Source organism: Sylvia atricapilla, chromosome 11 (genome assembly GCF_009819655.1).
Source record: "Sylvia atricapilla isolate bSylAtr1 chromosome 11, bSylAtr1.pri, whole genome shotgun sequence".
In the NCBI taxonomy this organism is placed as follows: Eukaryota; Metazoa; Chordata; class Aves; order Passeriformes; family Sylviidae; genus Sylvia; species Sylvia atricapilla.
The window spans coordinates 3,452,239-3,693,359 of NC_089150.1; the positions used below are offsets into that span (position 1 = coordinate 3,452,239).

Sequence of the window (241,121 nt, forward strand, 5' to 3'; positions counted from 1 at the left end):
CTTCACATTCAATTTAAAGCAGAGGTCAGAGTTCAAAAGTGTAGTTTGCCCTTGTCATGTTCCATTTGGAATCCAAATAGTCAGAAAAACAAAAGGCAAAATGACACGTTGCCATCACTGGGATGGACATTTCCAATGGTATTTATTGGGATATTAAATATAAATAATTTTAAATTACTTATATTTATTTTAAATATAAATATTATGTTTATAATATTGATTTTAGTAGTAATTTTAAAATTTTTAAATACCAAAAAAATCAGACCAGAAAAGTAGGTTTACACTGACTATGACTTCAAAACTACTTGCACTGGGGATAAACTTAAGTTTATTCCTATTCCTCCATAAACAACCTTAATAGAAACAAATAACTCCAAATCAGAATTTAGGGAAGACAGATTACTTTAGATGCCCTTACACTGACTGCTGCTGTATATGAAATTTTCTTTCCATTGCCATTTTATCTGATTATTCTGTGGGAGGAAATAATAACAACTTTCCTGATTTTTGACATTTTCCTGAAATAAAGCAATGAAAATGGGAAAAGAGCACGGTGTACACATTACCAAAATGTGAAATATTTTAGGATTTTTTCCAAATATTCGATTGTACAATTTTTGCTCAAAATGATTGCACTCTTGAGAAGAACTCCAGAAACATTTTCCTCCTCATGATGCTCCAGTTGTCTCTAAACACAGTCAGAAAAGAAGACAAGCCCCAGAATGCATTAGCAGCAGTTCCTGAAGCCAAAAAAGCAGCTGAGATAATAAAAAATAGACAAACCTCACCCCTTTCCAAGCACTCTTACCACGTGGAAGCCTCTATTTACACAAGTGCACAACTCCTTCAACCATAAATACTTTTCTATCAAAATATAAGGACTACACAGAACCTGCAGGACTCATCGTTGGCTCATTTATTGTTCTTCACACAGTCCTGTACCTTCAGATCTATTTCTGATTACACTCTCACCCTGAGCTCCTGGAGGTCAACATTTATTTTTTTTCTTTCTCCAACCATTCCAGCTTCTGCCAAGCATCCTCCTGAACCCCACAGTGCTGGCCACAGAAGCTCCTCGTGATCTCTCCTGCTGCACAGTTTGAGGCGTAAACTCTGCCCCAGGTTGTGTTTGTCCATCCCCACGTCTGCCTGGGTGTGCAGATCCCAAATTATTGTTCATTGATGGCTGATCCAGTTGGTTTGGGTGATACTGAACACTCCTCACTGAGCTGGAATGTTTGGTACCAAACAAGGAGACAAGGCCAGCTTACCTCTCTGTGTTAGTTTGAGCCTGGAAAGGAGCTTGAATACCTGGACCCAGCCTAATTAATCCCACTCAATCAGCAATCTCAAACGGCAAACACAGCCAACTCCTGAGGCCAGGATTTATTTTTCTAGGGCCACTAGTCCCTAAGCAGAATTTTTGCTTGGGCAGCACTCTTTGAACAGGAAAAAATGCTTTTCACTGCAGATTTCTGCACGACACGTGGGCCATGGATGGCCATTCACCAAGTACCCCACAGTGCAAATGGAACCAGAAAAATTGCTTCTTTTTTGTTGTTGTTTTCTTTTTTCTGGGTTTTGTTGTTGTTGGTTTGGTTTGGTTTGGTTTTGCTTTTGTTTTTCATCTATCTTCATTAGATGCTTTATTATAACTGTTCTCTGGGGGAATCTCAGTTTGCTTCCACCATGGGACAGCTCCAGCCCAGCTGAAGGTGTGAGGACAGGCTCAGAGAGCTGAGCCCCATCCAAGGCCACTCAAGAATTCCTATTTCATGGCCCAGCTCTGCCTCAGCACCAACGTGGATTCAGCTGCACTTGCCTCAGCACGTGTGCACTGGAATTTTCTCCATCCTGCCTTGGACACTGCTGCCACCATCAGAAATGACATCGATTTTTACCTATGGAATCCTATAAAGTAGCTTAAAGACAGACCCTGAGGTGTGGATTACACAGAAGACATGCTGGAAATCCTGCCAGATTATTGCACATATTCCTTCACACTTAAGAATTCCTCTCTCTTTCCTAGGTTCATTTAAAACGATTCTAAAATGCAAATATTATTCTCAATAACAGCCTCTCTATTATTTCCAGGGCTTCTTGGTGTTTTTTGAGAAAATGACAAAATGTAAAAGCTTTTGGCTCTGCGAAACTAATGGTGATGTCTGCCTGAAGACATATTCTAGTTCTTAAATTTAAATTCAAATATTCATATGCCTTGTCATCTTCACTGCCCAGTGCTGCATTACTGAGCATCTCCTCAAAAAAAAAAAAAAAAAAAAAAAAAAAAAAAAAAAAAAAAAAAAAACCTGTATTTTTTACAGTATGAACCTCCACTGACTGAAGCTGAAAAAGCTCCACTGACAAAAACCCAGCCTCTCTCTAGTCCAGTCTGTGAGACAACTAATGATTTATTGGCCAAACAGGAGATTTTTAACAAAAAGAAGGCTGAGGAGAGTTTGCTGCCTGGCTGCTGTAATCAGATTCCAGGCAGGGATCCTGCCCAGAGCCGTGTTGTACCCTCAGTGTCAGGAAGACGGATGAAAACCTGAAGTTCATCACAACACTCAGACAGAACCGGGGCGAAATGTCACTTCCCCGACATCAAAGAATCCATATCAGCACTTACATTTTCAGTTCAGAGCGATCAAAGCAGGCAGGCAGCATTTTTAATGTTTGTTTCCATTTTTAGAGCACATTTCTAATGCTGAGTCGTTGGGTTGGTGGGTTTGTTTTTTTGGTTTTTTTTTTTGTTGGTTTGTTTTTGGGTTTTTTTACCAGACAAAGTAAGTTGGAGGTATTTTCTCACAGCACAAGTTAATGTTCTCAATCTGTTTTTCCTTTCTGGGGTCTGTGTAGACAAATTCCACAGCAACAACTGATGATAGGATCAGACAGTAGTAGCAAAGACATTTTTAAATCATATTTACAATATGTCCCCTCTGGGCCCACCAAAGACCAGTTTTTCTCAGAACAATATATATTGGCAATTTTTTTTTGCTCCATTTAGAGATAATTTTAGCTCTTCAGTGTCATGCAAATACGCAGGGCTTTACTCAGATAAAACTGCTATCAAAGCATTGGGAGCTCTGCCAGGAAAAGAGCAAACAAGGCTCCTAAGAAGAATTCAGCTGGAGAAAAGCTTCAGGATTTGCTCTATTGGGCACAAACTGGTGCATTTTTAAATGCATATTTAAAAGATAGTGAATAGATAAAAGAAAGAAAAAAAAAAAAAAGCACCAAAATAATTCATTTCCGAAGTCTAAATTTTCTTTAGGCCCACCAAAATTTACATACATTTACATGTAAAATGAGGCTTTATTCAGCTCCTCTCCCTGGCAGCCCAGCAGGGAGTGGGGACCCTCAGCTGCTCCCTCCCCACATTCCAGGGACCTTCCCCCTCTTCATTCCCAGCCACGGGCTGCTCCACTTGGGATCATCATTTCTCCTGGGTGGTTGGTGGGGGAACTGCCCAAATCTCTGCCCTCTTCTCCTTAAAAAGTGTTTGTTTTATAAGAGAAGGAACCTGCCTGTGCTTGGCCAAGGCAGTGAGGTGCTGCTGGACACCAAACACCTGATAAATACAAGATGCAGCAGAATGGGAGAGATAAACGTGATTCCAAATCCACAGCTGGGTGTGGATGTGGGCAGGGAGAGCATCTGCTGCTGCCTGGACAGGTTTGAGGCACTCATGCCAGAAATGCTCCTGCCTTCTGCTGGGTCCTGCAGGACCAAAATGAGGGAGGAGTTCATGTCTGCAAGTACAGGATCTGATTGTCACCTGGTGCATTCCTGTTCCTGGAAAAAACGTAACACTCTGAGCTGCCAGAGGGAGGATATGGGACAAAATAAAGCCAAGAAGGAAATTGGTGCAGAGAAGAGTTCTCAAGGAAAGAGGGGGAAACTTTTTCTAGGGAAGGAAGGAGAAGGATTTGTAACCTGGGCTCAAAACAGTTCATCCTGAAAATGCAGCAAACTGGAGAAGGATCTTCACTGTGGTCCTTTAAGCTCCCCTAAACATCCCTCTGAGATGGGACAAGAGCCCAGCCCTGCCCAGGACCCACCAGACACCAAACACCCACCACAAATCCCTAAACACGCCACAGCTTGTGGGGATCTTCTGGATGAAAGCGATGTAAATATGAGATTACATTATCTGCCATTGTTATTGTAATTTTATGGCCCTGTCTCTATACAGTGACTTAAAACTTTGTAAGCTCTTTTGTTGTTTGGCTTTCGCTGCCTTTGAGCGTCTTAGTAAATTTATAATCCCTTTTCTTTAGCTTCTTTTTCTATCTCTTCGCTTGACGACCTGGCATGCAATGAATCAAAAAAGGGATATTTATACCCACACTGTGAGAATGTTTACAACGTTCAGAAAATTCTGTCTGTGGTTTGGGCTTTGTGTACTTTCCGAATAAATGACACTTTTCCAAACGTACTCTATTACTGTTGAATCCACAGAGTCTGTATTTATGCAACTGAAATGCTTTTATTTAGACCTTTGCAACATGCCAAAATCAAAACTATTTTAATGAATGAATCAAAGTAGTGCAGCAGAGAAATCTGTAATGGATTACTGTTTCAAAACACAGATTTCTGTGAAAAGCCTCTCAGATACAAAGAATATGTTTGTTTTATGAAAAGCAATTTTGTTATTTTCATGCCCATTGTTTTAATAACAGAACTTTGATCTTGAAAATATCTTTGCATGAAACATGAATATGGTAATAGCCAAAGTTTCCATTTAGCTGCTGCTTCATGTTCCAAGAATATTGGGTTCCATTACATGTAGTATTTAATAATTTACATGCGGGCTCCAGGCAAACTTCTTGATGTAGACAATCCAAGTTTTGAGTTAAGTTAAACTTAATTAATTTAATTAATTTAAACTTAATTTAAGCTTATCAAATTTTTTATTCAGGTATGTAGATTTTCAAATTCAGGAATATCAGTGGTATCACTAAGGGCCTGAGTTAGTTCTCCCCCTGCCATCACCTGAAGAACTTCAAGGCTACAGGAGAATATTCCAATCAGTCATGGAGATAGGAAACACCCCATGAGCTCCCCACATTTTATTTGCAGAGCTCCTTAACAGAGGAACTCAATATCTTGTATTAATTTCAGCCCCTTACGAAGTTCTGGAAACAAGCAAGCAGCTACTAATATTCCATTTCCTTAACTCCCCTCAAAGGAATTTCCAGAACTTACAGCTAAAATCTGTGTTATTTTCATGCATTCTCCTCCTTGGGCTTACTCACAAGTGTAGGATGATATGAATGAATGAGGGAAATCCATCCTTCCCACCCACAAACGTTGCTGAGGTAAAAAAAAGGAGGATTTTATAGGTTTGTCTGGCACTCCCAGATGTTGAGCAGCCCTGCCTGGACCACATGTGGATCAGCTCTGCCATGCACCTGCAGGGAGAGCAGTGCCCCTGGGGCTGCCAGCCCGTGATGGATGTGTGGGTAAACGGATCCTGATGGATTTATGGAGCACGTGGAACTGATCCCCGCAGCACTCCGTATATCACAGCTCCAACATCCACAGGAGCAGCACATCTGCTCCCTGCTCACTCCTGAAACGAACCCGAGAAGTTCCTGGGATGCTGCATCTGCCCCCAGGGTGGGAATCAGTCAGGTCAGGGAGGTGGTGGAGCAAGTTTTGAGGTGAGATCCATCAAGGAGGAGTTCAAGGTGTGCAGCACTGGGGGTATTCTGAGCCTCCTGGGAGCTGCCAAACTTGCTTTAAAAGTTGTATAAACGCAGCCACACCAGAGCCAGAGAGCACCTGCCTTAGAGGGAGACTGATGTGGGGCAGAATGGCGCTCTGGGCTGATATTTATTCCTCATTAAGGAACAATTCTGATAAGATGAAGCCTCCCCCCATCCCATATCTAGTCATGTGTGTGTTCCTCGAGCTTGCACACCTTTCCAGCATCCTTGGGGTGAATAAATAAATCTTACAAATGGTTACGTGCCTCTAATGACACCTCTTGAAAGGAAGCTGAGCATAATAAATTCTTGTTCATCTTGATGGATGGGGGGCAGGAAGGCAGGCAAGAGATAACCAGGAAAAGCAGGAGCATTAGACACTTCCATTAACATTAAACATGCCAGCCTGCCCTTGAAAGCTGATTAACAGCAACTCCTCAGAAAAAACAACAGAGAATCTCCAGCATGAGACGTGACCTTGCAGCACTGTGGCAACTGCAGAAGGCAGAGAGTCCTCTAAGAGTGTTCCTTAATGTCCAGTTACAACACGGGCACTATTAGCATTTTAGAAGGCTCCAAAATTAGGAAGTTTCTTCTCTCCCGTTCCCTGTCAGTGGGGAGGACCCACACTTGGATTTCTGTCTGAAAACAATGACATATTTATTTCCCACAGAGATCCCTGCCCACACCCTGCCCCTCATCCTTCCATGGTTCTCACAAGGACATTTGGCACTCGGGGTGAGGCTGGCTCAGGTGGCCCAAAGCCAACGAGGTGGTTATCATCCTGGAGAAGCCTGAATCATCCCCTTTGGGCTGTTAATTCCACATAAGCTTCATCAGACTGGCAAACCTGGAAAATTTATGTTGCCTCTGAATAGGAGCAGTCTTCTGCAGAACACAGGGCATTTTCATTCCAGTAAATGTCTGGAATATTTCAGCACAGCTCCTTTTACATTTAAACTACCCCAGTCTGGGGCACACAGTGCAGCGTGCTGTCCCTGCCACATTCCTCCTCTTCCTCCCTGTCCAGAGACTGGGGCACCTCTGCTTCTCCTGCTGCTGCCAAAACCCTCATGGGCTCCCCAAAACCCGGAGCCAGCTGGGAGCAGGGATTTGGGGCAATGCCTGGGGGCTCCCCAAAGCCAGGTGTCATCCCCAGGGATTTGGGACAAACTTTGGGACAAACCCTCCCAACAGCCTGGAGCCATCCCCAGGGATTTGGGGCTCCCCAAAGCCAGGAGCCATCCCCAGGGATTTAGGACAAACTCTGGGGGCTCCCCACAGCCAGGAGCCAGCCAGGAGCAGGGATTTGGGGCAAACTCTGGGGGCTCCCCACAGCCAGGAGCCAGCCAGGAGCAGGGATTTGGGGCAAACCCTCCCAGCACAGGTAGAGGCAGCCCTGGGAGCCGTGTCCTGGCTGTGCTGAGCTCCCTGTTCCAGGAGGAAAACCATCTGGATCACACAGTTCACAACTGGGGCAGGCATTCCAGGGCAGCCAGGCTCCCTCTGACTTTCACTTTGTTTTCTTTCAAGCAGGCCCAGTTGCTGTCAGCTTCCCTACGACTTTCTCCCGCTTTAATTTACGTCCCATGCAAACTCCACAAACATTTTCCACTGGAAGGAGCCAAGCACTGACTTTTTCCCCCGCAGCATTTGGGGAGAATTGATTCTGAAAACAGTTCTGCAAAGAGGTTTGGATGATTTCTAGGCTGGTCATTTTTATTTTGTGATTTAAAATAAAAACCACACTTCTTTTGGTTTTCAAGGTTTATTTGGGCTGAAACTATTGCTACCAAGCAACAAAGAAAGGGAAAATGGGAAGGTTTTGGAAATTGCTTTTACTTTTTTCAGATCTCAGTTAAGCTTCTGGTATTAGACATAGCTTAAGAGGAAATCAGCAGAACACATATAATGTAATACAGTTAATATATATAACCATATTTAATGTACTGATGAGGATAAAAACCATCCTGACTAAAGAGTTGAGCACACATCTGTGTCCACACACATTCAATTTTCTGCTGTGAGAAAAGTTCACTCAGTAAGTTACTTCTGCACATCAATTCTATTCAGCATCTTTTTTAAAATATATTTTTTAAAATAATGTTCTTCAATATCCCTGCAATTCCAGATTTCTCTAACATTATTGGCTTGGGAAATGCTGGCAGCTTTCTGTGACTGGGGTGATCACAGCAGTGATTTGTCTCAGATTAAAAAAGAAAAGAAAAGCCACGAGAACCTTTTCTTTGAGGTCCACATCAGGGTTTAACCATTAGAATGAACCTGTGTTATCCCAGACACCTTCAGAGTAACCATGAGTCCAAAAAACCTTCAAATTTCTGAAAAATGCTTTTTAGAAGGATTAAAAAAAAAAAAATTAAGCATCAGACAGGGAATTTAAAAAATGACTGGGAAAAAAAATTGATGTTTTATTCTACCTCTTCCATCACTAAACACCAGCTCTGGAGCTTGTCACCAGACTCAGCTGAGAGGCACCACATTTAAAGATAAATGTCCAACCACAATTTTGTCTTTCTTTTAAGGAGATTAAGTAACTCATATGATATTTTTAAGATGAATTCCTGGGTCTTCCCTCCACCCAACTGAAAACTATTCTGATTAGGCTTTGCAGAATGTTACAACAAATCAGGTTTAAGTGTTATGAAAACGTGGCAAGTAGGACTCCAGGGGTTCCTTTAAAACTCCTCGATGAATAAGACACGTAATGTGAGGTTTTGCAATTCCCAAGTGAAGGTTTATGAGTTCAAATTGCAATTCTTCCAAGAGGAGAAGGGAGGCAAGGCCTGCAAGATGTAATAATGTTTAGTAGATTGAATGATACAGTGAAAAAAAAAACCCTCAGATTTGGAACAGATAATTCATTCTTCACGTCACTGAAGAGCCCTAAAGAATCCCACAAGATCCTTTAAAAAATGGCCAGAGTGCCAGAAAATGTCACGTCCTTTTTAATGAAATCAATTGATCTAATAATAGATGGAAAACTGCTCTGCCTTAAAAGATTTTCCACTCCAAACAAATGGTTTATTTGGCCAATGATACGACGTTCAACCCAATTACAAGTAACTCCCTCAGTGCAAAGAGCTCTGAAGGAGTCTGTGTGTATTTACACAAGTTCTACACAACTGCTGATAACCAGGTACAGCCACAGATAACCACAATCCACCGGGTTTCTGCCCCTTCCTTCCCAACCCACCTAAAATACCCCAGCTGAGGGCAGCCCCCATCCAACTGCTGCTATTGTGCCCTGGCAACGGCACAATTAAAAAGATTTTTTTAATGTCATAGGGTTGTTTTTTTGAGGTTTTTTTTCCCTTAAGGCAAGTCTAGCCAGTTAATTATTAAGTAACTAAATTGCTTAACTAGTTAGGGGAAGGCTGAGGCATCCCCAGGCATCCTTTGGTTTAATTTCCTGAGGAGCAGTGAGGACACACAGCCCCAGCTCCTTCCCGAAGGGATGGCACAGGAGGGAATGCCAAGCTCTGGAGGATCTGAGATGGAATTCCAGGTGGGATCCTGCCTGGGAGCACCCCTGGAGCACCTCTGGAGGTGTCCTGGCAGGGAAACCTTCCAGGTGTGCTGGTGCAGGCAAGGCAGGCAGGGCTGAAGGTGCTGCAGCCGAGGGCTCTGAGCCCTGTGGGTGTGTTGGGATGCTGAGATTGGGACAGGAGCCTGTTCTGGGCAAGGAAGAGCTCGCTGTTTACACAGAGATGCCAAACAGCTGCCTGAGGAAGGGCCTAAATGTAAACTCCCCTCTGTGAAATGTGAAAACCAACTGTGAACTCACACAGTTCCATCTCCCTGCGGCAGCTCGGAACACTTTGTCTTCTTATTTAGGCATCCCAATGTCATCTGCAGCCCGGATCTCTCTCAGCTCTCTGTTTGCAAGGGCTAAATTAAAAGTCAAACGTGCAAACATCCAACTAAACCAGACTGAATCAGCCCTGGAGCAGAAATTCACAGAGACTGCTGCAGAGGGAATCCTCCTTCCCAAAGCCCAGAGCCACTCAAACGCTGTCAGCAGCACAGAAGGTGCTCCTTGGGCTCAGCAGGACACAGAGGAGCTTGGATGGGTCCCTTCAGCTCGTCACAGAGCAAAGACACAGAGCAAGGACACAAAGGTTCCCCTGTTCATGAAACAACTCCTGAGCCCGGAGAGGACACAGCTCCACCAGCTCTGAACCCCAACTCTGGTTTATACAAGCCCTGATGGTTCTCAGGCTGGTTTATTCTTGCTAGGATTAAGGAGATAGCAAAAATAACGAGCTCCACTGTGTGCTGCCAGTCAATTCAAGTGGATCGTGGCCTGATGCATAATGGAGATTCTACAGAATATTACTCTGATTCCCAGACAATAAATCTTAGGAGTGATGTCTGGGATATTGTTCCAGTCCAACAGCATCTCTCAAACATTTCTACAGTGGTGTGTTTATACAGCCAGCTTTATTTTGGAGCAGTGGCCTCTCTAGATTGATTCAAGGAGCTCAGAAAACCTTGGAGCATGTCTTGGTTTGCTTCCTCTCTAATTAATCAGTATTGAGAACAAATAAACGAATCACCAGGAAAAAGAAATTGCTAACAGCCATTTCTAAAGTCAACAGAAATTCTCCTTCATACGGATTTTGTATGAGTGTGCAAACAGCACTTAGAGCCAGGGATTGCACCCCAGCTCACACTCGGTGTAAGTGCTGTATCACACCTACAACACTGGGTAATTCCCCCGTCCCTAAAAATCAGCTGTTCTCCTTTCTCCCACTGCTCTGCTTTACAAGAACAGACTTTCTATGGTACATCATTTTCTTCTAACATCTATGCACACAGTGTTACTAACACAGAAACTCTTCCAGGTGTTACTGTCACCCACAAAGACCACCCAGGTCCTGTTCCAGAGGTACAGGGTGCACGAGAGGTCTCAGAGAGGGACCCAACCTCTGTGTTCACTCATGTTGAAAACATTAATGACAGATTTTAGTGCTACTTCTTGCAACTGGGTGTTTCTGGGGCTTTGCTGCAGAAGATACCCAGGAAAGTGCTGCCTACACTACAATTTCTGCCTTTAACACATTCTGGGTCAATATTTTCTCAGTGAAATTAGGGATAAATTGATAAATGGCTGAAGTAAAAAATCAGACAAGCAATCTGGGGCTTCACCAATCTATTCTACTAAACAGAGAATTTGTTGCATTAAGACCATATTGAGACCTACCTGGACCATTTTCAAGACATCCATTAGCACTATAAAAACGGAACAGGTTGATTTATGCCAATTATAACCATAGAGAAATGGATTTTAATAATTTACAACAATGTATAAAAATGTTTTTTTCCTCAAAAGACAACGAGTTTTGCAAACTTTGCTTTCACCTGTCCTGATGAATTACTGACATTTTATCAATCTAATTAGAGGCTTGATCTTTTTTAATGATTATTGTGCTTCCCAAAGCCACATGTTTTACATGAACAGGTTCAGAGTTTCACAACTGCAGTGCTACAGTTCAGGATGTGACCTGTCATGAACCAATTACCACTGAGCAAACAGCACAAAATTTGTGCCTGTTTGGTTTTGTCAGCCCTTCTTTGGGTCTCGTTGTTTAGACACAATTTGTAGGGAAGAAAAGAGAAAAGAGCTGTTGATATAATGAATGCAAAGTGTTCCATGAGGTGAATAGGACTTGTGTGGCTTCTATTTACATCCATAAAACCCAAATTCCTCCTGCTGCAGACAGCCACCTCCTCTTTAAGAATATTGAAAAACACCTCGGGTAATCTGCTGAAATATTATGGAGATTATTAAGAGCCTGATCCAATGCCAATAGAAAACCAAAGTGTCACATGCTATGTATTTGGAGCAGTCTGAATTGTAACACTCAAAGTACCTTATTTCCTCTGGAGAAGCCACAGAAAACCCCAAAAGAGCAGAAGAACCTAAACTCTCAAGCAGTAACATGGAGCAGCAAATTTCGGTGAGGAAGAGCACCGAACATTTATTTTCATCTGAAAAATCAGATCAGTCACTTTTTTTTATTCACACGTGGCAACTCAACCACCCCCACCATGTTTAATGTCACAAAAATGCTGACTGCTCACGGGGGAAATGTTAGATCAGTGCTCAAAACCAGCTGGGAAGGACCAGGGGAAACATTGCACAAGCTCTGCAAGCACTTTGTGGAATATTTAGCTGGCACTTTTCTGGAGCATTTGTGAGCATTTTCTGATATTTATGAAGTCCTGCTGGGAAAATGCTATGGGAAAAGAGCAGTCAAGTAGGAGAGCCATATGAAAAAAATCAGCAACAAATAATAATGAAAGAAGCTGATTTATCCCTCAGATGAATCAATGCTAGGGGAGAAATACTGTGTGCAGCACAGGGGAACACCAGGCTAAGTTGGGTTGTTTCTATATTCAGTTCTCTTCATTGCTACTCTCACCGAGAGGAGAGACACACCAATGTCTCCCCACACATTTCAAGAAATCTGACAGTCTCACACCTTCCTCCTTCTTGGCTTATCATTAATTTTATCCAGCTTTTGTGACTTTTCAAGAAGGCAGGCACTATCTTAACACAAACAGCGTGCTCTGGGTTGTGCACAGCTCAGGGCCACTTCAGAAATTTATATTTACTTGAGCTGTAGTTCCCTCCTTAAATAGATTTCTTCTCCACCATTATTTTAAGGATTATACCCCTCTCTGTGTGGAACACTTTCCAACCAAAGAGAAGCAGTTTTCCCACCTCAACCCCTGCTTCCAGCTCTCTCTGCTGCTCCATTTCAAAACTCCCTGTGTAGTTTCATGACTTTGAGAGGTGTGTACCCCACACCTCGCAGCAGTAACTCCACTCTATTTTTTTTTTTTTTAAATTTTTTTTCCAGGTCACTTTGCTGGTGCCCTGCTGTGCAGGGTTTGGGAGCAGACAGAGTTCCTGCCCTTGGGACAGACACCTCCCAAGAGCCAGAACAACTGCAAAATGCCACCAGCAGCGTGCAGACACAGACTGAGCACTAACAGCCACCAGCCAAGGCCCCAGAAGGGTGGATATTCCAGGGAGGAGCCAAGCCCTTGAGCAATAGAAGAGGCCTGCCAAGGACAGCCAAGTAAAACCAGATGCGGTGGCTTGGAAAGGCACAGGGTGGGAATTGCACTGGTTGGCAGCGTGGGATGAGCAAAAAGGGAGGAGACAGGGGAATGAGAGGAGAAATGGAAGAAGAAACAAAAGAAGAGCAACTGGGAGAGCTGACACGGGCAGGGTGTTTGGCGAAGCATGGAGTTATGAGTCATAGTATTTTACTGTGTATAAAAATCCACCTATGACCTTACCATTCCTATTTGTAGTTTTACCATTCCTGTTTACAGTTTTTTCATCACTATTTGCAGTTTTACCATCATTATTTACAGTTTTACCATTATTATTTGCACTTTTACCATCACCATTTGCAGTTTTACCATCACCATTTGCAGTTTTACCATTACCATTTGCAGTTTTACCATTCTATTTGCAGTTTTACCATTCTATTTGCAATTTTACCATCACTATTTGCAGTTTACCATCATTATTTCCAGTTTTACCATTCTATTTGCAGTTTTACCATCACTATTTGCAGTTTTACCATTCTATTTGCATTTTTGCCATCACCATTTGCAGTTTTACCATCACTATTTCCAGTTTTGCCCTTACTTTTGCCATTGCCCTCCTTTCCCAATTTATTTGTGTTCAATGAACCCCTGGTACTTGCACATGTGCAAACTTCACACAGCAGAGGTCAAGGCGGTGCTTTTATAAAATAACTGAGGCCAATGCTAAAGGGAATGGCAAATGTACAACGAAAACAAATCTCAGCAACTTGAAAGAGCTTTGCATGCCTCCTGCCATAATTCCCAACAGCAGCTCAGTACACTAACCTTTGCCTTTAGAATGGCTGTAGTCAGATAAATCATTGAACTCCACCATCAAGGCTGTTACCTTTGGCTTTTTCCATTACTTTCTATCTTGTTATTCAATGACTTAAATCACTCATTGGAGCCGACCCCATCAAGCTTCAATAATCTATAAAATAACTATTTTTACCGTGGGTTTATTCTTTTTTTTTTTGGATGACTTTTTCACCAGTCAGCCCAGTTTTCTTTATAAACTTTATCGAATTTCTCTTTACATTAAGGAGAGAAAAAATTCCACCATGGATTAAAAAAAAAAAAAAAAAAAAAACCAAAACACCAAGAACCCAACAAAAAGCTCAAAAAACCTAAAAAGAACCCAAACAAACAAACAAACAAACAAATGAAAAGAGCCGACCAAAATATCAACTAAAAAAAGCCACCAAAACAAACAAAAAAAGTTGGAAGGCATGAAATTATTGCAATATATATATCTTTAGGTAATACCTGCCTTCGGAACCAAATAATTTAGTCTTCAAAAGCTGGGTTTAAGGGACAGGCTTTGGAGTTGGAGCTCCTGGGGGCTGTATATCCCCACTCTCCTGCACACACCCGAGGCACAGGCAGCAGGGATTTATATAAACTCGTCTGGAGGAGACACAAGCAGCCTTCCCTCCCCTCCTGCCTCTCAGCCACAGCCCCAGTGCATCACTTGGGTGTGGAGCAGGCACAGAGTGGGGTTTACAACACTTCACAGCCCAGTGGAGAACATGAAGTGAATGAAAGAGGAGGCAGTGGAGTCATGGGACAGGATTTATTTCTTCTACACAGCTGAGTCAAGGTTTAAGACCAGAAAATACAAATAGGCTTAGGAGTACTAGCTAAATACTCAGGGAAAAAGAAAAAAAAAGAAAAACTCAAGCTGAGACTTTTCCAGTTCCTGAGACTTTTCCAGTGGGCAAGAAATGCTCCTCCCACCCCCCAAATGCAGCTGTTTCAATAGCAAATGTCAGCTATTCAATGTCAGCGAGGTCCCTGCAGCAGCTCTCTGTGTGTGTGTGTGCAGGGTGCTGGCACAGCTGGCACAGCTGGCACAGCTGGAGCAGGGGTTGTGGTGGCCTCCAGTGCCAGCAGCGAGCTGTCCCTGCCTCCACGGCACAAATTCCTTTTACAAAGAGCATTTCTTTGAACTGGAGCATGGGAAAAAAAAAAAAAAAAAAGCAACAAAACCTCCCCTTAGCATTTCCAAACGCTGGCCAATGGAAAAACCAACGAGGAGCAGGTATTTTTGTTTGTGTATTGCTCCTCATTGTGCTGGAGCAAGACACAAACACTCAGGCCAAATCATTCTCCAGAAAACAATCCCCAAACAGCCTGAAGCAGCAGCAGCAGCTGGGCAAGGGCTCAGCTCCCAGACATGAACACCCCGGACTGGTTACTGCTCCGATCTTCTCCTGATGCTCACAGCATTGGGGAAGGGCAGCCTCCATCCTGATTTAATGGTGAAATTTTCCTCCCCTTGTGCAAAAAAAAAAAAATAAAAGCAGTGAAAGAGAAATAATAGCCATGGAGTTGCTGTTCAGGTCATTTTTCAAGGTTTTATTCCCATTGCAATGGGAATTTTCAAATATGAAATTGTATTTTAATGTAATATTAATATAAAATTAGATTTTATGTCATTTTATAATGCTGGAGTAGTTCTGATTCAGTTTAGACCCAGCCGTATCAACACGATTTTTAGGAAAAAAAAAATATATTCCTGTCCCTCTGCCAACCCTTTTCCACTTAAAATATAATAATACAGTTAAATGTAATAATAGAGTTAATCATAATCATAATATATAGTTTTATTATATGTATAGTATATAATATATAATCGTAATATATAGTTAATATAATGATACAGTTAAAATATTAACTGTATTATGATCATTATTTTGCTGATTTTTCAGGTGGTATTTTCCTCACATTTTTATGTGAAATCTTGGCTAATAAATTAATTTCTTCTTCAAAAGTGCTTATTTCATTTAAAAAAAAAAAAAAAAGGTCAAATCTATTTGAATAAAACTTTAAGGAAAAAAATGTACAGAAAATTTCCATTTTTCACTTAGAAATTCTAAAAACAAACCCATGGAGAATATTTCCTCACAATGATCTGTTTCTAATTTGTTACATTGACAACAAACTTGACATTTCAGGGAGTTCTCAGAAAATGCAGCTTTAGTTTTTTTCAGCCAGATCTAGTATTTATGTTGAAAACTGTTTTGCCAAGAGGCTCGCATTCTGTCACTGACAAACGGAGCAGAGCCTGCCAAAATAGAAAGACACAACTTTTCTCCCTTTTGGAACTTTTGTCAAAGCGCAGAAGAGATTTTAGAAAGATCTCCTTTAAAATCAATGTCTAAAATGTTAATGACCTTTCAGGGCATACTTAACATTGCAAAACCACAAAGGGGGGAAAAACAAGAAAGACAAAAAGAAGAAGAAAGGAGCTGGAAGCTGCCTAGATCAAGACATTTGAAATATTAAAAAAAAAAAATAATAAAATTACGAGAGCTACACAAAATGTGTTTCCTTAGAGGGATTTGGCTCTGGAGGTGAATATTTGGGGATGTCTATGGGTCAGTGTGGAGCAGTGTCCTGTGCAGCTCTGCCCTCAGTTCTGTGCTGTTCACAGCACAAACAAGGATTTAAAAGCTCCTGAGCCTCCCCATCATCACACAAATAGGAAGTTACAGGAACCAGAACTCGAGGGAAGCATTTGGGGGTCTCTGAACCCACCCAGCCATGACTTGAAAGAAATTCAGAGTTTCCTCAGGACTCTGCTCACGCAAAGAGAAAGAGCTCTTGTACGTTCAGGTGTGGTTGAGTTTTGTTTTAAAGAGAAAAAAACCACAGAACTTCCTCATGTTTAAAAAAAAAAGCACCTTTGTCTCTGAACAGCAAAGCTGAAGATGTTTAATAGGTGGGATGTACCTTTTTTTTCTGCTCTAAACTGAGTGTCTGGGGTTCCAAAAACACACAACTCCTCCCGTGTTGGATTCGGGGTAAATATTGGTGCATATTAATGAGGAAAACAATGGCCTGACCTGGTGTAACCTCACAACTCACAAAGCCCTGTCCCATCTCTCAGTCCACAGCTTCATTTATCCCAACCCCCTTAACTACAAGAAATAAAGAAAAAAAATTATTTGAAACCAGCTCTTTGAAATCAGCACTCACCAAGCACTGGAACTTCCCTTTTAAAGACTTCACGTTTAAAGCTCCATAAACTCTAGTGAAGATCCAAGAAGTAAAAGGCTGCTTGAAGCCATCACCATTTTCCAAAACAACTCAACTATCAGAAAAAAAAAAAAATGGAGCCAAAAGCTCCATTAGGATCCAATTAGAGGTGCTTGAGCCCAGAATCCTGTCTAAGAGCAGTCAGCTGAGGATCCTCATCTCGCACAGACAATGGCAGGGGCTGTTTGCAGGGATTCTCTCCCAGCTCATGGCAAAGCAGTGGTTTAGAAACTTCTGGAGACAGAGGTCAGTACCAAGAGCTGGATTTATTGCCCCAAGATGCTCCTGTCCCCACCTGAACCCACCGGGCTCCACATCATCCTGCTCTAACACTCATCAGGAAAAAACCAGCCCCCACCAATCTTTTATTCTTTTCTATCTTTGGGCTCACCTGACCCAAAAATTCAGAATTTGTACTAAACAGCCTGAGCTTTCCATAAGGCTTCCCGTTTTGAACCGACTTGTTTTAAAAAGGGATTTTTTTTTCCTTAGTTTATAGAAGCTGTAAATACATAAGCAGGGCGACTGCTTACCTAAGGAATGGTGGATGATCCCAAAAGCCTGATTGTCAAATACACCTCGTGCAAGTATGAGGAGCTGTTTATTTTGGAAAGGGAACAAAAGCATCCTGAGATAAAGCAGCGTCGCTGATGTGGAAAAACCAGAACATTCCACATCATTCACAATCATCCTGCCAGTATGAAAAGTGAAGCAGTTTCCATTCCTGTTCTTGAAAACAGGATTTATTTTTTTTTTTCTTTTTCATGTTTCAACAGAGGAAGGTGGGACTTAAAAGGACTTGAGGAAATGCCTATGTGTGAGCAGACAGGGATAAACAGAGCTTCACCTCTTTTTCATGGGGCCAGACTGTCAATTAAGGGCAATCAGATTTGCCAGCTCAATAGGATCCCAAACACACCTACACTGCCTGTGCAAGCGCCACTGACAGCTCTGGCAAACCGGGAAATGGGAGAGGATGCTCAGCACTTTGTGTTCACTCAGCACTCCCCACTCCCTGAGACGTGGGCTGGGTCCCCACCACGGCTGAACTCACCCTCCAAACCCCACAGAATGTGCCTCTAAATTATGGCTTGTGCTTCGTCTCCCACCCATCAGCAGCGAGTTAATTGCAGCCTGGGTTTAAACATTATCATTTACTCCCAACGTGCACGATGTGTTAAAGGGGAGGAGGCGTGTGTGATGGCAGTCCTCTTGCTCAAAATTGTTTAAATAAGGGAGGAAAAGACGAGAAATTACATAGTGCAAAATGTGGTGTCTGCATCAGAATCCGATACCTACACATGGGTTTGTGGTGCTGGGGAAAGTCAAAGATGCAGAATTTGTGGCCCTATAAACTGGGTACTAAAAATTTTCTGGGATGAAACCTCCACTGAAATTTGGAATTTAGGGAGATTTGGAATCTCTTAGTGTAGTTTCCAGCAGTGGTCAGGGCTGGGCCTCAGTCTTGTTCTCAAATCCCAGATTTGCTCAGAATAAGCAGCAGCTCACCAAAACTGGCTCAAATATCCAGAGAAGGAAAAGCAGAATTCAATTTCCAGCACTTCAGATAAAGATTTGCTGAATTACAACAAGCACTTCTATCACATTAAGCCCAGTCTTCAAACATGGCTAACTCTCCCATATCACAAAGCGGATTGTTGACAATAAAATGTACAATAAATGACTTTTAAGGCTCAGATATTGTAGTGGTCAGTAATATAACTATTCAAAGAACAGCAAAAATCAACATGGCTGGCCGATCAGATTTCCTAAAATGCCCCAGGAAGAAGAGCATTATTTTATATTTTATCCATATTAATACAGGAATGCGTACTTTGAGCCAAAATTCTTGTGGCTCTTTCCTCTCCGCTATTCCTAAATAAAACATAAACTCCTCTATTTCATCAGCAGAGAAGAGGAGAAGGAAGTTATGAAACAGGCTCGGATGTTGCCAGTCCTTCAAGTTTCTCTGCAGACAGGAACATTTCTGAGGCTCTGGAGTGGCTCTTAAGCAACTCCACCAAAATACATATGGAATGTCAGGAAAGGATGCTCAAGTGCTGTCTTTACTTCTTGCTTAGATGTTTCTTCCGAGACAGAGGGGTTTGGTGTGGCATTTTCACACAGCTTGGTCTGTTAAGGTACCATTAACCTCCAAGAACCCATTTTTATTCCATATCCACCTTCTCCTTGCACATGTAAAAAAAACTGAGGAGAAAATGTTTCTGAGGCATTGGAGTGGCTCTTGAGCAACTCCACCAAAATGGAATGTGAGGAAAGGATGCTCAAGTGCTGTCTTTCACTTCTTTCTTAGATGGTTCTTTTGAAACAGAGGGGTTTGGTGTGGATTTTCCACGCAGCTCTGTCTGTTAAGGTACCATTTATCTCTAAGAACCCGATTTTATTTCATATCCGCCTTCTGCTTGCACATGTAAAACCCTGAAATGTCGCTCAGCTGCCAAGTCAGAGCCTGACCTTTCACAAAATACTGCCTATAAATGTCATATAAACCATTATCATCATGAACCATCTCGACTGGGCTGGATGGCTCTACCATCACACGATGACATTTTATCTGGCCCATGTTCCCCAGCTCTTGGGTGCACCTTCTATTAATGCAAACTTATATTTCTGCCAGCAGTAAAAATAAAGGATCGAGGCAATTCCACTTGAAATTTAATGATAGGAGCTACAGAGATAAAGAAACCCACATAAGATAAACATAGTACGAAAAAAAGGTCATAAAATGTCAAAGAAGACTGAATCTTTCAACTTTATAACTCTCTACAGTGCTTGGCAATGGAGAGAATGTTCAGAAGATCTTAACATTTTAGGTACATTTTAAGATACTGCACTTATTCTAGATACATTAAATAAATTTGAAATAAGCCCAGGACCACAGGGAGTGGTCCAAGTCATTAATTAAGTTACAGGAGTTACAGGAGTTACGTTGGACATGTGCCATTAACCACAGGGGATTTGTCAGAATGACCCAGATGATTGACACAGAGAGGGACTCGACTCTGTCTCTGCATTACCTCATCATTTCCCTTTTCTAAAGGCAAACTGATGCAAAAATAAAAAAATAAAAAAATAAAAAAAAAAAAAATAAAAAAAAAAAAAAAAAAAAAAAAAAAAAACAAAAAACACCAGGTTTCTTACAAAGACTTCATAATTCAGGGTAAAACGATGCCAACCTTTATGGACAAAAGGCAGGTGAAGATGAATAGCATTTGATTTTCTGTGGGACTGGAAACTTCACAGCAGCAGGAAAAAAATCCACGATCCGAGTGAAACCTGCAGCAAAAGCTCTCCTTTTTGCAGCCCTTTGAGAGCTGGCATTTTTGCCTGTGCTGCATCCCAAACCGACAAGCCCTCACCCTTCCTTTGACAGGGGGGCAAAGCTAAATGAGAGCTCCCACCACAGCACTACCTCTAAGGATGAGAGAACTTACTAAATAAAAACGACCTTCCTCAGCTGAGGCAGTGTAATTTCAGCCCTGGAACCCAAACCTCTCCTCAGTCACAAACCTCAGGCTTTGAAAAGAACATTAAAGGCTCATGTGGAGAGGCTGCATTTTATTTTTATTTTTTTTTTCCAAGGGGGAATAGAAATGTGTCTCCAGTAGGGAAAGCTCCATTTGTGCCTTCTCCCATGGATAGAGGCAGCAGGGAGAAGGGAACTTCAATTCCTTGTCAGCACTCCAAGCTGTAGTCTCAGTGCAAGGCTGCAGTGGCCTTCAAAAGCTTTAATTTATAAATAAAGTATCTATTCCTACATAAATGTCACATTAAAGTGTATCACAGAATTCAGCACAGCATCTGCCCAGCCACGGCTCCGAGTGAAAATGTTATTCCAGTTCTTGCCTGTATTTTCCATCCAAATATTTGTGTAGTTTCAAGTAGCCCAAGGAACCTGGTCCTGACGTCACCCTGGTGGAAATCAATAAAAGCCCTGCCTCTGCCTTCAGGCAGTGGCCTCGAGCATCCTGGAGCGACAACTTTGAAATCCTAAACCCAAACCTCCACAGCAATCGTCGAAGGAATTAATTTCTTTCTATTTACAACCATCCCGAGCACATGGGGCAGTTTATAAACCCTGGCAAAGGAGGTTGTGAGGTGATTTGTGGTGGCTGATTTGGAGCAGCTACTTCAATCCAGCCTGTTCAGAACCAGGTGCACTGATGGATTTCTCCATCAGAGGATGCAGCAGCTACACCAATGAACACTCAACCCCCTTAGCTGGACTGTGTGTATCCCCTGACCAGGCAGCTCCATGTTTTATTTCATATAAAACGCCCTTGGAAAAACCAGATCCTGTTGTTAACAACAGCAATCCCAAGTTTTGGGGCAAACTGCAAGACGAGAGAGTCCAGCCAGGGAAGTGTGGAGTGACACTCGAGCTGAAGGTGGGGACTCAGCAGCACAGGGCTGCTGGCCCCAGGGGATGGATGGAGAGAGGAGAGGGGGAATTGCAGGCAGGGGAATGGCAGGAGGGACACGTGAGCAGAGATACCCTGAGGAGAAACAGATGGCAAAGAGAAGCAGGATGCAAAAGGCAGTGAAGTACAAGAAGTATGAGAATCACTACTACAGTTTCAATGGAATAATCCCAAAGTCAGCAATATACATGTATTGACTAAACTTTATCACCCTGCACTGCACACAACCTTCAGATGGAGTTAACAGAAACCTACATGCACAGTTCTCTATTACATCATCTGCTTTTTTTTTTTTTTTTTTTTTAATTTTTTTTAAAGGAACAAATCTGTTAAAAATTCCTTAGTTAGGTATATCACCCTAAATACTGAGGCATGCTCCCTTCAGCAGGGCAATGCATGCAGCCAAAAGCAACCTCAAGCTTTATGGAACATTAATAATTAGAATGAGCACTACAGATGGAATTCAGATTTGAAAAGGGAAAAAAGCCTTAGCACTATAAAATACTTGCCTGAGACTGAAATGGGAACACAGTTGTGTAACCATGAGTCTTGTTACCTTCTAGAGGTCACCAACACACAAAAAAAATCATCCCAGGCATTCAGAAAGTCATTTTACAGGGACATTACAGACTAAAGGTCACTTAAAGCTGAAGTTTCTCGCTGGCTTCTGCTTTGCCATAAAGCAAAACACATTAAAAGAACAATTGAGCTGCTCTGGGGCTCTGGTGCACATGAGAATTCTGCATCACTATCCACAATGAACTAAGCTGGTCTCTTTTATTGCTTTTTTTTCAGTACTTGAATATCTGCCTTGTAGGAGAAATTGCTTTTGCCTAATGCTGTGTCTGGTGCTTCAGGTGTGGTCTGGCTGGCTTTTTACAGCATATTCAGGAGTGCTTTTAAATCATCCCTGGGCACAAAGGGGTATCAAAAGTGATGACTTTTAATGAGCTACATCGCCTACATCCAAGTGGCAGCAAAGGGGCATTAGCAGCCTGTGCAAACACAGGAAAAGCTTATCCCTTTTCCACGAGGATATGGACTGTGCTCTGCTCTTGGTGGCTGAGCTTTTTGTTCACAGATCCCTTGGGGGGATTAGAGCGAAATGACACTGAATGAAGCATTTTTATTCATGTAAAATGTATGGCAAGTTTATTTTGGAACAATGTGGTTGTGATGGAAAGGAGGTACACACAGCTGTTCTGGGGTTTATCTATTGTAATAGAGCAACATGAAAGTATAAAGAGATCACTTAAGAAAATAAATAGGAAGGAAGGGAGGAAGGGAGGAAGGATGGAAGGAAGGAAGGAAGGAAGGAAGGAAGGAAGGAAGGAAGGAAGGAAGGAAGGAAGGAAGGAAGGAAGGAAGGAAGGATAAGAGTAGACAGTGGAAAGATATCACCACCTGTGGATCCAGAAACAAGACTTGACTGCTGCAGTTTTGATGGCCTTTTGTCAAAGTGATGGTCTCAGTCTTCATCCATCAGGGGTGGAGGAAATCCATGGAACATAAAGTTCGGTGGGACAGCACACTTTCAGATTCAGGTGCTACTGCCCAGGGACTTCCCCTGGAGAGGGAGTTTTCTCTGTTACAACACTGTGGATCATGGGCTGCACTGTGGATCCTGACTCCGGGGGCACTTTGGGAATCTTTGATGGTTTGTGGCCCCTTCTCACTGCATAGCTGAGCCAGTTGTGCGTTCTCTGAAGGGATGAAAGCGCTCAGGTCTGTGTGTGAATGTTCCCATACCTCCCCCGGGAGGGAGTTTACACCTGAGCCAGGTGTGGAAGGGGGGACATGGGCATTACCTCCACAGGGTCTGTTTCTTACCAAAGGTTGATTTGACGGTGGTGGGTGTCCATCCCCCCTTTATCTGGGCTGTTCTTAGGCAGATCAGAGGTTTTCCCCCCCACACCCCAAAGCTCTCCTCTATCCCTTCGGCTGCGGGGTGCAAACCTGGACTCAGCAAAGCACCCTGCTGCTTCTGCAAATCATTAACCCTTAACGCCTCAGCCCCTCACACGCTGGCAGATTGTTCTGTTTGCACTTTTTTTTCCGTCGGCAATGTAAGATTTCTCACCTGAGGACTGAGAAGTCAGTCCAATTTCTAAGCAGCTCGCCCAGGACCTGACCCCAGGGGCAACTCCATGAGCGCCCTTTCCAAAAGCCATCACAGAGCCGTTGGATGGTTTGGGTTGGACGGAACCTTAAAGACCACCTTGGTCCCAAACTTTTTGCCACAGGCAGGGACACCTTCCGCTACACCCCATAGCTCCAGGCTGGCCTGTCCGTCCCTGTCCTGTCCCTGCGATGTGTCCGAGCAATCATCCCGTCTGCCGGCAGTCGAGGCTGTTCCTTCCCTTCACCTTGCCCGGTGTCACCTTGTCACATCCTCCCAGCGCTCTCCCTCCCCTCCATCCTCCCTCTCTCCGGCTCCCCCACGCGCGGCCCCTTCCCCTCCCTCCGCTCCGTGCCCGTGCTCCCGGCGCTGCTCCCGCTCCGCCACCGCGGCTCCCGGTACCACACAGCGCGGAGCACAGTCCCGTCCGCTCCGCACACAGAGCCGCCTTGTCCCGCGGGACCCCCGGGGCTCCCGGTGGCCGGTGTCGGCCCGGGGCGGTGCCGGGGCGGTGCCGGGGCGGTGCCGGGGCGGTGCCGGGCTGGTTCGGGGCGGTGCCGGGGCGGTGCCGGGCTGGTTCGGGGCGGTGCCGGGCTGGTTCGGGGCGGTGCCGGGGCGGTGCCGGGCCGGTTCGGGGCGGTGCCGGGCTGGTTCGGGGCGGTGCCGGGCTGGTTCGGGGCGGGCGCTGTTCGCGGGCGGCGGCGCGGCCGCGGCTCGTTCCCGGGCGCTCCGGGAGCGGCGGGTTCGGGGCACGGCCGCGGGCCGGGCCGGGGGTTCAGCTGCCTCTCGGGCGGCTCGTACTCATTGATCTCCGTTCTCCGCCTTTCCCCCGGCCCGTCTCCGCGCTCCGGGTTACTTTTTCTGGGCTTTTTTTTTTTCCCCCTTTTTTTCGGTTGTTGGCGGCGGAGCGGAAGGAGGATGGGGTTCGAGCTGGATCGCTTCAGCGGGGAGGTGGACCCCGACTTCAAGTGCAACCTGTGCAACAAAGTGCTGGAGGACCCGCTGACCACGCCGTGCGGACACGTCTTCTGCGCGGGCTGCGTGCTGCCCTGGGTGGTGCAGCAGGGCAGCTGCCCCGTCAACTGCCAGCGCATCTCCACCAAGGAGCTCAACCACGTCCTGCCCCTCAAGAGCCTCATCCTCAAGCTGGACATCAAGTGCGACAACCACGCGCGGGGCTGCGAGGCCGTGGTGCCGCTGCAGCAGCTGGGCGAACACGCCGAGACCTGCGACTTCTCTCCGGCCAAGTGCCGCAACCGCGGCTGCCGCCAGGTGCTCAACCTGCGCGACGTGGAAGCGCACATGCGGGAGCGCTGCGAGGCGCGGCCGGCGGGGCTCTGCGAGCAGGGCTGCGGGCTGCTGCTCACCCACGGCGAGCGCCGGGCCGGCGCCCACGGCTGTCTGCGGGCTCTGCGGGCGCACGGCGCCGCGCTGCAGGCACGGGCGGCCGCGCTGGAGAAGGCGCTGAAGAAGGAGGCGCTGCGAGCCGGCAAGAGGGAGCAGTCGCTGCTGTCGCGGCTGGCGGCGGCGCAGCTGGAGCTGCAGGTGACGGCGCTGCGCTACCAGAAGCGCTTCACGCAGTACAGCGCCCGCCTGGACGCGCTGGCCCGCGCCCGAGCAGCATCCCCCGGCAAGGTAAGGACGGGCTCCCTGGGGATGCGCCTCCGCCCGGCCGTGTGCGGGGCTTCTCCCGGAGAGCCCCATCCGGCCGCAAATCCTTTGGGTTTAATTTAATGTGCCGCTTTCTATAGGTACTTTTTTTTTTTTTTTTTTTTTTTTAAAGTGTGACCGTCACTGTTTGCTGGACCCCGAAAGGTAACTCGCGCTGAAAAGTAGCAAGGTCGCGGTGTTGCTTGTTTTTTTGTTTGTTTTTTTTTTTTATGGTTCTCTTCCCCCAAGAAAACTCTAAAAGTGAAATTTCCAGGGCTGGAAATGGTATTAAGCCAGCAGAAATTGACTCCCAGGACTCACACAAAGTGGAGTGAGTTGGAAGAAGCGGCTGTGACCCGATGCTTTCCAGAGCCTGAGCTCACCTAGCGTCCCACAGTAGGGCTTCCTACAAAACGCAGGCTTTGGGATTAACTGTGACCCAGCTCGGACACCCCGCCAGATATTTCAGGATCTGCAGCCATGGTCTTTGTAACATCCACATCCAAATATTAGACATCTGCTGTGTGCTTGTGATTTCTTTCCCAGAGTCACGCAGGGTTCTTTAATTAGGAAGGGAGAAATTAACTTGATTTCAGCTTCTCAAAATTAGACCGTTTATAAATGACCAGAATCAAAAGCCAGAGCTACATCCATCCCCAAGTTTTAATTGGAATGAGGCTCCCCAGCAAGGGAAGCCCTGGAAGCCAATTATCTTTTAAATGAAGACATTCGAGTCCTCCCAGTGACCTGGAATGTGCAACCACAGACACAGCAGAATTAAACTGTTCAAAACTGTCAAACATCTGTATTCACACCTTTGGTAATGTCGAGGCTCTAAAAGCTGTGTAAAGGAAATAAAACTTCACGTTGGAGGATCTTTCTTTTTAAAAAAACCTTCTTAGCAACCCAGGACAGAATCCACCCTGTTTTCCTAACTCAAACCAGAAAATATTTCAATACTGAATGAACTGGTCTAAACTTCAAGCAGTGCTGGTTGCCTGCTGGTTGAAACCTTAGTGATCCCATTAAAATAAATTGGGGGTTCACAGTCCTACCAGGATTCAGGACAGTTCTGTCTCCCCCTTTTCCTGCAGCCCTTTGCCATGGCATTCTGGAGGCTTTGTGCTCCCAGAGCCTGGCACACAGCTCCAGCTCCATGGCTGATGACAGCAGAGCCCTGCACACAGCCCTGCTGTCAGAAACCATCTCACCCAATCCCTCCTCCTCAGCTTTGATCTCCTTTATTCTCACACCTCCCCTTCTTCGTGCCTAAGTGCTGATAACGCTGGGTTTGCATCCTTTAGCTCTGTACAGAGCAGGGAGCTGCTGTAATCCTGAGAGCTGCTCCTTCTTAGCTGCAAATGTTCCTGACACGTATTTTCAGCTGTACTCTCTATCAGATTTATGGGTACAGCTGGCCCAGACCCCCGTGCTGGGTCCAGCCCCGTTACAAAGGGCTGTTATGCAGTTCTCTGGAGCAGCCACCAGTCTGAGGAAAGCTGGGAGGTGTCAAGTCACCGCAGCCTGGGCCAGCGGTCAGTCAATTCCTTGTCTCTCACAGCCTTTTGGGCAGCTGGCCAACACCAACAGCTCTCCACTGCCCGGCTCCCAGGCGAGCACAGACAGCAAACTTGCATCTTTGTGACCCAGGGAGTTTAGTGAAAGACCCGTGGTAATCACCTGGTGCAGGGGATGCTGTCCCCCTTTGGGGCTGTGGCAGCCTTCCAAGTTTGGGGTTATTTTCTCAGAGATAGTAGCACAGACTGTGCAGGAACACTCGGCAGGATGTATAAATTTGCCTAAGGATTATGTCCCTGAACACGGGGATTAGAGGTATGGCAGTGTGAAATACCCAATTTGCTATCATTATTTAAATTACGACCGTTATTCTTATTTCATACATTCTCAGATGTAGTAGTTTGATCTGTGCTAAACACAAGTAGGCTGAGCACCAACAATCTGGGTTCATAGCTTACAAGCAGCGATTGCAGAACTTACTGTGGGATGTTCTGGCTCCTCAGGAGATGGAGAAAAAAAGGGTTGTCTGACTTTCCTGCCTGATGGCTGCTTGTTGCTGCAGCTGTAGAACCAATCCAGAATAAATCAGATGACATATCCTGTAGTCAAAACAAAAGAAAAGCCCACGTACATTTATGTTTAAATGCTTAGTCAAAGGGGAAATAAATATTGAGTGACATTAGGCCATTCTTTAAAAGCCCAAATTCGTGGTCTTTTGGCAGCTTTGGAGACCCAGGTGAGGATTCACCTTAGCAGACTTTCTTTGTGATGCTGGATGAATCACAGCTTTGCTGTGCTTTCCTCTACCTTTTCTGAAGTGAGTCCTATAACACCACCATAACCATCCTGAGAGAAGACATAAATAAATATATATTTCATACACACACTCATCTGTAAGCATCTCACAATTTTATGAGCCCTTTAAGCAGGTAGATGTGCCTTAAGTGACCCCAGTTGTGTTATCCGTGTGTATTATCACCGAGGGAACACTTTAATTTTACTGTGTACAGTTCAAAGGTTTATTCAGAGAATGACTCTTTATTCCTTGGTGGAAAGAGGAGAGGCTTATTGAGGATGAGCTTGAGGAGGGAGTGGGACTCGAAATTAGTATTTCCTTCGATCAGACATGTCAATCCTGAAATATCAAAGTCTAAACAATCAAGAAAAAAAAAAAAAAAAAAGCTTGTACAATTCAAACAAAGCTTAATCCTTGGCGAAACACAGCACTGTGCACACCTCTTGATAAGCTGATCTGGCCAATCCCTTATTTACACAGGCAGCAAATCCTCTGGGAAGGAGCAAGGGGAGAGGGAGTCGGAAGCAGTTGACAGTGCTGGCTGCAGCCCAGGGTGGAAACCCTTCTGCTCTCCTGGCAACCAGAGACAGGGGCTGACTTCAACTGGATCAGCCAGGCAAGAACCAGACATTCAGACTGTGACATTCAGAATCAGACAGCAGGAATCTGACATTCAGGACCTCTGTGATGGTGGTGACACAGATTTGAATTCCCTAAGAGCCGGATGAAGTCCTTTAGAAGAAGGTGATGTGTTTTTCTCAGCCTGTCCCCAAGCAGGATGGGCCAGGCTGGTGCTGGCAGCCCTTCCACCAGTGACCAAGGAGCTGAGGTGCCTCCTCTGGTGAACACAGACCTTTTTTAGCCACAGCACTACCCAATAAATTAGTCTTCGCTATCTAAAGGGAAAGGCAGTCTATTAGCTGCACATTACTCAGCTGGGAAGTAGAGTAATTTCAAGAATTATATTGAAGAGTTCTGTTCAGCTGTGGGAATACAGCATGCCAGCAACCATCAGGTCTGCTGCCGGAGCAGCTGCCGGGGCAGGGCTGGCCCCTGGCCACCACATTTCCAGAGTTACCTCACTGTTTAATGACTGCTCCTCTGGAGCAAGAGATCTTGGAGAGAAAGGCAGGGCCCTGGAAAAATCATTTGCCTCGTGGCTTCATCCTGAAGAGAAGGAGAAGGTTGTTGGAGGGGTGCTTAGGAGCTGAGATGTGAACGTGCAGAAGTGGCCGAGTGTCAGAGCGAGGTGCTGCTGCCTCCCCAGGCCTGTTCTGCACAGCTCTGGAACCTGACAGCTGCCATGGAGGAAAAAAAGCCACCAGAAAAACCTGGAAATGTCTTTAAAAACCCCTGTAGACAGAAGCAGTTTTTCAGAGGTACCTACAGAAAGCTGCATTATTTGTTTCTCTTCCCTCACAATCCAGCAGATTCAATCCCACCTGCTTTAACGTTTGTTCAGCCAGGTATAAAAGTGTCAAATCAAAGCCACATAAGGAGTCTTTAATGAAAACAGGCAAGTCTAATTACTGAAAGTGTCTTGAGAGCAATGTTGTAATTGTTTTTTGATTGTTCTAATTGATTTGCCTTCTTAAATAGGGATAATAGAAGGAAACAGTCATGCCAGCATGTGCTTGTCTTTCAAATCCAGAATCATCAGTTCTTGAAAGTGGTCTCACAGGACTGGAAATTTGTTCCTTGAAATCCTGTCTGAGGTCTGGGTCTGTAGACTTGCAGGGAAATAGATTTTACTTCATTTTTCAGTCCTCTTCTGGGCACCTGGTCCTCACTGCTGCCAAGTGCAGGCAGACTCTAATGAAATCAGGCAGAGTTTGTTCCTGTTGCTCTGTGTCAGGTCCAAGTCTATTTATTACTGGATCATTAGGGAAGATAATGATCAGAAAGTGACGTAGAAGTTGTAAAGCACATTTTCAGGTGGAGCTGCTGGTGCAGTTCCCCCGTGGAGGAGCTGGGAGTGTGCGGTCAGTGGAGCTCTGCCAGTTCAAGCTGGCAGGGAATTGGGCTTCCTTATCATCCCCCAATCTCTGGGAGTAATTCAGTAATCCAGGATTACTTTGACATTTTTTATGACTTTAATAGACATTAATATTTGATTGACAACTTCAAATTGACATGTTAGAAGAAAAATGCACAAACTAAAACCATCTGCGTCGAATTACAAATGTAACTGTTGCGATTTCTGTCATTAATTGGGTATGAAAACCAGACTTGTAAGATAACTTCCTCAAACTTTTTTTGTGTTCATAACTTTTTCACCCTTTGGATAAAACAAAGAAAATGGTTTTGGAGGTAGAAAAGTTCATCTCCATCTCTGGATGCACATACTGATCCTGTGCTGATCTCTAAATGTTGTTATTCAGAGGGATTTTTGTAGTGCTCTGCTGTTTTTGTAGTGCTCTGCTGTTGTTTCTTGTGCTGTAAATAACAACAGGAGATTGAGACTGAAGGGAGAATACTGTGAACATTTAGTTGTCTTTAACAGCTCACACACTTAGTTTTCTCTTTATAGTGGGCCTAAATAGCATCCCTGTGTCAATAAAGGCTATTTGTAGGAGTTTGTAGTTAGGAACAAGCTGGGATGAGAGACCAGGATAACAGAGCCTGTTCACACAGCCCCCCAAATCTTCCATGTCCTTCCAGTATATCTTCGTTGTATGCTGTTTATGCAGAAAACTATTCACTGCAGTATTTCATATTTTAGGGGATTTACATAATGTTTTTCAATGATGGCAGATTTCTGTTTTGCTAGTTTTAAAATGCCAGAGAAAATAAAATCATGCACAGCAGGTGCTTTGAATAGCAATTGCCATTCTGGGCCTGTGGCAAAATTTGTAGCAGTTTTGTTTAATGCTGTTTTCTAGAACTCTTCGGAGAATTTTGTGTTTGATACTGTTGAAAACAATGTCACTGAAAACAATGTCAGGTAGTCAGGAAGAGAAAGAGGCAATGCAAGGACCCAGTCCTAAGATTCAGTCACCCCCCAAGCACTGGAAAAGTCAAAGAGTTTGACTACTGGAAACGTGGAGTATTTTACATAACACATCACATATGACTGGGTCAAGTAGTTGCAGGAACCAGCGTTGCATATAAACCCCTTCTGTTGCTGTTAAGTGTCTCACTGTAGATCTCAATAAAAAAAACACATAAATCTTAGGGGAGGTTCTGCTGCTGGAGCTCGGTGGGGTGGCTGGAGCAGCCACTGGGAGCTGCTGACACTGCTCCTGCAAAGTTACTCCAAACGTTTGTCTCTAAACTACAAGGGGATTTAAAAAAAAAAAATAAAAAAGAGAAAAACCAACCCAACAAAAAAACCTGGGTAGAAGTATAACCTGTCCTGTTTTACCCCTCTCCACACACACACACAATGTTTTGAATGTGTTTATCTGTTCTTTGTAGGGTGAAGAAACTAAAGCACTGACTCTGGTCCTTCATCGGGACTCTGGATCTCTTGGATTTAATATTATTGGTGGCCGGCCGTGCGTGGTATGTTAATTGTTAAAATATGTCTGCCCTTTCCAGTTGGGAGAAGCATGTAGGTCAACACTTGGAGGAAAAATGTTGCTGACAAGCTTTTGGGCCTCTTGGGATTCTTTCAGAGCAGTTCTTCCATTGAGATTGTATGGATGTCTATTAACCACGCTGCCTTTTGTCTCGCTGCCTGTTTATTCTTGCACATCATCACAGCCAGCACCACTAATCCTGGTGCAGTGCCACTCCCCAAATGATCAAACCCACGGTGTCGCTTTCTCAGACCCTTCCATTAAAAAAAAAAAAAAAAATTATTTACTCTCCTTCCCACCAGAGATCAGGCAGCCCTCTGTGCTGGTGAAGGGATGGAACTTTAACAGCCTGGGTTTGAATTCTGTGATTTCAGCAGATGTTTCCTGCACCACACACTCACTAATGTATTTTTTCGGGATGCTTGTTGGCTGGAGCTGCTGCATATGACTTTAATTACATCAAGGAGTGGATTATACCTTGTCCTAGTAATCTAGAAAGCATTCAGAACTACTTCTTGGCTGCTCAGAAATCTGACATTAATCATGATTTATTCCTAGTGAATTCACTTGAAAGTTATTCTTTAGAGTTTTTCAACTTTCTGAGGCATTGTTCTGCACTGGTAGAAGCACAATACACAGGAATATGAAAATACCTTGTTAGGTGTAAGGTGTTTTTGTGGGGTTTTTTTTTTCAAGTCTCCAGAGGAAAAGCTGCAGACCTGAAAATGAAAATTGCACCGTTGTCTTATGTTTGATGTGCAAGTAGGCTGCGTCTCACTGGATTTTGCTGTGAGAATAATTGCAATGACAGTTACTCCTGAGCTGGCCCAAGTCAGAGGAAAATGATTATCAAGCAACTAATTTAAGTCCTAATGGACTTAAATCCTTCCCACTAATGGAAGTCTGTCCCTGGTTGATTAATCTTTCAAAACTGGAATATCAGGTGTTCTCATTCGCACAAAGTAACTCCATATTAAGACATCGGGAAGAATGTTTCTCTCAAATTACGTGCAGTGTTGTGGCATGGACAAGCCTCAGCTGAGGGCAGAGCAGAGGGACAATAATGTGTTTTCCTTTTCATCCTTCAAGGACAATCAGGATGGGTCGTCGAGCGAAGGGATTTTTGTCTCGAAAATAGTTGACACTGGGCCTGCTGCTAAGGAAGGAGGGCTGCAAATCCACGACAGGATTATTGAGGTATGAGAACACCCTGCCTTTTAACAGTGCAAGCTCCAGCTCAGGTCTTCACGTGGCACCTTTGCTCTGGTGGGTTTGGGAGAAGTGGACTGTGGCAAACGCTGTCTAGAAGATGTGTCTGTGAAAATATGCTGGGCTTGATTCAGTGCTGACCTCCAGGGCTTTAGGTATTGTCCTTCCCTAAATATAGAAACCAGATTATGGATGGTATGTGCATGTCCTGACTTTCTGAGGAGCTCGCATCTCTCTGGTATGCCACAGATAGTTCTTTTTTAAGCTGTTGGAAACTTGGAAGTTATTTAGTTAAAACCATATGTGAAGTATCTGTGGCGTAAAGCGCAGCATTATTTTTTTTTTTCCTTGGTATTTAAGTTTTGAACTTAGGGAAAATGGTTTGAACTGAAGTTTTGAGCTGAAGTTTTGAACTCATGGAAAATTCTGCTCTGTGATTTCTCTCTATGGTTTATCATAAACCAAAGTAACTCCTTTAATGTTGTTTGTGAGTTCTTACATTACTTAGATTGCAGTCTGAATTTCTTCTCATTTTGCCAAAGTCTTGACCTCAATAAAAAGCTCTTCCTGTGAAGGAGATGGTTGCATGAAACTTTTCCCTAAGTTTGAGGCGAGCCAATTTCTTTTTTGGGGAGAGAGAAGGAGCAAGTAAAAGGTTCATTTTCATGAAACAAAATGCAGCTGACGGTGAGTCAGTTCCCATTGTTTGGCATTTTGCAGCTAAGAAAAAGTCTTCCTCACTGTCTTATTTTTGTAGGCTGGAGAAACTTTGAGAGTCTATTGTTCAAAAAGATAAGTCTGGTGTTTGTTGCCAAGGATATCATGGAGCAGCCAGTTTCTCTAAGTAATGGAATTCCATTGCTCTTATGTTTTGCAAATGAGCAATAAACAGCTGTTAAGGATTTTGTGTTGGCAGGGGACAAAGTGTATTTGCCTTTTTCTGTACTCTTATGGCAAATCACATTCACAATTTAGTCAGGGTATAAAATATTAATTAAGTTTCTTCATATGGGAAAGAATGGAGCCACAGTAGCAGAACTATAAAAAGATAAGCAGCTGAGCTGTGAAATGATCCAGAGTTGCTCAAACTCTGTGTGTGTGAGGTAACATCATTGCGAAAAGGTCTGGACAGTTTTGTGAGAACTCTGCGATTTGGTTTGAACTGAAAGGTTTCCCATAAGCCTGAATTTCCCCACAGCCTCCTTGGAAAGCTGACATCCGTTTCTGAAGTAGTGCACAGTCACATAAACCAAACAACCCTAAGAAAACCAAAACTCTGGGAGATCAAGTACCCCAGGGTTAGGAAATGTCCTGGTCTCTGGGTCAGGCTCCGTGAGCACAAGCCCTGTCACAGTTGTGGGGGGACCCTGGCTCAGTGCAGGGGACAAGGACAGCCACAAGCACTGCATGGGCTCTGCACCATCTGCTCTCTTGCAAGGGACCTCCTTCCTTCTGATCTTGTTTTTGTTCCTTCCTGACTGCTCCCCAAGCTTAGTGTTGGTCCAGGCTGAGGAGCGAGTCCTGCTGTGTGTGTCCAGAGGAGCTGAGAGGGACACCAGGGGACAGGCTCATGTCCCCTCCCTGGGCAGGGCCATGCCTGTGCCAGCAGTGTTGGTGCAGAGCCCTTTGCACAGCTCAAGCTGCATTTTCAGAGCAAAGCCCAGCACAAAGACATTAGAGAGATCTGCTGGATTAATAACACGCCAAGGGTAGCAGGAACCCATGTGTTGACATGGGGCTGACGTGTGCTGACAGCTCTCGTTGTGCTGCCCACAAACTCATTGTCATAAGCACTCTTCTCACCTCTAAATATACACAAAATGCTGATGGAAATGGAGCACACTGTTTCCCAAGGGTTGGCCTTGGGTGCCTGCAGCATCTCCCTCTGGATCAGGAGTGTCCTGTGGAAGCAATCCTTGGGTGGTGCCCAGCTAATGTGGCTTGATTCCTGTTGTGGAGCAGTCTCCAGGAGTGCTAGTTGAATTCTTTTTTAGATAAATTCATTCATTTCATGCAGCCCAGCCACTACAGGCATCAAGTTCACAGCACTAGACTGGAGTGCTCTAAAGAGGGCCCTCAAAATCCAGATACTGTGGACACCAGCTCCTGAAGCAGCTGTTCCATCCTGTGTTCTCTGCAGTTTATATTTAGCACATTTTATCTAACCTAACTCTGGGTAAGGAAAAAGGGGATAACTCCTGCATCAAGGCATCTCAGTGAGCTTTATCATCCCAATGTCTGTTTATCTTAGATAATTGAAATACCTGTAAACTGCCTGCATGAGAACAAGTAATGGCCAGGGGTGGTGTCCTTCTAGACGCAAGTTTTTTTAGTAACCTTCACACTGTCAAAGTTTTGATTTGGGAGTTTGACTCAAAAATGATTTACAGATGGAGTTGTAACTAGCAAACCACAGCTGGAGGACTTGGCACAGAGCAGAGCATCCTAGCAGGTGACATTTGCTTTCAAAGGCATAAAAAAAATGGTGAGGAAAGATGGCAACTTACTTCTCTAGAACTGGATTTCGTTGTCTAGAACTTCTTTAACTTGTTCATTCGATATTAAGGTTTTATGTATCATCAACATGATTCTAAATAGATTCTTCCACCGAGAATTCAGTGTAAGATGCTAAGCATAACATCTCCCTAATTAATTCCAGCATCCATCACAGAGAATTTACAATGAAGCAAAACATGAATCATTTGATTTCCTTTTGGAAAAAGTTTCTTTGCTGCAGATCTTCTGATGGATGTGTTTTGGAGCACAGATTAAATAAGAGCGTCACTTCTCGTTTTCAGAGCCGCCACAACATCTCTAATTACTGAGCAGGGATTAGGCAGAGTGAAATACAGACACATCAGGATACTGTTCAGGGCTGATAGCAGAAGCCTTGCTTTATTGCTGTTTGCTTGCAAATTCTATCCCCTGACAATTTGATCCAGAGATAACCTTGGAATTATGTCAGAGATCGTTTTCGAACATATTTTCCTTATGTAATTCGGATTTCCTGTTCTACATTTTTCAGAAGGTTAAATGCAGAGTTAATCAGGTTTAAGAGTTGACTTGAATTTTCTTTAAAAACAATTTTTTGGCCCTTTTTATATAATTGGAGTGAGTAATGGCACTGTGAGGTCTATGTTGCTACTGCTAAATGACAGAAATCAAGATGAATGTTGCATGGTCTGTAGCACTCAGTCATCAGAGCAGCATGTGAAAAATACAGAGAAATAGCCTTTTTCTTGTATTTTGTTTTACAGAATCTGTTGAATAATGATATTTAGTGCTTACACAGGACTCTGAAGATCGTGTTGTGGCTATTGGCTGCTTAATAGTTTCCCCTCACTGTTTAATAATGGCCTTACTCTGTAAATGGGTAATCTGAGGCACAGAGGGAGAGCAGCTCTAAGAGTTCTTGGCCAGATGAGGGTTAAAGATTTGGATTTGGGTGTTTTTTGTAACTTCTCTACATAAACCAAAGCTTCTTACCTGTGTCTGCTCTCAGATCTCTCTCAATGACTTCAGGAGTGAGGAAGTCACGATTCTGGGAGATTTCCTCTGCTTTGACTACACATTTCTCCTGCAGTTCTGTACTTGTACATTCAAAGCCAGCTGCTGATTTCAGCTGGTGATTTACTGAGGTATTGTTAAGATGTTCCATAGTAAATTGCCACGTTAAAAACATGCTGAAACTATTGATTTTTTATTTTTTTTTCTGCAAAGGCATTACTGTTCTCATAGATTTCATTTTTGTCAGGGTAACAAAATGGTCCTAATTTCCTCCCTCAACAGAAGTTGGTTCAGGTCCCAGCCCTGAATGCCTCTACGCAGCTGCTTGGCATTCCTTAAGACAAAAATCAGATTTTCGGAGCTTTTACTTTTAAGCACATCAGCCCTGAAAGATTATGAATTAAATCTGGCATTCTCTTCTCACTGCCTGGTAAACTTGTTTGTTTAGCTCTGGGTCTGCTTGGGAAGAAGGAGGCTTTTGAGAAGGCTGACTGCTCGCCACCTTAAAAAAGTTTGCAGCACAATTAGGGTACTGTTGAGGCAGTATAAACTGTCACAGCTTTGCTGAAACCTGGAGGATTTATGCCATCTGGGACTCTCCTGGTGTTTCATGCTGCTCACAGGAAGGATCATTAGTTTAGGAGTTGAGAACACGTCTTAGTTCATTTGATTGATTTTCCCCAAAGCACACTCATGTGCTACAAATTACAGGCTGCTTTTCCAGGACGTGCATTTCTTCACAGATTACACACGAGAACAATGGAACTTTTTAGCGAATGTCGTGGATGTACAAACAAAAATGTGCCCCTTTGCTGCGTTCACCCTGTAGGGAAGTGTGGTGTTTTGGCAGAGCCACTTTCTGCTCACAGGAGGAGGGTAGGTGGGTTTCGGGGAGATTAATTTGGTAGCTGTGTTCTCACAGCGCAGCCTCTGAAAAGTCACAGCAGCACAGAGAAATCGCTCAGCCCCAGGGGAATGGCAGGAAAGGACACTCTGACAGGAGCATGGTGAACCTTTCCCTGCCAGGGACACCGAGTGAGGCCAGGATGGCTTTAAAACTGAGTGAATGAATAAAAGAAGAAACATTCCTTGTGGTCTGGCGGTGCGTGATGGGTCTCGTTTTTCCAGCAGACTGAGCCTTGGCTGAAAGGACTCAGTGTCCTGCCTGTCTGGCTGCACTGTCCGTGCTGCCCTGGGTGCCCTGCTCACCTCTCACCCCTCACAGGCAGCTTGACACACAAAAGGTCCATAAAATTACCCTCTGAACACCAATTTCTGATTTGCTGCTGAGCACTGTTGAAAACACTGCCAGCTCTAGCGGGATAATCCTAAACCTGCAGCTCCTTGCAGGACCCTCGGTGCCAGCTGAGCCGTGACAAGGATAGAAATTAAACAGAATTGTCACGAAGGGAAAATTCAGCTCTGCGAGCAAGATTTACTGGGCAGCTCTGGAGGCTCAGGAATTAATTTTCTAGAAGAAAACATTTTCAGACAGTGACTTAAAATTGGCTGTTGCAGTTCCTGCCAGGACACGCAAGAGCATTTCTGTGGAGCGAGCGCAGCTACAGCACAGTCAGCTCTTTTTGGAGTTTGTGCTCCCAGAAAAACTTTCCAAGGCCTTTGTCCATCTCTCTTAATGGTGTCTCAGGGAGCAGCATCGTGCCTGTGCTAGAACAGAGATCCCACAGCTCGGTGGAAAGGGAGGAATAATAACAACCCCAAAGAGGAAAATGTAAATGAAAACAGGCGGCCTTGGTTATCGCTGCGTTTTTTTCCTCTCATAAATTTATTTCCCTGGTTTCGTAGCAGCACTGCAGGCTGAGCTGTGGCAGGGAGGTGGGGGATGAGCCACAGAAGGAACCAAAGAGGTGCAGCGGGATTTCTGCACTAAATGCTGCGGTATTGTTCTTCCCACAAACAAAACCAGAACAAATAAATTGGATGGGATGAAAATATAAGTGTTGCAGATTAAAAAAAGAAAGCAGTGTTGTTTCAAATATTATGGACTAACACTCTCTGACCTGCAGGCTGCAGAGCTCAGCTTATAAGCACATTTCATGCTGCCACTTTTGGAAAGGTCCTGTGTGGGTTCCCCTCAAATTTCCACACCATCTTATTATTTCTTCTTTTTAATTGAAGTCCACATCGTGCTGACCCTAAGCGTAATGTGGGCATTTTGGATCTGTGGAAGCTTAGAATATTGTTCTCAAGGGTGTGTTGAATGAATAAGAGGTGATTAAATTATCAAAAAAATAGCTCTCTTAAACTCAGGAATAGATCCCTTATGTGTAACACATCTTAAATTAATGGGATTATGGTGTGGAGTCCTCCCTCCCCTGAACTTCCCTCCCCTCTTGCTTTCCTTGCTCACACAGTCTGCTTGAAAACAACCCTTTCAGTCTTTAGCCAGCATGAAATCTCTCTCATAAAACCCTCAGTGCTCTCGAGATGGGGACCATGACAACTCTGCAGAGATCAGGGAAAGAATTGCCACTGCTGGAACTGGGAGGAATGCCTTTCCTGGGATGGAGCATCCACACTCCTTGCAGAGGAGTTAAATAACGTTGCTCATGTTTGTGTTGGAATTGCAGTTAAACAGGAAATTGCTCTTGAGAAAAAGGGGAATAAATTATGAGGAACTTGCTTTCCAGGTTGGATCCTCTTGCCTCAAACTTTTCATTACGGTAAGGCTGGAAAAATTGGGAGGAAAGTCCTGCTGATACAATGCTTTAAAACGCAGTGAAAGTCAGAGATTATTTAGCAAATGCTGTTTCCCTTTGGTGTGGGGAACTCCTTTGGGACCACAAGGAGCGAGATTGGAGAGGAAATGCAAACTGCTTTGATGATTTCCAATCAAGCCTCACATGAAGTCAGGGGCTCACTCCACTCCGCTGACTCCTGTCTTGCTGATCCCAGAGCTCATGAATTCCCTCATCCATCCTCCCTCAGCTGTGTTTACCACTTTCTGCTAAACCAATCCTTGCTAATTGCCCGGATAATCCAGCTCTTGGTGGGTGCCTGCCTTGTGTGAGGAGTCCTTCCCTTCTCTCAGCACTGGTGGGGAGGTTGTCCCAAGCCTGCTGTGGCACCTGGTGGCTGCAGACCCAGTCCTGGAGCTGCAGCTCAGCCCTTGATTGGGACCTGGGGCAGTTTGTGATGAATTCAAACCACAAGCCACCTGGTAAAGCTAGAATTTGGGGTGAAGAATTATTACTCTCTGAAAGAAGTGAAAAATAGCTGGTTCGTCCTCTGTAGCTCATCAGAGAGAAACGTGGCAGACTCCAACAAATTTTAAATAACAATGGGACAATTTAATCTTTTCATTTGTGCTACAATTCCTTGCATTTTAAATCATCTCGTCAGTTTTCCACATTTCAAGCCAAACCATTATGATTAACAGCTAGGTTTTATTTTTAGATTTTTTTTGAATGCACGGAGCCTTTTCAGAGAAAACACGCAGAACGTCCTATCAACTATTTTCACACATTTGGTATCATAATTGGGCAATCAGGCACAATCATCCTTAATTTAGTACATATGTGGCACATCACCACGCCAATTGGGTTAAAGAGATGCATGAAGTAAGTGCAAATTAACTGAGAAAAGGAGCAAGCTCAGACCAGCGCTATCAAAAGGCACTTGAGTCACATTTGCATTAACTCTTCGTTTGGAATTAAAAATGGGATTTGTTCAGCAAACGTGAAAAATGCCGAGTGTGGGAGGATGACCAAAATCTGGGTCAAAATCTTCCTGGGGATGCCAAATCCTGATCCTGTAGCTCGACCTTGGATGATTTTGGTGGAGGGAGTTTCCTTCAGAACAAGAGCGTGGTGCTGTTCCAGTGAGAAGTGCAAAACCAAGTCTCTCCTGCCTAGTGGTCTTTATAGTTTTAATGACAAATAAAGTGTTTAATAGCAAACAAAATCTATTCCAGTACTGGGGTTTTTTGTTCATTTGCCAAATGTGAGGCCAAGTTGGACAAGAAACGCTCGAGACAAGGAAAACTGGAAAAGGAGAGTTGTCAACAGAAGTTTATCAAATGTACTCTGGCAAATTGTATGGCAATTATGGCTTTAGATTCATATTCTCCTTGATACATGAAGCTCGTTCCTTTGCTTAATTAATTAATTCTTTACAGTATGAAAAAATATCCACCATTAACAGCAGTTCTGGGCTTTAAACGCTGAGAAGTGACAACATTGGGAATTGAGTTCCAACATTGTTGACTGCTGCTTTGCTTTCTGCATGTTTTGATAAAATTCAAAACAATTTAACCTGACTGCTTTGTGTTCTGCTACAAAGTGCAACTACAGGACTTGGAAAGTTTTTAGGCTCTCATAAATACAAATGGGACAGGGCTGACAAATAATAGCAGTTGCAAATTTTGCTTCACCACTGAGGCTTTTAAATGAAAAGAGTATTTTCCTTTTAAGGCTTTTATTAGGCATTTTTAGTATGCAAAATAAATTTCTGTTATGTTAGCTTTCATATAAAGGTGTGCCATCTTCAAAGAAGCTTCTGTCTGTAAGGTCTTACAGCTCTAAAGAGAATTTACCTCTGAGAGGTTTGGGGTTTTTCTGAGAATTTGGGTTTTTTAAAGGCTGTTTGAGGGAATGTTACATCCAGAGAGGAAAGGTGAGCCTTTGGGGTGAAGGAGGAGTGGGACAGAAGGGCTGTGTGGGCTGAGCACATCCCATCCCTGTGTTCATGACAAGGGACATCCCTTTTGTGAGGACCAGGGCATTCCTACTCCCAAAGCGTGTGGATGGTGCAAGTGTCTCACCTCCAGCTTAAATTATGTATTAAATATGCTTCAGTTGCGTGGAGCAGGTGGACAAAGAGGCAGAGTATGGAAAACAGTGTCATTTGTTAGAGCAAGCTCCTTTTCCATAGTCTAATTGAGCCTGGTGTTAAAAATACTCTTTAAAAAAACCCCAATAACTTCATAATTTCTAGATCTGTCATTGTAGGACTGGAGCTGTGGATCTCAGGACCAGCCTTTCCTCTCTACCCTTTCCTGCTGGCACAGTTATCAGCCACAGCCCCAGAGGAGTAGCCACAGCTTCATTATATGCTCCATTTAACAGCAATGCAAAATTAATCCTGTTTGGACAGAGATTAGATGACATATGAAGAGCTGGGTCTGGTCTCTTCGGTGTGGTGAATTTTATCTTGTAGTGTTTGCATTTAATCCTCATTATTTTTTTGCCATCTTCCACATGACTTTGAAGGGCACAAAAGTGTGCAAAGGTTTGGGGCTGGAGCCTGGCTCAGGATCCATTAATTCCTAAACTCAGGATCCAGTTTAATTCCTGCACAGATTTTCAAAGGCAGGAGCCACAGGTGCTCAGTCCTGGGAGACACCACAAGACTGTTTGGTTTGCTGGGATCCCATCTCCAATTTTACCAGAGTTAAAACCACTGGATGTTCCCAAGGATCATGGCTGAGGTTGGAGAGGACCTTTGGAGAGCAGCAGATGCAGCCCCTTGGTCCCAGCAGGGTCAGCCAGAGCCTGGACCAGGGCCACGTGTCCGCCTTGGGTGAATAAAGGCTCACACACATTCTGCACGTGAACAGTCCTTTGGGCTGAGCAGGAGCCTGAGCTGGGAACTGGTAAATATTCTGCATCTGTTTGATTGATGGGATGAATATGAGAAAGAAACCAGCGACAGGAAGGGAGAGTGAAAATGTTTCCTGAGTCATTTGAAGGTGGGAGGAGGGGAAAAAGAAAAAAAAAAAAGAACTTTTTAGTGCTATTTTTTTTCTTCTCTCAGTTCTGCTGGCCTCCCAGCTCAGGAAGATTTAGTTTACTTCTTAAAAGGTCTTGCTTATAAAGCAGACCTTTTTCTGGCTCTGGCCAGCTCTAATAAAAATTAGCAGTAACTTTAGCAGCTGCCATACCACATGACTGCTTGGAATTGCATAACTTCTTTTTCCTCCTAAAGAAACACACAAAGATCATCTGATCTCCACCCTTGCTGCTTTTCTCCAAAGTGTTTTTCTCTGACATGATTTCTTAACAGAAATCTTTTGCTCCTTTCTTTTAATCGAGCCTCTTTTCTCAAGCCCAAAATCTGACAGCAAATGGTGGGAGGATCTGGGCAGAGTTTCATCAATTAAGTGACGAAGGTGGTTATTTGTATTTTTGCTACTTCAAGCTCTATTACTGCTTGTAAATAAAAAGCCATGTCATGGACAAAATGAAAATATTTTGTGGCTGAAATGGTGGGGATTTTAGGGCCTGTGTTTCTGGGAGCATGGTTTTGGATGGGGAAACATTGTGGTTTGCCAAGGACAAGGTGACTGTGGGAAGGACAAGGGCTTCTGTGGCCACTCCAGCTGTAAACTGGACACTTGGCTCAGACCAGGTCCTGTTTGGAAATCCCCAAGTACCCAACCTGATCTGCAGACAGAGGGGATGGAAATTGGAAATTGAAATTATCAGCCTCTTCTAGATGTGTGACATGTGGAGATGAACCATTGCTTTCTGCCTAATTGTGTTTCCCTTTAGCAAAAAGAATAAAAACCAAACCCAAAACAACCAAACCCAAGTGTATCATCTTCATCAAAACCTAGGAACAAATAATCCCCTTTCTTTCTGTGCAGCACTTTTTTTTTTCCCAAGCAAATTTCTTGCAAAGAAAGAAAATATTTGTTTTGTCAGGATACTCCACTGACTGCATATTTATTTATCTCTCCCTTGTAGTTCATTCACAATTCATTCCTATTTTCGAAGTCTGGAAGGAATCTCTTGTCTATAGTTAAAAAGAATTCTTAAATGATAGAATGAAAAAAACAACCAACCCATGAACGTCAAACTCTTTAAAACTTGGTTCATCCTAAAGCCAAACAAACAAAGCCAGGTGGTGATAATATCATGGAATATGAAATGCTGCTGAAAAACCAGATCAGTTGGCAGCCAGGGAAGCTCTGGGAGCTGCACCTCTCGGAGCCACTGTCACTGCCTTGCACCCAGTTATTGTCCCATACTTGGGCTGAGCCAGTTCTCTTAACCACAATAAAATTGGATTAAGATGTGAATTTATGTCATTCTCACTTTTGCGTTTTTTCTGCTGGTGGTATTTCCCTTCTACTGCCGGCTTGTGAGGAATCCTAACTCTCATTTTGGGCTGAAAGTCTGGCCCCTTGGGTGCTGGGGATGAAGAGATGCTGTCTTCAGCTGCACTCACAGCTCAGGAGTGTCCTGCTAGCAGCTCTTGTTTTAATTTCAGTGTTCACACAGCCAGCCCTGTGATTCCTTCCCGTGTTTGAAGGAGCCTGTACATACAGAGCCACTTCTTTTTAATACAACCTTTCATTGTTTTCCTTCACTTTGGCCTCCTTCTTTCCCCTTGAAACCTTTGTAGGCAAAGTTTCCTCTGCAGCAGGGGAATTGTTCAGTTGTTTCTATTACAAACCTTTCTCTAGCAATGATATCTTCTCCTTCAGTTTTATGTCCTGCTGCTAATTAAAATGCCCTCTGTCTTTCTCTGCCTCTAAGTTGACCCAAAAGCAAGTTTTTTGCCCCTTTTTGGCTGCCTCACTGAAGGAGGCATTTGCAGACTGGCTGAGGAGCTGATTTTAAAGTGAGTTACAAACCCAGGATGAGCTTTCAGCCTCCAGCACATCTCCAGGCTTCACAGCCCACTGAAGGGCTGTAAATCCACTTTCCCTGCTCCAGCACTGCAGTTCCTTCTTGCCTTCCCCAGATCCTGCTGTGGTTCTTTGTCAGACACCCAGACTCATTGGATTAATGAGAAACACTTCAGTGAGGTGTCTCAGGCTGAAATAGGAGTTGGGAGGTTGAGAAGATTTCATCTTTTGGGATAAAATGAATTTTATGCATTATCGAAGAGAAGAGCCCTCCAGACTCTGTTGAGACTTTTGGTTTGAATGCTGTGTCACAAGCTGAATAGATTTACAGAACAAAGGAACCAGAAGCCCACGGTCAGAACTAAGATGATACACTTGTCACTGACTCTGCCCCTTTTGTCCCAAATAACTAAAAATAACTTGCGTTCTGTTTGTTATCCCCTTGCCTGAGGTGCTCTTCAGTAGGAACAAGGTGCAGAGACTGATGCTTAGCTCTGCTTTCTGCCTGATTTCAAGGACTAAATTCCCCTCCTTTAGAAAACCTTTGGAGAACAAAAAAGCCCAAAAGCTTTTAACTGCTTAGGAAGTGTTTTCCTGCTGTTTCAGGAAAAAAAAAAAAATGCAATTATCATGGCTGCTTCAAGGGAGTTGTCAGTGAAGCGATAAACCATGGTAGAATTTACTTTTCCTTGTAGGAAAATGCAAATTAAAGGCTCTGAGTGGAGGTCTTGGGAAAGGTCCTGACCACTTTTTGCCACCAGCCTCATAATCACCCGCAGTCATTCATATTCCGAGGCAATCAAGTGATGAGCATCATCTTCTGCAGGGGGAGAAAGGACTGGGAAATGAAGTGTGTAAGTGAAACACGCGGAAAGAATAAATGCCTTTGTTTGTATCTCTCCTTCATGTGTTAATCACTAGTTAACTGCAAACCACAACATTTGAAGCCCTGCGAGGCCTTTCTCCAAGGAAATTGAACTGGGTGGCCGAGGAGACGAGGACAGCATCTTAAAAGGTGCTAAAAATTGAAAGACAAATGCTGAAGTAACGAGCACGAGGTTTGATTAATTCGATATCTGTGAAGTCAGCAGTGAAGAATTCCCTAAGGGAGTTTATTGGAAGTGATGGCCACATTCATGAAGTCTGTTCTAACCTGGGGATAAAAAGTTAATTTATAGCTGTTTATTGGAGCTATTACTGGAGGTTTTGTGCAGGTCTGTAGGATCTGTAGGTGAGCAGAAGCTGCCCCATAAGTTGTCTGTCACAGTGGAGAAAAACTTAAGTATGTTCTGTATGTTCTGGCTGAGTGGGGGATTGGTTTTACTGCAGCCAAAGTTGCTACTTATTTGCCTTAAATTAAAGGAAATGCATTGGATAAACAGCAGCTGGGGTCTTGGGCACTGCTCAGTGTCAGAGTCCATAAACATGGGAAAATCATCTACAAATGACAATTCCATGATCTATGAGGCACAAATGTATTTTCCATCTCCTTTGAATACTTTAAACATTAACTCATCGTTGGAGAATCCAGATTGTGGTGTTTGACGCTAGAGAAGAATTTTATGGAAAACAATTTTTAGTTCGATCTCCCACTTCTTGACAACACAGTTGTTGTATAAACAGCTCAATTTCTGCTGCCTTCAGTTCTTAATATCCACATTTGCAACTGCTTTTATTCTCCCAATAAACCAGATTTTTGACAGGAGAAAGTGAACCGCAGTGTATTACATTGCTAAATATTACATATTTCCTTTCAAAGCAAATGAAATGTAACATTACATTTGAAAATGAAAAACATCAGGGTTTTGTTCTTTTTTTTTTTTTTTTCTCCTTTTCAGAATATTCCTGTTATTTTGTTACAGTCCTGATTTTAAATTTCAGTTTCTGTCATTGACTGCAGAGTAGGATTGGAACCTGGGCTAATGACTTTGCAACTGAAACACTCTGGCTTCTACCACTCTTTGTGATTTAGAGAGACATCAGACTTGTGTTATTGTCAGACATCCAAGTTATTTAAAATTACTTCTCTCTGAATGTAAATTTTGATGCGTGTCATGATCTAACTAGATTTATTCTATTCAAGTTTATAGTTCAGCGCCACAGTTAAAAGTTTTCTTTTACTTGGATTCAACAAATTCTAGATCAAGGTCAGATCTAAAGCTCCAGTTTATTGTTGTTGTTCTCTCCCAACCATTACTTTGTCCATCATTTAAATTGCCTTTGGATTAAAGTCTTTTGTTCTATGGAAACACAGGGCATTTTAGGCATTAAGACCACTGAGCATATCTCTGAATCACAAATGGGCCTGATTTTTGTTTTTTTCTTTATCCCGTGCTGTGTCAGACAGAGGATTTCCTACTGTTGTTTGGGGAAAGAAAGCTGGAGCTGGAAAGGAAAGCATAAAACTGATTGCCTGATGGTTTAGGGTTACAGACCACCTACCCTGAGAGGGGAGTAATTGAAATTCTAAAGAAGAGAAAAGCCATAGCCCAGCAACAAACAAATTAGGGAAAGCTTAGTGGGAAATTAGTGGAACAATAAAATATGATTCCATTTTGGTTACACTTTGGTCCTTGGAATAGCTTTACATGGGGGAAAATAAAAAGCAAAAGGAGCCACTTAAGGGAAAGGCCTTAAACAGACATTTAGAGACTTTCTAGACAGACCTAATGGAATTTTATACACTTAACTTGTTGTAAAATGTCTGTATATTCAGATGTTGTCTTACATAATTCCTTGACTTTACAGATAAAAGAAGGGAAAATAAATAACTAGATAAGAAAAGGGAAAGAAAATAAAGTCTGCATCTCTCCAGAAGAGCTTTTTTGGGGGGAAGAAAGCACAGGGCAAGATGTTTTAAATTCTTTTGGGACCTCAACAAGCAATTTATCTAGAAACTATCTAGAAACTATTTTTATAAAGTCTCAGTTAGTGACAAATAGATTTATCTGAACTTAAAATTCACTTCTGGATGAAATATTTACCTAACTTTATTCACATTCACCCCTAAATTATCTGGTTTGCTTTGGGGCACTGTGTACAGTACATTCTGCACACATCTGATTAAGGGGCAGCTCTGTCCCTGGGGATTCCTGCTCACCTACAACTCCCAGATTTTCCCAAAAGAGAAGAATCTGACTGCAAAACCACAGATTTTTGTGGACCACTGAACCCAAGGCAGAGCATTACCACAATCAGTTTAGGGCATTGAATCGAGCGTGTGAAAAACTCCAAATAACAAAGAAATAAAAAAGCTGTCGAGTGAAGTTTGATGTTCACTGAGAATATTTTCCAGAGACAATAGCTACACCTCAGTGCTGTTTGTCTGCCTGCTCAGCTTCCATGAGAACATTGTGGAGGAATTTAGAGAGGGCTGAAACCTTTTATTCCCAAACACATTTCTCTCCACGTCAGCCCCTCGGGAGCCCAAGAGCGCAAGTGCAGAGGCCAAGTGGACACATCCTGGCTGGTGGAACAGGCAGCTCCCCTCTGCTGCAAGCCAGCAAAAAGTGAGAGTGTTCTTGCCTTGGGTTAACCCTGAGGGGATGGAATTTGGGTTGTGATCTCTTCTTTTGGGGTGAGCCTGAATCCATCTGTTGTTTCATGGGAGGACAGCTGCAGGGGACACCAGGGGAGTTTGCAGGGGGGAGGAAAAGCTGATTTTTCTTCAAGATGGAACTGAAGGTTTTCTGGTTCAACAGATGTTCCTGCAGTGGCTGCTCTGTGCTGATAGAATCAGTTTTCAGCCTGCAAAAGCCAATAGGTTCAATGAAGCAAAGTGATGCCCGATCCATTTTAAGAGGCACCAGGGCAAATTTCTCACTTCACACACTGAAACCAAGGAAGGATTTCAGTTATAAATCAAAATGGCCATTTCTCCCCTGTCAGTAGAGGAAGAATTCCACAGGAGCAGCTGCCAGGCTGCTGTGAAAGGCTCACACTCACTTTCCTTTCCAGGTGGGGTTGTTTCAAACACCCCATTTAGGAGACCCCTTTCACTGAGCCCTGGGATGTGGAAAGACACTGGAAAATATCTTGAATCCTTGCAACAGGTGGTTAAAGTCAAACTGCAGTACAGAAGAGTTGTAGTCTTTCCAAGGTTTTCATTTTAGCCACATGAATTATTTCTGCTTTAGTGAGACAGGAGTTCCAGCAAGTTGTGCACATAATTTCTATTTGCTTTTTCTAATAAGCAGTCAGGGCAAGGGTGATTTCTGTTCTTTCTGCCTCAAACTGTGCGTGAGCAAACAAACATCTCATCTCATATGAAACAGCAGCACAATGACCAGATGTCTTGTTTATGCTTTAAAATATTTTTGTTCCAGTCCATAGATGAAATTCTTTCCACTTTAAAAATGTTCAGCTTGAACTTGGGCAGTTAAAGGATTCCTGATGCCAGAGCTGGGTGAGCCAGCAAGATACTCATTCTTCTCAAGGTCTCTCTTGCACAAACTTTCATATCAATTCCTTTCATGGCCTGAGGTGGGGCTTTAAATTTTTCTAAGGTTTGCTCTGTTGTTTTTATTTTTCCTCTGGATGGGACCAGATTTGGCCCCAAGACCCAGCAAGAGCAGAACTGCTGCCTAAAAACTGAACTTAGGCTGCCCTCAGCCCTGCAGGGTCAGAAGGGTTTGAAAAATCTCCATTCCAATTCCTTACAGGAATACAAGAATAAACTTTAACAAAATACACAGCAGAAATTGTCACATGTGAAGGTTTCGTGGTTCTGTCTTGCAGTGCCCACTGTCAGTCCCACACAGTCCAAGTCTGAAATCTTTATCAAAAAAAGAGTTGTGCTTATTTCTATCACAGTTCACACAGCAGTGCCCTCATGGATTGCCTTCAGCTCTTACACACCTTCCCTGTGCAGTCAGCACAGTCACACTGACTCTGTGTTTTCCAGGGGAGGAGGTAGGAAAGGAAAATCATCAAATACTGGTAACAAGAGCCTGCTTTAATTAATTGTGTTACTGCTGCCAGTGCTAAGCGGAGAAATGAAGTGAGTGGGGTGGATGGAGCAGAACAGACTTGAGCAACAGAAGGTAAATAACAGTATTTTCCATAAGCATCAAATATTTGACAGTTTTACAACCGGCTTGTTATTCCTGACAACTGTTGCTTTGGGATAAAGAGCGTTTGCTCTTTCCATTTCTGGCTTTCCCACATCCCCAGAGCAGCTCTTGCCTGGAGAAGGTGCTGAGAAGCATCTCTGTGTCAGTGCCACGGGGCACTGAGGGGACATTGGCTCACTCAGCTCTCCCAGCACAACCCTGAGGTTTGCTGCAGCAGCTCCCCAAATCCAAAACGGGGCTGCCCATCGAGGTGTTGGCTTCAGTGGGGTCATTTCACTCATCAGGCACAGAGAGGGTGGGCTCCTGCTCAGCCTCAAACCCACTCTACATTCACACAAATCCAGAGCTGTGGCTCATCATCTGTATTTGTTACTGTTCACAGAGACCAAATCCCCGTTGGCACCAGTTTACCTCAAGTAAAGTCATAGAAATATTCAAAAACGCACAGCAGGGCAAAGCCAAGAGGGGTTCTGTCACAATTGTTGTCAGAACTGACTCCCAGAAGCTCAGTTTACCCACTCCCATGGCTCAGGCAGGGCTGGGACCCCAAGATTTGAGTCCAGGGAGTGACTTTACCACAAAGGCAGCAGCTTCCCTTGGAGGGGGAAATAAATCCACGATTGTAATCCTCTCCAGGTCGTTTCAGTGCTACTCCTGGGTACAGATGGAAGCTTGTGGTGGTTTCACAGTGCCTTTGTCTAGACTAAGGTTTAGATAGATAATTCTAAAAATTCAATACATGACACATGTAACATGAATTCCTGTATGCTGAGCTAGTCAGGGGAAGGATTAGGGAGGCATCACTTTCAGTGTGACTATCTGAGCTTATATTAAAGTGTAAATCACACCTACACTGTTTTGGGGTGGGTTTTTTTTCGGTTGTGCTAGACCAGATTAGCTAACCAGCTCTAACAGAATTGGCATTTCTAACAGAAAAACAGTTCTAACAGAAGTGGAAGTAGGGCACAGCATGAAGTGACAGAAAAACGAACAGAGAAAATTAGGGAAAATATCCCCTCATTAATAACAGAATGCTTTTTAGAATTTTACTCATCCTTAAAATATAAATCAGTTACCTTGAGACTAAGAGAACAGTAAGAAGTCTGAGACAAAATAGGAATCTTTTCAGAAAAGTCTTGAAAACAAATACTTAGATTGTTAAAATACTTCTTGAGCCATAGCTAGAGCAGTTCTATACCCTGTAAACAAGCTATACCTGCATTGCCATGGGAAGCTTCCATGATATGGATAACAGCTGCTTAAAATTCCAATTGTATTAAAGTTTGGTTCATCCATGAATTATGTATTCAACTATAGCTTGCTATAGTTGATTACAGTTGATTATTTCTAACAACAATTAATACTACTCCTTTAAATAAAAATCACCATGTGCATGTGTTACAGATGGAGAAAGCATTTATTCTGTGTATACCTCCGAGTCCCAGAGGGAGCTTTGGGTGTCCAAGGAATGCAGGGTGGGGTGGGCTGTGGCTTCCCTTCAGCCCTGGCTCTCAGATCAGCCCCAAATTGCTGTTTCTGCTGCCATTTTTAGTGATTTGGTATCAGCAGCTCCAGCCCCCGGGGAGATAAGAGGGGGCACACGAGCTCTGCAGGGCTGTGGGGCAGGACTATATCAGTCTGGCAGCTGTTCTGTGATGGGGAAGGTATGTGACAGCTCAGGGCAGGCTCCAACAAATGGCACCCACCCCCAAAAAACGGGCTCCAAAGTGACCTGCTCCCCCCCCAAAGGCTGCCTCAAGGGTTCAGTGTCATGCCTGACATCTGTGCTGAAAGCTGAGGTTTTATAGTGGGGAATGCCAGAACGTGGAGGTGTTTTTAGGGAATTTGGGGGTCTGCTGAGCACTGACCCATTACCCAGCAAGGAGCTGCTGATGTGCATAAGCTCTGTACACGTCACTGCTGCTTTCACCAAAGATAGTTCAGCCTGTCCCAGAGCTGCTGGTATTTATAGTGGGGAAGATGGCTGGCAGAGGAGTGATGGAATGCTGCCTAAAATGCACAGAGGCTGAGACCTGCAGCTCACAGCTACTCCCCACATGCTGGGACACTAATTATGGCGAGTAGAAAAATTAGGATCCAGACCAGACACTCCTCACAAATCCAGGAGTCACTGAATCGAAGTAGGAACTCTCAGACAATCTCAAGGGGATTGTCACATTCAGAAGAAACCTTTATTTCAGATAAATTTTCTCTATTTTCAGGTAAATTTTCTCTATTTCAGGTCAAATTTCCCATGGGCCATATTCTCCATTGTCTTGTCCCTCGGGTGGTTGTTTCATTTAATGTGAAAAGTCATAAACCACCATTATTCTCAGTGATGGTGTTTCACACTCACTGTAATTTTAAAGTAGAAAGGAAGGAGAGCCAGTGCAGGTAAAATTTTGTGCAGAAGAAGCTGCTCATTGATTTTCTGCTTCCTGTCCCTGGATGCTCTACTCACTCCATGTTCTTGCCTCCCCCCAAACCCCCAGGATCCTCATCCATGATGTTTTGAGGCTGAGGAAGAGTTGATAAATAGTTTTGACTTGTGCCACTAGCTAGAAAAGGATGCACCTTTCCAATACATTTCACCCAGAACTATTAAGTAGTCATTAAATAGGCAGCTGAGGTACCAAATTCAGATTAAATCTTTGTTTCTGCTTCCCCAGAGTGCTGAAACACATGAACTTTCAGGATGATTTTGGCTCAATATATTGGAATAACACATTTCAATTTAGGAACATGATTTATGCCAAATGTACCTTTGTAGATTAGGAGATATTATTCATAATTCATGGAAAAGATTTTATATTCCATATTCATAATATGGACAAGAAAAGTTTGTGGTTTATGTTACAAAGTGTCGATTTGTTAGACACAATTGCAGATTTACTGTAAAGCTGATGTGGCTGAGACAACCTGTCAGTAATTAGGATTTTGAGTAGGGTAGGTATTGAACAACACAAACCCAGGACTTCATTATAAGCAGAAAATTCCCAGAGCATAAACAGGTCCTTAAATCCAGTGATCCCCCCTGGAATCCACAGAGCCTGCAGAGAGCCCCTGCAGGTCCTGTCACTGTAAGGGACACACACAGACTCTCCTGGTTGTTCCTCATGGGTCATTCCCTCCCCAAAAACACTGAATATTCACAGGAATACAAGTGACACTTCCAGAGGAAGAGGAGGAAGGAGCAGTTCTGCTGCCTGACCATGAGAGGAGAAAGTTTTCCCTCCTGTTTCCATTCCCCAGTTCCCTGAGCTGAGCAATGTCAGGCAAATCCCATTTTACCTGAGATACTTCCATGTCTTTGGGGATTAGTTATGTACATCCCCATTTGCAGCTTTTACCCACATTTACCATCATGTTGGGACATTAAGCTCAGATGTTTTAATAAATATAGTAATTTTTTTTTCATTAAGCTGTTCTGGAGCCATCACTGCTTTGCTGCTGAGTGTCAGTATGAAGTGCTAAACATAAAATATTATCCACAGCTACAGAACATTCTCATGAAACTATCATTTCCAGAGATACAGGGGATAAAAAAAAAAAAGCTATATTGTTGATTTTTCAACAAAAACACAATCAGCTTTCAGTGCCAACATTCAAAGATGTAATGAAAAGCTGCTGTAATAACAATTCTCCCTGCGTAGCTGCTGTTGGGGGTTTGAATGTGCCATTTGTAAGGTTTAAATTGCTTTTGCAGTCAAGTGTTGTAATCCATTAGTGATAAGAAAAGGTATTTGTCTATCAGTTGGAGTTAACTGCATTCCTTGTATTAGAAACAGTTTAGTCTCTTACATGAGCCCGGCGCAGGAAATTGTTATGAGAGTCTGGCTGCAGAGCTGGAAAAGGAGCAGTTGGTGCTCCCTTCCCCCAGCAGAAATGTGATGGATAACTGAGCTCTGACAGCCAGCAACTTAACCTTTAGCAGTGCTGCACAGAGCAGCACCACAGACTTTGACTCAAAGCGTTTCAGCTCATTCTCAGCAAAGCTGTGTGTGGAAAAAAAAAATAAAATTCCAACTCTTCCTGGGATTTTTCTCTTAGTTAGAACATGGACGTTCCTTCCTTTGGCTGTTCAAGCATGTTATTTCATTACTTTTTTAGATTATGTCATCATTCTTCCAAAAAATAAACTCTAAATCTGTGGGTGAATGGATGAAGACTAAGATTTGGGTTTTGTGGATGGAAATTGCAGTTTCTCTGGAAGAGCAGGTTCTCAGATCAGATTTGCTACCAGCTCCATTGGGATTTGGAGCAGCGTTTGCTAAATGTTACCAGTTTTGCATGTTTGGTTAAACATCAGTAGGAGATGCAGGGAGTGCACCAGGACATTTCCTTGGGTTTCTTTTTGCTCTGTAAAGAAGCTGACAAATGTTGCACCAGATCTCTAAGATGTGATCTAACCCAGCAAAGCATGATGATGATATTACATATCACAGACTCATGGAAATCAGATAGGAAACGTATCAGATGTGACCTCAACTCCCCCAGACTGGCACTGGACTGGCACACTGATCATCTTGGTCACTGCCTAAATGCAGGATTATAAATTATTTTAGGATCTGTATAAACTGCACATGCAGTATTCAGATCCTAAATATATATTATAGCAATATATTTCTAAGTAATTCAAGCACTGCACTCTTTATGATTGCAATGCAGTCATCTCCTTATGTGGTTTTATTACAAAAAGCTTAATTTTGTGAGGGGCTGATCTCACAGGGTCAGCAGCCTGTTAGAGGCTGGTCTCACCCTATCCTGAAGCCCAAAGCAGTTCCTGTGGGATTTAAGAGCTGCAGCTGTTGCTGTGAATTCAAGATGTGTCTTACAAAGCCTTGCACCCAAGGAAAAGCTGCAGCCACCTGACGTTATACAGAGGGTCTCTCTATTCTGCTGCTTAAAATATTCCATGCTGAGGGGGGTTTTGTGGGTTTCCAGGGGCTCAATCCCTGCAGGACCTGGTCCTATAAAACAGAGGAACTGGCAGAGGCACTGGAATAGGGATATTGCAGAAGAATCAGCTTTCCCACCCCATGTATATTGGCAGGAGGAGCTCTGACCTGCAGGGAAGGCAAACTGAACCCCTGGAGGAGGAGGAATAACAACCCTGGGAAAATAAGCAGTGGAAAAGGAGACAAACTGCCTTACATCAGGGTCACTTGTTTATCAGAGGAGCTGCACAACCTCAGCTCCTGATTTCTGAGGAGGAGAACAGAGGCTGTGCCAGGACTGTGTCTCCTTTACAGAGGCAGGGCGCGAGGCCACGCAGTGACAGCCTGTTCTTCACAGCAAATAATCCCAGCAGTACCAGCTCCTTCCTGTGCAGAGTGTTTGGAGATGGTACATCACGCTGAACAGGAACATTTCCTGCTCTCCTGCTGCCAGGGTGCTCCCAGCAAAGCCTGGGAGAGGGAAAGGCACTGGGTGCTGGTGCTCTCAGCTGGGTGGGAGGGCAGCAGTGCCACAGCACCCCAGTGGGGCACATCTCTGCTCTGGCTTTAATCTGGGTTCAGCTGACAGTGATTCCCACTTGTTTTCGTTGAGCAGAACCACATGTTTGGTTTTCAGCAGCACATGAAAAAGTCAGGGCACTGTTCACGAGCTGAAATGCCTCCACAGAGAGGGATGGGGCTGCTTCCACCACTCATTATTTCTCTTCAAAGCCGGGGTTGGATTTACTGCAGCTGTCAATCAGCTCCAAGCACTTACTCCATTTTTTCCTCCTCTTTGTAAATCACATCCATCAAATCTGCTGTCAAGTTGATAAGGTACCTCCCCCCTAATGGGCCTCTCCAGCTGAAAGCAAAACAAGCACCTGATAATCCACAGGAAACGCTGTGGGATATAAATATATACCTGCAGTGTATCAGGGCACAATAACCAAAGGCTGAACGCCAGGGTGCCCAGTCCAACCAAGTCCAGTTCACAGGAGCACCTCTCTTGTTTTGCCTCAAATGGGAACGGTTTGCCCAGACTCCTAAAACCTAATTCCACAAATTCCACACAACTCCCCCTTTGCCATTTCTTTGGCCTCCTTGCTCCAGGTGATGCAGTAAAATACTGACCCAGCACCTGCTCTGTGTGCAGCTGAGATTTCTCTCTGGTTTTGAGCAGTCTCTGCCTCCACAGCCATAAAACAAGGCAACACTGAGATAAACTCAGTTTTGTCCTAAACTCTGAGGGACAATCCTCGCTGGATGCTGAGCCTCCTGCAAGTTCACAGACAATTTACACTCTGCTTTGGATTACATTTTCTCTCACATCCTATTTCCCACAGAAAGGGGGACTGGAGTTGGACACTTGGTGCTCACCTGACAGATAAATATCCTTCCTGTAAACAGGAAGCCTGTTCAGTTCTTTGCCATAAACAAAGTTGTATCCAGCAGTAACTATAGGAGGGCAGACTTCAGGCTCCGTGTTGTAAACACTGTCAGATGCAAAAAATAGTTTCTGGATTTTATACAAGGTATTAGACTAGCAAGATGTGATTACAAGGCATACGTTTTTCTGGGAGCCTATTTATGTTGCAGCTGAACACAGCTTTTGATTCATGAAGCTCCTTTTTTTTATATATATAAAATGCAGTTTGGCAAGTTTTAGCACTTAGTTAACTAATTCCCACCAGAAATACTGAAAGCATGGTTTCCATTTATAGCAAAGGGGATTAGGCTGATTTAGAAATACAGTATGTTGACAGTACTATTTAAAAGCATATGGACAATTTGCTCCTTTCTTCTCCATGACAAAAATGAGTGGTAACCATCAAATTCTTTACATCAGAGCACTGGCCTCTCTGTTTTGTCAAGATCAGTGTAATCTTTTCCAGTTGTAAAATCAAATCCAAAGTAACCTGATTTATTGTTCTTTGCTCTCCTCAAAAGGCACTGAGGCATCTCCACAGCCCTTTCCAGGCAAACTTAGTGTAAATCACTGCAGGAAGGCTTCCAGAACACCACTTGCATTGGTGCAATAGTTCCCAACACTAGATACTACTTAATTGCAAGTATTTGGTGATGATTTTCTATTAATTGCAAAAGTTTATGCTAGTACACTTCAGGAAATCTCTGGCAGTGTAATGCAAGAGAAGAATTATATTTTGTTATTCACATATGTCTTGTTGGAGCCTCTATAATTATTCTGCTTGGGCTTTATGCAAAGAAATGTCTCAGAGAGTCCTGCAGTAGAACAGAAACAACCCCAGCATGTCCAATACTTAAATCACAAAAAAAAAAAAAACAAAAAAAAAAAAAACAAACAAACAAACGAACAAAAAAAAAAAAAAAAAAAAAAAAAAAACACAAAAAAACACCACCACAGGGCAGGATGGAAGGGACCTGCTCCAGCAGGGAAATGTGTACAAACACAGTGTGCCCTTACAGAATGAAATAAAAGTATTCATAATACAGAAAATGGATTCAGTGATGCAGCCAGTGATCATTTGTTCAGGTTCCTAGGCAAAAGCCTGGCTTTTGAAAATTCCTGATTGCCCAGCAAGTCAGTAAAGGTACAGTAAAGGTACAGTAAAGGATACACAGGAATATATCAAACAGTGATGTAGGAGCTTCACAGGAAAAGCTGCCACTGTCACAGGGGACAGCAGGCTGCCACACTCATCCTTTGGCTGCCAGCCACCAAGGGATGCAGGCTGCAAGAAAGCTCAGGATTTTCCTACAGGCACCAAAAATAAGGGATCAGAGCCAGAACTGACGCTGTGAATTTTTGCCTTGAGACTTTTAGGTCTGACTCGAATATCTGCACGATTTCATATTCACAGAGCTCAAGGAAAGTACACACACAAGAGAGGCAAAGGAAGAAGTGGGAGGATCCATGAGCAAATCCATGGAGGAAGTGCTGCCCTCAAGTATAGGGAGTTCTTTTTGAGTCCTGTGTGAACGGTAATATTTCTTACTTACAGAAGATGCACTGAAAGGGAAAATGCAGACTTCCACAAACAGACTGAAATGATTCTCAGCTGAAGTCAGCGAGACTTTGTGTGCCAGCCCAGTCTGATATTCACAGTGATCTGCAGTCGCTCTCTTCATCCATTTGCTGACTGCAGTGCACTGTAGTGAATGAATAACACCATATTTTCTTGAGGATATCTTAGAACTAATGCCATGAATACTTTTGTTAATGATCCAGAACATTCGCAGCCTGTTTTAATTATTTCATCTCTCTTGTACATCTCAATTATTAAAATAAGCAGAAGTTACCAGAAAGTGTCAGGAACAAAGTTTAAGCATGAAAACAGCTCTGTGCTCTCAGCAGCACGATCCAGAAAACATTTGGTTGCCAACAGTTCAGTGATTCATGAAAATCACACTTGCATGTGAAATCTGGGTTTGGCTGAGGCCCCAGGCAGGTGGCACCAACCTGTCAGGCTGAACACACAGAAGGATTTCAGAGCAGTTCAGGACAGTGCTGTTTAAAATGAATTTTTGTTGTTGTTGTTGATCCTCAGGTACAGAGGATTTTAGAACTGTACTGACCAAAGAATCCATACTTTTCTATTCCTGCACCTCTCATAGGGAGGCCTAACAAGTTCTTTGGGGCAGGAGGAATTTAACACAACAAAACCTTAATATTTTGGAGTATCAAAACCTTAAAATACTCAATGACTAAGACAATATAGTAACCACGTCAGGAAACAAATTTAATCCAGACAAGTGTATGGCAAAATGACTCAAACCTTTGCTGACAAATGCAAAATGAAGATAATTTACAATAATTTACATTCTTTTTAAGTAGAGCTATTCAGTGTTTCACTCTTTAGAAGCAGCCAGTTGGAGAAATATCCCCAAGAGAAAAAAATATTGTGCATCCAGAATGCTCCATGGAAGTGTGACCTGCACAGCAACAGACTTTCAAATGTCCACACCCCTGTCTCTCATGGAAACAACATAAGGCAAGTTTAGGTCTGAATTATCAAATATCAGTCAGGTTACATCAAATTCCAGAGTCCCTCAAAATACCTGAGCAATTGTCCCCAGATAAAGCAGCTCTTGGCTACCAGATGTGGTGGTTTTTAGATGCAATGTTTAACATTAACTGTTAAATAACACACACAAAAAGATACACGTGTACACGCATCTTGAACACAACTTTCGGGGCAATGTTTTTATGATTTAGTGCTTTCCCAAAATAGATGCATTACATCTGCAGACTTGAAACATCTCACCCTTAGGAGCTTTTAAAAATACATATAATCATGCCACATTTTTGAGAAAAACTCCTTCCTATTGTGGGATCTTATTGCACTCAGCTCTGTTATGGATACATGAGTGTCTCCAGGGCTAAGCACACAGAAATAATTGTAATCCAATTGTGCTGAAATATTTAAGGGCATTTGTTGCTGTAAGAACATTCCATTTGACTCAATCAAGACCCACAGCCAGAATGCTTTCAGAAATAAAAGTTATGGCTTTTGTCCAGCTCCTGTGGAAGTAAATGGCCAGGCTGTCATCTGTTTAGCTGGGCTTGGGCTGGGCTCTGCGTGGTGCTGCCTGGGTCATGGAACAATTGCTGGTGGTGTTAAACAAAAGGAGTTACCAGCTGGAAGAGCAATTTTCACCAAGTGTACAGCTAAATTTCCCAGGAAGCTGCTTTATTCTGCCAGGAGGTATCCCAGAACAGCAAGAAATGACATTTCAGCCTTGCCTGTCATTAACTGCCCAAGGTACTGTGCTTTCATCCTGGCTCTTAGCACCCCTTCCACCCTCCTGGTGGCTAAACAAACTCCCCTACAACTGTTATTATTGCTGATTTGGAGGCATGTAAACACAATTTGCATCAGCAAAACCTTCAGCTGTCATAAACCATATTTTGGCAATTTAGCGTTGATGGTGACTGAAACGTGTTTGTCATTGCATAAAACACAGAGCCAGATTTGGGTTTTCTGGTGCCTCTTGTCTGTGTTTGTACAAAAGCTCCCCTCAGTCCCTGGGCCAGGAGAGCAGACCACACTCATATTGATACGAGCAATGATAGGCAAATGTGTCTTTGCACTTTTTAACTGTTGATTTCCTGATTTTTGGTTGTTTCACTTTATGAAGGGTGTTTATGTTGCCTTTGTTTTGGTGTTGACTTAATGGCAATTAGGACTTGATTCAGTATTTCATAATAGGAATAAAGAGAGGAAGGGCGCCTCATTAGCAGAAATCAATAAAGTTAAAAAGGTAAAAACCCCGAAAAATCACAGCAAAATCACAAGTGAATAAATAAAGCTAATCCTTTCATCCTGTAACAATTAGGATGATTTGAACACTTGTACCATAGTTAGTATTTGAGAACTGCACCCTGAAACTTTCCTGAAGCCCTGCTCTCAGTATTCACCTGTGCTGGTGGAAATCAAGGATAAACTGTGACCACACGGTCCATCCTGCTCCTGCAGCCAGGGTGAGGAAACACGCTGATGGAAATCACCTCAGAAAGGGCCAGTGACATATTTCTAACCCAAGGCCGATGGTCCAGTTCCAAGTGAAGATAATGCAAATTTTATAAACACAAACCAGCTGCTTTCCTTAAACCAGCAGAATGTTTTCTTTCAGAAACGGGCCAAAAAGCTGAAGGATGAGTTTGTGTCGTTAGTTTTGAATAACCATCACTTATCTGTAGGGAACTCGTTATTTAGAAATCACTGCAGCTTAAGGCTTGAATAAAAATTGAAATTCTGACACTTCAGAAGTCACTTCAGTGTACTGAGTGGCACTGTGCTGTCCTCAGTGGTGAACGTGTGGCTGTGTGTGTTTGACAAACCCAGCTCACACTTCCTTGCCACGTCGAGTTATTTTTCCTTGCACTATGTAATCCACAGAAGGCTGGCCTGTTAGAAAATGTAATTTTGTTTATTAAGCTGAATGTGCTTTGTCAACTTCCTGTCCTCATTTCTGGTACTCCTCAGGGTTGTTCAAAACTAGAGGTTTAAGATCTGGAGAAATTGTTTTCATCATTGGATGGATGATTGAAATGCAGCTCCTTTTCCACACCAGTGGAAAGAGCTTAACCCACCCTGTCTTTCCACCTTTTCAAGAAAATAGTTGAAAATTTGATAGATTTTTATAGCAAGAATAAAATGAAAAATGAGTAATGCTTAAATCCTTTATTACTGCCTTTCTCCTTACCTCTAGGAGCTGATGTAATGAGTTATTTATAAGATGTTATTTTATGTTTCCTGACCTGAATGGCCGCATAACCTTAGTGTTACTACACTGTAATTTGGTCACAAACTATAATTTTGTGGTATGTGAAGTGCCATCTGAATGTAGTAAAGCGCAGCTGGCACTGGCTGCATGTAAGGAATTAAAGTAGAAACAGCACTGATATTATTTTTTTAAAAAGAAATTAATTTTCAGGCACTTCATATGTGTCTCAAGTCTTCTTATGCAAACATCTATCAGTGCTTAATATTTCTTGGTTCAGTAATTAGGATTCTGAGAATACAGGTCATGTTTCCAATTGCATATTATTCCAATTACCTTATTGAGCCATATTTAAGCTGAAAGCTACCCAATGGTTCTGTGACAAACCCAGTGTAATGCAAAGTTTTACCTTGGAAAACAATCAAGACCTTGAATGTTGGCTAAGAAACAGGATGAATAATCCAATACAGGTGGGGACATCAGAATAAAATTAATAAAAGTATTTAGATTGATCAGCAAGTGATGTTCTTACACACAAAATGTCTGTCATCATATCATATTCAAGAACCACAGAGTTTTCATAGGTGATAATTTTAAATTCTGGGACGTGGATGTACTACAACTGCACTCACTGTTACAGAGCAGAAGAGATTCCTCAAGCACTGATACCACCCGTATAAAAAATAAATATAAAAAGCTGATTTCCACCAGTCTCTGCCTTCCCAGAACAGCAAACAGCTCTGAACTCACACACCTCGTTAACAAACCCCAGTCTGTTCTAATTTAGGCCCATGCAAATAGCACTGGCCTTGTTCCAGGTTTGTATCTGTAATTGATAGCAGAATTTGGGTGGTGTATGTACACACACACACGTATATAACATGAGCTTTCCTCCCACTACTGTATACAAGGCTTTCAGAGTAAGAAAAGCTCCTTTAAAAATACATGTATTTTTAATTACAGGGTGGTTTTTTTTCCAGAACAATCTTTCACTTAATCAATCCTGAAGTGCATTAACTTCTGTAATCCCAAATAATTGACTCTCCCTTGATAATCAGAGTTCAGATTTAGGTTTCTGGACTGCTTGCTTGCAGTGTTTTGTATGTTATCTTGCAAAGTACTCTGTGTGAGAGAGGGCCAGCAGTGAGCAACTGCACTTAATGTGTTTCTGGCTGGGTTTTGGCTGATGCTTTTTACTCCCTCTGCAGTTTCATTAATGTCTTTCACATGTTAAGATCCCTTTTCATCAGAATATCCCAGCCATGTAGGAAGGTGGCTGAGTGATGCTGGCAGTGTTTTTACAGATGGAGCTCTATTGGTGGGGAGGGTGATTCAAGGGCAGAATGCAATGCTAGAAACCAGTTTATTGGATCTTACTTCTGTGCTCCAACCACTGGATTCTCCTGTCTCCATATAGATTTAAAGGATTAGTTGTAAGCTAAGTCAGTTTTACAAAATACATTCAAGTTGCACTGGATGTTTTTGCTGAGTTCAGAAATAAGCAGCAACATCCAATTATTTCATGGCAGAAAACCACAATAAAGATCCTTGTGAGTTCAGACAGTGCTGGTTCAATCCTCTGGGGAGTGTTTGGCAATGCTGTCAGTGATTTTATCATCCACAAAGTGGTTCATCTGTAAACCAGTGGCCACAGAATGGTTCCCCTAATTCAAGTGGAAGGGAGGAAGAGGATGGTTGGAGGAGTTTCGGTTCATAGACTGAAACCTCATGGAAATGCCTAAAGCAAATTATCACTCATTCTTCCCCAGGAATCTCTGGCAGAGATCGATGGGACTGTGGGCACAAATGGGAGCAAACCTGAACTGCTCCAAGTTTTACCACGAGCTCAAAACAGTCCCCCCAACCAAAGGATGTGAAAGGGCTGGTGCAGCCTCCCCTTCCGGAGAAATCCTCATTTCTAAGGGATTGCAATGTCCCCCAGAAAGGCTTGGATCAGGATTTAACTGTGGGCCTGGAACTGCACCACAGCAATGAGCACTTCCACCCACCATGAAACACAACCCTTCCCAGATCAGTTTTGTGCCCATTCCTCATTTTCCTTAGCAAAGACGCTCATCAGGACACAACCAACGTAACAGGCAAAGTGCCAAACCCCAGCAGGATTCAACCAGCAACAGACAGCAAATCTTGACCTGATACAACTAAAATGCCGCGTTGATAGCAGTGTAAAACACCCCTTTAAAAACAGAAGCAGTGCTGATAAAGCAGGGCAGCAATAACAAGATGTCCCACCCGTGGCTGGTGATGTCCACAGCAGTGAGGCAGTGGTCAAGCCGAGAAGCCCAAACACCTCAGGGAGAGGGACAGGCAGCAGGACAGCTCCAACATGGCTCAGGAAGAGGAGAAAGCCCCAAAGCTGAGTTTGAGTGGATTCTGGACGTGGGCAGAGCCCATATGAGGCTGCTCAGGGGTGTCAGAGCCTCTGAGTGCTCTCAGCAGTCCCTGTTTCTCCCCAGGCAGCACAAAAACCTTCTACTGGCAGGCTATTCTATTAGGCTTTAGAATGCCAGGGCCATTTTGTCCTAGGCTAAGTCTGCAGGGAGTTTATTGTGCTTATAAGACCCTTGAAGTGCCACATCTTTGCTGTGAAGAAACAGCACTGCCTTACTTTCCACGTTCTCCCCGTGTTTCACACACCACAGGTGTCCTGTGCCATCACTGCCACTCCCAACCTGTGCAGTCCTTGTCACCAGCAGAGTGACAGTGGCCCTTGGAGACACAGGGGACAGGAATAGCAGGGTTGCTGCAGGTCACTGCCCCCTGGGGAAGTTCACACACCACCTGCTCCAGCCTTGACCCCTCATAAAATAATGAGCCTTCAAAAACACACAGGGTCTGGCCTGGCTCCTTGGGCTCGCCAGCTCTGCCCCTCTCAGTGACAGTGGGGCAGTGGCCAGGCTGCTGTCAGTGCTTGTTACAGCTTCACAATTTTACTTTTTAATGTAACTCCTTGTGTTTTATCATCCCTCTGAGAGACACAGGCTTCATGTGTAAGTGGGGGACAGTCTGGCATTGACCAGACTCCATCTGTAGGCTCACTGGAATGTGCTCTGCATTTTTCCCATTCCCTCTCTGCCTGCCTGGAAGGACTTGCAGCCTTGCTTTCTTTTTAAAAGGGGGATAAATAGGAGCTTTGTAGGCTTATCCAAACTCCCTGTACAAATGTATAGGGTGAGGGAGTCGCTGACTTGTCCTAAGCAATTTTCCACAATCTGTACCCTAACTAGACAAAAGTACTCATTTTCTCATACAAGACTAACAAATATACCCAGAGAAAATACACATCTGTGCTGGAGAAAGGGTGTCTTTCTTTTCCTTCCCTTACTGTGAGCTCCCTGGTGAACCCCAGAGCTGGCCACACCGGCTGTGTAGCAGTTTACAGTCCCATGTGTAAGTTCACTTACACTTTTCCTACTTTTGCTTATTGTTCTGATAATAATGAGCCCTCTGCCTTTCCCCAGTCACCCACTTCTGAAAGCTCTGCTCCAGCCAGGGCAGGATTTGGCTTGTCTTGCCCACATGAACAACCCGCTGAGCTGCTGTTGCGTGAAGAACGGGGTCCCTGGCATTAATCCCCCACAAAAGGCAGCTGTTGGGGCGCAGAGGCAGCCAGTCCCTGTTCCTCCCCTTCTTTCCTCCTCCTTGCCAGAGGCAGCCCTGTCTCCCGAGGTGCTGGGCTGCTGTAACAGGATCTCCCCGCTGCTCACTGCTCTGGACTCTGTTTTTCTTGGCACCGCGCTCCCCAAGACACTTGAAAACAGAAAGCAGCTCAAAAGCTCTCTTGGCTTCCTTCCTCGCCTCTGCTCCCCCTTTCCTTTCTCGAAACAGTTTATGAATAAAATTGCAATATTCTCTCTTAAAAGCCTTGGGTTACAATGTTCAAATTTGGATTGCAAGGGCTCTATTCAGCGTTCAGAAGTGGCAGATGTTTGCAACAGGCGCAGCGGGAAAAACCCATCCCAGATTCCTGCAGCGGGAAGTTAAGGTGCAGCCTCGATTTTTGGTGGAAACACAAATCCCTGTAGATCACTTGCTGCATATTTTAATGGCACTTAAACATAACCAGATACAATTAATACTTGAGAAGCAGGGAGCTATTCCGAGCAGCAGGGGCTGAAGGTGCTGGGCTCCACTGAAGAGTTATTCACCATTCACCAAGGAACGGGCTGAAGAGAGTCTGCAGGAAATTAGCTAAAACAACATCTCGCCCAAATGGAATATTTTAATTCATGCTCATACCAAACACTAAGAAAATATATGTATCCTGTGAGAACCAAACAAATAGATGTATCTGTAGAGGATCCCTGTGAGCACCAAACAAATATATGTATCTGTGAAGAATTCCTGTGAGCACCAAATAAATAGATGTATCTGTGAAGGATTCCTGTGAGCACCAAATAAATAGATGTATCTGTGAGGGATTCCTGTGAGCACCAAACAAATAGATGTGTCTGTGGAGGATCCCTGTGAGCACCAAACAAACGGTGCTTCCCATGCTCCTTGCTCAGCAGGGCTGAGAGTTCCAGAAAACGCGCAGGAATTTTAATCTCTTGTGGCTGTGGCACAGAGCTTGAGTCTATATGGGGGATGGAAAATTTACATGCACCTGGAAGCAAACATAAATCACAGCCTGCACAGCCTCCTCCGGCCATCCAGGCTCTGTGGCTCATTCCAGACATTTCCAAGGCTGGAATATTTGCTGGGTTTTGCCTCTCTGCTGCGATGAGGTTTGTCCCGGGGAGTTCAGCTGTTGCTCTGTGCGAGGGGCAGAGCCGTGGTTTGGCCCATTTTCCAGGATTTTACCCTCGCTGGGGATCTGCTCTGTGAAACGGGAAAGTGAGAGCAGCTGGGACTCAACAGGAAATCTGTCACATCTACAGAGCCGTAAAGAAGCAGCGTGTGATCCAAATATGCTCAAGTTTGCAATTCTTCAGCGCAGATCCGCTGACATCAAGGGCTGTGGGACTGACTCCAGCTGGGAATTCACCCCAGCTTTTCCCTGAGCTCACACCAGCCATGTGAACACAGGAACCCGTTTCTGCTCCTTTGCCCGTTCCCTCTGTGGCAAAATCATCTGCAGGAGATCCTGCAGGTAGTGGGACACGTGTGTGCACATCCTTTGGCAGAACCAGGCCACTCTCACCACAGAACTGGAATTTAGAGCACAAAATGTAAGAGTAGGTCTGCAAAGGTTCAGGGAGAAAATAAACCTGCATTTTCCAAGTTTTTCTAGCAGAATAATAAAGAAAAAAAAATCCATATCTCTCTGTTGTTGCAATGCCAGAGGTTTGTTTGCCAAGATTTGCATTTAATCTTACCTATATTACTGCAGAAAATTAAAGACATCTGAGAAATCAGAGGAACTTCCAGATACACCCTATAAAACGCTGATACAATCCCGAGATTGTACAAATACCTACAGATAAATCTTGTGGTTTTATGACTTCAGTAAGGGCATTTTGTTGGAGATAGGCAGTATGATAGTGATACTAGCCTGACATCACGTTACCTGAGAGAAACAGAACTAAAGAAACAAAAAAATGCAGCAGGAGGTAGCAAAGTGTTTCATAGATTTATATCCCACATTCCCTAGAGCAGCAGCATCCACAGGGAGCCCAAGGGGTTCAGAGCCAAGTGCTGTTCCCAGCAGGAAGGTGTTGGGATGTGCCATGAGGACTCAGGGTGTGTTTTAGAACACTCTTACTGCCGTGATACTGGAGCGTGAAAATTGTTTTGTCAGTGGTACTGTGAGATCTGCTGACTCCTGAGCTCACCCCATTTCTGCCTGGTTGTTCAGAAATCCTACAAGGAGAAAAGGAGGGAAAAGGGAGGAATTAGGTGTAGCTGTTGATTGATCTGAGATAATTCCAAAATACTCATATTTGCGGGTAGAAACTGTTCTTTTTGTAGATTTCAAGTAACCAGTTTTAGCAGCCCCTACTCATAGTACAATATTGTACTACATTGTACAATACACCAGTTGGAAGGTCAAATTTTTGTGAATGCTTTTTTTTAACAACAGCACTTCCTAAATATTACATGATGCATTTCACGTAAGATACTATTGTTGTTTCACCTGACATAGTAAGTATTTAGGTAGAAAGAATATGTTCCTCTCTAGTTCTTTTGAAGAGCTTTTTCTGCTGGAAAAATGTGCAGTAGATCATAATACTAATTTCTGTGTAAAGCAGATTGAGTTTTTATTCTAGTGTGCTGTGAATAGTGAATAAAAATCCATTTATCCTTTTCCTGTAAACTTCTCTCCAAGAACAGAAACAAAACCGAGTTGCTTTATGCATCCTGAAGACAGTAAGCTTTTCTTGCTGCACTGGTGATGCCATGAAGAAAATTTAATGGCCAATGGCCAAGATTAAACTTTCATCATCATTTAGATTCGCTTTGAGGTCACCTGTGCAGATTTACACAGCCCACATCAGTGGGGTTGTGTTAGTCTGGCACATTGAGCTGCTCCAGTAAACCTCACCCAGTTAAACAGCAGTGAAACCCAGCTGCTGGCCCCTTGGCTGATGCTTGTAGAAGAGGAACAACAGATTCTCCACAGAAACTTTGGGGATCAATAATGGGTATTTGTTGGTGGGTCAGAGAAAAGATGCTGAGTGCTTTGGATCAGCCACAGGGCACAGCTCGTGCTGGCTCCCTTCTGTTGGCACTTAATTTCAGTCACTGAGGTGATAAATTGGATTCTCAGGAGAAGGAATCAGGCACAGTGCAGGTGATGGAGCAGCTTGAGCACACAGCACTGCTGGGGTTGTACTGAGGTGAGCCCAGCCCCTGCTCAGGACGTGGAGGTGACACCAACACCTCACCCCAGGGCAGGGCTGGAGCCAAGGACGGGAAACTGCTGCTGCATCTCCTTAGGACAGGGCCCTTAGGAACAGTCAAAATGTTGGGAAATACTGTGTTTGGTGAGAAAACCCAATCCTAAAAACCCATCAAAACCTCGTGTGGGGAGGTATTGCAAAACAGCCGATCGTGTCTGCAGTCTGAACTCAGCAGAGTGTAAATAAATGCAAACATTTCTCTTTATTAGTAAGAAAATAATGGTGATCATTTGTGCCTCTGCTTAATTTAATAAAACTGTTTTACATCCCTGGTATGTGTGCCTGTGGCTGGTACTTATTAAAGGAGGCAGTGTGTGCCAGGGGATGGTAGTCATTAAAAAACAGTGCACGCCAGAAGCTGTCAGCCCAGCTCACTGCTGAGTATCAGCTGCTGAAAACATTGGGTTTAGCAAACAGGAGAGAATTAAGGCAAAAGCAATAATGTTAGACTAACATACGATGTATGTTTTTTCTCTAAAATTGGTCCTGCAGAACACAATATTGACTGTGTTCAAGCCCCCGTTGGCTGGGAGTGCCTGGGAGCTGCACTCTGGAGTGTGAGCCTGGGCAGCCAGCAGGGAATGGGATGTGCCCCTGCAGTCCCAAGGCAGGAAAAGCATTTTCAGTGCTCACAAGGAGCTGAGAGAACCTTCACTCAAGGAAAGCTGCAAAATACACAATAAAGGAAATAGCTCAAAAAGAATCCCTGACAAAAAAAAGAAATATTTCCCTTCATTTTCTCTGAAAACCTCGGCTGCATCTCTTGCCACTTTTGTGCAAGTGAGATGCACCATCCTCTGCACCTAAAAGAGAGGAACCCACTCAGTCCCAGATGTGAACAGACACTACCTCTGGCTCAGAATATTATCAAATACCACGATGACAACTCGTTTTATGGCTCCAATTGCTGCAGGAAGGCACAGATGTGTAACAGGAATCGGACTGCTTTGTACAATCTTGGCTACTTAACAGAGATGTGGGAGAGCTCTAGGAGAATGAGGCCCGGGAGGATACAACTGTGCACAAAAACTGGAGGAGGGTCACACCCTGCACTGTCCTTTTGCCAATTTAGAAGACAATTACAGAGAATAGGCTTTGCTCAAGCCACACACATTTAAAAAAAAAAAAAAAAAAAAAAAAAAGAAAAAAAAAGTGGAATTAGAGGAAAGTGATTAAGAGAAGGGTTAAGAGAGGGAAGATGTAAATTCAGTCTCCTGGGCTTTATTTAGAAATGTCTGGCAGGCAGGACTTCCATAACAAGTCAAAAGGCACATTTTCATTTTGAAGTCATGACAAAATACATGTTATGCTCAGTTATGTTACACTTCAGCAGTTACAATTGGTTTTAATTAGGTTTGTGCATGACATGTACACACACAGATGCAGAAATGGATGGCCTGAGTTAACTGTTGGTCTCCTGGTTTTCAGGAGGAACCCAAAGAACTGACATCACAACTCTGGATGTTTTACCACCACCTCTCAGCCTCTCCATTTTGTCTCAGGACAATCTTACACCATGTGCAAGGCTGTATGAGAGCCAAGCAAAACCACTTAAAAACGGAAATTATCCTTCATCTTACGGAGATCAAAGAGGCAGCCAAAATTGCAACTCCTACAGCATTTATCCAGACCACAGTATAGAATGAGATCAGTGAAAGTTAATGAAAGATTTTGTACAGACAAAAGGAGAAACGGGATGGGGATGTAACAAGTACTTAACTTGCACTGAAGTGTTTGTCTTGGGAACCCAAACGATAGCTCTTCTGGTTTTTTTGTTGGTTTTTTTTTTTTTTTAGGGACAGGCAATGTAAAGCTGGAAAGACTAGGCCATAAATAAAATCATTAGAGGTGGTAGTTTTATATGCTCACTTCTCTTTCAGAGGTTTCTAAATCTGGCTTGTCTGTTTCTATTCTCTGTGTAGGCTGAGTGCAGACTGGTTGCCCTCCAACCTCCCCTTCCTCCTTAGAATGTCTCTAAAACAAGGAAGGTCCACAAGTGACCCGTTCTCAGGGAGTGTTTTCAGGAATTAATTTCTCTGTGCAAAGCTCTGAGGTTTTACCAGCTCCAGTAGCCCAAATGTTTTCAGCTGGAGATAATCTGAGCAGCAGTTGAACTGTCAGAACAGGCAGAGCCCACCTGCCTCCAGGTGCCAGATGTTCTGAGTAGTGCCAGATGTTCGGAGTGGGCACAAGTTCCACTGAGAACTGGACCACCGTGGGCTCGTTTTTGAGCAGGGAGCAGTAAATGTGTATTGTTGCATGTCAGAATTTACTTGCCCATAACTACAAAGGTCATTGATATTTAGGATTAATTTTCTCACCATTTTTCACACTGATAAAGCAGCTGCAGGAAGAGAAATAAATATTCTTTTGAGGAGAAAGTTGCACCTCTGAGGAGAAAGTTTGGTCAGCACCTTTACCAGAGGGAACTGGTCAGAAAGACCAGAATAGGTTAATGTCAGGCCCAGCAGTGTGGACTCAGCCATGTAAAAGGGAAATAGTTGTTACTTGAAGAGTTGCTGAGAAGAGCTTTACTTTCTGAAGTAGGAAATTAAACTAAATACTTCAAAATGGAAAAGTTGAACTACAGTCAGAGTAAGTGAAAAAATGTCCTCGGGTTAAAGTGAGCTACTTTGGCTTAGGTCTCTGAGTATTAATTCCTGCCAGCAATACTTAGAAAAAATATAAACTTAATTAGGACAGAAGGGCTGGTGTGGGTATTGGCCTTATTTTTCCAAATCCTTCAATGTTGCTTCATTTAACCCTGCCAATGAATCTTTTCCTTTGATCTTAAACTAACAGGATTAAAAACAACTTGTTAAAATTGAATCCTGAGGTCACAATGAAGATTTGTTGAGGCAGAACTTTGTTAAAGCTGCTGTGTTTTCTTTTAGTTATTTATGGAGTTTTATTTCAGAGTTCCCTCCGTATGAAGGTAGATAATAATTGTATTTTACAGTTATGTATGCTTTAGTTATAACAAAGGGCTGTTTGTTACCATGATCCAAGAGTCTGGGGCTGGGAAAGGGTTGTGTTCTGGCAGAGGGCTGTCCCCAGCCTGTCACAGCATCTTGGTGTTCAGTGGGGCTGAACTGGCATCTTTTTTGGAGGTCCTACACTGTCCTTAATGGAAATAAGTGGAAGTTTGAAAATAAACCTTCACAACCATGAGACTTCGTTGCATTTCATGCCCGTTCACATGTTTGTGGCTGCCCCATCCCTGGAAGTGTCCAAGGCCAGGTGGGGTGAGGCCCTGATGGAGTGAACCCCACCCCTGCCCAGGGCAGGTGGATTTGGAATGAGGTGATCTTTAACATCCCTTCCAACCCAACCTATTCCATCATTCCATGATTCTGTTCAAAAGATGAACATGAATTGCTTGACTGAGTCAATCCAGAAACAACTGGCAGTAGAACTGTGCTGAAATCCCATGGAAGAGGCACCTGAGATGATGTAGCAGGTGGGCTCAGCATCCTTTCCTTTTCTCCATTCCAGTGCACCCAGTAATGTTACTGGGACTCTCATTAAATCACTGGGAGCCTGCCCCTGATTCTGGAATAAGGACTAAGTTGAAGAGCATTGTATCACTTGTTTTCACCATCTTTACAGAGATTTTAATGTTTGAAGTGTTGGCAGCAATCTTGAGGTTACTCACATTAATAACAAACTCTATAACAGCATTTACTGCCACACAGAAATTAATAGGTAAATTAAACATAATAGTGGTTCCATTATTTAGCAGTGGCCTTACATAACACTTTTATTTTTATTAGCAGGGGTGTTACATTGTAAAGATTGGCTGCATTATGAACTACAGAACTACACTATAAACCTTAGCAAAGGGGCCAGTCAACCACGTGTAACTGCTGCATTCCAGAGTCAACACTAGCTCAGTCTCATGTCTAACATCATTTAGTGCAGAGCTAATGAGAGCAAGTCAGGAGAGACATAAAGAGTGTGTATTTATGTAGAAAATGTGAACCGTATTCCTTTACAAGTAGTCATGGAATATATGTGCATGTAAGTAATGGTAAATGAGTACGGCACAGCCATAACATTAATTCAGAGAGATTAATTCATGCAGATGAAATACTGGAGCAGCTCAGGCCTGTGTTAGTAAAATGCTGAGGAATGTCATTTATGGGAAAGCCTTGAGCAGCTGTCATCAGCTCATGAGTGTGCTGGAAAAAATATGGTCAGTTGAAGAAATGATAGGTTGGGTTTTTAGCTAATAGAAGGCGCTGCTTTTTGTGCTTGGCGGAAAAAAAGAACACCAGGAGATGTGCCCTACAATTTCATTTTCTGCTCATCTTTTCCTTTCTGTTACAACTAAACTTAGAGATGTTTCTCATCTCTCACATGACTGGGTTGTTTGAAAGCTGCTTGGCTGTTGTTTTGGGGTTTTGGGCAGGTTTTGGTAGCGAGGGCTCCGGGCTGGCTGCTGGGACAAGCTCCCAGAAGCTTCCCCCATGCCCAGTGCCAGGCCCAGCCCATCAGCAACAGTGGTGGCACCTCTGGGATAAAAAATCTGAGAAGGGGAAAAGCTGCATTCCTTGGAAAGAGCTGTGCTGGAGCAGGGGAAGGTGTCTTAAGGTTCTGATTATCCTTCTCTGATTTGATGGGTAATAAATGAAACCAGTCTGCCCAGTGGAGTCTGTTCTGCCTGTGAAAGTCACTGATGAGGGATTTCCCTGCTCTTCCTTGGCTCTCCCCTGCCCAGCTGTGGAGGGCAGTGATGCAGCAGCTCTGGTGGCACCTGGCATCCATCCAGGATCAACCCACCACAGTGATTCACCTTCTTATTCCAATCACAGATCTGGGCAGTTATGAAGGATATTTATTCTCCCAGTCAATTGGCCAGATTTTTGATTGGCATTATTATATACTAAATTCCTCTGAAGTCCTGTAATATTTACTTGTAGCCTTGGCTGGGCGCAAAAGAAAATATAAATTCACATTTTTGTCTTACTGAAGACTAATCATGTACCATAAACAGGCAAGATGTGGATCAGATTGCCTTCCCAGATGATTGTGGTAGAAGAATTAATTAGGGATGTATGTATGAAAAGTAGCATTTGTCTTCTAATTGCAAGACTCTGTTCTGCATACCTATGAATTCTTCATCCCTAGTTATTTATACCATGAGTAAGTGTATTAGTGGAGTACAAAGCGGTAAAAGCAATTGAGTGGTAGTGAGAAAATTTCCTAGGACTAAAGTAATGAGCTATTTCTAATCAGCTCAAGTTATAAATACTTCAAGTTGCCCTTTGAAGAAGAAAAAAGCTTCTAGTGCAGAAAATGAGGAGGGAGTTTCATCCACAAATATTTACATTGAGAAAGACGTTTTCTATTAAGATGGAAAAAATGCTGTCATGTTTTCACACTTCCACAGAAGAATGGCCAACGTGTGGGTAAGAAGTTGGCTGATTTCTCTGGACCATTTATAAATAAGGATGAAAAAGCAAGTTGTAAAATTTCCAACTCCCACTGAAACAGCAGCAACAGTCTGGGATGCAGATTCCAAGGGCGTTCCCAGTGCTCCCCAGAGCAGAAGAAACACTCTGTAAGGACTAAGAAACATCAACTAGAAAATATAGAAACCATTATTTTGAATTTCAACAGGTTCGTCACATATCCTGATTTGTGCTGCACTTACTCTGTGCCCTCTCCCACTGGCTGAAGAAATAAGAAAGCAGAGAGAGGATTTTAAAGACTGAAAAGTACAGCAACTTGGTTTTCTTGTGCTTACTTTTAACTTCAGATTTAGAAGGAAAAAAAGTTTTGATTATCTAGATAATTCAAATGTAAGAATTAGTTGTGTCATCATAAGAATTGGTGACACAAGGAACATACTTATCTGCACAGACAAAACATTGTCCAAAATGGCATCTGTTTGAAGCAGAAAACCCCCAGTTCATGTGGAATGCAGCCACAGAGGAGGAGGCAGCACAGAAAACCTTGGGGTGCTTTTCAGATGGGAAGGAATAATACCAGAGCCACAGCCAAATCCCATTTTAGAGCCAAAAGTAAACGTGGAATGATGCAAACCTGAGCTCCACAGCCCCCGGTGAAGATCCCTGCTGCCTAATGAAACCCAGATCTCCACGTCAGGCACCCAACTACTTTTCAATCCAGTAAAAAAAGAAAAGCACCTAAACATTCAGAAGAGCCAAACCCAGCTTGACACTCTGCCTTCCAGCTCCTATGATTTCAGCTTTTCACACGTGTCAGCAGGACTTTCACTGTTGAGGTGAGAATTATAAATGTCACACTTAACACTCAGATTTTTAAAGTTTGAAGGGCAAAGTATTGCTTCATGTTGGATATTAGCTGCTTCCTGAAAAGGCAATAATAAAAGTGTCAGATATTCCCTATAATCTGTTTAGGCATGCCAACTTTCTTTAGGGAACATAAAAGCTTGGCTTTGGAGAAAAAAAGCTTTGAGTCCCAGACTTGCCTTTTCCCAACTATCACAGAGATATAATCTATATCTTCCTAATGCTTTGAATAATATGTGTTAAAGAATCACTCGAAGCTGGTCTGAAAACTCAGTATCCACATCATCCACAGACCTCCTTCTCTTTCTAATGCGTTTTTGGGCGCTCTTGCGGGTTTTTAGAATTACACTGGCAATTTCTCTTGAACTTCAGGGGGGAAAAGAAAATCAGGCAGCTTTAATCTTGCCAGTGTAGCTCATGAAAGCAGCCAGTGGGCCATTGGAGGGATTAACCCCCGGGAGCCTTCACCCACCCCCTGGTGTAAGCCAATGTCCCAGGCAGCTTCCAGCGGAGCGTGAACGCTGCAGCCCTTAATGGAGCTGGCATTAAAGAGCAGCCCTGCATCACATGGGCTCCAGGGAAGGCCCTTGACATCAGAAAGGGCTGAACTCTGACCTTGGCCCTTGCCACTTTGATTAGCAAGGAGAGCAATTTGTCGGGGGGTTATTGTGCGCGCAGCAGCTGGGCAGTTCGGAATTCCTAAAGCAAACAGCGAGGAGCTGCACCATGTGCTCCTTTACACAACCCAGGCTGCGTTAAAAGATTGTTAAATTGGGAAATGGAAAGGCCCAACAGCAGCTCTGTGTCCTTCCCTTTGTTCCTGGGATCACACACTGTCCCAAGCTCCCTTCAGGGCACACGAGGGCCAAGCCTGGCTGGGATGAGCAGCTCTGCAGGACTTTTGTGTTCCCCAAATTGTTCAGTGGCTGTTTCACATGACTGACTCCCTGACACAGTGCTGCAAGGACAGAATTGCTAATTTTGCCACAGTTGTCCCCTTTTGTGGCGTTTCCCCAAACATTAATTAATCTCCCCCAACTACACAGTGAGACATTAAGAAGTAGGAACCTGCAACGCAGAGGGAAAATGTAATTCTGTGGTGGGTGACAGGAAATTTGGCATGTTGTGAGCCCTAGATGGGATTTCTTGGAGTATTTAGAGTTACATGATAACTCTGAATGTTTGGAGAAGGGACAGGACTGTTCTGTGAGGCTGTGGGGTGGCAGATCAGCCACATGAGGGGCCTCACACTGGGCATTGCCACAATGGGCAGTGTCCAGCTTGTGGCCACCAAAAATCTCCTTTTCAGTGATTGGCAGCAATACCTGAGTGTTTCAAAAACCAGATTTCCACCAAAGCTCTCCCATCAGGGTCTTCTCCAGCCTTAATGATTCTGTGTGTCCCTCTGGTTCCCTTCCCTTGGCATGGCACCCTATAGTTTAAATCTCCTGCCCCAGCCAGTCCCTGCCTGTGCAGGCACAATTTGCCACTGCAAACCTGATGTCCTAATACTCCCTGTGTGCAAACCAGCACATTTTCCCCCTGTATTCATTCTCAGAAACAGATGAGCCTATTTTTTTTTTTTCTGCTTGAAAATTTTTCCACAAAACTCAATGTGAAGCTGATATCCAGTGTGGATAATTTCAGCCCCCTGGATAAAGCTGGTAAAGCGTGAGTAACTTAAAAATGGTCTGAAAAGTTGCCCAGGATGACTAATTGCAGGTATCTTTACCAATCTCAAACATCAAATAAATAAAAGAGTGCTGTGAAAAACTCTTGTTTTTGGAAACCTCCCTAGTTATTCCATATTGTGATGGAAAGGTTCTACTGAGCAGTGCGTGTTCTGCAGCCAGGCATCCACCTGAGGGTAGGGAAGTGGGTGAATATTCCAAAGGGCCGTGTTTCAGTGCTCCAGAAAGTGCTAGGGATGAAATAAAGCAGATATCAAAGCCATTTATTACTGCAGTCAACTGAGGCTGGAGGGCAACCAGGAGAAAGATAAATACCCAGGCAAAAAAATGGGAACTAGGACATGACACAGAGCAGGAAACCAACAGACTGGTGCTGGAGCCAAGTGAAAACACGAGGAGAAGGCAGCAGAGAATCAGAGCCCACCACAGGGACACAGACTTAGGATGAAGTGTAAGCAGTGCCTGCTGAAGCTGAATTTGGAAAACTGTTCCCTGGTGCCTCCTTGGGTCTTGTACCTGCTGGGGCGTGGATCTGACTCACAGAAAATTCACATTCCCAACAGGTAATTTCAGTAGCTGATAAAAATACAAAGATCTGCAATAATATTTTTTTTCTGTTGAATATCCTGCTCTTTTAAAAATTTGATACTGGCAATGTTCATTTATGAACTGATGCACTGAGGGTTTTCATTTAACAGGACAGGTTTCTTTAAATAATCTACTTACAACAGAAATGCATACTTTGGCATGAAAAAATAGTTCTGTTCCCCAACGTCTCTGGAACACCACAGACTTGAAAGCAAAAGTTTTTGTTGTGTAAGCAAAAAAAATGTGCATGTCAAAGCTGAATTTGCTTTATTGTTTTCCTTGAAAATATCAGCTAAACTTTCCAAGGGAATACATTTTAAAAGTCCACAGCGGTTGATTAGAAACAAATCAAACCAGATGCATGAACAGCCTTCACATGAAAATTCCCAAACTAGACTAGATCATACTTTGGAACTGAAATCCTGTAGCAGATTGAAACCTGGAGATTGAGAAAATATGTTCTGGACTCTGAATAAATATACCCCTGAATAAAGTCAGATGCCCCTGGGCTGTTTGCCCCTCCCAGGGTGCATTCTGCAATGTGTGTCCTACAGAGATGAACTCTGGATGTACTTTCAGCTTTAATCTGGTGGCTCTGTCACATGTCACCCTCCCCTAGCAAAGATATTTACTGACACACCACTCTCTAATTCCTGGAGAAAGGCATTCTGCTTTTCCAGAGAGAGCTCTTTGTGCACTACATTTGTTCATAAAGTTACTCATGCAGAAGTACCTGCAAGGTCAGGACCTACATTTTCTCCCAGCAGCAATTATGAGCTGCATGTTAATGGTGAAACCACTCATGACTTAATGCTACAGCAAATGATGGTGTAGCTTCAGAGGAGGAATGCCATTCCCACAAGGAATCTGTAATCAATGATATAATTAATGAGCAGATAATTTACACTGTGACTGCTGTAAATTCAGCACGCGTTGTCGTTTGCTGCACTGTCCTAGAGTCTCACTCTGTGCCAAAACTGAATTATTCACAAATAGAATTTTCCACAAATAGAATCACTGAAATGGTTTGTTAGATACTTTATTAATGCTGGACTCTGAGGCAATGCATTGACCCAGTCTGTGAGATCCCACCTGATTTGTACCTGTTTAAGTTTTGTGTAGGAGAACATTATCTTTGTGCAAGTAAATCCTCCAGACAGGTCCTCAGCTACACTGAGTTACTCCAGCACAGAAATCATTTCTCTTCCTGACAAACAGCACCTCTGAAGGCTGAGGAGAAGCTGAAGGATTTAGTATTTTAAAATTTGAGAAACCACAGAGATAAAAGTAAAGAGCTTTGTTATTCCATGTGCCTCTGCCCAGCTCAGCACCTGTCGGAGTCCAGGACAATGCTCCTATGAATGTCACTTTGGAGTCATTCAGCATTTGGCAAAAACTTTGCAAAGAGCCTCCCCCAGTACAAAAAAAGGAATTCTTCAGCATTCAACAACATCATATTTCTGATATGCTAACTTTAAAAATACCGTTTCCCTTTCTATAAATTCTATTTCATTACAAACTCTTTTTAATTTCTTTTTCCTATTATAAATGCAACTAACGCAGACTTTGTTCTTATAAATCTGAGTTAATTAAATTGGAGTATGCCAGTGTAAGCAATCTCTTTTTAAATACAGGCTCTTTGGTTCCTGAAAATCCCTCTTCTTTGGAATAACTGCTGTTACTTCAAAGCATCCAGTGAAAACCGAGGGCTCTTTCATTTTTTAATAAAGAGATTTTCTGGTCCAAGGGGGCACACCTGATATGGTCTGCATCCAAAGCAAGTGGTCTGTAATAAGTGGTCCAATGAAAGTTTAAGCCTGCTTTCAAGGGTCATCAGCTTTTCTGACTGTTACTTGATCTGTTTAGAACTGGCTAATTTGTTAATCAGAGCAAAGCCTCAGACTTACTGTGATCACCTCCTTAATGCTGTTTTCACACACTGATAATTAAAGCAAAAATCCTATACAAGATTGTCATGTGCTTTTCTGAAAGCACAAAATACAGCAGCACCTGGTGGAGTATTAAATCATGCTCCAGATGTCAGAAGTTTGTTCTGTTCATACAGGGATTTAAAACTCATTTTCTCCAGTATTTTGCATCAAGGGTTTTCCTTTTCCTCTGACATTCTACCTATCACTTGGGTTGATTTTCATCTCTCACTGCTTTATGGCTGCATGTTCTAGTGGGATTAGTCCCTATTCAGATGGTGAATAATGCAAAACAGACTTACCATGCTCTCTGCATCCTAAAGCTGTGCAGTTTGGCTGCAGGAAGCCTCGGATCTCAAAATGATACAGAGTTTAAAGGTTTCTCTGCATGGAAAAGTCTCCATGATATCTGAATTTGTCTTTTGAAAACAAACAACCAAACAAAAACCAGAGTTAATCGATGCCAAACTCCAGTTTTCAAACTAAACTTCAGTTTAGTTGAATCTATCCCTAACAGCTTCACATTAAATAAAAATGCTCCAATCTCCAATGAAAAGGGCCACTCACAGGTTTTTACTCAGGATTTTCTAGGAGAATTTAAGTTTTGCCAGGCCAGTCTTTTCATATAAACTGTTTCCCCTATTACAATATGGACTGTGTGTGTAGGGAAAATAGAGTGAAAATAGGGGAATGCAAAATTCATGTCAGCTGGGAAATAAGTGACCTGCATGGAAGAGTATTTATGTGTTTTCTCCTGACTTGGCTTGGGGGAAAAAAACAAAACATCAGCTGTGAGCAGGATATTTCTGCCACTGAAAATCCACATGGTCGCACTTGAGAGGCTCCTGGAAAAATGAAATGCTGTAGTTTAGAATCTGGAGAGTTTCCTGGAAAGGCATTTATCCTAACATCCATCAGACAGAGCAGTGTTTGCCCTGTTTGAACTGGTCACTCAGGAGTTACCATAATAATATCTGCTTTTAGCTCTTCAGTTCGCTAGAGAAAGGCACAATGAAATCTTTCATTAAAAAATACCTATTTGCTGATTTGTACTTTTTTTTTTTTAGACCCAGCAGACTATTTTCCCTACCTGAAAAGGCAGATGTATTCACGTGTGAGCTTGCTAAGGCACAAAGTCCTTCTCTTCCTTACCCTGTGTGTGTTTAAGTCACGGAGAGAAATATGCAGCGAAGTTCGAAATGATTGTCCTTTATAGTCTTTCCAGTCTGGGACTCAGATCCATGACTGTAGGCCAGTCTGGTTGCATGAAATAAAATATTTTCTCCGGAACACCACAGTTAGTCTTTAACTGATTTACTGCAGTTAAACAGTAACAGTGAGAGTGTTCATAGTCCCGAGGCTGGTGGCAAAACCACGCGGACAAACAAGCCATTCATGGGAGCAGGAGAGGCCCTGGACAGGCTGAGCTTTCCCCAGCCTCGGAGCGTGGGGCAAGGAAATCTCAGCCCAGCTCTCTGCACTCCAGCTGGAATAAATTCTGAAATGAAAGGTCTCTAGATACCAAGTAAGGCCGGGAATGTTTTGAAGGTTGCAGGGAAAACGTTTGGTCTCCACATGAATGGCTGTGGTGAAGTCACCTCCGAGCCTGGCAGCAGATGAGAAACATGAGAATAGCCAGCAGTGGGGACAGGCAGCTGGGCTGGGAATGTCCAGGGAATGATGCTGGGCTGGGCTGCTGTTGATGGCACCTTCTCCTCCTTTGCTAGTTGGAGGAGGGAGTTGTGAAAAGAAAAAAAAAAAAAGGAAAAAAGAAAGAAAGAAAGAAAAAAATAATGAGATTATTAAATCTGTTCAAGGTGGATGAGCTAATCTTCTTCTCCCATTCCTCCTTTTCATTTCCAGCACACTGGCCGTGATCGGCCAAAAAAACAAATCAAGCTACTGGATGCTTTGCTTAGCTACCACTCAGTCTTCATGTCAGATGATCCATAATCTCTTTATTACATGAAAATTGCTTCTGTTTAGGTGGCTTAGGGAAGAGCAGCTCAGCCTCTGAGAAAGCTCTTCCACCTTGCTCTGTCCACCCTTAGCTGTGTCTGAGTTTCTCGCTCATCCCTCCTGTTTTTTAGGCAATGCTGCTAACCAGAACTTCACAAACTTCCAGAGAATTCTTTGCATGGGCCTTTCCAAGCTCTTGAACTGCTCATTATCAGAATTTGGTTATTTATTTGAACACTTGGGGCGTCTCACGCTGTTCTCTGTAAATCCCAGACTGCCTGATGACTTGTGGAAATACCAATATCTGTGGGACACAATGGCCCTGCAGAATGTCTGCGATTTTGCAACCTTATTTGTGTCAGCAGAAGGCAGGAAATGGAGTGTGGCAATAGCTGGGGGAGCAGCAGTGGGGAGGAGCAGCTCCATGGATATCCTCAGGCAGTGGATGGAGGGCAGTGGAGGCTGTGGCATTATTTATCCATTGCACTGTGAAGGTACAGTCAAAAAAATCACTGCTGGGAGAAAAGAGGAGGATTCAGAGACAATTTTCAGAGCAGATGTACCAACTGTGGTTCCACTCACTCATCTCATTGGATATGGGGCTGCTGCAGGATCCAGGGAATGGTCCTTAGGGTGCCTGAGCAGTGTTCAAAGGGAGAAGGAGTCTGTGAGCAGTGCCCATGTCACTCCAAAGGGCTCTAAATTCCAGATTTCACCCATCCCCTCTGGAGGCAAAGCTGGTCTGGTTGCCTGGGCCAGGCTCTCACCCCTGGGGTGGATCCAGAAGAGCTGGAGCTCAGGGATGGGTGCTGCCCCTGGCTCAGCATCCTGTGCCTCTCAGCATCACTCAGCCTGACAGGAGTCGCTGCCAGGAGCCGTCAGCCCAGAGAGAGGTCTGGAGGAGGTCTGGAGAAGGTCTGGAGGAGGTCTGGAGAAGGTCTGGATGAGGTCTGGAGGAGGTCTGGAGAAGGTCTGGAGAAGGTCCATCCTCCTCCTCCTCCCCATAGGACAGCAGTAACAGCCGAGGCTGGGATCTCAGCTCTGCCTGCATCCTGCATCTCCCAGTACAGAAATACTGCTCTTCGCAGCAGTGATGACTGCACAAATAAACAACCTCCTTGGAGCAGAGGGGTCAAAGCACCAGATATTTCATAAATAACGCACTGTATAGAAAAAAAATCTCAGCTAGAACCCACTTGCTTTTTAGGGTCTCATAAATATTCCCCAACACTTTCCCTTTGGAGAGGCATTTTCCACAGCTGAAGTCTGCTCCAGAACAGGTGGCCGGGGTTGTTTTGCTGTTTGTTTGGGGGAGCTCTGCAGCAGAATTACAGCTGCCATGTTCTAGTTTTCAACACGTTCAGAAAATAGAAACAAGTAGTCTTCTTTGTGGAGCTACAGACAGACACAATAAGCCAAGTTTTAAGGCTGCTTCAGTGCTGGTGGAGTTCTCACCAAGGGAAATATTTTTTGTATGAGCAGTAGGATTTTTCTGATTGCTTTTTGTGCTTCACTCGCAGCTTTGAAAGCTGTTGACACACATGCACAACAGACTTTGCCTTTTATTTTTTTTTTCCTGCTCAATTGAAAGCAGCTTTTCTTTCCTCAGATTTATGATATCTTGTTTTTCTGCTTTGAGAAAAGAGAGACAAATATATTAATTTTCCACAGGCAATGTATTTTAGTAGAAAATTGGTGAATGCTTATGTTAAACCTAAACAATGCAGGCTGTTAAGATGTGGAAACACAGTATTAGCAAGCAAATGTTAAAAAAAAAAAGATATTTAGGCAAGAGAAATGTAGAAACAGCCCCCAAACCTGTGCAAATCAGCTGTAGAGAATCAGCCTTACGTATTAGGATATGGAAGCAAGATTTGTGTATCATGACCTCTGACAAATCTGTGTTATGATTTGGAACCAAGTCCAACCTGAATCATCTGTTTTGCCTCTTTCAGCAGTAGAAAGTTCAGGGCTTCATGCAGTTCAGGGCTGGTTTGCAGCAATTCAATGATTAATGCCAATATTTGGGAAATCTCAGTTCAGGGTATGATTTGGGAGCCTTTTTCCTCAAATGCAGTGCAGCCAAAATAGAGACACAGATTTTGTGCAGTTTCTCGAGGAAAAGTTTTTGGGGATTTGTACATAATTTGCATTTTGCCCTTTGGCTCTCACATAATTAGAGACATCTCTAGATTTGTTTTTCAAATTGAGACCATGAGGGGAGCGACAGTGAGCTCCTGGATGAGCCCACAAGGCTGTGTTTGCCAAGGTGCAAGGCTTTTCCCAGGAAAGGAAACAAAGGCTTCATTTGAGGGAGCTTTATAATGAGCCTTTTAGAAAAGATGGGAGAATGTGTTAACAAAGAATAAATGTAACAGAAATGGAAATATTTAAATTGTATATCCCGTAGAATTATCTTCAGGGATTTAAAGGTTTTAAAACTTCAGATGTTCTTGGAGGGGAAGTCAAGCATTCTGGTTTTTTAATGGAGAAAAAAAAGTCAAGATGACTAACCTTGCACATATTTAATTTAGCTCCAATGTTTACAGCAGGGGACACACAGTGTTTTACTGCAATAAGATGAATATTTATTAACAATCCGAAATGATCTGTTCCAAAATGCACAGTGCACTCGCGGTGATGTTTGACCACAGAGGTCCAGGTGTTTCCTGTCTGGGTTTGGAAGGCTGCTGGCGTGTGATGGGATACTGAGCCATGCTTTTATAAGTTTAATGTGCAGCACAGCAACGTTTTACTCTGTCTCAGCCTTCAAAATGCAAATGGTTAAAAATCTGTAAATGCTGGTATTGCCTAATCTGATGCGGAGGATGGACTCAGGAAATCTGTTTAAGATGCACAAGGAGCTGCCGCCGTTCTTTATTCCAGCTTCTCTGCTGGAGTTCTGTGAACTGTTTCCCCAACAGAATGGGAAAGTGAGGAACTCAATAGGAATTGATATTTTCTGCACTGTGCCTCCACTCTGTGCTGATGGCGATTCCCCAGTGTTTGCTGGTAATGGTCTGAGTTTGGGCTTTGCTCTTTCTGAACAGTGCAGCTGGGCTCACTGCACTGCCCAGTAGGGCCCATCTCAGCAGAGGGTTTCAAGACTGTTAAGGTGGCCTTAATTAGACCCTTTTCACACCTCCAGAAAGAATTTTAGTGATGATTGTACTTGCAGGAGACTGCAGTGATACATTTCTCCTCACCCAGACAACTGTGAAATTACAGAAGGTAGTTCCTGAGAGCAGAACAGAGCAGAAGAGCTGATGGCAGTGTCCTGCAGTCCTGCTGCCAGCCCATCCCTGGACCCCTCTGCCCACACATGACCTTTCCTTCCAGGACAAACGGGAGCAGGAGTGGAGAATGGGCACGTAGGTGACACCCATGATGTCCTGAAAAGCTCCCAAGGCCAACCCTTGTCACTCAGCCACCATTAAATGGACCAGAAACTTCAGTGTTCTCAGTGTCACAATCTTCAGGCAATTTTACTGACATCTAAAACCCGTCATTACTGAGCTTGGACTGCCCAGCATTTCCACATTTCCAGTGTCTGTGTCCAACACAAATCCAGTGACAGGCAAACTGACCTCGTTTTCCATGACCCTGTGTGGAAAGCTTTACCTTGGGATGCTGAGTGCGTGCCATGTTTAAAAAGTGTGCTCCTCTGCCTCTTTTCAGGGAGGAAATTAGGTTTCTGTTTATTTCTGTTTACTGGAGCAAGGCTGCTAAAGCTCTCAGGGTGCAGATTTTCTGTGGAACTCGGAGCTGTGCTGCTGGAAGCAGTTGTACTCCTGTGTGGTCACCACATCACAACAGAGGGAAGGTTTTCAAGAGCATCCTGTTGTTTACAGAGCCCATCTCTTTTGAAAAAGCTGCTTTTGACGGTAGCTGTTTGCCTTGGGGAAAGGGTGGGAGCGTTGTCACATTCTCAGAAGGACCAGAAGTGTTTTTCTAGGAAAAGTAACATCAAAGTCACTTCTGGAGACACATCACCAGCCAAGAGAAGCCAGTTGGTGCCAGTTTAGCTCCCAGCTGGGCTAACCCAGTACTGCAGGTCCTCATGAGTGAAATCCTTCCTCCTTCCACAGCAGTGTCCATGTCTGCTCCCTGTGTTTTCCCATCCACTTCAAGGAACAACAAAACTCCACAGTGCCTGGGAAGGCAAAGCTGAATTGCAAAAAAACCTTCTGCGAGGAGAAGGGGACAGAGATTTCGGACAAATTTCTAAGCCAGAGAGGGAAGCTATCATTAGAGAGCTTGATTGCTACACAAACCAAAAGCCTGTCACTCGGGAGCCATCTAGTGCCTGCCTGGTCCCTGCATGGGGAGAGTGACCGCAGTGCCCAGCCACATCCCGAACCAAATCAAGGGGAATGTGTCAAATCTGCAGCCCCAAGAGTTTGTGTCCAGTCCTGGAAGCCGAAGTGCATAGAAAATTTTGGTTCTTACGATTCCCATGTCAGCGCTCACAGACTCTAACCTTTAGTTTGAATAGTAATTAGCACGTTGGCTACAGGTATTAATCAAGGACAAGAGGGTGAGGAAATGCTTCTCTGCATTGGTTTGTGCAATGTTCCTGTAGGTGGGACCGGAGCTAATGTAGCTAATCCCATAAACTGCTTCCACACTTCCCATTCAGTGGTGCAAGGGCTGTTCAGATTAAAGGATGGGAAGCAGCATGTCTGATGTTTGAACATGCTGGGGTTTTCCTAAGTTCCACCAGCCCTTGTTTTTCACTGCTTCTTTCTCAGTCTCACCTTTTAAGCTTTTTTTTTTTTTTTTTTTTTTTTTTTTTTTTTTTTTTTTTTTTTCCATCCACTTGGGAGCTGTGGATATTGGGAGCAGAATTATGTGAAGCAGACTTCTCCTTTTATCAAGAATTTTATATTTGGGTTTTGTTCTAAAGAAGTCTCAGGGGGGGTGTGACTTGTATTTATGTACTCTTACTGAAACAGGAAAAAAGACTTTCTTTTAGTTGAAAGTTTAGGAAAAAGGAACAGAGCTGACCCAGGCTATCTTCAGAGACTCTTTTCAAAAAAAAATTCATGCATTAAAAAGTGTTTGATCCAGCTGCCTATTTTCACTCAGAACACAACAATCTACCTTTGAATTCCAGACTCAAAGGTGATTATTGCACTCTATTTTCCAAAGTGACCATAAAACACTGTTAAGCACCTTCATATTGTTCCAGCCCAGCCCAGGCTCTCCAGAGCTGTGGCTGGAGTCCAGTCCCTGCATTTCCTGCTGCTGCAGAAATTCTCCTTTGAGCTACCCCAGCCTTAGATGCAGCTTGGATGGTGCAGGAAAAAGCCCCGTGTGTCCCTCCACACAAGGATGTGCCACCAGAGATCAGCTGGCCCTGCTGTGTGCCCCTCACAGCTCAGACCAAACGGGGAGAAATTCTCCCTGAAAGGAGTGCTGCTGCTCCCAAGAGTTGGTCTCTGGTTAAGGATTCAATATTGTTACTGAGATCACTCCAGGTAGCAGGAGGTGGTTCCACCATGGAGCCTGGGCTGATCCCATGAAAGAAAAGAAATTGTTCTCTACCCAGGAACACTAATCAAGACATTTCTCTATAAATTAAAGCCATTTTTCCTTGAGGATTTCCCTTTGTTCCTCTCTTCCACGCGAGCCTCAGCCCTGTATCTCTGTGACCCATCCACCAGGCAGCACTTGGATGTGCTGTGGATTTCCCAGAGGAAAATGTGCTCCTCATCCCCTTGGCTCGTGCCCCCAGGAGCTCTCAGGACATCTGGGGCAGCTTCCAGGCTTCCAAACTTCAGGAGTTACTGCAAGGAGATAAGAGAGGACATTTGTCCAAGCTGCACTTTCCTGCCAAGTCAGGCTGAAAGGGACCTGGAGACATTTGCTGGACACTGAGGAGGTTCCTCCTCATTTTCCTTGCTGTGGGACGTGGAGTATTCCGAGGAGAGGATTTTATAGGACAGCATTTCTAAGGCACGGCGTCACACCTAAAGCAGAGGTGGGCTCCAGCCTGGGGCTTGTCTCCTGCTTTTGGTAAAACTCCATCACATCTCAGGGTCTGAGCTCAGAGCCACTTCCAGGCAGCTCTGCTGGATGGAACCCCTCATTATCTGGGAGATTTACCCATGGTTTTATTGACTCAGAAGAAATGAGAGCACCTCTTTTCCTGCTTGTGCTGACTCCAGGGGTTTTTGGTGCAGGCACCGTGGGGAAGGGCAGCAGTGATTCAGTCATGCAGCCACGGAACAACGTGGGCCTTAATGACTAACACATTTCTGCTTTTCCATTCTCCGTCTAAGAAAGGGCCTATAAATAAAGCGTATTTGCCCTCAGATCAGGAAAACCTTTTCCTTAAATAATGTCATTAAGTTTTAAATTAGATGGATAGGCAATTGCTGGTGAAAATGTTAAATACTGGATAACCTATGAATATGACCTAATTTAATATAATTTCATAAATGCTTGAATTCAATTAAATAAAAATTTTTTGTATAACGTTTAAAGTGTTTGCTTAGTTCTCCCCAGAGCTCACAGTAGGTTACTATGAGCCAAACAGCATTACAACATTTGTTTAAAATGCCAGAAGGCTTAGGATAGATCCCATACACTTGGAGCTGAATCCCCAGTCACTGGACAGCCATTTCTGGGCAGAAGCTGCTGTATTAAATAATTGCTGGCTAATAAATATATTTTAGACACATTATAAACCTGGATGTTAAACCTTTTAGAGTAAATGAGATGTTTATTGAAGAAAAAAAAATATAATTTGCTGTTTTGACCTGGGTGCGTTGTCATGGAAACCCAAATCTTTCTTGAGCAATAAAAAATCTGCTTGTCATCTGATTTGAGCCAGTTATTTGCACAGGTGGTTTTCTCAGCAGACAAGTCCTTAGTAAAAACAAATCTATTCTTTCTCAATTGTTCCATTATGTGTTTCCACAACAATGTGTTTCGTTTCACTAGCTTTGTAATTAATGATCCATTATCAACTAATTAAATCACACGGAGATTTTATATGATTTCATCTGTTACACAACGCTTGCTCCCCAATCCTCCTTCCTGGGTGTGTTAATCTTGGAGAAGTTTTAATTAATGGTGAGAATGAAGTCGTGGAGGTTGCAGGTACTTCAGACAGACTGAAGTAGTAACAAATGTGGACTCATAAATATATCCAACAATTTCATATAAATTTCCTTCAATGAAGTAAAGCAGCCGTAGGAATAACTTATATCAGGTTTCCAGTCTCTACGTAAAACTGTTGTAAAATATTAAGCTCATCTGTTTGCAGACAATGGAAACTGAAATACGAACTATGCCAACAGTTCCAAAACGTCATCCAAAGCAGAATTTAACTTAATAGACAACATCTTTGGTGTTAGGCCTGCTCCAGCCCCCTCTGAGGTGGGTGAGAAGATGTTCATTAACTAATTTTGGGTTGGATCCGTGATTTGCAGTCTCTCCAGCTGTCACAGGACAGCTGGTTTGTAGGTCTGGGCTGATTTTTACAGTATCATAAAGAGCAGCAATAGTAGAGGTGAGATGGAAACATAAGACAAAAGAAAGGGCTTTTGATCGTGTGGGTTTTTTACGGGAGTTTTAAGACAGAGATGGCACAATGACAGAGCTTCGAGCGATGCCTGTGTGATGTCACTGACTCTTCTGAACTGTTTGAGCTGGAGGCTGATGATATCCAGGATCACATAGGACCAGGTGGGCGCTGTTTTTTCCTTTCTGTGGAGTGCAGAGAGGCCGGGCTGGCCAGGAGCTGGACATGCCATGCTCTGAGGGGTGGGCAGTGGCTGCAGGGTGACATTAAAAACTCCTTGGGGCCCTCTGGAAATGTCTTGGGGTCCCCTCCATGGGCCCAGTTGTGGCTCAGAGTGAAGGAGGTGAAGACCTAAAGAAAGAAATCCTGTGTCCCCTATACCTGGAGGTATAGGAAGGGTTAAATGGAAAATTTCCAATTTGAAGCCTTTGGCTTCAAACTGAGCCACTTTTCTGGGTGGTTTTGAGCATCTGCTGCAAAGAATCTCTGCAGGGCTTTAGATTTCAAGAAAACACTGGAGGCAGATAGCTGGTCCTTACACATCCCTTTGCCAGTGTGGCAAATAGTGTAAACAGCCTTTTAAGACCGATTGTACAAGCGATGTGTTTAGTCTACAAGCTGGATACCACTAACTAAAGCACCTTTGTTTCTGCTTGGAATTACTTTATCAAAGATTCAAGTTTGATACTTTCAGTGGAATGTTAAATCCTGTGCAACCCCAGTGCCTTGGGAATGCAATGCCTCAGGGCACTGTTTGGATAACAATTTTGATTTGATTTGATTACTCTGTTTATGGAATTTTGCCAGAGGACAGCACTATATTTATTTAGTATTATATTTAAAAAAACAATTTTTTGGTGCCAAAATGGACATACAGAGTGTTGTGACTAACTCACTAGATGGCACCACAGCCCCGGGAACGTGGGATGGACACGCTCAGTTCCTGAGTTTATCTGGACTCCAGTTTGCTTTTATACCCTAAATGAGGTGTGATGATGATGAGGATTGCCACGGAGCAAACAATGCTGAGATCCCAGCTCACACACACGGGTTTGTGCCCCACTCTGCACTGAGGAGGTCAGAACCTGGAACACAGCCGAGAGGCTTCGAGGGGATTGTAACTGGAGCAAACATTTCCGTCCACAAAAAAATGGAAGAGACCTCTCTGAAGAGTGGAAGGAGCAGGAAAGAAACAGGTTTTTAATCTTTTGAGAGGACTCAGGGAAAGAAAGAGCTGTGGCCAAAAATGGAGCAACAGCTTTAACACATTAAAAATGCCAATAAACTTGGAAGGGCTGTGCTTGTGGAACAGAAATTCTACGGAAAGCTTGGAAAAGAGGAAAGACTTTCCAGATTGAATTGGAGGGTAGATAAGAGGTATTCTAGGGATATTATATTTCCTTATCTTGGAGAAAGAAAATATTCTGTCCATAATCTTACTGTTTCCCTGAAGATTAGTGAACAGCAAACCAGGGCCAGCTCTTCATCTGCTGTTGGCTTTCATGGCTCCTCTGACTTTAAGTGAAGTCACTCTGAGTTAAACCAGATGAAGATCAGATCTCTGTAAGTTTGAAGCATTTATCAAGAGAGCAGATTACATCTTTTTTCCTTTTCTTTATCCCGAAGAACATTATTAAATTACGTGCAAAGTTTAGGCATCCTGTGTTTTCCCTAAATTGTGTTCACAGTGTGGTTTTTATTGAAGCACTCAGATATTCCAGTTGTCACGTGCATCCTTCTTTAATCGAGCTCGTCCAGGCTAATGCATTGTATCTAAAGTAGCAGTTTGGTGCTCCTCAGGTTCCACAGAGGTGAAGCTGAGTGTGTGAGCTGTGTGTCCTGACTGATGAGGTTTGGCGGGTTTGGCTGCAGTGGCTGAAGATGAGCACCTCCAGCTGTTTGTTCCCCTATTGCCACTCTGCCTGCCAGCATCCTCTGGGGAGGGTGACAGGGTGGGACATGTGCCAGCACTTGGAGTGGCCCAGTTCAGAGCCTGGCAGCACTGGTGAGGGGTGGGAAAGACAGGAGTGAGCCAGGCTGAGGGATGGGCACATCCCTGCTCTGTGCTGGGCATGGACACCCAGCCAGCAGCTGGGACGGGACAAAGGCCACAGCCAAAGCTGAGGGTGACAGTGAGAGCCAAAGATGCCACCAAACCTGCAGAAATGTGTGTGTGTGTGTCAGTGCAGCCCTACCAACAAAACACTGAGCACCTTCACTCCCATCCCCTTCACAGGTGTTAATGCCTCAGCCAAAGCCTACCAAAACTCACCAACTTCCAGTCAGTTCTGAACAAGGAGTCAAAGTGAGGGGCTTCCATTTCATTATCAGAATTAACTTGCAGTTTTGTGTTTTCGGACATTATTCCAGTGTTTCGTGTTCCTTTGTCCAATAGTACATGAGCTAAGACTCAAGACCTGTTTTGTGCAGGGTCTCCTTCTTCAGAGACAGTAGCAAGTCCATGGGGTGAGCAGTGAGTGAGGCTGAAGTATATAACCTTGTTATTTTTAGAAAAAAAATGTTCTTTCCCAGTATTTCCAAGCCTGGTAACCACATTTTTCCTGTTGATTCAGTGATAAAGAGTCTTATACTTTTCCCTGAGGTCCAGGTTTTATTGTATGAAGATGCTTTTAGCATTGGAACTGGTGTTATCAATGACTCAAAATCTCTGAGTAAAAGAAAAAGCTGTACCAAAATTGTAGCTTCTGAATATAGGAACTCAATTTATGTCACCTGGCTATCAGACAAATGCTGATTTTAGCTGTGGAGGATTTAGAAGCAAGCGAAGTTAAATTTTCTCCAAACTCCACAAATCTCTGCCTGAGAATGTCCATTTGTCTGTCTCCAGTCACAGCTCCCAGGAATCTGTGATACATTGGAGCCATCAAACACCACAATCTCAGGAGAAACTGCAAGGTGAATTAATTCTGTGGTGTTCAAACCCTTCTTTTTCATCTGGCCCTCCTTTGATTGCTGCTGCAGAGCTCCTGGAGCTGCTGCCTGGCTGGCAGAGCAGGGCTGACAGTAGTTCATCTTGCACTGAAGTTTCCAATTCGTTCGTGTCCAATCCAAACTGCTGAGATGTGCATCCAGCCTTCCCCAGACGACTCGTCTTGCCACGAAAAGCAAGCATTGACAAGCGGAGGAGGAGTGATTTAGCCATTTGGCCAGGATTTAAAGGCTTTGTCTCGCAGGCACAGTGCCTGGCTTGCAGGAGGTGCCAGATGGATGGGTCCTGCTCCCACACACACTGAGGAGATGTTCCTGTTTGCTTCAAAGCCAAGCTGGGTGCTGACCCACCTTGGACAACCAGTGTAACTTTTGCTCAGGAGGAGGCAGTGATGATAGCGATCCTCTCCGAGGATTTGGGAGCTGCCCTGGTGATGAGAGCCATGGATCATTCCAGGTGGGAGCTGTCCCAGCCTGGCGGTGTGTCCCTGGGTGTCACAAGGAGCTTGAGCACTGCTGTCACCAAGCAGCAAGGCTGGTTACACAGAAACCATTTGGTACCAGTATCACCCTCGTGTGCTGAGGTGTGACATTTTCAGTTGCTTCAAACTGGCAGAGAGCTTGTATAATTGAAGTATTTGAATAATAAGGCTCATTTCCTCAGAAATGTTAACAGGGCTGTAACCCTGTGCAGCGTGGCACATGCCTCATGGCCCCTGAGGCTTCAGTGCCTCTTTCCTCTTAATCCTGACACCTACAAGTGGTTTGTTTTTAAAAAAAAATAAATGTGGAAATATCAAAAATGGCTACAGCAGTCGTATTTCTTTAAAAATAATGGAATTTGTTATTATAAGTCATTACTGTGCACCCATAAATATTTACATATTTTTATATTGTATTCACTGGCCGTGACAGATTGAAAATAGCAACAGTTCTGTGGTTTCTGTGTTTTAATAACAGTGTGTTTCTTTCAATATTTTCCAGTAGTCAGCTGTATATTTCTAAATGATCGTTCTGGAGGTTGCTCTCCAGACAGAGATATAAAAATATATTTAAACCACTTGTAATATATTGGATTTCTCTTTATAATCTCATTAAAAAGTGTGCAGTGAACACAAACCCATAATTTACCTGGTGTTGTAGTTTCATTAAACATCAAAAGGGTGCTTGATGGAGTAGAATAATCCTATTCTGCATCCTTCATTGAACATCTTTCAGAATAAGTTTATTCATTTAATTAGAAGGTTTCTCTGTGTGAAGATTGCACTGGTTTTACCAGTCTGACCGAATTTGCATTTGTTATCCAAAGCACCCTCTATTTAATTGCACTTAGGATAAGTGTGTTAGAACACGTGCTGCAAAATATCTCCACAAATTGGTACTTATTTTTAAAATTGTGTTAGTACTAATTCAAAAGTGAAGGAGCAGAGAAGCTCCATTACACTTTAAAGTGGAATTTTCCCTTCAAATCTGTGGATTAGTCATGGCAAACAATGAAATGTTTAACTCAACATTAAATGGGATTATTAAATATCTTTTCAAAGTGGAAAATCACATGCATTATTCTATCCCCAGTACAAAAGGACAGTGAATTAGTTTCTCTCTTCATTCAGCATAAAACAATGATAATACCACTGGCACACTGCAGCCTCAGAGGACCCTGCTGAACCACATCCACTGAAAACTGTCTGCATGGTTTTAACATGAAGGTGACATTCTTTGTGATTAAAACGTGGCTTTGTTGTAATCTTTGCACAGGACTGGGATGTTGCAGACTGGGCTGTTGTAAACTGGGATATTGCAGCTCAGGCAGATCTGAGCTCCCCACCCCGGGCCTGGGTGCAGACAGACAGTTCTGGAGAGATGCTGAGCAGCTCAGCAGACAGAACGCTCACTTGGAAGAGTGAAGGCTTTTCATCTCCATTTTTCTCTTTTATGTGTCTGGCTTTGGGGAGTGTGACCTTTCTGCCAGGGGATCGATGTGTCTGCAGCCATCAATTCCAGGCCAAGCAGGGCCTGCCTGCAACACTGGAGATTAGGATGTAACACATGGGCAGGTCTCTCCCTTCTCCAGAATGGATAGGTGCCTAACTAGGCAGTTCTCCTCCTAATCAATGGCATTGGCTTCCCTGGGAAAGGGATGAGCTCTAGCTGTAGACATGCAGAGATGGATGGCTCTTCAGCATCCAAAACAGCAAGAAGGGAATGGAGCTGGAATACTTTAAAAGCAATTTTTTTTTTTCCTTCCATAATGTCTGACTCCCTCTCATGCTCGTGTTGGGTTAGGTGCAACCTGATTTCTTGCACTGTGTGAAGTAGATTGCAGCTATTTTCTAGAATTAGATATCTTTTTCTCATGTGAGTAATAATCAAAAGAAGCATTAATAGAAGTAAAAACATTGCTGAGCCTGAAGTTTGTGGTATTTACTCCCAGATAAGCATGAAAAGCTTGCGGCCAACTGTGCACTGTTCTTTTTAAGAAAAAAATATCAGATGGAAATTATGCCAGGCTAACAGGAATTGTCTTTCCATGGGCATCTGAAAGGATCTTTGGGAGTCGGATTGTTGGCTAATGAGATCATTTGAATACTCTTTGTAGATGGTTGACAATCCCACTGGACAGAAGAGGTTCCCCAGCCTTCACCTCTCGGCCTGTCTCACACTGAGCCATGACAAGGTTGATGAAATGGATTCTGTGGAGACAGCTCTGGAGAAAAACAGGGGAAGGGCACTCAGCAGAGTTTCATTTTACTGCTCCTTTGCAAAAGGATAACTCCCAGGAAAACCCTTCCTGTGCCCATGGCTTGAGTCCTTGTTGTCCATACAGGATAATGCCCTCTTGGATTGCAGAAAGTCTGTAACTGGCTGAGAATCACTTTAAAACTCTGAGCTTTCTGTACTCAGACGTTCCTGGGTACATGAAAGTATGATGAATTCTTCACTGTGGTTCACCAAGTCTGCTGTTGAGGGTTAAAGGCTTTATTGTGAGCTGAACCATCAGTGCTCAGAGCTAATCAGGGCCTTTGCTGTGGTTTATTTGGGCCATGGGGACGACCAGTAAGAGATGACAGATAGCCAGTTGTGTTCAGGTGATTGCTTCTTTTGTTGCTGTAATTACTCCTTGGAGGCTGGTTCTGGTTAGTATTTAAAATAATCTGACACTTTTGTTAGACAAATCCATGTTAAACCAACAGGACAGGTAATTTGAGGCATAAGTCAGAAATAGGACAGTGGCCACATCATGTTTTGAGGCTCCCTTAACAGTCAGTGCAATGAACTTTTTTTTATCCCTGACCACGTTTTCTGCCTGCCAGAACATCCAGGGCAGTGGCAAAATTCCTTCCATAGAAAGGAACTAGATGAAAAAAAAAAAAAGATTGCTTTTGTATACAAAATGTTTTGAACACAGGAGATGCATTTCAAAAATTTTATCTTTTCATGGAATGAAATAAAATTTAATCCTCTGATTTTGTTCTGAATATTTCAGGGCAGGAAATAAATCTTGATTTCCTTTAGCATTTGCTTCCAGTCATCTTGTCCTGCCACTGTTCAATGTCCTGGCTATTCTGGGATCCTGTGATCTCCATTTCATGTTTGTTAGAAGATTTCTCTGAGCTTTGTGCCATCCCCACATAAGGCTGTAGCAAATAAAACAAGAGCAGGTACGAAGCCATGCCAAAAACTCAGTCACTGAGCTAAGAGCAGGTTTTGGATGGAGTCAGCATCTGTCGTGGTGCAGCAGGCTGCTGTTTTTCTGGGGTGGCTGCCACGGTGTGCTCAGCAGCAAAGCATTCCCCTTAGACAGTGTGGGTGTAAACCCGTCTCCACTGAGTCAGTGGCGAAATTCCCATCAGCTTCAAGGAGATGAGGGTTCCTTTTCAACTCTCTGGGCTCAGTGTGAGATTTCTTCTGTGTGGCACGCTATGCTTGCTAATGCTTTGCCTTTCCCACGTTTCCTGTGGATTGCTTGATATGACAACTACTGGTCTTTATTAAACCTTCTTCTTTTTCCTTTTTTTTTTTTCAGTTTCACTTTCTTGTCGCTTCCATCTAGCCCTATAATGAAAAAATAAAACATTTACCACGAAGATAAAGTAAGTCTGCTGTCTCTTTGTGTTTGAAGTAAATCTTCAACATCAGCTTGGAGGGCAGGTGCTTGAAGCTGTATCTGGAAGATGCTGAGGTGAAATCCACTTTGAGAAATGAGAAATGACAGAATTCCTTGGCACGTTAATCCTGAAGTAGCTGTGTTGATCCTGTCCAAGAGCTGCCCACATAGAGCTACTGAGAGAAACAAATCTAAGTTTGTTTTAAATAGATTAGTCAAACTGCACTAAGTGCTTGTGTCGACATTCTCATTGGAAATTAAAGTGACCCTAATGCAGTTTCATTCACTTAGAAAATTGATTACCTGTATGGACAGAGCATTGCAAGCAATAATATTCCCCCGGCTTAATGAGTTGCCATTCATCAGCTGACTGTCAATAACTTCTTGTCTATAAGCTCCCATCCAGCCCAGTTTCCTTGTCCCTGAGAGGGGCTGACAGCCTGCACTGCTCAGGGCCATGACAGGCTGTAATCTTTGCATCTCCATTGCCTTGAGATCACACCCATCCTTTGGAAGTTCAGACATTTGTTGAGTGATTGCTGTGGACTTTGTGCAATCAGATCTTCTCCACGTTCAGGCCCACCACAGGAAGCTGTGTTTGAGTGCACCCCTTGCAGGAGAAGGAAAAAACCTCTTTCTGTTCCAATTTAGAGTGAAGCTGACACAGTCTGTGTCACAGGACAGAGTGCAGGTAAAAGGGGCTATGCCTGTATCAGTTTTATTCAGCCTGGAGGAGCTTTGGGGTGACCCAACTGTCCCTTCCAGTACTTGAAGGGAGCCTGAAAGAAACATGGAGAAAGACTGTTTACAAGGGCCTGGCCTGACAGGACAGGGGGAATGGTTTGACCCTGACAGAGGGCAGGGTTAGATTAGATTTTAGGAAAAAATTCCTTATTGTGAGGGTGATGAGGTGCTGGCATAGGTTGCCTGGAAAAGCTGTGGCTGCCCCATCCCTGGAAGTGTCCAAGGCCGGGTTGGATGGGGTTTGGAGCAACCTGGGATAGTGAAAGGTTTCCCTGTCGATGGCAGAGAAGTTGAAACTGGACAATCTTTAGGATCTCTTCAATTCAGGACATTCTGTAATCCTTTGATTGTGATCATTTCATGGAAAGCCAGTGTGCTCTCACGCCATTTTTGGCCAAAATTTGGTTGGTACAAATGGGTTCACCCATACAGGTAGTTTGCCAAGAGGGTGATTTCTGTGAGCTAATTTACCATCCTGAGCATTACAGAGGCTGGGCTCCACCTGTGCTCTGTGCTCATCCAGCAGCTCCTGTCCCAGGAATAAAAAAGCTGGTGGAAAACTGACCCAGCAATCGCTCAAGACATGATGAGCAGAGCAGACATGATGCCTCAAGTTTTGGCTTTCATATTTTCCAGGTTCTGTACTGCATTAGTGTATAACTCTGAACTTCATATAAAGTGTTAGCAAGTTCTCCTCACAGTTTAGTTTGACTAAACAATCCTTTTCCGGCCCCAGAACCAAGGACAGTGTTCAGTGTTGCAGCTTCAGGCCCAAAAAGTGCAAACAACAGCAAATTGATGGGGGCAATTTGAGAGGATTGGATTTCATAACATGAAGCTGTAATTAGACAATTAACCCCAATATGTAAATGGACCAAAACTTACAAAAGGGTGAAAACTCGTGACTGGTCATCCATCTTAGGTAGAGCCACATCCAGGCTCTTGTGCTGCCCAAGGTGTATCCTTTGAATGCCTTTTTAATAAATACCTACTTTATTCCTGTAACACTGTCTAGCCTGTGTCCTAGCTACCCTCTCAGACAGACCTTGAGCGATGCTAATTCAATGCAAGCAGCCAAGGTAGATGCAACTGCAATTTCAGTTTTTTCCATCAATATTTCCAATAAGTGCTCCTACAATTTTCAAACTCCACGAAGTTGACAATACAATGGAACAACTGTTTGTGAATTGCATGGTTTAAATTAATTATGAGCCGCAGTGAAGGAAGTAAGATGAACAAGTGAAAAGAGATCTGCAGGGCTTTTCAAATTATTGTAGAGTTGGGAAAATTGGGCCCACTGTGTCTATTACCCACTTTATAACAGTTGTAACTCGATGGTTTTGTTTGTTGCACTGCTGGAAACTCTCATGGATCTTAAAGCCTTCCCAGTTGTTTTATTTATCGGTAATTTTGTTGAGTGCCACAGTAAAGATGAAATAATTGGGCTTTGTTTATGGTGCCAAAATACACTTTCTTGAATGACTGTTTGCAGGAGTCAGTGCAGTGAAATAAACCCATGGTCCCGATACCACAGGGAGGTTTAAGGTGGGTATTGGTTATTTGCTTCCTGATTATCTTCAGATTTAAATCAAGTGAAGCGCAGCTGGGTTTAAATTTTGGAGCAGCTTTTCACTACCTTTCACTGTACTTGTATTGGGACTCTTTGTGTGGAGTTTTCTCTTCCTCATGGTCATCCAAACTCACTCAAATTCACTCCTGTTCTTGCCAGGGGCTTTCCCAGAAAAGGGCAAGTGAAGGCTTTGGAAGTAAATGTTTGAACTACACTAAACAACACAATTAAACAGTCCTCACTCAGTCTCTCTGTTCACTTCATGGGAAACCTCCAGTTTCAGGTGTCATGAAGGGATCTGATTTTTGGAGATTACCAATATCTCATGCACAGGTCCTTCTGTGAACCACAACAGTGTGTTTGAGCACGTCTCTGACTCCTGTTGTCACTCTGTCCCAGCATATTTAGAAACATCACAACTAAACCAACCCAGGAAAGGTGTATTCTGAAGAAAAAAGGGTATTCTTAAATCAGCAAGAAGCAGATGTGCAGAACCACAGGCAGGCAAAAGGCTCTCAGTGCAGAGAAGGACATGAAACCCAGGAATGCTTTGGTTTGGAGGAGCTGCTGTGGCAGAACCAGGGACAGGGGACACGTGAGGAAAGCAGGGGATTATAAGAAGAGGACCAACATGGAAGGTTGTGGAAGTATCAAGGACACTGGTGTTTTAGTTAGATAAAAATGACAGAATTATTTGATGCTTATGAAAGCCACCATAGGCTTGCCTTTTTTTTTTTTTTTTTTAATTCATTCAGCTTGCCTTTTATAAAATAAAAAAATGTTTCTAGTTACGCTGTATGAAATTTATCATTTCAAATGAAAACATTCCAGAAAATCACCTCTTTCCCTCCTCTTTTATCTTCCCCAGAACTCACCAAACATCAAAACACAACAAAAGGAGGAAAAATGAAGCTAAAATCAAAAATTTGCTAATCTGTTCATTTAAGTTTTGCTTTAACATAGCCGATGAGGTCTTTGCCATTATCTGCAGCAGGCATATAATTGTGGAAAATTTTAAAGGCCCCATCTGGCTCCCCAGTACATTTATTCTAATTGTGAAAAAGCAGGGACATTTTTGCTTCTCATTAGGATAAGCTTGCTTGCCTTAGCTTCTTCCTCGTAACAACATAGGTCAAAGAGGAGACACCTTAATGAGAGTCTCAGTAACATAAACAGGAAATGTGGTTCATTTTCTTATCTTCATTTGCAACTCAAAACTTCGTGCCCAAAATGAAAACACTAATTTTCTTTAATTCTTTTTTTTTTCTCTTTGTCTTTCTCATGGTTCTTCATCTATTAAGCAGGGCAATTATAGGATGCATTTTCATCATAAGTATTAATATTTCCATTTATGAATTAATTTACCAGCATAGGAGCAAGGAACTAAAAAAAACAATATCATTTTAATTCCTTGAGTTTATCTTTGGAAACAGTTGTTTTCACTTCTTCAACCCGCAAATTAGATGGAAAGGAAGAATTACATCGAGTCGAAGCTACTTAAAGTGGAGATGATCAAAAAGAAAAGAGCAGGGCACTTCAGCTTTCTGTCAACACGTATTTTATATGCATCACTTTCATAGCGTCATACGGAGGCCAAAGATAACAATTCTCCATATTTTCCCTGTGTGCTGGGCAACAAGAAAAAGGGGGAAGCTCTTCCACGCTTGTGATTTTATTCCTTACACACAGAAAAAAAGCCCAGGCTTGGAGGAGGTGCTCAGTCACCGCACTGTACAATTGCTAAGCTACGAATTCAGGAGAAATCGATGTCAAATTAAATAGTCCCAGTTTTTATTTTCCTTATGATGCAATTCAGTGTGCGTTTCTTGGCTGGTGGGAGCTGGCACAGGGAACACAGTGAGCCATTGTGTCGGGCTGAAGTGGAAACCTTGGCCAGGGTTGGCTGGTTGGGGAGTTGCTCCAAACCCCACACGGTGTGTCTGTCTTCTGGAGCTCGGCTATCTCTGTGGAATGGGGTTTGAATGAAGTGCTGCCCTGCTTGGAGTCCATCCATGCACCAATTCCCAGGCCAAGAGGAGCACTGGCTTTAATTCCATGTTGTCACAAGCAGCAGCTTGAGCTAGTGAAGCTCACGAGCTGCTTGCACAATCCTTTTTGTCAGCTCAGGTGTTATTTCCCAGAGGAAGGCTGCTCTCCTTCAAACTAAGAGGACAAAAGAGGAGTTCTTTAAGGAAAATGGACTTTCCTGTGAGGAGATGCCAGGATATGTTGCCTAGTGCACAAAAGAAGAAATCTGTTGCAAATAAAAAATGCAACTACTTTCTTACGTTTCTTGTTGATCCTGAGATATAAAACTATTAAAGTAATATATATCCAGTTGTTACATATTTATTACTCAGTGTAGAATATCTGGGGGGTGGGTCTGGTTTGATGTTTTGATTTGGTTTTTTGGGTTTTTTTTTGAGAAAAACTGCTGAAGGTGGGAGAATTTGATGTAGGAACACCTGGGGAAGCTGAAGTTACACAAACAGGATACACACATGTTCCTCCATTGTGCTGCATTTCATGGAGTTGTTTGAGAATCCTTTAAGCACAGCATGTGTTAGTTCCAGAAGGCTTCTCTGGGAACATCAGGTGTGCTATTGAAGCCAGCTTTAAATCAAGCACTCAAGTGAGAGGACAGCAAATGGTCAAAGCCAGGACAACAGCTGGGAATGTTCCAGCTCCAAAATTCACATCTGGATCCAAAAGTTGCAACAAAACCTGATCCCTCCACAAACAGACACATTTACAGATTTATTTATTTTAATTGTAGTGTACAGAATGCCTGTGTAAAACTGTCTTTCCCTCATTTTCAACATTGGTTTGGGAATAACTACAAAAGTGACTAGGTGTGTGTGTACCACATTCCTGGCAGTTTGTCCAGATCAAACCAACTCACATTTTTGAACATCTATTCCCTGCACGTCTCATTCACATCCTGTGTGCTGTGAAAAGCCTAATGTGAATGTGGCCTGTGGTTTGATACAGAATTTAAAATTTTGCACAAAAAGCATTCATTTTTCTTTCTTTCAGATGAAAATGTTGTCTTGGAATGCTTGCATTTGAATATTTAAAATACGTGTCTCCCCAGTCAAATTGCAATTTAATTGAGTTGAAATGAAATTCTAGCTACAACAGGCACAGATTTTTGATATGGTCCTTCAAACCACTGCCCTTTAGCATAAAAGTAGGTTACTATCACTTTAGGGAACAGGATCATCCCATGAAATCAAATGGCAAAACCATACCAAAGTCACTTTTTCTCTGGCATTTAATTGAAGAGCTCAGTACACAATCACTCTGTGCATTTCCATAAAGCTACTCAAGGGATGATATGTGAAAATAATTCATGTCTGCTTTATGCAAGGTCGTTAGCACTCATACAGAACACCAATAATGACAATAAACTAGCTCATATACATACCAAGTTTGCATAATATCGTTTTGTTGGGGAAAAGAAAAAGATTTAATGGCAAAGACTGTGTCTTTTGAAATAGGATTTAAAGGTTGCCGATGTTTTGATGATTTCTTTTCTGGGATATTTAGCTCGTACTTGAAATGCTTTAAAGTAGACTCATAAGTGAAATTTCTATATAATTTTTAAGCAAATTTTAGCTTTAGGAGAAAACCCAGCTGTAACCACGAACTGAAGCAGCTGCATACTGTAAGAGGGTGTTTTGTTAGGTGAGGAATAAACTTTGGTGTCTGCAAACATGAGTTCTGCTGCATTCTTTGTGCATAAGGGGGGAATGCAGCTGAAACACTGACTTTTTCATGCATACCTTCATCAACACAGACTTTGCCCAGAAAGGTAGATAAATGGGATAAAATCTTAATATAAAGGCAAAATAATCTCATCCTAAAACATGATGAAGAAGTAAAACTGACACGGGATTTGGTGCAAAATTTGGTCCAGTAGAAATGGTTCATTATTTAATTCCATTTAAAAACTCCCAGGAGCCTTAATCTCTCTTTTTCACCAAGCCATCACCACTCCAAGCATTTCAGCACTTCCCTTCTCCCTAAGCCAAGCTGGAAAAGCAAAACCCTCCTTGCTTGAGTCACCCAACCTGAGCAGTTCAGTCTGGTGGGGAGGCTCTTTCCATCCCTATCCCCACGACAGCAAAAATAGTAGTTGAATTGCTTTATTTTTAAAATAGTGCAGCAAATAACTTCCATAATAATCTCAGAGTCTTTAGATAACTTGGTAAGAAACCTCTGTGCAGTGCTGTGCTCAAACCCACACCGTCCACAGCCTGGAGTAACACAAGGAAAAGGACTGAAAATGCATTTTATGTGTCTCCTGCTGAGCTTGTGACCCTCACTGGGTTTGATTCACCCCAGTTTAGGCCCTCATGGTTGCTTTTATCATCACTTGTGTTTATTCTCCTAAGAAGCAGACATCACAGTGTGACACTGAGACTTTTAGAGGAGCATGTGCTACTTGTGCCTAAAACATCTTCTGCACTTAAATCCCCCTCAGACCTTTGTGCTCTCTGGGATCCCTGATCAGGGAACATCCTGCTCCCAGCCTGGCTTTGCACTCCAGAAATTCCAGAGAGTTTGTGTGGGGGATTTAATACCTAATAATGGGTCAGGGCAACTGAGAGGCATTTACAGATTTTTTATTTCATTATTAGTCTCAGCGAAGGTGGAGACATAAAAGATGGTAAAACTCACGCCATAACAACAGAAGCCAAAATTATCTTTGTTACAAGGCCTTTTAAAAGTTTTTTAGCTGATAGATTAATGCTACAAGCTTACAAGCATCTACTTAAGCAGATCACTAAACACTGCACGTACAACTTACAGCATACAAGAGTTGCTTGTTTTATATTTTTTGCAGCTCAGAAATTTTCTATGCTCCAAATATTTCAAGGCCTAAAATTCAGCTCTGTTTCAAACCTGTATCTATGTAAGCTCATTGCAACGCTGTAAAAGTCGTCTGCTTTTTCAGTTCCCACAGTTTGTGACAAGCCTTCACTGGGCCCATCTTGTGCCAGCCATAAAAAGATGCAGTCCAGGAGTTCATCCCAGATCTCCATCCATTTTCCAGCCCTGTCCTTTCAAGCACACACATCCCTCAGTACCTGACAGCTGTATCCGCTCACCCGCTCCTCCCCAGGACTCTCCTTATTCCCTGATTAAGATAAAATTTTGTGGACAAAAGAGGCAAAGCTGCGTCTCACATGCTGCTTATTGTTGAGGGGATATTTAATAGCTTTGAAATTCATTTAAGAAAATGGGAGTGGTGAGTCACATGTAATTATTCCCAGATAGATCATTAATTACTTGATAAAGTTTCTACATAATGCTGCCTTTTGCTTTTTTTTGCCATAATGATGGTTATTTGTCATTTATCTCAGTTTGCTTGTCAGTTGTTGCAGGTCCCTTTCATGCCCTGTGATATGTATGTAAATATTACAGATTGAGATTGATAAAGGGTTTATAACAAAGGTTGTTACTTTATTGGATTACAGGAGAGTTTATGAGAAACTCATTTGATTATTGTGTTGGAGTGGTATCATTTGCACCAATACAAGTATGGCTGGTTTGGTACCTCATCAGTAACTGCATTTTTCATAGGTTGTAATTCAGCTTTAGAAATTTGAGTTTCTTTGAGAGTGCCAAAGATACCAACACAAAAATTACATTTGAGAACTGAAATTGCTCTTTAAAAAATTCACCTGGTTACACTGGGATTATTTTCATTTAGTTACAACTTTAGGTGTGGTCCTCGGAACTTTAAGCATGAATTAAAGAGTGCATTTGAGCTATATGTTCTGTAAGGACAATCAGTATATAGGCTCTGGCAAATGAATGAGATGGACATTGAGATTGATGCCGTTTTCTTTGTGTTTTCTTTAGAGAGCCAACCTTACACATTCAGAAGGGAAAATCAGGAGAGGCTGAAATTCAAGGAAAAGCAATCAATTCTCCCCTGTTCTTATCAGTTTGATAATTTTACTGTTGAACTAATTGGTTTATCCCGTGGCAGTGGGTCTGTTAATCTGCCCCCAGCTGTATCCTCAAACATCCCTCTCGATCCAGAGACTCACAGCAGTACAGAGCAGACTCAGCACAGAGGTGACACCTGATGACAACATAATCAGGATATCTGTGCCAACATCTCCCCTACACCAGGCTTACACCAGAGGGTGTGTGGTGTCTTACCAAATAAAAGCAGTGTCAGGTGGTCAGGTGACGCTTGGCTGGTGTTGGCAGCCAGCACAACGTGTCACTCCCAGCGCTGTGCCCGGATGATTTAGGTGTCTGAGGAGGCACAGCTCCCCAGCAACACCCACGGAAAATCTCAAACACGGTGCTGATAACTTGCTCAGTAGCAGCTGGTGAACTCAGGAGTGGATTTATCCTCCTCCATAAACATTTGGACATTTATGAGTGAAGGCTGGATTCCCTCTCTGAGACACCCAGTGCTGTTGTGAGATTATTACAGTTATTCTTGTGCTGCCAACTCAAACACACCCGGCTGAAATGCTTTCGATTAGCTTTACTGTTCCCCATTATACTCTTTATTTCTCTGTAAATAAACAAAAACAGAAGAACTACCAGGGGGAAGTGTAGAGAGCTGAACTCAAACAACTTTACTTGTTTGAGTTCTGACTGTTCCAATATCCCCAAGAACGTGGTCTTCCCCCTCTGGCAGTTGGTCCCTTCAGCAATACCACGAGGGATATGTGGCTGTTTTAGGAACCATTTCAAAGTGTCTGTCCTGCAAGGAAGCAGGAAGGACCGTGTCCTGTGGGCTGATAACACCTTGGCCATGCTTGGTGCAGGATTTCCCCATCTGCTGCCCATTACCCCGCAGCGCAGAGCTTGGCGGGATCTGCGTCAGTAGCGGCTCTTAAAACTGTCTGCAAAAGCTAAACAAAGCTCAGCAAAGTTAAACATTTGAAAAGATGCCCAGCCATTGTCACTCCTAACCAAGCTCAGCTGTCTGTCCAAGCTTCAGACGTCCTGGGACTGAAGGAAAAGTCCGAGTAGTCTTGGGGTTAGAGAACCTTCACTCAGGGGTTAATTAATATACATTATCACAGGCTTTGGAGCTGGGCTCGGCTTTAATTCTTCAGTCCTGGCTGCAGCACCTTTGCAATCTTCATTTAAAAGGAGTTGTCTGCTCCTCACTGGTTGTTTTCCATGCCTGAATTACTGATGCCAAGATATTCTGGAATTTATAACATCTGCTAAATATTATGGTCAAAATAAAGATTCAGAACTTCAGATACAAGCCTCATGTACAACGTTGGATGCAAAGCGCAGGTGTATGACCTAAATAGTTTCTTGGTACATGGAATACAGGATCAGTCTTAGATGATTAACCTAGAAATACCTGTTTGCATCAACAGGATTCAAAACCTCTGGACTACAGACAGTGATGTGGGAATTAGCTCAAACCACCAACAGAATCCTAAATTTATATTCAAGCCTGTTAATGCAAACACACCTCATTAGACTATCGAAAGTTAAGGCATGTTTTACATTTTCTAGTTAAGATCTGGTTTTGAAAAATAATGAAAACAGACTTTGTCACACCAGGGTTTGAGATGCCAACCCTGGGATGTGATGTGCCTGGGCTGGGGCACTGGTGACATTAGCCCTGCCCTACACAACTTACATTTATATCAATCACAGAGATAATCTCTGATGCAGTGTGGTGTGGTCACAAAATAAACTTAACTGGAAGCATCTGAATTTTGAGTCTCTTTGACACTTTCTTCAGGTTCCCACGGGACACGTGTGCTCCCCAGAGCTTGATGTGAAGGCGTTTGAAGTCTACGGAATTCCTTGACTTCAGACACTCTGGGACTTGGCTTTTAAAGCTGTGGGTGTAGAAATGTGCTTCATCCCTCTGGATCAGTGTCATCAGCTCTCCTTGCCTTTTAAGGGCAAGCTCTGTTCTTAGAGAAACACTGTGGGATATGAGAGCCAGAAACAAAACAAACTTCCTCCCCCGTTACTTCAGTATGACTTGTAAGCCTGTTGATTTGGAGCAATAGGGTAATACTTCATTTTTTTAGCATCTTGGCTGTGTTTTAGGGATCCTGATTGCTGTAGGATTTTAATGAGATTCCCCAGATCCTGATCCAGGCCCACCCAGCTCCTTCCCATGGGATGGTGACGCTCACTCAGCTGGAACAAATTTCAGCAGCCACTGACCTGGGATAAATCGAACCAGTAGCCTTGAGATAAAACACCTTTCCCAGTTCCCAGCCCACAATCAATCCAGGGTTTAATATTGTTACAGTTAACATGTGTGACTTCACTGCTGATTATCAGAACTGGCTGGTAAGAGGAGCAGGACTTCCCAAAATCAGATTTGTGGAAGTTTAATAACAGCCCTGTTGTGCACTAAACATCCAGGGAACACACGTTGCTCTGCCTGGGAAAAGTGCTTTATGTATTTCACATTAATGATTGAGATGCATTTAGTGACAATTCATACCAAACTTCACTTTAGCTGTTCAAAATACGCTGGGTTTTTTTTTTCTAAATACTCTTTGGAAATATTCTAAATCTAAACATTTTACTGGAATAATGTATCTGTCAGATGATGGAAGGAGCTGGTTTAGGGCTAATTCAGTACACACAATTTAATGTAAATACTGAATTTCAATGAGGCAAATATTTCACTTTGAGATCTCCTGTGTTAGCATCCATACGTTAGGACATGAACATATATTTTAGATTAGTGATCCACAGACCAAGTGTATCTGTGTCATAGCTAGCCTGGGTGAATTTTTTTTAAATGCTGATTTCTTTTAGCAAGAAGTGAAGCTTCCAAAATGAGTAGAATTGTTTGCCCAGTTTGGATATTTGTGGGAAGATGGTAGGAAAATTCAGTAAAAGAATTTTAAAGAACTTTGGACATTATTTTAAAAAATTAAAAATCATATAAAACATTGAATGTTTTGGTACTGAAAGAGGAAAAGAGGACCCTCTCCTGCCTCTCTAAAGGAGCAGGTGGAACTAGAAACTCCCTGAACTTGAGGCAAAGGATGAGAATGTGGAGCCCATGAGAGAACCTGGGATTTGGGCTGGCGCTAAAGAAATATTTCTCCTGTGTGAGGAGGATGGAGGGGTGACCTGTTGTTCAGCTCTAGCCCTCAGGCTGCTGGCTCTGCCACTAAATTAGACCTTTTAAAATAAATGAGTTCAATGTTAAATACCAGCTGGGAGATTCTCATTGGGCTTTTAAATTTTTTTTTTAATTTCAGTCTTGAAGTGCCCCCAAAGTTCAGAATTTACAATCTACTAATAATGCCACAATATATGTATTTTTATTAGACTTCCTATTGAACATAGTCTAATACCTTTGCTGTCTTTATTTATGAGGAGATTGTTTCCAGCTACTGTTAATGTATTTTACACAGCCCATGATGTAATTGTTAAGCAGTTGTAATGAAGATTGAAGGTTTAATAATGCCAAGTGTTACAAATTTCTATTTAATCATTCCTAAATCGATTAGTTACTTTCACCCAAATGCCGGGCCATCGAAACAGAGAGAGCTAAAGATCTGAACTGCTGTGGCCAGCCTTTGATAAATGGTATTTTGGTGCAGTGGTAATTGGGTTATTGAATTTACTCATCTTCCAAATGATGTTTGCATTGTCTCAGCATATGTGTTTAGGGCCAGGGGAAGGTCATTAGGCGCTTCAGACCGGGGGCATGTTTGGGTTAAAGTGATTTTGAACAGCCAGAGTTGAGGTTAGTCAATTAAAGGAAATAGCACAGAGAAATGCTACAGAAGGCCATGTTATAGGCTGGTCACTAGGGAGGTCCCAAAGGCCTGGTTAAAGTACTCTAAAGATTCTTTAAGTAAATGTCTACCCCTTGCCCGGGGCTCTTTAGACACAGACAAATTGCTGGGAGAAATGCCCTTCACTTAAAACACGTTTACCTGTAAACAAATGTCCCGCTTGGAGAGGCCAAGGGAAAATATTAAATGATGATAGCTCTTGTGTATATAAACACAGACGTGCTTCCATAAGGGCTGGGACACAGGGAGTGTGCCCAGGCTGCCTCTGGGCTGGTGTTTGGGGCAGGGACACCTTGTGCTGCTTGGGCTCATCCTCAGCTCCTGGGATGTCCTCCCTGAGCCCTGCCCAAAGGTCAGCTCCACCTTCAGGGCATGGTCACTTTGATGTGATGAAGCTGTTTCAGAGCCATAGTTCAGTAGATAATTTGTTTAGATCTCCATCCTGGACCAAGCTTGCCTTGGCTTTGTCCCTCCAAGGAGCTCAGCATTTCTGTGTGTTACCATGAGCTGCCCCTGCTCTGGGGGGAGGATTTCCCTCATCATTTACCAGCACCTCTCCTGCGTGACCAGCCACCAGTTCCAGCAGAGTCCAAATACCCAACTCATGACTGTTGTCTGCATTTCAAACGAAAACCAAAGGAGTTTTGGCGATTTTCACGCGTTTCTGACTAATTGGAGTGTTAGAACAAGAGAAGAGGAGGAGGCAGGAGAAGCCTTTCATGTTTCTGTGTTCTCACACTAATTCCAGAGGTTTTCAGAGTACCTGATATTCTCTAATACTCTGAACAGAGTCACAGGATAGAGCACCCTTGACATGAAAAATGAGCCCACTGTATTTTTAATACTTGGCTAATTGTGTATGGAGACCATTCTCTAGTTTCAAAGCACTGGAAGGAGGCTCCCGTTCTACAATATTTCTGTTGTGCAATTTTATAAAAGCCTGTCATTTTATAAACACACTGGTTTATATTTGATTTCTGTCCTCTAAACACTATTTAAATCACAAGTAATAATTTCTAATCTTGTAAAATGCCCAAAGCTTAAATCAATAACCATTTGATGAATACATAACCCGAGGACATTCTGTTTGGCTGATAAATGATAATTGTGGGAGTGCCTGGCAGCTTTTGTGGTTAAACCTTTGCTTTCATACAATTGAACGGCCGATTCCTTCAAACACTTGACACACTCTTAATGATAATTGCACAAGGAGCTTACTGGGGACAAGTGAGACAAAGACCTTTCTCCTGGTGCCTGGAGAGCCAGGGTGGTCTGGCACTTCTTTTGGGTCTTTGGATGACTTTTTGGGTCACTGCTTGTGCTCTGTCTGAAGTTTCCCTTCTGATGCTGGCTCTCCTGTCCCTCAGCCACACTCTGTTCCTGCTGTTGCCACAGGTTCTGCCCTGGGCTGGAGCTTCTCCAGCTGCCCCAAGGCCAGGCCACTGTGCCCTGGCGAAGCTCAGCCCTGTGTCAGGGGACACATCAAACAGGCCAGGACACTTCTGGACCCGGAGGTTCAGTGATGGCAGTGCAATCTCTGCAGTCCCTCATGGTCAGTTTATATCATTTTGTGAGATCTGAGCCCAGTAAAGGCATTGTAAGAAGGCTGCAATAAGATGCAAACCACAGGGTTGCCTCCTGGAGGCACAGTGTCTTACCAGGGAATGTATCTCAGTCATGTGTTAATAAAAAAAACCAACATTCCCATCCCTCCCTGTGATGTTCCTCATCTCCAGCAGATTCACTCAGGAGCAGAGGCAGTTCCTTCCTCTCCAGTTCTAAAACTACCCCTGCCATAAACCCGACCTGGTGTGCGGGTGCCAAGTGCAGAAGGAGTTTCATTATGTTCAGAGTGATGTTCTTCCCTGTAGTTTGTAGCTGCAGAGCCACTTCCAGCCTCTGCAGTTGCTCTGCCATATGCCAGATTTGTAAAATCTTGTTCACATTTCTTTCCCTGCCTTCACCAGAGAGCAGCTCTTCAGGAGAGGGACGTTGAGCTGACAATTACAGAATTTCCTGCTGTGAAGGACCTGTAGGACATCCCTGGCCATCAGCCTTTACAGGGACACTTAAGAAGGATCTTCAGCCTCTCTTCCCTGTGCTGATGAAGTTGCAAAGTGAGGCACAAGCAGTTGGACTGTAAGATTAGAGATCAGCCAGAAAAATGGTTTCATGTTCTGCCATTCCTTTATGTTCACTCCTGCATCCTTCAGAAGTGTGGGGGGAAAGAAAGGTGGGAGAAAATGAAACACTAATTATTTTTTTTTCTTTAGCAATCACTGGCAAAATAAATTAAAATCTCATTTAGAGATTCTGCCGTGGATGAGATAGTGAGCATTTACTTTCTGTATTATTCTAGCCACGGTGTCACCCAGGACCACATCTCACATGACAAGGAGCAATTAAAGGAAAATGTGTCCAGGCTATGCCCCTGCCAAACTGAATCATGACCCTTCTTTTGGCAGCCTCATGCATGAGTCCCTCCCCTTGGGGAGCACCAGGCAGGAGCTGATTTGCCAACTGCCACGAGCCATACATTTTTTTTTGTGCATGGATGTCATGTTAGTGACATTACGCAGTGGTTGAAAACAGGGTTGATCCATCAGCATAAAGGGCTTTTTTTAAACGGTGCTCAAATGCTCAGAGATGAACAGCAGCACCCAAAGAGGGAGGCAGTGTCCCTTCACAGGGTGCTTGCTTTGTTCCAAGTCAAAATTCACAGCCATTTGATTTTAAAAGACACTGTACAATATATACAGATAAAAGTGTATTAAATTACCTAGTTTGAATATAAGCAGCTGTGGATATGGTAGCTGAGAGCACCTGGGGAGTTGTATACCACAGACATAGGATTTTCTGTACAATTTATTCAATTAAAGTGTGAAAAGTGTCTAAAAGAGTTATTTGAAGGGCTTTTGTTCTCCTGCACAATCTCTGCCTCCCACTCCTTTCTTTTGTACCGGTCCCAGAATGCAGCTCAGGAAGGAAATAATGAAGGGAGAAGTATCTGGGAAGGACACACAGCTCCACAGCAGCATCACTCACAGTTCTGGTTCACAGAGGAGATTTGAATAACTGTCCTGTATATTTAACATAAACCTACTCTTTAGAATTCAACATGCTTACATTGCCTCCACAGCAAACGTTGTTTTTATTTCAAACAAAGACATCTCACCAGCTAAACGAACAGTGCAATGTCTTACAGACCAAAGCACAGTAAACAGAGTGAGAAACCTTACACAGAATAACATCTAATCTGTGTAAACCTGTGTTTAATTCATCTGGATGTAGCTACAGCTCAGCTTGTTCCAACAGCCTGATCAGCTTGGCTGTGGCATTTGTACCGTGCCAGAACTGGGGTTTTGCTGCCTCAACATCCAAATTTAGTGGCATTTTAGGCACTGTGGAATGTCAGGGGTGATCTCCAGATAGTGCAGGTCCTCCTGAGCCCTGCATCCCACCTTCCAGGTGCATGGATGTCTGCAGGAATCTTGGGTGACTCTGGGTGTCTGTAGCTACATTTCTATTTTAATACTGTGCTGAGAAAAAGGTAATATTTCTCGACAACAAAAGGCAGATTTGTTAATCCAAGTTTGCCAGCACAAATTGCCCAGAACTCTCTCAAGTCTGCTGAAAAAGGAAAAGGTCAAAACCTCTGGCAGAGCTGGAGATGCTGCTCCAGAAAGCCCTGATGCTTCCTCTTAGTGCTCTTAGGAGATAAATAAGGTTTTGGGGATCCCATCCTCAGTCCTTCATTTCTTATATGTCTGTTACATCACTGAGGTTCAGTTTGTGAATCTCTTCCTTATTCAAAGACCATCTCAGATCCCTGCCTTCAGAGCGCAGCAGCCTCTGAACCCAGCCCTGTTGTAGTGTCCTTGTGGGTGTCCTGCTCCTGTCCTTGCTGAAGACTAATTTTGTACAGAATTACACGAGTACTCCCAATCATTACAGACTCGGGTTATGAAAAATGCTATTGTAAAGTGTTTCACACATGAGAGGAATCCTAATATACCCTTAAATTTATAATTGGTCATTACAGTCATTAAAGTCTGATAAAATTCCCTTAACCTAATCCACCCGTTCTTAAATGAATTGTAGTTGGTATTAATCAGTAAGAAAGATTCATTAATTAGCTGGGATCATCCTGTGAACATGAAAACTCTTACTGGTGATTAAAGTTTACTGTAAGAAATCCCAAGCCCAAGTACTTCTTTAATCAAAAGCTCCATTAGCATTTAGAAAAGTTTCCAGTTTTTCCAGAGTAACCTTAATACAGTGAGTGAGACTGTGTCTGAATTTTACCAGAATCCTAAAACCCAAAATGAAAGTACAGAGCAGACACAACTGATAAATACCAGAAGGTAAAACATGCATCAGGTCCTGTAGTCATGAAACTCAGCCTCCTTATAATTAGCAGAAAGCAGAGAAATTGGAAAAAAATCGAGACTTTCAGAGGTGACTGCTATTCCAGAACTGTATTTTCATTTCCAGCAGTGCTTGGTGCTCTCACACAGCTGGAGAGAGAAAGGGACTGGTTTGTACTCCCTGCAGGCTCCCAGAGCCTCCAGGAGGCAGGAATTCCTGCACTGTGTGTTCATTCCTCCAGGAAAGGTTTCCCCCGCTCGCTTTTTTTGCTTTGGTGATGTGTATTTTCCACATCTCAGCACATGTTCCTGGGACTGCTCACTGCCTGATCCCTGCACAGGGCTGCCGGCAGCACTGCAAGGGCTCAGATCCTCAGCGCCCCTGGGAAGGGCAGACACCTGACAGAAGGGTAGAAATGTTTCTTCTTTTCTGCAGAAGTTCATCACTGCAGATCAGGGCTTTTCGGGATAAACTCACTCCAAGTTGAACAGCTTTTCAGAGCCAACACATCATTCAAAGACATTTAGTACAAGCAGTTGTCCAATTTATCATTTCTCTTGGAGTGCCAACGTTTTTAACAAAATTAACAAATAGGCACCTCATGGCAAGCAGGGTGAAATTACTCTTTTTTTTGCAATTAGACTTCAGACAATATTATATTATGTAGTTAAGGGAAAAGAACTTTGCCTCAAATTTCAAAGTGGTGAATCCCAGTTTAATTCTGCTAATGGCACTTAACACAGATGGCTAAAAAGAGTAATTATCTTCTTTAAGTCTCTGCCACCTGCCACAAATGAACTGTTTTCTTTAATTGCTCAGAATTACTCTTAATCACGCATAACAGTTACTTAAACCCCAGTCACATATTGCAACTCAAGAGCAAGACTTTAACCCCAAACACACGACTTAAGAAATTACTCCCCTGACCAAGAGCACAATGCCAGGGTGTGCTGTGACAGTTGGAAAGATTAAAAGGATTAATCTTTTCTCTTCCAGGTCAGAGCAAAGTTTGCAGGCTAATCACACCACTCCTGTTGTCTGATCCAAGTAATTACCAGAGCAACCAAAAGGCTATATCCACAGCAGCAGGAAAAAATTCACACCATTTCTTCCTGTTGATTCACTTTCTCCAGCAAATGGTCAATTTTAAAAGCCACACAGTCAGACTGATCTGAAAAATTACTTACTGAAGACCTGAAACATGTAACATTAACTGTACCTGACTGATGAGTCAAAGCTTTTTAGATTCCTGGAGATAAGTTAACAGATAAAATAATCCCATTTTCCATTGGGACATCATTTTGAATTAAATTGATGTTAAGCATTTAAAAATCCCGACGTGACACCTTTTGGAAATTTCTGGCTGCATTGTATTTTATAACAGCAATTCTTGCCTCCCACCACTCAGAAGCCATGTGTTTGTTGGAAGAACAGTAATTCTTCCCTCCTTCTTTACTGCTGTTCTTCTGTACTACTTCACTGCTGTTCTGAATCACTTATTCAGATTACATGCAATAATTCAGAAGCATTCCCATTAGTTCTGCCTCCTGAGCACCACACCGAATTCAAAAAGCACTAATGCAAATCCTGAGTTTTAGCTAGATCTCTGTGCTTAAGAGAAATGAAAAAGCACCAACCTTAGTGTTCCATGAATTAAGGAGTCTGTAACTCTCCATCACCACTTTCCCAAGTTTGCTAGAGAAAGTTCACAGTAGGAGTCATACGCAAAGAGGTATGAGGAAAATTAGGGTGGACACTACTAAGGAGAAACAAACACCAAGTAGTCGGTTTGCCTTCTCTATATAAATAGTCTGCAGTAGAATTGATCTGTTTTAGACCTTTTCAAAAAACACATACTCGTTTTGAAAAATGACTCCATTCTTTTGAAATTAGACAAACTTATGAATACTGCAGTTCAGCTTTTTTTTTTTTTTTTTTAATGTTAGACTTTATATTTTTAAATGTGCAAGTGGCAGAGAGAAAGGGATTCGTTTAGAAGCACAGATATGGAAAAGAGCTTTAAGAATCTTGTGTGTGATCACCAATCTCAGGATAGACAGAGCCCTAAACCATGAAATGAGCAGTGACTCAGAAACTCCACAGCAAAAGATTCCTGAACTTGATCTTTAAGGAAATTAATTATCTGACACTAATATTGTACACCAGGGCTTTGCGCTGTGCTCCAACTTGGTGAGAGTTTCTATTTTGTAAATTCCTTGAACCAGCCTGATTAACACTTCTAAGAGAGTCTCAGCAGTGCAAAAAGTCCCTGAGTAGGTGTGAGAAAGAAAAGATCTGACTGCACCGTTGCCCCCGTGTATTTCTAATACATTAGGGAAGGTTGGTGTGCTAACAGTATTTACCTTTGTTTCTTGGTAAATAGCAAACTAATATTGGATAATTAGACTAAAGGTCAAGATCCACTTTTTTTCTCCCTTTAAGAAACATGTTTGCTCTGTTTTTAGGTTCAGCTAAAAAGTGCTTTTTGTAGAGTAATATAGTGCAGCATCATTTGAATGTATCACAGCTTCTGACACGGACTTAATTTAATGGTAGAAGATAAGAATTTTCAGTGCTGCCTGCTCAGGTGTCCTTATTGCCATCCCGCTCCAGCTTCCATCTGGGTTTGTGACAACAATAACAATAATAATAATGACTCATAAAATGTAGCTGTTTTCATATAAACATTGTCCAAGTGACAATAGATTTTTCTAATCAGCTCTGCTGGCGGCCAGTGAATGCACTGCTGGTGTGTTGGGGCTGGGAGGGCACAGGGCTGCAGGAAATGAAAACAACTTCAGAAGGAGGAGAGATTAAATACAATCAATCCATCACAGCACGATAAGTAACGGGCTCGCAGAGTTTTAATGGACTAAAGAGTGTAATGTGTTTGGTTTGGGAACCGCAGAGTTTAATCAAGTATTTTTACATTTTTAAACAGGAAATGGCCCTTTCTGCAAAGGATATACACATTTGCAGTGCATAAATCAGTTCCTGAGTCCCAGGATTCTGATCTCATGGTCTTTACCGTGCAATTAACTTTAACTCTTTCTCTGAGGGGTGGCCTGCTCATTCTGGCAGTGTAACATGATGGGATGAGCTGTCGCTGTTGGTTTTCCATGTATCCCAGCCTGGCTGCTGGGAACAGGATCCGGGAGGCTCATGGAGAGGGCTGGGCCCAGTGTGGGCTTCCTTTAGCACTGTACAAATGTCAGGTTTATTTAAAACTGTCCAGGGTTCAGGCAGGACAGCAGGTAGCTGTGACAGCTGTCTTTTAAATTATGCAGAAAAACAAGCTGAGGGCAAATACAGTCGAGCAGTGGCTTGTTAAAGGAATCTCCTGGATACAGCCATGGTTATTCCTTCAGAAAACCCCTGGCATCACTTTGCAATAAAATCAGGTAAAATTGAGGGTGCATGTGCTTCCTGACAACCTAAAATATGCACAGCTGCTCACACAGAAATACCTCTCCTCTGAGATGACTGATAACTTATCTGTGCCCAAATGAGATGGAAAATTGACAAAACATCTATAGTTAATACACCCCCTCACAGACTACTTTTGAGAAACCTAGTTCATGCATTATACATTAATTTAGCTAACTGCACGTGCATGGACAGGATATTATGATGATGAAGGTGGCCACCTTGTCAAAACGTAAGGGATGCATTAAAACAACTGGGAATGACACCAGGGCTGGGAGCCCTGCAGCTGAGCTCAGCCACAGACTCTCCTGGAAGCTGAAAAAGCTGTTGGGAATCCCAGTCTCACCAGAAATCAGATGTTCAGATCCCCCAGTTTACAAGCAGAGGATCCTCACAGACCATTGGCTTTGTTACCTCCTGCACGAGAAATATTTTCAGTATTAAAGCTTGAATTTGGGGAAGTCTCATTTTCCTAAGTTGGTTTTCTTTCTCCTTTCTAATTAAAAACTAAATGGTGCAGTGAGGAAGAAGATATGAATGCAGAGAAAGCAAATGTTTGAAACACTTTCAAACAAACACTGAAACTAAATGGAAAATGTTTGAAATAAATGTTCCTTTGTAAGTTATGGGAAAGGTTTTTGAAGCATTCTTTAAGGAGGACGTACCAGATACAGGGATGTGCTTGTGCCTGTGACGCTGAATGGAAAAATACTTAAAAATACTAAAAAATAAGCAATTTTCCTCTGCTTTCAAGTAGATTTTAAGAAGAGTGTCTTCTACTTTAACACCTCGTTTGAGGGATTGCAGTAAAACTGCACATGAACAAGACACTGCTCTGCTAAACTGGTTGGCAGAAATGCAAAATAAACCAACAAACTACTGGAGAAAAACAGACTGGCTCAGAATGCATTGCAGTGATTCCAGGTTCCTGTTCCCTCATGAGGTACCAATATAAATAGACAGCCTCATGTAGACAACTTCCACAAGAAAAATTATGGACTGCTTGACTAAAGATAAAATTATATTAATAAAATGATAGCAGGGAAATAGAAAGTCGTATCTATCCCAAAACCTTGAGAACTTTGTTTTTTAAAAAAATAGGAAATGCATTAAGAAACCTCATCCATGAGTGAAAGCATTTGATTGTTATTTTAGATTGCAACCTCCTTTTCCCTCTTTCATTTCTTTCACTGGCATTTGTTTTCTATTCATGTGCCTCCTTAGTCCTGTCTTCTGTGGTATCATGGCACCATGACCAAAGTGACAGACTTTTGTCTCTGCTGGATTAATCAGTGTGTTCTTTGATCCATAACATATGCTCCTCGTAGACATTTAGCGTCAACATATTCAAGATTTGTGGTCTGGCAGTTCAGTGCCTGATGTTAACCCGGCTGATAGACACTTTGGACTATTTAATTTTATTTTTTTTTTCTTTAATGGAGCCTGCCTTTCATCCATAATAGAGCTTAAACAACAGAGTTAAATATGTGATGTTAAATATTTGGGTTGATAGCTTTGCTTGAAGATGAATTTTCTCTGGGGGTTGAGGAAGCACTGAGCAGTTCCCAGACAAATCCCAGCACTCTGCAGGCACAGGGTGGATGTTTTGATGCAGATCTTGCCCCAGGGTTTGTGTGCTCATGGCCAGGGAAGAACTCAAGAACTCCTCAGCACCAGTTCTGGTGTCTATCCCAGAATACTCTGACATTGCTCCAGGCTCCTCAGCTGATGGAAAACCCAGGAAAGTTCCTTCAGCTACCAAAAACTGAGCTGCTGTGACCCAGGGCTTTGTGATGAGAACCCCAAATCCATCTGCTGGGCTGGTCCTGGTGGGGTGCAGGAGGGGCAGGGCCAGCCCACAGCATCAGGAGGGCAATTCCCAGGGAATGCCACTCCTGACCCAGCTGAGTCCCAGGAACAGGGACACACACAGGCTCTGCAGTGGGTGGCTGAGGTGGGAAATATGGCTTTTATTTCCTCTAGGTGCTGTGTCAAACTGCAAAAAGTTATATCAGAGGAAACGGGCAAGGGCAGGGAAAAGAGCAGAAGAAATAGGGGGTAAACCAAGATATTTTTCCTTTAGTGTATCAATTAAATAAAAGATATCAATTAATGAGATTCCAACGATTTAATTATTTTTCATTGAGAGGTACAGCATGTGATTTATGGCTCAGCTACTCCTTTACTGATCATGCTGCTATAAAGAGCTACATAATATATTGCTTTCTACTATGCCATGCACAGCTAGAAATGGCAAATATAAAATGGGATTAACTGCCCTCAAAATAGTCTGGGCTTCAAATTAATTGTAAAAGGCTGGTGTTAAAACTCCTTTTGACTTCAGAAGGTGCTGAATTACCTCCTCATCCCCATCTCCTACTGCACACAGGCACATCCCTGTCTATGGCAGACTGGGCCCCAAAATAGTCTGTGTAATTCCGAGCAGAGAGGATTTTTTATTATTTTCTTTTTAAAGCATTGTCCTGCCATGAAGAATTAAACAGAAAATGAATGGAGAAACCAAATGTCAGCTGCTCCCTTAGACTTCAAGGTTCAGGAAACTGCTTAGTGGGAGTAGGAAGAGACTGGCAGGCTGAAATGTAAGAGAATAATTGCATTATAAGAAGATTATGGAAGATTATTTTTCTTGCGGGCCCCAGATTTCTGCAAAAACAATCCTCAATTGCATCCTACATGGCAAAATGAATTCCCCCATTCCTCCGAACAACCGGGGTTTATTAACTGCCTATTCCTTTGGTGTGGGCAAAATTAAAAATGGGCTTACATTGCAAAACATTCCATGCATCTTTCTTTCCTTTGACAACATGGAGCTTAATGTGATTAACAATGTGGCAGCTCGGAGCAAGAGGAAAAATAATTGTTGGGTTTGTTGGGGTTTTTTTTAATATTCGACCCCCCCCTAATAATCCAGGAATCCATTTGCACCCTGGGAGGGTTCCCCCAGCAGAGGGTTGGGGAGCTGGGTGGCCTGCCTTCGTTTCTTCATTTCCTTATCAATGTGAAGCTCCTGCAGCCATGGGTAACCAGGCTTCTTTTATTTTATTTTTTTTTAATGTTTAACTATAACCACTGGGACTGGAATCAGAGCTTCTCGTGGCCCAGTATGAATATTAATAAGACACTGGGCCATGGAGTTCCTGGCTGATTTTGACAGTTTAAAGGATCAGTTAGTTAATTAGAAGATGACATGGCACATCGCATCCCTTGGCTCCGTCCTGCCTTCTGTCTCCTCTTTTCATTTTCTTTTTTGACATGTTAGATTACATCATTACTTGTAGTTTCACTTGTTAGCCACACCATGAAATGAGACTATTTTAAGCTGTAATTATTGTGATTTCTCTCCTCCGCTAGGAACATGAAACTCAAAGAAAGCAGAGAGCAACTTGGATTTCAAAGACTTAGGAATACATGCCTGGCAGTTTATAACCTCCTAACTACAGCCAAGAAACAGAAAAAAAAATTTAAATAGCACAGAAAATTGTGTTGATCATCATACTGGCGACCACTGTAGTGTTTTAAGCAGGCAGCCCCATCATCTGGGCTTCATCTGTCACTTAATTAATGTTTTCATAGGTGTATTTCTCAGAAATCCAGAGTCTCTTCCCCCCAGCCATGTGATTGTGCCTCTAAATGTGTATGTGCAGTCCAGTACATTTGTGTCCTCAACAGAGTCTGAGTTTTCTGTCTTCATCATGGTCAGAACAGATACAAATATCTGAAAAGAAAGTGCAGCACTCTGCAGAACCCTCTCATTTGAGGAAATAACAGAGGAGAGCAAAGATAGGCAGGGGGTAAGAGATGTCATTGAAATCTTATTTCCTATCTATACTCGATACCCCAAAACAGTCAGACTGCAACCCAAACCATATTTAAAATAAATACAGTCACACCATAAATCACACAGACTTTCAAGTTCTGCAGCCCAGGTTCATGCTGCAGTCAGCCACCAGAATGAAAATTCTGGGCACATGATACAACTTTGAAAGAAGCACAACCACTTATTTTGTTTGTTACTAGATAATCTCATTAATTAATATTTGTATTCTAAGTTCCATTCTATAGGTAAGATTCTTATCAAGGACATTGGTCTGTTTCTGCAGAGAAATGCAGAGAAACACCAATCTGCAGGAAAACTGGAATGCAGTTTCTGGATTAGGGAAAAACAGCAGCTCTGAGGCTTCGCTAGAAATGAAATTAAATGATTGGAGGGTGAACGCGTTTTCTGATAGGAATGATCATTTTTTAGGTTGTGATTCCCTGTGTACTTTGCCTTTTCTTTTATCAAATATTTATATCTGTGTATTCATTTCAATACTGCCTGATCAATACTGCTTATCAGGATGTGTATTTTAAAGGCAGAGATGGCAGAGGAAGTACAGCTGTGGGATAGCTCCATGCAGTTGGCCAATACAAGAGCCAATGTGGGTAATTTATGTCTTTCATTAAGGCAAACATTGATTCACAGGGCTTTCCAGAAATACAGTGCTAATAACAGGTGGAAATCACTTCCATTGCCACTGAAGATGGAGCCAGGTGATGTGACCTGGAGAAGGAACAAAACTGGGGGTTATGTGCCCTCCAACAAGGATTAATGCTTGGACTTGATGAGCTCAGAGGTCTTTTCCAGTCTAAATGCTTCTATGACTTTTCTCACTGAACCAGGATTCCTTGTTCATGATGACTTTTAAGCATGAAGTGTCCTTCTTGTGTCAGAGAAGGCATTAATACTGAGAGTGTCCTTTATCCAGTTGAAGTTTTTGCAATAGGATTGATTTTACGATGAAATGAGACATGAACCAGCACCACTGCAGTTCCACAGATTACATTGCAAAGAGGATAAACGGGAAGGAAATATTGTTGTGTATTGTTGGTGCACTTCAGAGCTAAACAATGGAAATCTGCAGTGGGCAGGACCCGAGCCACCTTCTGTGTCCTCCCACAGTTTCAGGGTTGGTGGTGCTGGGAGAGCACAGATGAATTCCCAGCACAGACACTGCCTGGCTCTGGATTGCAGCCAGCCCAAGTCCCCATTTCCCCCTGTCCCTCTCCTCACCCCACACACCTGATCTGCTGTTGCTGCACTTCTGCTGCAGCACAGACTCTGCTGCTGCCTCACGTCCCCAGCAGAGTCACTGCTGTCCCCTCTGAGAGCCCACAGTGGAATTAATCACACACACCAGCTCTGGAGCTAAAGCCAATCTCCTTCAGTGAAAACACATCTTTCCCAACTTCAAAGACAGAAATGAACACTTACATTTCCTTTGTTCCTAAAAGTCTCAAATCCTGTCTCATTGAAGGTCTGCCCGTCTCCTGGGTCTTCCCTAGCTGAGAATTAGCAATCAAACTCTTCACTGTCCACCTGAACCTGGAAATGAAAACAAAGGCAAACATATAAGCAAGTCCTTTCATTCTGATTGCCATTTGCCATTAATACTTAATATTCCCACATATTCTTTTCATCGGCTGGTTAATATAAAACCTAATGAACCATAGATGGCATTCCTGTTTTGCTCTGTTTCATATTAAGTGTGGAGCAGTAAAAACTGAGAAATGAAAGATAATATCTTTTCAAATAGCAATGGCTTAAAATTCTTAATATGAACACAGGAGCTACAACACGAAAGTGAAGACTGTGATCCTTAGCAGGTCTTGGCAGTTTCTGGCCATAGGTTATTAAGCATTATTCAGCTGACCCTAAGGGGAGTTCATCTGGAGACGTTAAGGTCAGAGAGTAGAAGCACTTGGACACAGTCAAATGGATTTTACACCTTTGTATCTCTCTGACATTACTGTTTTGCTTCAGCAAACTGCCTAATATCAGATACATCCTACTGGGTACCTTTCTAAATCACTTCAATTTTCTTTGTCCCTGGGCTACAGTTATATGATCAGGAGCCAAAGCTATCACAGGCTATGATATACTATTTTACTTCCTCGTTTGTATTAGAATGAGCTTTATTGGCTTTGGGGGCACGTGTCTATCAGTTTTAAAGATGAAGTACTATGTCAATAGTTTTTATGCAGCATTCACGTCCACCAAATCATTTGGCGTGCTCTGAGATTATTAAAAGTGCATTATCACTTTTACAGAAAACGTTCTTATTTTGAAATAACCATCACTCAGAGCAGCCTGTGCTTACCAATACTCTCTCTCTAAAGTGATATTCCGCAGCAAAATCAGTGAGGATTGATGCTCTGTAAGTAATTTCAGATTTGAGAGCATGTGAACCTTTTAAACACAGGTGTAGAACTAACATTTGACTCCACACTCCTGTACTCTCATTATCCACTTTAAATCTTCCTAATTTGCTATTGTCTACTGTTGTAACTGCTAACAATAACCACTGCACTTTTCACTATGTAAAAAGTGACAATTTGTGCAAGCTTAAATCTGTCGTTCTTCTTAAATAGTTAAATAACCCGTAAAAAATTATGGAGATTAGTTTGGCTGTTGCAGCGTCAAAACCAGGAAATCAAAGATGCTTTTTTGTGAGGAAGCTGAGGTTTCAGCTAACAGGGAAGAAGCTTTTAGAACACAAATCCAGCCTATAATCAGATTTTCTCGTTTCCTTGCCAGCCTTCCGCACTTTTGGGTTTGTGGTTTGCGGTGGCTGCTTCCATTGTGTCACGAATGGAAAAGGGACGAGGGATTTGAGATAGAGGATGAGGAGTATGAGCTGCCTCCAGGTCCTTCCCTCAGCTGGGCATTGCTAGGCTGGAGGTGTCACAGCAGGCAGATGGTGATTTTGGAGCTGGTTATGCTTAGGTGAAAGAGCACTCCCTTTTTGATGAGTTCATTCTCTGGCTCAAACCCTGTTTCGCCCACTTTCCATCACTGTAATCACTGTAAATCCAGCTTGAACATCCTCAGGTTCAGTGATCACCTTTTCGCCTTCAGCTTTGACCAAGACCTCTTGGCACTGCTGTAATCAACACCCAGAGAGGCAGCCCAGGGGAGGAGGAGCTCCTTGGTCCATAGGTCAGCTCTCCTGGTTCTCCCCATCACAAAAGGTCTCAGTGGCATATTAAACAGTTATTTACCCTATTCTGACCTCATCGTTCTGCTTCATGGAAGACTGAATTAAGCCACTAGTGTTGTGTCTGCTGTATCCCTGCAGTGCTTACAGGGATGGTGCTGGGATGCTCCTGAGGCATCACTGCCTTCCTCAAGTGGCATAAATTACAGAGATACTAGACTTTTAAAGGGCTTCAAGGACAGAACAGTTCCTTCGGCAGTTTAACAATAAGTATCATTTCATTTAAGTTACTTCTGAGGATTGGAACACTTTCAGAGATGCTAAGTGGAGCAAATAAGGATCTCAAGGCTTCAGCATTAACTGATGGGAATAAAGCCAAAGTTTTACATTTGCTTTCACATCCTCTCTTGTGGTATGTTTTAGTTTAAATATTTTGGCTCAGTCTTGAAGCTTCCAATGCATAGGCAGATTGCTATGCCCAAATGCAAAAACAACCCCAAAAACAACCCCCACCAGAACTGAGATCTTTTTGCTGTTATATTTAGAGTATGTATTTAATTATTGTGCCTGCACGATGCCATAGAAAATCCTGGTTTGCTTTCACATATTCAACAAAGAGCTTTTAAGAAGGGTATTTTAAATTAGATCCACACTAATTACATGTATTATTGAGAACCCAACGCTTCACAGCTATCAGTGGGTTGTATTATTGAACATTTTCAAATAAACACAGGGAAGCAGAACTCAGTCTGAACACATTCCCAGCAGAGGCACTCGAGTTTTAATAAAGGTAACCCAATGGTTATAATTAAAAAACACCTTCTCACACTTTGAAAAATCCCAGATACTGAACTTTGAAGTACGGTTGTGTAACACAGTTCTCTTTCACAGTGCTCTGGGTAACCATCATCTGTACAGTTCCATGACTTCTGTTTATTTAACACACCAAAGCAAGAATTATTTATAAAGTCACAGCTGTTCTTTTTCCTAGCTTTTGTTTCTCACAAGTCTTAAATATTTGTAAAAACAAGAAAAGTAATTAAAGTATTGATACATTAAGCAAACGCTTCCCTAATCACGCCGCTTAAATAGGAATCGCTTGTTTAAACAGAACTTGCTAAGTATATGTACAGAAATACAATGTTAAATAGTTACTGCAGAGCAGGAAAGCCAACTTGCATTTAAAGAAACAAAATAAACAATGGCAAACCATCACTGATATCGCAGGCAGCCACTCCAGCCACAGGAGCTCCCAGCCCCGAGCTGGGTTTGGTGTGTGGCCAGCTCTGTGCAGGAGCTGCGTGCCATCTGCTCCTCACACAAAGGACACGAGTTTATTCTCGCTGGTGGGAACTGCTGTCCAAGAGCCAACCCTTGGCAGCGCCAGCCCCTACCCTTGAAAAGCTGATGGAGAGTGCTTTTTAGCCTTTGAGTTCCCTAATAATGATCCCCTGCAGGGTGCAGGTCCCTCCTGAGTGCTTCATTTCCCTCTTTATTCGGAGTCACCGTCCCGTGCGCACAGGCAGGGCACCTGAAGAGCATCAGTCTCCTGTGGATTGCCCTCACCTGCCAGCACCTGGCAGGCTTCATCAGGGAATAAATCAAACGTTTCAACAGCAAAATTTATATCGGGGTTGTAGTTGCGAGCTGAGAGATTGCACATTGAAACTAAGACACGTGCAAAAAGCAAAACCAGCCTGTGATCTGTGGCAGCGTTCCCTCCTTGTCCGCCCAGGAGCTCCAGCTTCCCGGGGACAAGAGCAGCACCTTCCCCTTTGTGGTGGCAGTCTGGCCGCTTCCCACCTTCCTCTGTTCCCTGGGAATTAGCTTTTGGACACAAAGGCTGATGTCTGATAGCCGGAGCCAGGTATTGTGGAGAAGGGGATTTTGCAGCCGCGGTCACACGCAGGCGGGCAGGGAGCGAGTAATCTAGATAAATGCTAATGAAAGCTCTTGCTGGCACCTTGTGTATTCAAAGGCTAGTTCCTATTGTTCCCGGTCAGCTGGCTCGCTGACTTCCCATTCAGCCTGGATTGCTGGGATTCAGCTGGGACCACTCCAACCTCCCTATTACACGTGATGCAAACCCTCCAGTGCCGTCCTTTTGGTTAAGCTCATTATCTGTGCCCTGGCGAGACCACACATGGCACGTTGTTAGCGCCGGTGACAGATCCCATAGCGAGCAGCCCGATCTGGACAGGCAAGGGAAGGCTGGGCTTTACCTGCCCCAGGTACAGCAGGTGGTGAGGAGGGGTCCTGTAGCGCATCCTCGGGCAGTGTTTTATCCAACGAGTCACGTAATGAACATCCAGCCCGTCCCAGCAGCTCGTGTGGCTCTCCCTGCCTGGATGGGTCCAGTGAGGAGCATCCCTTTGTTCTCGGTATCCATCGTGCCACCTCACAAAGAGCCCCTGGCAAACGGAGCTGGCCTCCTCAGCCCTGGCATCGCTCGCTGAACTCATTTAAAGCCCCACAGGAATTAAACTGGAAGCTTGTAGCAACTTTGTGCTGAGAACACGCAAATTGCAACAGCTCAGGAGGAGCTGACCAAATTTAGCAGATTTCACAGGGACAACGCAAACCATCCCGGTGCCAAACTTCAACTTCTTGTTTCAAATTATGTTGACACTAAAACCCTCTTAAAGAAAGCATCCAGCATTTCAAAATATAGGAAAACTTTTTTTTTTTTCCCTCCCTGTAATTTTACTCTTGGAAATGACTGAAACTTCAGCTCAAGGACACCATTAAAGGCAGAAATCAGCACTGGACAAAGCCCAGAACACAAGTTTGCAGCCCAAATGTTTAAAGTTTGGCAAAGTGCTGTAAAAACCAGTCGATGCTGACCCGAGGCAGTGCTACCATTTTTGCCTATGAGATGAATAGTAGAGATACAAGTTATATTTCAATAATGGAAACATCTCCAGTGAGATGGGCACTGTCCTGGCCACAGGAGCAGCTCATTTACCAGGGTGAGCTCTTTGCTGCTGGGGCTATGGCAGCTGGAGAATCCCAAACATCACATTTATGGGACCCTCCACTCCCACATCACACCAAGTCTTCTGCTGGGCTTACTCTCCTGGCCTGACTTAGGGATTATCTCTCTGAATCAGATGGAACATTATCTCCTGCAGTCTGTCACGTTGCTATAGGGAAACAACAAATAGGTGTGTTTCCGTTGAACCTGGAAATTAAATATCCCGCATGTTTCTGGTTTATTTCTAAGCAGATCCAGCTGCATGCTATTCCTAAAAAAAAAAAGAAAATTCCAGGCTGAACTCAGGCACCTGAACAGAACACTAACATTTATTTAAATGGCATTTAGTATTTGAGAAGAAACTTAATTTCATTTAAGAAGAAAACCAAAATCACAGACAACATTTTTGGAAGCTTTTCCTTAAGTTGCCTATCAAATTACATAACCAAAAGATTGTGTAATCAAAGCCATAAACTTTTTTTACAATTTCCATAGAGTCTGAGGGGTTTTATTATTGAATTCACTTTTCATCATCATCATCCTTTTCCTACTTTTAGGGAACACTAGTCCCCTCATGCGAGAATTTTCCAGTCGTTCAAGATCCATAATCACTGGCTGTCAACCAGCTTTGGAAAAGCTGCAGTATGTGAATGGTATATCTGACCAGGGAAACCTGAATCATTCCTTGAGGGCAGCAGAAACATCCAGGTTCCCTCTGCCCTGTCCCAACCTTGCACCTTCTGCCACCATGGCAGCGATTCTTCTCAGGGAAGCAGCACAGGGATAAATTTCCTACTTGCTTTTGGGTGTTTGGCAGGGATTTCAGTCAGAGGTGGGATTGGAAGGGACCCCTGGAGTCCATCCAGTCCAACCCCTCTGCCACAGCAGGGTCATCCAGACCAGGCTGCACAGGATGATGTCCAGGTGGGTTTTGAATAACGCCAGAGAAGGAGAATTCACAGCATCTCTGGACAGCTGCTCCAGGGCTCTGCCACCCTCACAATAAGGAAGTTTTTTTTTCTCATATTCAGATAGAACTTCCCATGTTTCAATTTGTGCCCATTGTCCCGTGTCCTGTTGCTGGACACTACTGAAACGAGGTCTCCTTTCTTTCTGTTCTTTGTTTCTTTCTGTAGGCAGGCAAATTTTGCAACCAAAATAAAGCCTCAGAGTCAAGGGACCCCTTCTTGTCAGCCTCTGTTAACTAAAGTTGCACTAAAGCATGAACTGCATTGCAGCAACTGAACATTTTAATGCAGACTGTGAGTCAGTGCCATTGTAGCAAGAGCTGAGTATTTTACAAGATCCCTACAGCAAGCACCTGTGTGCAGAGTCTGGACAGATAAAATGGTCCTTGCACAGCATTTCCCTTGTGATCCACAGAACCTCACTGAGCAAACAGAACCAGTTAGATAACCATGGCCAGGATCCATCCAGGCTCTCCATGCAGTGCCTGTGGGAATGGCACCCTTGGTCTCACTCCTGGCTGCTCTGTCCTCTTCTCCTCTTTATGGCAGGATGAGTTGCAGTGAGGTTATAAAAAGGCACCCCCTTCCAAATGCTTAAACAACTGGGAAAATTATGGTCAATCCACACTCCCAACGCAAGGCAGTGCTTCTCACAGACTGGAAAATATCCATAAAGCCTGTGAGTTACGAGTACTTTTCTAGCTCATTGGGCAGTTCACTGCTGTCTTATCCTTTACATCTGTGGTACAGGTTTAATGCAGATCTACGCACTCAAATGCTGAGTGCTCGTAAATGCCATACTGATTTTATTGTACGTATTTTTATAATCTCATAAAGTTTATATTTTTAATATCACAGATAATATGTGAACCTGCCATTTACACCACTCAAATACACAATGGGAGTCAGCAGCATAAATGGCCATTTTTCACTTGGAATACGTATTAATCTAAAGCTGATCTATATTAATACAAGATGCTCTTTTTTGTTGGTTTGGGGAGGTTTTTTATCCCTAAATCCACCTACATTCACATATATCTTCTTTGCTTTGCAGCCAGGTCCTAAAGCTGTGGAGGCTTTCAGGGACAGAGATGCCTTTCTCTCTTGTGCTTGTTAAACGCGCAGTTCAGTCAGCTGCTGCTGTAAAACTGAGGCTCTCAAATAGCACCACAGTCCAGGAGGGAAATAAATGCTACTGAGCATATTCAACTTCACCACGGCTGAGTTCTGTACCATGACGTTCATTTCTTTGTGCCTTACATTACAACCCTCGCTCCCAGCCTGCTGAAATGTGGGAAGAATTATCCTGAGGGACCGTAGTAAAACGCAGTCGTGTTTATTTGTAATTGCTACAAAATGGTTTACAAAATTGTTAGTGTCCTTTATTATGCCTGCTACTGAAGCACTTGCCTGTTAATTAGAGAAATTTCAGCTGTCATAGCTGGCAATTATAGCTTGTGTATCGCTGTCTGTTATGAATAGTCAATGAGAGCTGATTAATATGCATGAGTGGCGGTATATAGCCGTGCCTGGGCGCCGGGAGAGGCACAAGGAGCGGGGCTCTGAGCGCTCGGTGCGGGGACAGCGGAGCTCCGCGCTGCTGCCGCCGGCTCCAGCCGCCTCACCTGCGGCTCCCAGCCCCACCTGGATGTGTGCTGGCCTCGGGCATCGCTCTGGCTGCTCGGGGGAATAAGGGAGATCCTTTCCGCCGTTTGAATTTAAACATGGGATGCAGTCTGTGCACTCTGCAGAAGCCAGAAGAGCAGTACAAGTTGCTGTACGAAGTTTGTCAGGTAAAGAGTTGGCTTTCGTTTCTTAAAAGCAAATGTTTGGTTTGAGGCTCGTGGCCGCTGTTAAGGGCAGGGAGGCTGGAATGCCAGGAACTGGGAATGAGATCTGGTTTGCCTTGTTTGAAATCTGTGTGATAATGATTATTTTTTTAGCTTGTATCTTCCCATTCACATGTGCAGAACATCAGATTTTTAAATGTAGCTATTGTACATGAAACTTTCCACAAAACTTTCATCACAAAATAAGACTGTGTTCTTTTCTCCAGTGTATGTTATGTTAAATTTCTTGTCAAGGATCATGGCTTGGTCACACATTCCTTGCACAAGTGGAAAAGATGCATGAGGAAGGTTTTGTAGCTGTTTACAAGTGCTTAGAGCCACTTGTTTGTGTGCAGTGCATTCAGGTTCTCAGTCTGGTCTGTAAGTGCCTGTCACTGAGAGTTTGGAGCTTGTTGTAGGTGTTGCACCTTGATGTGTAAAAATACCACCTAACAAACAGATTTGGCAGCAGATTAAAACTACTGCCCTACAGATCTTTAGATACCAAATCACTCATGTGAACCTTCTGAGAAGTTTCCTGTGAATGTTTTAGCACATCAACCTCTATTACAAAGATTTTATTTCCTGTTTCTGCCTTTCCTTCTGCCTGCCTCTGAAATTCCTTACTCTGTCGTGTCTACAGTACAGTTCGGACTGAGGCAGTGGGCTGGAGCCCTGCAAAGTGATGGTCAGGATGTATTCCTGCACATCTCCTTGGAAATACTCACAGGCATATACACTCATAGTCAGTACTGAAAAGGTGCATTGGGTTGTCTGCACAAAGACTCTGGGTGGACACACACTATCCAGATCCTTCGAGCTGCACTTTTCCCCCCCTTGCCATTCCTGGGGTGGTTTAGGGTAAGTGACAACTGCTGGGTGACATTCCCAGCGCTGCTCCGTGCTGCCGGCAGAGGGAATTGCTCAGCAATCCCGTGTCCTGCTGCCTTCCCACCTGCAGCTGATCCCAGATACTGATGTCACTGACAACAAAGTGAATAAAAGATGCGGTCTGGATGTTATGCTAGTAGGGGAGTGATTAAATTTTAACCACGTAGTTGTGATCTAATTCTCGCTCGCTCACCCAAAGGACGCTGACGCTTTGTGGAATAAAAAAAAAAAAACCTGTGGGAGCAAATAGAAAGACATGTTGACTGTCATTTCTATTTATACCAACACTCTTCTACTTGCTAAGCTGCTGTGCATGTGATGGGGGGAGGAATTTTAGAGAGAGGTTATCGGATTTTTCAGGCACTTGTTCTGCACTGAGAAGCAGTTGCAGGTGCTGCCTGCAGCAGCACACCTGGGGCCAGGTCTGGTTTGTGCGAATGCCCCGCTCAGATACAGCAGTGGCTGTGGCAAGAATTCCTTATCCTGCCAAGTTTTTGTGCAGTCTGGGCTTGGGGACTGTCAGTGAGTCACATTCAGGAGTGCACCAACAGGACAGACTGAGACAGCACCCCATCACGAATTATCTGATTGCTCAGGAAGCTTGCTCAGTTTTTGTCATGAAGGGAAGGTTGCGGAGAACCTTTGCAACTTACTGACATCTCCCAACAGATGCAGGACAGCATTCTTTAAATACATGTCCTGAAATCTGTCCCAGGAACAGTTCCTGCTGATATGTGAGATGACTGAACTATCCAGTGCTGGCTGCAGGTGCAGATCCCTGGCAGGAGTTTGGGTGTAGAATTCTGTCAAGCTGCAGAGTTGCTGCAACCTGGTTTCAGCAATGTGTGAGTGCCCAGGGCTCCTCAGTAAGTCTGGAAGTCTTTTGGGAAACGCTGTTGGAATATCCTCAGTTTCCACAGAAGTGAAAGGTGCATGTAATCCTGTAAAACTGGGATTTCTAACATAGTAAACCCTGAATTATTTAAGGCCATAATCCCTGATTATTCTAGAATATAAATAACTGTGCAAAATTATTTTAACAGGAGTCTACTTTGATTTCTCTCTTTCGCAAGATAGGAGGGAGGGAATTCTATAGCTTATGGAGCACGTCCAGATAATTATATGTCACTACAACTATAAAAATACGTCCTCATGTAACCTACACACAAGAGCAATCACTTAAAATTTAATGGTGAGGGAGATGAAGGATCACTGCCATTTAAAACTACAGAATATAGAAGATAAAAGTTTCAAAATCTGCCAACAGCAGGAAATGTCTCTTACAGTGGTTTTTTGTGTCATCCATGCAACCCTAATATCGTGTGACAAGAAGACATTTCATATTTAAGAAATCTGAGTTAGACAAAATTTGCATAACTTGATTTTAGGGAATATTGAGCATCATTACAAATAAATCTCCTTAGCCTCATTTTTTAAAAGTTCATGCCTCCAAGATGCAGGAATTCAGAAAACACTTGAAGGAATTAATAATAATACATAACTGCACTTTCTCTATTAGGCCAAGAGCTTTAGTGTGGCTGGGAAATTAATGCTTCCATAAATTACAATTCCAGAAGGTCCGGTACGGCTGGCTCTGTAAGTCCTCTAACAGTGAGCACAAAGAGGATCAAATATACCAGGGCTCAGGCTTTATCCCTTCCTCATCCATAGATAATTCAAAGAGATCCTCTTCATTAAGGGCTTTGGCACATTGCCTACAATTTCTTTTTGGGCCGCTGTGAGCTTAATGATGCAGAACAATGGTCTTCCCTCTTGTTGAGCACTTACCTTATTGTACCTTTAATCACATAATAAAAACCAAATTAAGACACCTCGTCATTAGAGCCTGTTGTAGCTGTGCATATCAATGCTTTGTGCTACAAATACAAAGGGGACTGTGGCAGCTTGGAGCCTTGATGCAGGGCAGTGTCACCACTGATGAGCGCGGCAGCCTTAGATGTATCCCAAAGTTTACTTCCCAGCTGAAAACAGAGTATTAAATAAAGTAATATACTCTATTAGGCTTTTGGGTGTCTGGTTAAATAGAAGTCTTCTTCAGAAGATACTGAAAGTTGTGAAAATAGAAGAAGGGGAAAGAAAGAAAAACGGAAAACTGGGAGGGTGTTTAACACCAGGCTTTTATGTGCTTTTCTCAATGTGATCAACTCCTGCATAAACAATAACAGAAATAAGAGCTTCTCCCTTTGTATGAAACTTCCTGAGGGACTAAAAAGTAAACTCCACTGGAGGAGACTTACAGAAGAGTGCGTCATCTGAGATAGGGCTTTTGAGCATGCAGAATAGAGTAAAAGAAGTTTAGTCTGCAATTTAAGGAACTTTCGCAGTACCTGCTTCACACTAAACACACGTTGCCCACAGTAGGGGAGGTAAACACACAGTGAAATAATTTTCTGAATGGACACAGTGTTTTACAGAATCCTCACAGCATCACAGAGTGGTTTGGATTGGAAGGGATCTTAAAGATCCTGTAATTCCAACCCCACTGCCATGGGCAGGGACACCTCCCACTGGAACAATTTCCAGCGATGTCAATGAAGAATTTTAAATCACAGATAGGACTCTAAATGGGCAATGCTCAGAACTGTTCCCTGGGATTTAAGATGCTGGAGCTCTCCCAGTGGGAAGATGCCATAAGAACAGCCCATCAAAACTGGCACTTGCAGCTGAGAAACCCTGAGCTGGGTGAGCACAGAGGCCAGCCCCTTGCTCCAGGCTGTCCCTGCAGGGTCAGGACAGGCTCGCAGGAAACAAGCTCATGTTGCCACTGCCCTTGGTTCAGCTGAGCTGAGGTCAGAAGATTCTGCTCCGTGATTGTTGGGCTGGCACCCCTCACAAATACTAAAGTTCATGTATAAATAAACAGCTGTTGCCATGATCTCCCAGCGTGTCGGAAACTTGAAAGCCTCACTCACATGCTCCTGGCCTGGCACGTCCCTGAGACATGGAAAAGTGACAGTGTTGGTAAAAAACAATAGTGGGCAAGCTGGATTTGTGTTTTAAACCAGACTGAGATGCTCTGTGGCCAGGGTTATATAAGCACCAAAGTCAGATACAAATTCTGTGCTAATGAGAGGTCAGCAGTGATGAGGAACAAGCCAACACTGTTTTCCATTGGCAGGTTCCAGTGGCATTGCTTGCAGGGCACTGTTCTGCAGCAGAACTCCCACACAAACCTGCTGCACTGAGCTAATCACCAGTGCAGGGCCCTTTGCCATCAGAATTCCATTCACACGTTCAGACTTGAGAAAATGAGACCAAAGTAATCAATCAGTAAGAAAGCCTAATTCAAGGAAACAGTCTAACTAGACTTAAACCTACTGAGCAATGATGTTATCCTAAAGCAGGGCCAAAGTGAAGCTTGCCAAAATAAATATTCAGCTTAAAAAAAAAAAAAAAAAAAAAAAAAAGCCCTAATCAAAACTGTAAGATTTGGAAAACAGAAATAATTGCCTCTGTACATATGCTTTTCACACCCTCAAATTTAATTGGGCAGCCAGAGAATTAGTTGCTCTACATTTCAGTAGTTTTCCATGTTAAGACCAAAGTGGTGGTGCCAATTATAGGGAACTGCTCTACTCGAAATACGGTGGAAGGCTTCAAGTGCTCTGTATGTGCAGCCTGTGCTGCAGCTGAAATTAAAACTAGCGCTGAAGTTCCATTCTGTCACTTCACTACCATTAAACTTGACCTCAATAACAGTTGTGAACCTATTACACTTACTTCAAAGTAGGCGTGTGTTTGCTTAAACAAGATGTTAATTCCAAGGGCTTTGTTCTAGACGGGGTTTTCTACTGCAGAATTAGTTCTGCTATAGAAAAACTCTGCTTGACAGACTGGAGACTCATAATCTTCAGAAAACTGCCCTTTAATGATCGTGGCGCCTGTCTGTGGCTCACAAGTCCCCTTTCCTAATTAGACATTTACCAGAAACTGGCAATTGAAATTTTCCTCTTCACTTGATGATGAATAATGCAATGCCTCTGTTAGGATTTCTCTGGAAGATATTCTTTATTGTAAAGTTAGAGGAATATTTTGGCCATTAAAGGAACATCAACAAGATCTGATACGAAATAAACAAATGCCTAATGGTCACCTGTGATATAAATGCATAATTTGACCTACTTTGCTCATGAAATGTCTCACTGCTGCATAATCTTCCTAAAATCTACGGTGCCTGTCATCTTTACAGTGGACAGATAAAATGCTCAGGATTTATTAGGATTTTTTTTAAATGATGAATGATTGAAGGGGTGATTTTTGTGATGCTTTACACTTACACATCTGTTTAATGTTATGAAGCAGGTGGCAAGAAGTCACAAGGGAGAAGGCACCAGGGACAATCACTCTGTGCTTTACTGTCACATGTCAGACATGGGCTGGGAAAAAAGGAAACATATGGAGTAATGAAAAAGTGCAGATTCAATAAATGTGTTTTGTTGTGTTCATTAATAATGGAACAAAAGGTCAGGCTTCATTTTCACTGGGACAAGACAACTCTGCAGTTACGTGAACACTGGGATTGGTCCTTGCAGAGATTCGGTGGGTAAAGGGGAGCAGATCCAAGTGACCTCCTGGAACTTGGTCACAAGTCAGGGATTTGACGGGAGAGGGTCAGAATAAATAATATCAAATATACATAAACATTAAATATTACGAGACTCACTAATTTAAGCAGTGACAACTGAAGAAAAACTCCATATTGATGTGGAATATCTTTAAGCAAAAAGCCAGATGTGCCAACATCCAAAACACAAATGGTCAGAATCAGGGCTCTGTTTTCTTCCTTGTTTCCATACAGGGATTTATCCGGGTGGGGACACAGAGGTGATTGGACATGCTGTCCACTGGCATGGGGACTGGGCACTAATGTATCAAAAATATCCCAAATAATAACAAAAAGTACAAACAGAAGTGCAAGAAAGAGGTTTTTGCAACTTCAAACCAATATTCTGTACATTCCTGCAAAGTGGAAACTGAACAGCATTTTAGAGAAAGCGATCATTCGTATGTTGGAAGATCACAGCTGACAAGAATGTCTAAATTTGGCCAAGGTGCTTCAGAGTTCTTGTATCTGAAGTTCTTGTATCTGACCCAGTGCATTGTGTGACTGCCATCAGGTTTAGCCAAAAGCAAAGGAAAACTTTTATCAGTGTGACACTGTGAGAACTCATGGCCGTGGCAGCGTGGAGGGAGGTGGTGGTGGGAATCCTACCCACATGAACCCTTCTGAGGTTTGTTTTCTTCAGCCACTTCAGCTCTGCTTGTGAAAGAGCCAAGGTGACAAAGCAGCAGCAAGGCCTCTCACTGAGAAACCCACTGGGATCTCACTGGGCTGCCACAGAACAGCACTGAGTGTTCTTTCCATCTTTTCTTGGAACCAGCTTCAATAACCAGCTCTTCAGCGCAGCTGATCTTTGGAGCTGTCCAAAATTGCTCTTTCCCTGTCCTGCAGCACTGAGGCATTTGTGGGAGAAGGGAGAGAGTGGGAAGATGGATTTAAAAGCTACAAACAGTGAACAACAGTGTGGAAACAGGGTGCTGGGAATTAGAATGATCTTAAACACAGTGCCTGGGAGACGGGACGGGAGGTTTCAGTTGTGCTGTGCCCTCCTGTGACCTCAGGCAGATCACTCACTTGTTCTGTGTTTCATCTTCGCATCTGTACGAGATTCCTTTTGTCTGTTTGCCTGGAGCAGCTCTCCAGAGGCAGCTTTTGCTGTGTGCTTGCATAGTCTGATGTGCTGCTAAAATGATATCAGTGTTATTTGAAGTGCTGGGCTGTACACCAGAAACTCCGGTTTTAATTGAGATATGGTGTTAAGTATTGCCCTACCAAACTGTGAGTGCTGGAAGGCCACAACAGGAGAAAGCTCCCTCCAAATGGTCTTTGACCATTCCTTTTTTCTGTGGGAGAAAGATGCTGCTCTACAGGGACCTTTGGTCTGATTCAGTACAAGAATTGTTTTCATGTGCTACTCAAATTCAGCTTGAATCCACACAACATTGCGCCCTCAGCTAAAAGGGTTTTAATTTTTTTCATGCTGTTCACTCTCCTGTGTGTTATTTTAAACATAAATATAGAATACACAGCTTTTGGAAAGTTTTCATTCATAAAAAGCTGTAAATTGCTGTGCTAGATGAACACACAGTCATAGGTTTTGCCCCTTGGGAGAAGCACATGTGGGAAGGGCAAGAGCATTTCCCAAGGAGCCACACTGGAGGTGCAGTGCTAGAAGTGGACAAAGCAGAGGATGTCAGAAAACGGGTAATTACACTTGCTGAATCCCAGTCATTAGTAATTCATGGTTATTTATGGCTCATTTGTACCTCACTCAGAGATCCCATTGACTGGCCCCCTCTGGGTCACGCTGCAGAAATGGCAGAGAGGGGCATTAAAAGGGGAGGCTTGTAAACTTCTGCCTGTGTTCTAGATGGCCCTGGGTTATTAAGCCATGAAAAAAATACACAGAAGATCACTTAAAAAAAATAAGGAAGAGCGTTTCTGCCCTGATATAAAGTCATTTAACATGATTAATGCGTATTTAAGAAAAAAACGGCCCCGTGTAAACTTTGCTTCTTCTAGTGGACATCCAAGAGTCTCAGAAGCGCCAGCCTTGCTCTGTGTTTTCATTGAAGCAAATGATAAAATTCCCTGTGGTTTTATTTTGAGTAATGATCCACAGGAGCAGAGCCTGAGAACCCAACCAAGAGCAGCTTAGTATTCTACAGACAGTCCTGGCGCTGCCTTGGTAATACATAAATGTGCTAATTACTAGGAAAATAAAAATTCCTTTATTTCCAGGGTCTTTCTCCCAAGATTTTCCATTTGCAAATTAACGGTTTGGAGAACAAATGTATTCTGTGCTCTTAAGGAAAAGAATTTTTCCTTGGTCTGAACTGTTTTGTCATGGATGGCTCGCAAGGCAGAAGGGAAATGCACACACATGGAAACAGTCTATTACTAAACAATATAATTCTGGAGGTTTGAAAAAGAGGGAGACTGTACATATGAGAGAAATAAAAGAGGGATTAGATGGAGCTGCAAGAAGAATTAACCTGTGTTTTGAACCTTTTTTCTCCAGTTCCTGAGGAAAAGGGGGGTTGTAAAATAGGCTTTTTGCTGCTCTTGCTTCTGTAAAAATCTTTAAAGTTGTGCTGCTTTTTCTTAGTATGCAGACTCCTTAAGAACTTGCTAAAGAAGTGAATCAGACCATAAAGAGCATTTTAAATGGAGCACAGACGTCTGTAGTCTAACAGAACTAGCGTTTTTATAGTGCACTTCCCAAGGATTTGCATGAATTTCTACAAAGAAAAGCTGCTTACTCATTCTTAGGCAAAAAAGTTTTTCTCTCTGTGACATTTGTGAGGCATAGAAGAGCCAACAAGCTGTACAGTGCATACAAATGTTTATCATTCATGGCATTAAACCCACAGAAATCAGTCTAAATTAATGGAAAAGAATAATTTACTGAGAAACCCGTCTGGTTTCTGCTGTGTCCTCCCACAGAAAACAATGTTACACCCTATTGCTGCAAAACTAAAATACAAAATAATTATCACTAAACTGTTCTGCACAGGGATTCTCTGGCTTTCTCAACCTTTCTGTAACTACTTCCACCAGTGCCTAAGGTTAATTCATCTGTGCTACTGCAGGTGATGTTTGCTCATGCCTGAGTGCTCAGCTCCTCCATTCCCTGAGCATCCTCCCCACTTTCTCTTCTGGCAGCTCTTTCCTGTCACAGCCCTGTCCCAATGTCCCCTCCCAGGGCTCCTGGCTGTTTCCCAGAGGGAAAAGGGGAATCAGCTCCAGGCATGTCCCTGTGTAGAGAACCCAGGTGTGTTCATTCTGCTCTCACAGCAAAAGAGAAGCCACCACCACCACTGGGGTTTCCATGAGCACTGTATCAGAAGGAAAGGAAAACCAGAATTGGTGGCAACCGGGAGGAAATTTTTTCTCCTTATAAACAGGTGACTTATTTTGATCTACCTGAAAGCCTCTAATTTATGTCTGCCATTAAAAAGTGGCAATTAATTAGCCTTCTCTTCCCACCCCAAGGAATAAAGCATGTAAATCACTTACCTTGCTCAATAATTAAATAGCGGATATTGATAAAATGACATTTATGTAACAGCACAACCTGCCTCATACCTCAAACAAAAATAAGAATGTGTTTTCTAGTAACAGAGAACAATTCTGTCAACCCAGCCTTGGCTGCAAATTCCCATTGCCTTGTACAGGAGGTGCAGCCGTGTCCTCACAGTGGGAAGGCTGGAAAGCTCCAGCCTCTGGACCCTGTGCCAATTCTGACCTCAGGAAATTAGCATCTAAACAGTGGCACTTGGCTCAGGAATCGCTGGAGGATCCCAAACCCTTCAGTAGAATGATTGTTAAAGTAAAAGCGCATATATAAATATAAAAACGTGAGAAAATCTGTCCCTGCAAAAGGTATTTCCCTGTGACATATCCGGAATTAATAGAAGGAGATTTCAGCGGGAGGGATGCCAAATGCTTTGCACAGCTCCAGCAGAGAGAAGCCTTTGTATATCCAATCCCTTACACACTCACAGCACTGGAAAATTATATGGAAAGCCATCTAGTGAGGTAAATTCTTCACAAGCCTAAAGAGATATGAGGGGTTTTCCTGGTTTTATTTTTCCCGTTGTTGAGAACATCACTGATCACAAATCATCACTGATTTGTTTCTTTTTTCTACTTTATATGTAGCTAGCAATTGAGAGAGATTTGAAAACAGACTCAGGAAGGCACTTGGGTCTCACCAACCCTGTACTCCCCAAGATCCTACTGCCTGTTTTTACCCTTTTATCTCCAAGGTAGCACTCAAACGTCTCCAGCCTTTTTCATGGCTCTTAGGAGTCAGATCTCAAACTGTACCCACATATTTGCTCCATTCACACCTCCTAAGCTGTCATGGGATGTTCTTCAGCAATTCCACCTGATGTTTAGGGTTCCTCAGTGAAGTTCTGCCGGATGCAGCATATTGGATTTTCTTTCGTTCTCCTTTTCATTAATTCCCGTTTCTTTTTCTGATCATTTACTTCTTGGGTATAGGAATTAATGAGAGTGATAATGGAGTAATTAATCCATGATCAAAATGAGGGTTTAAGACATCATTTCCTTCTGTTTGTTTGCTGGGATCACCTCTTTGGATTTGTGCCATGGCTTCCCCTCTTCTGCCTTTGGGCATCATCTCTCTTTTTCTCAATTACAAATACACATCACTTCTACCTTAATTGACCATGGCAGCATTTTCCTTTCCATTATCTCAGTTTGGCCATGGAATGCTGATGGCACACTGGGCTTCATAACTTCTTGATTTGCTGTTAATGTCCTCTCTCAGTCAGAGCCTGAGCTGAGGCATTGCAAAAGCAAAACACCCCTCGACTCCAAAGAGCATCAAATCAAGCTCAAGTGACTATTTTATTTTCATTCCATGTATTAAAACTTCCGGGAGACACAGACCTCCCAGACAGGATTATGCCATCTTTATCTATAGATTTCTTGCTGCCTCTATAGATTTCTTGGTTCTCTCTCCAGCCTACTTTAGTGCAGAAGAACATACAGTGCATACTCTAAAATAAAATACTGTAAATTCTATTCTATTTCATAATCATTGCATAGCTTCTATTAAAAATAAAAATTAAAATTCAGGCATCCCTTCCTTATTTACTGTCTGGTCCTAATACAGAATATTTGTGTCCCTGCCTCATGCAGTGGCTAAACCCATTATCTGGCTGCACCACAAATTTCACCCAAGTCCATTCAGCTCAGTTTAACTCCACTCACTGCACTTTATCTACAGCTTTCTCCATATTCAGTATATTGCCAATGCTAAGAAAGTCCAAAAGCTAAGCATTTCACTCTTTCAGACAAGTTAATTTATCCATCTTTTGTGCCATGAAAGATCTCATTGTCTCTGTCACATGGTGTGTTCCTCAGAAATTATGCATATTTGTCGTTTTTGGCAGTCTTCTGAAGCGTTCATGTGCATGGATTTTTTTTTTCTATGTTATTTCAGATGTAACTGTTTATAAGGAAAAAAATTGCTGAGCACAATTCAGCAGCATTAGGAGTAAAGCCTAGGAATATAAAGCCCTTTTTTTTTTCTTTAGCAAAGCTGTACAGATTTATTTATTTAATTTATTTATTATGTATTTTATTGGCTTTTAAGCACTGGGAATAATTATTTGTTAATTGTAACATTTTTTCCAGATAGAAACTGAGCGTATTAGTATCACCTATTTGCTAGATTTAGGGTTAGCCACAAGTACTGACTCTATACAGACACCAGAAATCAGGCCATTGAGATGATACCAGTATATTTTTCTTCTGCATCATTTTTGTGCTACTAAGAATAAAATACCAATACCTGCTATTTTTTTCTAGACTAGAAAGCAATTTATCTCTGTTGTGCATAAGCAGACTTGGGAATTACTGCTTTTTGTAATCCAGATATTTAGCACTGCCATCCTCATTTCCCTTTAATGGAAAATAGTATTATTGGTGTGCTGAGATGGGAAATGCTTTAAAAGAAAGTAATTACAAACTATTCACTGCTCAGTATTTACCACATGTTATGGCACTTATTGCAGGTGTTTTAGGAACCAGATTCAGAAATGTAATTCCCTGCTGTAAAGCACTTTAAAGCACATTTTTGCATCATTCTTTCATCATTTGTTAGGGCAGTTCTGAGCATGTCTCATAGATCAGCGTCTGCCAAGGCTGCTGATCAGAACAGGAGCCTGCAGAGCTGAAAGGATTCCACTCAGCTGGGCTTTAGGAGCCAGTCCCTTGTAAGGGATGCACAGACTGACCCCAACACCATTCATCATGTGGACAGCCACTATCCAGAGGAGTGTTTGCCTGACATGATGTGGGTGCTGCCACAGTGCATAGAAATATTCACTTTTAAAGACAAAATCCCCAACCATATCTTGGAAATGGGTTAAGAAACCCATAATAACAGCAGTATAGTGACTTATGCTTTCATTTCACTGAAATCATTGCCATCTTATCAAACCCATATATACTTTAAAATCGTATATACATCAAATCTAGTTCTGCTTGCAGAGTTATCAATTTACCAACTGAAAGCTGAATGCCAGAAAGTCACAAACCTTTTCTACACAAGGTCCCTCTGCAGCAGCAGGAGAGGGTTGAGATTAAAATTTAGCTGGCTGATCACCCCACTTCTAAAATCTGGTCCCATGTCCTTCCCATATCCTTCTTCCTGGCTGGGCAGCATCTTTTCTTTTTCATGGCATTATCAGCTTACAGACAACATAGTCAGGAAACTACTTGGAAATAATTCCCATAGTAACAATTTATGACACAGTCCAGCTACTACTGCCTGTTCCTTGCATGACATCAACCTGTCCTTGAAGTTAGGATTATTTATGTAACAATTGCATAGGAGAGCACAAAGAGGATGCCAGTCTGTGGATTTGCAGAAATAAAAGTGTCCTAAGAAACCTAAATTAAAATGCAGGCCTGTACTAAACTGTCTGTAATCCAGGTTCATTACAGCATTTGGGAATGAACTGGAAATCTGTCCTTTACCAGGTTTTACTATAAAGATGGAGAAATGATGTTCATGAATAGTTTCCTGCTCAAGAGTTATTCTGAGCACATTTCTGAAAAACATTATACACTGCAATTTAGATTCTTTTCTTTTGATTGCTTGTTGGGTTTAGCTGTACCAAGAAAAAAAAATAGGATGCACACAGTAAAATGTGCAACGTTTAATTTGCAGCAAATAATAAAACTCAAACCATAATCAGCATTTCCTTTTTCCAGAGAAAACATTACGCTGAACCTAATTTTACAGCTGTACAAACTGTTTTAAAGTGATCTGCTCAATTGAGCGAGTTAATGATATTTAATTTGACCAGGCCAAACTTTACATTAGTGGGAGCAATCGCGTGCAGTGCAAGTGTTTGTGGGATGTAAATGTCATGCAAACACCTTCCCCTCTCAGCTGGCTTCACAAAAATCCTGGTGTCATCACCTCTCTAAGGCAAACCTAAGATGACATGGGAAGGGAAGAAGTGTTACTTGCACAAGGTAATTCAGCAGGAATTTAGCCTTTTCAATCTATTCTGCACTCAAGTTAACCCTCTTCATATCAGCCAGCTTTTTTGCCCTGGGCAATATGCTAAGTATGGGCTAAATTCAGTTATTTTGCTGAGTGATGTTCTCATTTAGGTGCCCCACTTACTTTAATGTGACCAAACATCGCAGTGTGTACTTAGTGGAGTGTGTGGATTCTCTCCTCAGCCTCCCCAGTTCCATGGCCTGGTGTGTGTCCTGTTATTTCTATCCACTGCTCTAAAATGGAATTTTTTATTGCAGTGACTGAGTACTACCGTCATGTTTCATCTGAAAAATTGTCTATCAGACACAAACACATAGTTTTGTAGTTTTGCTTTTGTTCAGCAGAAAGGCGAAGAGTCTAAAAAAAACAAACCAAAACTAGAAAAACTACAGGAGAATCAATAACTTGAACAAGGGCTGAGGGATTTCTAATCTGCAAGAAACAAACGGGGTGTGGGTTTGTACTTCACCTCAAAGAGCGAGCCCAGTGAAATCCATCAAAATCAAAGACAGAGCAGAGGATCTGTAAAGTTGCTGTAGTGAAAAGGGAAAATGAGAGATGCTCAAGACTGCGGGGTCGTTCTGCACACACCGTGGGATGTCTGGAAGCTAAGACCGGGTCCATGATGGCTTTGCTGCTTTCTCCCCGCAGGTCAATGGGAAGGATTTATCCAAAGCCACCCACGAGCAGGCGGTGGAAGCGTTCAAAACAGCCAAGGAGCCCATCGTGGTGCAGGTGCTGCGGAGAGCCCCGCGCGCCAAGGCCCCCGAGCCGCAGCTGGTGGACGTGGGCACCCAGACCGACATCACCTTCCAGCACATCATGGCCCTGAGCAAGATGGGCCCGCCCAGCCCGCCCGTGCCCGTGCTGGACCCCTACCTGCTGCCTGAAGAGTAAGCCATGCCTTTCTGAGCTCAAAAACCCTTGTTCTCTCTAGGGCAAACAGTGCCAATGGCACCTGGCCTGGGTCAGGAATGGTGTGGCCAGCAGGAGCAGGGGGGTCATTCTGACCCTGGACTGGGCACTGGTGAGGGCACACCTTGAGTGCTGTGTCCAGCTCTGGGTGTCTCAGTTTGGGATGGACACTGAGATGCTCAAACACACCCAGAGGAGGCCACGAGGCTGGTGAGGGGCTGGGAACACAAACCCTGTGAGGAAGGGCTGAGGGAGCTGGGGGTGTTTATCCTGGAGAAAAGGAGACTCAGAGGTGACCTTGTCACTCTGTACAACTCCCTGAAAGGTGGCTGTGCTCAGGTGGGGCTGGGCTCTTTCTCCAGGCAGCACTGACAGAACCAGAGGACACAGCCTTGAGCTGCACCAAGGGAAATACAGGTTGGATATTAGGGAACAGATTTTAACTGGAAGAATAATAAAGTACTGGAATGGTCTGCCCTGGGAGGCAGTGGAATCACCATCCCTGGATACGTTTAGACAAAGACTGGATGTGGCACTCAGTGCCATGGGTTAGTTGAGGTGTTAGGGCATGGGTTGGACTTAGTGATCTTGAAGGTCTCTTCCAACCTGGTGATTCTGTGAACGTGGTGTGTTAGAAGGGGTTCACAGCCTCACCTCTCTTGCTGGTAAACATGTACTCCCAGAAGTAGCCAGGACTCATCCACCACTGAGCCATAACTCACAGCGTTTTCGTTTTTCCTACGCATTAGCGAGACATTACTCACATGAGTAATGCCACTGAGTCACAACATGGCCTCATAAAGCTCATTTTTTTTGCTGGCATTTGATGGATAAAGTTATTGCATTTTGTAATTCCTCTCACTGCCTCTTTGGGTTGCTTATGTTTTAACTTTATTTTTTATGGCTGCCATAAATTGTGTAATGCTAAGAGCTGCTACATTCTGTTCCAGTGTATTAATTACTTTATTATAACCCTGCAGCGCTGTTACTCGAATAAGTTATTTTCTGGGACTAAAATTACTTACCAGTGTTGTCATGGATGTTTTAGAATCAAATTTTAATTATTGTTAATGGTAATTTGATGCTTTTGTACTTACAAATACAAATGACAATTATCTCCTGGCGCACACACCCCCCCGCCCTCACATGCTGTTGGAGAGGAAAAGAGCTCCCCAAGGAGCCCCTGCAGATTGCCTGTCATCCTGCCACGCATCTCCACGGGGAGCAGGAATGGAAAGGATTCTGACCCTCTCAGTTGCTGTGTGTGAGAGACTGGTGTGGTCAAGCCACAGCAATTCCTGGTTTCCATCCTGCACACGGCGAGAGGCAGGAGAGGTGTGCACCCTCCTTCCCTGTGCCCCTCTCAGACATCCCTGGCAGCTCTCCTGGGAAATGGAACAGGGTTTGGCTGCAAACAGGCACTGATCCTGCACTGCCCCTGAGCGACTTTCACAGCACATTAACTTTCACACACTGAGCCAGGACCATTCCGTGTGCACTGTCTGTTCCTCTCATGACTCTCTCTGCTGAGACTTGAGCGATGGTTCCAGCCAATATTCCAGCACCTATTCCCAGCCCACTGAAAATTCAAGTGTAGCAGCACAAATTAGTGGAAATACTTGACCAAAGGCTGGAGCTTTGAGCTTGCAGTGCACAAACAGCAGGGCTTGGAGCCCATGGAGAGGACATGATTATTCCTAGGGCCTCGACACTGCATCACTGCATCTCATCTGCAGTAGGGGCTTTTAGTACCTCTGGCTTGCCAACTGCAAAACCAGTTACACTTAGAAAATGGCAAAGATTAATTCCAGATGAATCATTTAGGAAAAAATTCTTCCCTGTGAGGGAGATGAGGCCCTGGCACAGATTGCCCAGAGAAGCTGTGGCTGCCCCATCCCTGGAAGTGTCCAAGTCAGGTTGGAGCAACCTGGACTAGTGGAAGGTGTCTCTGCCCACAGCAGGGGTGGAATGAGATTTTCCCGAATGTGCCTTCCACCCCAAAGTGTTCCATGATTTTACCATTCTGTGATTTAGGTTGCAACTTGCCTGGAGTATTCCAGTTTACTCCTATCAATTTCATATTGTTCCTTAATCATTAGACACATCCCAGCTGCTGGATCACCAGTGCTCTTCCTCTGAGCTGGAGATGTTGGTGTTCCCTTCTCCTGAAAGGGCCACACTCAGCTCTCTGGGTGTGCTGTCACCCAGCATGTGAAAGCAGAGTCATTTTTTCCTGGTGTTTCCTCTCACTTCTCCCAATCCCATTCAGATTAATCTCGCCTGCCTCTAACAACTTGACTATCCCAGCCAATTAGCAGATGCTGTTACATAAATAGCCTCAGACATGTATCTAGTTAACAGAGAATTAAAGGGAGTTTACTTTCACTGCAGATAAAACAATCCAGCACAGAAAACAGTGATCACAAGAGCATTACACTGCTTACAACTTCCAAAGTGTAAAGGCAGTGGAAGTGTGGGAGAGCTCAAGCAGTAAAAAGCAGCAGGCTGTCCTCCTACAATACATGGAATTTTCATTTAAAACACTTACTGGGGTAAGTGGTGTAGCTTATAGAATTAACCACACACAGCTCCTCGGTGTGGGGGTTTGTCCATCATCTCCCCTACAAGCTTGGAATGCATTAACAAGTTCCACTAAAGTACTGAGTGCTGTCCTAAAAAATACCTTTTTTTTCCCAGCCATCCATCCGTGCACGAATACTATGACCCAAATGACTACATGGGAGGAATTCATCAAGAAATGGACCGGGATGAGTTGGAATTAGAGGTACTTAATTTGAGTAACTATTTCATTTCCATGTGCACCTCAAGGTCTTTGAATTGTATAAAGTGAAAGGACTTTTCAGAGCAGATGTTTGTGATAACATTGTTCACTAGTTGCTGATTCCTTTATCACTCCATTGAACTGTGAGCCAGGCACTGATGATCTTCAGGTAATGAATTAACATAAATAATGAAGTCATTGATTCCTTTAATTAAATTCTGTGTAAGTGTGCTGATTTAAGCTTTCTGAAAATCTGAAAGGCTCTGCTGAGTGGCAGGACCTGTTCCACATAACCGCAGTAAAAATGTGTGAGTCTCCCTTAAATATTTCCTGGTTGAGAAACAGATGTTCTTGATCATATAATTTTGAAGTATGTTAAATTTACAAGACAAGGCCAGGATAGATTTGCCACTACACTAAGCTGTTCCTCCCTTTTTCATTACTTAATTGACATATGTATACGTATGAAATTACAGATAATAAAAGTTGAACCAGTCATGAAGGTATGCAAGCCCTTTTCCCTGCCAAATCTTTAGAAATCACTTTTGGCTTTAGTGCTTGTATATCCCATCAAAAGTTCATCTTGAGTTCTCTCATTACGATTTTTAATAAATTTATTTAACCTGCTTAATAAATTTAATAACCTGCTCCCAACCATTCAAGGTGCAGCACAGAAACTATGAGGTTCTGCAAGATACTTAAGCAGTACTGACCCAGTGAAGTGTTTTCAATTATTTGCAATAAATAGTAACTAATTATCCCAATAGTTCTAAATACTGCCAGCAATGCCTGACCCAGCTGGTCCATCCAAGTTTATCAGTAAGAGAATAATTTATACCCTTAGCTGGCTTGCACTTCTGATTTCTTGGATCCTGGTCCTGCTGACTCCTATTTGTCAAAGCTAGGAGTGCTGACCTGCCTGAAGCTCTCCTGAAATCAGTGGAGATTTATCAACAGCTTCAGTGGGAGCAGAGTTCAGTCATTCTATGAGCACCAGGTTGTTTCCTTCTATAAAAGTGTTTGCAGGATCAAGGACTAAAACCCCATAAAAAGTTTGCAAGCTGTTCTCAGATTCTGCGGATCTGGTAGCAATTCATCTCTGTATACAAATGTAAATCAAAGGCAGGATAAATTCAAAGTGCCAGTAAAACAAATGCTTCAAGGCCTTACTTTTCAAACAAGGGCCTTTTTTTTTCTTTTTCTTTTTTTTTTTCTCTCTTAAATAAAAACAAATACAATATAGATTTCAGTCTCAAAGGAAAATGTAGAACAAATCAGTGTTTTCTGCCAGCATCTTTCCAAAATCTACTTTTTAGGAAATCTAATATTGTGAATAAATTATAATGCTTCCATTAGAAGGTCAACCAGTTGAGCTGAAAACAGTTTAAACACACGCACTCCAGTAGCCAAACCTTAATATGCCTTAAACCACAACATTAATAATTTTGACATTGATATAGTACTTGATGGCAAAGGTGATCAGCTCAGTAACACAGGCAGATGAACATTAGGAAAGTCTCTGCAGCCTAATAGTATTTCTTAAAAACCACTAAAGATTCCTGTTCAAATTGTAAAGACTATGATCAATGGTAAGGTCAAAGTGCTAACAGGGACTCAACTGGCTGGTTGCTTTTTTGTTTGCCTTTTGATAGATATGTTTTAAAAGACCACAAAGGCACTGTTTCATTGACTGCAGCAGGAATGTCGAAAGTAAGAAAGCCATCAAGTCAGCCTTCTGGGTTTCTATGTCTATAAAATGTGCTTTGAATTTAAATCAGAAGCTCCTCATCTAAACTTTTATGGTCTATAACTGACTGGTTAGTGATTTGTAACAAGCAAACAAGACAAAAAAGGTGAAATAGCCAAGTTCGCAGCAAACCTCCAATGTAAATATCCATAGGAAGGAATTTATGCTGGCAGGATTGCTGAGGTGCCAAAATTGTATTCTCGGTTTTATCTCAACATTTGTCTTAAAATTGATGACTCAGAGGTAACTGCCATATATTCTCTACTACAAAAATAAATAAATACCATTTCTTTTGTTTTGAAGTTGCCATGCCACAAGTAAAGAGGAACTAAATCGTGAACTCCTATTTTATCATAAATTAAAAGTACATTCATTCTTCACGGAGGCTTAGCTAGAAGTCATTTCAGGCTCATAAAGGAAGAATAATGTCACTCCAGGACTCCCCAGCAGTGTTATGCATTAATATGTTTATTCAAACAAGTCTGTCCAGCTGTCAGACACAGCCCAAGCCAGGGCTCTCTCAGTGGAACTTTCTCACATTACAAAGGAGAACATTCTACATCAAAAAGGGGCCTGTTCCCTCCCATTTGACTTTCTGTCTTCACCCTTCCCAATATGCAACTTGTATGTAGGTCTTTCTTTCCAAGAAAAGAACTGAACTCAACTGAATGGTTAGTTGAGAGTCAGTGAAGCTTGGAGATGAAAATTGCATAAAATGTTTGCTACTGCTGAGAAATTTCCCTGTGATACTCTCACTCAGTCTTGGACAGAAATGAAGCATTCTTGTCAAAAGACTGAAGGAGGACACCAAATTCGTTCAAAGGGCTTTTTGCCCACCCAGTGCACAGCTCCCAGTGTTCCCAGCATGAAACCACAACAGCTGATCAGCAAAAGATGAACAACACTGAGCACGAAAAAAAAGTGCTTCAAGATCTGAAATTAATACTCCACTGCTTTTAGGAAGCCATGAGTAAAAGCTGAGTACCAGGGTTTCAAGCTCTCCCCTTTGCTGTATTTTGCTATTTCTGTTGAAACTTTTTACTTCTCCAATAATCTGTTTGCAAGGGAGGTGAGAGGCGACTCTCTGAACATGCAAATTGGAAGGCTCCATCACAGGCACTCCGCAATTTTTATTCCATCCTGGTTTGCAAAGGGTTTCAAAGCATCTTTTATGTGAATATATTTCTTCTCTATGAAAACTCCAGCTCTGCAGGGAGTTGCACTGATCAGGAGCTTCTCAAGGCATTGCTGTGTCTCGGAATACAAAGAGCTGCAGCCCGAGCAGCGCCTGCTTCAGGCAGCGATTGAATATGTAAAGGTTTAAAAAGCTTCACAGCTGTAACTTTCTAACACAAATATTTGTATGTTCTTTGTTTGGAACAAACGCAGAAGTGGTAAAACGTTTCATCTGGCTCACAAGGCAGCACTGAAAGGTTGTCCTCCCTCAGCTCTCGGGAGGTTTTCAGCCTGGCCTCAACACCTCGTGCTGTGTGAGAAAGGTCTGAAACATGGAGCTGTGCCCATCTGCTTGGCAGAGAGCCTGGGCATCCTCCAAGTTATCTTATTGAGGCATCCCGAACCTCTTTTCATCAGGGTGAGAAACACTTTCCTTCAGCCTTCCCCAGCAGCACTGGTGACTGAGGCTGGTCCAGCCTCTGTGGCATCACAGAGAATTCCCATCGCAGAGCTGGGCTGCCACAGAAACCTCCTAGTGGATTTCTGCTTCTCCAGGGCAGAGAATTTTGGAAAGAAAATCTGGTTTATAGCATTTTCTCCTTTGAAAAGGGAAAGGCTGAGACTTTTTTCCATTTACCTGCGCTGAAAACCACTTTGATACGAAAATACAAATATAAAGATTACTATCTGAGGTTCAAGAAAGCATGGACAGGATTTTTCCTCCTGCTGTAGCAGGGTCAGTTGCCAAAAAGTAGCAAGAAGGCCTTGTACAGTATAAAAGCAAAATGCTCTTTGTATTTATTTCCCTTTCTTTTCTGCGTGAAACCTATTAATGGAATAGCAAAAAAAGGGGACCTGCTGGTCAGGTATGGCAGAGGTCAGCACAGAAAAAACCCCACCACATCTTACAGAGAGAGGGAGGACAGAGCAGTTATCACACAAGCTGTGGATGAGGCTTTCTGAGTGACTGAACTATTTTTACCCATGGCTGTCATTTCAGATCTCTACTGCTCATTTCTGTCTTGTTAGAGAAAGGACTCTGATTTTTTATAAATTTGCAGGCAGGCCATAATTCTAAATCAGCAGTACAATAATTCAATAATGCTCTGCAAATGAAGGATCTTCTGAGCTTATAGAGGTTAATTTACTATTATCACTTGCTCCTAATTCATTATGATGAGTGGTTGCAGGTATAATGTCACAGGGCATGTTCATTTCTTCTTGTCTTGCTGCAAATGCCAGATGGATTTCAGCAACCAGCTCTGTGAGCCCTCCTTGGCTCTGCATTTGATGAAGAGCCAATAATCTTTCAGACACTTCTCTTGCACAGACTATTTTGAAAGAGCATCCAAATCCTCCTTTGAACATCTCTCAAAATGTCACTTTTACCTGATCCGAAGGAGCAGATTTGAATTATCTGCGAGTGCAAAAGTTCTCGTCGATGGAATTTGCACATTTATCATGGTTAACCCGGCCCCAGCATTGCCACACTCCGTGGGCAGCACCTCTGCCTGCCAGCTGCTTTCTGTGGATGCAGAGCAGGTGTGGAGTAACCTCACTGTGTCCCTTCCACTGCTCAGGAATGCCGCCCCTGGGACAAAACTATAAGGAATGGCAAGTCCTGTGGCACTGCAAACACAGGAACTTACACCTTTAAAGTTCTCCAGGCCCATATTCATTTCCCTCTGTTTAATTAATTCCTGGTACAATTACTCAAGCTGCCATGATACCTGTACTTGCAGGTGCCAGTTTTCTATTTTCCCCTTTCATGTATCTCTCTGCATTACACAGACTTGCCTCTGAATATGGAAAATAACCTTTGCTTTGAAGACTCTGGTGTTGATTCTTCAACTCCAACTGGAATTGCACACTTTTATCTCTCAAATATTTCATGCCTTTATGATTATATTAAAACTTCACTGACGCAAAGACCCATAGAAAGCAGCTGTTCCTATGTTTAAGTTCATAAAATTATCATATTTGGGTAGCATCAAATCCACTTTCTCTCTTCCTACCAAACACTAGAGGGATTGTACCCAAGAGTGAGTCTGTCAACTAATTACTCATAAAAATTCAGGTTCGAAACACCTGCTCTATAAGGTTTTTTTTCTGCTCCAGCTTTATTTGCTGGTTTGTTTGTGAGTGTTTTAAACAGCAGATAGTCCTTCTCCTTCCAAAATATATGTTATTTAATTTACCAGATGATTTATCACCTTCCAGTATATCACAGGTGACATCTCAGATTAAATAGAAACCCATGCTTTATTTTTAATTAAGGTACCCTTAATAATTGTGCACTGTTGGAAAAACACCTATTGTTAGTTAAAACGTGTGGTAAGTTAGAATGAAAATAACAGCTTGCTCCCTCTTTTCCTTTCACCCCAAGTGTTTGTAGTTACACGGGATCTATTTAAGCAATGGCCAAAATCACCATGTATTTGTTTGGTTTTGTGGGAGTTTTTAACATTATATATATATATATATGTATATATATTTTCACTGCCAGTATGGCAAGCAGTAGAGTGAGCCACAGCACAAATTTCTTGCCACGTTTTCAAATCAGTAAAGGATATAAAAGCATTCCTGAAGATAATGAAACTTTTTTGTTGAAGTATGCAGGGAATACAGGGATCATTCTAGGCTGGAATTAGGCTCAATTCACAAATTCCCACCTCACCCCTAGGTCCCTCCAAGGGTAAATGCAGCACGAACCCATTGACTGCAGTGGCATTCTGGAGGATCAGCTGAGATCAGAACTGAATCCACTTTGTCTCATCTTTCCTCTGAAGAATCTCCATCTCCTCTCTAGAAAGCTCCAAAGCTTTAGAAATCTGAAGAAAACCCCGCTATTAAAGCATTGTGTTCAAACCTTTAAGTAACAAAAGACGGGGGGGGGAAAAGCACAGCAGTTCACCATGGATACTATTGATTGAAACCACTTAAATACCAGCTGAAATGTCACTGACATTTACAGCTACGCTTCTTTAGGGGAAAAAAAAAAGAAATTACACATGTTGACAAGTAAATAACATGAGATTGCTGATCTTGGCAGCTGTCAGCTAGACACACCAATAAATTATTCATATCAGCTTGTTTTATTGTCTTGCCCCTTCCAAATGGCACAGTAACAGAGATGTCAGAAAGAAGGAGCAGCATTATCAGGACTTTTCCTCTGGAATGGCAGGTCCAAGCACAACTACAGGGTTCAGGGTCTGCCCTGGGATCCCACTGTGTCCCTTTGCCTGGTCCCACTTTTCCCTTTGTAGCACAGTCCAAATCTGCCTCTGTCCTGCCTGGCCTGAGGAGGAGCAGGACCTTGCCAAGCCTCACACACTCTTCTCACCTGAGGAAGTAAAAAAACACAACTCCAGGTGCTTTCACACCTTTGTGCAGCAAAATCCTTCCCCTCCCGATGGCAGCATCCTCAGGACCAGCACAGCAGTCACAATAAGTTGTTTAAACACATTAAACCCCTGGGATATCTCTGAGAGGCAAAAAGGCAGGACTGAAAGATGCCACAGGGATGGTCACCAGGCAGGAATATCCCACAGCCTGGGGGCATCTCCATGGATTTTACAGCCCTTCCCACCAGCCAGTGTCACACAGCAGAGGCAAACACAGAAGGAAAAAAAAAAACAACAAACCCTCAGGAATTCCTCGTGGAAAAAAAAAAAAAAAACACATAGAGGAAGAACATGCATTTTTAAGATGGGTTAAATGTCTCTGAGATTAACAAGACCACTGTGACCTGCTGAAACCAAACACTTGCAAGATACTGAAATGCTTATTATGTTTCTATTACCAATACCAAATGCTTTGCTGACAATATATTGATCTTCAGTCACACTTTTGAGAAATTTATCAGATGACTTCATGAAAATTATACTATTTAAAGTAATAGAGTATTACAGGTTTTTTTCTGAAAAGCCAGAGAATTACCCTGCTTATTAGGAAATATGTATCAGCTGCGACAGATATTGAAATCATACTTTATAAGTATTTTATCCTTTGAAGTCTTACCTCTACATGAAATATAGGTAATTTTTCTTCCTTGAGATCAATAAAAGGTCTATTTTCAAAATGACTTCCTATTGATTGAAGGGTCAGAAATGTCCCAGGTATTGATTGTCTGTATATAATCACGTTCTGCTCAGTAAGTTAACCTCGTCTACAAGTGAAATGAAAAGACATCCAGTATATCACTTAAGCAAAATATTTTCATTGCGTTTGAAAAATTGCTTCCATCAGTCACCGGTGTCTCACTGACAATGTATTTTCCTTCTTTTTTTTTTTTCTTTTTTTTTTTTTTTTTTTTGAAAACCTCAGGAAGTGGATTTACACAGAGTGAACAGCCAGGACAAGCTTGGCCTCACTGTCTGTTATAGAACGGATGATGAAGATGACATGGGTATTTATGTGAGTGAGGTAAGATTGAGCTGCTTTCCATAAGATACCATTTGTCTTTTCAGCTGCATTATTGGGCAGTTAAGACATTCATCCTCTGTTTGTACCATGTTGGATGAACAGCCAAAATGCAGTAATTGGAAGAAATCTAATTATTTTCCTTTTCTCCAAGCTCAGTGTGGTCCTGCTCCCACTGAAGTCAAATTTCATTATATTAACAATGATGATGCCTTCAGAGTATTTTCATGTATTCCCCCTTCAATTTTTATTCTTGATTATTCCTGAAACAACATAAATTATAAAAAAAACCACACACTTTTATTTGCAAACATCTGGGGCCCATTTGCCTCTCTTTGTCCCTCTCTATTAAAAAGTAGCATTTTATGCAGCAACTTTTTTCACCACGCAGAGCCATTTCAAATTAATTGCACCAGTTTGGGCAAAGAAACTAATAATTAAATCTATGACTTTCCATGAAAATGCAGGAAATCATTTCCACTCAGGAAATAAGGAGAAGTAAATCCTGAGCTCCCAAACCTGCAGAGCACTCAGAGCTCTCTCGTTTTGCAGATTGACCCCAACTCCATCGCCGCGAAGGACGGGCGGCTCCGGGAAGGGGATCGCATCATCCAGGTACGTGTGGGAGGTGCTCCAAGGGTCCCAAACCCCAGAATTCCACATCCTGCCCTCGTAACAAGGCTCTGCAGGTGCCATGCATGGGAAATGGAACAGCATCACATGTCCAAACCACCACACTTGCCCAGCATTTCTCTGCACGAGGCTGGGGATGTGCGGGTGGATCCATCCAGCCGAGGATTTCCATGGAGCTCAGCACGGCGTCCAGGTGTCCCTGTGAAAACACTTCATGGTGTTGTTTTTTCTTTAAAGATCAATGGCATCGAGGTGCAGAACCGAGAGGAAGCTGTGGCACTTCTCTCCAGTGAGGAGACCAAGAATATCTCCTTACTTGTGGCAAGACCAGAAATTCAGGTACGGTGGCAACAAAAAACCCTCTTAAAACCTTGAGTCTTAATTAAAACAGTTGCTGTTTTGTAGGAAGCAGTTCTTTCAAATTGTTTAAGCTGTCTAAATCTACCAGATCTACCTAAAACCATATTATACACTTTGACTGTACATATATATGTGGTCTAAAATAATGGAATTCAGCAGTCATGGTTCTTACATATATATTTTATATTAAAATTCAATTTCTAAGGCATTTGCTGATTTATATGTGCTGCAATGCTATTACAAACATCAGTGCGAGGTATTATGAATGGTTTTGAGCCACAGTTTTGAAGAACATGCTGAACTCTAATTCCTATAGCTATTGATTATTCATTCATTAAAACACCTATTATTTAGCCCCTCATACACCGTCTCTGAAGTACTTGAATACTGTCAAGAAGCCTCCTCAGCTGTAATAAAAGGTTGAAGCAGATCCCTTTGTAGAGCAGGGATTAGCACAACAAAGGTGTTGAACAAACAGCCGGGAGCACCATTGTTTGATCTGCCTCTGCTCCCGATGCTGGGAGAGCAGCCCCTGCCAGTGCACCTGGAGACACGGGGTCAGGACCAGCACCGTCCTCTTAGCCTGGATATTCCTGATCTTTCCCCTGGGGATAATTGGGAACGGGAGTAAAAATGCCCTACAGACCCTGGCCAGGTTTTCCTTCTGGAGTTTGATGCTGCCTCGCAAGAGGCATGTTCGAGCTTTGGGGTCTGGAGTGTTATTATACATCCTAATCAAGTTGTGCACAAACCAAAACTGCCTCCACTCTTTCAAGTATTTCCATGGATCAAAAGACTGAGTTTTTTCATGTGTGGAGGGCTGTTGAAGATAAAAGCCTGCTGTTGGAGAAGGAGGCAGCTGTGGGAGGAGGTAGCACAGTCAATACCCACACTTAGCACAAGGATAGGCTCCTTCCCAAGACACAGCAGCACTGTCACAGGAAGGAATCTCCTGAGATTTCCCAACCACTGCCCACAAAGAAAAGCCATAATTTATGTCAGTCTTCATTCTTTTGACAACGATTGGTTTGTTTTTTCCCTCCCTTTCCACACAGCTGGATGAAGGATGGATGGATGATGACAGAAACGATTTTCTGGATGACTTGCACATGGACATGTTAGAGGAACAGCACCACCAGGCAATGCAATTTACTGCCAGCATGCTTCAGCAGGTACTGCCCTTCTGGTGTGCAGGGCTGTCAAACTTCCCACTGCACTCAATATTCAATATTGAGCTTGGCCGAATACACTTGGTGTCTCAAGTGGCACTGAGATCAAGGCAAAAGGACTTTCTGTAAAATCAAGATATTACATGACTGTCCATAACTTCATCTCAGGGACCAAGATGTTTTTAAATAGTACCTTTTGTGCCTTGCCCCTTACAACAACATGATCACGATTCTTGGAAGTCCCCTGTCACTCTGGTCACTGAGAGGAGTGCTGGGTGTGGTGGATAGAGCAGGCAGAGAGCTGATTTACAGTCTCCTATTTGATGTGCATGCCCAGACAGGAAACAGCCTCCCAAAACCTGGAAATCCAAATGGACAACTCAGGCAAATGACTGAAGTAAGATCTATACAAGGGGGAAAAGGCAAAGAAAAAAATATTTTACATTACAAATTTTGTGCAAGACCAGAGATACAGCCTTGTATTTTCCATCGTCCTGCTATGATTAAAGCAGTTTCTCAGTTTTTGCCTAGATTTTTTTTCTGAAGTCCTCTAGAACTCTACATCCTCAGTGGCATCCCCATGTTGTGAGGAGACATGCTCTCACTTTGGCTCTGCAGGACGACATTGTTATCCTTGTGTACCTAAGTGGGAGAAGAATAATTTTGAAAATGTGACTTCCACCACTGTTGCTGCATAGGTGCAACTCATATTCTTCTGAAAAGGGCATCCACAGCAGGCTGTGGGCTTGGTCACTTTTTCTCTGAGTTCTTAATAATACTCTTTCCACGTAAGACACAGAAAGTGTAAAAAAGTGACGGATTAGGAGAACTATTTAAAAATAAACACCTTAATATATTTCCTGTGCTCGCGATAATTTTTCTTTGTGCCCTATAACTTTTCTTTCTTTGCTCTTTCTGTTGCTAGAAGAAGCACGAGGAGGATGGAGGCACCACAGACACAGCCACTATTTTGTCCAACCAACACGAGAAGGACAGCGGCGTGGGGCGCACGGACGACAGCACCCGCAACGACGAGAGCTCCGAGCAGGAGAACAACGGGGACGATCACACCACCTCCTCCAACACTCTGGGGAGCCAGAAGAAGCTGACCTACAGCCACGACACCCTGGGAAGCGGGGACATGCAGTTCAGCAACGAGTCGTTCATCTCAGCTGACTGCACCGACGTCGACTTCCTCGGCATCCCCGTGGACGAGTGCGAGCGGTTCCGGGAGCTGCTGGAGCTCAAGTGCCAGGTGAAGTCTGCCAACCCCTACAGTCTGTATTACCACAACAGCAGCCTGGAGATGAGCAAGAGCGACCAAGAGAGCGTCGACAGGGAGCTGGAGATGCTCAACGAGGAGCTGCGCAACATCGAGCTGGAGTGCCTGAACATCGTCAGGGCCCACAAAATGCAGCAGCTGAAGGAGCAGTACCGGGAGCCCTGGATGCTGCACAACAGCGGCTTCCGAAACTACAACACCAGCATCGACGTCCGCCGGCACGAGCTCTCGGACATCACCGAGCTGCCCGAGAAGTCTGACAAGGACAGCTCGAGTGCCTACAACACGGGCGAGAGCTGCCGGAGCACTCCCCTCACGCTGGAGATCTCCCCCGACAATTCCCTGCGCAGAACTGCAGAAGGCATTAACTGTCAAGGAAACGAGGGGGCAGTGGCGTATAATGTGTCCCAAAAGAATCTGTGTGCCGGCTCGGAGAGCCATGAATCCAGCGCTGCCAAATGCCACGCCTCCACTAAAGATCCTGACCTTGGCAAGCAGCTGGAGAGCAAGGAGAGAAAAGGCAGCAGCGATGGCAGCAAAAGCCCCACTCATGGTCAGAAGCCCTCGGGCTCCTACGTGTCCCCCTACCACCACTCCCCGTACAAACACGCCCACATCCCTGCCCACGCCCAGCACTACCAGAGCTACATGCAGCTGATCCAGCAGAAATCCGCCGTGGAATACGCGCAGAGCCAGATGAGCCTGGTGAGCATGTGCAAGGACTTGGCCTCGGGCCAGAGCGAGCCCAGGATGGAGTGGAAGGTCAAGGTCAGGAGCGACGGGACGCGCTACATCACCAAGAGGCCGGTGAGGGACAGGCTGCTGAGGGAAAGGGCCATCAAGATCAAGGAGGAGCGCAGCGGGATGACCACGGATGACGATGCCATCAGTGAGATGAAGATGGGCCGCTACTGGAGCAAGGAGGAGAGGAAGCAGCACTTGGTGAAGGCCAAGGAGCAGAGGAGGCGGAGGGAGTTCATGATGCAGAGCAGATTAGAGTGCTTAAAGGAGCAGCAAGGCGCCGAGGAGAAGAAGGAGATGAACATCATCGAACTGAGCCACAAAAAGATGATGAAGAAGAGAAACAAAAAAATATTTGACAATTGGATGACAATCCAAGAACTGCTAACCCACGGAACAAAGTCACCGGACGGCACGCGGGTGTACAATTCCTTCCTGTCAGTGACTACTGTATAATCAATCCCCAGTGCTAAATTATGTACATAAAACACTACCAGTGGGGTAGGAATCAATGCCTCGTTCAATGTGGCAAGGTTTTTGTATATAAAGATACAGTCACCGAGTTTATAGTTCAAATACTGAACTCTACACAACCGTGGGTGCCAGGATCTCCATTCTGCAGTGGAGAGGAAGCTTGCCCATCTCCTTCAAAGGCAATATTAGCAGTGCTTTTTGGAATACTGATTGTACTTTTTTTACTTGCTACCTTTTACATGAAGTGTTTAAATATCAGAAATGTATTAACCATACTTACACAGGTAATTTGCTTAAACTATATTCATATTAAAGGTACCCGTGCTTTTCTTTACCTAAAAAAAAAAAAAAAAAGCAAGAAACCCACAAGAACAACTGCACATATGTTTGGTTGTTTTTTGTTTTTTTTTGAAACCATATTTTGTGATACTATTTTTGCTATTGTTCACTTCTACACAATATCAATATTTAGTTCAAGGTTTAAACTCAGAATCATTCTCTTCTAATATTTAACATTTATCAAACAGCAGTTTTTAGAGTTATGCTCAACATTTAAACATTTTTCTCTTTAAGGTTTCTGAAGAAAGTATAGAGGTTTCATCTGAAAAGCCTGAGGCAAAGTACACTATTATGCAGCTTTAAAGGATTTTAAAGCATGTTTTCAAATGTTGCAACCTATTGAAGAAACGTGCATGTACAGCTAATTTGTTTATATAAGACAGTTTGTGGAATTTGAAAAGCCCATGGTAGTAACTGTTTGCTTTATAGATTTGAATGTATTGAATTATAAAAGCAGTTTCATGAAATCATCATTAGCTATAAACGTTAACAAGTAAAATGAAGTAAAATAAATTATTGTTTTATATTTCAAACTACTTTAAATTCTTTTTATTTCCTTCTGGTTTCACCACCTAGAATATAAATTTTAGGGAGTGTAGCTCCTGTGCTGCAGAAGTGCCTGGACATCGCTGGAGCCAAACCTGAGGAAATAATTGGCATCCTGACTTTGGGGGGGATTTGGATTGAGGTTTTCTTGAGGGAAGAGGTGAGGGAGAAGCACAAGGAATATCAAGAGTGAAATTAAGCCATGCTTATATTTAGCTCACAAGATATTTAAGGTGAATGGTAAGAAAGAACTAAAATTTCTGCTCACCTTCTTTGCTTTGGTTTGTGATTTCTTAGTGGTGTATAAACCCCACCTACAGCGTTCAGTGGGGGGATTTGCATTAAAACCAGACAATATATAAATTAAAGCATATAAAAACTAAAGCAAATAAATAAACAAATTAAAGGAGATGGTGAAAAAATAACAGAGGTGTCAATGAGGTATCACAGTCCTTTCTGTGTTTTCTATTTCTGATTAAGAATTCAGATATAAATTGGAATATTCTGCTGGGTTAAGTGACGTGGACTCATTATGAATAACTCCCAGATTCTCCATCTCCTCTCCCTTTTTCCTTGAAAACTCACTCCCACTTCTTCTAAGGTTTTGTTCTGGACTTTCTGTCATAACTCATTTGAGCAAAAATTGCAGGCTTAATGACAGAAATACAAAGTTGGAAGGGGAGAGATTAACAGCTTCTTGTGCCTAATTTATCTGTTATTGAGAAGCAAACAACAGATTGATCCAGGCTTTTTTCTGCTCCTTGTGTGAACTAGCACTGAATTCCATGAAAAGTGTCTGCCACACTCCACAGTGAACTTCTGTGTACCTGGAAATTCCCCTTCAGCCCTTTTAATCTGGCATTCTTTATCAATAAGCCTCTGCAAATTTATCTTCAAACTGTATTTTCCTTTGGGATAAAGAACTAGTCCTGCTGTAGCCTGTGAAAGGTTTCCGTATTGACTTTGTCAGAGCTGGGATTTCACCTGACATGCACCAGCTGTTACCAGCACCAGTGGTAGAGTGGGGAAAACACCTGATTTTCACACACTGCTTTCAGTGTAAGGCATTTGCCATCTCAGTCTCAAATCTGCCTCACCCTGAGGTTCTGTCCATCCCAACTGCAGGTGTGAGAGCCACAGCAAAACACTACCCCTCCTCTAGCCCCCACACTCAGATGGACAGAGCTGTGGTTAGTGTGGAGTAACCATCCTCAAACCAGGCATGAAAAGACAGCTAAAACCACCTTTAGGCTGCCTGGAAATATTAGAGTAAGATTTGAAAAGTTTTAATGAGGAATAATTATTATCAAGCTGCTCCTCATAGAAACAAACTCCTTTGGAATAAACCTCACAGGCTTTGGGCACCAGTGACATCAATGCTGAGCAGTTTGTGCATTGGGTAGCAGCAGGAATGTGTTTGGGAATTCAGTGTGACACGCAGGAATTACAACAAGGCAGCCACAGCATAAAATTTACATTCGTTAAGATGTTGAAATGAAATTATTGGCCAAGAATTACTCTCACACCGTTGAGGTTTTTTTCCTCACTAAACACTTGTTATTTTGGACAGTTAAAAATCACCTCTGTCCTTTAGCACTAGGATTTATTAATTAGCATCAGTTCACAGAATCCATCAGTTATCCTGGAAATCTGAACAAAAGCTTTGCAAACTGCAGATTTTCCTTTTTCAGTTGTCATCCCACTTCTTATTGCCCTATCAAAGTACTTAATGAGGTGTTGAAAAGGGAGATTTGGGGTCTTTTTATTGCTTGCAAGGAAACATTGGAAATTATCATAATATTAATCCAAACCTGACATTACAGAGTAATGAATCCAACTAAAAGCAGCCTTGGATACCTAAGAGGAAATATTCCCTCCAACAGTTTATCTAAAAATGACAGTGTAGCACATGAAAGATAACACTGGAAATGGTGCTGTTATCTAAAGGACATCCTGTAAGGGAAATCTCCAGGCAGCAGCAGAGGTTTTGTCCCCTGGGTTACTACAAGTTGTACCCAAATCCAACACCCTCCACCACAGCCACACTCCTGTGGGACAGTGTGGTGGGCTGATCCTGGCTGGACACAGCTTCAGCTCCAGCTCTGAGAGTCCTGCAGGGATCAGCACTGGGAGATGTGCTCCTTTCACTGGGGATGCTCATTCCAAGTGCTTTTTGAAGCTCATTTAAAACCCGGAAGCATAAAACTTCATATCCAGCTTCCTCCTCAGCCACTTTACTGAGCATAACCTCAAGCTTGGGTGCAAAAGCAATCCCAGACTAATAAGCATTATTATTACTAATAATAAGCAAGCAGTGATCCTAAACACACAAAGAGGGAACCAGATATTGCCAGGCTGAGAGGTTCAACCAGGATCTGTGTGTGCAGCTCCTGGAGATTCTCCCACAGCCCTTGCACATTCCTGCTGCTCCCCACACTCTCCCTGCTCCTGCCGTGGCAACACCTCAGTCCCCATCCCTTGACAGCTCGTGGCCCTGCACCCCAGCAGAGGTGGCAAGGGGACACCCCTGGATCCAGGTCAGTGCAGAATTTGGCTGGTTCTCTGCAGTGCAAACAGCCCCTCCCTGTGTCAAACTGGGGTCAGCCTCCCTGAATCACAGTGTCTCCCAGATGTTTAAAAAAAAGAAAAAAATCTATAAAAATGTAAAATACTTGTTCACAAATAGGGTTTAAAGCGGCATGGAACCACCCAGTTTAGATGTGCGCTGAAATGGGAAAGCCCTGAACCAAACCTAACAGCGTTTTTTTGTAAATTAAGAGAACTTGCACAGTAGGGATGGCAAATAAAATGAGGTAAGACTACATATTGCCTAGGGACTACTGGTTGGAGAACTAATTAGGATTATAAACTGAAAGTATGTAAATTAACCAAATATAATTATCTGCTAGTGGCCTTTGGAAATAGGTTACCGGATACTTGTTAGCAAAATTGCTCAAATGCCTGGAAGCCATACAAAGCAAGCCATAAGCAATTTAAATTCCTCTCTTTGTTTTATTTTCAATTGTTTTAAAGCAGTTTTCGTGTTAAGGATTTATTGGAACATAAACTAATTAGAAAACTCAAAAAACCAAAAGTGAGAGAAGAGACTGACACAGCAGATGCTGTACCTCCAATCCCAAAGCCCTCGGTTTTATTGAATGCAAATTGTTTGATGTGACAAAACAGCAGAGATTCAGCTTGGGGTTTCATCAGAGCAGCTCTGTGAGCTCCCAGCCAGAGCTCAGCTGGGAGGATGGTGCAGCCATGGGGGCTTTGTGCTCTCTCTCTCTCTGAATGCAACATCCAGAATGAACCTCCCTTTTCTCCAGGTGTCTGCCCCAAGCAGCACCAGACCCAGGGGTTTCTGCGGGGAGATGTCACCATCAGATGCCATCTGCACGAGCACAGGACTGGCCGCTGGAGGAGCTGAGGGTGGTGGGTGTGTATTTACAGTGGTGGGGTGTATTTAACATTACAAAGTGGAAGGGGTCACATAGAAAGGGTAGCTGGGCTGATCTCATGCTGAAGCACGAGGGCTTTAATGCACACGCCTGCCACGAAGCCCACTTATGTGAGCTGAACGACTCCAAGCAGTCCCAGAGGGTTGAAAACACTCTATTAACTCACACAGTTAATTACCCTGCACTGTAGCAGTGAAGTATCTGAAGGGACAGGCCATCAGAGCACCAACTGCATTTCCTGCTGCTCATCACACCTCCCACGGACCTTCTAATGGTCACTGCTTTAAAATAACCCCATCCTGCAGCTCTGCTAACACACTGCCAGCCCAGCCTGTGCCCTCCTCCAGGGGATGTGTGCCTCAGCTCATGCTGCAGAATGAATCGTGCAGCTGCTGCAGGGCTCACCATGAAGCAGGTTCACAGTCAGCAAGCACTGCTCAGTGTTCCTGGGTCTAAAGCTTCTTGCTGGAATCCTAAAACACCCAAAACCACTGGAAACATCCTCGTTTCCACAGCATAAGAAATGCAGTTGCCTACTCTGAGAACTAGGTAGAGAACAAAACCTGGGAATAATTTAAAAGCCACATGTCTATTCTAGTGGAGTCAGTCTGCCAGTTTTGCATGCTGGGAATGAAAACTTCATTAGATTTCTTTTACCTAGATTTTTACACCAGCATCATGGATCTAAATGCAGAATTGCAGTGCTTTTTACTGATCAAAATGAGAACAAGGTTCTACCGGTTTCCTATGAAAACCTGTCATCTTCTGACACAATGTTTCTTAGAGGAGATTTAATCAAATCAATTAATAATGACTTGGCAACAATGCTCCAATTAGAGTTTTAATTTACAGAAGTATATTGCCAATAGCATAAAAAATCACTGGAGCCAAATCAGTGGAGCCAGTGCCCAAGCAAACATCTGGGCTGATATTATTTCTCCCTTCTATGCAAAATCAAAGTAATTTTAAAAAGATAACTACATTTTTTTCCAAAATCTTCTTCACACACCTCTAAGAATAATCAAGTTAAAGCAAGCCCAAACAGCCTATTCCTAATTCTTCCAGCAGATGATGTTGGCTTTAGGTCACACTTCTTGCACCCTTCTCACATCTCTCTCCCCCTTCTGGGAAAATTGAGCCAGCTAAGCCAGAAAGGGATCAGAAAGAATAATCCCCACAGTCTTCCAGAGTTGGGTGTGGGCCCAGCTATGACTGGGGATCAATTACATGTGCAGGAAATTACATACATAACACACAGAACAAGTGCCAAGTCTGGCTCTGCTTATGTGTTTTGATTTTGTGTTTAGTTCTTCAGGACCAAAAAAGGACTTAGTCCATCTCACTCACCATATGAGAAGCACATAATATCCCCAAAGGACTGGAAATGTCTTCATTTCCACAGCATGAAAAGATTAAATGGCTTGCTCTGGAAAGCCAGGCAGGAGATTCTATTATAAAGCACAAGGCTCAAGAATGGCACTTGCCCAGCAAAACAAGGGCTGGGCTCAAACTGCTGACAAATCCTAAACTGCACAAGTGCAAAAGAGGCACCACGGCTTGTGTGGCTGGGGCAGGGACTGCTGCTCTGGCCAGGACACACCACTTGGGCTGTCCTTTCAAATCAGTTTGCCAGGGAGGAGCTTTAAAGGTAATTTCTTTGACAATCCATCCTTTTTATGTGAAGCAACTGCAGGACCATGCTACGGGGAGCCCCATTAGCAGAGAATAAGAACTTCTCTGTAAAAGTGAACTTTTGGTGACCTTCTCTCAAAGAAAATACTTTATCATATTGGAGCGTGGGCCTCCCAGGTGTCGTGGTGAGGCTCCATTGTCCTGAGTAGGAGAGCTAGCTTTGATTTTCCATAATCCATCCTCGGGCTTAGCTGGGCTTTGTTAGCTTTGAATGCCATAAACAAAGGCTCCCCCCAAAAAAGCCAAATCCAGCTATAATTGTTGAATAAAAGTAAATCAAAAGGCTGCAAATTGAAGGCACCCAAGGTTTATCAAATTGCTGCTTTGCTCCAGTTCAGTGTAAGCGCCCAACGTTTATATTCTTCAGGGCTCCAGGGATCGGCCCAGATAAAAGCTGTAAGGTCACATCCAAATAATTTCCACAAGAAACACGACTTGTTTACACCATAAAATGCAGCAAACACAGATGCAAAATGTAACAAAACACAAAAGCAAACTTACAAAGCCGTTCCAGAAACACCTCTCTGCTCTGCTGTGTTTGAACTCACAAACTGAACTCAAGCACTGCTTGATTGTTTGGTAATGAACTGATGAGCCTTTTTCAGTATTTCCATTCCAAAATCATGAGGAGCTGTCTCAAGTGAGGAAAGACTGACCCTTTCTATAGCTACAACTACAGAACTTTCTCCTGTGTCAGTGTTTTCCAATGAGGCTGAGAGGTTCTGATTCATTTATTCTTTCCAGGACTCTTTGTAGGCGTCCCTGCACATCTGCATTACAGAGCAATTGAGGCTGGGAGAGTCCTCTGGAGATCCTCTGGCCCCATTCCCCACTCAAACATGGCATTAAACACAATATAGACCAACAAGCTGCTACAGGCTGCAGCTTCCAGGCAAATCCCAAGGGGACAATGAACCAGACACTAAAAAGGGAGTCAACAATTTCAACACAGGCTCTCTCTCCTCCACAGGCATTTTCTGCCAGACCTTCATGTCCTGCTCCTGCAGGGCTTTCCATTTAGGACCCTCAGGGTCAGCTTTTAGACAGGTGACCTGAGTGGGACAGGCCAGTGCTGTATGAACAGAGTCCTTTGGGTCCCCACTGGTGACCCAAGCACAGCTGCTTCACGGGGTCAGCAATGGGGACAAGGCTCTAACCTCACCCTGCAAAATGGTTGTAGCACAGCCCTAAAAGTGGTCAGGTGGGAGAAGAGAAGCAGCTGTACCAGGTTTACAGATGGTTTTGTATTTGGCCCCTTGAAAGCCCTGCACTGGGAGCAGGGCACACTCCCCACACCCCGAGGGTGCAGAAGGTTATGCTCCTTCAGGAATGTGCACAACAGCATCCTTTGAATTATTCAGGCTGGGGGAAAAGTCACATTATTAAGAGAAAGTAATAACTACCACATAACACATCTGCCTGTGTTTGCGAGCCACACGTGTGCCAGCTCTTCTCCCTCCTGAGTCCCAGGGCAGTTTCTAAGTCCTTTATCTGAGCATGAATGACACCAGTCCTGCAGTGGAAGCTTTGCTTGATGCTCTGAGAGAAGGAGCCAGCCTTGAGGAAAAGTAGCTTCACTCATCAGCATTAATAGCTCATCTAGCAAACACTCAGAAGTGAGGAACAACACCAAAGCCAGCAAACCCTCTCACCCTGTTTTACAGTAATGCAGCATCTGTCGTTTGCAAAACCAAGTCAGAATAAATGTGGCAATTTCATTTGCCTGCATGTGGCTGTTGATGAGCGTGGAGAAATATTTCCAGATTAAATGGGTGAACATCCATGTGGCTAAAGCAGTACAAATAGGGCCAGGCACAGCTGGTACTTTGTCTCCTAACATGGAGATTAGTGCCATCAGCAGGGGCACACGAGCCCAAAACGCAGTAATTCTGCTAAATAACAAGTGCCTGCCAAAGAGATTGTGTATTCCCAGCACAGCCCTAAATCTCAAGTCATCACCAACATCTGAGGCACCAAGGGTGCCTTAACAATGCAGTTCAGGTTTTCATCTTCTCCAGAGGTGGAGGAGGGGACCTGCTTCTGACTGAGGCTACCCTTGTGCCACCCCACAAAGAGCAGCAATAGACCCCAGCAAAGAACTCAGAATATTCCCCTGAAATTCTGCCAGTAATCCCTCAAACATCTCTCCCCCTCTCTCACTTTTCCTGGCTGATCAGTTCAGGTAACAACAACCATTTGTTTAAAAAAACCCCAGGAACACAGAGTCACAAGCTCAGAGACTGAGCGTATCACTCATCTGAAAAAGTACTATTTTGTTTTTTTTTTTTTATCTCTTTGGTTCAAATTATAAATTTTCATTCCAACAGCACTCAGAAGCACAGGCAGCACTTTTCCATGTAAGCTAAGCCCATTCTCTTTGGAGACAGACATCAGAGGTAGAGCTTATTTTCCTGAGGTCTTCAGACACATAAAAGTGTGAGGAAAGCAAAGGGAATGTTCTGCTCCCAGGGAGAGGTGGAAAAACCTGTCCAAAGCAGCTCACACCCAGCGAAGGCACCCCACAATGTAGGGCTGAAGGGGATTGGAAACGAGCACCCACAGTGAGAAGAGACTGTAGCAAGGAGCAGTAACTGCAAGGCTTTCACAGGCTTCACCCTGGATTTTGGGGTGCGAACCTTCCTTGCCTTGGAGTTTGTCCTGGGGGAGGTCTCACCCAGAAGGACAAATCCTCAGGACTGGCAGATTGTGCTGAGCTGTCCAGAGGAATTCAGGCAGGACAGGAGGTGCCAAGCTGAGAAAACACCAGCATTAAATAAAGCATCTGCAGTTGTGTCATCAGCCAGCAACTGCAGCCTCTGGTCACTGTTTGCTCCTCCCTGCACACACGTGGCCAAAGAGACAGGATTTCTTCTTCTGACTCAGATGTTTGTTAATTCTAAATGACAGCCTCACAGACTGAGTTCTACAGCACTTCAAGCTAACTAAAAATGGAGCTGTCTGTCTCTCTCCACAAGGCCTTTTAAGGATAAACTGTCCAATTAAGAAATGACACCTAAATTATTTTTACTTTTAACCCAAGAACTAACCAGCTGTGGCCCAGAATGTGGACTTTTCTATCCAGTTACAAAAACCCACCCAGACCCATGAAGAAGGTGAAAAAGCAGGACTCAACCTCCACCCTAAATCCTCCATCTTACTTTATATATATTACTATATTCTAAACCCTTAAATTCTAAATGTTCTAGCATGTGATGTCACACACTTCTATTCAAACTCCACACCCACAATCCCAGTGCTGTCACTCAATTTTGGGAGCCTTTGTCACTGCCTCAGGTCATATGTAGTGTTTGCTTGGGGGTCAGTTCCTGTGAGCAGAGAAAGTCTGAAATTCTCAGTGCCCAGGGCTCCACCACTCACTCACACAGACCTCCTCTTACTATTACACTATTATTTGCCAGAATTCATGAGGGCTAACCCAGGCCACAGCACTCTTTTGTACATGGTTCCAGAAGCATCTCCTAAACAATTTAGAGAGAAAATCTGGTTTCATGGATTTTGGGGTTTGTCCCAGGATGGAGTTATAAACCAGGGGAGCACATGCAAAAGGGACAAACACTAAAGGACCCCACAGCCAGAGAGAGTCTTTAGGTGCTGGTTCAGGTGAGGAAGCAGCAAATGCACATAGAAATGGAGATGGGAAGTGCAATCACTCCTGGCTCCTCTCTGGGAGTTACTACAAGCAGTTAGCAGCTTACAAAGACTAATGGCTCACTGGAAATAGAAATCAGACTTGTCCTGAAGCTGCTAAATGTGCTTCTTAGGAGATAAATACAATTAGATTTGTATAAAGACCTTTTTTTTTTCTTTGGTAAGGCTGTTTTATTTTATTTGGTAGTCACATGAAATATTGGAGGCTGAAATAAATCCTAAAATTCTCTGACACAGAATTATGCTATTTAAGGATTAGCCTGGATTATTTGCAGAAATCTGGGAAAACCCACCAAAAGTAAGTCTCTGCCAACAGCTGACTGGTTCTGAATGGGGAGGTATGAAAGAGCATTGGTACTCTTTGTAAATTTATAATCTGAAATGCAGTGTATAAACAGAAATTCAGACTACTACAGAGTATGAAATGCTTGGGAATCCTCAGAAGTTAGTTCAAAACTCACCAGAGGCAGGTGAGGGTTTGATTTGATCAGGCCTCTGTGACCAAGGACCATCCCCACCATGCCTATCAGAACCTGGCTACGTGACAAGAAATCAGCATAGCTCAGAGCAGATCAGAATTTGATCTAGAATGTCTTGCTGGTTGCTTCAAACTGAAGGAAGCCAGACATCCTCCACCAGCAGCTGAATGATTTATACCCATGAAGTCACCAGCTCAATCATTCCCATCCTGACAAGTCTCAACCAAAGCTTTATTTGCTTATTGGCCACCTTTTAATGGATGAGTTGGTTCCATCAGCTCATTGTCTTCCTGCCCACTCACTGGGAAACAGGCCAAAGTATTGACAGCAAAGGGGCTCTGCACCTCCCAGGGCACAGCAGAAGCTCGTGGGCAGGGCCCCACTGGGGGGATTCACCAGGCAAAACCAAACACAGGGGAGGAAAAATTGTCTCTGCCAAGATTTTCCACTGGAGAAGAAATTCCACTGTCCTCCTAACTGTGTGACCCAAAAAATCTTTACTGTCAGAACTGGGATGAGAGGAGGAAGAGCACGAGGAAGAGCACGAGGAAGAATGATCTATCAAGATTAGAGCTGCTGTTATGTGAACAGGGAGAAAATGACCAGTTCTTCCTAATAGCTGATCTCAGAATATGAGAAGTTTCTTTTTTTTTTATTTTATTTTTTGCTTTTATGGCTCTCTGTCTGCTTCGTGCCAGTGTGAGCTACAAACCATAACTTTAATAGCTTCAACCAAAGAGTTATGATAATATCAGACGCTGTGGATGATGAGCAAATAACAGCAAAAATGTAATGAAAAGTATATATTTATGTCCTCACTATTAAACCCAAAGCCATAAACATTGACAGCCCCAAGAGTAGCAGTTTCTATTGTCATTGATTAATGCCTTGTTTTGAAGAACAAGGAGAAGGTTAAACCAAGAAAGAAACAAAGAGAGGTTTCTTTGCTTCTCTCAGTCTAAAAAAATTGGCTATTTTAGGTGAACCTGAATTCCTGAAACATTTTCATAGAAGGCAAAACGCCCTGCAGTGGAAATGCAGTCAGAGACATCTTTCAGGGCCTTTGAATCACAGCACAATGCACATGTTAAAGCACTAATTAACAAGGAGTGTGCTCACTAATGTGCACGTTTCACATTTGTTCTTGGGCCCTCTCCATTAGCATAACTCTCAGCTGACAGGGCAGCCCATAACCACCCCTCACTGCAAAACAGCATTTCTTTTAACTCTTCAACAACTACTGCCTCAAAGATTTCCAGGACAGTCAGCCCAGCCAAATCCGTGCAAAAACTTTGCAATTAATGTGATTAATCCTGATAATTACTGATGCAAAAGAAATCTTCTGCCCGTAACAGCATCAGGGATGCAGATGATGGCTCAAAACTTAGAAGAATCTTCCCTGTCTGCCACAGCCTAGATGACAATGGCTCTGCATCTGGCTGCATCCAGGGTATTGTTTCCCCACCTGCCTCTGGGATTCTGTTTAACTCCACAGATGGTTCTGAATGGAAAAAATAAGGTCACAGGCTCTGAGCATTTCTGCAACCTGACAAAGAAATTTCATTTCTGCTGTTCCTGCTCTGATGAAATGTTCATACCAAACATTTGCACAATTCTCCCCTCCAGCGCTGCTCCCCCTCTCCTCAGCTCCTCTCATAACCTCCTGTCTTGGGCATCAAACACACCTGAAAACCACAGAGGAAATCCAGAACTGCATCCCCTGGAGAGTTCTGGCACAGAAGAGCCTAGAGGTTCTCTTTGTAATCTTCTCAGATTAAAAAAAAAAAAAAAAAAAAAAAAAAAAAAAAAAAAAAAAAAAGGGCAGAGAATGGAAAGACTTAACTGAAGCTGTAGAAGATGGAAAGTCTGAGACTCACCCAGTGCAAAGGTGAGTCTGTGCCATTTCCTGGGACAGACACTGAAATACAGCCCTGGCACTGCCTCAGTGTCCCACACAGCACATCAATCCTCCTGCCAACCCACCCACCCTGCTACCATCGAAAAGGCATCAGCTCTTCCCTGTACTGCCATTCCCTTTCTCCAAGCCCCTCTCACTCCAGGTGAGGGAAAGCCCCCGTGACAAAACTCATTTCTCTTTCCCAGGCATCGCCCTGGGACTCACTGCAATCCCATAAGTTCTCTCAATAGTTGTTTTAAAGAGATTTAAAAAATATATATTTCATTTTCCTACACGGGCAAAGGTTGAAAAGGCAACATTTTTTGTGAAAAGACTCCCATTTTTCCTTCGCTGAAAGGAAGGGTATTTTTCCTGAGCATCAGAAATGCTCCAAGTGCAACAGCACTGCTGGAAATTGTTATTTATGTGCACTATTCTGACCCTGGGAGCAAAGATGCCCAGTCCTGTGCACCTTCACCATGGCTTTGTGCTGCTCCTTAAGGGAAAACCGGCTGATGCTTTCTCCTTTCTTTTCTTTTTTTAATAAGCTGGATGATGTTATTGCTGCTGTTGTTGCTAAAGAGCTCTAGGGGGAGATGTGAAAATCGTCTGGTCCCTTGTGTAATGCCTGAAATCAAAGCAGAATCCATCAGGCTGACACTGCCTGCCTGTTATTGCCTTAAAGCTTGTTATTAAAAACAAACAAAAAACAATTGCTGCACCACCCTGTGTCCCACCTCCCCCAGAACAGAAGGGAAATTTAGCGGTGAAAGACATCCAGGCTTCAGGACTCCTTTGGAGAGATTCCAGCCAGCCAAACCCACCGTGGGCTCTTCTATCCCAACTTCTCTGGGAGAGGGGGAATGTGGAGAGTGCCCAGGCAAAGAGGATCCCACTCACTCACACAGTTCTTAGGGGCACTGCTGGCACTGGAGAAAGGTGCATCGCTGAAGAATTAACACAGAACAGCCTCAGGAAATGGGCAGAGACATTTTTTTCCACTGGAACCTCTGGAAAATGATGAATTCTGAGCTCTGAAATGCGCTTTTGAAAGCCTGTCAAAGCAAAACTCTCCTGTAGCATCACAACAAGAGCTGAACCAGCTCTGTGCAGGGCACTGTGGTCACCTGAGGATGGCTATTTGCAGAAAGGGATGAACAAAGCCCAACTCCAAAGCTGCGATTTTTTTGTGGAGTGTTTAGGAAGTGGCAAGCTCTCCTCCCAAAACATGCAAGGCTTGCAGCACCATCCCTCCCTCACAAAGCAAATGTCACTCACACTCTGCTCAGCATCCTCCCAGAGCACCTGGAAAAAAGCACAGCGAGCACCAGGGCAGAGATCTGGATCAAAGAACTCCACAGTCTGCCTTATTAAAAGAAAAAATACCAATAATTTCTCTTTGGACCTGACAACTGCTGATATTTGCATGAGGGTGCTAAAAGTTCTAAACTTTTACAGCTGTTTATGTAAAGAATTCTTTCTTTCTCCCTGGCTTGGGAAGAGGGAAGTCTGAAGAGCTGCATTAATCTCTGTGAACCACTATCTCAGCTGCTGTTTGATATTCTTAAAACTGTCAGCATTAAAAACACAGGTTTTCTCCACAATAACTGCTTTTCAAAACACCAGTAAGGCCACTCTGGGGAGAGCTGTTATCATGAAATAATTATGCCCCTTTGGGATCTGAGCACATGGCCGTGCTTTGCAGATTAGAGCAACAGCCCCATGAATTACAGCAGAACAAGGCTCCTGTTGTGCTTTTCTCCTAAAGGCTGGAGCTCTCCTGGCCTCCCCTTCCCTTGTTTTTGGGTGGTTCAGGCACCTTAGCTAAAAAAACCTGTTCCCAAGACTCATAAGAGAGCAAACAGCTGTGACTGTCTCGCCCCACTGCCATCTGTACTCATGTATTTTTAATGCATCATTTTGGCTGTTCCCACCACAAACGGTGTTTGAGTTGTGTTTGTGGTTCTCAGCCAGGCCCTGCACTGCTCAGAGGGGACCTGACATGAGCTGGGCTACCTCAGGTCTGAGGCAGGGGAGGAGAAGCACCAGGCTGCACTGTCCCTAAGGTGCCACAGCTCAGATTCACAAAGACAAGGAATTCAACCTCCCAAGGAATTATCAAAGCAGCCCCAAAGACATCATGAGGAAACCACAACTCCAAAACCTGATCATTTGCACACCTTCATCCTGTTCATCATCTCCAGGAGCTCCCATTCATATCCACAAGCACAATAAACCCCTCTTGTGTGTGTGCACATACAAATTAATGCACTAATCACTGTTTGTAATGAAGCAAGGGGAGATGCCACATCACTGAGAGACCCACAGAAGGACTCAGCTAAATGCTGGACAAGGCATTTACAGACCCTAAAACTCAGAGATCTGCACAGACAGGGAACATTTCAATGGCACAGGGACAGAGGCCACGTTTAGGGACTGGGGCCAGTTCTGATGCAGCTCATCCCAGCCAGCTGAGGTCACCTGCCTCAGTCTCCCACTCTGTGCCAATAGCATCATAAAAGACATGACTCTGTCAAGGTTATTTTTTTTTTCCTCCAATCAAAATGAGGAAAGGTTCCAATGTCTGTAAGGTTTTGGACAGGCTCCCAAAAAAGCAGTCATCACCTGGTTTGGAAAACAGCCCAAGATGAAATACCAGGGGCTTATTTACATATAAAGAGACAAAGAAATTCAGGACAGGACCCACTGAACAAAGCGCAATGAGCAAACCCCCATTCCGACCATGATTTCTTCCACAAAAGGAGAGAAGATTATAAATTCATGAAAATAACAAATGAATCAATGTGATACAACAAAACATCTCGGCTACTGTAATAACAGCCATGAGTTTATGAACCATTGGATGGAACAACTAACAGAAAAATTAGACCATTTGGCTGTGGCCACTGGGATGTAATAGATGGCTCTTGAGCAGGGATAACTGAGCACATCCTGCAGTGATTAATGTGAAAAGCTGGGTGGTGAATAAAGTGTTTAACACCAGAGAGCAATATGGCACGCAAACCAAACTAAAACCCCCATAAATAATTTAGGCACCCTTGCAAAGATTTACAAAGATTTATTTCACATATAAATCCCCTTTGTTGTAATATCAGAGAGAGGGGGGAAAAAAAAATGAGCATTTCCTTGCTTATTTATACAGAACAGAATAGAAATCTCATTTAAGAGGAATGCTCTGAAGGAATCTTCCTTCCATGACAGAATGGGGCAGAATCTTGGCTAAAGGTCTCCTGAAAACTTTGACAGTAAAACCACAGAATCACCAAATGGTTTGGGCTGGAAGGGACCTTAAATATCATCTCATCACGGGCAGGGAAACTTCCACTAGCCCAAGCTGCTCCCATTTGTCAACACCACCTAATTACATAACAAATATTTATTTACAGGGCTGAACTTAATGCAGTGGTGTGGGATTAATACCACAACACTGGTCACACTGCAGCTCCTGGGGGCAGTGTCACCATTTATCACCGCAGGTCAGAGTGGGCTCATGTGGCAAGCTCTGAGCAGGGCAGGCTTCTCACAGCCTCACCAAAGCAAACAGAGATCCTTCCCTGTCCCAGCAAGCCCAATCTCACGAGCAGTCTGGGTCAAGCAAGGAGCTGCCATTTCTTGGCTGTTCAGACTGTGAGCCAGGGCAGAGCTTGCTGTGGGATGCCTTCCATGAACATGACAATACCTGTTCCACTCCAGGACCCAAATAACACGCTCAGAGCCTCCTGTCAATACCCCAGTGATTAAATCAAAGGCTGTGGAAATTCAGCTGGCAGTTACCCACAGCTGAGTTTATCTTCCAGCCCTACACATCACTGCCAAGCACCACATATTCCCTCATCTGAGCTCAGCTTGGAAAGCCTTTGGAATGTGCACAGGAGCAGCAAAGGTGTCATTGTTTCCCCTGGGTGCTCTGAGGCTGATCTGTCAAAACCAGGACAAGTTTTAAATGAATTATCATGGAACAAGGAGCTGAACCTCGTGCCCCTCATCCCCTGGAACACAGAGAGATGTGAGAGGGAATGGTGTGGGCAGCACAAGGCACATCCAGGTCACATCCTGTGCACTGAGGGCTGAGCCAAAGGCACATCCTTTAGCTGCTGCACATCAGAGGGTGCAGCTAAAACCCACAAAGCAGCCTTAGCACCACGCTTGGCCACAGCCACAAAGGCTTGGAAGATAGATTTCAACGTTTCATATGACGATTTTAGACATTTGTCTCCATTCATCCCCACTGCACATGTTCTGTGTGGAGTTCATCAGGAACAGATAAAGCCTTCAGCCCCAAGGCAGGGCTCTTCCAATGCTCACATGTATTTGTAAGGGTTCCCAGCTGTCTCTGAAAGCAGAATGAGCCCAAACCCTCTTTGAGTCCCTTTTAAGTCTTGGTTCAGGAGCAGAAGAACAAAGCCTCAAGATTTTATCCTTTTTTATTGCTGCAAATGCCAAGAAAAGTTTCAAATTAATAGCAACCAGAATAAAGGGGAATAAGAAATAAAGGAAACATTTACTGCCTTAGACACAGGCCTGTGCCCCTGACATCTCCATATCAGGGCAGTATTGTCTCTGCTGCAGCAGCAGGGAAGCATAAAACATGCTCTTACTGCAAACACCATGAATTTTTCTGTCCTTTTAAACTTCGTTGGGGAAGGCTGCATACTATAAAAACAAAGAGAATGGAAGACTTTCATTCTACATAAGGCAATTACCAGGCCTGTCAGCAAGAGCAAGATTTACTGCATGGAAAGGGTAAAGAAAAAGGAGTGTGCCAAGCAGTTCAGGAAAATATTGAAAGAGAAAGGCTTGCAGGAAATTTTTTTTCAGCCCAAATTTTGGTTGAGGCCGTGTAGCTGTAAGAGCAAGCTCCAAAATCCCAAACACCCCACAGGTCTCTGTACAGGTGATGCCACCAGAACACACCCAAACACAAGAGATGGGACTGCAGACCCACATTCCTGCGTGGTTCTGAGGTTATCCCAAATATCCACCTGCAAGGCTGGAAGCTGGGATGGAAAATCAGAGCCAAGACAGGCCCAGACGGTCCAGGCAAAGCAGGAGGCTCTGATCCAGTGTCAGTGCCCAGCAACTCCAAGGGAAACCTTCCAGAGTTATCCTTGGTTCTGGAATTCTGGCTGGGAATGGGTCAGTAACACCCTTTGGGAGCTCTTCCTCTGCTTCAAAATCTCACTTAGACCTCAGTGCTACTGTGAGAAGTCACTGAGCATCACCTCACCCAAATCCTGCTGTGTTCGAAATTCAGGAGCTGCTGCTCTTATTCTGAAATAAAGGACAAGCTGAAAAGGTCCCTTATGCTTATAAGAGTCTTGGATGGAAAAGGCATCTCCCAAATGATGCCTTAAATTTGAAGGTGTCAGAGCTTCTTCATCAGAACTGATTTAAGCCAGAGCTCCTTTGCTGGGTTAAACCTCCATAGCTGTGCTGGAGAGCAGATGAGGTTCTGCCCAGCAAACTCAGCCTCAGAGATTGACTGCTGCCATTTGCTTCAAAACGGCAAAGACATGAAAACAAAACAAAAAAAAAAAGATTTTCTTTTTTTAAAGTAAAAAAATACTACAGTTTTGACATGAAAAGACACCCAATCAGTATTACAACTTGGAGAATGTGATGCAAACTAAAGGATAAGTACAGAAACCTTTGGCAAGCTCCCAAAGAAAGCAAATGTCTTGGAAGTCTCAGCCAAACTCACACTGGAGTTAAAAAAAGGAATAGCAAGGGATTTATTCCATGCAGCATGTGTTGGTGGTTTGGTTTTGTTTTTTTTTTTTCCCCCCAAAGGATCCTCACTCAGCCACAAGGGGAGATCCTGTGGTGCTGGAAGCTGTGAGGAGCTTTAACACCAAAATTTTTGGTTGCTGCTGCTGGCCCCCATAATTTTGAGTTATCTGCCTGAGGAATGACTGTCCCCTGCAGGGAAATTGTCATCCTCAGTGTAAAACACACCTGAGCCCACATGGCCAGTAAGGAAATCCACCTTCTGAAGTGCAGTCAGAGAGGAGAGTTCAGCTGAAATCCCCTTTAAATTGTTAAACTGCTGCTCTGAAAGAGTGGGCATAAATATTAACACCACTGCTAAGCACTTGTGTTTTGTATTCCTGCTTGGAGCAACTTTTATTGCTGAGTTTTAAGTGCCTGGAATTAACACCTTCTCCTGGAAATGCTGACAGATCTTCCATGGCAATAATGCCACGAGGCACACAGAGCACAGCTACAGCACCAAAGCCTTATTGAAACCAGAAAAGGAAAGCTTTAGGGCCAGCATCACCCCAAAGCAGCCCCCTAAAAGCTCCCTGGGGAAACTCCAGTGCCAAAGGAGGGCCAAGAACCCTCCAGCTGCCAAGTGCTGGAAAAATCCCTGTCCTAGCAGTGGCACTCATGCCTGCTGGGCAAGGAGGGTCAGGAAAGGGCAGGATTCAGCTGGGTACCACAGACAAACCCATCTGCCAGGGACAGCCTCACTTCCACTGCTCTGCCCTTTCAGGAGTGATTTCAACATGAAGTGACAGGATCACCCTGAGCAGGCACTGACTGATGGTTTTGGAGGGGATCATTTCTTTCCCTTGCTTCCACAAGAGATGTCAGGCGCCTCCTATCCCAAAACAAATGGAAAAATGAAGGGAATTCACCAGGGGATGATATAATTTGGGATCATGAAGTAATTTTGCTTTACTTCTAGCTCTCACATTCCCTTTCTACACAAGTACACTTGCAAAAAAAATAGTGATTAGTTCTAATTTCAAATTTTTATTAATTTCTTATTTAAAAAATGAGTAGCAGGAATGCCTGAAAGAATTGGAACAAACACATTGATTTGAATATATAAAAATCCACTTTCTGTGATTCTCTCAAGCAGCTTTGCTGACAGACACAGCTTTTAACTTCCTCTGCAGGAAGATGCCCCCAAAGCAATCTGAGCCTCTCCTATTGATCCCAAGTGAAACCCCCCTGCTGGGACACTCTTGCCAACCCCAAATTAAGCTGAGATTTGTGCACAAGAACCGCAGCCATACTTTGGACAAACTCTGTTTGTCTCACTGAGCCTGTCTGGATGTGGCCCAAGCCACAGCTCCCATGAGATGACCCTTCTGCTCCATCCTTGACACCTCCCAGGCAGAGTTCCAGCATCCCTCACCCTCACTGAGCAGCAGTTCACTTCCCCTCTCCCTCTGCAGCAACAAAGAAACCTCAGAAGGTGCTGCCTGCCTGATTCCTCACCACAAACCACTCACAAACCCCACAGAACTGGTGTTCTGCACGGCTGCAATTCCATTGCAACGTTGCAATATTGCTGTCCAGAGCTCCATTCTCTACTCCCAGGCTGGGTATTTACATCTTTTTGGGGCTTGGAAGAGGCAACACCTGCGAGCCAGCCCAGCTTTGCCACAATTTCTGCTCGCCTTTCAGCAAGCAAGCAAATCAAAAGGCTTGATAATATTTACTCCCTTTCTCCCAGAGTCAATTAAAATAACTCACAAAAATTATCTTGGGAACTCCAATGCACACCAACACTGGAATAAACAGGAATGTTTTCTGGGCAGTGATGGCTAAAGAGAACTTGCCATCACTTCTCAGCAATGCTGTTCTCTAACACTTTACCCAAAATATTGCAGGTTTCCTGCCTCTCACAGAGCACAATTCCCCTTTCCCAGGCTGGATGGAGTCCAGCAGTGTTTCCAAAAGCCACCTGGCTCTGGCCTCACCCCAACCCCTTCCAGCTCCAGTTAGGTCAGCACTGTGAGCCACTTCAATAATCAAGGCCTAAATCAACTCAGCCAGTAGGGCAAACTCAAAAGGGTGTTGAAAACCATTAACCTGTGCAGCTTCCTCCAGTCACAAAGTCCCAGCACGCAGAAGAGCTCTTTCATTCTGCATAGGTCAATCTCTATCAGATTTTGGGGAAATGCTTGCGTTACTGCTCCTCAATTGCATCCCAAAACACTGTGTCTTTAACAAACCAACCTCTGTACACACTTATTTGTTTTACAAAGAACACATTTCCTCCTCAGCTCTCCGAAAGCTGAATTTCTGGTTTGAACAAAGTCCTTTGTAAAACACACAAAAAAGCACACTGGTGATCTGAGGCAGAGACTTTCAGCTGTACACTTCAAGATTTTAGTTTTAGGATCCATCTGATCTTTCCAGCTTCTGAAAGAAGAGAAGAGAGGAAGAGCTTAAAATTTCAGTGAAATACATAATCCATCTTCTGCCTAAATCCTCCAGCGAGCTCACCACCTGCTTTTCTCTCACTCCTGCAGCCTGGGCTCAGCAGGGAACAGTCTGCTGCAGCAAGGATTTCCACGCAATTGCAAGGGCAGCTCCTACAGCTCCATTTTAAAGCCGAGAGGGAGAATTCTAAACAAAATCTACTGATTGTTAAAGGCTGCAGAACTGACTGAGTGTTGCATGTACAGGCACCTGTGCATTTGCAGACACAGGAGGAGCTCAGGGATTTGTGACACTGGTTATAACAGAGGCATCAGCATATAAAGCTGGAGAAGATTAAAGTATTTTTTTTTATATATATCTAAATCAGAACACACTCAGTAGAATATCCAGAAAAACCTTCATCACCAAGGCTCAGATGTATGGGTAAATGGGTTTAAACATCCAAACAGCTCGATGATTTTAGTTGTCTATTTAGGAAAACTAAACAAAAAGACCCTCCTTCCCCAGTGAAGCCAGCCCTTCTTTGCCCTCTCACGTGTTCCTCAAGGTGTGCAACATTGCCCAACTCCTTGCCAACACCCTGATGAAAAACTGTGTCATCACAAAAATGACCAAAGTAATCCACCAGGATCTGCAGAGGCCATTATTTCTACAGGAAAGGCTGGCCAGGTGCTGACCTTGCCTTGAGTTCTTCCCCACCCCAATGCAGATAATCCCCTCTGTGGTTATGAACAAAGACAGCCCTTCCAGCCTGATACAGTTAAATGATTTAGCACCTCCAGGTAAAACTTTTGTGCTGCATCCTGATTTACCACCCACCAGCAACCCTTCCTTTTTTATCAGTCAGAACAGGAGAGATTAGATGATCCATGCAGATTTTATGTTTTGTCATCCAGGAGATTTAGAGCCTTGGTCTCACCCACTGCATTCAATGAGGTGGAGCTGTGTCAGGGTTGTCCTTTTGCAAGGTGTGAAAACTCAGAGCGTCACCCTCTGAAAAGCACCAGACACATACTCCTCTGGTTTGTTTTCCTTCTGGCTCTCACATTCCCTTTCTACCCAAGAACACTTGCAAGGAAATTTTATTTCTATTTTTTAACAAGTTTTTGGTGGGTTTCTGTAAGTTCAGCAGGCAAACAAGAGGCACATTACAGTGGCCATCGCCCTGAGAAGGGCTGCTCAAAAGCTTCCCACCAAAACACCAACTCCCATGCAGAGAGTAAAATCAGAGTCTGCTTCCCAGGATGTTCAGAGTCACAGAATTCTGGAAATTATCTGAGCAGAAAGGAACCTTAAAGCTGATCCCATGGGCACGGAGATCTTCAACTATCCCAGGCTGCCCCAAGCCCCATCCAACCTTATTTCCTAAATTCAACTTTGACATGCAAGTGGACAATTGCCTCTGTGGTCTGATGCTTGTGAGAGCTCCCAAAGCTCATAATTATGAGCTATCAAACCATCCCCAAAGGGTTAATGACAGCACTGGAGCTTTCTGTAAGGGATGGAGCCAGGAGAAGAGCCACAGGCTGATCACTGATAACAGCCCCTCTGCTTGCCAGGGCACAGAGAGCTCCCCACAGAGAGGTGAAGGAAGATGCACAGGGCATCATTCAGACAGAACTTTGCTCAGTGAGAAGTCTTAACTCAGCATTTAGCCAAAATAAGCCATGTTATGAGCAGTAGGGCAGTCTAGTGTGGAATATGTGCTACTGACCACACCTCAAATATGCTCTGGAACTTACTGCCAAAAAAAGGAATTTCTATTCACCAGCAAGTTGATTAGAAATTTAATCAAGAGCAAGTTTGTAGCTTAATGTGTTACACAAATCATTAAGTTTGTGAGCAGCACCTGAAGCACCAACAATGATTTCTGCCCATAAAGCATGATGCAGTAAGAGCACACCTTCCAACAACACAGATATGGTACAAAGTGAAGCTTTACCCCTGCAAAGTAAAGGAAAAAGGAAACAAGCTTCTTCTCTCAAAGCCAGGACCTAAAGAATCACCCCACTTGTTACACAATTATTTAAAACCAGAATATTTGTATTTGATTTGGAGGTCCAGCACCATTCTGCTCAGGACTTCATCCTAAGCTGATTTTAGAGCTCCACTCTTGATGGATGTGCTTCTTTAAAGTATTGTCAGCACCCCAGCTGCTGTAGGGGACTAATGATTTTATTTGGATTCAGTCAGCAGTGAGATTTGTGTCTATCATTGCCCTGACTAGACAGAAATAAATTAACCTAGCACAGCACCCTGGAGTGCAAAACCAGCTTGTGTAAAGCTGCTGATTCCTCAGGTAAAACACGAGGAATTCTCTTCCTTTCTGTGTGTCCAGCCCAGCTGCTGTGCCCCTCCGAGGCCACCCTTTGGTCACCCCTGTGTCCCCAGGGAGAGCACAGCTCTGCACTGGAGCCTTGCACACCAGAGCTGCAGTCAGTGTTCTTCACTCAGGGCAAACTTTGCTGCTCCCTGGCTGCTCTGCTTCATTCTGTTCCTGAAGTTAAATTTGGATTGACCAGAAATTGCTGTTGCAAAGCAAATCAGCTTCATACTCCACTCAATGTGGAGTAAAATGTCTCAAAACATTTTAAACCTTCCATTTGATGTGGCTGTGAGGATGCTGCAGGAACTGAGCCTGTGAGGTGAGAGACAAGTTCTAACTCTGGAAGCAGAGATTTCTTTTAAAAACAGAGGCTCTGAAGTACCTACATTTTTGAAATCTCACCTTGTTGAACTGCTTCCTTTGCCTTAATCCCTGCAGCTGATCAAAACTCCCTTTATCCTGAATTTTCATAGAAGCTCTGACTCTGCCAAGGAACTGTCTTGGTTCTTTCTGCATAACAGAGGGTTGTTAATTTAAACACTTAAACATCATCTTCTCCAAAGGATTCCTCGAGGAAGGCTGACTGTAATCCCCACTGATGGAACACACACACACATAATACAGATGCAGGCAGAAATGCCAAAGGTTCTGCTCAAACCAAACTCCTGATATAACAGAGATCTTTTTTCAAAAGTGCTTCTGAGAATTAAAAGAAAAACTTAAAATCTGTCACATGAATTATGTACAACCTTTGGCAAACATCCAAATTTTTCTATAGTCCACAATCTTTTCCTGCTCTAAAGGATAAAATACTGCACCTCACCATGAGCAACATGTAGCAAACTACCCCTCAATAGCATCCCCTATGATTCTAATCTGACTTTATCATACTGTACAGGCAATTTCTTATTAAAACCTACTCCCAAAGTGAGCTCAGCAGTTGAATGAGATAAGCATCTCTTTAATACAGAAATCCTTTTACCAATTCTGTATCTGTGTTGGAGCAGGGAGATGAAAATGCCAGTGGATACAACATCTCAGTGAGACTTTCAACTCAGATGCCAGATTATGCTGCTTTTTCTTCCATGAGAATCTATTGAGGACCAGACTAAAGCCATTAGTTTACTGTATAAATACCATGGAAATTGTGCTTTCACTGAGATCTCATCTCAGGTGAGAGGGAGAAAACTCCAAATCCCTTTGACCATTGCCAGAGATACCACAGCCCCTTTTCACACATTGATTTCTGGTGTTATTTCCTTTACAATAGTAGAAATACCCCTTTGCATGTTCCAGAAATAAGAAAGCTGAAGGAGCCATCCATATGGGTGTAAGACAGGATATTGAACTAGATTCCCTGAAGCAGAAGTCACTGGCATAGAGGTAATATTTCAGAAGCTGGAATTGATTTCTAAGCCAGTCCTTCAGCATCCAGCATTCATGAGAGCTCATATTGGATGAAAACAAGTCGATACAAGAGGCATGAGAGATTTAAAAGGCTTTGAGGTACAGTAGGATAACAATGGATAATTTACACATGATGCTTAATAAGCAACTGCAGAAAAGCTTTTTCTTCTCCCTATGCCCAGGGTAATTTTTCTCCCTTTTTTTTTTTTTTCCCAGTTACACAGTAAACTTTATAAGGTGATTTTGACCAAGCTGAGCCAGGCCAGTGGCTTTTGCTCTGGGTTTAATGTGACAGAAGGTGTCCAAGGCCTTTTTATTGCTTATTGTGGTACTCAAGCCTGCCTCTGGTTCTCCCTCAGTAAATCTTGATCAGCATCAATCTATTCCATTTTGTCTCAGCCTTTCAGGATTTATATCCAAGGAAAAGAGCTGATTTTGGCCTTGTGCCAATCTGTCAAAATAATCAAAAGACCCTTTCTCTCCTAAAATCCTAACAGGACTTTTCTGCATAATTCCAGCTAATGTTCAGCACACTTGAAATTGAATACCCAATCTCACCTAAGAAAAGCTTCCCTTTGCCTCTTGAAGTAAGCCCATAGACTAACAATGGCAAGTATTGTCAGGTTAAAATATGAGACAAATTAACCTTCATTAAGAAAATGCACCTGCAACACAGCCTACCAACTGTGAAAAAGCAAATGTTCCCTGGATTTGCATTTGTATTGTCTTCACCCCTCATTAAACAGCCCTGCTGAACCTTGCTGAGCAGTCACTGGCTGCTCTCTGTTCAGCAAGAAGCATCTTTCTAGAATCATGGCAATTGTGCAAGATCAAATGATTTACTCAAAAATTAGTTAGCAGATCTTAAAAACAACAACAGAAAAATCGTTCTTTCATCACACCCAAAGAAAGGAAACTTTACGTAAGAAGTTTGGTTAGTGACAAGAACAGCTTGAGTAACAAGAGTAACTTCTTATTTTCTTGTTAGGGTTTAATTTTTGAGTCAGGAGAACCAAAAATCTATAAAATACTGGATGAGAGTACAATTACAACTTGGCATAAGGGGCTGTAAAAGTAAACAAGTCACAAACTTCAAGCCCTAGTCCTGACAGGAATGTTTTCAGGCAGCTTTCACAAGGACTGATACAGAAGTTTGTGTTGAATTAAACTTTGCCCTGTACAGAATTAATTTCCATCATTTTCTAGGGTCACATAGGTACAAACAATAAAAATAAGAGTGAAACAGCCCTGGCTCTGCCTCTTACTTAAGATGCAGTGGCATAAAGGGATATTAAACCATTGAAACATTTCCAGGTGCTAAGACTGACACACAGCCAGGAGGGTTCTCACTGTGACCTCAATTCAAATTATATGGCACATCCTCTGTGCCTCATGAGGGGCTGTCCCCTGGGAAGTCACCCACAGCAACCCTCCTACAGTGACCACAGGCAAAATACCAGAGGTGATGCTCTCGGACACTTCCCTTGACACCTTGGGAAGGCTGAGCTGGAACAGAGACTGGACACAGCTGGAGAATAAAGCAGAGATTTATTGAAAGGCCTCCAGGATCCACCTTGGGCAGGACAAGAGCCTGGCCAGGGCTACACCCAAGGGGGACCCAAAATGGTCACAAAATGGACAAACAGTCACCAGGTCTCACACTTGGATCAGTTTTGGTCCATTTGCACCTTGGGGTTGAATTGTCCCATTCCAGCTCCAGGCTGTGAGGTCCCATCCTTCTTGTCCCTCCCTCCAGCCCACCCTTGGTTGTGCTTTGGGGCTGAAAGTTGTCCTTGGTGTGCAGCAGGAGAAGGATTTGTTTTGTGTCCCTGCTGTGTGCAGAGCTGAGTGACACTGACTGTGAGCTCAGAGCTGCCCCTGGGCACCACAGAACCTGGGATACAGGGGAGGGAAAACTGAAGGCATCACCCAAACCCTCAGACCAGATTTTTGCAGAGAGCACAGCAGGGTTTTTGGTCTCAGAAAGAATCCTCAGTGATGAGATAAAGCTTGTAGGTAATAAGAGCTCTGAAGTCACTGCAGAGTCAGATGATTATGCAGGAAATGCACCACTGGCATGTTTAATGACACTGGCTTCATTCCTACAGCTGACTCTGCCAAGGAGGGATGGAACCAACTGAAAGGCACAAACCCACTGCCAGGACACAGATTCACCTCTTCATGACTGAAACCCAGGTAATTTTCCACCTCAGGTCATCACTGACATCCCTGCAGACAGGCACAAGGTGACTCTGCTGAGGCAAAGTCTCCTTCACACCAATGGGACTTGGATGTCCCACCCAAACACTTCAGGGCTCCTCCCTCCTCAGCCCAGCTCTCTAAAAACCCCTGGTAAATATGAAATTGGAGCAGGGACTTGATTGGGACCCTCCACTTAATAACCAAATGTCATAAATGCTGGGCAAGTGCCTGTCAAGGCCAATCTTCCAGATCTTGCTCTTCCAACAGCACAAGAGTGTGGGGTTTAAAAACCTCACAGTCCACAGATGTACAAGAAGTCACAAGAGAAATATGTAGTTTTTATGACTGAGGGGAAAAAAATTCCCCAGACAAGATGTAAGAAACTCCAAACTCACTTTTTCTACAGAGTTCCACTTCTCAGAGCGCCACCAAATCATCCAGCCGCTGTTATTCCCATTAACAGTGCAGTGGGATATGGCTGCTGGACATTCAAATAGTGAACCTGTGTCCTGCACCCAAAAAGAGGCTTTTTCATTGTTTTACAAGCAGGGAAATAAATGTCATCCATTGTTTACTTCGAAAAAACAAACACTTCCAGACTGAACTGGGTGAAATCCCACAGCATTTTCTATAGACTTAAGTTATTGCTCTTTAAAAGGAAATTCAATACAAGCACAGATTCACAAGTAATTAGGTATCAGTCCCATATAAATATTAGACTATAAATTAGGCTGCTTGAAAGTAATTCCTCTGCTTCTTGGGGCCTACTGAAATATAAATTATAATAAAATGCCATTGTGCCACAGCATAAAAAGCCTTCATATTTTACCAGAGCTGAGATAATGAAAGATTCAGATGCTTTAAATTCTCCTCAAGATTCAAGATCTTGGAGAAATCCATATATAGACTCACATACAAACTTCTTTATGCTCTGATAACAGCCCTGCTGTCTTCAGAGCAGGATTTAAGCAAGTTCAGTATTCAAAGGCTCCTGGCAGAGCACAGATTCTCTCTCTCCAGCTACTGTTGTTTTCAGGTAGGTCCTAACATTAGAACTTAGTCCTGACAAGTTCTAGACTGGTCAAAATAGGTGCAGACCTTTGTTTTTTCAGATGTGTCACTGCTGGAGCATCAGTGACAGATGGGACAGGCTGCAGCACTGGCCCTGCCAGTCCCCAGAGGGAGATTCAGCTGCAGACAGCCACAGGAGACTGCAGGTGCCCTTTGTTCCACAGGATAAACCATCTTGTGATGGATCTGGACAGAGCTGGCACTGGCCATCAAACCCTTCTGCAGAGATTGGGTGTTCTCTCACACAGCCCCAAGTAAAGAAAACATCCTAAATAACTCATTGGGGTTTCATGCTGGTCACCTCTGCAGAAGGTTAAAAAGAGGGATGAACAAACCTGTCTGGCTGACAGGTGGATCTGGCCCAGTGAACAGCTGGAGCAAAGGTGCCTGTGGAATTTGGCAAAGATTCCATAGCAAAGAACCTGCTTCAGGCCGGGCTGAGCTCTGCAGGGCCAGCAGCCAAAACCCTGCTCAGGGCCTTTACCCTGCCAATGGCACCAAAGCCAAGAATGAAACAGGTGATGCTTTCACACACAAACTTCAGGTGTGATTTTTACTCCACAGATACATCCCTGACATGCAGCTACACCAAATGATGACCTGGCTCTGCTACTGCTGAATGTTTTCTGCACAGCCTGGGGCAGTGAGGTGAGATTCCAAATCAAACTCCTTAGAAGGAGCTTCTGCAGCACTCACAGCATCCAGCTAGTAGAAAGACACAGGCTTGGTTACTACTGACCACCTAAATCCAGAATTCACCCTGCATTTCCTTGAATCATCAGCACCCTGAGATTGTGGATAATTATTTCCCCCATCATCCACATGGAACTGAGCTCATTTCCAAGGCAACTCCTTTGTCTACACAAGAAAAAAAAATCCTGTTCAAACTTCAAATAAAGATTCCTATGATGCCTTCCAAGGTCTCTCCATAAATGAAGGCAAGCTGTGCTCATCTTTGTTTCACCCTACCTGAAGCTGCATATCTCAGTTCCACTGACACTGAATTTGATCTAAGTGTCCTGTTAGAAGAATGAAAGGTTGAGAAGGCAGTTAAACACACCCCTTTACAGCTGCTCATCAAACCACTGCCAGTTGTTTTAATCACAGTTAATGGTGTCTGAGATCAGGAGATATTTTTTATAACGTGTTGTCACCAGGATCAGCAGAGTAGCAGCAATTTGATGTTCTTGTTTAGGCTACAGGGAAAAACAACATGCAAAGAAATTGTTTAAAATGGGAGTTTGCAAAATGCCCAACAGCAGAGAAAAGCCCATCACACAACAAATATCTGAGAAAACTATTAACTTTGTCCATCTCAATGAAAACCACCATTTCTAAATTAATTTAAATGTATTCTGTACAAACAGCCTCAATCCAACCATCCTGGTTTGGTATTATGGACAGAACAGCTAAAGTCAGTGCCTGCAATCTGAATAAAACCAACATGTGGAGGAAAGAGAGGAATTAATACATTTTAGTACTTAATCTACATATTCTTAAAAAAAAGTCTGATGCATGTAGGAATTCCTTTCTATTAAAAGCTAAATATTCCTCCCCCAACCTTTTTTTTATTGTTTTAAGATTCTTCCACCAGGCTTGTTTCACAAAACTACTTTTATTTCCCTGGGCTGCCAATCAAGATTCCTGGGCAATGATCACTCTCACTGTAGCCCAGTGTCAGTCACAGTCTGTCACACCACATTGAGAGGAAAATCCGAAGTGATTGCTGCACTGGATATGGATGTGGAGCACGGGGTGCAGCTCCCCTGATTGTGCTGTGACAACTGAGCACGTATTTACTAATAACCCACCTTTCTTAAAACATTACCATCAGTATTGGCCTGAGAGCAGCAACCTTGGGGCATATACAAGCACTCAGCCTGCTGGGTTCATTATAATATTGAAACGTTATGAATATTTCCAGCCAAATCACTCATTATAAAGGTAAGAACATGCAGGTATTTGCAGAATCAGGACACTAGACTGAATTGAGGAGGTTTTTTTTAATTAAGTGTATGAACAGCGCAGTGAAACCTTAATTAAGATCTCTAGAGGTTACAAGCATCCAAGCAATAAAGCCACAGTGGTGTTGTCACTTGCCATGTGCACTTGGCACATTGGATCCCAGCACACCAGTTAATTTTGATTTACATGAACACACATGCTCAGCCTTGGGTCCTGAGCTGCTCTCACTCAATGAATGCAGGTCTGGGCACTCCAAAGGCTAAAAATACACAAATCAAATTCCAAGGAAATCATCACAGTTTTTGTCTGTGTTCCCCCACCTCCTCCCACATGCCATTCACCAGAAGTTAACAAAACTTTTTCCTCTGAAGTTGGCCTCTACTGTTCAAACCTGAAATAGGACCAGGCAGTTTGTGATTAATTCTAAACTAACAAAACCAGCTTTTGCTAAAGTCATAGGCAAGACAATCCTCTGGCTTATGAATTTTTGAGTAAACTACAGTCAAGTATCAAATCTGTATTAAAACTGAAATTTCAGAGCTAGGTATGATTCAAGTGCTTTGGCACAGAACTAAGGCAGAAGCCACCTTTTTGATGCAGCAATTTTCACCAAATTTTAATTCCTACAAAAAACCTTACACCCAAAAAAGATGAAAATCTAGAACTGTCTCACTGGGAGCAGTGATCAAGCAAACATCTGAGGAGCTGCTTCCACAAAGCCCCATTAACCAGATTAGAGCAGAAAATAACAGACCCTGGCCGGGTAAATTGCTGCTGACAGTTGGAGCTTTTCCAATGAAAATGTCTTATAAGCAATAGGGACATCTCCAGTGAGGAGGATATTGGAAATCCTGCTCTGAAACAGCTGCTATTTCTCCTGTTATCACCCCCCTGGGAGCTGATGTCCTTGCACAAAACAGATTTTTACAGGAGGAAGCCCCGAGCTGGGGCTGGAGCACTCGGAGCTGCTCCAAGTGCCAACAATCCCACCTCAGATGTGCCCCATTTGGCTTTTCCCTAAAGAAATCCCTGCCAGCAGGGCTTGGGCATCACCCTGCCCACGGCCTGGCATTAAACACTCTGCCATGATTTATGAGAGGTCTATAAAGGGATGAGTTCCTCTGTTCCAGCCCTCGCTGTTGCTTTTGTGGAATCTGGGTGACAGTGCCAGGCAGAGCAGCCTTGGGGGAGCAGACAGGATTTTATCCCTCCTCAGGAAGTGATCCCCATGAATTCTGACATGTTCTTACCTCCACCATCCTGCCCAGCAGCTTTCAGACTGAAGCAGGAAGTTTCCTGAGGCTGCCTGCATATTTTATATTTTATCCTTTCCGTGACTGAGCTGATTTTCCCTCTGCTTTCCTGGGTTAGTGGCCTAGGAAACTGTATATTTAGCTTTTCTTATTGTACAGGCACAATAGAACAGAAGTCTCAACCCTGTTTCCCTCTCACCCACAGCTTAAACACAATTAACTTTTCATTTGATGCATTCTTCCTGTCTGCACTCCTAATGCTCCCCCAGGAAATGAGAGCCAATAAGTCCTACCCAGGAGGAGGAGAGCAGGGTACTGACCAAATATTCTGTAATGCTGTATCATAGGCCTATGGGAAAAAAGTTAATTAAAGACCACTGATATCCTTTGGGAAAATGTTTAATATATTAGCTCTTGCAGCACAACCATGCAATGCAAACAAAACCCCTCCTCTCTGGAAAATGTGAATATATCACACATTTGGGGGAAAGAAAAAAAAACCAGCAAAATCCAGCAGTGTTTTTATTGGTCATTGGCCACAAATAAGTCTAATAAGATACACAAAGAACACACTTAAAGAATATTAACTTCAACAAATGTGATCTCTGCTGTGGCCTATACATCACCCACCTGAATTGGGAAGCACCTTTGCAAAAAATTTATGGCAGCAACTGAATTTTACAACAGCAATAACAATTAATAAATATTTCCACACAGTTCCTTGGGCTTGGTGAGCACAAACAAGACTCAAAGACAGACCCAGAACAGGAGCCTTGTAAGTCTGAGCAGTTGCATCCAAAAACTGGAGTGGGGAGTGTCTCTATGTCTGCCTAACTCTCCCCACAGGGATGTACAACACTGACATCCCATAATCTGGAAAGCCAAAACCGAAATGCTCCAACAGTCACACGTTTCATGCAGCAGAAAAGGGGAGGTTTATTGAATAGCTCTCTCATTAGCATACATTTCCAGAGGAACAAACCCAGTCTCTGAGGCCATATTAAGCAAACCTCATGGCTACGTTTCCTTTTACTGGTGTTAGTAATCCCCTGGAGCAAGTGCCACGTTCCAGCACCTGCAACAGGTTCACACAATTGTTTCCACTTGCATTGGAATGCACACAGGATATTTGCTTGGAAACAAGTGCATTTGTTTTTTCAGCAACAGGCTCCAAAGAGAGCCCAAGTGCACAAACCAGGATCTCAGCTTCCTCTGACAGATGAGGCACGAGCACACTGGTACCCAGATCCCTTGGATGTCCCAATATCATCAGCAGGAAATGTTACTGAGCATTTTGAAAACCCTGAACATTCTGAAAAGTGCTCTGAACCCATGGATCACACAAGAGGAAGTCCTTAAGCACGTGGGTGTGACTGCCCACCACGTCTGACAATCTGAGAAAAATGACTAAACCAAACCACAAAACAGGGATGAGGCAGAAGCCTTCATCTGAACTCCAAAGATGGGTGTGCAGTGCAAGTGAAGAGCAAACACAGATGGAAAATGGCTGCATGCACACAGCTGAACCACAGACCTTTCTTTTATTTACACTTATTTTAGGTTCAATTGTGACCTGCAGCTTGCTCTTAATTTAAATAGGACACTGGCACTGAGTCTTGCCATAAAAATTGAGTTATTTGCACAGTTTCCCCTCAACCCACTCACACCCACACTGGTTTTCACCAGTGGATCTCAGAACACTTCATTGCAGAGGGGGAGGAAGGATGACCTGGCCCATCAGGTACTGCCAAAACTGTCACCTGCCTAAATCACGTCAGAAGTGCCTCCTGCAGTGCCACTGCCAGCCCCAAGGAAGGCACCAGCCCCTGAGTGGGATACTCATGGCACCACCACCAGCAATAGCTGGATCAGCTCAAAGGAATGTCCTCCTCACTACTTCTTTTGGGACAGTCTTTGTTTAAAAAAAGAAACCAACCCACACACAAATTTCATTATAATCACACACATGTTCTTTTTTTGGGTTCTTTAAAAAGCACATCTGCCACGAGGCCACCCACCAACTGAAATAAGAGTCATTTGTCTCACAGGGTTTCCTGGTGGAAAACACAGCAAGAAAGACACAGCCTCTGTGCTAAAAATAAGTTTGTATATTCACCATGCTTCTAGTTTTGACTTTAAGCTTTAACTACAAGGTGCTCCCTGAATGGAGTTCTTGTGTCTATGATTTATCAGGCAACATACTGCTCTTCACTTTTGTAATTACAAACACCTTTTTCCCAACACTCCAATAATTGTTTCCGCAAACATAACCTCACGTGAAAGGAGTAATAAGCACAAAATGATGTTTCATTAAGACCATTAACGATTTTTTTATTAGCAGCTCCGTCAGATTTAAACGGCATCTTTAGTCTGTGCATGTGCATATGTATAATCTGTGTCAGATTTGTCAGCTTTTGATGGATGTTTTCACTCTCACTGCTATTATTACTCTTATATAGTAATAGTGGCAACAGGGACCTAGTTTATTAAACCTTATGTTGCATCTGCCACAATGCCCTGGGGCTGGAGTGCAGTCATCTATTCCAAGCACTATTCCTTGCAATTACACTTGATTGTTAACTGTATATGTTCAGGACCACTTACATTTGAGTGCTGCAGCGCTGAGGTTTTCTCCTGGTGGGCTGAGCTGGAGCTCCTGGACAGTTAATGGATTATCCAGATCATTAGAACTGAAACACAAAGTGAAAATACATTAGCATAGCTAAGGGTGGATTGAACTATCAGTGATGGCAGACAGCAGTATGGCTTTGAAACCTTTTGGTGGTGGTGTTTTAGAGGCAGCACACGTCAAAGGGGAGTTGGCACTGAGGAGGTGATGTGGCAGTGCCAGGGCAGCAGCCCCTCAGAGCTGCACACACTGCACCATCCCTCCACTGCCAGCATCCTCCTCCACCCTGCAGACTGCCAAAAACCACAAAATTCTCCTGAGGGACAGCCTGAGGTTTCCAGTGACACGCCACAGTCACCCCTGCAGAAGGCACTGGCCTGGAAAGGATCCCATCAGTCATTCCCCTCAGGTGACAAAACACCCAGAGCACGCCACTGAAGAAGGAATGCAGCGATTCCTTGGCTGCTGCATCACTGTTTGAGCACAGATCCCTCAAAGCCAACCTCTCCCAGGAGAAAATCACCTGCAGCATCCTCAGGGAGCACCAAACGAGTCTGCCAAATGCAGCACAAGGCACGGAGTGAAAGCTGCACACTGAGGGATCCTACAGGAAAAACTCCAAAACTCCAAAAACCAGAGCAAAGGGAATGAGCAGGAGAGGAGCACGGGGCACCCAAGGGGCTGAATGGAAGGTGGGAGCTGCTGTGCAGCAGCAAACACAAGGTGCTCACACAGCACCACATGCAGCAGCTCAGCCTGGAAGGTGGCAGTGAGAGAGCTTTGTGTGGACACCTTTTCTCTGCAGTTCTGGGAGCAAGTTCCTTTCACCTGCAGCAAAGTTCCTGCAACAAGCAGGAACAAGCAGAGTGGAGCTAAATGCCAATATTTGCCTTCATGCCATCAGGAAAGTCCTTCAGCACGAGCCAGGTGAGCCCAGACCTCAGGGACAGCAGAGCCACAGGACCAGGAGAGATGTGAAAACATCCCAATCACATCACTTTGTCAAGTTCTGCTTAAGGGCTGATTGATGCCCTTTTAACATCAAACATTAATCTTAGAAGCTTTGAGATCAAGCCATCCTTCACCAGTTAAAAAATTTCAAACCAGCCACTGAGAGATTAATTAATACAGAAGCTGTCGAGATGTCTTTGTGTAATTACTGTTCTGCAACAATTAGGAAGTTTACATTATTTGCTCAGGGACAGACAATTGCTAAGCCTGGTACTAGTAATAAATCAAGTTCTCTTTTTAACAAATTGTTAAACTTGAATATAGACACTTGTATGGATGCACTTATTCACATTTTTTTGAATACACTTGTCTTGAACACAAGGTTTTGTACATGCAACACAAAGTTTGAGTTATTTCATATTCAGAAAAATAAAAAGCCTACTTTGTAGCGGTATCAGAAGGATGACAGTGGCCTCCTGAAATGGAATAATTAAATAATTAAAGTCATACCAGCAGACAAGCAAAAATGGTCTAAAAAATACCAAGAGACTGATGGCATAAATCATGATTACAACCCATATAATCTTTGACCTACACACAAGCTACAAGGTTCAAAGGTGGCATTGCATTATGTATTTATTGCCTGCCCAAGCCATTATTCACCAGGCTTCATTTTAAGGAGTAGGTACGATGGGAGTCCCAGGCAGGGAAAAATACATCATAAAACCTCCCCTATAAAGGATGGCACAGCTCATTTATCTTGTGCTTCCTCCTCCTCAATCCATGGCACAGCAGCTCCCTACAAAACGTCCCTTGGACACCAGGACCAGCTTGTCCAGTGCTTCCACCAACACCCCCCAAACCACAGCCAGGTTTTTGGCTTCCAGCTCTGCACAGTTTCCTTTCTCCTGTGTGTTCTGGCAGCTCCCAGAGACTCCAGCAAGGTGGAAATTTCCCAAATGTATTGATAGGGAATCCATGGGCAGTGCAGTGATGTTAACAGCCATGCCATGGCTTTGACAAAAAAAAACCCAACTGATCCTGACCACTCCTTTGCCAACATTCAAGTCCTTTCAGTAATTTGAGGGAACTGTGTACCAGATATCTTAGTGCAAAATGCTCACAAAGAAGCTGGAAAACATTGCAGCTTATGTGAGAGTGTGCATTCAGCTTGCTCTGTATTCAGCTCCAACAGAGGAAGCAATTTCTGTAAAACCCAGTTTTGCTGCCTGGTTTCTGGCTCCGTTATCTAAACAAGCCCTCAGGCAGTTATTTGTAGTATTTACATTTTTTACCAACTTATCACGAGAAAATCCAATTGTTCCTAATGACAGTCACACTGTGTCTCTCCCATCCTCATACCCAGGAAAGTGTTTATTATCCATTTGTAGTAATTAAGGCACTGATGTTCTATGGATCCATAAAGCCAACGTCATTAGGCAAACAAAGGCACTTTTTTCACCCCCAACTTATTGCTGCAAAAATATTTAAAAATGAAAGCTCATTTATAGCACACAATGTAGTTTGAAGAACAAATCTCTGTGGACTAATCTCAAGCATTCTTAGAACAGGACAAAAAAAAATAAAACTGTAAAATAATTATTTTTCCCAGCATTTGCTAAAGAGTAAAGGAAGAAATAAAATAATTAGCTAGCCAAAACCAGAGAGGTGACTGCCTTTCCATATTTGATCTTTTCATGTAAAATGGTTAATCAAACTCCTTAGCAAGTTAGAATAAGGCAGAAAAGCAGAATGGGAATTAAGTGCCTGCATTAAACAAACTTTATTAAACCCACCATAGGCAGGGAGAGCCACTGAAAGCCAGCAAAGCTGTGTCTGAACTAAAACCTCAGCAGGACACACATCTCTGCCACAGCACATCTTTCAGAGGAGCACCAGGGTCCTCAGAGAGGCCAGGTGAGATCCCTGAGCTTGTGAAATCCACAAAAACACTCACATTAAAACTCTGGATTTATTCTGCATCTCCATTCTCCACAGCAGCATTGCTCAGCACCCCACACCAAACATGAATTTCACTTCAGTACTTCTGACTCCAGCAGAGAACCACAGCCCACCAGCAACCTCCAGAAGAAACAGCTCTTCATTTCTGGAAATGCTATCTTGCTCTACATCACATCTTGTTCCATTTCCTCTCTTGGCAGTGCTGCAGTTCTCCACTGCAGCACATGTTAAATTGGGACTGGAACACTTCACAAGTGTTTTCTTCCCCCAGCCACGCAGTGAAACAAATCCTGTTCCTCTGCAAACCCCTCCTGGAAGTGCACACACACTTCCAAACACAACAGCCACAGTAGGTGGGGTTTTTTTTTTCCTTGCAGAGCTGGAGAAAGTGGGAGTTCACATCTCCTCATGGCATAAAGTTTAAATGAAGTGTTTGAAAAAAGGTGTTGGAGCTGCACAGAGTCTCTGCGAAGGTGATCAAATCGTAGCGAGTTTGAGTTTCAGTGTAAGATGTAAAAATTGGACTGCATTTTCTCAAGCCTGCAAATCTTCTTGGCAGATTTGAGCTTTAGCTCAAACAGATCTGGCCTGATTTATATTTTGTTTGAAAGGATGCCCAAAGCTATGATTAAGTAAGGTTTCCACCAAGCCCCTCAACTCAGCTCAATGGAGTGGTCTCATTTTCCCTGGGAGATGGCAGCTCTCTCTCCAAAAAGAGGCAGAGGTGCAGAAAACTTCTCCACAGAGCATCAAGATGACCAAAAAAAGAGGTTCCATGGGCAATGATGTATAACAGCACCCAGCAAACAGATTTGTGTTCCTCATGATGAATATCCCAACTGAGGAGCAGCTCACTCTTCATCCACCGGATCTGAGCACAGGGGGACTAAAGTCTGGCACTGGGGAAGGCAGTTCCACAGCAACATTGCTGTTTTATTTTCCCTTTTGATATCTGAGGAAGCAGCTCTTCGAAAACCAGATGGTTTTTTTGGAAAAGGTCAGCTCAGCAGTGGAGGGAGCACTGACTGAGCCAGAAGAGGCTTGACCCTTCCACAGGGCTGGGCTTGGACCTTCCAAACCTCTGCCAAGCCCTCAGTTAGTGCCACAGTTAATCCACATTTCCCATTTCAAGAGTCCAAAGAGCCTGGGACCCTCCAGGCTGAGAGGTGGTGGAGGAGACAACATCTCCTGAGCAGGTTTTACCTTTTCTTATCCCCATCTTCAGCTTCATGAACCACCACAGCGCACTCTGACACAAATAAAACTGGCATTCTGCTTTATGACAGGTTTTAGCATGCAGATTCCGGGTAATCACAGGTAAAAACCTTCCATATATCCCAAAAAAGACCAACCAGAAAACTTCAGGACTGATCATACACAAAACTTAGCTTTTAGGACCCACTGTAATGAGCATAAAAAACTTTTTTAGCATGACTTAAGCCTATACATTTAGGACTTAGTATTTCTCCATTGCACTGCTTCATAATGTGCTGCCAAAAAGTCATGGTTCACATTGAATTTTTTAAAAATCAGCTCTGTTTAGCACTTTAATGTCATAATGCACATTACACAGCAGAAGCTGAATTGCTAATTATCAATTTATGTGAAATTTTACTTCTATGAAAAAGGTCATTTGCATATATATTAAATACAGTTTGCATTTAAAACTGCAGGGAAAGTTACATATTAATGTTCTGGAAAAAAGTTGAATTTTGTATTACCATTACATTTGAGAAAAAAAAAAAAAAAAACTAAAACTGAGTTTCTACAATACCTAAAGTAACAGGTTATTCAATCCTGAAAATACAATTACTAAGCAGTATTTCAACTTGACATTTTAAAGCACCGTGTGCATTCAGACTCTTAAGAATAGAGTCACTTCTACAGAAGTTTGTGTTCATCTCACCAAAATAAAAAGGCTAAATCTGGAGGAGGGGGTAGAGCCTGGGGATTAAGCTTCCAACTAAGTAATTTTCCAGGTAGGAAGGGGGCTCAGGACTATGAGCACCTCTAACTTCATCTCAGCTTCAATACCAAGGAGGAGTCACAATTTCAGGCAGGAATTTCTGTAACACTTAGAATCACAAAGTTTGGTCCCTCAAAACCTCATCTCCACAGGTGAGCCAAACTTTCAGTATCAAACTGAATTCACATCAAAATCAACCAGCCAAAGACATGGAGATACAGCCAGTGTAGATACAGCCAGTGTGGAAATGAGTGTTTATTCTTAATTGCTGCGTGCTTCCTAAAGAACACCTGATGTGGAGAAGAGCTAAAATAATCCTAATATCCCACTGGAGGTGTATCCTCTCCAGCCTCCAGCAAACCATTCAGTGAAACATCAGTGTTATTTCCACCTGCTCCATTCCTCAGTGGGGACATTCCCCTTTGGAGCAGCCTCAGAAGTTCTCACCCGTGGTCAGAGTCCTTTTCCTCACAGCCATTAGTTATCCTTTTGCCACCCCGGGCTGGGGCACCGACCTGCTGCTCGCAGAAACTGAAACAAAGAGCTCCACACATCAACCCCTTCTCCCTCTGCAAACAGGGGAGCTCCATTTGCTTTTTGAAACTAACCTTCACCTCAATCTATTCATCCTGATCAAGTCACATCCTTATAAACAGGAAAAGCAACCCTCTTACTCTTCAACCAGGGTCCCAAATGACACCTGCTTTGCCTCAAATCTCAGCCTGGCACTGCCAGTGACAGCACGTAGCAAGATATAACCACTCCAATTATTTGCTATAAAGGTGCCACACAACAGCTCCCAGGAGGGTGGGAATTGCTGAACGCTGCAGTCTCCACAAGGAAGGGAATGCTGCTGTGGTGCTGATGTGAAAATTCACTCAGTTCCTGCCCTCGAGGGAATAGTTTCCTCCTGTGATAACGCTAAACATAAAACACGTCGAATTTTAGGACTGGTGAAAATAAAATCGGCATGAATAAATTATTATTTATATGAAAATGCACCGTCAGGACAACGACTACATATGTAAGGCCATAAAATTTAAGTATCTCACTCTGTTGTTTTAGCATACTGGGGAAAGCTATTGTCCATCTGTGGCCACACATTTATCCTCACTGTCTACCAGGCTCACTGCCTGAGCAGTGCATTCCATTATTTAATGGGAAATGAGGTAAAACTACTTTAGGAGTAAGCTGTGAGTTGTTGGATGAGCAGTGAGGAGACTCACTCAGCTCGTGGGGATAAATGTTTGTTTCCCCTTTGCATTTGAACACTACATTTCCCCAGTCAGAACTTGTACTATTACAAAGAATTTAAAACAAAGGGAACATGCTCCACCAGAAAATTGCTTTAGCTTAATTTTCTGTCACTGCTCCTCTTCTTCCTCTTCTGCAGATGAAAACTCTTCAGAGGTAGAGGTCACGACAGAGATGATATAGATGCATAAAGCAATGCCTTTATAAACATGCACTGACACAGGCTGCTGCATCAACAGGACACAAAGGCTTAATGTTGTTTTTAATAATTTTTTCTTGCTATTTTCCCGGAAAACAGCATCAATCTAAAAGCCAGAAGCAGGAAAAAACCTAGTATGGCTTCACTCAGAGTCTTCAACTGAAATCCACTATAAACCTTCCTTCAAGCTGGGAGTCACTGCTAGGGAAATACACTTCCCACAGAAGTTTCTGGAAGGATTAAGATCACCCTGACAGGTGCACAGGTAGAGGCAAAACACTTCTGATAAATTTCTTTGCTGAAACTTGATTCAGAAAACCATCTCAGGAGATTCTCCTTGATGGAGTCATGGAAACTTTGAATTTGGGGTTTTAGTGTATAGTAATACACATGAGTCAAGATGGAGGATTTGGGGTGTTTTCTTTGTTCTTCTTCACAGATTTGGGTAAAAAGGGTTTGCATTGCTGGCTTTGGGTGGTCATTATTGAGTTAAAACCATAAATAATATAGGTGTCACCTTGGGATTAGGTAATTATTGCTTAAAAGACCTTGGAAAGTGTTAGAAGCACTCCATTTTACCTCTTTTCCCTAGCTTAAGCTCATGGCTCATCAGCCTGTAAATACTGTAAAGAGATAAGATACAATAAACTTTCCAAGTCCAAACTCGACATCTTCATTTCCCATGTTATTCATCCTGACCCTGGCCAAGGGAGAAAAGAAACCAAAACTGCCACAGCCCCTGAGCTTTGCTGAAGGAGAGCCCAGAAGTGACAGTCCTGTGAGGACCCTCCCAGCCTGGTGCAGGGGACATCTGGCTGGAGGTTCCCTGTAGCAATAGGGTAAAAAGAAATTTTTATTTATTTTTAAAAAGTCATTTATCTAGTCTGTCATTTCTTCTAAGGGCAGCTAACAACTGATCTGTGAGTTCCCTTCTGAAGCTGTTTTGAGAATGAGAGGTTCCTTCAATACAGCAAATCTATTCTGAGGGTGAAAAATAAATGCACCTGTAATAACAAAGGGTTTGTCCCATGAGAATCAGTAAAGAAAATATGCAAACAATCTGAGAAGAGACAAGTGAAATACCTTTTACTAACCAACAGAATAATTAACAGGAAAGCTACTGACCAATTAGAAGCTGCTCTTGAGGTTTGTAAAAACTGTATAAAAGACAGCATGGGGACATCATAAAGAGCCTTGTGGGTTTTTATGGTGTCACTGTGTGTCATGACCACCCTGAGAAGGACAGTGCCCCTGTGGGACTCTGTCCCTGCAGCAGCTGTGCCCCTACACCACATTCTGAACAAAGCCAGTGTCACTGCTGAGTGAGGCTGAGGGAGCTGCTGCTCATCAAACCACAAAAAAACTGCCCTAGAATGAGAGATGTCACCCCTCCCTGGATGGCATTTCGGTGACACCACCCCTGAGGTGCTGCCCCGCTGCCTGCTGACAGAACTGGGTGTTCTGACAAGCTTCAAGAGAGACTTCAGTGAGCTGTGTGGTTCCTTGGAGCCTCCACTGTGTTCCCTTCTGCAAGGACATGCTCTAAAGGGTTCCTGTAGGGGAACAGCCTCACAGGAATTCGTGGTGTGCCACAGTGCTCAGATGAATCAGCCCCAGTATCTGAATTTTTCATTTAAAAAGTCCCCTACTGAGACAAACACTGCCTGTGAACTCTGTGCTGCTCAAGCACGCAGAAAAATTCAAACTTTCCCCATCTCTCACTTTAGTCTAGATACATTCAGTGTTTGTAGGTCACAGAAACTCTCAGTCTGCTTCCTAAAGAGGAAAAAAAAAACAGGGCTGGCAGAAAATCTGCTTTTACACTCCTCAAACGAGACTTAAAAAAACCTCTATTGATCAAGTAGTTAACTATCAAATAACACATTGTACAGTCTAGAGGGATGATATATAAAGAAACTGTAAGAAGAAATAATACAGTGGCCTATTGCTAAGCACTGGCAAGCCAACACCTTTAATACTTGTTTAAAATTCTGGCTCAGAGGGCTCCTGACACAAGTCCTGGGCACAGCATTCCCAACCACCATCCCTGAATACCCGGCTGGATACAGCCCTCTCTTTGTGTTACCCTTTTAATTGAATACTAAAAAATAATAGTTCACCCAATGCAAGATTTAATGTTAGGCATAAAAATGAAATGACAATAAAGTCATGCTCATAAATGAAGCAAGAAGCCCTCCAGTCTGGCCTGAACCACTGCTGCATTTCCTCTGGTGTCTCTGTCTCATTCCTCACCTTCTCTGAAGTACAAGGAGTTACCATTATTGGTAAATATTTATGTTCAGTTCTGCAGTGTCGAGGTACTGACAGTTGAGATAAATCTTCCAAAAATCCTTCCCATCTCCCCAAGACAAGACAAATACTTATCATGTATGTCTTTTTGAGAGCTTATGCCTTTTTGGGAATGGGTTTTAGGATTATCTTTATTCTTGTCTCAGCAACTTTTAGCTAAGGAAACGAGAACAAATTAGGACTCTGTAGCCACATACACACTAGCTAAAATCAATAGCTTTAATTTTCACATTTAAACCTACAATTTTCATCTGACAGGCTCAGCAGGTTTTAATGCACACAACAATTTACTTTTACTGTTTTAATTGTTTTTAGTCAATCACTTTTATTGCTTCTCTGCATCTGACTAAACAAATTAATAGAGCTATGTTCATAAATGATTACTTTGTGAAATGGCTTGATAGATACATTTGCCAGGTTCACCTTCAATTACTGCCAACGTTAGTAATATTTATACCAAAATACACATTTATCCAGGTTGTATAATTAGGAGAGCAACAGAAGAAAAAAAAAATCTATTTCCTGAGCGCCACAATATCAAATTTCATATTTCTAAGTCTTTCCCCAGGGCAAAAGAAAACCACCAAGCCCTTCCTGCATAGCTGGATGAAAAAGCCCTTTCTGGATCAGAAAGAACCTTATCCTGCCACAGATGTGATCTCCTGGCTGAGGAAAACACAGAACATGGTTTTGTGAGGATGGCACTGTCACATGGCACTAGAAACCTGGACCAAATTCCACCTTTTGTCCCTTGGACAGGGGCAGTGAGGCTCCAGCAAAGGCTCTGTGCTCCCTCCTTGTCCCCACACAACTCTGCTGCTTGGCCAGGCACAGGAAAATTATCTTGGGCACAGAACCCAGCAGAGGTGTGCACAGCCTGGGATAGTTACTAACTCACTCACCAGAAGCAGGATATATTGCCCCAATATCAAGGAATTCTGCTTTTATGGATGCTGTAAGGGTCATTTCTCACTGACTGTGAGCTGCAAGGATCTTCACCCAGGAAGCTCAAAAAACCTCTGGGCTCCAGATCTTTAAAAACTCCAATTTTATTTTATCTAACGAGACAAAGCACCGTAAAACCAGAAGTTAAAGTCCAAGGGCCCACCAGATCCAGCCTAACTCAATTTTGTCTCTCCAGACACACTCCTCCAGCAGATAACTGGGGCTTCACCTACAGCTAACATGCCAATTCTTCTACACCCACTTTATCAGCATTCTTGTGATATCCCATGGATTTTGGGAGAGCCTGCCCGCCCCTCTCCGTGCTCCTGAAGCACCTTGCCCTGGCAGTGAGTAAATTCCCCACCAAAACTCTCCTTCCACCTCCACAGAGCTCCTTCTCTTTCCCAAGCAGCACCAGAGAACCCAGCCAACTTTCCTGCCAAAGCTGAGCACCATCCCACATTGGTCAAAACTGCTGACAGCAAACTCTTTTTTTCCAGTGGATATTCCTACATAACACCACTCACGTCTGATTTAAGCCTCCACTGAGCACGTGCCCTCAGAAGCTGCCTGGGTCTTCAGCTGTAGGAAACTGATAAACTGCAGAGTGTGGTGGAAGGGCTTTTCACTCTTCTTTTTGAAACTGCACAATATCTCATTTGAAAGAGCCCTGATCCCTGGCTGAGGCTGCTAGGTGCTTCATGAATATAAACTGAGGATATGAATTGTATTGCTCCTTAAGCCTAAACTCAGCTGTAACAAGACAAATCATCAAACACTTGTATGACAAATATATATATATATCTGCTGCAAAGAACAAACCTATTTCCTGAGGTTTGTGGAATGTTGTAATTAGGATTTGTTCTCTATTTCTTGCAGCAGTTCCCTAGTCTGGATACAGATTTTTATTTTAGGTTGCTTGGTATTAAACAGACACTTGATCCCCCAGCAGTTTTCACCAACCCATGCCTTGCTCCCCTCCCTGCAGTGAGGGAACACAGCTGCTCCATAATCCTGTCTTTTTATCATCAGGCAGGACAGCCCTCTCCAAAATGCCAAACTGAGCACAACCACCTTGCTGGGGTGACATATCCCAGAGCATCTCCAGTTTTCAGGACTCTTCAATAAAAAGCTAAGGCTGAAAAAAAAAAGGCCAAATCAAGAAATCTTCTGTCCCAGAGTATCCAAGCTGCTGCTGCTCAGGACAGAGGGCAGCAGGAAGAACAGATAAAGCCAGAGGTGGAACAGACTCTACACACACAGACAAATATTTGTGTTTTTATCAAAGGCAGCCCTCTCCCAACACGGTATTACAGCAGGGAGAAGTGATTCACAGAGCTGAGTCACAACAAAGCCTGGGCACATCTGTATTCCCACAGACAAGGGGATCTGAGCCCTGAGTGGCAGCTCAGCTCATTTCTCAGCTTGCCTTGAAATGGTAACAAGCTCCAAAAGCCCCACTTGTGTCTGTGCAGACCAAACCCGTGGGATGGGATCCACAGAACCCTCTGCAGAACAACTGGAATGGTATCCAGGGGTGACCTGAATTACTCTGTACAGGGCTCACCCCTAGTGCTGCACTAACTGAACATGTCACACAGCCCAGCTACAGCAGATTCGGTATTTCTGTCAGCTAATGACATCATTTCCTAAACACTGACAAAGAATTAGTCATAGAACATGGTTTCAAGGGCCGGATCCCAAACACAGGCAGGGGACCCTTGGATTGCAGCAGACACTCTGACAGAGCTGAGCACAACAGCTGGAAACTTCCAGGCACCACATTTTGGTATTTCCCTCCACTCACACCAGAGCTTGCTGCTCCCTAATAACATTTGGGCAAAGTTCTTGACAAACAAGGTCTGTTGAAAAGCTGCTCAAGCCCACTACACCTGAAAGCCTCACTGGGTTAACCACAGTGTGCAGCAAAAGCCTGAAGGCGCCAGTGAACACAGCCTAAATAAATAGAACAAGCTGGAAGTGGGCAAATAAAAATATAAATCAGCTCATCCCAGGTCACATAGAAAGTCTGCATGAGAACCAAGAAGGACATTTGATTCCCAGTGTCTTGTTGTCAAGACCATCATTTCTCACTCTTAAAACTAGAAAAAAAAAAAAAAAAAAAAAAAAAAAAAAAAAAAAAAAAAAAAAAGCACAAGGCTTCCAGCATTATTATCAAGACTAATTGTTTTTCAGGACATGCACTGAGGAATAACCTGGCCCATGGGGTTATCCTGGAGACAGAATTCAACTCTTCGACTTGCTGAAGTGTATGAGGAGGTCAGATTCCTCCCTCACCTCATGTGCCTCAAATGAAAAAGGACTTGATGCCATGACCACCCCACCTCCACTGTGCCCTGCAGAGGTGTTACAGGCTGTATTCCCAGCACATCCATAAAGGTACTGGGAGTGCACTCTCCTCTGCCCTTCACTGAACTCACACACATCACACAGTTCCCTTTACAGCCACCAAAAGAGATGAAAGAACCACGTCCAGGCTGTAAATCATATCAGCCCACTGCAATTAAGCACACTGAAATTCTAACTCCGAAAGAAGGCAGACTTTGTGATGATACAACTGCCAACTACAGCTCCCAAACACTCTCTTGCTGCCCTTCAAACGTGCTTCCCATTTACAAGCTCACAGGAGCAACTTTACTGCCAATTCCTCCACTGATGGCACATTTTATTGACAAAATACAGCTGAGGCACCTAAAGCAATTTCAGCTGCAGAATAACCTTTCACACAAGAAGTTAACCAGCTCCTCCATCCATTTGCAGTAGATTTAGATTAGCAAACACCACACAGACACACTCAGATCCTTTGAGCAGCCAGTTGATGGCTAAGGACAGGGTAATGTTAAACAGAATTTCATGCTTCGTGCTCCAGGAGGCTTTGCTTCCCATACTCAGAAGTAAAAGGTTTGGATTCCCACTCTGCCACAGGCTGTTTCCTCTTTTCTCACCCACCTCCAGTCTTTCCTTCCCTCTGTTTTACCTTTCTCCTCCATTATAATTTTCTCATTACAGTTCTAGAACTATTGTCTTAGTTTAAATAATGCTGATTTTTTTTTTTAAGAAAAGCTGTCCAGTCTTCCCACAAGCTTAAAAAACACCAGCTGTGCACAAGTCTGTCCAGAGTGCAGCCACTGGCTCTGGGGTGGTGCTTTCAACAACCAGCCAAAGGGAGGCTGTGCAGCCACAGCTGACAAGTTCCCCAGCACATAAATACCTCCAAGGCATCAGACTCCAACATAAAGTTACACCCCTCTTTCAAATGCAGTTGTGTAAAACACTTGCTCTCTCTGACTTATGGAAGAAATCACAAGCCTTGAATTGTGCCAAGATTTGGAATTCGCATTAAAGAAACTTGTGAGGAAGAGAAAGTTTTAAAAGCCGCTTTTATTGTCAGGCTTAATTGTGCATTCCTGTCAAGTCTGCCTGTGAGTGGGGTTTTCTGCCTGATCTAAGACCCCAGGGCTGACCTCTCTGAGTCTGTCCATGAACCCCAAGGTTCATCCAGCCCAGCTGCTCCGAACATCTGCCATGCCCTGGGAGAGGGGAGAGCCCATCCAGGCTCACAAAGCACAGCCACTCTGGTGGGAGGAGATGGATTTGCTGACTCCTCTGTCCCAGTGCAAGTCCCAGGCAGAGATTCCTGCAGCAGAGCTGTGTTTGGAACCGAGCTGCAGCTTTCCAGAGAAACATCAGACATGCACAAGTGCAAATTCCTTCCCCATGGACACAGGTAAGGCCCTGCACTGCCAGATCCCAGGGCTCAGCTCCGCACACCTGGGCTGGGGTTAGTTCTAGCCAGAGGATGTCAGACACAACGGTACCTCATTGACACTGGGTTGTTCATTCTGTCTGAGCTAAGCCACAATCTCACGAGATGTGAGCTCTGTCTTACAAGGCAAGAAAACAGCCACTTCCAACTTGTTTCAAGGACTTTGAAACAATAATTAAAACCAATTAAAAGCCAACACCTAAGTTATTTTTATTTATAACCCAATTAAAGATCACTCGATGTCCTCAGTGCAGGCTTTCACTAACCAAACAGAAAAAAAATCACCCAAACCCAAGGAGGACAAAGACAGTCAAGAAGAAGGGCTCAGGCAACACCCAAATCCCTCCATATTGGCCCTTATATATACATTACTATATTCTAAATCCCAAACCTTTAACATTTCACCCCTTGACACACCCCCAGCACAGCAGAGCCAACACTGCAGCTGAAATGGAGATTTAGCCCCTTGCTACACAGAGAAACCATCTGAGCCATGGGAGGCTGGCTGACTGTGCTCAGACTTTTTAATTACCCCCATGAAAAGGAATCCAGCACTCCCACAGAGGGGACGCTTTCACAGCTCACAGAGCAAGTCCAGTTTGTTTTCAGGTGCACACACACAGGCTAAAGCTGCTTCAGCCCCAGATGTGCATTTTTCCATAGCTCAGCTGGAAAGTGCAAACCTGGTCATCCACTCCTGCAGAGTGGGAGCTGACCAGAGTCAAAACAACATTAAATAGAAATCAAAGCCAGATCTCACAGCCACAGAGAAACCCAGAATCAAACCCTTACTTGCCCCAGCTAGAAAAGCAAGGGAGGTCCTCGTGCTCACAAATAATTTGCACCAGCAATTTCACACCTGATGGCTGAGGGACTTGTTTCTCCTCAAAATGCAGCTGTTCCTGAGAGCTCACCTACTCCTCACTCTGTTTTTTTAGAAAGCACAGCTCCATCAGACGTCCTGGAAAAGAGTTCACTTGTCCATCTGCCTGTACTTCATAACTCACCTCCACAGTATCAAATTGTTAATGCTCCACGTCATTCACGCAATTTATATTTTGTGTGGGTGCTTCACCTCCCCAAAGAGGTCACCAAATTCTCTTTTTTCCTGTGCAACCCAACGGGAACACGAGACCCCCATTTCAGCCCTGATAAAACACTTCAAAACTGTTTTCCAGTGTCTCATAAGGAAGAGATACTTCTGCAGCAAGGTGAGGTGTAACTAGTTCCTTTGCTTATTAACAAAACCTTATCAAAACTCTCCATAAGCTACTGCAGTTTTCTAAAATATGGTGGCTGAAGTCCAAGCAGCCACTGCTCAGCAGGAGTTGCACAAATGCTCTTTTTATACCTCTTAAAACAAGGCAGAGCAGCCTCTGGTCGGCCCAGAGTTACTCAGCCCAAATTCAGCTGGAATAACTTCTGGGCTGGACTCTTTACACCCTTCCCTTCAGAGGGGAGCACAGCTCACACAAACTCTTCATTCCACAACCTCCACAGCTCTTCCATCACCCACAGGGCACAGCAAGACCTGGGCTAAAAGTCCTCCTTTGTCAGAAGGGACCTGACTCTATGCCCCAAAATTACGAAGCATTTTCACAAAAAGCCCCATCACCTTCCAAAAACCACATCCTTAATTAATTTGCTCTGTCAGTGCCCCAGCCATTTAGTAACACATCACTTTCCTTCTGCTTAAAACAGAATTCATGGCCTTAAAACAAACAGCTGAGATTTTACTAAGAGAGCCCTTACCTGCAGAGAAACAGCAAACTCCACCATCCCTCACACCTCCAAAGGAAACAGCAAACTCCACCAGCCCTCACACCTTTAGAGGATTCAGCCTCTCCCCAAACCTCTCTTTATCCCCCTGGGTTGGGGATTTTGTATTGCTGCCAGCTGACACCAGTCTTGCCCCTGACACACATCAGGTGTGAGTGGTGACGATCCCTCCCAGCTCTCCATGGCAAAGGCTCTTTTCAGCCTTCAGTTTTTCACTGAGGAATTGTTTTTCACTTCATGGTTTTATTTGCCTTTGTGACTGAAAACTCACAAGGCCATTTTAGAAACACCTGAGGTTTATTGCTGGGCACAGCCAGAAATACATCAATACACAGTCCCTCTTATGGAAATGTAAAGATTAAGTTAAAGTTTTCCATAAAGTTCCTAAATTGGAAGTTCTTGTTATTATTTTAAAATGCTGTAGGGATTAAAAACTACATAAAGGTGAAATTCCCGCTGTAAACACTTTAAATGGTCAGGACGAAAATATTTATGTTTAGAAGTTGGTTATTTAGAGTAACTCAGCTCCAAAAGGTCCCAGCTCTTCACACAGATACACAAGGCAGCTCTGTGTGCCTCAGGCATTCCTCCTGCCTGAGGACATCCTGGTGAGGGCTCTGTGACCCCAGAGAGTTCTGCAATAATGCCCTGAGAAAGCCAAACCCCTGTGCTTGGGGAAGAACCCCCTTTGGGATCACACAGTCGTGACCTGTATTTTCTGTGGGGTGTAACAGCAGACAGAGGGAGACCCGAGGAGGAGGCCTTTGGTGCAGGGCACACAGCTCCTCCACACGTCAAAGAGAATCCAGAAAGGAATAAATAATCAAAAGTCCAGGAGTAGAAAGAAGCTGATAAGATTGAGATACACAGATCTGTTCTGAGAGTCCAATAGTACCAGCAATACAAGGCATTTCTTTTGCTGTTTAAAGTGAATTTTATTCTAAATTACACAATTACAGAGAGAGAAGAGCCTAATAATAACAGCATTTTTTTTCCACGTGACTTCAGTTTATCCCTTGTACAAAGGAGTCAAAGTTGTCTCTCTGGCCCAGGAAAACAAAGAAAAAGCAAGTTTGGGCATCACCCTCTAGCCCAGCCACCTCATCAAGGAAAACATGTGCCACCCTCCTGCTCCCCAAATTGTTGGGGAATTTACATGAATCACTCCTGGAATGAATCGAGGAGTGCAGCAGTCACTGACCAGGGGCTGATTTATGGGGATAAATCAACAGCAGCAGAACATCCAAAGGCAAGATCCTGGGTGAGGAAACTGCCTGAGAGAGGCCCCTGTGACAGGGATTGTCACTCCTTGCTGAGATTCCAGGGAGATAAGTGACGCCAAGCGCGGGCAGGAGTGTCTGTCTCCCACACAGACACTCATTCAGCTGATGGAGAACAAAGCAGCTCCTTAACATCTTTCCAAATCAGGACAGGAAAAAAATCAAACAAACAAAAAACTTTTGCACCTCTCATTTCTCAGGCTGCTGTGATGCCTTGGGAAGACTGAGCTGGAACAGAGACTGGACAGAGCTGGAGAATAAAGTAGGGATTTATTGAAAGGCCTCCAGGATCCACCTTGGGCAGGACAAGAGCCTGGCCAGGGCTACACCCAAGGGGGACCCAAAATGGTCACAAAATGGACAAACAGTCACCAGGTCTCACACTTGGATCAGTTTTGGTCCATTTGCACCTTGGGGTTGAATTGTCCCATTCCAGCTCCAGGCTGTGAGGTCCCATCCTTCTTGTCCCTCCCTCCAGCCCACCCTTGGTTGTGCTTTGGGGCTGAAAGTTGTCCTTGGTGTGCAGCAGGAGAAGGATTTGTTTTGTGTCCCTGCTGTGTGCAGAGCTGAGTGACACTGACTGTGAGCTCAGAGCTGCCCCTGGGCACCACAGAACCTGGGATACAGGGGAGAGAAAACTGAAGGCATCAGCTGTTCCTGGAGCAGCTCCTGTTTCCCGTTTTCCCACAGTGTGATGTTTGTCTGTTCTAAAGCTCCATCTCCTGGAGCCACGGAATTACCACAGGAAGGGCTCAGCTCTCGCCGAAACCAGGCTGGGAGCTTGAGAGGGAAGTTTGCAAAGCTGTGAACTTTAAAGGGGGTAAATTTCAAATGATAAAGGCATCCCCGGTTTCTGTGAAGTGGAAGGTGTCCCGATCTGTGGGTTTGTCCTGCGGGCAGGGTTCCGTGACAGCTTTGCTGTGGCAGCTCCTGTGATGTTCCATCACATCCCACGTTCCCGAGGCGGCCTCTGCCGGCCGCGCGTCCCCTCCGTGTCCCTGTCCCTGTCCCTGTCCCTGCCCCTGTCCCTGTCCCTGTCCCTGTCCCTGTCCCCGTCCCTGTCCCCGTCCCTGTCGCCGGCCCTTCCTGCCCTTGGCACACGGAATGTTGTACCCAACAGAGCCCTGAGCTCCGGCAGCATCGGGACACGACCGTCAGCGGGGAATGCCGCTCTCCATCCCCGGGGAATGCTGTCTCTATAACCGCGGGATCCCCTTTCCATCACCCGGGAATGCCGCTCTCCATCACCCGGGAATCCCGTCTCCATCGCCTGAGAATGCCACTCTCCATCACCCAGGAATGCCGCTCTCTCCATCCCCAGGAAACTCTATCTCCATCTCCAGGGAATGCTGTCTCCATCCCCGGGGAATGCTCTCTCCATCCCCGGGGAATGCCGTTCTCCATCTCCAGGGAATGCTCTCTCCATCCCCGGGGAATGCTGTCTCCATCTCCAGGGAATGCTCTCTCCATCTCCAGGGAATGCTCTCTCCATCTCCAGGGAATGCTCTCTCCATCCCCAGGGAATGCTCTCTCCATCTCCAGGGAATGCTCTCTCCATCCCCGGGGAATGCTCTCTCCATCTCCAGGGAATGCTCTCTCCATCCCCGGGGAATGCTCTCTCCATCTCCAGGGAATGCTCTCTCCATCCCCGGGGAATGCTCTCTCCATCTCCAGGGAATGCTCTCTCCATCCCCGGGGAATGCTCTCTCCATCTCCAGGGAATGCTCTCTCCATCCCCGGGGAATGCTCTCTCCATCTCCAGGGAATGCTCTCTCCATCCCCGGGGAATGCTGTCTCCATCCCCGGGGAATGCTGTCTCCATCCCCGGGGAATGCTGTCTCCATCCCCGGGGAATGCTGTCTCCATCCCCGGGGAATGCTGGCTCCATCCCCCTGCTCCCGCAGCATCTCGAGTTTCCCCTCCCTGCCCTGCCCCGTGTCCAGAGCAGCTCCCCAGCTCGGATTTTCCGTCATGGGAAGGCGCTTGCACGATTTTCTCACCTATCCAAGGAATCCTCATCCTGCCTTGCCCATGGCTGAGCTGTGTGACCTCCTCACCAGGACAGGACGGGACAGGACAGGACAGGACGGGACAGGACAGGACAGCACAGTCTGTGCCGGGCTCTCTGTCCCAGCTCGTGTCATCCCAGCACATCCCACACAGCTCTGCTTTCTCCTCAACCCTTTTTACACCCCCTTATTTTGCTTCTCACAGGATTATAGAACTACTTCAGGAAGTCCTTGAGGCGAATGAAGGTGAAAAGTTGATTAATGAGAGTTTACAAGTTACCCAAGACGGGCCTCCCGTCGGTAATGGAGAGAGTAACTGAGATGCCAGCAGCAATCCATAACCCTCGTCTCACTGAAAAACACGACCTGAGACAGAGAGAGATGCAAACAACCTTTAAACTCTTCCTAGAAATGCACGAAAAATGGAAAAGGAGTGCAGAACTGTACAGCTGCAGTCAATAGAAGGCATCCATTCTAGGAAAAAAAATCTATTAATTTTTAATAAATCACTGTGTTGCCACTTAACTATTGCAACAGAAAATTCACAGAACTAAGATTCCATCAGGCTTTCGTTCTGGGTTGGTTTCCCACACACACACAATTAACAAAAAAGCTAAAAATAAATCTTGATTCTTTTGCACCAGACCCAGAACAGTTGTGATGCAGCTTCTCAGTGAAGTGCTTGAACAAAGCAGCTCAAACTCACACAAAACAACCCACAGGCCGAAGCAGATCATTTTTTTAGCCCATTTCCTGCATCCCCCAGGCCAGGCATCGACTGAAACACAATTCCAATCTACTCCTCCAGCTATGAGTATTTCCTGCTGAAATGTTTAAAAACAATACTTGGTGCTGCAGAGGTGCCCCAGCCTTGCAAACCTCCAGAATACAATTTTTGCATTTAAAAAAAAAATCAAAAAAATCTCTTTGTGGGAGTCCACAGTAGACCCAAAAGCATTTTCAAAAGAAATCTCCAATCCTGGAGCTGGTCAGCAATGCAAAAAGCAGCAATGATCCTTGCCCCAAAGGTCCATAGGCTTTGCTGTCCTGAGCTCCACTTGGGACACATGAGGATTCCAGGCAGGAGGATTCCAGGATTTATTTGTCCTACAGCAAATCTCTCCCACGGGGAGCAGTGCCCTTGCACAGTCTCTCAGCAGAAGTTGTTGCCCATGAATTAACCCTGAAACCTAGCAGCTTCTGCTCCATTCACAAAACTCAAAGGCTTTTTTGGAGCATTTGAAGTCCAAATCCAGTCCCTACAATCCCAAATCCACACTGTATTAGAAAGCTCTCCCCAGGGCAAGCTTTTAAGTGTTCACTGAGGTTTAAAAATCCAGCCTGATAGAGAACCTTGGATACCATAAGGAAAGAATATTTTAGTTTTTTGTTTTAATCAAGAGCAGAATTCATGTTGATTTCGACCTTGTACCCTGAAGAACAAACTCCATTTCACTTTATATTCTGGTCCCATGTGATTTTTCATAGGAAACTCACCCACAAACGCTATGGAGCACCTGCTGCTGGTTTTGTGGGGTTTAACCTCCCGTTTCCTTCAAGAAGCAGAAAGCTCCGTCTGGCTGCAAGCAAACACAGGATCAGAGTCACAGAATGCTTTGGGTTGAGGAGGATCCTAAAGCCCATCCCAGGGCAGGGACACCTCCCACTGTCCCAGGCTGCTCCAATGTCCAACCCGGCCTTGGGTTGAGAATTTAAAGCAGATTTTGTTAAATGTAGGGTAGGTTTAGGGTTAAGAACTTTGCTTTGTGAGGTCGAAGCATTATTTCCATTTTTATTAGCCTTTAGAAGAAGTTGCAGGTACAGAAATGGATCCATACCTCAAAATCCCTCTGCAGGAGTGGCACTAACACTGCTCAAACAAACATCTGCAAAGGTCACAGGTGCTTAAAGAACAAGTTTATTGACAATATCATCACAAATAAAACAATCTAAAGAAAATTTCAGAAATCTCTAAACTTAGAAATTTTAAAATTTTCTCATTGGCAAAATATTAAAAAAAAAAAAAGTGTAAGATGTCATTATATTCTTAAACTTTCCTAATTTCAACGTGTTGGTTCAGTCCTTTAATTTGATAACACACATCCAACCCTTCAGCACAATGGAAATGAGTCAAAATACAATTTTCCTTCTGCAAGGGGATCTCGATCAAGATTTTTTTGGTGGTTTTTTTGCAAGCGTCTCCCTGAATCCTGTCTGCTCACAACTTGATAGGTAACATCAGCAAGAAAGAACTTTTTAAACAGTCCAACTGAGCCAAATTAATTCTGGTATCAATCAAAACCTAAATTTCCCCCCAAACAATACAAAGCAGACCATGTAGTACAAGAAACTATCAGCATGCATTTTAGAGGTCATTTTTGTACTTCAGGTACATGAACTGAAAACCAAAGAGGGACAAGTGTGATAAAAATGTACTCAGATATTTCATAACATTAATATTTATTGCTTTATATGAATACTGTATTGAAAGCCCAAGCATTCAGTTTACACACAGAAATTATACAATTATATACCGTTTCACAATGGCAGTGAGCACTCATTACAACCTACAAAAAATCTACTTTACAGAAATTTAAAAATTCTAAATATCAAAAAGGTACAGTTGAAGAAACAGGTATAAATTTGGCAGCCAGTAATTGTGACTGGGAGGTTGCAGCTTGCATGTCTTTAAATATGGGAACTGGAAAATACCGAGTTTAAAGCAGTAGCTTGTGCTTTGAGCTGGTCTGAAAAAAATGTAACACTGGCTGTCAAAGTAGCATGTTCAAAAATATTTAGTTCACTTCCAAAATGTTGTACAAATCGTGGTGATTCCTCTGCACCCCTAACCCCTGTAGCCCAGGGACATGACCAGGGTCACGTCTCCATCCTTCCCATCCCGTGGTGTGATCAGCCCAATGCCCCCTGCGAACCTTGGAGGGATTCTGAGACTTCTCTACAATGCTCACAAGCTCCAAGAAGCACTCAAAAAGGCAAATACCTGCTCGTTTCTTCCAAGGTATTTTTATTTTCAAACATTTCTTCTACAAAAGTTTTCAGCTAATTGTTTTGATTACAAGGTTCTCAACATAAAGCACATTTTTTTTTTCCTCATAAATAAATGAACTCCTTTCACTCAGGCACCTCAGAAGTATACAAAAAATGTTGTCGTTGGAACAGTTCTCTCGGAATGTGTTTTACTCTGGTGTTTTTCAACAATGTTAGTACTTCCAGGGTTTCATATGGGCCAGATTTCATCTTTTGTTTTGTTTTGTTTTTTTTCCAGAGGCAAAGCAAAGTGCCTTGAGAGGTGAACTCAGTCTTTTCCTATAGAAAAAGTATTTGCTGTATTTATCTTTTATAGAAACAGAAAAATATACCCTTTCCCCCTTAGAACAGTGAGGGTACACGGAGGTGTGCATGCTGTGGAGATGTGTGTGTGAAATGGAACACATTTGAAACACACAACAGAAGGTTTCTTGGTGTGTGATTTAAATAAAAATCCAGAAATCAGCCTGAAACCCCGAATTTCACATGTCAAATGTTGAAACTGTAACCAAAATATGAAGTAACTGCTAGAGCTGTCAGAAAAAGACAAGACAAAAAGCTTTCTTGCTTACATACAACTAGGTGTGGTGATCTCCAAAAAAGTTGTCAAAATTATAATTACCTTCCAGTTTAAAAACTTTTATTCTAAATAAAAAAAACTATACACAAACCACTGATTTGACCAAACGAAAGTTCAGCGGTAAGCAGGACCTGAAGGAGCTGGTATTCACAGTTCTTATCATGTACAACTCTTTCAAGGTTCAATCCATGGAGAAGTTTTATTTTACAACCTGCTTCTTTTTGTAAAACTAAAGGTCCACTTTATTACATAAAATTATTTATACAGTGTAAAACCGGAGCCTTATGGAAAATACTGCCTCTAAGTTTATTTTAAATTAGTCTTGCTCCATAGGTTCATCTGCAGCTTCTGTGGCTTCATCACTGTTTTCCATGGGGGTCTCTGAGGAGTTTTCTGGAGTTTCACTGGCATAGGACCCCAGCTCTTCTGTGTCACTGCAGTCAGCTCCACTCGTGGCAGATGCACTGATGTCACTGTCAGCAGAGTGTGAATCCTTCTCTGCCCGTGGCTGCTCAGACTCCTCCATCTGATTGTTCTCCTCACAGCTCTCTTCAGCCACACTCGAGGAGTCACTGTCTTTTTCTTGATCTTTTCTGTCCTGACCAACGTTTCTGGGAGACATGAAGGACTCTGGGAACAAAGAAAATACAGGATTACCAAGGGATTTTCCAACATTAATCCTGCTACTTTCCACTCTGAGCTATGCTGAGCAAAACTTCCACAGCAGAGCCAAGGACAGGAAAAACAGACAAACCCCAATTTTATTAGAAAATGTCAAGAATTAGAGCCACCTGATGATTTGTCAGGATAGTCAAACTATACCAGCATACAATTAAAAAAAAACTTATTTATTTAACAGGTAGCTTTATTTAATTAAGCTTCACTGAATAAAGACAAAGTTTAAGAAGTAATTTTTTCTGGCTTCCCCACATCCTCCATTTGCCTTCAGAAGCAGTTTTTTGGAAATTATCAAACCATGGCTGTTTCAGGTGTACAGTTATCATGATCTACAGGAACACTGTACAAATACATGAGCCACAAAAAAGAATTCAAAGGAAACATTGAAGAATATGTAAAAAATAGATTAGTCTCTTAACTGCAGTTATTTACTTTTTTTTTTTAAACTTAGGTACAGAGCCTGCCCGACAGTGAGGTAATTTTTACTTTCTAATAGGATGTGGAGATATTGTTGCTGAGTCTCCTCAGTGAAAGAACACAAATTTGCATCTGTATTTAAATAAATTCCATAATTAATAAAGACAGTCAAAGAGAGCTATGACCCATCCCTGTTCTGGAGAAAGGATGAGAACACCTGATGATACCCAAACACAGGGATTCTTGAATTCTTGGTTTAACAACCTGATTTAATTCATGGCCTCAGAAGATTATAAGCACCCTTGCCTAAATTTCATATTGAGTGTAGGACCAAGGAAAAAGAAATAACAGAATTGCTAAATTATGCAAAATTGACTTATTTTAATTGACAGAACAAGCAGCTCTTCTTTAAGCACAACTGGAGACCTCCAGCAATCCCAGCAATACTGGTCTCCAGCAAAGAAAATCCCAACTCCTTGGAAGTAAAAGAGAAGAGTGGAATCTGCAATACCTTCCTCCTCTTTCTCTGTACAGTGCTGTCTGGTAGCATCTTTTTCTTTATCCTGAGATGTAGAGGATGCTTCTGTCTCTTCCCCCATGCCTGAAGAGACTTCACTGGAGGCAGTTTGGTTTGGTGCATCTCTGGCTTCCCCTTCCTTGTCAAATTTAAGTCTTTTTACCTCATGTCCTTCTGCTTCTGCAGGATCATCCTCAGAGTGTTTATTTTTCACCGGGCTGCTCTGAGCACCTTCTGAGTCAGATGCTGGTGATTCACTACAAGCAACAAAACCAGATGCAGCTTTTATTAAAGACAAACATTGTGTGTCTTGTCACACTTTAAGAAAAAAGCAACAACTACTTTGATTTAAACACATTAAGTGATAACAATATAATTTGCTTCACGTAATAAACCTCCAAGTCGTCACTCCTGATTTAAGACTCCGTTATGCATCCCTTAGAGGGCCAGTCTTTTAAAACTGTTTTTAAACATTGATAAAGAAACTAAGAGTAATAAAAGCTCAAAATACACTCCTCCTGACAAACCTGTGTTTCTTCTCCTCTGTCTGCTGCGAGCTGGGCTCTTTATGCTCTGTGCTGTCTGGCAAACCGTTGGTTGTCATGGGAGTTGACAACGAAACCTTCGTCCGACTCACAGGTCTGGGGGTCCCAGGGCCATTTACATTCGATCTTTAAAATTAATGATCAAAAGTTAACTCAGCCTTTCAGCTAGAGTAATTTGTTCTTATTTGGCAGAAAGTAGTTATACCTCTCTTCCTTTAAAAGATGAACAAAATGAAACAAATGGATATGGGGCTTTGCTGTTTTATATTGAATAAAACATTCCGCGCCTACAACGTGCAAATTTGATAAGAAAATTTAAGTAACAAAATAAATTCTCAACAATGAGGTTAGAGAGAGATTAAAATACATGGTATACATGGTCATGCTTTCTTTATCCCCACTCCCCAGTATTCCATGTCACACCTCAGTTTTAAGGGTACTTATTCCCAGAACTCCACTGCTTTTATCCAGAATCCCCTGGAGCCAAACGCACCTGTCAGAGTACCCTGGTGAATTCCCGGGGAACATAACACCATTCATCCGATTTAAACTACTGGAATTATTTTTCCTAACAAACAAAACAACGACAAAATGTTATGAGTAAAGGAACTTTAAATCACTTTAAGCTTGTTTGCACAGAATTTCCGAATCCCAAACCTCCAATGCTGTCTTACCACTGTCAGTCCCCAAGGGCTTTTTATTTATGCCCAAATTATTGAACTTGCAGACACCATCCCTTGCTGACTGAACTATTGATAACAAAATCTGAACTCTGCATGTCTGGCTTTTAGATACAGCTACTGACAGCAAGAGACATCAGACACACACATGCATTCTCCCTGTTATGAACAGAGACTTGAAGTTTCATGGAAAAGAGGATTATACTCACTCTGAAGATGGATATACACAGCTGACAACCATGACATTCTGTAATATACAAACAACAAACATATCAGGAGTTCAGAAACAGAAGCTTCAGCTTTTGACAACATCCCAGAACTTTTAAGAGCTACAGGATTTTGGTCCTATCTGTTAAAATACCTCTGGCTCTCTCTTACAAGGTCAGGATTTCATTAAGTTTGTTACTGTCCTAACCAGACCAGCACATTAAACCTCAGGCTCAAGTGTCGGTAATTTCTAACAGAACAAAGTATTCAGAAATGCTGAAGCATCCTGTTGTGGAACCACATTTTCAGTCTCCTCCTGGCTTCTGAAGGATCCCACATTCTGATACAAGCTATAAAATGCCAGTTAAGACACTTGTGTGCTCTTCTGAAGGCACACTCTGCTACACCACAGGATCTAAATAATGAAACAAAAGACACTGGAGAGAAGGGCCTCCCTTCTTCTTAACCTCTGGATCTACTCTGAAGCCAAATGTGGGAAGAAATTGCTGATAAAAGACTCAGGGTATTTCATCTGATCACTTCTAACTAGCACTCCACACAAAAACTGCCAATACACCCTCCACAGACCACAGGTGGAGTACTGCACAATGACTGGGACACACAGCAGCTGCAGCCTTGAGATTCATTTTTATGTCTGCACTTATTTTAAAACTGCTTTTTACTGCTGAAAGGTATGAAACAAGCTCAGACACTTAAGAGCAGCCAGTAGCTGTACTGTGGCTCTGAGCCCCAAGGAAAGCAGCAGACCTTTGGGAGCATTTGGGAAGTTATTAAGTGGTGGCTGTGACTGTGGAGCTGTGTTGTCTCTCAGAGAAATACATACCTTTTCCACACCTCTCAGGAATTTGTCTGTTCCTGTGTAATTCCTCCTAGGATCTGTCAGCAACTCACAGAGTCGCTGGATAGTGAAGGGGATGCTGCAATGAAATAGATTTACAACAATTTAATTTTATTTTAATAAGCAACGACTGTTAGGAAGCAACAACATCATTGGTTTCTCCTCCTCAGCGAGAAGGTGGAACAAAACCAGTACTGAAATTTGTTACCTTGAGCAATACTGGGTGGCACCTCAAAGCTTTATTTTCCCCTGTCTCACACAGAACTGTTTCCTGTACTCACCACCACAAAACCCAAACAGAATTTTAAACACTTCATCCCACAACTCAAAGGATTCATTTAAACAACGAAAAGGAAATCAGATAATCAACAGGAAACTTTCTGACTGTACTATTCCAATATACAAACAGAAATTGTAAGAGATTAAAAACAAATTTGAGTCATAGACACTAGAGCTAAAAAAGTCTCAACTTGTAGTTTATTTCAGGTTTTACAAAACATGGTTACAGAAAAAGCAGTAAATGTTGGAATTAGTAGAACCATTATACTTCAGTTGTTACAAAGAATCTATTTTGCTACAACTGGACAAGGTATTCATCTATCGAGGAACAGATCAGGAATAATAATAATAATAATAATAATAATAATAATAATAATAGTGATGTATAAGCCCATAGGAAGCACATAAACACATTTTTGTTGTTCAGTTCTGCACTCAGTTTCACTCCTGCTGAAATGAGAAACTGACCTTTTCAGACAAGCAACACTTTACAGACAATTCCCAGTTATGTGAGGTGTCACACACTTTCAATCCAAGTTCAGTGTCACATTTTAACAAATTTCTCTCAAAAATGTTTCAGTAAAATGAAAAAGTACCATGCATTTTTACAGTTAACTACTGGGAAGCCATAGGAATTTAAGAAGTTATCTAAGAAGACTATTTGATACAATACAATATTTATGAACCATTTTCTGGTTGGAAATAAAACTGACACCAAACCCAGAGCAGCATCAGTGCAGACTGACATGGATGTGTGTGTATCCCTACACTGTGAATTTCTGTCCAAATTCCAGGTTTATTATTTTCTGAGGCAGTCAGTCCATGGTATCTCCAGCCTGAGCTAGCACAGCCTGAATGCTCAGGAGCCAAAAAGCCGCATTAGAGATGCTCAGATCTCCACCAGCTCAGTGCAAAGAGGCCAGCACAGCTCCTGTTCATCATCCCACACGACACTCCGCTTGAACTAAAAGGCCTGTAGCTCTCAGACAGTGACTAACAGCAACAGTGTAATGATGTTTTGTAGAACTGCCTGTACATTATGTTACTGAGGAAGTCCTAATCCTCAACAAACCAGAAAAACCACAGCTACAAGTGTTCCTTCTAATCCACTTTATTACATGAAGGCTCTTAAGGTTGACAATAGTTTTGGCACTATTAATTTCCCTTTCCTTGCTCTTCACTGGTCAACCAGCAATCTTTGACACCCAAATTCTTCATAAAATCATCAAGCTTAGGAGAGACTTTTAAGATCAAATCAATACTCACGATATTCAGCTTCTGCCCAGTGGCTTTTTTAAACAAAATTCCCAACTTTAAAGAACAAAGAACTGACCTGATCTGTTAATCTTTCCATACAGGAAAAATATTAAAATATTAAGTTGATCTTACTATTTCTTGTGATGGTCATTTCGGGTTTGGGTTGGAAATTCATAATTTAAGAGATTTTGTTATTTTTTTAACAGAATTGACAGTCCATTCAAAAATCCATTTATTCAACAGAAACAAAAACATACAGATTTTTAAATTATTTCCACCAAGCAGATCTGGGGAATCAGTATCTGGTTAATCTGGGTTTAGCTATACTTAACTGGTGCCCTGGAATGCTGTGACATGAACTGTTTTGGAACATCTGCACAGTAATACCCCAAGTAAGACAGAAAACTCAAGAAATGTGCAGCCTGCAGCTAACTCCAGAAGGAAACGCTGTGGTCCTATTTTACTCTCAGCTATAAGGAGTGAAAAAGGCAAAAGCCAACTCGTTTCCCTCCGAATTCTCCGTGGCAAAGTGAAGTTCGTGCATGGAGCAGCAGATGGCAGCCGGTGTCACACAATCACCCTCTGCACCCAACTCCCTCAGCACTTACAAATGTTTTTAGCTGGCAAAAGCCAAAGCTAACTTCACCTCGGGAACTCTTTCTGGTGAAAAAAAATGTTGTTTTAAAATAGTTCAGTAACTTGATTTTATAACAGAAGCAATTTAAGTCGTTGTTTATCTATCGAGGATCACCAATGAAAAGTTTGTGAGCAGTACAAGAACTGATTGTAAATGCTCAGAAATTTAATTAGTTCAGTGCATGAGCTGCATGAATAGTCCTGATCTGCCCACTTAAGGGAACCCCTTCAAATTCTATGCAATCCCTTCAAATTCTATAGCAACACACTCAAAACTGCACTTCCAGCACTACAGTCCAGAGTGAATTACAAACCAAAAACTCAGTTGGACTGGATTGAAGAGGGATCTGGGAAAATTACTTGTAACAGCTATAATAAATTGTAGAAACCCCCCCCTCCCATAAATGAAATGTGGATTGTGATCTATTTTATTCATGCTGTGAAAACATTTATTCTGTCATCAGAGATCCCCAATAACTTACCTTGGAACTTCCTTGTTTCACTAACAAAGGATAAAAGGATAAAAGAAAAAAAAAAAAAAAAAGCAGAAGTTTCTACTCCAAAGCAATTGTAAGAGAACTGTAGAGAGAATCTGGTTCTGCAAACCTGTGCAGACACCATGTCAAGTAAGATACAGACAGGTTAAAAGAGCCAGTTTGTGCTTTCTTTAAAAGCTAGAAAGATTCCAAAACAGGGGTCATTCTTAATGTGTTACTGCTTCAACTCAAATTAAACATTTCTACAAACTTGCTACTTTGAATGAACTCTTTTCCTCTCTCTTAAAAAACACTAATAAAAATATCCCAATAATAAAGTCACATCAAGTAGGTTCCTTGTCTGCCCTGGTACCCTGAAATGACACCTACAGCTCTAAAGAAGCCTGAATATAAAAATCACACAACCCAAAACCTGCTGCTGCTGCTTTTTTGGATAGATCTCCACAGGATTCAGCTTTTACAATCACATTCTCCCTGTGGGGGTTACAGGATTTTGACTAAATGAACCACTCTGCAATTCCAGATGCTGAAACATCCCCAGGCATTATTCCCTTTAAGGGAACTAATGGATGCAGTTTGCTTCCTCAAAGCCTGAGAGTTTCACTGCAAAGTACGAGGAAGTTGAGCTCCCTGAAGTGTTGCAGCAAAGGATGAAAATAGCACAGGCACAGCCTAAGCTCCAGACTCGTCATCCAGAGGTTTGTTCAGTGCTCTTGGGAACAACAGCAGATAACAGCAGCCCATTCATTAGCTGTCCCTGGGAGAACATTACCCATTCTGTGGGCAACGAAGCATTAACAAAAAGCTGGGGGAGGCGGCAGAGAGGCAGACTTGAGCATAAAGGATAGGTTTGTTTTTAAATTCCTGCAGTGAAGCAGCCCGGTATAAATATTGGGGAGCTGAGAACAAGCTGAATTCCACATTCTTAGGAGTCTCCTACATGAGAGCAATCGTGGGGGGAAGAGGAGATCGGACTTAAGACTCCTTAAATGCAAATAAATGAAGTAGCATGGAACAGTGACAGTATAAATTATAAATACAGCATCGAATACAATACTGAGGACATGTCAGTAGCACTTCTGAACCTGAAATTTCAGAGTACCAGGAAGGCAAGATTTAGGACATGCCCACTTATCAACAAGCTGAGAAAACTGCTGAAAGTCTCTTAACAAGTACTGAGCACCACAAGCAGGATGACTCAGTTTATGGCAAGTATGTAATCCAGTTTAGAAACAACAAAAATACTATGCAATCTAGTAAAAAGGACACAGCAAATAAGACAAAATCATCAGCAGCTTTATTTGAAACAAAAAAACTTCCAAAATGAGGAAACCAGCAAAGGGCACAGATACATTTCAATCTAAGACACTGTCAGCAACAGATCAAACACTCCATGTCCTTCACCAGTATCACTTCAGCTATGAATCTGAATCTGGCAGAATTTAATAATTACAACCCAGGTACACCTTTGCCTCCTGGTCACACCCTGCTTCTCACAGCATGATTTCTCCAGAAGCCACTGAACTGCCACAAAACAATCAGGAACTGACCACCAGAAAACCTCTTGCCATTTGGTATTTCAAAATGCACTAAAAGAAATCTGACTTTACTGTCCATTTAACCTCTTAAATGTACACAGTAATATGATACTTCTTTGAACTGCACTTTAGTTACGTTTAGTTTAGTTTAAAAACTAACTACAGATGAAAAAACACAGTGAATGACATCACAGCACGTCACATGTCACGTTTTTCATTCAGTGACACAACAATAAAGTTCAGAAACTACTGTAACACATTTCCAAGGTACATATTTGCTTCTGCTCATCTATTTGAGGAATTAAAATGAAGTCACAGAGACAATACAAACTACTGTGTTAAAAACTGGAAAAAGACATTTGTTATCCTGATTCCAGAAAACAAAGGATACATACCCATTGAATCCAGTGACAATTTTCAGGATTCTTTCTTTCATCTCTTCAAAGGGAATATATTCCACATTTGGATTGGGGGGCCCTCTCGGTTCAGGAGCTGAGGTTCTGAAATCATCCATGACTTTCTCCAGTTTGAAAATAAAATAACCTTTAAACTGAGACCACTGAACCCTGCATAAAACACAAGCATTGAGAGATAGGCAAGTCAGCCCTAAACCCAAAGCAAGTGGGTTTTAAGTTAGTACAAACAAAGCGAACACAACAGTGTAAGTTTATGTTTGTATAACAACCCTCACCCTGGTGTGAGGCTCCGAAGATAAACGAGGCAAGTAACCAGGGCTCTTTTCCTTCCTGAATTTAAAGCATGGCAACTATTTCAGCAACTGGGCTCGAACAATGGAACAGAAATCAACTGCCACTAACAGCAGGGGAAGGCATTTCTCTAAAGAACCAATATCCACTGGCAATGCAAACCGAAATGTGAACTATACACGTGTCAATACAGTGTAAAGGGAGCCGACAGTGCTGCCCGTCGTTTTCACTGAGCTGGTAAAAGGTGGACGGGAAAACAAATAAAAAGCCAAAACCAACCAAACACCACCACCCTGCCACAAATACCCACCAAATCAACACACCAAGTGTTTCAAATCTGGAATCCACAGGGCAACTACACACAGTGTTATCTGCTTCCCTCACAAGCCCTTATCAAAGGCCTTTTGTAACTCCACACACCTTAAAAATACTTCATGGTACCTCTTTTTCTCAAAAAGACAAGTATTTTCTGTATCACAGTTGGCACTTGTTGACAAATAACTGAGCAAACCAACTTTGACTCCCGATAAAGATTCCCACAGTAAGCTAATTAAAATGTTTCCAAATTACCTCCTGCCCTACAGCTTCAAGTTTCATAATTTATAAAATCTTAAGATATTGACATTTTCAAGCAAACAGGTCCCTCTCACTGCGTACAACAGACAAGTGCACGGGCACACAGAGCAGCCACAGGAGCCACTGAGGCCCCCTTGGGATTGGGAATGTCTGAGCAGCCCGGGGAGCCACAGGAAAGTGAGTGACTCAGTTCAGGATCGATTGGTTTATATTCCTGTTGATGCAGGAGCCTGCACAGCTCCAGGATGAAGAAAAAGAAGAAACGGGGAATACCAAACCAACAATAAAAGGAGAGAGAAAATGATCTTTGACATTTATCTGTAACACACACGATCTGGTAGGAGCAGGCTGAAAGCAAACAAGTGTAAAATGTGAGTCCCTGGACAGCCCTTCAGCTCCTGCTCAAAGCAATATTGAACTCTACAGAAAACTATTTAGCCCAAGGCTCTGTCTCTACAGGCTGCCTTTGGTAGCCCTGATTATTTCTGACCCCATGCAGCAGCTGCCCTTCTGCGGGGCTGACCCAGCTAGCTGTGTGAACCTCGGGTGATGTTTGCTCCTCCAGCAGCACCAAATCCCAAACCACAGGCCAAGGCAGCTCTAGCAGCCTGCCTGCACCAGAAAAGCAGGGCCACGTCATCTTTGCCTTCATTTTCTCATTTGACTCAAAGAAATAATTATGAGATGAAAAAATGGGAAATACAGCTCAGGTTTATCTGAGATCCAAACACAAAGCCCCTGTCTTTTACTAGGAATGATGAATTTGCAAGAATAGGGGATCCCAAAGAGGAAAGCAAACTTCTGTTTTCTTTCACAAGAGATCTTTAGGCACCTCACAACAGGAGGGATCACAGGACTCACTGAATAATATTAATAAAAATTAATAAATAAATAAACAGCAAGGTCTCAAAAGGGAATGACATGGATTGAAGTCTTGGACTGGATTGTCTCCAACCAGCAGTTTACACCCAAAGCAGAACACTACAATGTTCCACGGGACAATATCAGGCGTTACTACTGTGTTACATCCTATACAATTCTGCGGCGTTACCACCATGAAACCAAAGTGTTAGTAACAAATCACAGATTTAATACATAAACACACCACAACCACAGTAAATAACCCCATGACTGTGGAATTACTCCCCACAGAGCATCCCAAGAGCTTTACTTGCCTCATGAAAGGCGATTCCATCATTATTCTAAACATTCTTCGACAAACCCATTTAGATACACTTCCACACTTTAAAACTTGAGCTGTTCCTCTTTTCATTGTTACTTATTTCTTGCTAAATAGTAACACTTATCTTTTCACAGACTATTAACCCATCAGTGTTTGAAATAAATCAACAACATGACGTTTCAAATGGCAATCTACTGCCTGAAAGCAGCACCCACCAGCTCCTTGACAACGTTGAAACTGCAGAAAACAAACATTGTAACATTTTGCCCATACCGAGAAGTTGAGAAAACCATCACTTGGAGTTTAAGCTACAAATTTTAATTAGCATTTCTCCCATTATAAAAAGAACTCAGATCTGCAATATACTGGGCTCCAGCCATAGAAACCTTCTCTCAACCTGCATTCCAAACCACCTGCCAAATGACCAGGTAACACAGCACAGTTACACACAGAGGCAGCAGAGTTTCAGGACGAACTCAAAGGTGACCAGAGAGAACCCAGACACAGCAACACCCGCTGAAATCAAGCCCCAGAAGCTGCTGTTGAAGCTGTGTAAGCACAGCAGAAGGGGCTCAGCACAGCTCTGCTGCTCAGACAGTCACTGTGTTTCCCCAGCACTGTTGGATTCCCTGCTCTGGGGCTGCAGCAGCAAAGCTGACCTGCCCAAAGGACACTCTTACAGTCAGTGTAACCTCAGACAGAATTGCAATTCTAACAATAAACACAGCTGCCCTGTGCATCTCCTGACATCAGTGTTGTTAAAATCATCAACTCATTTCTGACCAAAAAAATCGAAATGATTTCTGCAGGGACACTAAGGTTTTCTCAGTTCCCATTTATTTAGTGGAAGTGATCAGAAGTGTCACACGAGCCAGGTCACCTTTCCTGTTTTACCAGTCTATGAAAATGACACGTACAAGAAGTCGGCACCAGCTGAACTTTACAAACTCAGTGTCTCATCCATAGAGAAAAACCAGGTCCTTTATAACAATGGGTAAAGCTGCCTGGCAATACAAATCAAGATTAAAAGTCATATATCCTACTATCCTATCCAAACAATCTTCATCTACACCTCTAGAAATGTTAAGTTATTCCCATACCCTGGTTGCTTAGAAAGGCAGACAAACAAGTGCCTTTTGCTTAGAAAGAGACAAACAAATGCCAAATATCTGGTTTTTCGGAAAAGAAAATATTCCACATGTATCACAAGCTTCCTGAGAAAGACCTCTATTTTCTCTGCTTTCTTATACATGTGAGAACCCAAAACCAAGAGAAAGGCTTGGCCAATACCTTCTATAGGTAGATCAAGAGCCAAAAAGAAGCAAAAGAAAATTCCTCTACTCTCTGCTTTATGTACAAGCTCATTAAGTTTTGTATACTGGAAAATAACTGATAAACAAGTTCTGTAAGAATAACAAGTTGAAGAAATTCCATGGAGAAAATACTGTTCATACTTTTTTCAGAGCAGGCTTGTTTATAAATACTTGCTCTTCCCACTCAGGATTGCACATAATCAGCCTTTTCTTCCAAACCATGCTCTTCCTGTCCACTACACTAACTTGGGAATTTGTATCAGCAACCTGCAGAGCTTTTAGAAAAAAGTTACTGACAACGCTGCGTGTTCTGAAACAACACCTTTAAAAATAATCCTTAAAAAAAATTAGCTGACCCCAAAATGTTTTGGTTCAGCATGTCTTCATTCTAGAGAAGGATGGCTTTGTAGTTATATACATTTTCTGTACGTCAAGGCACCTTTCATTACAATATCTGGGTCATCCTGTGTAAAGGTATCTGTACAAAGAGCTCTCCTGGGCTAATGAGCCTGGAGTTCCACACATGCTCCAAATCATTTAGGGAAAAATGCCACTGGAAGAGTCCTCTGCCTCCCTCCCACCAGCTCCTGCACCCTCCTACCCTCTAATCAACCCAAATGACTCGCTCTGGCATCCAAAAAAATCAAGAGGAAGACACTGATTTCAAGTAATAGCATCTAACAAGAAAAAAAAAAGGGTAAAGGAATTGCTGAAGAGAAACAATCACAGCACTTCAGAACTACAGTTTGTGTCCACACAGACACCACACATTTCACATTCCCCCAGGGCAGACACAAGTGCTGGTATTTTAACTCAAAAAATTGTTTTTTAAAAAGCACCTTTAAAAGTCCAGCACAAATGACAGCATGGAAGCTCACAAGGAGTCCAACAGTTCAATCTTTCTACTTTATTTGAACATTTTATACATGCTAATAATGTGCTTCAAGGTATGAGAAGATGTTTAACACCCTAATATTGCACCCCAGTGCAGAGCCTGACCTTGCAGTTTCATTAAACATCAGAAACAGAAGAGCGAAATGGATGGCAGAGATTTCAGTGTTTGAAGACACTCAGTTGTGTTTTTGAAGTCGATCAGGAAAGCAGACAGCACCTGAGCAAACAGCCAATCCTACAAGGAACATCAGCAAGCTCTGAGAAGATTTACATAAATTAGTGTGACAACAACGAGACAAAAGGCTCGGAAAGGGTGAGGGAAGACATGAGACATGAAATGAGTAAGTGGAGATTAAATTAAATCACAGACTATGCAAAAAAGAAATACTAATAATGTTTTGTTTTGTTTTGTTTTTCCCAAAAAGTCCCACACAGAACTACATAAAACCCCAGAACAGGATCAAAATTAGGTGAAGATAAGATAAGAAATTTAAACTCTAAGATGAAAGCCACAAAGGAGGGATGGGGAATTCCACAGTTGGTGCAACAGTAACACACTGAGTCACTGAGAGTTCATGAAGCAGCAAAAGTATCTCCAGTGCACAGGGAAGAATAATTAAAAACAACAACAAAAAGAAGAGATGAATTTAGACACAATCTAACACAGTCAGAGCAGAGCCACGGAAGAACACAGCCCTAAATAGCTGTTCTCTAATAAAAGCAATCAATCTAGTTCACACCTGGACTTAAAGTTCATGTTTTGCTCTTGGAACTAATCCATTACTACAGATCAACAGAATTTGCCAAGCAACATCAACCAAGTTTAGAAATGCACCAATTCTACCTGATGAACAGACAACAGGCCACCCCAGACAGAAAACAGGGCAGAAACGTGATCCAATGCTTTGAATTCAAAGAATTGGTAGCACAAAGTTGCTTGCAAGGAATGACTTTGTTTCTGCTAACATGATTTGCATAGGAGTCACCCTTCCAAACATGCATATCCAAACAAAATTGCATTTTACATGGAAATAATCTAATCATATCATTCCCAGAGTGTAAAAGACATCCCCCCATCCCCTTATCTCCTGCTTATCCTGGAGAAACTGTGAAAGCAGCTTTCTCTCTTACCACAATGGTTATCGAGGAGAAGAACCAGCTCAACATTTGCCCTATTGTGTTGTCAGAGAATTAACTGATATTTTCTTCTGACCACTGGACAAGTTTTTATACTTAGTTCTTTCGCCACTTGGTACAGCCACTCTGGGAGGCGTCAATGAAAAGAGCGAAAATCCTGAAATATTTAATGAAGTTGTTTGGGCAAGACCTGACAGAGATGAAAATCCCTACTATTTTTAAGGGAAAACCATCCATGTTGAACAAATGACATGGTTCCCTCTCACACATTTAGCACTGCAAGGCTCTGCTGGGTGCAGCCCTACACCAACACATGGCTTGGACACAAGTCTCCAGGAGTGCAGAAAACAACTACACTGACTTACTCATCTCGCTTTTTAAATCTGTCACAAAACATCAGAAGAACCCTAAGGGAGTGCTTCTGGCTCATACACTTTAGACAAACTCTAAAGATTTTAAGGTTCAAACTCCAGTAAGGCCCATTGAAGCAAAGCAGAACAAAACCTAAAATTGACCGAAGAACTGGAGGAAGAATTCAGAGTGCCTGAAACAAGGCTTATTCCTGAAATGAAAGTGCTGCAATTATTCCATAAATCTTTCTGGAATTGCCTTACAGATTACAGGTTTAATTAAGAAAAACATTATATTGAAGAGATGTTAAGCTTCCAGAGACCCAGCTACGTACTTAAAACATGAAGAGTCCCAGGAGTCCTGGTGGGATGTCTGTCTTCAGATTTCACAGTGTTTAAGTTCATTACAAAATTACTTGATTTAAATTTTAAGAGGATGCCATCTGTTTTGCAGAGATGCTGAATACCACACAGAACATAAAATGAAGCCAAAGTAGATCTACTATTGATTCTGTTCATTGAACAGGCCATAAAAGAAATATCAGAATTTAGTAAAAGGAAGTATTTCCCTCTCCACACTTCCACTATTGGCTCTCTGACAAGCAGAAAAAAAAACCAAACCAACAAACAACAACAAAAAAAAAAACCCACAACCCCCAAATAAACAAAAATGCCCCACCAAATTAGTATATTTAAGATGCAAACACTTTATGTCCAGCTAAACTGATTTTAAGGCAATGTCCTCAGAACACACAAGGAAAGAACCAGAGAATAATCTCTGAGGGAATCCCATATCATGGAACAAGAGATGTGAGTCACTGGTATTGCCTTTGCCCCCCAATTTTTGCTGACTTACATGACACTCCCACAGAGAGCTGCTGGTAGGAAACAGGTGTTTTGGAGTGAAATAACTTGCCAACTTTAGTAACCGTTTCTTTTCTTTTGTGCCTTGTTCTAGAGCTCCTAGGAGATTAAGACATACTCTAAGACACAGTAATTTCCCCAGGTTGTGAAAGGCAAAATTAAAGTTTCATCCAAAACAAGTTAATTCCTTTTCTATTCTGGTCTATCAGTGGGATCTCCAGAACTATTTGGAAAGTGAAAAGGCACAGAAAATGAAGTGCACTCAGCAATCACATACCCAATTCAAACCTCTGGCCAAGGCAGCAAACTTTCCAGCGTGCTCTTCCACAGCCTGGATGCAGGATGTATCCAACAGGAATACTGAGGACTAGATGGAATTGCCTGCCTAAATCCAAGGCCTGTGTCTGCCACCAGGGAGCACAGAACTCATGGCAGCCATGAGGAGCTCCATTCCCGCAGGCCGTGCAAAGAGCAGCAACGGGGAGGCAGCGCTGGAGCCTGCCTGGGACTGCCTGGCCTGTCCCCCTGTGACCATGTCTGTCCTGTCCCTGTGTCTGTCCTGTCCCCCTGCACAGGACTGCCTGGCCTGTCCCCCTGTCCCCATGTCTGTCCTGGCCCCCTGCCCAGGACTGCCTGGCCTGTCCCCCTGTGACCATGTCTGTCCTGTCCCTGTGTCTGTCCTGTCCCCCTGCCCGGGACTGCCTGGCCTGTCCCCCTGTGACCATGTCTGTCCTGTCCCCCTGTCCATCCTGACCCCCATGTCTGTCCTGTCCCCGTGCCCATCCTGTCCCTCAGCACTGGGAGCAGCCCTCAGGGATCTCCTCTCCAGCAGCCAGTGGAGCTGCAGCTGCACAGGGAACCCACAGACTGCAGCCTGTGGAGAATGAGGCCACGCTCAGCTCTTCCCTCGGGTATCTCTGTTCTATTCCTACTCCCTCCACCTTTTTTGCCACGGTTTTGTATGAATCCTTACCTTATCCAGCATCCCCAAATCTGAGATCTCTGCAGTGGCAATAAACAAGGATACCTGGACACACACAGTTATACAGAAGGGGTGCACAAGCTGAAAACTTTAAGAACTGCCTGTGAAACACAATTCCCAGCATTTTCAGACCAGCAAATGGAAAAACCCCAAACCTCTTGCCCTTTGGCATGTTGGCTTTCATACAGAAATTACTATTTCATTATTTATGATAAAAATAGATTGCTTCTCAAACAGGTGAGCTTCCAACTCTTTCAGAAACTCCCGCTGAAAATTTCTGGGATAAACAGCTGCAGCACTGAACTGCCACTAAGAGGGAGAAGAGCCGTGCTGAGGGTCCCCAGGGATCCCAGTGCAGAGCAGGAGGCTGCTGGCCCCCACACACTTCAGCCTGTCCTTGGCCTACACCAGAAAGGACAAGGCTGCTCTGCTGCTCCCATACACCCCTGTGAGCCCACACACAGGGAGGTGAGGCACATCACTGCTCTAACCACAGAATTAACGCTGCAGATAAGGCAGAGTAAGATGTGTGGTGTGACTAGGAGGGAGCTGAGCCATTTCTTTAAGCAGCAGCACTCATTTATCAGATAAAAGAAGATACCTCACCCTAATTCCACTCGTGTCAAATAGTCTTTGTATTTTAAACTTATTTTTCTGTTTCCCATGCTTTATTTTAACTGTATTCTGATGCAATTCATTTTAATGTCATGATTTTGCATGCTGCTGCTACTTTCCCCATTCACACAGTGCAGATTAAAACGGGAAATTCCAAACAATGACAACAGATTTACACAATAAAATCCCCTCACACCAGTGGGGACTGGCTCCTCCTCACATGCTTCTGGGAAGCAGACAAATGCCTCAGCCTAACATCAAATCAAAGCCTTAAGCAAATGCCAGACCCTTTATGAGTGTTCCTAAATGAGCAATCAATTTGAAAAGCTGAGGTGCTCCAGGTAGGGTGAATCTCCTGGAGCACTGTGCCTGGCTCCAGAGCGTGCTCCTGTTAGGAAAACACTGGCAAAGCTCTGGCAGAGTCCTGGGGGAGCGTCCTGTTCTCCTTCACTTGATAACTCATGTAAAATTAAACACTCTCACATTTTATCTTCAGTAGGATTTTACCTCATGTTACCTTTCACTTTAATTAAAAATATATAGAAGAGTTCAAAGGAGGAAAAACTGGTACTTCCCACAAGCACAGGAGATGTTTTTCCACTTTCACTCGCTGATTGTTGTCAGTTTAAATCCAGTCTTTGCTCTCCTTGGGAGCACAATGAGCTCATTCCAGAACCAGGGAAACTCTCAGACATTAGGACTACATTTACTTCAGTAGTGTGAGTGTTCACCTCTGCTGCCTGCAAATTACTACTGCTCTTGCCAGGAACAACAAAGATTAAGACTTAGTTATGGAAACAGGCAGCTGAAGAAGACATTAAAGCACTATCTGTAATCATCAAGGGACTAATTCTGATCTCTGCTGATAAATATTCAGCTGACTCTAACAGAATACAGCTGTCCCACAGAAGAGAAAAAAAAATTCAGTCCAAAATTTTCTAGGAAGTACGTTTGTGAATACAGTTACCTAAAATCAAACGCAAGTACCTTTCATTTTCTTTTATTTTAAAGTCAAAAACTGACCACAGAACAAAAAAGTACAAGATTACAACATTCTTCACTCAAAAATTAACCTCCTTATAGCAGAGTAGAAAGCAATATAGGACACCAGTGTTGCTTCAGGTATCATTGGTTTGCCCAGAATAACCAAATCCACACAAGAAATGCTGCAGGCTCCTCTGGTAAGTGTGGCTGCCACTGTTACAGGAGCTGAGGCCACACTGAGATAATTTGATCAGATGTTTACTCTATCAAACAATAAAGCTGGGAAACCAGATTAGGAAAATGCACCCTGTGCAGCTATTCCTGGATCCCTACTGCAGTGAGTCCCTGGGCTTGCCCCCTTATGCAGTGCCCCAAAAACCCACAGGCCTCACTCAGGTCTCACAGCTCTACTGCTGGGATCTAGGAAATCGCACTTGTTACTGAGTTACCAAAACCAGAAACAAGTCACCCAGGTGGCTTCTCCACAAGGCAGTTCAGCTGACACATGCTAAGCCTGGGATGACAAGGTCACCCTACCCACAGGTGACCCAACCCACAGGCATGAGGTGTTTGTGCATCATCACACTCCCCTGCCACTTCCAAGCCAAGCATCACCGGCTACTGCCATCATGGAAATCCTGCCATTGCCTTCAAGGAGTTTTATTTCTAAAGCTGAGACCTGCCAGACATGTATCAGCTTTGTGGAAAAGCAGCATCAGTCTGGTTGATCCACAGATTGATAATCCACCTTCCCCAAGTCAAGCAGGCTGCTTTGTATCCCTCCTTCTGTGTGCACCATTGCCTTGTTCCTTCTCCCACACGCCACCAGGCACAAACCTTTCCAAAAGCTTTGGACAGGAAGAGGGATTGAGGCTCACCAATTACAAAGTCAAAATGAAAAAAAAAAATCCTTGCCACTGAGAAGTGTAATATGGAGTGAACAATACCCAAGTGCCTGGGAAAGTCCTTCAGATGAAATACTTACAAGCACAGCCCCCACAGAACAGAGACTTGAGGCCCACTGGAAAATATGAGAGGTCACACTGAGGCAGCCACTACAGCAACGTCACTGAGAGGGGGAGGAACAAAGCAAGAGGAACCCTGAGGAAGACAACAAATCCTAGCAAGGCAAAGGACTGAGCTTGGGGAGAAGGATGACCACAGAGAACAAGTAAAAGTGATCATCAGAAACGTGCAACTACCAGAGAACACAGAGTGGGGGGGTTTTCTCTGCAAAGTGCCATGGACTGGCTGCCAAAAAGATTATCAGGAAATGTGCTTACAAGAACGGACTGTGTATAGCAACAGGGAAGGAAGCCACAGTAACACTGCAAATCTGAAAGTGCAAAGAGCTACATTTGTTATTAAAACAGTCCAATCATCCCAAAAACCTCAGTGCTGCAATCAGAGTTTGCCTTTTGCCTTTCCTTACACATGTATTCCATAGAGAGACTAATGTTTATTACACTCAGTTCATCACACACATTTTATAATGGCAGTTAAAGTCTGACCTTTACACTGTAAACCCCACTCCCAATAGATATGAAGTGGCAGCACTTAAAATAAAACACTACAACAGTGTGTTCCCCAAAGCAGCAAGTGATTTCATCGATATCACCACTGACTGCTCTGAAGGGCTACAGCTACACAATTCACACACAGAAATTTTTGGTTAGAATAGAGGTAAAAGAGCCAGGAAGCTAAATGAGTGTTGACATAGGTACATCAGCAGGCTTTTTGACCAAAGATCTCTGTCCTTTTGAGACATCAGGGGATCATGAAACAGAAAACAGTGTCAGTGGAATGGGAATTAGTGGGGAATAGTTCCAGATGCTGAATGGAATGGAGTCAGTGAGGAATAATATCGGACAACAATGCAAGGAAGTTTACTCACACCTCTGGCTTTACTGAGAACATGGAAATGGAAGAGGCTTACACTCTCAAAGGCACACAGAAACTTCTTTCAGAAAAATATAATCCTGCTTATTACAGCAGAAACTTGAGAATTGTTTTATTTCACGTTTTAAAAGAATCATAAGGAATTACATTCCCCAAATAGGCACTGAGATTTCCAGAAAGTAAGTTGTCTCCAAATCAGAAAAAATGCTAGCACACACATGTCAGGCAAGAAAACTGCTCGCTGAATAAAAGCAGAGAACATACTTTAGGGGAAAAAATAGATTTAAATTTAAGCATGTGAAATAAGCCAAAGGACATATGGTTAAAAAAGCCTATACATTTGTAACAAGAGAAAGGAAATTATACAAGTGTTCAGAGTACATAGTTAAAATACTTGAACTCAGATGCAAACTTATTCTTGTAGGAGTTCATGGCTACTGTATCTTCATTTAGCTCTCCTACAGCTGACAAACTATTTCACTGCTGTAATAAACTAACAGAAAAGTTAAACTGATTACAAAAAAAAACCCTTAAAAGCCTAATACGAAAAAAGTTCACTGCTACATAAGGTACATGAAACAGCATCAAAAGGTCAAAAGCATTTTTGCCATTATCTTTGGTGGAAGCGCAGTTATGTAACTTACATTTACAGTTATGTAATTTATCAAAGGCAAATCATCCCTGCTCCACCTGACTGACTGCCGAGGAGGGAAGACCAGAGGAGGCTGTCGCTCACCCTGAGCAAGGCCCAGCAGCACAGTCTGCCCTGGCGAAGCTGCAGCCCCAGTGCAGCAGCAGCAGGCTCCAGTGCAGCCGGGGAGCCAAAGTCCAACCACACCCAGCGGGAAGGCTGCAGCTCGGAGCCCACACAGGGCGAAGCTGAGCGCCGGCAGCCCGTGCTGTGACACAGGCACGGCTGTCTCCAGAACACAGGCTCTGCTGGTGGGATCCAGCTCTGACCTCCAGTGAAGGCTAAGTGCATCCAGGGAGATGGGAACAGGCTCCTTTCTGAGGAGCACAAGTGCAGGGGGAGAGGCTCTGGGCCCTGGATGCCTCAAGGGAAATGTTCTGTCCAGTGCACATGGTTAGGCAGGGAAACAGGGAGCCAAACTCAGGCTTGCCATGACTGGAGATTCTCAGAAATGCTGCACAAAGCCCTAATCAATTTTATTTAACTTGGGAATTAGCTCCCCTTGAGCACAGGGTCTACCTGGATCACCTCCAGAAGTTACTTCCAACTATTCTATGATGATAGACAGCACTGATGTCCAGATTTGCCCTACAATCACACAAATTAAACTTGAGAAACTCTGCAAAGCCCACTTACATTGGCCCTCGAGGAAACATGTGAAGAAACAACTCCTGTTCTCAGGTTCAAATGAGGTTCAAATTAACATTTCAGAGCTTCCAAAAGAATTTCACTACAGGAAGAAATAAAACCAGAATGTATTTTAATGGCTGTTTCTGCTGCACTGAGGGGAGGAACCGGTGTAACTGCATCACATCCTGGGCAGTGTTCTCTGATCTTACAATTAATCACTTCTGCCTAGGAACTGCATTGCTCCAGCTTTTGGTACTTGGTTACTTTCTGGATTCCTTCACTGTCAGTAAGTTTCTGCATTATATTTTCCACTACAGTAAGCCATTCAAACTGCACTTTACAGGTTCCCTGCCCCAGGGCAGGAGTGGGGGAAATGCATAAAAAACCAACATGAAATTTTTGATTGCTTTAGTTTACTAAGTTTTATTTTTTCCACTTTAGAAAAATCTAGTTTTCCTTTCCAGTCCAACACATTGGATTTTCTTGGTGAAGTACTTGAATTAATGACTTTAAAATATTTTTGCTATTGAAGGGAAGAGTGACTCTAAAACCCAAGAGAATTTCCTAAGAGGTAAGAGAAAACATTTTAAATACAGGACACAAGATCACAATTGATAAGTCATCCTCATATCTATTTTTAAGAATTCTTCAGAAACAACAAAAAAATTTCACTGTTGCACTTCACTTCTAGCACTGCAGTGCTCTGATTTCCACCCCATCCCTTAGAGCACTTTCTACTTCAGAAACAATAGACAAGTGGATTTCTAATGAAAAGAAAAAAAAAAGGGCACAAAAACTCATCCTGTTTCCAGAGGTCTTTCAGACACAGTTAAGTACCAGGACTAACAAATTTCCTCTCTCTTCACTTTCTTCAGTATTGCAAGTCACACTGATCTGCTACAAACTGGAGACAAGGAGGTCATAACAAACTTCCCTGACTGTACTTGGGTCTCACTAAGGAAATTCCCTATTAGTATCTCAGTAAAATATCTCAGTCTGGTTAATTGAAGAGTATGTTAATTGAAAAGTATCTCAGTCTGGTTAATTGAAGAGTATGCCACTCCTCTGAAAAGGAAAAAACAATTCCTAAGAGTCAAGACAACTTTAAAAAAGGTTGAACAACAAACTTTATATTATATTTTACCTAAAGCTAAGTCTTACCATGGCAACTGTTAAGAAACAAAAATATTTCAAAGCAGCCAAGCAATCAGGCCTTTGCTTCTGTCACCTCTCATATAGGAAGTTTAGACTGGCTTTTGTAAATGTAGGCCATAATCTCACTCACAATTAAGTGAATGGTTAACTTGGCACAGGAGGAAAACTTCAGCTTCAACACGATGAAGTGAATGCACATCATTGTATGATCAGGATTTTACTGCACAGCACCGATAACACAACCGAGCTCACCCTGATAACAGAACCAAAATTAGCAATGGTTTTGTTCCACACCTCCCCTGCAAGTGAGAAAGATCTCTAATTACAACACAGATACTAAGAGCCTTATCACAGCTGCAGTGGTGGCTTTACCACCTCTCCCCCTTTGTTCCTCTGCAGTTGCACTGCCGCTGAAGTACCAGCTACACGTGGATCAATGAATGAGCCTTGGCCCAAAGAGCAGCACGGTGACAAGTCCCAGCCCCAGGCTCCTGAGGAACAGCCCAAGTGAGGCAGTGACCCAGGGGCTGCAGCAGCCAAGGCTCTGCCACAGGAAGCCCGGGGACATCAGAGCCTCAGCTAAACCTGCTCCTCCCTGCTCCCAGCGCCCTCAGACAAATGAGAACTTTGGAACAAGGGGGGCAGGGAGGGGCCCAGCGACCTGAGCCTGAGCTTCCCACATGCTGGAAGAGCCATGATCAAGCTTTGAGTGAGCTAAAAAGTCACTTGAATTTACTTCATTACTACCTTTTCAAACTAATTTGACTAAATCACCAAGACCTGCTACAACTGTGTCTGGAAACGTACAGCGAATGAGAACATTGACCCCAGGATTCAGAGTGCAGTTTATCCCCTAAAAATCAGTATTCATGATGAAGTTAAAAGCTGACATAACCTCCGTGAAGACCATGTAACTCTCCTGGAATTAACAACTGAAAGCAAAAATATTTCACATTTCACTCGTCGTGATTTGCCTCAGTACTTCTTGTTTGTTCCACTAGGAACAGGCTGTGACTGAGTAAGATCCATTGTTTTTCAATAATCAAGTCTGCAAACCATGGGTGTAATTAGCCCTGACTAAACCATCCTCACTGCTTGTTTTTTTCTAAACTATACCCTGAACTTTGTAAAAATCCTAACAAATGTCACTGCAAACTAGTATTTTATCTCCTCATCCCAAAGGATCTATTTATTAATGGTTTAGATTCTATTACATAAAGTCACTTTTGCATGGGTGAAAATAAAGATTATCTAGAGATTTGTTATTTTACCTGTATTTGGTAAATTTGTCTATTCCTGAATACTTGTACAATGGTCGAGCTGTACCAGCCTAAAAATACATTAAACTCTTAAAAGGCACATTCTCAATCTTCATATGAGTGATTCCCAGGAGATTAGAATTTTTACTCATTTTTTCCCTGATATTTTGGTTTATAACACCTCAGTGAACACACAAGCATGTCTGATGAACAGACTTTGGTAGATAATTTGAAGCAGATTTAATATTATAAAACAGTATTTCCATGCCTATCTCATGATTATGTTAGACATTTCTATTGTTCACATCCAACACTTGAAAAAAAAGCAATTTAATGCAACTGAAAGGTTCAAGAGGGCTGAATAGAGCTACAGACCTCAAAAAAAAATAAATAAACCCACAAAAAACACTCAGGAAACATAGAAGGCAGGATCTGTATATCAGATGACAGATCTTAGTTCAGGTTTAAATTTGTAAAAATAAAATAAAAATAATAAAAAAAAATAAATCTGGATTTCCTAAATGAAAACAACATCAGAAATTAAATAATCTTCCCAAGAACTTGCTCCTATAGAATCACTTTTTTAAAAATTACTTTGGAACACACATGATAGTGGCAGAAACAATAAGAAAAATCTGAAGAAATATCTCAGAATGGGAAAAATATTTTAAACATATTTTAGTATGGACTTACTGTAGTGTGGTTTTTTTCTGTATAATAAGCACGAAACCAAAATATTAAGCTTTACAGCTGTGTATGTCTGCTGAGCATGAGCCTTCTATTCAAAGAGCAAAGTACATTTCAGAACTTGTTTTTCTTTCTAAACCATTAATCCAAGCAGCACTAACAAAAAAAAAAAGAAAAAAAAAAAGAAAAAGAAAACCACCAAAACCTACAAAAGCTCTTACAAGTTCGGGGGACTCTAGAAACTCAAACAAAGCCCGTGCGGTCAGTGGTTGGTCACAAAACACTCGTAAAAGCACATCTCCCCTGCTGGAGCCGTAGTCTGGCACTAGGCCTCAAAAACAAGGAGCCAGCCCGGGCGCCAGAAAGTGAGCCACCTACGGCAGCGCAGCCGGGGAAGCCTTCCCCTTCCTGCCAAATAGTGATCCCGTAGGAAGTGAGCGGCGCCGATCCCGGGAAGGAGCGCGGCTCCCGCCGACACCTCCCGGGAAACCGCCGGGAAACTCGGGAAAACCCGCCGGGAAACCACCAGGAAACCACCGGGAAACCGGCACGGAAAGGGCGGAACGAGGGAAACTCCCGCACCAGCTCAGCAACGATGGAACTCGCAGCGCTGCCCACACATCCCGCAAAAGCACCGTCGGATTGTGCCCTGTTCAGCAGCAGACACAATCACAGGATGGTCACGGAGCCCAGAAAGAAACAATCCGAGCCACCGATATCTTTATGTAAATAACACAGTTGGATAGTGCGAACGCGGTTATACGACAGCGCATAGCACACATCGCAACAGCAGCTGAACTTGCCACTTAGAAAACCTGAATCTCTCTTAAAAAAATCCAGGGAAAGCAACAGGGTTTTTATTGTGCTGAGCAGGACCAGTAAGACCTGACAGACGCCCCAGAGCAAAGCCTATACGAGAAGTGTCCCCTCGTTAGATCAAACTAGCAGCAAACTTTAAATTAATCCGCACAAAATTAAATGGGAACTAAGGAAAGTTCATTTAGCTCACTGAAGCAACCTACAGGCAAAAAAAAGAGCCCTGGTAGAATCTCACTGACGTAAAATGCAAGAATTGTTTTAAGTCACAACTGAGGACCACCAAAACAGGTACACTTACATCGTCTCTCCAGTCTTAGCAACATGACAAAGAAACTGATCCAGTATTGGACACACTTCCTTCTTTCCTCTCTTCTCAAAATCTGTTGGCATGAGAACGATACAAAAAGAATGGTAAAAGAAGACGGGACAGAAGAAAAATTCACAATAATTAGCGATTTGCTTCCACTATCAGTACAGCTCCCACACAAACACTGTTGAGCTTTTACAATGCTCCGGCTGTTCCCATGAACTCCACCAGCTTCCCAGCCCTGGGAAACACTTATTATTTTTCCTGTGGAGAAACCGCACGCACCAGAGTAGCAAAAGTTGATTTGCAACTTCTTCTGAGCGGCTACGGCACAGAAAGAGGCCGATTTCCTCAAGCTGAGCCCAGAACAGACAGGGCTGGGGCGGGAGAAGGGGACAGGTCCGGGCCGGGCCGGGATGCGGGGGAAGGGGCCGGGATGCGGGGGAAGGGGCGGCCAGACCGGGGAGCCCAGGGCGGCAGCCGGGGAGACCCGAGAGTCACTGATCCCCCCTCACGCAGCCCCGAGGGTCGTTGGGTAGGGAGATCGGGGGCTCTGCCCTCCGCTTTCCCACAGCGACCCCCGGGCTCTCCCCACCCTGCGGAACCCTCCCCACCGAGCAGCCCCCTCCCCACAGCGCGGGGCCCGTCACCCTCAGCGAGGGGCGCTCCCCCCACAGGGTCTGAGGGACCTCAGTCTCCCCCTCAGCGCGGCGACACCGCTCGCCCACCCCCCGCCGCCAGCCTCGCCGCCACCTTTCAGCGCCTCCTGCAGCCTCTCGACGTCCATGATCCGCCCGGGCGATTCCCCCGCGGCTCGGCGCGGCTCCCCCGCCCCAGTCCCGCGCAGACCGGGCCGCGCTCACAGCAAGACCCCGCGCTCAGCGACGCTCCAACATGGCGCCCGCGCCGTGCCCGTGCGCGGCCCCGCGGCCCCGCCCGCCGGGGGCGTGGCCAATGGGCGGGCCAATGGGCGGGCCCGCGGCAGGGGCGGGGCTAATGGCTGCCCCGCGTGAGGGGGCGTGGCCGGGCGGCCGTGAGGGAGGGGCGGGAAAGGCGGCGGGAAAGGCGGCGGGAAAGGCGGCGGGAAAGGCGGCGGGAAAGGCGGCGGGAAAGGCGGCGGGAAAGGCGGCGGGAAAGGCGGCGGGAAAGGCGGCGGGAAAGGCGGCGGGAAAGGCTCGGCCGCGGCGTCTTCCCGACTGACCTGCAGGGACCGTCTGAGGGCGGCTCTGCTCTTTCCTCCGGCCGCGGGTTATCGTCCTCCTCATGCCGGCCCCGCCATGCAGATCCCCGGGGGAGGGAACGCAGAGTCTTCCCCCCTTCGCTCCCCGGCCCTCGGAGAGCTCTTGTTCTTTCCGCTTTCAAGCTGAGAGTGACCGCGCTCCCCGCGCCCGCCCCAGGTCCCTGCTTGTGTAAGGACGTGCCTGTCTTTTATTCTCAAGAAGACCAAAGAAGATGCCCAGCTGGAAGGGGGCCACCATCCAGTCCAGCTCCTGACCGTGCACAGACACCCCAACAATCCCACCCTGTGCATCCTGAGAGCACTGTCCGAATGCTCCTGGAGCTGTGGCAGCCCCGGGGCCCTGACCATTCCCTGCGGAGCTGGTCAGTGCCCCACCACCCTTCTGGGGGGCCAATCTTTTAACACGCCGCCCAAAGCTCCCCGAGAGCTTCATGGCGCTCCCTCGAGTCCCGTCACTGGTCACTCGAGGGAAGAGATCCGTACCGCCCTCACCGCCTCCCCTCAGGAGGATGCTGAAGACGCCAGCGATGTGTCCCCTCAGACTCCTCCAGGAGACTCTCCCAGCCCGGCACACGTTCCCTGCGCTCCTGGGATGATCCCCTGGCTCACCCTGTGCCAGCACTCGGCTCAGAGAGGATGTGGAGCCCTGGCAGAGCCGGCACTCCTCCCTGGCCAAGGGCCCGGGATAAGGCAAAGAGCAGATAAGAGACTCGAGCTCAGCCCCCTCTACTAACTGGGACAGATTTCAGTTCACAGCAAATCACCTTTTCCTTCCATTCTCAAAGCTGAAACATTCCAACGTAATCCTAGAACACAAAAAGCCTGTGGGTAGTTTCATCACCGGTTTGTTGTGTGATCTCAGGCAAACGGGTGAGGCAATCACACCTGAGCTCCTTCATTAATGAAACATAAATGATAATTACTCCTTGTAAGGTATTGGACACACCTTGTAATAAAAATGTACACAGCATGATTTCATCTTGTGTCAGTTCCCAGCCTGCTTGTAGAGTATTCACTGAGACCAATAATAAGAATAATCACCTTGTTGGGGAAGACGTGGTGGTTTAAACACCTAACTAAAGAACAATGAGAAACTGTTTTACAATCCAGGCTGGTTTTTTTCCTTGCACTAAACTTACACAAAGCCTCGTTAAGATTTACGTTTTAGATTTAAAAACATACTTTTTGAGAGTTATAGGCTGTCCAGCCCCTGGGCATGGATCAATAATTAAAATTATTTGTACTATAAGACCAGCAGCTACTTCTGTTCTCAGTAATGAAGCTTAGATTAGGTATCTAGAGATCCCTGACCCAGTTTGACTTAAAGCAGTTTCCCTTCACTGATGTGTGACAGCAATTTGTAAGGTATTTCCACCCAGTTTGAAACAAAATTGATTGTTGTGCTTTAAAACAATCTGTAGCAATTCAATACAGCATTCAGGCAAGGGAGATGCAGCAGAATCCAGTGAGAACAATAAGAAAATTACAACAATCTTATATTTCAAGACCCACTTAGGTCTTCAGAAAATATTGTACATCGATACACATCAAAGGATTTACAAAAGGAGCATAGAGATTTTGTTTGGTTTGTTTAAATTTATAGCTGCAAAAACCTGAGTATGGTACAATAACTTGACACTAAAAATCATGGATCTCTGAACCATCCAAAGAAGAAAGGTTGTTTTTTTTTTTTTTCTTTGAAGTATATCACAGCCACCTCGAGACAAATTATGTTTCTCCTCTGAGGAAATGACTAAAAATCTTTATTGTGCTTTTAAAAAATCTGGAAGACTTGGGACTATTGAAAGATGAGAAAAGCTCACACACAGTGCCTTAAAAAAAAGAGGCTGAAAACAGAAAAAATGGTATTTGTGCAAGCTGGTGTTTCTTTTGAAAGATTACCCAGAGGAGATAAAAAAACCTGAGGAACAGATGTGAGAAACATTCCAGGCTTTACCTGGCTCAGCTACTGACCCCAGCAAGTCCCCACAGATGGGCTCCTATTAATCCAAGAGCCCGTGGCAAACTGGCCTGCAGAGTTTTCTTTCCAAGTTGTATTTCACACCTTCCTCCAAATCCTTGGGACAGGAGCTTTCCTGACATCACTGCACAAACTACAGGACCAGTCTTGGTCTTGCAAAAGAATTAAACCAGCCTTTTTTCTCCCCTGGAGCCTCGGGTGTGAGGAGCCATGGTGCCCTTTGGAAGCGTGGAGGGAAGATCTTTCCTTGAAGGTGTGAACCTTGAGTAGTCACTTGTTGTGCACAGTTCTAACCCTCACAGAGGGAATTAACGTTTTCAGGAGGATTCAGGAAAAGATACTTCTACAAGAACAGGTCTTCGAAATAAAGAGCCGTGTCATTTCTGCGTCATTATTTTAGTATTAATTATTAAAACTATACATACATGCTCTGGGCTATAGAGTAGTTTTCACAAAGTAACAGCAGCAATTAAGGTACATTTACAGAAATGTGGAAGTCAAATCAAAATATTTTGCCTCAAAAAAAAAAAAAAAAAACAAAGTTCATCTTCAATGCCGAGTCTCATTTTGGTGTTTTGTCTCCATTTTCATTTCAAAGGAAGTGTTGACAGTTTGGTTTGTATTCTGATCCAGAATGAAAGCAAAATTTCCCAACATTGCTCAGTCTTTTGAAGCTCAGATAGCAATTAATTATCTCGTGCCAGGGCTGATCCCAGCACAGACAGGCACAAGTGGGGGAATGTTTCCACCCTCTGCAGGAACAATCCTGGTGACTGTCCCATCCCACCTCTGGAGGGGTGCTCACAATTTCCTACCATCACATTCTATTGTACTTGATGGAGAGAAGATTCTCTGATAGTTGATAAACTGTCAATTTTTTTTTTTTCAGTTAGTTGTACTTTATTCCCAGCTTGGAAATCTCTCTTCTCCCCTCAGCAATCCTGGCTGGAGCCATGTTTGTAGGTGAAAACCTTGGGATCACTGAGCAGTGTGACTGTGTGCGTGTAACACACCCCACACACTCACAGCCTAACAGAACCCAGGCTGGTGTTTTACAGCTGGCCCATCTCTGCCCGTCCGTGTCAATGACAGCTTTATTCTCATTTTGACTTCAGAGAGCTCAGGCTGAGCCCAACACATCACCCAGCTGGGAACAGGGTCAGCACCAGGGTTTGGCTGAACAGACAGCCCAGGAGCTTCTGTCACACAGAGATGTCACGAGCAAGGACAGCACAGCACTGACCATACAAGAAGAAGGGGAAATGATGCTGAATGACCTCCAAGGAGTGAAACATAATGGAGAAACAGTAAAGAGTAAAAGATAAAACTCCAGTTTCCTTTGAGAGAAGGTTCTGATCTATGCTCACTGTAACACAACTGGAGCTGCAGCATGACACACGAGCACTTTGGGGGAAGTTAAATGTGTTTGTCTTTTTATATCCAATATCAGACTCTTGACTACAGTAAAACTGTAAAAGAGGAACATTTATCTGTGTTCTCTGCTGTCAACCCTGTGTACACACACTATAACATCACACCTCCAAAACTCTATCCCAACCAGAGCAGCACAAAATCTTGTATTTAAAAGAAAGCTAGCAAATCACAGATCTTGCTGAAAATTTCATTTATTTGTATTGTAAGCCAAAGGATCATCCTCAACCCAGAAATGCACTGCTCAGCCTCCTTGGGAGCTGTAACAATCAGTGCACTTGTCAAAGAAAAATCCACAAGCAATTCAGTGACAGAGAAAAGGGACATTTTTTACACACAGGCTCGTGTCGTGCACACACACACACACTGAGCAGTTTCCAGTTTCCCCTGTAAGCAAAATGCTGGTGAGCTCTATCCATTATACAATTGGAAATAACTAAAACACAGGAGAGGAAGGGGAAATGAGGACATAAAGTCTTTGTAAGTATTTACACATCCCATTATTAAGATAAATGAAGGCTAATTAACATGGAATTAGCCACGAATATGAAATACAAAATGAATTAAAACTGGGTTCAAAGTAAGATGAATATTACAATCAACTACTGTTAAAACTAAAATATAACATGGTTTTGGAAGTTGTAGTGAAATATAAATTAAGAATTCTAACAACAACAAAAAACAAAGTTACATAATTGTTTTAAAACACTTTGGAGAGCTCAAATTATTGCTTTTTTTCCTCAGAAAAAGCCCAGCAGGGGGGAACCTCCCCCATTCTTCCTGCCAGCTGATATTACATTAACAAGAGTCTTCATGTTAAAGCAAATACTTCATATATTTAATAGCTGTTGAGAACATAACTCAGTTCTTCCTAAACAAAATGTAGCACCTCCTGTGAACATAAAAAGCACTGCTTTAATCTCTAATCAGTTCATATGCAATAATGCCTTTGTTTTGTAATGAATTCCACTCCTTCATTTGAATGTGCCCGTAGTTGCAGGGTTCTGCTGAATCACAGCTTACACAACCACAGCCTCCGAAACTCCAGAGCCTCAGCACTGGGGCTGCCACTGTCTGGGCAGCAAGACTCTGCTCTGCAGCTTTCTGTGGCTTGGAGACACCATGGAAATCAGGAACTCGGCCTGCCCAGCATGCAGCTCCACCAGCCTCGTTAGACCTGCGTCAGCTTTACCCTGACACTTGAAAATAAAGACCAAAAGCAAGCTAATACTTTATACAAGCTCTCAGAACTGCTGGCCTAAAGGTTTACCTATCATACATTATTTTAAAATCTTTAAATCCGCAGCTTTACCTTCTTTTCTCTGCCCTCTGAAATCTTCAGTGCGCATTTGGGTTACATTTTAAAC

General features: G+C 43.3%; 2 protein-coding genes across 5 annotated transcripts; one reads left to right on the forward strand and one right to left on the reverse strand.

Annotated features, from left to right (window-relative positions):
• Positions 1-24,209: 24,209 nt before the first annotated feature.
• Positions 24,210-155,607, forward strand: PDZRN3 (PDZ domain containing ring finger 3). Of its 2 annotated transcripts, XM_066327168.1 has the most exons (10): positions 24,210-25,079; positions 30,826-30,912; positions 32,019-32,126; positions 139,686-139,927; positions 142,647-142,734; positions 149,981-150,079; positions 150,629-150,691; positions 150,947-151,048; positions 152,125-152,241; positions 153,164-155,607. In XM_066327168.1, the coding sequence occupies exons 1-10, from the start codon at positions 24,363-24,365 to the stop codon at positions 154,715-154,717; spliced, it is 3,177 nt and encodes a 1,058-aa protein (XP_066183265.1). In that variant the 5' UTR covers positions 24,210-24,362; the 3' UTR covers positions 154,718-155,607. The 2 variants fall into 2 exon arrangements, with proteins under 2 accessions (XP_066183265.1, XP_066183266.1); XM_066327169.1 differs by lacking the exons at positions 24,210-25,079; positions 30,826-30,912; positions 32,019-32,126 and adding an exon at positions 125,797-125,973.
• A 52,605-nt stretch (positions 155,608-208,212) lies between these two features.
• PPP4R2 (protein phosphatase 4 regulatory subunit 2) lies at positions 208,213-236,042 on the reverse strand. 3 transcript variants are annotated; one of them, XM_066327170.1, is made up of 9 exons: positions 235,856-236,042; positions 235,094-235,175; positions 218,446-218,616; positions 213,829-213,922; positions 212,987-213,024; positions 212,591-212,665; positions 212,080-212,223; positions 211,547-211,809; positions 208,213-210,570 (listed from the first exon to the last, which is right to left on the reverse strand). In XM_066327170.1, exons 1-9 carry the CDS (start codon positions 235,887-235,889, stop codon positions 210,257-210,259), a joined length of 1,215 nt encoding a protein of 404 aa, XP_066183267.1. In that variant the 5' UTR covers positions 235,890-236,042; the 3' UTR covers positions 208,213-210,256. The 3 variants fall into 3 exon arrangements, with proteins under 3 accessions (XP_066183267.1, XP_066183268.1, XP_066183269.1); XM_066327171.1 differs by lacking the exon at positions 218,446-218,616; XM_066327172.1 differs by lacking the exons at positions 218,446-218,616; positions 235,094-235,175 and having other exon boundaries at positions 235,856-236,027.
• Between the last annotated feature and the right edge of the window lie 5,079 nt (positions 236,043-241,121).

Coding starts and splice junctions, on each gene's coding strand:
- PPP4R2 (XM_066327170.1), bottom strand. CDS start 235,889: ATGGACGTCGAGAGGCTGCAGGAGGCGCTGAAAG. Junction 213,923..218,445: donor ATTGTCACTGGATTCAATGG/GTATGTATCCTT, acceptor ATTTCATTGCAG/CATCCCCTTCACTATCCAGC. Junction 213,025..213,828: donor TCCTGAGAGGTGTGGAAAAG/GTATGTATTTCT, acceptor TGTATATTACAG/AATGTCATGGTTGTCAGCTG.
- PDZRN3 (XM_066327168.1), top strand. CDS start 24,363: ATGGGGTTCGAGCTGGATCGCTTCAGCGGGGAGGTGGACCCCGACTTC. Junction 25,080..30,825: donor GAGCAGCATCCCCCGGCAAG/GTAAGGACGGGC, acceptor TGTTCTTTGTAG/GGTGAAGAAACTAAAGCACT. Junction 150,080..150,628: donor TGGGTATTTATGTGAGTGAG/GTAAGATTGAGC, acceptor CTCGTTTTGCAG/ATTGACCCCAACTCCATCGC.